Source organism: Abramis brama, assembly GCF_963993115.1.
Source record: "Abramis brama genome assembly, chromosome: 7".
Classification (NCBI taxonomy): domain Eukaryota; kingdom Metazoa; phylum Chordata; class Actinopteri; order Cypriniformes; family Leuciscidae; genus Abramis; species Abramis brama.
Genome location: NC_139969.1, coordinates 2,075,839 through 2,346,716, shown reverse-complemented (window position 1 = coordinate 2,346,716; position 270,878 = coordinate 2,075,839). Strand labels below are relative to the sequence as shown.

The window sequence follows — 270,878 nt, the reverse complement described above, 5'->3', positions numbered from 1 at the left end:
TACAACTGTGTTTTTTTCTATTAACTTGATAAAACTCAGTATCAGTAAATGTTGATTGGTAGTTAATGTTAAGTTGAAAGTCTCAGGACTCAATTCTAGTTATTTCAGTCCATAATTTTACTTTCATGTAGGCAAAGTATCATTGTAGCCATTTTTTTATATATATATATTTATATATATTGAATTCGTTTTAGTTTTCATTTTAATTACTGTATATAGCTTTAGTTATTTTAGTACAAAGTGGATTTTTTATTTATTACATCTTTATTTCAGTCGATTATTTTGTTTCAAGTTATTTTTTTCTAGTTTACTATATCTAGTTACCCTTAATTTAAACACTTTTAATACACTCATCAATGCATGTTATTCCAAAGAGCATAAAATGAGTCTAATAACTTATTTATTTTTATAAACAATTAAGAACTAAGACATTTACAACTATAGCAAGACCTAGCATAACATAAATACAAAAAATTACCAAATAAAATCATAAGATCCAACATAAACTTAGGCTACATGTATTTTTTTTATTTAAAGAGTCAGGGGCGCAGCAAGGGTGCTGGGGGTGCATTTTTTGTTCATTTACATGTTTTAATTTTTAGCATTTAGTTATATATTTTTAATAAACACTTTAAGTGGGCTATTGGAAAAGTGTTATGTATGTTAAATTATGTCAGCTAACGTACGAGAGGGTGTTCTATTGAGAATGAGGAGATGTCGTCACGACACAGCGCCCCGCCCTCAGAGACCGCGTCATCCTCCCCTTTCCGCCATTTTGGGAGGATACCCGCCAGCGCCGTTCATTGTTTGTATTGGTAGTAGAGGAGGTTGTCGCACTATTTTAGAATGCCTGGAAAACACTGATGTGTAAAAAAACTGCTCCAGTGTCTCACACGATTGTCGTGGAAACCGTAGCAACCATGTGTTACAGTTTTTTCGTATTTTAAATTTTAAAAGTAAAAAAAAAATAATAATAATGTTTGGCATTGGTAGTAAGTTTCTCCCTGTAAGGACCCTTTTCTTTTGCCGCATTCATCTCCATTTCTTCTTAATTTTCTCGTAATTTCTATTATAATTCCTCGAGCCGTCTTTCCTGCTCCGTCTCTGTATTGCTCTTGCACTGTTGCCCCTGGCAACCGATAGCGTATCCTCCCAAAATGGTGGACGGGCTCAATTCGTCACGTGACCGCAAGCTACCTATGAGTATGTCCTCATTCTCAATATAGTGAATAAGTCACGGCTGAAGGGCGTTGTTAGGCCACCGTGACTTATTCACGACACAGCACTAGCCTCGAGTACCTTGTTGCTTTTATAAAACAGTTACCACACAATAAAAAATATTAAAGCTAAAAAAAAATTGTATCAATGCCATTTTTATTAAGTAAAATCGCTAAAGCCTTGCTTCCGCTGGAAGAAATAGTCCCTGACCGTGAACAGCAACAAAAGTTACATTATTTCGCCATTAGATGTTGCCAAAGACTGTCTTTATGAGTGAGTCGGTCAGTAGAGAAGACTTTTATCTTTTATATTGAAAGGATTTGTTGTCAACACGGCAAAAGCAATATGCAAGTGACAATGCGTGTCAATGCACAGAATATTAAACCCTTTGACTGTTAAAAGGACAATATCACGGCGGACATTCAAACGTTTTTTTTTTATTACGAATATAGGACTGACCTGAAGAAAAACGCTATGTCTACTGTAAATGCAGCTACACTCGCTTACTTGATCTCTCACATAAGCTTAACAATATCAGCGAGAACATATGTTTACGTTGCTAAGAGTGGTTGCTAGGGGTGGTGTAGTGATACCTGTTGGGTGAAGCGGTCATAGATCTTATCGTGAATAAAACACAGCTATTGACCAATCAAAATCAAGGACTGGAACTAACCGTTTTATACAGTAGCACCTCAATAGAGCATCACAGTCCCGCCCACAGCCCGAGAGCGCTTTGGTTCCGGAAGTAAATTTCCCATTCATTTCTCCCATTGACGTTTTGGAAAATCCGTATTTAAAGAGTTTTAGAGCATGTCTGAGGATAACCAGCTACGGCTGAACTCATAGGCATACAACATATCGTTTCGAGTGAAAAAACAACGAGAAAATCCAAAAAAAGTCAAAGGTACAAGACTGTGTACATATTTTCATTTCCGAGCGAAGGAACTACTCATCCCATAAACCACCGCGCCTCACTGAAGTCGACTGAAGCCACAACCGCGAAAGAGCCTTTTGAGCGACTTTCAAATCTGACGACAGCCACGCAAACTTTTTCTTGTGCAGTTTATAGCAGTTCTTTCAGTAGTAATCGTGTAAATAATAGTGTTTTATAGGTATTGTGTATTGAATTTTATATTTATCATTGTGTATTTTATATTGTGTGCGTGTGTGAAAAGCGGTTAACGATAACGATTACAATTATTTTGTGAAAAGACATTAATCTGCGTTTAATGAGATGGTTTAGCGTGTGTGTTCAGTGTGTAGTTTGTGTGTTTATTTCAAAGAAGAAATTGTATTGAATTTTTACTTCCGGAACCGGCTGTGGGCGGGACTGTGATGCTCTATGCAGTACACAAGATCCGAGGGGAGGAGTCGGATTTTATATAAGGGGTGGAGATTGGTAGGTTTAGGGGTGGAGATGGGTAGGTTTAGGGGTGGGTTTAGGGATCAGGGGGTGGAGATTGGTAGGTTTAGGTATGTAAGGTGGGAGGAGTTGGATTTTATCCAACTCCTCCCCCCGGATTTTATGCTCTGCAGTGAGGACCATCTCTTTAGGGGTGGAGATGGGTAGGTTTAGGGGTGGGTTTAGGGATCAGGGGGTGGAGATTGGTAGGTTTAGGCATAGATATCATATATAAACGCTAGATGTCTTATGGCGCAGTCACTTCCGGCATCACCGTTCGGCCATCTTATGTCAGTGCTCTGTGCATTAAGGTGAGTGATCAGCATGCACACAAATCCTCATATCTCGCTGAAATATTGACGGATTTACAAACGGTTTGGTTTCTTACAAACGTTATTAACGTGGCTATAATTCCGAATGCTTGAACATGTATGTTATAATTTTTCATATGTATGCAGTGTATGTATGTAGTGTCATAACTACATCTCTGACGTTTATAACAAACCAAACCGTTTGAAAATCGGTAGAAAATTGGGCAAGTTATGGTTATTTAAAAGTATTTGCACCATTAAACGAGTGAGCGAGCGCACTGCCGCAAGATGGCCGCCACGTGCGGACGTCGACCTCCATTGGCCAGCAGCGCGCACGAGACATCTAGCCTTTATATATGATATCTATGGGTTTAGGTATGTAAGGTGGGAGGAGTTGGATTTTATCCGACTCCTCCCCCCGGATCAGGCCCGGCTGCAGTATGAAATGACTGAGGGGGCATGTGAAATTGTTAAGGGGGCTTAACTTTATACCATTAATGAACAAAACACACTGATAACTCGCTTAATAAAAAGATAATCCACCGTCATTTATTATGCATGTATTAACCCTTTCACGCTTAATTTTATAAAATATTCTAACTGACTCCCCAGAGTGATTTTTTTCAAGGCGACTGTTATTTTAGAACGCTCCTCCTTAATGTTTCCATGGCGACGCGTAATATTTGTCACGTGACACACCGCAGCCACAAAAACACTGTATGACAGATCGCTTTTATTTCCTTTTTTATTTCAAAATATTCACAAACTTGCTTACCATGTCATCAACTATCTGATATTCCGATTCTCAAAAATGTGTAAGTGAGTGTGTTTGGTCGTTTAAAAACCTTTATAAATAATCTTGATCTTGATCTAACGTTATAACGTGAGATGGGCGCCAACCATGGTTCTTTGCGCCGCAGTTCAGAGAGTCCTGTCTGTCATCAGTTTCTCCCGAAATACATGCAATAAAGTGGCCGGTGAACTCCGAGAAGAATAGAGTAAACTTTATAGTTACTTCCACTATGTTTGTCTGATGTGAATAACACACGTCGGCAAATTATATTTGAACTCTTATTGCTGCTTCCACAGACATCAGTGTGTATTTTACAAACTCCAAATGTATTGTTTTACTAGTGCTTATGTAACAGATTTTCGTATGATCTCCCGTTCTTCCATCTCATTCAAAGCTTGCCGAAGTTTATCATATTGATTCGGAGCAAGGCGTCGATACGGCAACCGAAAGGGCTTGTCGTCACTCAGGCGGATACGATGAACAAAGCCTGTTGCTTTTCCACAGTCCAACTTGTGTCTGGAAAAGATAGAATGATACTGAGAGACAAGCTGCACCAGCTTTGTTTTGCAGTCTGCAGACACTTCACACGACTCCACATCCAAGTCAGCTAAGCCCAAGTCGTGTAAGACTGCCGTGTCATCAGCAGAACAGGAGTTGTTACGTCCCAATCTGACTGGTAAACTTAGAGCATCGGTTACACTCATCTCATCCTGTCTGTCAGTTAAAACATCAGCTGTTCTCTGAACTTTTTGCTCTAAATCAAATGAGGAACCATCAGAAGACTCAGAACAGTCAAAATCCTGCAAAGCCATGCAAGGAAAAGCATCAGCAAGTGTAGAATTCCTTTTCAAAGTCACTGCTCGCTCTGAAGGGTTTATCACTTTAAGCGGAACCCATCCATCTTCACGCATCAACGCTACGGTTTTCCCGACCAGCACTGTCCTTGGCCTTGATTTAACTCTACTGGGCTCCAAAATGACAGCACTGCCAGCTGAGATGTCATGAGTGCTTTGTAGTTTGGCCCAAACTAAGTTTTCAGTCATGGGTTCAAGTGACACTGCCTTTTTGATCTTTACCGTTCCCACTAGGTCAGGGACAGGACCATTTCTCCACTTCTCCACATTGGCTAGTAGATCAAGTAACTTGCTTTGCTCATTGATATCACACTCACGTTCAGACGCACTTATTAATAACTCTGAAGAACCTCTCAGCTGAAGAATCAAATGTTTCAAGAGATTACTGCCTAGGATAAGATCATCACCCTGGCCTTTGACTACCAAAGTTGGAACAGTGACATGACAGCCGTAAACATTCATATCCAGCTCGCACACTCCTAAAGGGTTAGTTCTGGTGCCTCCACATCCAACCAAAACAACATCTGTCGGGGCAAGTGAAAGGTTCGACAACACACCAGTACTCAGCAATTGAGGTAAGATCTTGGAGCTCATGGTGCAAGCCATTGATCCAGTGTCAAGCATTGCTTTTGCCTCTACCTTTCCACCAATAATCACTGAAGTGTAGAAGAGATCATCATATGGCTGAAGTTTCTGAGTATTTTGAAAGACAACTGTACATTGAGAACTATACTCTTCGCAAACACTTTTATATACAGATTCCTGATCGTAATCCAACAATGATCGGGGGTCATCATTAGGCCTTGCACTCACCCCCTCCACATGCAGGCCTAGTCGTTTCCCGTATGTGGAACAGCATCTGTCTCAGGCATCACACTAGCAGTGAAGGCTTTGGCTTTAGGACACTCTGCACGTGCATGACCTGATTTGTAACAAAGAAAACACAGATGATTTGCTCTGCAGTGAAAATGGGTGGTGTGGCCAACATCTCCGCACACCTCACATGGTAGAGTAGGCCTCACTCTGTTTCTCTGTGACTTAAACGCATACCGCTCTGTGCCAGCCTGACGACTTGATTGCCCATGCTCCAAGACACGTTCCAACATTGCTAAAATTCGCTCCATTGGTTCAACAGGTTCTGTAGGCTGAGTTTGACATAAAACAGCCTCAGGTTTAGCAGCTTTGCTAACCTTTGTTTCAGGAGGCTGGACAGCAACTTCCTGTTTCAAAAGAGAAATGGCCGGGGGCGCTCTAGAAACAGAGCCACATCGTCTCTCTCTTCCATACTCCTCCAAACGTGCATGAACATCAGCCGCCGTCCATTGTTCCAAAGGTCTGCATTTGAATATAAGGGAAAGCTCAGGGTCAGGACAATGTCTGATAAACATTACTGTGAGCTCATTGGATAGATTGTCAATCTTCTTGTCCTGTCTCTTTAAACAGTCCTCAGCCATATCCATGGCCCTATTCAGCCTCAGCCAATAGTCAAAGGGATCCTCACCAGCGTGTGGAAGTGTGCCATAAAAATCAGCTAATGGCATGCTAGAAAAAGCTGTGTCACTGAAATGTTGTTTCAACAAATCAAAAATAGGACTCGGGCCTTTGCACAAATCAATGGAAGGGTTACTACGCAAGCCCACCCTCACAACTTCACGAGCCCGCCCCAAAAGCCTACTTAGGACTTCATCAGCTTGTTCTTCGATTGGCGTCCCTATCTTGCGCAAATATGACAGCACTATGGCTTCCCACTCATGTATAGTGTACGGCTCAGCCCGATCACCCCTAAAACAAACAGGTTCCTTGATTTCAGATTTTAGAACTCTGCTCAAAACAGATGAGTCTGCACTACTTGAACTGCAGACTTTAGACTCTAAACAGGAAGCAATGCTCTCCCCAATAGAGCGTCCCATTCGCTCTACCATCCCCACTATTAATTCCATCGACTCATCCCCTCTCAAGCTGGGTTGTTTCAGTCCACCTTCACTGAACTGGGGGGGTGGAGGACTTGAATTGACATTTACATCTTGCACAGCCTCTAAGGCAGACATTGGAGTAGATGTAACAGGAGTATAATCAAGTCTGCCTCTCCCAACTGATGGCATAGGAGTAAACATGAATAGACCTCTACCCCTTCCAAAACTGTTGTCTGAATCCATATCCTATATTGACATTAGCACTGATGAACAACAACAAAAAAACAACAACTATATATTACTCAAACAAAAGGAAAATAAAATAATAATAATAATTCTACCCTTTTTTTAACATATGTAATTGTGTTGTTTCAAAACTTCAGAAAAGCACTTTCATAAAAAGAGAGAAAAAAATAAAATAATAATAATAATAATAATTCAGAGTCCGAAGTTCAGTCAAAATGAATGTGCTAATATTCAGAGTTCAAAGTTCAGTCAAAATGAATTTGCTACTTTTCAGAGCTCAAAGTTCAGTCAAAATGAATTTGCTGATGTTCAGAGTTCAGTCAAAATGAATGTGCTTATTTTCAGAGCTCAAAGTTCAGTCAAAATGAATTTGCTGATGTTCAGTCTCCCCAATAGTACTTTTCAATAAACCAGTCAAAAAAAATAAAAAAATAATAATAATTACGTAAAAAAAAAATATATCCTTCAAAGGTTAATCTTCAACGGCTATTATTGTCAAATAAGCAAATGTTGCCTTCAAATGGATACCACAATACCAGAACTTTGTTCCTCTAAGCCAGGGATGTCCAATCCTGCTCCTGGAGGGCCACTGTCCTGCAGAGTTTAGCTCCAACCCCAATTAAACACACCTGAACCAGTTAATCAAGGTCTTACTAGGCATTCTAGAAACTTCCAGGTAGGTGTGTTGAGGCAGGCTAGAGCTAAACTCTGCAGGACAGTGGCCCTCCAGGACTGAGTTTGGACACCCCTGCTCTAAGCAGTGAAACGTGTTCCTTCACTCCACCTTGTGGACAAAAACGGTATTGCAGCAAACAGCTCCGGCGCGAAAACTCTCGTCACCCACGGCACGAACTCCTCCGGAAATCTCCGATCAGTCGATTCACCACGCTGCTTCCAGAGTCACGGTCACGGCACCATTGTAACAGTGTTGTCTCTGCGTTGTGTTGTGTTGAAATCAGATGGACACCAAATCGCACTTTAAGATGTTTATTCTGTTGACAGTGAATATAGAACAGCGGTGATCAGTTTCAGGAATCACCCTCGTGCATTCGCGGCCATTCTCACTCTCGACTGGCGCGAGTCTAAATGACTCTTTTACATAAACTACATAAACAGTAATTGATAACACATTTGAAACTGGTCTGTACCTGTTGACAGTGAATATAGAACAGCGGTGATCAGTTTCAGGAATCACCCTCGTGCATTCTATTGGAAGTGAACATTAAACTTGATATTACAATACATACAACAGTGACACAAACCCAAATCATACAACATACTTCTAAACACACGTATAACTCAGTATTAGCCCTTAAAATGGTTATATAATTACTAAAATATATTTAACACACGGAGCACTCACTCACCGCGGCCATTCTCACTCTCGACTGGCGCGAGTCTAAATGACTCTACCGGAACCAGTTCATAATTCTACCAGATCTGGGCGGAGAGTGCAATTAAAGGGGCCATACATGAAAATAACTGTAGCAAGTGGAAACACATATTTGACCTGTTACACTTATGTGTATTTAAATGTCTGAAACCTAAAATAAACATTATTAGGTTGAAAACACTGCATAGTTGTGATATATGACAGCGCTGAACGCGTCCGACTCTGGCTCAGCGCCAACCAACGCGCGAAAGCACAATTAGAATCTGCCAGTTATGTCACGTCACTGAACATTCTAAATCCCATCTGTGGGACCGTACTCTCAGGGGCACAGAAATAAAAATCCCATATATGGGACCAAACCGGATACCGCTCAAAAGGTTAAACATTTCATTTGTAACCATGAATACAAAAATGAAACTGAGGGGGCACAAATCAGATCTGAGGGGGCAATGCCCCCTTTTGCCCCCTCGTGGCGCCGGGCCTGCCCCGGATTTTATGCTCTGCAGTGAGGACCATCTCGTTTTATACGCTTAAAAAACATCAACAACAAAAAAATATAGAGTGTGACGTCATATTGTGACCGTTGCAGTGTGTGGATAGAAATAATTCATCCACTACTCGTGAGTGCAAGTCCACCGTCGGTGTTGTGTGTAAGGTAGGTACTAAGCGGGTTTTTTTGTGTTCATTTTTATTCCCTGTCGCCGTGCAGGCTCTTTTATTGTATATGACAGTGTAAACGGCTCAATAACACTTTTATTTAAAGGCTTAAGTATGTCTCGTAGACCCGTCCGTTGAATAACGACTGAAACGCCGAATCAGTCATGTCAAAAATGTGATGTGCAGTCAAATGACCGGGATTGGGGTGTGTATGCTGTTTAAATGAGTACTAATCGGTTTGACAAGTTTTATAGGCATGATGATATTGTTTATTATTAAAAGATGGTGAACCCCACAGCACCCCCAACCTAAAATATCTTCCTGTGTCCCTGCAAAGAGTGTAAAAACATCATTGTATGTTAAATCACAATTTTAATATTGAAATATTTGAAAAACGAAGTGAAATAGGTTGTGAATTTTGTTCGTGTTGATTTTAACGCACGTGTTATGTTGGCCATGAGTTTCCATCTGTCCATGTTCACCTGTTGTCCGTCATCTCACTTTAAATATACATTTTCTTATTGTCACGCAGCCTGTATCGACATATTAATAATATATATAATTATGTCCCTCTAGTCTACAGCATTATGGTGTTGCCCTCCAAAAAATTTTATACATAGGCCTAATATCGTATATGACCTGACATGTTTAATGAAATGAGGGGCTGAAGTGGGTGTGGCCTTTTATTTTTGGGTGTAGCAGTACTTTCAGGAAGCAGAGCCATATGGGGGACACAGTGCTTCGTTTTGTGAAGCAGTCTGGTGCAAAATGATTGGTGCAAACGTACAAGACTTTACTTCCCAATTTTCTTTGGGACATTTCCTTCTAAAGTGAAATTTAACCATGATATCCTCAGTGACTTAAAGGGGTGGAACGGATCGCAGTTGATCAGTGATCCGTACAGATCAGGCCCCACGGATCAGGCCCCACGGTTCAGGCCCCACAGTTCGGCACGCATGTGATTCACGGATTAACTGCTAAATTTAATCATCATAGAGTGAAAGTTTATAATTTGGACGTGTTTTGTCTTGACAGTTTACACATTCAAACAATTTTAAACACGGAAGAAGAGGCGAAAGTCGGGATTCGCACGTTATCTATGCGCACAGAGAGAGAGAGAGAGAGAGAGAGAGGCGCGTTTCAGATAGCGCTCGAACACTGAATTGATTCCTCTCTGTTCTCTGAATCTCTGTCCGAAATCTGCAAAATTTGCAGTTATTCGCGGAATTATCAATTTTACGTGGGTTGTGCCTCGGCACAGCACAGTGTGGATGAATCCAATGTTTTGAGGTGAATGTGTGTGGAAGGAGTGGATACTGTCATTCGGAATCACAGATTCTACTATTTGGAAATAGCCTATGACCAACATCATAATTTAAATTTTTACCAGAAAATGTCGTCTGAATAGTAACATTAATTAGCATTGCAGTAAATTGCGCTGATTAAATCCAACAATCGCTTATCATATCATGTCAAACCGTGCAAATTATACTTTGTTCTCAAATTGTTAATGTTAACAACATCAGCATTGCGTGACTACATTTAATGCCCTTCCGATGTTTATCCTTGTTTTCGCATGGGCCGGTTGCAGTCTCTTTTTTTCTGTAGCCACTCCGAAGTAGGCATGTGCCGGTATCAAATTTTCATGCTGCGATTAATTTATTGAGCTTTTATCACGGTATACGGTATTATCACAATGTTTTAATTGCACAAGAGAAACAGATGGATTGGGGTGATGTAAAAAAAAAAAAAAAAAACTTGCATCACAAAAGGTGTAGGGTAAGTGTACCCATTAAGCCCATGTACCCTTTAAGCCCACTTTCAACTCTGAAGTCAAATTAAAAAAAGAGAAAATAATATTTTATGCTGCTTATTATTTTAACCAATCCAGTGATTTGTTACTTCCCTGGCATTTTTAATTGCATACCAAATTACATTTGGCAATGTTGAGTTAGCCCCACCCATGTGCATGCTGTCTCAGGGGACCTCACACAAGACACCCCAAAACTTTGGTGTTTCGGGACCCTTCAGAAATCAACACATTTCTGCATTCAACGTTTCAAACTACATTGATATTATGTCAAATAAGAGATAAATGTATTGTTTTTTGTGTATGAACAAATAGTATTTTATCATTTTATATCATTTTCTTTTAAATGGAAAGATGAGTTTTATTAGCTTGCGTTCAAAGCTAATCTCTAGGTCAAGCCATTAGCCTTACAGAAAGATAGACTGCCAAAGAATTAAGCATGTGAACTGCAAACAATGAATGTTTTGTGATTCATTTTACATTCATTTGCAAATAAATGCATCATAAATTGTTTTGTAGATAAGATTATTTTTATAAATTAACTTTTTTTAAAGGTGGGCTTAAATGGTACAGCGCCACAAAACGCATGCAAACTAGAGCCAACACAAGCTAACCTTGAATGAAAAAAACTTAACATTTCTCAATGTGGGCACAATGAAAATTACTATGATACTAGTCCACAGTATATTTAAGCTCCATGCATGTATTTGTAAACATATCTTACATTTTTAAAGGAAAACATTGTCTTTTTTCACCATTGGTAAATGGACTGCATTTATATAGCGCTTTCACAGACCCAATGGCCACCAAAGCGCTTTACAATATTGCCTCACATTCACCCATTCACTCACTCATTCGTACACCGACGGCGGTGTCAGCCATGCAAGGCGATCCAGCTCGTCGGGAGCAGCTGGGGTTAGGTGTCTTGCTCAAGGACACCTCGACACTTGGTCAGGTGGAACCGGGGATTGAACCACCAACCTTCTGGTTTGTAGACAATCTACATGAACCACTGAGCCACTGCCGCCCATTACTCACTGTGGAACCATTTAAGCCCACCTTATGTATTTCAATGAGGAATCCCTCTAATTGCAAACTTTGATACATTTTTTGAAAGTGTTTAATGATAACATGTATTTGTGTGCTTTTACCTTACTAACCTTTTAACCTTACCTTACCTACACACAAATTACACACATTCATTCAAATGAGATAGAGCCTGGTTTGTCCTAAAGTCCTTTATGCATACCCGGGCATAATTCGGGAGCCAAGCTGAGTTAAGGCTTGAGATTCTGGACATGGAGAGCTCCCAGAGAGACCCTATATTCCCCACAGTCTTGAGCCCCTGGGACTGTCCGGCTCCGAGATACTGCCACTTTCTGTCCAGCTTTGACCGGGCAAAACTTGGGGCCCAAGCCGAGATGGGGCTCTGGACTCTGGGCATGGAGGGGTCACCCAGTGGGCCGCCTATGCCGGGAGTATTGAGCCCTAACTCGGCTTTCTTCCCGAGGTATGGTCACTTCCAGTGGAACTTTGATTGGGCATAACTCCAGAATCAAGCCGACCTAAGGCTGCATACTCCCGGTGTGACCTGAGAGTCCCCAGAAACCCCAGAGTCTGGAGCCCCAACTCGGCTTCCTTCCCGAGATACACCCGGTTAAACTTCCACCTTTGACCAGGCATAACTTGGGAGCCAAGCCGGCTTAAGGCTCCAGACTCCCAGTGTGGGGGGCCCACTAGGAGATCCCCCTAAGCCCAGAGTATGGAGTCCTAACTCGGCTTGGCTCCCGAGATACACCCGGTCAAACTTCCAGCTTTACTCCAGCTACAACTCAGTCAAGCCAACTTAAAGCTCCAGACCACCGGCCACTAACACCTACCCATCCCACCCAGGGCTCTAATCAAACATTAGCAAAAGGATTTTTTTTTATTCTTCCCTGTCACTGAATAAATATATTGATGTTTTACTTCTTTAAAATCAATAAAAAAAATTATATTTTGTGAATCAATGATGATGTGGGCTTATTTGGAACACATGCGGGCTTAAATGGTGCCAAAGTACCAATTAAGCCCATGCCAGACTTCTGACTTTATTCCTAAATTATCTTAATTTTATATTCTAAAATGTACATCAACTAATTAATACATTTTCAAATGAGAGATTGATCTTGCATTTTAACAAATTATTTTTCTTATAAACTATGTCAATATCTATGAAAAAAACCTAGATTGAGATTTTGGTGGGCTTAATGGGTACACTTACCCTAATTGAGATTGTCAAAACATTTGGTAACTAAACAGAATTGTATTAAGTTTAGTGACAACATGTTACAATGTTTATATGGTACAATGACTGACTGGTAGGCTACTGTTTGTATTATTGACACAATTTTCACGATTTCAATGTTGATTCAATATTGACTCTTTGGATAAATATTAGGTAGGCTATACAGTAGATAGCCTACATGTTAATTTTTCTCAAGAAAAAATACATCTCACAATGCTGTAAACTTACAGAGAGCCCTATCAGCTGGTATTATTAAAGGTTAAAAATAACAAATTAAATTAAATATAATGTGGTTTTCATTATGTGACCTGATCCAGCAAAATGAGTCACAGTGACCCAAATTTCAAAATTGAGCTTTTGTTATTAATGGAAAGAGGAGACCATAAGCTTTCAAATGATATCCTAGTCAAAGTCATACCTTGAATGGTTGTAAAGATATACACATTTGAATTATGGTCGTCTGCCCTCTTTTTCCAATAGCTTGTTTTCATATGACGTCACGTCACTGCGTTGCCATGGGGAGAAATGCAGATGGAGGGCAGGAAGTGATTTGTTACATTTAGGAAGCACTATAACAAACTCAAAACGCCGATGTTTTGCGTCGTTTATGGTTGCTCAAATCGATCGAATCAGAAAAACGGCGGAAAAAATGGCTTGCAAACGTCTGCGGTCGGGAGGAGCCGAATCGGAAAACACCCGTGTGTGCAGTGATCATTTCGTCAAAGGTGAATTAATACAATTTATGTGGCTATGTTTGTGTAACGTACCTTTTTACGAACTTTGTAAAGTTAAAGTAATTGTTTCTTCTTTTCTTTGAGTTTGTAAATTACCCCTGTAACTGAAGACAAACGTAACGTTACAGGCAAATCTTTCAATTCAGTTGAAAAATCGCTCCTCTTCATAACGTAAGTATCACGTCCAACATATGTTTAATTTTTTTGTTATATTTTTCGCTTGTAATAGCGTCTAAAGTAGTACAGTTCGGACTTTCCTCCATCTCGTCCATTCCGCTCCTCACTTCCTGCCCTCCATCTGAATTTCGCGCGTCATCACAATCACGTGACTGCAAACCACCTATTGAAAACCTGAGGAAATCGCTTTTAAAGTTTTTTGCCTGTTTTTTGTTGATATCTTTCAAAATCCATTGCATTTAAAGGGATTTACTATTTATTTTACAGCTTAATTTGACCAAAGACATTAATATATAAATATATATAAATATTAAACCAGGCTGAAGCTCAAATTATTTTAAAGTTTTTATTTGAATAAATAATTTAAAAGGCAGTTTTACAAAAATTTACTAAAATCAGAAAGATTGAACAGAGGTGCTACATTTTTGCTTGAGAGAGAGGGTGTGTGTGTGTGTGTGTGTGTGTGTGTGTTTGTCTGTGTGTTTCTGAGAGAGAGAGAGAGAAAGTGAGAGAGGCAGAGAGACAAGGAAACAGAGAACAAATAATGTGTAATCATATCTTTGTGTAGGCTAGTTGACAATAACAGTGCAACAAATTCATAATGGAGATCCAACAGTTAAATATTGGGTTAAAATAAATCAAACACATTGTAATGGATTCTCCTTGCAGACAAATACACTCACACAATAATTGCACTCACTCACATTCATACACAATAAATAGCCTACACTCACTCAGATTCAAATCGGACATTAAATTCACATTTCAGCTCTTTTCTTCTTAGCTGGGCAGGGAGAGGGACAACTTACTTTCTCAACTGGCGGTTTTGGGCATGTAATGTCCTTTGTATTTTCTGTGCAAAACTTATGGATATTTTGGTACAGATAAGTCTTTCTTTTCAAATCCAGGCCAGGGGGCTTGATGACAGGGGGTCTCTGGATTGGTGGTGCGTCCTCTTGGAGCAAGCATATTCCTTGTTCCTCAGAGGTGGCAAAGGCCTTGTAAAATACCCAGCCAGGATGGTCACTGCTCATTCTGAAAAACACAGAAGATTGGGGAAAACTAGTTGTAAAAGATCCATTCACTATTATATGCAGATACCCATGTAACACAGAAGCATGCACACACACACACAGCACTTGAGCATAATGCCATTAGTATTATAGTACCATAAATTACATACCGATAATGCTGGTGTCGGGTTATTCCCGGGAGATGTCGGAAGAATGGCTTCAGGAATGACTGCCAATCACGCTGCTTCACTATGACTTCCCCATCTTCCCGTCCAACCAGTTGCGGGATGTTATCTCCACTCAGTGTGCTGCTTCGAACAACCTCAACAATATCGTTCAGACATGATACCATCTTTCGGCGATAGCTTTGTTTCACCAAGCCAAATGCCCAATCTGGTGCAAACTTTGTATGGCCCACAATGAGAAAGTTCAATGAAATTGTTTCATGCAACCCATGAAGAACTCTCCATAGCAGGTACTGTAGCACAGTATTGTTCTTGTTCTGGCCTACACAGTTGTCACAATGTAGCTGGACATGCTTTTCACCCATGTCATATTGAGTGAAGAAATTATCAAGGAATGACACCACAGCAATTGGCCCTTTGGTGATGCATACACTCTCATCGATAAGGTAGTTAACCTGTCTTGGAATAGCCTCACAGTTAATGCCAAACAAGCCACATTTTCGAGGGGTCTAGAAGTACGTAGGACCGGGCTGAAGTGGATTGGAGGGAAAATGCACCTGCTGGGCAAAATCAAACGAGTAATGCATTGTGATTTCTCGGGAGCATGGATCACAAGGACCGAGTTCATGAATGCCATGGTCTTTTACAGTATCCTTGGCTTTCTGAACCATGTCTTGATACAGTGAGCGTTCTAATTTCACTTTCATGAGGTGGTCTTTCTGATTTCTGCATCGCTCGGATTTCTCTACTTCGGTCAGGTTGGCAGACTTGTAGATGGTCGAGTTGTTTTTTTGGCATTCCCAACACAAGTCAGTCATTGGCTTCGTCCGGTCTATGTAGGGCACAAGGGCCACAGGCGCCGAAAGGTCACAATGTTGACCACCCGATGTTCTGATAAAACAAAGTTTGGGAAGAAATTCCTCAATTTGGTTTTGATGCACTATTAATGCACTTTAAAACTTTTCCATCAATTACAGTCTATCATTAACTGACAAGCCTTTCACTAAAGATCAATCAGCAAGCATAGGCTACATGTGTAAACTAATGAATGACATTCATTATCACATTAAGTTATTTTTCAGCATAATAGGTTTATCAATTCAGCAGTGAAATGCTCATTAATAAAGAATACCTAGCCTACCTCCTGACATAACTGTCTGTTCATAGGCACGAAAAACTGTGGTTTTGGAAAACCTTGGTGTAATGAGAGGGCAGCAACTTGATATCAAAACGTTTGTAGCCAGGGACTCGACCTGGAAGAACCAGTCCGTGAAGCTCCCCGAAGTTGACGATGAATGATACCACACGACAGATGTCATCATGCGTGAGCAGGCGCTTGTCTGATTTCTGACAGCCACCGGATGTTTTTACACGGGGGGTCAAACCATGTTCTTTGTAATGCTCCAGGTGAGCTGTCAACTTGTTTTGGTTTATGCTAAAATAAAAACAAGAACAACCCACTGTCACTAAAATGCAGAGCAATGCATTTCGCCATAATAGATAGTTCTGAATTAAGAGCTGCTTACATTTTTAAAGTTACTTACCATGTAAAAACTTGAATGTCTCTCAACAGACTCTCTTGCCATTAACGTAATTGTCTGTCCTTTGGTGCTGACCCTCTTGCTGCACTTTCTTCTTTGAGCATCTTGTCATCTTGGAATTGTGAAAGTGGCAGTACAAGGTCTTTCTCGTATTCGGTGAGAGAGGCCATAGACAGACAGTCTTCATCAAATGACCGAAAACACGGCTCTCCATCGTTGAGTTTACACCCTTTACAGCAAAATGCACGTATTTTTGCTAACTCGTCATCTCGCTCACTACTAACTGCTTCACAACTAGACATGACCCTATTAACTTCCCCGACATCAGTCACAGGCTGTTCAACGTTTTCATCATCGTCGTGATCCTCTTCCACAGGGCTGTCACTTTCGCTGTCGCTCCGTCTCCAGATCCAAAAGAATCACTGACTAGCCTTAGCCACTCTTGCTGACCAGCAGCAGAGCTTAGGTTAGAAGCCTCCAGTGAGTTCACTGCTTTGGCGACTTTGCTCTCTTTTGACAGTGACATTTCTCAAATTAATAATATTTAATCTTTCTGAGGAGATCTGCTAGCTTGTTTACACAGAGCGCTGCGAGTCTGACAGGAGGATGGCTGGACCGATCGCGTGCCGGTCAGTCGAAACGGGGCTTTCCATTGACAAATGATCAGCGTTTGTGTACATTTCTAAGCTTTTTGATTGGTTCTATACAACGTGTAACACCATATTTGGAGAGCAGAGATAGTGACGTTTCAGGGTATACCCGGGAAATGCTCAGAGGTGACGAGAGGAGTTGAGAAAAGCAATGTTCATTTCCAGCGGAAAATTCAGTGGATCGGCTTTTTCATGCCTGGTGAAGTTGTGAATCGCGAGCTCATTAGCAAGGCTATTATTGGTCATCTCATCTGGGCTCCTGTAGGTGACGTTAGCGTCCTGGTTAGCATCTATTTTGTATACCAAAACAATGGCCTCACCAACGCCTACAACAACCACGCCTGACGAGGAGTTCGAAATGTACACTCCTGACAATTTGAAAAGCAACGGCAACGTGTGGCTCTACTTTGGGTTCCCAAAGAAACAGGGAAAAATCACGAGTAAGGACAAAGTGATGTGTAAAATATGTAGGACCAAACTCACATACCACGTGACAACGTAACTGAAAACGTGACAGTGTGTTTTTCTGAAAACATCATTGCCTGCCTATTGACATTGACTGATACACTGCCCTCTGGTGGACAGAACATATACAACTTAAAGGGATACTCCACTTTAAAATGAAAAATGTGAAAAGGAAGATATTTAGAAGAATATCAGTAACCAGACAGTTTCTGGTCTCATTGACTTCCATAGTATATTTTTTTCCTACAATGGAAGTCAATGAGACCAGAAACGTTCTGGTTACTGATATTCTTCTAAATATCTTCCTTTCTGTTCAGCAGAAGAAAGAAATTCATACAGGTTTGAAACAACATGAGGGTGAGTATATGATGACAGAATTTTTATTTTAAAGTGGAGTATCCCTTTAAGTTTGATACCAGTATAGGTCTTACTGAAGGCATTTAATGGTCAAAATATTGTTAATAAATATTCAAATATATTCAAATATTAATATTAAAGGTCCCGTTATATGCCCCTTTTCACAAGATGTAAAATAAGTCTCTGATGTCCCCAGAGTGTGTATGTGAAGTTTGAGCTCAAAATACCCAACAGATCATTTTTTACAGCATGTTTAAATTGACATTTTTTGGGGCTCAGAAAAACGAGCTGTTTCAGTGTGTGCCCTTTAAATGCAAATGAGCTGCTGCTGGACGACCCAGGGGGCGGAGCTTCATGAGCTCGCGCTCAGTCTGTCAGGACAAATTCATCTCACGGAATGATGATAATATCAGAAACTCTCAGTAACGGTGTTCATTTCGAGTCGGACAATAATGCCTACAGAGTCAGAGTGCTGTATAGAGATGAAACAGGTATGGTTTAGTAGTTTAATTACGGTTATTATAACGTATTTGTCATCTGCTTGTATGTATCCATTATTTATTAACAGCCTACAAGTCTGATATTTACTGGTGCCAAGCCTCAAAACAGTTCCTATCAGCAATCACACAGAGGGCCACATCACAGGCTTTGCATTTCCAGGGGGTGGCCTGTTTGACCTGCCTTGTCTGCTTGCAGTTCACACATTGCCTTCTACCATAGGAGGCCTTCTTGCTGGTTTCAGTTTGGTCTGATGTTGGCACAGGTACATGGTCACTTTGTTGCTGGGTGGGGGGAACAGCAACGGTAACACCACAGAGTTGGGCTGTCAGCTCCTCCAGAAAAGCCCTGTGGGTCATGGGCTGTTGCTGCTTCTCTGCACAAACATCCTTGTGAAGTAAGTAGCTGTTGGTCGCAGCAATGTCCAAAAAATGGTAAAACAATGTCCTGTACCATCTCATCGTTTTTTGGTGAACTGAGTAGTATTGGATGAGTTGATCAGAAAGATCAACACCTCCCATATTCTTGTTGTACTCAGTGACAGGGGTTGGGCATGGAATAGATTTGGTGTTCCAGCCTCCATCCTGAGTTCTTGCCCTTCTCTGAACTGTGTTGCCAGAGAAGGCCGGGTGAATTGTGGAGCAGACAGAGACTTCCCGAGTGTCCATCCACTTTACAAAAACCAGAGGGCCGTCACGGATCCACCTGATGGTGCCCCTAGGATCCTTTTTGGTCATGGCATTTGTGGTTGTGCGGGGGCATCCTCGTCTGTTGTCCCTGTAGGTGCCACATGCTCCAAAGTTCATGCTGTAGAGATCCATGAATAGCTTTGGACTTGTGTAGAAGTTGTCTACATACACATTGTAGCCACTCCCTAGGGATGATTTGTTCATGAGGGACATAACCGAGTCGTATGCCAGTCCTACACCAGAAGCAAACACAGACTTCCCCGTGTATACAGCAAAGTCTAAAGTGTACCCAATGCTGCTGTCTGCCAGCACAAAAAGTTTGAAGCCCCACTTAGTTGGCTTCGCCTTCATATATTGCGTCATGCCAGTGTGAGCCTTTGTAGCCACCATCCTCTCGTCCACTGAAAGGTTCTGCCGTGGGCGATAAAATGCTCTGCACGCATGTTTGATGTCATCTAAAAGGGGCTTCAGACGAAACAGCCGGTCATAAGCTGGTGTCCCTCTCTTCCGGTCGTTGTGGACATCTTCATCAGGGTCGCTCATGTGGATGTTCCAGGAAATGACCTGATACCCGTCACGTGTCATCACTGAGTGGGGAAACTGTTGGCTGAAAAGGGTATTTGTCCTCCAGTAGTCTCGGATATTTGTCAGTCTCACCAGTGCAAAAAAGAAAGTCAGTCCTAAATATTTGAAAAATTCTTCAACAGTGAAGTTTGTCCAGGAATATTTTTTTGCCACTGGCAATGTTTTTTGCAGCGTTTGTGTTTGTGTTATTACACAAAGTGGTTGCTGCACTGTCACTGACAAAAAGTTTGAAAAGGTCCAATGGTGTGTATATGGATGTGGGGCTGAGCTGATGTCCTGGCTTTCTTGTTGGGACGAACCTTTTGGGCACTGGAGGGATGTCTGGCTGACTCTCACTGTTCCATGATGGAGTTGGGGCTGCTGGCTGTGGTCTAGATCTCGACCTAGTGGATTCAGGACTCTGTCGACCCCTCAAGCTGCCGGATCTGGATCTTGACCGCGCTCTCCCTCGTGACCGTGACTGCAGCCGTCAATGACCTATTCCTGACAGCTGCTGGGGTGCTGCAGCAGAAGTGGAAGGGCCCTCCACAGCGGAAGAATGGGAGCTTTCCTGTCTGGCTTGGGTGGGTGGGCTGGTGTCTTTTTCATTATCACGACTGTAAAACAAATAAATAAAGCAAAATATTAGATCATACATATCAGATCAATGAGTGTTTTTGTATTTTATTTCTCACATAAGATAACAATGGCTGAGATTGCTACTGTACCCCCAACCCACCACAGCTAAAAGGTGAGCAGTGTTGAAAGCCCCCACTACAACATCCTTGAGACATTCTCTCCACAGCTAAAAGGTGTGACCTAAAACATCCTTTGTGTGTTGTAAACACACTAAACTCCTTTGTGTGTTGTAAACACCTAGGTAAGCTCACTAAACCTCAGACAAAAAAATGTCTGAGACAAAGTGTAATCCACAACTCTTACTACTCTGTAACCAACAGAAAAACAAAATACTACGTTTACAGAATTTATTTTTACATATTTAGAAAATGCTACTGTGCACATTTCTATTTTATCATATTACTTTTTTTATTTTTATACTTTTACAGTAAATAAATAAATGGCACTTACTCTTCAGCGGGGTCTAGACCATCCTGGTAATCTAGTTCCTCATCTGTCAAAAAGCTCTCTTCTCTTGAATATTCATCATCCTGCATGGCATCAAAAAAGGCCTGCGCTTGATTTGCGTCCATATATCTCAGACGATCCATTGTTCTCCGTGTTTCTCTGTGTATCCTCAAAGCATTTTCTATCTGGGTCTCGAGCTATTTCACGTAGTGTTTTAGCGTAGCGCGTCTGTGTTGTACGTCACACGCATCACACATGACCAGCATCGGCCAATAGTGAGCCTACGTGTGACAGACAACACAGACGCGCTACGCTATTACACTACAGTTCACAATACTGCAATACTGAACCATTTTCCAAAAAATAACCTAAATTAATGACCAAATGATCAACGTTACCTACTGCCTACTATACGCTACTATACAGTACATCTACTTCCGTACCGTGATTCCCACAATGCATTGCGGCGTGACGCAACGATCCCGAGCTCAGCGAAGAAATCCCGAAACTACTGAGCCCCGCCAAAGAGTATAGAAGCCCAAGAGGCGAAACTCAATAGAACGCTCCATAGAAACAGTTGCCCCCATGACGTCACGGCGCGGCCGCCATTATGGACTGAAAACTGAAGGAAAACCAAAGAGTATAGAAGTTACTTCTATACTCTTTGGGAAAACGCCGAAAAATAATGGGAGTCAATGGCACTGAAAAACTTAACATAACAAAAACTTAACATAACTTAATTTTTTCTGGCCGTCATATCTAAATATGAAAACAATTTAAAATACATTAATGAGGATGATCGACGTTAAATGACAGAAAATATACGTCTATGTGTTGGTTATGCATGGCCTAATTACCCTTAGGAAAATAGTATTTTGGGACAAAATATTACTATAGAAGTAGGCCTACTTTAAGACTACTATAGAAATACTATAGCGGCTCTAGGATATTATAGAGGTATTACAGAACATAACATACTTCTGTGATGTTCTGTAATACCTCTATAATATTTTTAAGCTGCTATAGTATAGTAGTCTTATCGTACTTCTGTAGTATGTCCCAAATTACTATAGTATTCCTATAAGATTACTATAATATTTTGTCCCAAAATACTATAAGATTCCTATATAGTACTTTTTCGTAAGGGTATGTCCCCCACCGAATCGGCTTCATTAGCCTACCACTTACGGTTTACAAAGATACAATTATAAAATTACTGCAAACCTTTAATCTATCAATATTTATGTTCTATTATGCATTTTCCTTGTTATATGAATAACAGAAATTCATGAAATAATATATAGGCAGACACACAGTAATAAGATATTTATTCAAATGTTGATTTTGAAATTAGTGAACATCACCATATATATGATTTGGAAAAATAAATAAATAACATTATAAATGAACATTTCTAAAGACTTTTCTTTTACATAGAATATCACAAAATATTAACAACTTGTTTTTTCAACATCTTCAGTGAAAGTGCACACAGTGAACGTTTCAATGGCAAGAAAAAAACAATCTATGAATGTCCTATTACAGGCGGAAAGGTACAAAAAAGATTTGCAATCTAGCAAGTACACACATGAACTATAAACACCTACTAAAATGGATATTGCCATTGACTGGCGCTAACGATTTCAGCAGCTTTCAGTCATAGACTGTAAAGCTTTCAGTCCATAATGGCGGACGCGCCTCCGCAGCGCCATCTACAGACTGTTACCCATAACACAACAGAGTTTCGCCTCTTGGGCTTCTATACTCTTTGACGTAGTAGAGCACACGGCAGAAAGGGTGAGGAAGCGAGATATCAATATATCAACCTAAAATGTGGAACACAACTTGTTCAGATTTTTTGCTTTCATTTTCTTGCAGTTCTAGAGTAAAATATATTTTGTAATATATATATTTTATATAAAATATAAATAATTATATTTTAAATTTGTACATTTTAATAAACTCAAACTTATATAACTTTTTTCTGTTTCACTTTCATAATTTATTTCACTTCAACAATAATCTGACAAATTAAAACAAGACCAACCATAGGTCTAAATTCCAAAGCATTCCTGAATTACAACCATTAAGTTTGGATAGTGATTTTCATGTTTATGCGAAAAAAAGTTAAAGGGTTAATTTAGTGATAACAATGAATTAATAAAGCGGTCATTTGCCAGGTTAGGTGTTCATATATCTCTGAAAGTATGCGATTTAAAAAGCCAATTTCGAGTCTTGACAATTTCGACCAAATACATAACATTAGCAAACTGTTACTGCGGTTATGGGATAGCTTACATTAACGTTACAGCACCTGTTATCGTTGACGTTAGCTCACTTTAAAGTTAATAAAAACCTTTTCTACTTTACCTCTCTGGATCTTTGGGGAATCTATGAAATGCTAGTTGATTGGTTGTACACTGGTAGTTGTTGCAGTTGATGGCAGAACACTGTTTTCTTTGTTTCCAATTATTTCCAGACATAATGTTAATGCTGTACAGTAGTTGTGCTAACGGTAAAGCCGTTGGTTCAGTCCAAAATGGCGGCCGCGCTACCGAAGCGCCACCTAGTGGCTGTTGTCAAAACTGCAACGGAGTTTCGCCTCTTGTTACTTCTATACTCTTTGCTGTTACTGCAGTGAATCCATGATAAATCCCAATCACTAACTCGCAGTTGTAATTAAATGCACTGGGTGGCGCTGTGGAGCGTGTTTAACAAATGGATGGTATTTGATCATATAATGTCGTCCTGCCTCGCGAAGTTTGGAATTACTTAGATGAAAATTATATTCCAAAATGGTACTTTTAATCAAATTAATTAATGAAACTGAGTTATCATAATATCACCACCACAATGAGAAATCACATGAATTGCAAACAGCTGTCGACTGAGGAAAGACAGCTGTCCATCACTGCATTAACGACTGCAGGTAAACTCGGATGTAGCACTAGTGATCAGATGTTATATCTTCTGATAGCCAAATGATTTTGAGACATATACTTCCTTTAATTTTCGTTAAGGGAGACCGGTTTAAGAACAGAAAACCCAAAGTGCATTTAGCAAACCGTTATCTTGTCTCTGCAACGTCTGTCAGCGCAGCACGTTTTCTCACTCAAGCAAGTGGATATTATTGTTTTTCTCAACATGAACGTGAAACAATATAAACACGATAACCATATGCTGACTCGAGTGCATGTACGATCTGTACGATAATTGCGCAGTCTGCTTTATTAGCGTTTTTTCCCCCATTCGTGCTGCTTGAGATCAAATGCTTTTGTTCTTTATATTTTTTGTTTACACATATTGTTTAATGTTTTCAACTAAAAGAAAACCTTAAGATATATAGTAAGCTTGATGTGTATATTGCCTAATTGTAAGCTTGTTCAGAAATGGTGACAAAAACGTAAAAAAAAAACTTAAAAAATAACGGCTTTCTCGTTAAATGTAATTTAAATAAACGAATAGCCTATTCGATTTTTATGAGCCCAAATATTCGAATACAATATTTTTGAAAAATGCCCATTCCTAACTAGTAGCCTATACAGGTTTGCAAAGCTGTTTTATGTGATGATATTGTGAACCAATGTATGGTAAACACTGTAATATAATTTGACAGCTAAAAAAGAGGATTTATGAAGAAAGTAAAAAAAAAAAAGTTCACAAAATAATCAAAAAACACTCAATGTTAATTCTAAAGCAATATGATTTATGCTTTCCACTAATTTAATGAGACAACTGCTATACCTTATAGTTTTAGTAATAGTTATCGTTAAATATTGTGTCGTCAAAATTATAAATGTCAACATTATAAAGACACAATTTCTCTTTTATTCATTTGATATACTTCAAGTTTTCTTAGTGTCTTCATGCTTATCATGCTGCTTTGATCTTCTTGGGAAAAGTTTTGAGATCATGGTCACACCAAGTGCTCGTCTGGTTCCTGAATGTTCCACAGACTCCGGGATGGATCGCAAAGACCCGAATCCTGAGCTGTGAGATGAGACTTCTGAGCGTGATGAGCTAAAAACTGAATCGCTGTCTGTTCCTGATCGTGATCTGAATGAACTGTAAGCAGAACTTCCCACAGACAATGTGTCCGACCGCTCATCTCCACTCACTGGGGGAAAAACATTTAAATCAGTAAAAGGTTTGAAACTCTTATAGAGCAAAATTCTGAGATTTAAAACTTTCAATATGTTCCTAAAAATAACGCAGTCTATTGGTAATCATTAAAACATTATGCAAATACTTTAGGCCTATTAATCAGACGGTATTTTACATGATTTGTCCCTGTTTTATCTATGAAATATCTTTATCACAAGCCTGATTGCTATTTTTTGCTAGCATTTAAAGTTGACCATATAGATGTATAGAGAAGAAGAAATGATCAGCATAAACGGGTGCTTAAACTCCAGAAAATGTTGATCATCAACATAAGAAGATCAAACTTAATATTATATGTGACCCTGGATCACAAAACCAGTCTTAAGTCGCACGGGTATATTTGTGGCAATAGCCAACAAAACATTGTATGGCTTTTATGCCAAAAATCATTAGGGTATTAAGTAAAGATCATGTTCCAAGAAGATATTTTGTAAATTTCCCACCTTAAATATATAAAAAAAATTATTATTGTGAGTGAATGCAGCACAATCGCCAATAGAAATGGACAACATTAAAGGAGATTTTCTCAGTGTTTCGATTTTTCTGCACCCTCAGATTCCAGATTTTCAGATAGTTGTATCTCGGCCAAATATCGTCCTATCCTAACAAACCATACATCAATGGAAAGCTTATGTATTCAGCTTTCAGATGATGTATAAATCTCAATTTTAATAAAATTACCCATAAGACTGGTTTTGTGGTCCAGGGTCACATATGTGCTTTTTTTAATATTTTATTTCATATCAGGTTTGCATTTATTGTCATAAATTCAATGATCAAAAATTTAGAAAATCGCTGGAGATGTAGGCTAGAAAGGGTCCAAATTTTATTATGGAGGAAAATATGTGGTGACAAATTTACGACAATGTAGACTAAATATTATATTTTCACAACAAAAACTATGGTATTCATGGAAAACATGAGCTCTAATGCTGTAAAAAAGGTCACAGGGAGACCAAAATGTACTGAAAGTGCCAAATAAAGCAAGACACTCACTGCTTGGTGGTGGAAATTCAATGCTGTTATATCGTTTTATGGCCCCTGACTCGTAACTTGTGTGAGATGAACCTCTGGAATGTGATGAACCGAAAATTGGGTCTGCTCTTGATCGTGATCTGAATGAACCATAAGCAGAACTTCCACCAGACAATGTGTCCGACCGCTGATCTCCACTCACTGGGGGAAAAAAACAATTAAATCAGTAAAAGGTTTGAAATTCTTATGGAACAAAATTCTGAGATTTAAAACTTTCAATATGTTCCTAAAAATAACACACCCTATTTGTAATCATTAAAAGATTATACAAATACTTTATTAATCAGATGAATCAGATGGGATTTTTACACGTTTTGTCCCTGTTTTATGAAATATCTTTGTTACAAGCCTGATTGCTATTTATTGTGAGCATTTAAAGTTGACCATATAGATGTATAGAGAAGAAGAAATCATCAGCATAAACAGGTGCTTAAACTCCAGAAAATGTTGATCATCAACCTAAGAAGATCAAACTAAATATTATACGTGCTTTTTTATTTTATTTCATATCAGGTTTGCATTTATTGTCATATATTCAAAATTTCGAATTATAAAAAATTTAGAGAATGGAAGGATATGTAGAAAGGGTCCAAATTTTATTATGGAGGAAAATATGTGGTGACAAATTTACGACAATGTAAACTAGGGTAAGTGTACCCATTAAGCCCATGTACCCTTTAAGCCAGGGTTCACCAATCTTGGTCCTGGAGGGCCGCTGTCCTGCAGAGTTTAGCTCCAACCAGCTCCAACACACCTGTTTGAAAGTTTCTAGTATGCCTAGTGAGACCTTGATTAGCTGGTTCAGGTGTGTTTAATTGGGGTTGGAGCTAAACTCTGCAGGACAGCGGCCCTCCAGGACCGAGATTGGTGAACCCTGCTTTAAGCCCACTTTCAACTCTGAAGTCAAATTAAAAAAAGAGAAAATAATATTTTATGCTGCTTATTATTTTAATCAATCCAGTGATTTGTTACTTCCCTGGCATTTTTTATTGCATACCAATCACATTTGGCAATGTTGAGTTAGCCCCACCCATGTGCACGCTGTCTCAGGGGATCTCACACAAGACACCCCAAAACTTTGGTGTTTCGGGACCCTTCAGAAATCAACACATTTCTGCAATTTTCAGCCATTTCTTTGGTAACTACATTGATATTATGTCAAATAAGAGATAAATGTGTTGTTTTTTGTGTATGAACAAATAGTATTTTATCATTTTATATCATTTTCTTTTAAATGGAAAGATGAGTTTTATTAGCTTGCGTTCAAAGCTAATCTCTAGGTCAAGCCATTAGCCTTACAGGAAGATAGACTGCCAAATAATTAAGCATGTGAACTGCAAACAATAAATGTTTTGTGATTCATTTTACATTAATTTACAAATAAATACATCCTAAATTGTTTTGTAGATAAGATTATTTTTTATAAATTAACTTTTTTTAAAGGTGGGCTTAAATGGTACAGCGCCACAAAACGCATGCAAACTATAGCCATCACAAGCTAACCTTGAATGAAAAAAACTTAACATTTCTCAATGTGGGCACAATGAAAATTACTATGATACTAGTCCACAGTGTATTTAAGCTCCATGCATGTATTTGTAAACATATCTTACATTTTTAAAGGAAAACATTGTCTTTTTTCACCATTACTCACTGTGGAACCATTTAAGCCCACCTTATGTATTTCAATGAGGAATGCCTCTAATTGCAAGCTTTGATTTTCTGAAATGTTTAATGATAACATGTCTTTGTGTGCTTTTACCTTACTAACCTTTTAACCTTACCTTACTTACACACAAATTACACACATTCATTCAAATGAGATAGAGCCCGTTTTGTCCTAAAGTCCTTTATGTATAACCGGGCATAATTTGGGAGCCAAGCTGAGTTAAGGATTGAGATTCTGGACATGGAGAGCTCCCAGAGGGACCCTACATTCCCCACAGTCCTGAGCCCCTGGGACTGTCCGGCTCCGAGATACTGCCACTTTCTGTCCAACTTTGTCCGGGCAAAACTCGGGACCCAAGCCGAGTTGGGGCTCTGGACTCTGGGCATGGAGGGGTCACCCAGTGGGCCCCCTATGCTGAGTTATTGAGCCCTAACTCGGCTTTCTTCCCGAGATATGGTCACTTCCTGTGGAACTTTGATAGGGCATAACTCCAGAGTCAAGCCGACCTAAGGCTGCATATTCCCGGTGCGGGGGGCCCACTAGGAGACCCCCCGAAACCCTGGCCCCAATTCAGCTTCCTTCCCGAGATACACCCGGTTAAACTTCCACCTTTGACCAGGCATAACTCGGGAGCCAAGCCGGCTTAAGGCTCCAGACTCCCAGTGTGGGGGGCCCACTAGGAGATCCCCCTAAGCCCAGAGTATGGAGTCCTAACTCGGCTTGGCTCCCGAGAAACACCCGGTCAAACTTCCAGCTTGACTCCAGCTACAACTCCAGTCAAGCCGACTTAAGGCTCCAGACCACCGGCCACTAACACCTACCCATCCCACCCAGGGCTCTAATCAAACATTAGCAAAATTACTTTTTTTTAATACTTCCCTGTCACTAAATAAATATATTGATGTTTTACTTCTTTAAAATCAATACTTTTTTATATTTTGTGAATCAATGATGATGTGGGCTTATTTGGAACACATGCGGGCTTAAATGGTGCCAAAGTACCAATTAAGCCCATGCCAGACTTCTGACTTTATTCCTGAATAATCTTAATTTTATATTCTAAAATGTACATCAACTAATTAATACAATTTCAAATGAGAGATTAATCTTGCATTTTATCAAATGATTTTTCTTATAAACTATGTCAATATCTATGAAAAAAAACTAAACTTAGATTTTGGTGGGCTTAATGGGTACACTTACCCTAAATATTATATTTTCACAACAAAAACTATGGTATTCATGGAAAACATGAGCTCTAATGCTGTAAAGAAGGTCACAGGGAGACCCAAATGTACTGAAAGTTCCAAATAAAGCAAGACACTCACTGCTTGGTGGTGGAAATTCAATGCTGTTATATCGTTTTATGGCCCCTGACACGTAACTTGTGTGAGATGAATCTCTGGAATGTGATGAACCGAAAATTGGGTCTGCTCTTGATCGTGATCTGAATGAACCATAAGCAGAACTTCCACCAGACAATGTGTCCGACCGCTGATCTCCACTCACTGGGGGAAAAAAACAATTAAATCAGTAAAAGGTTTGAAATTCTTATGGAACAAAATTCTGAGATTTAAAACTTTCAATATGTTCCTAAAAATAACACACCCTATTTGTAATCATTAAAAGATTATACAAATACTTTATTAATCAGATGAATCAGATGGGATTTTTACATGTTTTGTCCCTGTTTTATGAAATATCTTTGTTACAAGCATGATTGCTATTTATTGTGAGCATTTAAAGTTGACCATATAGATGTATAGAGAAGAAGAAATCATCAGCATAAACAGGTGCTTAAACTCCGGAAAATGTTGACCATCAACCTAAGAAGATCAAACTAAACATTATATGTGCTTTTTTATTTTATTTTATATCAGGTTTGCATTTATTGTCATAAATTGAAAATTTCAAAATATAAAAAATTGAGAAAATGGAAGGATATGTAGAAAGGGTCCAAATTTTATTATGCGGGGAAAATATGTGGTGACAAATTTACGACAATGTAAACTAAATATTATATTTTCACAACAAAAACTATGGTATTCATGGAAAACATGAGCTCTAATGCTGTAAAAAAAAAAAAAAAAGGTCACAGGGAGACCCAAATGTACTGAAAGTGCCAAATAAAGCAAGACACTCACTGCTTGGTGGTGGAAATTCAATGCTGTTATATCGTTTTATGGCCCCTGACATGTAACTTGTGTGAGATGAATCTCTGGATTGTGATGAACCGAAAATTGGGTCTGCTCCTGATCGTGATCTGATTGTACTATAAACAGTACCTCCCACAGACCATGAATCAGATCCATCATCTCCACTCACTATAATAATGAAAGCAGAGAGCAGATCAGTAGAACATTTACAACATTAATGCATTTGACAGACACTTTTATCCAAAGCTACAGATATGACATTGAAGGAATATATTCATCAGTTCATGCCGGTCAAATGCACTCGGGCGCCGCATGATTAACATTTTGAGCGGGACGGTCTCATATATGGGATTTTTATTTCTGTGCCCCTGAGAGTACGGCGCCACATTTACAATGTTCAGTTACGTCGCATAACGGCCAGATTCGAACTTTCGCTTTCGCGCGTTGGCTGGCGCTGAGCCAGAGTCGGACGCATTCAGCGCTGTCATATATCACAACTAAGCAGTGTTTTCAACCTCATAATGTTTATTTTAGGTTTCAGATATTTAAATACACATAAGCACGAGTAAAACAATACATTTGGAGTTTGTAAAATACACACTGATGTCTGTGGAAGCAGTAATAACAATCTATTCAAATATAATTTGCCGACATGTGTTAACGTTATTCATATCAGACAAACATAGTGGAAGTAACTATAAAGTTTACTCTTTTCTTCTCATTTCACCGGCCACTTTCTTGCATTTATTTCGGGAGAAACTGATGAATTCACGTGCTGTAAATCCGACTGACAGGACGACATTGCGGCGCCCATCTCATGTTAACGTTATAGATCAAGATTATTTATAAAGGTTTTTAAATGACCAAACACACTCATTTGCACGTATTTGAGAATCGGAATATCAGATAGGCTAGTTGATGACATGGTAAGCAAGTTTGTGAATATTTTGAATAAAAAAGCGAAATAAAAGCGACACATCTGTCATACAGTCAGGGGCGGATTAAGGTGGTCAGGGGCCCCTAGGCTGCTCTTTGTGTAAGGCCCCCCCCCCCTAAAAATTTATTTAGTGCCATACGTCCACACGCAACTACGGTGAACTGGCATACACACATTGAGAGAGCCAACACTACAGTGTTTCAATTTTGGTGGACAATTCACATCTACCCAATCACCTGCTTTTTTTTTATTTATTTTTTTATGTTTCTTATGGGCCAATTAGGGTCTTTTTTTTGTTCGCGCCAGGCACGGCGTTATGGGTGCCACAACTTTTCTTCAAAAACAACAACAACAACAAAAAAACTTTTATATTCTAATTTTGTCAAGATTTTTTGTGAAAAAATCGGCAATAAGCTCATAATTTGTGCTAAAATAGTCTAGATGTTTAGTTTTAAAAAACATTTTGAAAAAAGCTGGTTATGTCTATTGTGATGTTTCTGCGCAAGTTCAGCAGACAGTGAGGTTCGGGTTTGTTCTGATCTGGGCCCGGTTTCCCAAAGCGTTCTTATCTCTAAGTAGTTCTTAACCTATTCCTTAACCTCTCTCTTAACCTTATGGGACGGTTCCCGAAATGTTCGTACGCTAAGTATATCTTCTGTAAGTCACACTTTCGTAAGGTTGGTCTGGACCACTCTTAGCTTTACCTTATCACTGTTGCAGGTCTAAATGAATATAATTCTGAAGTTTTAATACACCCAGACAGTATTAAATTAGGCTAATTCAAGTGTTTTCATGCAAAGAATAAAATTGTCATTACACTGATTGTTGTTAGATTTTTAATTATATTATTATACAATATTATGAATTGAATTAAAACGCTCTTTTAAAGGCCAGTGAAAGCATAGGCTATTGTCAGTTAAGTCCTACTCGGACGCTAATATTGTTTCTCATGGGCTCGTCCGGTATTTTAAACATTTACAGGGGTAAGTCGGTGATTTTATTGCCGTCCGAATCCATAATATCAGTGTTTTTCTCACCCAATCCGCGTAAAAATCCCTGGCCAAATTAGTACCTTCTGTTTTTGTGACAAACAGGTCGTGTGGTAATTTAATTGCCGTCTGAATCCACATCTCTGAGTTTACAAGAGATTCAAAATTCACGGTTTAAATCCTTTTTGATCACTGCCGAGCACCGTACGCAAGATGTAAACTTTTATTACTGAAATGCTGGAAAGTAGGATTTACACAAGACAAATATTTCATCGCAGCTCCACCTCAGCGAACAAAAATGGGAAAGAAAAGGCGGCATGTACATTTTTGAAAAGGTTATTGTGGCAGCAATAGGCTATGTTACAATTTTAAAATATGTAGGATAGGCTATTATAGGCTAGTTTGGATTATTTTTATAATATCCAATAATCATAATAAATTGCAATTTCAACTATTTCTGAAGTGCTTCTTTTATAAAGATGACCGCTTTTTCACATAAACAGCCCCTGCACGAGAGAATAATTGATTCTCGAGCCATCGATTTCAAACAATTCAGCACCATGGCCACGGACAGCGCCGGGTCACGTCGCACGTAAGAAGGTATATCTTAAGCAGCTTTCTAAGGTATAGTTCGGGGAACACACTTAGGAAAATAAACAAATTTGGTAAGATATATCTTTCGAGTCTTCTTAGCAGGCTAAGAGTGAGCGTTATCAGGAAACCGGGCCCTGGTGTTTTCTGTGTCGCTGCAAAGATGAAGTTAACGATGCGGACTCGCCATGAACGCCAGAGAGAAATGCACATTTCATATGGATTACAGAGAGTAGCCTATTTCTTTTGGTTTTGAATATTTTCGTTTAAAAGGAGACATTTCAAGCTTTCTATAATATATAGCCTATATTTCTCAAATCTGTGAAGCACAAGCTGAGTTTCAGAGCCCTCCAGTTCACGTGCAATGCAAGTGATTGTGTCGGTGCCTTATTACATTGTCTGCTATATATTTGATTCTTATTATTAAATACAGGCAATTGATTGATAAAACATTGATCAAAATTGAGATACAATTTATACAAAACGAAAATATTTTAAAAAGAGACTTTCAACAAAACAAAACTCAGATCCATTGCGCATCTCATGATGTATCATATCTTTCTCATGCTGCATGCTCACTTTCATAATAAACACTGATTAAATTAAAAAAAACATATTGACGTCACATATTTTCCAACCCAGCCCTCAGCCCTGTTGCAACCGTCGTTGTTTAGGTCCCTTAAACGCGCACGTACAGTCTCGGAGTCATCGCCGAACCAGGGGATGAAGGAGAGCTGAGATCCACATCACCTTGCACATCTTCGTCTCTGCCACAGGATGATAGCGCGGCTAGTTCCGTTGCTAGGAGGGCGCCAGCGCCTCTGCCTCTCAGCGCCTCTGCCTCGCGAGTGGATGATAGCCCTGAAGACGCCTCGCAATCGTATACCGTTAGTGGTAGTACACCTTTAGTTAGGTTATACATTAAGAGTCTTCGTAGCGCGCTGAGACAACGTTATCGGGAAACGCAGCCCAGGTATGATGCGTATGATGGAGATTCGCGCTCTTCTTTGGTCAGAACCATGGAGAGCGATCGCGGATAAGCCCGTCCTATGCACCGAAACTTTTTACAGTGCAACAAAATATTTAAAGAGCATCAGGCTATTAAAATATATATTATGTATACGCACAGATAATATAACAGTATATTCAGTAATTTTTATTAGGTTAAACAGTGATTGGATAAGGTTTTTAATTTAACGTTTTTAATTTAAGGCCCACCCACAATTGGTTTGGCCCAAAACTGGAATTCTGGCGCCGTGCCTTCGCGCTTAAGTAAATAAAAAAAAATAAAAAAATAAAAAAATCGTCTGGCCAATCCGAGGCCCCTGCACACGTGGGGCCCCTAGGCTGCAGCCTATGCAAGCCTGTGCATTAATCCGCGCCAGCATACAGTATTATTGTGGCTGCGGTGTATCGCGTGACGCGTCGCCATGGAGACACAGAGGAAACCCTCGCCTTGAAAAAACTCACTCTGGGGTGGGGGTGTCAGTTAGAATATTTTAAACTTACGCGTGAAAGGGTTAAAGAAAAGATCGAAAATAAATATTTGTGTGTGCTGTAAAGTGGTTAGAAAAAAATTAAATCGGAATCGGCTAAAATCGGTATCGGCAGGTCAAACTAAATGAAAAATCGGAAATCGGAATCGGCCTAGACAAGGGCGAAATTGTCAATCACACATTGGGGGGGACAGCTGTTTAGCCTACTTGGTACCTCTATGGGGGTCCGGGGGCATGCTCCTCCGGAAGAAAATTTTGTACATTTTAAAGGTAAATTCATTAATCTGGTGCACTTTGAGTCACCCGAATCCACTGTTAAAAAATAAATAATCCACCCGCAAACCGCCCGAACCTATGATATTCTCTGATTTAGATATCTGCATCTGATCATCACATTACAATTATTCAAATTCTTAGTGTTAAGCATGATAATATGGTAACATATCACACTGACATGCTGATTTAAAATTAACATTTATTTAAAATAAAAGTTCTTCTTTTGGCAAAATTATATTTCCTTAATAGCCTAAACAGAGGCTTTACTCCCTTCAAACTTAAAATTGTCCATTTTTCATTACATCACTGTTTGAAAACACTCAGAATAGTTTTTTGTACCTTGTGGCAGGATTTGTGAATTTTAATAGGTATTGCGAACCTACAAACACACTTCCGGATACATATACACGCACACACATACATAGAAGCCCAAAGAAGCGCAGAGGACGGAAAGGACGCAAGAATGCCCATTTATGGGAAACAGCAGTGTCACCAAAAACCCCCTCAGAGACTATAGATGGTTGATGTTGCAAGACTCAGTCATGAGACTTAGTTCCTCTGGAAAAAACCCAAGAAACTGTATTAGAACAATGTACCTCAGTTCCGTATAAATATGACTGCATTTTTGACTGTTAGTTGCTGCATTCTTGATTTTGATGTCGTTTGCATCCCTAGAGAGAAATCAAATCTCTTCTAGTCTAATCCTAGCTGAATTTCTTTTGGTTTAATTTGCTCTGTTGTATTTTTGTGACTTGAAAAACCTCGGATGAGAACAAGTTCGTATTTACTCCAATTGCTTGAACTGCTTTAAGGTAATTAGCCTTTGTAATATTCACTCATACAGGACTGCCCTGTTGAGATTGAATAAGCTGAAGTTTTATAACCTGTAACATTTTCTTTTTGATTTGCTACGAGTTTTAATTTTTGTATAACCAGTGTTTTAATCTTTTGTATAAATAAATTTTTATTTCTAAAAGACAATCACTGTTAAGTTTTTACTTCAGCTATTACAAACAGTTCTAAAAAGCAAGAGTCAGAGCAATTTATTAATCCTTTTATAAACAAAGAAAACAAGGATTCCAAGAGCGATTCTGCTGGATGGTAAGCATGAATTTTGTTCATATGTCTAGTAAATGTTGATTAATATTGTTTCCTGGGAGTGTAGGGACTACACCTAGATTTACTGGTATAAATTATAACAAGCTAATGAGGGAGTGATACTTATTCTGACCTGACAGCACAAGACCACCTTGACACATTGATACTTGGGGTTAATCAGGAAAGTGAGTGTAATACCAGAACTCACCACAACCTTTATAAAGGGCATTTTCCCCCCTAATTTTATTAACTGTATGCTCCATCTTTCATTTCAAATTCTTAAATTTAATAAATATATCCAATTAAAATAAGACACTAGGCTGTTACCAATGAAATTAAATAATTTACATTGAAAAATTATAACTGTATTAAATTAGATTATTTTAAATATTTTTATAACCGCAACAGAACCATCACAGTGGGGAAAGTGTATCTGACCATGTGACTGTCTGTCCGAGTTTTGTCGAGAGCCGGAGGCGGCACGAAATTTGACGGAGGCAGCCGCCTCATAATTCTCTATGCAGGAAAAACTCTGGCAATACCCATAAATGGAAACATAAATTTACAACTGTACTTCGGTTTCTCTGCGAGGACACCGCCGTCACCTGCCATATGAGATTTCACCATGTGAGACGACACCGCCGTCACCTGCTCTGTCAGATTTCGCGCTCCTAACTCTTCTTCTGTTTGGTTTTTCCTAACTCACTGACGGTGCACGAGCTACTAAAGGTATAGGGAAAACATGACATGGATTTCAGGAGAAATAGGTTTTGTTAATGTATAGGGTAAGGCAAGTCGAATGGATTTGGGAAATGGACCAGCCGGGATTTTATATTTTCGGAGCTGGAAAGAAAGACGTATTTGCAATCACATCAATATTGCCCGCATAATCATACAGTATGATCAAATATTGGGGGGGACAAATTGTCCTTCTTTGAATATTGGGGGGGACGTGTCCCCGTGTCCCCCTGTCCCCCCATAGAATTACGCATATGGGCCTAGAAAATTGTAATCGGTGCATCTCTACTTATGAGATTAAAATGTAAACAACGAATCAAATGTTACACCCAGATTTTTAAGAGTATGAGATGGAATTAATGTAGAACCACCAATAGATAAACTCAGTTCAGACATTTTAGTCCTAAAAAGGGCAAGACCATAAAGAGAAATCAGAATCTTTTTGTTGTTGTTGCTATTTTCCATCTTATTAGGACGCAAATAATAGAATTTCAAGATTTTTATTTTATTTTAAACTTCACCTTATAGGCATGGAAAGCTGCTATTGCTGCCACATACACCTTAATAGTGGACGGGGTAAGACCAGCAGAGAAGCGATCTTGGAGGAACTCCAGAACTGAAGCCACCGGGCACTGGGTCCAAACCACACTCCCTACACCAAACAGTGAAAACATTCCACTTTAGACCATACAGTCGATGGAGCTTTAGAGTTGAGCATGGTCTTGATAACTCCTGCTGACAGGCCAGCCTCTAGATACGGAGCCCCCTCAGGGGCCAGACCCACAGTTTCCACAGCTCTGGCCAGGGTTTATTGTGCCCCCGGCCTTGGAAAGCAGGTCCCTCCTGAGGGGAATCTCCCACTGAGGACCTGCCAGAAGTGATATGATGTCCGAGAACCATACTCAGGCCGGCCAGAATGGGGCTACAAAGAGTAGACTGACCCTGTCCCGACAGACCCTCTTTTCCTCTCCTCCCTCCCCCCATCGATCGGGGGAAATGCATACAAGCGCAGCCTCGGCCACGTCTGTACCATGGCATCCAGCTCTTCTGGGGTATGGGGAGAACCACAGCGGACAGTGGGTCATCTGTTGAGATAAGAATAGATCCACATCCGCTGGGCCGAATCTCTCCAAAATCGATTCTAGCCTATATAGGAGACCACTGAAATGTTGTCCGACTGAATCAGGACGTGGTGGCCCCTGAGGTCCAGGAGAAAGCTCCTCAAAGCCTTGAATACAGCCAACATCTCCAGGAAATTTATGTGCCAAGAGAGATGATGGTCCCTCCCATAGACCTCTCAAGAAGTGACCCTCCATGATCGCGCCCCATCCTATGAGGGATGTGTCGTCGAGGCGGTTTTCCAGGAACAAGATGCTCCTAACACCAGACCCTGGGACAGAAACCAAGGCCTCTCCCATATTGTTAGGGAACGAAGGCATCTGCACATTACCCTGATCGTATGGAACAGATTTCCCCCTGGAGTAGCAGAGCGAGCTGAGTGACGCTTTTAAGAACGCGCTGTACCATGTAGGAGTCGCACATGGCAAATACAAACTTTGCGTACTTGATATTGAGAAAAGCCTAATGTCGGCGCTTGTCTTCTTGTGACAAACATGTCGAGGAGCAAGAACAAGATCTGCTGTATGTCATCCATTGTAGTTTACTATGTTCTTCTTCGCGCGAAAATGACGTCGATCGAAACACCACGCCTATCAAGTAAGGGTACTGTTGGCAGTGGAAACGCTAGCCAGATCATGGTTAACAGACCCGAACCGTACCGTACTGTCCCGTACCGTACCGTACTGCTACCGTAGCCATCACAAGCTAACCTTGAATGAAAAAAACTTAACATTTCTCAATGTGGGCACAATGAAAATAACTATGATACTAGTCCACAGTGTATTTAAGCTCCATGCATGTATTTGTAAACATATCTTACATTTTTAAAGGAAAACATTGTCTTTTTTCACCATTACTCACTGTGGAACCATTTAAGCCCACCTTATGTGTTTCAATGAGGAATGCCTCTAATTGCAAGCTTTGATTTTCTGAAATGTTTAATGATAACATGTCTTTGTGTGCTTTTACCTTACTAACCTTTTAACCTTACCTTACTTGCACACAAATTACACACATTCATTCAAATGAGATAGAGCCCGTTTTGTCCTAAAGTCCTTTATGTATACCCGGGCATAATTCGGGAGCCAAGCTGAGTTAAGGATTGAGATTCTGGACATGGAGAGCTCCCAGAGGGACCCTACATTCCCCACAGTCCTGAGCCCCTGGGACTGTCCGGCTCCGAGATACTGCCACTTTCTGTCCAACTTTGTCCGGGCAAAACTCGGGACCCAAGCCGAGTTGGGGCTCTGGACTCTGGGCATGGAGGGGTCACCCAGTGGGCCCCCTATGCTGAGTTATTGAGCCCTAACTCTGCTTTCTTCCCGAGATATGGTCACTTCCTGTGGAACTTTGATAGGGCATAACTCCAGAGTCAAGCCGACCTAAGGCTGCATATTCCCGGTGCGGGGGGCCCACTAGGAGACCCCCCGAAACCCTGGCCCCAATTCAGCTTCCTTCCCGAGATACACCCGGTTAAACTTCCACCTTTGACCAGGCATAACTCGGGAGCCAAGCCGGCTTAAGGCTCCAGACTCCCAGTGTGGGGGGCCCACTTGGAGATCCCCCTAAGCCCAGAGTATGGAGTCCTAACTCGGCTTGGCTCCCGAGATACACCCGGTCAAACTTCCAGCTTGACTCCAGCTACAACTCAGTCAAGCCGACTTAAGGCTCCAGACCACCGGCCACTAACACCTACCCATCCCACCCAGGGCTCTAATCAAACATTAGCAAAATTACTTTTTTTTAATACTTCCCTGTCACTAAATAAATATATTGATGTTTTACTTCTTTAAAATCAATACTTTTTTATATTTTGTGAATCAATGATGATGTGGGCTTATTTGGAACACATGCGGGCTTAAATGGTGCCAAAGTACCAATTAAGCCCATGCCAGACTTCTGACTTTATTCCTGAATAATCTTAATTTTATATTCTAAAATGTACATCAACTAATTAATACAATTTCAAATGAGAGATTAATCTTGCATTTTAACAAATGATTTTTCTTATAAACTATGTCAATATCTATGAAAAAAACCTAAACTTAGATTTTGGTGGGCTTAATGGGTACACTTACCCTAAATATTATATTTTCACAACAAAAACTATGGTATTCATGGAAAACATGAGCTCTAATGCTGTAAAGAAGGTCACAGGGAGACCCAAATGTACTGAAAGTTCCAAATAAAGCAAGACACTCACTGCTTGGTGGTGGAAATTCAATGCTGTTATATCGTTTTATGGCCCCTGACACGTAACTTGTGTGAGATGAATCTCTGGATTGTGATGAGCCGAAAATTGGGTCTGCTCCTGATCGTGATCTGAATGAACCATAAGCAGAACTTCCACCAGACAATGTGTCCGACCGCTGATCTCCACTCACTGGGGGAAAAAAACAATTAAATCAGTAAAAGGTTTGAAATTCTTATGGAACAAAATTCTGAGATTTAAAACTTTCAATATGTTCCTAAAAATAACACACCCTATTTGTAATCATTAAAAGATTATACAAATACTTTATTAATCAGATGAATCAGATGGGATTTTTACATGTTTTGTCCCTGTTTTATGAAATATCTTTGTTACAAGCCTGATTGCTATTTATTGTGAGCATTTAAAGTTGACCATATAGATGTATAGAGAAGAAGAAATCATCAGCATAAACAGGTGCTTAAACTCCAGAAAATGTTGACCATCAACCTAAGAAGATCAAACTAAATATTATATGTGCTTTTTTATTTTATTTTATATCAGGTTTGCATTTATTGTCATAAATTGAAAATTTCGAAATATAAAAAATTGAGAAAATGGAAAGATATGTAGAAAGGGTCCAAATTTTATTATGCGGGGAAAATATGTGGTGACAAATTTACGACAATGTAAACTAAATATTATATTTTCACAACAAAAACTATGGTATTCATGGAAAACATGAGCTCTAATGCTGTAAAAAAAAAACTGTACTGAAAGTGCCAAATAAAGCAAGACACTCACTGCTTGGTGGTGGAAATTCAATGCTGTTATATCGTTTTATGGCCCCTGACATGTAACTTGTGTGAGATGAATCTCTGGATTGTGATGAACCGAAAATTGGGTCTGCTCCTGATCGTGATCTGATTGTACTATAAACAGTACCTCCCACAGACCATGAATCAGATCCATCATATCCACTCACTATAATAATGAAAGCAGAGAGCAGATCAGTAGAACATTTACAACATTAATGCATTTGACAGACACTTTTATCCAAAGCTACAGATATGACATTGAAGGAATATATTCATCAGTTCATGCCGGTCAAATGCACTCGGGCGCCGCATGATTAACATTTTGAGCGGGACGGTCTCATATATGGGATTTTTATTTCTGTGCCCCTGAGAGTACGGCGCCACATTTACAATGTTCAGTTACGTCGCATAACGGCCAGATTCGAACTTTCGCTTTCGCGCGTTGGCTGGCGCTGAGCCAGAGTCGGACGCATTCAGCGCTGTCATATATCACAACTAAGCAGTGTTTTCAACCTCATAATGTTTATTTTAGGTTTCAGATATTTAAATACACATAAGCACGAGTAAAACAATACATTTGGAGTTTGTAAAATACACACTGATGTCTGTGGAAGCAGTAATAACAATCTATTCAAATATAATTTGCCGACATGTGTTAACGTTATTCATATCAGACAAACATAGTGGAAGTAACTATAAAGTTTACTCTTTTCTTCTCATTTCACCGGCCACTTTCTTGCATTTATTTCGGGAGAAACTGATGAATTCACGTGCTGTAAATCCGACTGACAGGACGACATTGCGGCGCCCATCTCATGTTAACGTTATAGATCAAGATTATTTATAAAGGTTTTTAAACGACCAAACACACTCATTTGCACGTATTTGAGAATCGGAATATCAGATAGGCTAGTTGATGACATGGTAAGCAAGTTTGTGAATATTTTGAATAAAAAAGCGAAATAAAAGCGACACATCTGTCATACAGTATTGTGGCTGCGGTGTATCGCGTGACGCGTCGCCATGGAAACAAAGGGAACGCTCGCCTTGAAAAAACTCACTCTGGGGTGGGGGTGTAAACTTACGCGTGAAAGGGTTAAAGAAAAGATCGAAAATAAATATTTGTGTGTGCTGTAAAGTGGTTAGAAAAAAATTTAATCGGAATCGGCTAAAATCGGTATCGGCAGGTCAAACTAAATGAAAAATCGGAAATCAGAATCGGCCTAGAAAATTGTAATCGGTGCATCTCTACTTATGAGATTAAAATGTAAACAACGAATCAAATGTTACACCCAGATTTTTAAGAGTATGAGATGGAATTAATGTAGAACCACCAATAGATAAACTCAGTTCAGACATTTTAATCCTAAAAAAGGGCAAGACCATAAAGAGAAATCAGAATCTTTTTGTTGTTGTTGTTGTTGCTATTTTCCATCTTATTAGGACGCAAATAATAGAATTTCAAGATTTTTATTTTATTTTAAACTTCACCTTATAGGCATGGAAAGCTGCTATTGCTGCCACATACACCTTAATAGTGGACGAGGTAAGACCAGCAGAGAAGCGATCTTGGAGGAACTCCAGAACTGAAGCCACCGGGCACTGGGTCCAAACCACACTCCTTACACCAAACAGTGAAAACATTCCACTTTAGACCGTACAGTCGATGGAGCTTTAGAGTTGAGCATGGTCTTGATAACTCCTGCTGACAGGCCAGCCTCTAGATACGGAGCCCCCTCAGGGGCCAGACCCACAGTTTCCACAGCTCTGGCCAGGGTTTATTGTGCCCCCGGCCTTGGAAAGCAGGTCCCTCCTGAGGGGAATCTCCCACTGAGAACCTGCCAGAAGTGATATGATGTCCGAGAACCATACTCAGGCCGGCCAGAATGGGGCTACAAAGAGTAGACTGACCCTGTCCCGACAGACCCTCTCTTCCTCTCCTCCCTCCCCCCATCGATCGGGGGAAAGGCATACAAGCGCAGCCTCGGCCACGTCTGTACCATGGCATCCAGCTCTTCTGGGGTATGGGGAGAACCACAGCGGACAGTGGGTCATCTGTTGAGATAAGAATAGATCCACATCCGCTGGGCCGAATCTCTCCAAAATCGACTCTAGCCTATATAGGAGACCACTGAAATGTTGTCCGACTGAATCAGGACGTGGTGGCCCCTGAGGTCCAGGAGAAAGCTCCTCAAAGCCTTGAATACAGCCAACATCTCCAGGAAATTTATGTGCCAAGAGAGATGATGGTCCCTCCCATAGACCTCTCAAGAAGTGACCCTCCATGATCGCGCCCCATCCTGTGAGGGATGTGTCGTCGAGGCGGTTTTCCAGGAACAAGATGCTCCTAACACCAGACCCTGGGACAGAAACCAAGGCCTCTCCCATATTGTCAGGGAACGAAGGCATCTGCACATTACCCTGATCGTATGGAACAGATTTCCCCCTGGAGTAGCAGAGCGAGCTGAGTGACGCTTTTAAGAACGCGCTGTACCATGTAGGAGTCGCACATGGCAAATACAAACTTTGCGTACTTGATATTGAGAAAAGCCTAATGTCGGCGCTTGTCTTCTTGTGACAAACATGTCGAGGAGCAAGAACAAGATCTGCTGCATGTCATCCATTGTAGTTTACTATGTTCTTCTTCGCGCGAAAATGACGTCGATCGAAACACCACGCCTATCAAGTAAGGGTACTGTTGGCAGTGGAAACGCTAGCCAGATCATGGTAACAGACCCGAACCGTACCGTACTGCTCAGTGGAAACGAGGCAAAAGACACCCCAAAACTTTGGTGTTTCGGGACCCTTCAGAAATCAACACATTTCTGCAATTTTCAGCCATTTCTTTGGTAACTACAGGGTGGGCCATTTATATGGATACACCGTAATAACATGGGAATGGTTGGTGATATTAAAGTCCTGTTTGTGGCACATTAGTATATGTGAGGGGGCAAACTCCTCAAGATGGGAGGACTCCTCACATATACTAATGTGCCACAAACAGGACTTTAATATCACCAACCATTCCCATGTTATTACGGTGTATCCATATAAATGGCCCACCCTGTACATTGATATTATGTCAAATAAGAGATAAATGTATTGTTTTTTGTGTATGAACAAATAGTATTTTATCATTTTATATCATTTTCTTTTAAATGGAAAGATGAGTTTTATTAGCTTGCGTTCAAAGCTAATCTCTAGGTCAAACCATTAGCCTTACAGGAAGATAGACTGCCAAATAATTAAGCATGTGAACTGCAAACAATAAATGTTTTGTGATTCATTTTACATTAATTTACAAATAAATACATCCTAAATTGTTTTGTAGATAAGATTATTTTTATAAATTAACTTTTTTTAAAGGTGGGCTTAAATGGTACAGCGCCACAAAACGCATGCAAACTATAGCCATCACAAGCTAACCTTGAATGAAAAAAACTTAACATTTCTCAATGTGGGCACAATGAAAATTACTATGATACTAGTCCACAGTGTATTTAAGCTCCATGCATGTATTTGTAAACATATCTTACATTTTTAAAGGAAAACATTGTCTTTTTTCACCATTACTCACTGTGGAACCATTTAAGCCCACCTTATGTATTTCAATGAGGAATGCCTCTAATTGCAAGCTTTGATTTTCTGAAATGTTTAATGATAACATGTCTTTGTGTGCTTTTACCTTACTAACCTTTTAACCTTACCTTACTTGCACACAAATTACACACATTCATTCAAATGAGATAGAGCCCGTTTTGTCCTAAAGTCCTTTATGTATACCCGGGCATAATTCGGGAGCCAAGCTGAGTTAAGGATTGAGATTCTGGACATGGAGAGCTCCCAGAGGGACCCTACATTCCCCACAGTCCTGAGCCCCTGGAACTGTCCGGCTCCGAGATACTGCCACTTTCTGTCCAACTTTGTCCGGGCAAAACTCGGGACCCAAGCCGAGTTGGGGCTCTGGACTCTGGGCATGGAGGGGTCACCCAGTGGGCCCCCTATGCTGAGTTATTGAGCCCTAACTCGACTTTCTTCCCGAGATATGGTCACTTCCTGTGGAACTTTGATAGGGCATAACTCCAGAGTCAAGCCGACCTAAGGCTGCATATTCCCGGTGCGGGGGGCCCACTAGGAGACCCCCCGAAACCCTGGCCCCAATTCAGCTTCCTTCCCGAGAAACACCCGGTTAAACTTCCACCTTTGACCAGGCATAACTCGGGAGCCAAGCCGGCTTAAGGCTCCAGACTCCCAGTGTGGGGGGCCCACTTGGAGATCCCCCTAAGCCCAGAGTATGGAGTCCTAACTCGGCTTGGCTCCCGAGATACACCCGGTCAAACTTCCAGCTTGACTCCAGCTACAACTCCAGTCAAGCCGACTTAAGGCTCCAGACCACCGGCCACTAACACCTACCCATCCCACCCAGGGCTCTAATCAAACATTAGCAAAATTACTTTTTTTTAATACTTCCCTGTCACTAAATAAATATATTGATGTTTTACTTCTTTAAAATCAATACTTTTTTTATATTTTGTGAATCAATGATGATGTGGGCTTATTTGGAACACATGCGGGCTTAAATGGTGCCAAAGTACCAATTAAGCCCATGCCAGACTTCTGACTTTATTCCTGAATAATCTTAATTTTATATTCTAAAATGTACATCAACTAATTAATACAATTTCAAATGAGAGATTAATCTTGCATTTTAACAAATTATTTTTCTTATAAACTATGTCAATATCTATGAAAAAAACCTAAACTTAGATTTTGGTGGGCTTAATGGGTACACTTACCCTAAATATTATATTTTCACAACAAAAACTATGGTATTCATGGAAAACATGAGCTCTAATGCTGTAAAGAAGGTCACAGGGAGACCCAAATGTACTGAAAGTTCCAAATAAAGCAAGACACTCACTGCTTGGTGGTGGAAATTCAATGCTGTTATATCGTTTTATGGCCCCTGACACGTAACTTGTGTGAGATGAATTTCTGGATTGTGATGAACCGAAAATTGGGTCTGCTCTTGATCGTGATCTGAATGAACCATAAGCAGAACTTCCACCAGACAATGTGTCCGACCGCTGATCTCCACTCACTGGGGGAAAAAAACAATTAAATCAGTAAAAGGTTTGAAATTCTTATGGAACAAAATTCTGAGATTTAAAACTTTCAATATGTTCCTAAAAATAACACACCCTATTTGTAATCATTAAAAGATTATACAAATACTTTATTAGTCAGATGAATCAGATGGGATTTTTACATGTTTTGTCCCTGTTTTATGAAATATCTTTGTTACAAGCCTGATTGCTATTTATTGTGAGCATTTAAAGTTGACCATATATAGATGTATAGAGAAGAAGAAATCATCAGCATAAACAGGTGCTTAAACTCCGGAAAATGTTGACCATCAACCTAAGAAGATCAAACTAAATATTATATGTGCTTTTTTATTTTATTTTATATCAGGTTTGCATTTATTGTCATAAATTGAAAATTTCGAAATATAAAAAATTGAGAAAATGGAAGGATATGTAGAAAGGGTCCAAATTTTATTATGCGGGGAAAATATGTGGTGACAAATTTACGACAATGTAAACTAAATATTATATTTTCACAACAAAAACTATGGTATTCATGGAAAACATGAGCTCTAATGCTGTAAAAAAAAAAAAAGGTCACAGGGAGACCCAAATGTACTGAAAGTGCCAAATAAAGCAAGACACTCACTGCTTGGTGGTGGAAATTCAATGCTGTTATATCGTTTTATGGCCCCTGACATGTAACTTGTGTGAGATGAATCTCTGGATTGTGATGAACCGAAAATTGGGTCTGCTCCTGATCGTGATCTGATTGTACTATAAACAGTACCTCCCACAGACCATGAATCAGATCCATCATATCCACTCACTATAATAATGAAAGCAGAGAGCAGATCAGTAGAACATTTACAACATTAATGCATTTGACAGACACTTTTATCCAAAGCTACAGATATGACATTGAAGGAATATATTCATCAGTTCATGCCGGTCAAATGCACTCGGGCGCCACATGATTAACATTTTGAGCGGGACGGTCTCATATATGGGATTTTTATTTCTGTGCCCCTGAGAGTACGGCGCCACATTTACAATGTTCAGTTACGTCGCATAACGGCCAGATTCGAACTTTCGCTTTCGCGCGTTGGCTGGCGCTGAGCCAGAGCCGGACGCATTCAGCGCTGTCATATATCACAACTAAGCAGTGTTTTCAACCTCATAATGTTTATTTTTGGTTTCAGATATTTAAATACACATAAGCACGAGTAAAACAATACATTTGGAGTTTGTAAAATACACACTGATGTCTGTGGAAGCAGTAATAACAATCTATTCAAATATAATTTGCCGACATGTGTTAACGTTATTCATATCAGACAAACATAGTGGAAGTAACTATAAAGTTTACTCTTTTCTTCTCATTTCACCGGCCACTTTCTTGCATTTATTTCGGGAGAAACTGATGAATTCACGTGATGTAAATCCGACTGACAGGACGACATTGCGGCGCCCATCTCATGTTAACGTTATAGATCAAGATTAATTATAAAGGTTTTTAAACGACCAAACACACTCATTTGCACGTATTTGAGAATCGGAATATCAGATAGGCTAGTTGATGACATGGTTAGAACCATGTCATCAACGCTAGAACCACTCACCCTCAGGTCACACTGGGCTGTCAGTGACAGCACTCCCTACGGTCATAGCCCAAGCTATATGAAACCACAGAAAACCTCCGTAAACATAGTTTAGTGAAAGGTCTACCTGGGCCTGCTCAAGGGCCTAGGACCACAACTTCATTCTTAGAAGGGGTCCCTTCTAGGGAATGTGGCTAGGGAACCCGAGGGAACCCCAGCCAGTCACTATTCAGGGGAACGTGCCACCTGAAATGCCACCAGGCAGGCCTGACCTGGTGTCACTATATAGGACACTACCGTCTGGCCACTTCCTGTCTGTCTGAAGACAGAGCCTCTGGACACTTGCCTCTAGGAAGGCATCCAACCCGAGGGACTGTGAAGCAGGCAGTGAACCACTCGGACCGGATCTCAGAGATGGGATATCCTGGAGAGTATGACTCAGCATAGTGCTTTACAACCCTTGCCAGCGAGGGGAGTTTCTCTACTCAATCCACGGATCAACCCAGTGTTTGTGTTTCAAAACACTGAGGAGGCCTGTGAGGGCCTAAGGGCTGATCTAACTGGGAGGCCTCAAGAGAGGCCTACGACCGACTGACCAGACTCAGGAGACCACATACTCATACTGACCCTCAGTGAGGGGAGCATTAGATCTACCTGGTAGGTAACCAGGCTGTAGCAGGATAAAGAGGTTCCAGGAGGGAACCCGTAGCAGAGAATAAAAAACTTGAGTCGAGCCAGGGCGCAAGCTCACCTTCGCTAGCTGCCTGATAAGGTCTGCTAAACTGAAAGTAAGCGGCCACTAGCTTACAAAAACCCAGCACCACTGTGAAACTACTCTCAGGGAGACCTGGAAAGGCCTTACTACCTGACAACCACAGTATGTGGGAGCTCACTTTCAGAGAGGCCTGGTGAAGCCTACTATCTGATAGCCACAGAACGTGGGAGCTCACTTCCAGAGAGGCCTGGAGAGGCCTACTACCTGACAACCACAGTATGTGGGAGCTCACCTTCAGAGAGGCCTGGTGAAGCCTACTATCTGATAACCACAAAACGTGAGAGCTCACTTACAGAGAAGCCTGGAGAGGCCTACTACATGACAACCACAGTATGCGGGGGCTCAACTTCAGGGAGGCCTAGTGAGGCCTACTACCTGATAACCACAGAACGTGGGAGCTCACTTACAGAGAGGCCTGGAGAGGCCTACTACCCGTTACCAGAAAAACCACATTAAGTGGAAACTCAAAGTATGTTGGAACTCAACCCCAGGGAAGCCTGGTGAGGCCTACTACCAGAGAACCATGACATGAAGGAGCTTACTTTCAGGGAGGCCTGGAGAGGCCTACTACCTAAAAACCACAGCTGACAGTGGACCAGACTGGCAGTCCCGTTGACTGTCTATGGGGCTTTGCCTTCAGGGAGGCCTTATGAGGCCTACTACCTGATAGTTCAACCTCAGGGCCACTTAGTACCACAGTATGAGGGATTCAGCCCTCAGGGAGGCCTAGTAAAGCCTACTACCTGATCCCCACAAAAAAATGTGGGAGCCCATCTTCAGGGAGGCCTGAAGAGGCCTACTTCCTGAAACGGTCTAATCAGCTGGATGTGTACTGCTGCTGGGGACTCGCCTAACAGGGAGGCCCGGTCGAGCCTACTAGCTGATAGCAAGTCTTTCTGCTACTTTAATGAACACTGCTGGAACCATACTAATAAAAAACTTTCCTAAAGTTTTGACCTAGTGTATGCTCCACAATGTTGTGACCCACCTCCGAGGAGGCCTGTTAAGACCTACTACTCGGTAGTGAGTCTTCTGCCCGAACTACCAGGGCCAACCAACGAAGGTGAGCTGGCCTAGGAGCCCTATCTTAGGGGCTACCCGGTCAAGGAGGCCTGCTGGGGCCTACTACCTAACTGTGCAGCCTTCAAGGCAGAAAAACTGTTACTACAGCGCTTACAGCATCCTGGTACCTAACCACATCGCCAAAGGCAGTGTACTCAGCACAAAGCAATACCCTCATAGCAGGGGAGTACAACATACGCCACTCTGCCTAGTGGAGGCCCCATTTCAAGGGCCTACCTACTAAATGCATGGGCGTCAGCTCATGGCAATGCCCTGGCTTCAAGGGAGCGGAGTTCAAATACCGGAATGAAATGTAGTTAGAACTCCCTGCTCAACCGGAGCCATCGTGGCGTGAGGTAGATAAGACAGAGCTGAGAATGGATTACTCAAAACTACCCCGCGTTTAGCGGGGGAGTAACACCATATGCCCCTGAAATGTTAGACAGGGAGCGGGCCTGCAAGTGGCTCCAAAGGGTAACCGAGATTTGTCCTGTGCCCAGCCTGGGGAAGCGGGGCTTGCTTGCAAGCCAACCAACCTTCACCCCTCGTTCGAGTGGTTCAGCTCAACGGGCTGAGTGGAGCCAGCTCTAGAGGCCTAATCCAAGTAGCTCTGTTCGGCAGGGTCTGGCAACTATCACATCGCAGAGCGAAAGACAGCCTAACCCTGCCTGAAGGATCATACCTCAACTACCACCCTGCATTACTCTACCACCCCTGAATGCAGTGAAAGGGGCGGGCCTTGGCCAACAACTCCCATTTAAGGGAGGAGGCTGAAATCTAGGGGAGGAAGCCTAACACATAATGAATGTGGCAGCTATACTTAGCAGAACGCCTCCAACATCCCAAACCTAGCCTAGGCCAGCTACAGAGGCGGCCCGGGTTAGGGCCGACCTACAAGCATAGATTTTATGACAGGAAGGCCATCACATACTCAGAACGGAAGCCAATTTTCCTTGAGCTTCTCGTTAAATCGTTCCAGCCACCAACTGGGGAGGCTTCAGGGCCCTGAAGTCGCCATACTTTACCTTTTAATTCTAAGAATGACTCCTAGGTCTATACAGGGAACAAGGCTTCTGTAGAGAGATACAAATAAGTGTTAGTTATATACACAAATTCTCCAAAAAACCAAAAAGTTCACCTGCGGCGTGCGGAGTGAAGACTTCACCAGAAAGGTCTCAACGAACCTGGGGTCCACCACTTTTACATGCCTAAAAGAGGCGCTCACATCAGCCAGTTGCTACGGCGGGCCATCAGAACATAGTTCTCATCATAGGCCCAACCCCAGGACTGGTGTAACGCAAACGCCTGGGGAGTAAAGAAGAGGGAGAGGGCCGGTAGAAAAAGCCCTCCAGGGAGGTCATACCCTTACTTCCGCTGAGCGCTGCTCCGCTTGCGCTGAATGACCTCCCTTAAGTCCCTCTTCTTGCGGGAGGCTCGCCTTCTCTGCGTCCTACTCCTCCCTGGAGGGGGCGCACGAGAGGCAACACTAGACCTCTGGTCCTGTCTATGGTCCTCGGACCAAGACGGACCAGGTCCTCCCGCCTGCCTGGGCCGGGGCCCGGATCTCAGCGGTATACAGGTTTTAAATGCGGCTGAGCGCGCCTTCGCCTCCCTAAACTTTCCAACCACCGCCTCAACGGAGGTGCCAAAAAGTTTAGTAGGCGAAATGGTGAATCAAGGAGAAGGGCCTTTTCCTTCTCCCCGATATCAGCCAAGTTGAGCCACAGATGCCTCTCCGTGGCCACCATCGCCGCCATCGACTGGCCGATCGCGGCAGCAGTCTGTTTAGTGGCCCGGAGAGACAAATCTGTGGTCCGGCGCAACTCAGCGACCGCCTCAGGGGACAGCCCCGTCCCCTGGTCGAGATCCCGCAGCAGATCAGCTTGGTAGGCTTGGAGCACTGCCATGGTGTGAAGGGCAGCACCAGCCTGACCTGCTGCCATGTACGCTCTGCCATTCAAGCGAGCCGTGACTTTAAGAGGCTTGGATGGCAGAGTCGGAGCTTTTAGTGTCGACGCCCGCCCAGATACGAGATAGTTCGCAAACGTCTCGTCAATGGGCGGCATCGACACATAACCATACTCCCCGATCCCCTCAACATCAGCGAAATTACCCCGCTGATGTCGATGAATACGGGCCGAGTATGGTTTCTCCCATGCCCTCTCGATCTCAGAATGAAGATCCGGAAGGAATGGGAGGCTCCGTTGAGCTGGTGGTCTATGTTCAGGGAGAAATCGATCGTCCAACCGGCCGCGAGCGATCTCTCCCTGAGCGCGCTGCCATGGCAACTGAAGTTTGTCAGTGGCGCGCTCCATAACTTCCACCAACTCAGCGTACATGGGGCAGGATGGCTGACGAGGTTGAGGATCTGATTCATCCTCCTCAGCCATCTCTTGCCCAGCCTGAAGAGCACTCGCTGCAGTATCAGTAGGAGAATCTTCTCCGTCATCCACCTGCAGCTCACTCTCGTCAGCCGATGACTTGTCCGAGAGGTGAACAACCCTCTCAAGACTGTCAGCGAGCTCCATCTGGGAGCCCCATGAAGCGCGTCGCCGCTCTGCCTCGGCACGAGCGGGACCCGATCCGCGAGGACCAGATGCTGAACTCTCTCCCCTCGAGAAGAGAGCCAGACGAGAGTGGAGCGTTCTCATAGGAAAACACTCACAGTTTGCACAGGATGCTCCCTCGAGAGCATCCCGTGCGTGCTCTTCACCCAGACAGTACACGCACATCTCGTGAGTGTCACCCGGCGACAAATATCTTGGGCACGGGTCAACACATTTCACAAATTTTTTAGGACTTGCCTTAGACGTGCGTTTCATTTTCTTGCTGTAGCAGACGTTTTAATTACAGACAAAAACAGTCCCTGAAGACGAAAAGGATATTGTCATGGTTTCAAGGCGCCCTTTTTATATATCCAGGTCGCGCGCTCATCATTCAAGCTGATGATTCACGGCTGTCGCCGGTCAGCATGATTGCTGTGAGATGATATTTGATTTCAGACACCTGTCACGCCTGAGGCGTTCCCCATAACGTCGATGACGTATTGTCGAAGTTCCCTTCGAAAGGGAACTCACTCTGGGGTGGGGGTGTCAGTTAGAATATTTTAAACTTACGCGTGAAAGGGTTAAAGAAAAGATCGAAAATAAATATTTGTGTGTGCTGTAAAGTGGTTAGAAAAAAATTAAATTGGAATCGGCTAAAATCGGTATCGGCAGGTCAAACTAAATGAAAAATCGGAAATCGGAATCGGCCTAGAAAATTGTAATCGGTGCATCTCTACTTATGAGATTAAAATGTAAACAACGAATCAAATGTTACACCCAGATTTTTAAGAGTATGAGATGGAATTAATGTAGAACCACCAATAGATAAACTCAGTTCAGACATTTTAATCCTAAAAAAGGGCAAGACCATAAAGAGAAATCAGAATCTTTTTGTTGTTGTTGCTATTTTCCATCTTATTAGGACGCAAATAATAGAATTTCAAGATTTTTATTTTATTTTAAACTTCACCTTATAGGCATGGAAAGCTGCTATTGCTGCCACATACACCTTAATAGTGGACGGGGTAAGACCAGCAGAGAAGCGATCTTGGAGGAACTCCAGAACTGAAGCCACCGGGCACTGGGTCCAAACCACACTCCCTACACCAAACAGTGAAAACAGTGAACCATACTCAGGCCGGCCAGAATGGGGCTACAAAGAGTAGACTGACCCTGTCCCGACAGACCCTCTCTTCCTCTCCTCCCTCCCCCCATCGATCGGGGGAAAGGCATACAAGCGCAGCCTCTGCCACGTCTGTACCATGGCATCCAGCTCTTCTGGGGTATGGGGAGAACCACAGCGGACAGTGGGTCATCTGTTGAGATAAGAAAAGATCCACATCCGCTGGGCCGAATCTCTCCAAAATCGACTCTAGCCTATATAGGAGACCACTGAAATGTTGTCCGACTGAATCAGGACGTGGTGGCCCCTGAGGTCCGGGAGAAAGCTCCTCAAAGCCTTGAATACAGCCAACATCTCCAGGAAATTTATGTGCCAAGAGAGATGATGGTCCCTCCCATAGACCTCTCAAGAAGTGACCCTCCATGATCGCGCCCCATCCTGTGAGGGATGTGTCGTCGAGGCGGTTTTCCAGGAACAAGATGCTCCTAACACCAGACCCTGGGACAGAAACCAAGGCCTCTCCCATATTGTCAGGGAACGAAGGCATCTGCACATTACCCTGATCGTATGGAACAGATTTCCCCCTGGAGTAGCAGAGCGAGCTGAGTGACGCTTTTAAGAACGCGCTGTACCATGTAGGAGTCGCACATGGCAAATACAAACTTTGCGTACTTGATATTGAGAAAAGCCTAATGTCGGCGCTTGTCTTCTTGTGACAAACATGTCGAGGAGCAAGAACAAGATCTGCTGTATGTCATCCATTGTAGTTTACTATGTTCTTCTTCGCGCGAAAATGACGTCGATCGAAACACCACGCCTATCAAGTAAGGGTACTGTTGGCAGTGGAAACGCTAGCCAGATCATGGTTAACAGACCCGAACCGTACCGTACTGTCCCGTACGGTACCGTACTGCTACCGTAGCCATCACAAGCTAACCTTGAATGAAAAAAACTTAACATTTCTCAATGTGGGCACAATGAAAATAACTATGATACTAGTCCACAGTGTATTTAAGCTCCATGCATGTATTTGTAAACATATCTTACATTTTTAAAGGAAAACATTGTCTTTTTTCACCACTACTCACTGTGGAACCATTTAAGCCCACCTTATGTGTTTCAATGAGGAATGCCTCTAATTGCAAGCTTTGATTTTCTGAAATGTTAAATGATAACATGTCTTTGTGTGCTTTTACCTTACTAACCTTTTAACCTTACCTTACTTGCACACAAATTACACACATTCATTCAAATGAGATAGAGCCCGTTTTGTCCTAAAGTCCTTTATGTATACCCGGGCATAATTCGGGAGCCAAGCTGAGTTAAGGATTGAGATTCTGGACATGGAGAGCTCCCAGAGGGACCCTACATTCCCCACAGTCCTGAGCCCCTGGAACTGTCCGGCTCCGAGATACTGCCACTTTCTGTCCAACTTTGTCCGGGCAAAACTCGGGACCCAAGCCGAGTTGGGGCTCTGGACTCTGGGCATGGAGGGGTCACCCAGTGGGCCCCCTATGCTGAGTTATTGAGCCCTAACTCGGCTTTCTTCCCGAGATATGGTCACTTCCTGTGGAACTTTGATAGGGCATAACTCCAGAGTCAAGCCGACCTAAGGCTGCATATTCCCGGTGCGGGGGGCCCACTAGGAGACCCCCCGTGTAAGAATGATTATCACAGAGTATTTTCATGTTTGGTATCATTTAAAATGTCACAGTGCGACTGGTACAAATGTCCTATTTCCAGAATAAGTGAAACACAAGGTAATAAGGTTTTTGAAGGTTTATGGATAACTAGCATACAAGGAGGGGTTGGTCTCTCAAGCAAATGGTCGCGCACCCCCAAGAGGTGTTACAGTGTACCTCTGAATGCAAATTTCTATTGTTAGCACATGGTTCCAGGTGAAAAGGTTTGTCTATTTAAGGAAGTGCAGCAGGGAGTTCGGGGCCTTTTCTGTACCTCAGATCGGTCCGTGAGGTTGAGAGTGAGAGCTCTCAGCCTCACGTATTTCTTAATGTTGGGTATGCATCTCTTTTCTTTATTCCAGAGAATTTGATGTTTTGTATCGATTATCTTTGAATTGAGTATGAAATTGGCATGATACATTTACCTGACATAATAAATCCTAATGTGATTATTCTAACTGATTTTGACATTGTTCATTTAATGGTTAAACGGAATAGTCAAACATTCACTCATGATTAATGATCCACAGATATCATTAAACCTATCATCAGATGAATTAACGAGAGAATACATAACTAAATGTATTGTAAATTTAACCAACCAATACTTTGCACGAGTAAGGACAGAACACGTGATAACCTTCCCTGTGTATTGGCGGACCGGCATATTGGACCAATTTCACAGGCCTTACAAAATGGTGACCTCGAGACGTGATCTCAAAACAGATCAAAACAGTTTCACGAGAAACGTCCTTTCCAGCAAGTATTTGGGATTCTAAAATCAGCACGAGGTTTGAACATCTTCTCTTTCTTCCGCCGCTATGGTAAGTAAACTTTTTCTGCCCTTTATAGAAGTGTTGAAGCATTGTTTATGGGTCGGAATTAAAACCCTTTGTTTAGAAGCGTGATGCGGCAGCCAGATGAAGAATGAAAAACCTTGTGTATTAGATTTTAAAGATCTCCTTGTTTTGCCTAAGCAACAGGAAACGAAACCTAAAGTGAGAATAACATCTTCCAAATAATTAATAACTCGATGAAGAGCTGAAAAAGTAAAGCCTAAAAGTTTTAAAATCAGCCGCATGTTTTCCGCCCATTGTTGTATTGGCTTTGTTTAAACACTAGCAACACGTGATGAGAACGAGCAAACAACAGAAAGAGAAATCTAAGTTTGTAAACGATCGGAAAACATGTGATTTTATAAATAAAAAGGCAGATCAATGCATTGTTTATGAAAGCAAAATTTTGGGAAAACAGGATGATATGATTTACAGGCTAAAAAACTCAAATATCAAGGCTAATGCTAAATGCTATTGTCCATGTTGCTTTCAAAACGCTCAAGGCTATGCTAAATGCTAAAGCCATGCTGCGCTCAAGGCTAATGCTAAATGCTAAAGCAATGCTGCGCTCAAGGCTAATGCTAAATGCTATTGTCCATGTTGCTTTCAAAACGCTCAAGGCTACGCTAAATGCTAAAGCCATGCTGCATTCAAGGCTAATGCTAAATGCTAAAACTTTAACATTGATGGAATTAAATTAAGATATTCAATTTAATTTGGCTTATTTCAGTTCCTCTGAAAAGTAAACCTCTAAAGTATTTGATATGCTATCTAGTCAAAAATTCTGGAAAATTAGAAAATTTTGCTTGGTTATCACTGTTAGGTGGTTGGGGATATGGCGAGACTGTAAAAACGATGGCAGAGTAATCTCTAAAATAAATCCAACACAACTGACAGAAGCTGTTAAATGTGGCGAGTCTGTAAAAACGATGGCAGAGTAATCTCTAAAATATATCCAACACAACTGACAGGAGCTGTTAGATGTGGCGAGTCTGTAAAAACGATGGCAGAATAAACTCTAAAACATTGTAACACGCTGGGGTAATACAAGTATAAAAAGGCGCCGTTATAACTAGCTATGATCGCGCGCATCCTGATTTTGACCGTCAAGCTGTTCAAATATTTGAGGATACTATTCTGAGCGATGAATAATTATGTTAATTTTCAAATTTGAAATTGTGCTTAACACATTGTGCTAGAACACACTTTATAGTTGTTTGTGCTACGAAAATGTGCACATAGGATAGTTGAGTTTATTCTTTAAAAACACAAGATTGCTTTACTGTAAGTAAAAGGTTGTAGATGCCATGCATGCTAGGCCACGTGTCTTGTGTAAACTGGATTAAATATCAAGTGTGTTTGTTGAATTTGTTTGTCTCCTAACAGGAGCATAGGATTGCCATGTGGCTACAATGTAAATCACAAGACAAAGAAATCGGAAAATCAGAAACGAATGCATCTCATTAATCCTGAAACAAAAACCTTTTTATATTTAAGGCTTCAGAGAACTAAATATTGTTATGTTTGAATGTATTCTGAATTACTCTGAGATTTGTTTTTTCCAAAATAGATCAACGGATTCGTATATTTCCACAAGATTGCGTCAGAGATTAGCGACGGCTAATAGCTGATATCAGGGAGTGTGCTGGCGACTTGGGTGGGTGGATGTGTTCCGATGTATTCTGTTCTAATTTAATGTTACTTTAGATAAATGTACAGGCTTGATTAATCCAGAGCCAAAGCCTACTAAAGTAAAACGGTTGAATTAAGTTCCTGAAGGGCATCCTAGGGGGCTATTGTATAATATCTTTGATTGTTGCGCGTGTACGGCAAAATCTCTAGATATTTAACCAACTGCCTCAGCTTCTGATCTTCGGGACTGACCACTTGTGTCGTGCATCCTTGGGAAGGACTGCAAAGCGATATAGTTTCCTTATCTATAAATGGAAAAATATAAAGTAAGAGTAAATAGAAGAATCAAACGTTATAATGGCCATTTAAAAAGACTAAATGAGAAGAAAAGGTATTTGAAACCTAGCAAAGGAAAAAAGAAAAACAGCGAATGTACATCTTATCAGCCCTGAGCCAAAAGGCCTTTTAATATTCAAATGTATTGACATGAGAACAAGTAGAGATTTGACCATGCGTTAAGTTGTTTCAGAGACCGAAAACAATATAATTTGACTTGTATTGTTAAAGAATATAATTATATTATAACTTGAATTATAATAAACATTATATTACACTTGCCGAGCAGGACAATAATTGGAGAAGTGTGACTTCCGTCATTAAAATTGAATTTCTGAAACAGAATTTCATTTGTGTGCTACCCAGTGCCAAAAAGGGGCGGAGTATGCCTTTATTTTTCACCATTAGAAAACACGGCTAGGAGTGTGGCACAGGTGATAGCAAACCAAATTGTGCAACAACTAAAATGCAATCTAATCAGAGAAGTAAATTTACAAGGAGGGTGTAAAATCAGACAGAAGTACCACAGTTTTTTTTTGCAGGTAAAAAATATCTGCACAAATTAAAATGTGTGAACGCATTGCACATGCAGCGGACTGAAGGCTGAACTGAAAAAGCAGCTTCAGGTGTCACAACACACTGAGACAACAGCAGCAATTCAGACGTGGTCAATGAAACTCGGTTTCATGTGACATCTGGAATTAAAATTGCAACTGACATGATAATGGAACAAGTAAAATAATTCCACACGTCTGAATTTAATGTTTTTGAAATATTGGAATTATCTGCCTGTGGTTCGCTGTCCTCTGTTTTCTGTCTCAGGTTTACTCCTGCAAATTCCTCGAAGGACGGATGCCAGGAGGGACAGGAGCCCACCTGGAGCAAATCCAGGACAGCGGAATTGTTAGAACATAACCTGAGACTCGGGAGATGGGTGAAAAGACACTTCAAGAGGCCACTCACATCTCACAATAGTACATCACTGCGTAAATATGGCCTGCCAGTTTAGAACTGGAACTAAATTTGCAACACAATTGTTATAGATTATATTCCACCCATCTCCTAGAAGTGAACACTGAACACACACTGAACACACACCTCCATCACTATACCCTCACAACTAAACACTACACATCATACGAAGATGTGTCATCTTCACAAAAACAGATCCAGATAGCTTCACACATATAGGTTGTTCATGACAGTCTAAAAGAGAAACACATAGCATACGCTATTCACAACCCACTGCCAACTCATTGGAAAACACTGAAATATACATATGAATGACTACAGTCACAAGTCAATGATGCAAAGTATAAAGCAGAGACAGACCTGCTATAAAATTTCTAAATGTTCAAACTTTCTGATTGTTATTAAGGTGGTTGGAAAATCAGAGGGCCCCTGATTTCTCAACTTACCACTAATAACAGAAATATCATAAAAACGGATAGATCTGAAGTGTGAGCACTTCAATTAATTACAAAATTTACAATTTAACCCTGTCATCGACTGCGACTTAGCCAGCTCTCTCTCTCTCTCTCTCTCTCTCACACACACACACACACACACACACACACACACACACACACACACACTCACACTCTCTCTCACCAACACAAACACACATACACACACACACAACACTGTTGCAATGAATGAACAATTTCCATTCTTATATGCCTAAACATGTTCCAAGTCACTTCTTAGATCTGCATAGGTGGCTTGCATTGGAAGATTCATGAACAAAGTGATTATTATATACATGCATTTCTTCCTGATTGTGATTGAATATTATTATTGCTGTTATTTATTTAGGTTACACCGACCTCTTGCTGCATTTCCTTTGAATAATTCAGATCAAGAATAATTAAATTCCACTACCATTTTACATCACAGTGGTAGTGAAGAATTGGATATTTAAAAATGAGACCATCCTACATGACCCTGAGAAACATTTGAGACCAGATGTACCATTCGCACTTGCTGACATGAACATGATATTTTATATTAGGCATGACATGATTTTGTTTTGTTGCATTATGGGTTCCCATGCATTTCCATACGACTTCAAGTTCATAAGTACTCAATCGTGAAGTGGACATTTAAGATGCTTTTCAGGTGTCTCAGGCTTTTCACACAAAGCAGTGTGAACCAAGGAGAAGCCCTTCATCCACTGAGGTCTGCCCAGACAACCGCACCGCTGGAGGTGACAGGATTGGTCAAGAAGGGTCAGATCATCATCGTGGAGAAGGTGCCAGAGAAGCAGAAGTTTCTCCATGGAAGAATGACACGCCAACTGAACAAGTAACAAAGGTCCAGATTGACTTAACGAACTTTGCTCACATCTCAAGATCACAGGAAGAAAACCTGAAAGCTTTCATCCACCTGCTGGACTCAAGCAACTTACACCTGGTAAGACCAGGTGTTCTACAGGTGAACACAGTCCTCTGAACTTCTACAGATGCTAACATTGAAAAGACAATTTTCTCAAGGATTACAACAGACGTTGATCAGTGACTCCATAGGAGCTCATTTGAATTTGACCCACGGAGTCAAGGAGGGAAAACTGTAAGAATGATTATCACAGAGTATTTTCATGTTTGGTATCATTTAAAATGTCACAGTGCGACTGGTACAAATGTCCTATTTCCAGAATAAGTGAAACACAATGTAATAAGGTTTTTGAAGGTTTATGGATAACTAGCATACAAGGAGGGGTTGGTCTCTCAAGCAAATGGTCGCGCACCCCCAAGAGGTGTTACAGTGTACCTCTGAATGCAAATTTCTATTGTTAGCACATGGTTCCAGGTGAAAAGGTTTGTCTATTTAAGGAAGTGCAGCAGGGAGTTCGGTGCCTTTTCTGTACCTCAGATCGGTCCGTGAGGTTGAGAGTGAGAGCTCTCAGCCTCACGTATTTCTTAATGTTGGGTATGCATCTCTTTTCTTTATTCCAGAGAATTTGATGTTTTGTATCGATTATCTTTGAATTGAGTATGAAATTGGCATGATACATTTACCTGACATAATAAATCCTAATGTGATTATTCTAACTGATTTTGACATTGTTCATTTAATGGTTAAACGGAATAGTCAAACATTCACTCATGATTAATGATCCACAGATATCATTAAACCTTTTCATTTATGGAGTCAGATGAATTAACGAGAGAATATATAACTAAATGTATTGTAAATTTAACCAACCAATACTTTGCACGAGTAAGGTCAGAACACGTGATAACCTTCCCTGTGTATTGGCGGACCGGCATATTGGACCAATTTCACAGGCCTTACCCGAAACCCTGGCCCCAATTCAGCTTCCTTCCCGAGATACACCCGGTTAAACTTCCACCTTTGACCAGGCATAACTCGGGAGCCAAGCCGGCTTAAGGCTCCAGACTCCCAGTGTGGGGGGCCCACTTGGAGATCCCCCTAAGCCCAAAGTATGGAGTCCTAACTCGGCTTGGCTCCCGAGATACACCCGGTCAAACTTCCAGCTTGACTCCAGCTACAACTCCAGTCAAGCCGACTTAAGGCTCCAGACCACCGGCCACTAACACCTACCCATCCCACCCAGGGCTCTAATCAAACATTAGCAAAATTACTTTTTTTTAATACTTCCCTGTCACTAAATAAATATATTGATGTTTTACTTCTTTAAAATCAATACTTTTTTTATATTTTGTGAATCAATGATGATGTGGGCTTATTTGGAACACATGCAGGCTTAAATGGTGCCAAAGTACCAATTAAGCCCATGCCAGACTTCTGACTTTATTCCTGAATAATCTTAATTTTATATTCTAAAATGTACATCAACTAATTAATACAATTTCAAATGAGAGATTAATCTTGCATTTTAACAAATGATTTTTCTTATAAACTATGTCAATATCTATGAAAAAAACCTAAACTTAGATTTTGGTGGGCTTAATGAGTACACTTACCCTAAATATTATATTTTCACAACAAAAACTATGGTATTCATGGAAAACATGAGCTCTAATGCTGTAAAGAAGGTCACAGGGAGACCCAAATGTACTGAAAGTTCCAAATAAAGCAAGACACTCACTGCTTGGTGGTGGAAATTCAATGCTGTTATATCGTTTTATGGCCCCTGACACGTAACTTGTGTGAGATGAATCTCTGGATTGTGATGAACCGAAAATTGGGTCTGCTCCTGATCGTGATCTGAATGAACCATAAGCAGAACTTCCACCAGACAATGTGTCCGACCGCTGATCTCCACTCACTGGGGGAAAAAAACAATTAAATCAGTAAAAGGTTTGAAATTCTTATGGAACAAAATTCTGAGATTTAAAACTTTCAATATGTTCCTAAAAATAACACACCCTATTTGTAATCATTAAAAGATTATACAAATACTTTATTAATCAGATGAATCAGATGGGATTTTTACATGTTTTGTCCCTGTTTTATGAAATATCTTTGTTACAAGCCTGATTGCTATTTATTGTGAGCATTTAAAGTTGACCATATAGATGTATAGAGAAGAAGAAATCATCAGCATAAACAGGTGCTTAAACTCCAGAAAATGTTGACCATCAACCTAAGAAGATCAAACTAAATATTATATGTGCTTTTTTATTTTATTTTATATCAGGTTTGCATTTATTGTCATAAACTGAAAATTTCGAAATATAAAAAATTGAGAAAATGGAAGGATATGTAGAAAGGGTCCAAATTTTATTATGCGGGGAAAATATGTGGTGACAAATTTACGACAATGTAAACTAAATATTATATTTTCACAACAAAAACTATGGTATTCATGGAAAACATGAGCTCTAATGCTGTAAAAAAAAAAAAGGTCACAGGGAGACCCAAATGTACTGAAAGTGCCAAATAAAGCAAGACACTCACTGCTTGGTGGTGGAAATTCAATGCTGTTATATCGTTTTATGGCCCCTGACATGTAACTTGTGTGAGATGAATCTCTGGATTGTGATGAACCGAAAATTGGGTCTGCTCCTGATCGTGATCTGATTGTACTATAAACAGTACCTCCCACAGACCATGAATCAGATCCATCATATCCACTCACTATAATAATGAAAGCAGAGAGCAGATCAGTAGAACATTTACAACATTAATGCATTTGACAGACACTTTTATCCAAAGCTACAGATATGACATTGAAGGAATATATTCATCAGTTCATGCCGGTCAAATGCACTCGGGCGCCGCATGATTAACATTTTGAGCGGGACGGTCTCATATATGGGATTTTTATTTCTGTGCCCCTGAGAGTACGGCGCCACATTTACAATGTTCAGTTACGTCGCATAACGGCCAGATTCGAACTTTCGCTTTCGCGCGTTGGCTGGCGCTGAGCCAGAATCGGACGCATTCAGCGCTGTCATATATCACAAAGTCCGTTCGTTATTTATTTAAGGGGCCACCGGAGGAGTTTTGAGATCTGTTGTCAAAAAAGACATGACCCTCCCTTCGCCAGCAATACATTTTTCTATGACCCTCCAAAATGATTGTGATAAAAGGCATGACCCTCCCCATAGTGTATTGATTAGCCTAATTCTACTGGTTTGCGCGTGGCAAAGATGCTCAGATAGCCATTGTTTGTTTGTTTTTTAAACCATAAACTCTTGCTTTCTCATCTTACTAGGGCTGTAACGATAGACCAAACCTACGATTCGGTTCGTATCACGATTTTTGATTTTAGATTTGAAAAAAAATCATGTTTTTGGTGCTGATGCGGTGTGACTCGTTCAACATGTGGGTGGCGCTGCGAATAAAGCATCTAAAAGCTGTCACAAAGAACCGGCAAAAGTAATGATTATTAATATGTCAAATATAGCTAGGAGACATTTTAATTGTTTATTAATAAACAAGTGTTTTCTGTGTCTACTGCAAAGATGAAGTTGACGATGCGTCGCGATCTTCTCAGAACGCGCCAGAGAGAAATGCACATTTCATAAGCAGAAAGCAGTCTGTTTTCTTTAGTTTTGAATTGTTCTGTGTAAAAGTAGACATTTCAAGCTTTCTATATATTTCTCAGGTCTGTGAGGCAAGTAGCATAGCCTACCTTACGCTGAGTTTCGGTTCATTTATGAGACAAGAGTCCAGTTCACTCGCCCGCGCCTCCGTGTCATTATCTATTTTCTACTATATTTACTTCTTATTTATTAAATCCAGATGAAACATTGATTAAAATTAAGATAAAATTAATAAAAAAACGAAATTCACTTTAAAGAAAGGCTTTGTGCTTTCTGTTTGAGGTCTCTGTGAAATTTTTAAAGTCACTTCAGAGCAGTCATGCCCGTAATGGAGAACTGTCACGTCCATAACATTTTTTATTTTTTTTTTCACATAAATGCGAACACGAAAAATAAAATAAAAATAATATAATATTTTATGTTCTGTGGAGGCCGATCTTTATTCATCCGGTGGGTATATATCTTTGGTTTGCACAGTGTAATTTATAGAATTACTAAAAAATATTTTGCCACATGTGTATTTCACTCATATTAAATATAAAACGCATGTGTAGTAGACTGATATTTTTCTAATGTCTCGACTCCTTTCAGATGTTTCAAAATATTGGTATTAAATGCATTTTCTGAGAATTTTTATTTTATGTTTTGACTGCAAATGTCACGTCCATAACACTGGAATCGCCCAATTTTAACGAATTTACCCTCAACTAGTTTTTGTGGTGTAGGTCTATGTATTTTATGTTAACTTAAATAATACTAATAATAGTAATTTAAAGATGTGGTAGCCCTACATCTTACACATCGTGGAAACAAAATAAGAATGGAGACTAAAATATGGTAGTATCGCGCTACAGCGCACATTCTATCAGCTGCAGATCTGGCACCTCAGTCTCAATACTGTAAAACCCGACGTACGTTCACATCACATGTTAATGCAGCGGTAGAGTTACACTCACAGGACACTGTGCACTTAACAAAAGTTCATTATTTGCTCGTGCTTTAAAGCTTTGCCGGGTAAACATTTCTTTGGCATTCTGTTCTGACATGATGCACTTTTTCTAAGCGCGAACTGAAGTGCACGCGCACTGTCAAACAGCGCCAAACTGGATTTTTGTTGGGTCAGACCCATCTGATATCGAAGGGGGGCTGATAACGCGAGATCAACATGGAATAAATGGGAAAAAAAATAGCACCAAACAAGCCACTTTGAAATGTTGCTGTTTTAATGAATATAAAAGTTGGGTGACCTTCCCCCCTAGACTAAAAAAAGTTGGATGACCCTCCCCTCAACAAAGAATAAAAAGACATGACCCTCCCCTATTTTCCTCCGGTGGCCCCTTCCATAAATACCGAATGGTCCCTAAGCAGTGTTTTCAACCTCATAATGTTTATTTTAGGTTTCAGATATTTAAATACACATAAGCACGAGTAAAACAATACATTTGGAGTTTGTAAAATACACACTGATGTCTGTGGAAGCAGTAATAACAATCTATTCAAATATAATTTGCCGACATGTGTTAACGTTATTCATATCAGACAAACATAGTGGAAGTAACTATAAAGTTTACTCTTTTCTTCTCATTTCACCGGCCACTTTCTTGCATTTATTTCGGGAGAAACTGATGAATTCACGTGCTGTAAATCCGACTGACAGGACGACATTGCGGCGCCCATCTCATGTTAACGTTATAGATCAAGATTAATTATAAAGGTTTTTAAACGACCAAACACACTCATTTGCACGTATTTGAGAATCGGAATATCAGATAGGCTAGTTGATGACATGGTAAGCAAGTTTGTGAATATTTTGAATAAAAAAGCGAAATAAAAGCGACACATCTGTCATACAGTATTATTGTGGCTGCGGTGTATCGCGTGACGCGTCGCCATGGAAACAATAGGGACTTTAAGCAACAGCTGCGAATGGAACGGCTAAATAAAATGGAACGCCGGTCCGGCGACCGGAAGTATGCTGTCACACCGCCGTAGCCAAGAACGTAAAAATAGGGACTTTAAGCAACAGCCTCTGGTGGAACGGCAACGGCATTCTGGCGTTGTATTGCGCATGCGTGAATTTAACTGCTACTTTGCGACGTTCTACTGTAACGTCTACTACGGGAGCAACCGTACACAGGACAGCGCAACGCGGCATTAATTCATTTATTGAGATACAAAAAACAATCTTTTGTCAGAAGAGGAGTTTTTACTATTGTATGATGTAAATAAGTCTAAAAACCTAGATTTACTCTCACATTGTAGCGACTCCGGCAAATCAGCTGTTCCCGTAGTAGACCGTTACAGTAGAAAGTTGCAAAGTAGCAGTTAAATTCGTGCATGCGCAATACAACGCCAGAATGCCGTTGCCGTTCCGTTCCACCAGAGGCTGTTGCTTAAAGTCCCTATTAAAGGGAACGCTCGCCTTGAAAAAACTCACTCTGGGGTGGGGGTGTCAGTTAGAATATTTTAAACTTACGCGTGAAAGGGTTAAAGAAAAGATCGAAAATAAATATTTGTGTGTGCTGTAAAGTGGTTAGAAAAAAAATAAATCGGAATCGGCTAAAATCGGTATCGGCAGGTCAAACTAAATGAAAAATCGGAAATCAGAATCGGCCTAGAAAATTGTAATCGGTGCATCTCTACTTATGAGATTAAAATGTAAACAACGAATCAAATGTTACACCTAGATTTTTAAGAGTATGAGATGGAATTAATGTAGAACCACCAATAGATAAACTCAGTTCAGACATTTTAATCCTAAAAAGGGCAAGACCATAAAGAGAAATCAGAATCTTTTTTTGTTGTTGTTGTTGCTATTTTCCATCTTATTAGGACGCAAATAATAGAATTTCAAGATTTTTATTTTATTTTAAACTTCACCTTATAGGCATGGAAAGCTGCTATTGCTGCCACATACACCTTAATAGTGGACGAGGTAAGACCAGCAGAGAAGCGATCTTGGAGGAACTCCAGAACTGAAGCCACCGGGCACTGGGTCCAAACCACACTCCCTACACCAAACAGTGAAAACATTCCACTTTAGACCGTACAGTCGATGGAGCTTTAGAGTTGAGCATGGTCTTGATAACTCCTGCTGACAGGCCAGCCTCTAGATACGGAGCCCCCTCAGGGGCCAGACCCACAGTTTCCACAGCTCTGGCCAGGGTTTATTGTGCCCCCGGCCTTGGAAAGCAGGTCCCTCCTGAGGGGAATCTCCCACTGAGAACCTGCCAGAAGTGATATGATGTCCGAGAACCATACTCAGGCCGGCCAGAATGGGGCTACAAAGAGTAGACTGACCCTGTCCCGACAGACCCTCTCTTCCTCTCCTCCCTCCCCCCATCGATCGGGGGAAATGCATACAAGCGCAGCCTCGGCCACGTCTGTACCATGGCATCCAGCTCTTCTGGGGTATGGGGAGAACCACAGTGGACAGTGGGTCATCTGTTGAGATAAGAATAGATCCACATCCGCTGGGCCGAATCTCTCCAAAATCGACTCTAGCCTATATAGGAGACCACTGAAATGTTGTCCGACTGAATCAGGACGTGGTGGCCCCTGAGGTCCAGGAGAAAGCTCCTCAAAGCCTTGAATACAGCCAACATCTCCAGGAAATTTATGTGCCAAGAGAGATGATGGTCCCTCCCATAGACCTCTCAAGAAGTGACCCTCCATGATCGCGCCCCATCCTGTGAGGGATGTGTCGTCGAGGCGGTTTTCCAGGAACAAGATGCTCCTAACACCAGACCCTGGGACAGAAACCAAGGCCTCTCCCATATTGTCAGGGAACGAAGGCATCTGCACATTACCCTGATCGTATGGAACAGATTTCCCCTCGGGGAAAACCCCTTGGTTGTCAGCCACCACTGCAGGGGTCTCATGTGCAAAAGGCCAAAAGAAATGACGTTGGCCGCAGCTGAGGGAGTGCACTTCCTTCCTGGAAACCAGTGTGTCCCGAAGCGCACTTGACGGCGGAATACAGACATCGATTTCTTGAGGGCTCACCCTTATGAAAAAGAAGTATACTTAAAGTTCATTTTATGAAGTATACTTAAGTAATGTTCAAGTATATTTTTAAGTATACATTATGTAGTAAGTATACTAATGTCAATATGTACTAGTAGTAAACTTGTAAGTGTACTATTTTAATACCGCTTGGGACTAAATTGGCCCACTTTTAGTATATAAAAGTATATGTTTAAGTGTACTATAAGTGTAACAGTAGTAAACTTTAAGTGCACAACTAGTTCATAATTACGTTTCTCAGTTGTACTGCAAGTGAACTTAAAGGGTATACTAGTAGTTTACTATTTTAATACTTGTAGCAACTTTGAAGTATACTCTCAGTAAACTACTAGTTAAGTAGTTTTATACAAGTTTTTTTTTAGTGAACTTAACATTATACTTATAGTTTACTATGTATATATAATTTTTACACTTGCCGTAGGCGTATACTACTATGTTCAAATGTTATTTTTTATACTTGAAAAATACCTTTAACTGTACTTTAATTTTAAAAACATTTTATTAGCTTCATGCATCCTTTTTTATCAACACTTGAATGTTGGTAAGTTTCATAAATAAAGGCAACATTTTAAACAAAAAAGATGAGAAAATCACATTTTTGTCAAAGACTACGCCTTGATCAGATTCAGAACGATGATCAAAACACAGATGGAGTAGATCGAGTCCAACACCCCCACAGCTTCACAGTCATTTTCTCTTCATGGGTTACGCTTCATTTCATTTGGAAACATTAAGCAGTTTTGATTTACAAGCTGTTTAATGATCACATTATTTTACATTTGAGTAAGCAATCTTCTATCACTCGTTTCAGTTTCTTCTCCTGTGTTTTGATCCGGAGATTCTGTACTAGAAGATGTGTCATATCGCCCCAGAAAACATGGATAGCTGGAAAATTCAGTCAATGGAGTAAAGAGTAAAGTAGTATTAAAGTAAATTCCTATGTGCACTACTAGTGGACTAGCCTACCTAAAAATTCAGATATGCAGAATTAGAAACATATCTGTTTTATATCAATATTTTAATCAATATTTTCAAACAATGTAAGTTTCATAAGACTCTATATGAAAAACTATGTAAAAAAAAGGTATATTTTTATATACTTAAAAAAAAAAAGTATCTGGCTAGTCGATCAAAAGAGTTAACACAACTGCAATCCAAGTATACTTTGAATAATTAAACTTTTATATCTCGATCAAAAGATTGAGAACAAGTATAAGCCAAATATACTTGGACTTTTCTCTCAGTATAAGTCAAGTACACTTAAGTGTAATTAAGTATATTTCTGAGAAGTACATAAAGTATATTTTTGAGAAGTACTGTATATAAAATGTAGACTGAAAGTATGTTTTCTTCTTTTTAGTTGAAAAGAAGTATAGTAATAGAACACTAGAATAAACTTGTTTTTCGTAAGGGAATTATTATCGCTGTGTACAAGATCAGGTTCAGTTCCATGCTTATTTTATTTACTCTATAAGCTAAGCACCCGAAAGCTTGTTAGGCTACTACAGTATATAAACTAGGGGTGTAACGATACGCGTATTCGTATTGAACCGTTCGGTACGAGGCTTTCGGTTCGGTTTTCGGTACGCATTTTCAAACCGAACGGTTCGTTTCGGTTCATTTCGTTATTTCAAATGTAGGCGCGTTGCGCGTGGCATATAATGGTGCGTTCACAACAAACTCGAATAGAGCGTCAGATTCGCGTCTATCGCGTCTAGTTAGTCGCTTGAACATTTTGAATCCATTCGCGCGTCCGCGTCACTCGCGAATAAAAACATCCCGCGAAAAGGAGTGTGACATCATCATCAACAACAACAACACAATTTATTTCTGCCATAATTTTTCCGTCATGTCTGAAATAAAGGATATTGCTGCTTTGTACTTGTTGTGGAAGTCCCAAATACGGAGGAAAGCCAAACGCCGACGTGTCTGGGTTCACAGCACCATCAAGAGGCGCACTCAACTCGGTGAATTTCACCGTCTTCACGCGAATTTTCCGCTCGAGTTGAAATATTTCAACTTGCGCGGAAGACGCGATTGAGGCGATTATCGAGCGTTCGCGGCAAATAATTAAATTCGCGTTTGGTGTGAACACACCATAAGAGACGCCGGCGCGACCACAACATTGCCCAACATCAAATGGTAAACGTAATGCAAGCGGAACGAAACTGCTCGTTATTGTGTGGTTGAAGGACTATGGCGTTCCGATCGGCTCTTTATTATGACTTTGCTATGGCGCTCGAAATGTTCCGTTCGGCGACGAGACTGACTAGCACGACAGATAACACACGTGTATACGTGCGTGTACGTCTCCATTTGTTTTATATGGAGACGTACACGCAAATATCACGTCACGTAGACACGTCAATAACGTGTAGCTGTTGATCTTTACAGACGTGACGGCGGCGTCACGTTAGAATTTAACGTGTGGATTACGTCTGCACGTCTGCCCGTCTGCACGTCTGAACGTCTGCCCGTCTGCACGTCTTAACGTCTGTACGTCTGTACGTCTACACGTCTTAACGTCTGTACGTCTGTACGTCTGCACGTCTTAACGTCTGCACGTCTGCACGTCTGCCCGCCTTATTTTCCTTATTTTCTCATAGGCTACATTTAGGCTACTGTTATAGACATTATAGATAATCTTATTTTGGCAGTTTACTAAGGGCTACATTGGATTTATTTATTTATATAATGATGAATGTCTGTTAAGTATGCATTTTGTATCCCAATGATAGATAAAAGTATATTGTCATGTATACGATGAGAGACAAATAAAATGGGCTAGTAAAATTCAGAAAAAGTGGTTCATATATTTGTTTGTTTAAGATTTGTTAAAGCCCTGCAGCAGCCGGTCTGCATGCCTCAAGTTCATTCATAGATGCTGCATTTAGTAGGCTATTAATTAACCATCTGAAACCACTTTAAAACGTATGGATTTTAAACTAAAATTAATTATCATACTTCTGATTGCTGGTTACTGCTATACTTATTCTGAACAGGTCATTAATCATTCAATTTAAAATAGTTTAACATAAATATACTATTTAATAGAGCTACACTACAGTTTTTATAAAGCCTAGCACTCTATTAAATGTAACCTAGTCATACTGCAAATTTTTTTGCTACTATGTTAAGAGCATACAAATATATCACCCAACTCAGGCAAAACAATTGACAGCCCTGATAAATAAAGTAAAAGGCTTAATGCATCTTGTTTTCACCTGCAGGAAAAACAAACACTTAAAACAAAAATGACAGTAAATGACCACTAAAGTCAATAGGTGGCAGCAGAGGGACACTCATCTGCTCATTAGCCATGTCCACTCCTTGATATACTTGTAAGAAGTTTCAGTAAGTCTTGGGTCATTTATTCCTGTACATTAAGGGCTCAATGCATTAACAATTTTTGAAAGGAGCAATGTTCGCTATAGTATACATTTGCTTTTGTAAAATATTTCCAGTGCTTTAAATGTCTTACAGATTTGTATGGGTTCTGCATGCATCTTTGGAAGTTATTCCACAAGATAAATATTAAGTAAAATGTATGACTGAATGATTTTTTTTAAATGGATTTTTATGTCAAAACGAAGAGTTTGTAATGTCATTTGTAGCATTTTTTAATAACAGAATAATAGACTTAAATAGTCAGAGTATGACTGCTTTATTCTATGGTATTGTCTGCATGCTGGTCCTATTCCTGTCTAGCACATGGAATACCCATACCTTTACTCTGCTCTTAAGCACACACAATAATCATAAATGCTACACTAAATCTTTAAATCCTGGGAAATAAAGTTTGTTACATAAATAAGAATTACAGTAAAAAGCATTCACTTAACAATTTTGCAGTTAATGAAGTCCATGTTATACAATATGCTCAGTATTTTGTGTTCAGTATTTTCAGATTTAAACTATATGGTTTATATATATATATATATATACGATTTATATTCTTTATATCACAATGACATACATATGTACACATCAGGGTTTCCGTTGTAATTCCGTTGAAATGTCCGACAAAATTAAATCTCTCCGGTCAAATTGTCCGATTAAAATTGCCTAATAGGCCTAATCCCGCCCCCCTAACACAATCTGAATTTGAGAATAAGCCTAAAATGTATAAAGCAAAAATACACCGACCTTTGGCTATGTTATAAAGGAACAGGCTCTACCGTTTTAAAGTTATTAAACATTATTACATGGCTTGGTTGAACTCCAATGTGGAATGCGGTCTGTTATTTCTTGATATCAGACCGCTGAAGCACTAGCGGCACCAGGACTTTGTTTAGGTGGGCCTCCAGAAAACTGGATGGGCCAGTTAAAATAAGCCAACAAATAAATAAGAACGGTTTCCCCTTCATCTCCGTTTCAGCGCTTTACTGGGCACTGAGGACAGCGACTCAGTAGCCAACCTGAATTGAATGCGTAATTAGCATAGGTAAAAAAATAACAAAAATAAAAAAACTTAAACAGGATTTTTTTGTTACTTTTTTAGTACAATTACAATTTTATTTAATTTATTGTTTAATAAAATTATAGGCCTATTATTTTTAGTTTATTAACAGCAACAACAGCTGTAAAGATGAAGTTGACGATCCATCTCCTTAGTGAACGCGCCTATAGAGAGAAATGCACATGATTACATAATCAGAGAGTAGCCTATTTCTTTTAGTTTTAAATTGTTAAAAAGACATTTCAAGCTTTCTTAAGATATATTTCATGTCTGTGAGGCCTATGCTGAGTTTCGTTAAATTAGGATGAAATGCGCTCCAGTTCACGAGCAATGCAAGTGACCGCGCGGGCGCCTGCATGATTAGGCCTATCGTCTGCTTTATTTCCAGGCAATCGGTTGATAAAAAAAAAATTATTAAAATTAAGATACAATTTATACAAAACGAAATTCACTTCAGAAAAGTCTTTCTACAAAACCAAACTTAATTAAGTGGTCAAAATCATGTCTGACCCGCTCCATGTCTCTCGATATTGTGCTGTTCACTTTTCATAATCAACATAAATAAAAAAATAACATTAAAATATTTTAACAAATATTAAACTAAATGAGCTTAATGGCTACAACACTTATAGTATACCTAGACTCTCTATTTGTACAAATTGCTGCACATTCATTTTATTCTGAATTTGCAGATAAGTTGAAAGGCATTTGTTTGTGCATGCATATAGCAAAACATATCTGCAACATTGATCAAGTTTCGCTGATAATTATGCGTGCATTTATTAATTATTATCTTAATGAATAATGAAACAAGGACGAAGCATATAAACTGCGTTGTTTGTTTAGAATGGAATGGATCGCAAATAGATCCGAATGAAACGAACCATAGTAGAAAATGATTTTTTTTTTTTCGTCTACTTGAAAGTTAGGCTAATAAACATGTTGCATTCGGCCTGATTATGTAATTTTTTAAGTTACATAGCCTGCCTCCAGTTTTCCTCAACTTTACTAATTAAGTATCTTTGACCAGCATATCATCAAAATGTCCGGAAAACGAAACCTCTGCCGGTCACTTGTTTTCTAGCGGAAACTCTGGTACACACACACACTGTATATATATGTGTGTGTGTTTGTGTGTTACATTCTCTATAAAGTATATTTACTGTATTAGCCTACTGTATGTAAAATGCAAGTGGAGTACGTATTACAGTATTACAGTACTGAAAATAATGTCTGATTACACACCTGTTCTGTGTACAAACGTTTGAATGATTGAAGACACTGTTGTTCTCTCAACATTCGGCTTTACCTTTTGACCCTCAGTCATTGTAAGGTCATGATTGATAACATTGTCTGCAATAGTGTCCTTATTTCATTAGAAACATGTCCACAATCTTGACCTCTTCCACTGTTTTGCCTCCGTACCCTTCTTCCACCACACATCATTACTCCTCTTCTTCCAGACTGTTGACCCTGTTTGTTTCTGTGTTGTTCTTCCATTATCTAAATGTGTGACATGGAGTTGTGCTGTCTATATATGCTTGTCAAATGAAGCTTCATGCACCTCTGAGCTATTTCAGAGACCTGGTTGATTTAATGCTTTACATTCCCCTTCATAGTGAAATGCAAAATTTATAGCCAAGACACTGTCATTAAAATGTTAAAATGTAGCATGTCATGGGAACCAACAACAGCACATACATTAGGCTATACCCATATTTCTATTTATAACGCAGCCACTTTAAATTCACATAATGTTTCACATCTGAGTAACAGAAATATAATGAAATATAGCCTATATATATATATAATGAAAATGAATTGCCAACATGCCAAGAATATCAAAAAATACCAAGTAAAACACAAATTTGTAAATATTTGTTTGAATGTTTCTGTAATGAGCAGTTTTTAGAAAACCAGAATGCCTGTAAATAAACAATATATTAATGACTGGCATTTCACACAAAAGTCAATGAAAATACAGTTCCAAACAGCGCCACAGAAGAACAATTGTCTAAAAGGAGTAGTTGTGTGGGTGTTAAAATATATATTTGTATTTTTGAAAGAATAAGTTGAACATCAACCAGTAATCTCAATAGAACAGGGTCTTGGCGCCATCTACCGGCAATTTTATATTGATATTTAGTAGTTTAATATTTATTTAGCCTCCATTCATTTCGGCATTTACAACTAGGTTTAAATGAGCTTGCTAGAAGTTCATACAACGATTTTTTTATAACATAGAATTTAAGAATATAATTAAGTAATGCATCCACTATAGAGCTTTATTATTATTATTATTGTAGCCTATAGCCTATTTCATATTCCCTCGTTTTTTTATGTATCCAAACCTAAATAGTACTTTCTTAATATTCTTCGAGGATGTTAAAAGCTAGGCCTATGTTAAATAGCTATTAATGTGATTTTCTCTGCTGAAAATTACTTCATCTAATTTAATAATAGCTTTAATAGCTAAATGATCAAGTCTTCTAGCCCACACTGTTCGAACAGTGTCTCAAATAAGACAAGTCTATTCAATTCAATTCAATTCAATTCAAATTTAGCTGTAGCCTAGGGCTTTTCACAATATTGTTTCAAAACAGTTTTACAGAAAATGCATTTCAGAAATGTACATAGAAAAATACAGTTAGTAAGTTAGTCATTTATTAATCCCTCATACAAGTAGCTGCATAAAAGTACGTGCGCTATTTTTAAATTAGCCAAGGCACGTTTTGCGTTAAGACGGGCAGACGTGCAGACGTTAAGACGGGCAGACGTGCAGACGTTAAGACGGGCAGACGTGCAGACGGGCAGACGTGCAGACGTTCTCCACACGCACGTTAACACGTCTTTAAGCTTGGTTAGGAAAGAAATGACACAAAGCGAGCGCCATAGCCGTCACGTCTGTAAAGATCAACAGCTACACGTTATTGACGTGTCTACGTGACGTGATATTTGCGTGTACGTCTCCATATAAAACAAATGGAGACGTACACGCACGTATACACGTGTGTTATCTGTCGTGCTAGTCAGTCTCGTCGCCGAACGGAACATTTCGAGCGCCATAGCACAGTCATATTAAAGAACCGATCGCAACCGCTGGCACACTGCACTGAGCCATGTTGAGTAGAGTGTTAAATACGTGTTAAATACGTGTTAGAGAAAAAAATAATTAATAACTTCACTGCCACACGTGAATGACGCGTGACGTCTGACTCAACACTTCACTGCCACGCGTGATTTACGTGACGTCAGCGTGACGTCTGCGTCACGTCTGCGTCTTAAAATGAATGGAATAAATAGCAGAAAGAAAAAAAATAAGACGTTGAGTGAGACGTTCATTGAGACGTTTGCATGTTGCAAAGTCATATAAAAGAACCGATCTGAACGCCATAAAGGACCATTTATCAGTTTGGACCAGTAATGCGACACTGTTACTACACAGCGCTAATAAGAGATCCAGTAAAGAAAGCATTTGAATTCGCCACAGAAGTAATAAAATCGCTGCGACTGCGAGATCTAGTGAGAAACATTCACATTTCTCCGTTATTAACGGATCAAAACAGCGCTGACGTGGAAACCAGGAAGAAACATTGTGCCATGAATCCAGTGTCCACAGATCAGCAACATTTACCATGGATTTACTGTAGTAACACTAACTGCAGCCATGGAAGTTTGGCAGGAACAGTATAGGCTATAATGCCTTCAAGTAACATTACGTCGGTTTTATTTTGACATTATACAATTGCTGCCTTCAAATGTTAATCTGAACTAAAATAAACCTTTGTTTAACCTTACATTATAATTACTACAATAGGCTATTACATTTCATTTTTTCCAAGGAGCTGTTTTGTTTTATATGTTCATAAGAAGAGTCAATTAGCCTATAGCTCTAGAATTGCGCAAAGTAAAAAAAAAAATCATACTTTATGATGTTAGTTTTAATAAAAAAAAGAATAAAAAAAATTAAATCAAGGAAATTTCTCTGGCATTTCTTTCTTTTTGCTGTATCAAACGTACCGAACCGTACCGAACCGAACCGTGACACAAGTGTATCGTATCGAACCGAACCGTGAATTTTGTGAACGTTACCCCTAATATAAACTTGAACATGTTAGTTTATAAGACAGTGTGTAATATTATGTTTAAAAAAACTCAATCAAAATAGTAAACACAAGTACAAGCCAAGAATACTTAGAATACTTAATTATACTTTTAAGTATATCTCGATCAACAAGTAGGCCTATAGGCCAAATATACTTAGACTTTTCTGTCAGTATAAGTCAAGTATACTTAAGTGGAATTTGAAGTATATTTCTGAGAAGTACATAAAAAGTAGACTGAAAGTATTATTTAGTTTAAAAGAAGTATAATAGCACAAGGGGCGGAGCTAGGGGGTGGCCAGGGGTGGCCGTGGCCACCCTTGGTCTAAGCTTGGCCACCCCTTTGGCCACCCCTCTCACAACTGCCTTTTCTGTCCCTTTTTTTATTGACAAAAATCGCGTTTTTTAAAACGCTGAACCGTCTCTTTAAGACCACAAAAAACGAGTGATTTTTCAGACGCACACTCCAACCTCAGCGCCAGGCGCAAGTCAAACGAGTGCGGAAATGTGCAAGTGCCGAATGAGCTTCAGCAGAACATCAGACAGTGATATGCACATAGTAAATATAAAGTCAATCTTTCTCAACTGGTGGGTTGCAAGACCGTTTTGAGTAAGTCGAATAGTGTGCAGTCAACAACAAACGTAATTCTCTTTTTTTTCTGATGCTACTTTTATTTTAGAAAATGTGCGTGAAAGCTTGTGACACTTCTGTCAGATGCTGAGAAAAGCGCGTTGTCCTTATTCAGTTGGCTATCTTCGGTAAGATGAGATGTTGCCAGGCCAAATGTCAGTAAAACTAACGAACTTTCCTGTCATACGGCTGACAGTCGCAAATGCAGCGTGCTGTAGCCGTAGTTCTGTCGTCAATTAACTCATGTAAGAATCAAAACGGCGATTAAAGCGGTCAAAACTGCATGCATGTATTTGTTATACATGTGTCACATGTGTCTGGATTAAAATATTCAGCTATGTGAGATCACAATATAAGGCACAAATGGATATGTAATGTTTTAATGTCCAAATAAATGTGAGCACTGTGCGATAGGCATTCATTTTGCGTAAATTTGTAAAGGACAAACAAAAATGGATCATTTTTAAATCCATAAAATAACTTAATTTTACATTCTGGCAACATTACATTATGAAAAACATAACATTTAACATTATGTGCTGTTGACTTCCGCCTTGTTCATTCTTGCACATGGGGATTCAAAAGAGAGCTTTTGTTTTCCTTTTTAATTTAGGTATGATATAACTGTTGCAATTATTTATTATGACAACTAATATAGAAAGTTAAACATTTTTTTGACAAACTCAGAATTGGTTGAAGAGTTCATTGATTATATAAAACATATTGAAGGTTGAATAATATTTGGACTACAGTATTATCTGCATGTTATCTCATCCATGAAGATGCAACAGTGTAGAACAAGCTATTAGAGATTTTGAGAACCAGAACCAAGCTAACTGAGCAAGTTGAACTTTAGCTATAGTGTGTGCCCTTTTATTACTATTTAATTAATTTTAACATGAGGTAGTGGGTAATAATAAAAAATATATAAAATTCACTCAGTATTCCATGATTCCTAATTCACTACTATCTCAATTACAATTAAGTACAAAATAACTTTATTCAGTTGTGTAGGCACTAAAACAGTCCAATACATTATAGTCAAATTATTTTTTATGATAAAATAATTAAGATTTCTGTGCCACCCCAGACTGGTTGCTGGCCCTTGCCTGGCCACCCCTATGAAAAAATCCTGGCTCCGCCACTGCACACTTGAATAAACTTCTTTTTTGTAAGGGCAGTGGAGGAGCAATTCTCACTCGCCCCGCCCCCACCCCTTCTTCGCAAGAAGCATGGTCCTCAGATCTGTTTTCTTGCTTGAAGGCTTCGGGTAAGAGTGTTGCTTAGACCCCCAAGCTCTCTGTTAAAAGTGGTTGTGGACCAAAAACAATAACCTCAGTTTTATCATTATTACATTTTAGGAAGTTGCGATGTAACCAGATTTGAAACCTTCCTACTTTTGGAAATGCGTAGAAACCTTCCTACATTTGATCTTACGATAATTTATCTAATGTGCGTACGTGACACAAAAAACTTGCGTATGCCTCTCTTCCAGATGTGAAATGATTTTGAAATTGTGCGCAGCTGAATGGTTTCCAATCTCTGCATTGTAAATGCTGCCTTATTAATGTCATTAACATGTAAAAGAGCACCAGTCAACGTCCAAATCTTTTACTTGAGAATGAAGAACGTCAAGAATTGCTTAGATTTCCAAATTCCTGCAGTACTCCGACTCTCTGTCACAAGGAAAAAGTGTGTATGTCTGCTTTGACCCTGATGTGCTGCTAAGCACTTTTCCATGTGTGATGGATTTTAATTAATCAACTATAATTAATCAACTAACATTTGTTTTTCTTGCAGGAACAACATTCATATGCTTTTAATGTGTCAAAACTCTTTGGGGAAAAACTTGTGACTTTGAGTATGTGTGTAAAAATAACATAGTTTTGGGAAATGAAACTGGACAGTCTGTTAGAATCTAGTGATTAACAAATTAAGTCATCATTAAAACCTTGTGATAAGTAATCACAAGATCAGAGTTTGCTTTACCTAGTAACAGAGGGGTTTGCATATGAAGAACCAATCAAATAGTGGGGAAATTATGTAATGCAGCATGAAATTTATGCCATACCTCTATACTATAAAAAATGTTGTATATGTGTTTTACAGTGGGATTCTCAATGGAATTTGTCTGAGATCCTCCGGCCTTGCTTCTTGGGAGAGATTCCCTGAGAACTGCTCGGGAAGATCTCCTGGCCGTGATTAAAGCATTTAAAGGACATTTGCAGGTCTGTTTGTCAATTTATTCTTGCGCAGGAAGCTAGTTTAGTTTAGGAAGCTAGTTTAGGAAGTAAGTTAGTTTAGGGAAAAATCTACCTGAGTGGGGACATTGATTTGGAGACGAGACCCAGGTAGTTAGTTTAGGGGAGCAAGTTAGACTAGGTGAGATATCCAAGTGAGGACGTCGCCAGGAGACGAGACCCAGGTACAGAGTTGGGTGTCCATTTGGAGACACCCAAGATAGGTTTAGTGAAAATCTACCACACACGTCAAAGACCATTTTTATAAACATTAATGTTGGCATGGATTTTAGAGTACACACACTATAAGATATATTTTATGCATTCACACGTTTTAAAAATTAGGCCCATAGTCTAGAACAATGAGGAGGAAACATCTGAGACTATATGTAGATAATATTCATAAAATTTTATGATGTCACTCACTAGTCTGTGATCTGGATTCCTCTCTCCATTTGTCCAGTCGCTTTTTTGTTTTATTTCTACCATCCATCACTTGTAAACACTTTCTGTCTATTTCAAAATGGCAGCCGTTGTTTTGTGCCACTGTCTCCTCAATCTTCTCCAGCAGCTCCTTGATCTGAGTGTTGTCACTCCTGTTGTGATTGTTGAGAACATGAAACCTGTTCCCACATTTGTCCAGCAGCCACTGGAGATCCGGCCCTTCACTCTCAATGTGCTGCTCTATAGATGTGTCTAACAGAGAGTCTCCACCAGTGAACAGCACTATAGTGTGACTCCAGACTCTCTCACTGAGAAGATCCAGATGCTCCTGCAATGCTTTTCTCTCAGTCTCTTTAAATCTAGTGTCCACACGTATGATCAGTAGTACAGCGTGTGGTCCTGGAGGACACAGAGACACACTGAGCAAAATCTCCTGTTTCAGTAACTCAGGACTGAACTCTACAGAGATATTACTCCACCATCCTGGAGCTTCAATGACAGTGATGTGTCTGTCTGCTACTTCTCCATGTCTCTTCACACACTGAGCAGATTTCTTCAAGTCAAACTCCTCTCTGCCCAGGATGGTGTTTCCAGATGAACTCTTACCAGCTCCTCTATATCCCATCAACACAATCCTGAGCTCTGAGAGATGTTGGGCGTCACCTGCAACAAATACAGAACAAACACACTTAGGCTATCCTGTTGTGTGTGCTTTCTGAACATTTGACAAGAAAGCTGCACTAAAAATATGCTAATCTTAATAATACAAATGCCTCATGAACGGAGTTACGTTAATCATCATCCATTGACCATGGTTAACTAAATTATGAAGAAATGAGAATTTTTAAATTTTCTCAATCAGGAGAAAACAAAAACAGAAATTACATAAAACTCAGGGCTAAATAGCCATTTGTTGCAAAAATAACATGTTTTCAGTAATTCTATATCCTTTAAAAATATGCAACATGTAAAAAGGCGAACTAAATGAATGAATAAATCTCTCTCTTGAGCGCACACTCCTGACACACGCATAATTGCACAGCCACGCACTTTAAAATACATGACTGTATTCTGCAAATAAACCTAAAACACAATCCGTGACAAGCCATATGTATAAGCATAAACGACTATATGGAGAACAAAGCAAGCCCTAATTGTCTTACAAAATGTATTTAGCTGTATAGACCAATATGAAAGTGAAAGCAGTAGTAATGTCTCACAGAAACAGTAGGCTAAACACGTCGAGTTTGAGTAAAAGTCGTATTTACTATGAATTAACAAGGAAAAGATGATACATTTTTAAAATAATAAATACTTACTTAAGTCCATTTTAATTCACAGTCTCAGTCAGAGTTCCAGAGTAAATGTAGGTTTACCATCACTATAGTATCCTAGTGTTTATCTTATCTTTGACTGGACTTACATACAGGTGCTTCAGAGCAGTGGCGCACATGGGCGGGTCTAGCTGTAGGTGTACGTGTAGGGTGCAAAGGTGATGTTACACATGCACAAAAATATGTCAGCCAATTTTTCAAAAGTGATAATCTTTAAATTCAGATATTTTAAAAAGTGACCTCATCAGGCAAATTTAAACCTATAAACTACTCTTAATCCCACAATGAACAGATATCATACTGTAAGAACTGATTTTCCTGCTAAGACAAAACTCACCCTGCAATAAAGCCATAAAATGCACCCTGGACAGAAGATAGCAAAGACAGAGCACAGGACATTGTCCTATCCAAACTTTTCTCTTTCCTTATCTCTGCTTCCCCCTCTCCCTCCTCCCTTCCTCTCCCCCTGAGTCAAGTCACCAAAAGTTCACTAAGAATGTCTATATATCACATATGATATACAGTATCTTGTGAATCTATTGTTTTTCCTTTTCATGTTTGGTATCATTTTAAATCATTTTGAGTAATTGATATCATGTATTTATTATTTCTGAATTGGCTTTTAATCATTTACTTGTGTAATTGGCATGATACATTTTTACCTGACAAATAGATCTTGCATCTTGATTTATTCTGAAGGTTTCTGAAATCATTATTTTAGTAGATTATGAGGAGGCTGGAGCTACCGCAGCTCTGTGTCCAGGATAGGTCAAACTAAAGGCGCATATGAACGGAGCAGTAGCACGTCATCTGAAGACCTTTTGATTTCTGTCTATCACTGACTTGGCAAGTTGTACGGAAGTGGCTAAATAAACTACACTTTTTTGTACGAGTGAGCAGTAGGCAACCGACTTAAGAGGTATTAGCAAACCCTGCACCCTCTGACCAAGATCAGACTGGCGAGGCTGTGTCCGTGAGATCCATGTAAACCCGGGGCGTGTGACTCTGTGCGGCATCAGGTCCCTTAATGAATTATTAATTGAAAGTATGGGATACTCAGAATAATCAAAGATCTAAATGAATCAATCAATATCATATGACAAAATCTCCTTTATAAATGCTTTACAAGGCACAACTAGTCCTCACTTTAGATGAGCTCACACACTACCTGAATTTACTACATTTACTTACACTTAAGTGATCTTATTAATCACTGACAACTCCTAAATAACTGCTTTGTAAATAATGCTATACTTAATTTAGAAATTATAAAATAATCAATAAAGTATGAAAATACAATTATTAAACACATTATAGATATGCTTATAAATCAAGAATAAAGCATTTATAGCTGTATTTATAAACTGCTTATTAATGTCTATTAATGCTTTATAAATTATGAATTAACTGTTTACTAATGCTTAACTAATGATTAATAGCGTGCAGTTATTATAAGGTGTTACCAAAGTGACTATTAACAGTCGCATTAACAGATTATTCAGTCTCCCTGCAGTCGATAATTAAATACATTAAAACTCATATTAAACTTGATAATATTTTCGCGCCCCTCAGGAACCTGACGTTCAGGTCGTGCTTACCCAAGGATTTTCCATCTACTGCATTGTGATGTGCGGGAATTGCCGAAGCATACACTTTGAGCGTGGAGGGAGACAGCCTTCACTCCAACCCATCTTGCAGGAAGGAAAGCACAGTACCGACTGAACATCTTCAGGAGTCTTCTCGGTGAGAAAAACTCCACTCAACAAACAGGTTCCACTTCAGAGCGTAAGCGTGCCTCATAGAGGGAGCTCTCGCAGAAGTGATGGTGTCTACGACTGCTTGTGGTAGATCACCTAAGTCCTTCGTGTCCCATCCAGAGACCAGACATGGAGTTTCCAGAGGTCTGGATGCAAATGCCATATGGTGCCCCGAGAAAGCAGGTCCTTCCTCAGAGGAATGCAGCAGGTGTGGGCTGTCGTGAAGAGCATGAGTTCTGGGAACCAATAAGGGGCAACTAGCAAGACCTGCTCCTCGTCCTCCCTGACTTTGCACAGTGTCTGTGCGAGAAGGCTCACTGGGGGGAACGTATACTTGCGCAGGCCCCGGGGCCAGCTGTGTGCCAGTGCATCCTTACCGAGGGGTCCCTCGGTCAGGCAATAAAACAACTGGCAGTAGGACGAGTCCAGAGGGGCAAACAGGTCTACCCGTGCGGCTCTGAAGTGGTCCCAGATCAGCTGGACCATCTGGGGATGGAGTCGCCACTCTCCCGGGGCAACAGCGTGTCGTGAGAGCTACACGATTGAGCAGGCCGCGGATTGCCTGTAGAAATTAAGTATATGACCACAGGCTGTCGGTTTGGCAGCAGGCCGGGGTGATTGTCAGGCCCATTTCGGGACTCGGCCGTGAAATCATTGCTAAAGCGGCTTCATATGAACCAACCCGAGCGGCATTACTGTGTCTGTGGATGCCATATGCCACAGGAGCCTCTGAAAATGTTTCAGTGGGGCCGCTGCCCTGCTCTTGAGTTTATTCAAGCAGTTCAACACTGACCAAGCACGTTCCTCTGTGAGACGTGCTGTCTGGTTGACCGAGTCCAACTCCATACAGAGAAAAGTTATCTTCTGCACGGGGCGAGTTTGCTCTTTTCCCAGTTGACCCGAAGTCACAACTGGCTGAGGTGACTGAGCACCATGTCCTTGTTTTCGCACAACTGATCTTGAGACTGAGCTAGTATCAGCCAATTGTGGAGATAGTTGAGGATGCGAACATCATGCTCTCTCATGGGAACAATGGCCGCCTCCACGACCTTTGTAAAGATGCAAGGCGACAGGGACAGCCTGAAGGGTAGGACTTTGTACTGATATGCTCGACCCTCGAAAGCAAAGCGCAGGAACGGCCTGTGTCGCTGGATGATCGAGACATGAATGTACGCATCCTTCAGGTTGATCGCTGCAAACCAATAACGGGGACAGATGCATCTGAAAATGCATTTCTGCATCAACATCTTGAACGGAAGCCTGTGTAAGGGGTGGTTCAAGACTCACAGGTCCAAGATTGGTCGTAACCCACCACCTTTCTTGGATACAATGAAGTATGGGCTGTAGAAGCCGGTCTTCATATCGGCTGGAGGGACCGGCTCTATCGCCTGTAGAACTGCGATCTCCGCTCTCAAGACAGGGGCAGGGTCGTTCAGTACGGATTTGAAGTGGACACCCCAGAACTTGGGCGGACGCAGGGCGAACTGAATTGCACAGCCGATTCTGATGGTACGGATGAGCCAGCTGTTGTTATAAAATAATTAATATAGTTGATAAACATACTGTAGAATTAGCTGAAAATGGCCACTGGAATAAAAGGAATTTGGTCCTTTTTACAAAAAAAGGGAGGCAAAGAAAGATTTTAAGCAAGAAAATCATCAACAAGTTAAAGGTGCCATAGAATGGATTATTTTATTATTTTATAATGTTTCCTGGGGTGCCCTTATAATGTTAGTATGTTTTTTAGATCAAAATTTGTTATAATTTAGAAATAAAAGGCATATTTCCTAGCCTGATTTCATCCATTGATTTGAACACTCTGTTTGAAGGGGCGTGTCTGCTGTGAGACTTCAGTGCTGTTGCCCACTGCTGTGATTGGCTGACATGCTTGCATATGAAATATCTGGCATTACATGTAGAGCTATCTGGAAAACTTTTACTATTACAGCTTTTATATGTTTTTACTATTACAGCTATCGGGATTAACGAATCATGAGAAGTTTTTTTTAAAGTATTTAGATCTATTCCCATCACATAAAAGGTTTCAGTGATGAGCACTGAGCAGATGACAGCCTGTTGATCGCGTGAATGAAGATCTTATCACTGCAACGCGATATACTGATGCATAAACAGTGTTGAACGACTTTGAAAGAAAGATTATCTGTCTGAATTTGAACAATTACACATCAGAAATTCACATAACCCACTGGTTCTCCAGAGGCTCGGATGAAGGAGCAAAAAAATATTTTTGTGTTCATTTGTACAACCAAACACTGAGCAACTGCCATGCTTCGTTCGCTCGTTTGCAAGCCATGATGTCTCTCGAGGAAAAAACAATATCGCGCTGGATCTAGATAACACAATGTAAATTATCGTTAATAAAAACCCTACTTGCCGCTTGCGGGAATATAACGTTAGTTGAAATTGCCCCCTTCGTCCGTTTGAGACGCCGAGAGAAGCCTGGCTGCTTGATATTGTTGTAACAGTCCGTGGTGAAATGGGCAGAGCAACTAAACAACTTCGAATTAAACTGTAGCGGTATCCGATTATAGATAGATAGATTATAGATAGATCTGCCATTTTCCCTATGATCCTCCTCCTGCTTGTTTCTTCACCTGCAGAACTTCTGATGATTCGGCTGTGCAGTTTCGCCTGGCACTGAGCATGGGCTGGCATATGCAAATTTTTAGAGGCGTACATATTAATGATCCCATCGGTTTCGTCACAGTTGGTGTTATGTGGAGATTCGCCCGTTTTTCAGGGGTGTTTTTCAAAAACGAGATTTAAATAAGAAAGAGAAAACTATGGTGTTTGAGACTCACTGTATGTCATGTCCATGTACTGAACTCTTGTTATTTAACTATGCCAAGATAAATTCAATTTCACATTCTATGGCACCTTTAAAACTAGCTTGCTCAAGCTAGTAGAGATAAATAGTCAAAGAGGCGTTATTAGAATTGAGACTAATATGACAATATGTGAAGCTAACTATACAGCAACAAATGTTGAACATGAAAAAGCAAGATAAAAACGAATAAAAATGACAAAACAAAATCAATAAAACTTAATGTAAATAATATAATGTGCAAATAAAACAATCTGATCCAAAATATTAATAAAAACTCTCTCAATTATACTAAAATAACACTGGCTCACATTGATTTTTCTTTAAAGGTGCTTTGAAGCAATTTCATTGCATAAAGCAATATATAAATAAACTTGACAAAAACAGAGACTGAGCCTATTTTAATGTTTTATTATTTATTAATAATTTTAAAGAAGTATTCTATGTATTTCTTATTATAGACAAATTATTAGAATATAAAGCAAGAATTTTCCTTTATTTTGTATATTCAGTCGCTGAAACTCCTCAACTAATGGGTCACGTGTGTGTCAACATTAAATACAGTCTGAAGTCCTTAAAAACAAGTGGACAAAAACATTCAAAAGTAAAGAATGATTAAACTTTATTGGACATGAGCAGTCATACAAAGACCCAATATAACCGACCCATCTACAATCAAGAAACATCAGACTGAGGCTCATCCTGTAAATAAATACTGTGTTCCTGAATGGACTTTCACCCTCTAGTTCAATTAAGTGCTGAATGTATCTAAGGAAACCTTGGCACAAAAGAAAATAAGTTCCCAAAGACTTCTGGTCTACAATCACACTGCTAGACCAAAAGCTGAACGCAGGAACTACTCCAACATGGAAACTGATTGATTTGATATAATTAGCTTTTTTCAAATAATAATCTAAAAGACCATTTCAGTCCAAACTCAATGACAAAAATATGTACAGGAATTACTTCTGTAGGACTGAATAACCACGATTCAACTGCATACACATCAAAAGTCATTTTTTCCCTGTATAATGGAGTTATAGATTTTTTTTTATAGGCAAGATTTTTTAATCGCAACCCAGATCGACTGATTTTTTTATTTTTATTATACCTTTATTTAACCAGGGAAGAAAATCACATTGTAGCAGCACACAGTAAACATAATAAAAACAGACAAAGTAAAATTAAGTACATAAAACAATAGTCACAACACACACATACACTAACACACTCACAACCACACACACACACACACACACACACACACTCACTCACACACACAACAATAAAACAAAATTAAAAGTTAAGAACAGGTGCAGACAGTTTGGAATGTTTGGTTGAGATATAACTTAAACTCATTGATTACATTGTAAGTTTACAGTAAGTTTCAATGATCTTTGAATCTCATTCCAAGAAGTTGGTGCACTATAAATAAAAGCAGTTTTTCCAAACTCTGTCTTCATTAAGGGAACATTTAAAATAATATATCTACTTGAACGCAGATTATACCCTTGACTATTGAAAGTTAATAGACTAATCATATACAGAGGAAGCTGGCCAACTATGGCCTTGTACACAAGTATAAGTCAATGCTTGTACCTTCTTAAGTGAAGTGAAGGCCAACCTACCATTTCATACAGTGCACAGTGATGAGTATAATAATTTGTACGAGTTATAAATCTTAGAGCAGAGTGATAAACAGAGTCTAATGATTGTAAAAGAGCCTTAGTGGTATTTCTGTAAAAAACATCTCCATAATTTAAGACAGGTAAGAAGGTAGCTTCCACCAACTTTCTCTTGGCTGACTGTGAAAAACGGGCACCATTCCAAAAATAAAACCCCAGCTGTAACCTTAACTTAGATAGCAATTGTTTAACATGTAACTTGAATGATAAGTCCTCCTCCAACACAAAGCCTAGGTATTTGTAGGAGGAGACCAGTTCTATAGATTTACCCTGCAGAGTGTAAAGAGGTGGTGGAGAAGATTCACACTTATGTTTCCTAGAAAAGACCATGCATTTTGTTTTCTTATCATTCAGAACTAGTTTTAAAGAGAGGAGGTTGCGCTGAACTATTACAAATGCTTCCTGCAACTTTGAAATGCAACTATCAATGGAGGATGCAAAACAATAAATGATGGTGTCATCTGCATATAAATGAATACTTGCATCTGATAGGTTATCACCAAGATTGTTGATATATAATGTAAATAACAGGGGACCCAAAATGGACCCCTGTGGCACACCAGATTCAATACTGAGCCTATCAGAAAGAGACCCCTTGATTTGCACCCTTTGGCACCTATTCTTTAAGTAGTTCCTAATCCAACCTAATGCGGTTTCAGAAAGACCGATACTGTGTAGACGCGATAGAAGAATACCATGATTGACAGTATCAAAAGCTTTAGTCAAATCAATAAACACTGCAACACATGATCTTCCATTATCTAAGGCGCAGGTAATGCCATTTAGAACTTTCATAGTTGCAGTTACCGTACTATGATTCTTTCTGAAACCGGACTGAAACCTAGACAAAATACTGTTACTAACCAAAAATTCCTTTAGCTGTTCGGTGACAATAGATTCTAAAGTTTTGGCTATAACTGATAGCTTAGAAATCGGTCTATAATTATTTAAGTTGGTTGGATCACCACCTTTCAACAGGGGTACAACCAGAGCAGATTTCCAGACATCAGGGACAACATTCTGTTCTAATGATAAATTGAAAATATAAGCTAGTGGGTCAGCAATGATCTCAGCAGCTACTTTCAAAAGATATGGCTCAACTTCATCAGGCCCTGCAGACTTCTTAATGTCCAGATTTTTTAAGGCCTTTAAAACTTCACTTCTTAAGATTGGAGAAAAGCTAAAAGTAGGGCTATCTTCTCTCAGAAGAGGAGACGGATTTGGTATATCACTCACAGAAATTTCGTTAAAAATAGAACCTGAAGAAATGAAATGCTTATTAAAGCTATTTACCATATCCGTCCTATTAGTAATAAGACTATCTTTTACTAAAATTTGATCAGGAAAATCATTAGATAACGTGGAGGGAGAAAGTGATTTGATGGTTTTCCCAAATTTAATAGGATTATTTAGATTTTGTGAGGTTTCATTTAGATAATATTCAGATTTTGATCTGCGTATAAGAGCTGTACATTTGTTTCTCAATATTCTAAATGCTACCCAATCTCTTTCTGTATCCGATTTCCTCGCTGTGGCCCAAGCCAAGTTTCTTTCATGAAGGAGTTCAGATAATTCATTTGAGAACCATGGATTGTCACGGCCTTTTACTCTGAATATCCCAACAGGTGCATGCCTATTCACAATCTTCAAGAATAAAGTGTGAAAATACTGCCATGCAGTGGTCACATCAAGTATTAAAAACAGTCTATCCCAGTCAGATGCAAACAACTCATGCAGAAACCCTTGAGTATCAAACAACTTAAAGCAACTCCTTTTTGTAATAATTCTAGGTTTTACTTTGGGAATTTTACAATTCCTTATAGCGACTACAGTACAATGATCACTGACATCATCAGGAAACACCCCTGTATAGGTGTATTTATGGGGTTTATTTGTTAGTATAATATCTATTAGAGTGGACTTGCTTGGGTTCTTATGATTAGGTCGTGTAGGTGATTCAATAAGTTGAGTAAGATTCACAGAATCACAATATGCTTTGAACTGATCTGAGTTTGATGTCAACCAATTCCAATTCAAATCACCCAATAATACAAGATCTTTAGAAAGCAAAATCTGATACACAAAAATAAAGATACAGTGCCATTTTAAAGGTGCCTAATGTTGTTTTGGAGTCTCCTACAACAGCTTTACATGCGTCCATGCAACACTTTAATGATCTCATTGCAGCATCAGCTCTTTTCTCTCAGTGTCTGAAACAGTTAGTTATTCAGATTCAGGCCACATCCACACGAAGCCAGAGCTTTCCCTATCCGATCTTTTTTCCCCTCGTTTTAAAAAGAAATCCGTAAACACAGCGTCGTCTCAAGAAATATCTGCGTACACACGAAACCACTGAAACCGACTCAAAACTATATACATGCCAGACCAGTATGTGGCGCTGTAATTCTGCCACGGAGATACTATCTTAAGAAGACTTGGAGCATGCGCATAAACAAGCATCATAGCATAAGAAAGAAAATATAAATAAATAAAGAAGTAAATAAAGAAATAAAATAAAAATACATTCAAGTAAATAGTAAATAAAGAAATAAAAGAGGCTCAGTATCTTCTGCAGGACGAACACAAGCATGTCGTCCGCTGTTGTTGTTGCTGTTACTTGACGTAGTGTGTCTGACTCGGGTCGACACGTGGGGTGATGACATCATCGTTTCACAAAATAAACGGATTGGCTGTACACACGAAAAAGCAAGGGTGTCGTTTTCAGATTTATCCACTCTGGGACCCGGTTTCAAAAAACAGCGGTTTCAAGCTCCCAAAACGCTGGATCCGTCTGGATGAAACGCCGATACGATCCTACATTTTTACGTATACAGCTAAACACGTCTCCGTGTGGACAAGTCCTCAGTCTCATATTAAATGTAAATTTCAAGATCATACTCATCAAAAGATACTTACTAAATGTTGGATTATATGCTTTGAATCAGTCTTGTGGGCCATGCATTGTAATGTGATCTGGAGATTGGCATCGCCCAAGATTTTTTTCTCTTTAACACACAAAACAAAAGGAGAAAATAATCAGGGGAAATTTTATTCTTATTCATATTCAAAACATAGAAATACAGACATCCATAGTAATGTAATTTTGCTCTTATTCATAAAGTTATCCGGTTAAATAAAGTTTGGGAGCAACCAATCAGATCCCTGACAACATACTTGTACTGAACAGCAGCGTTTATCTCAGTTTCTCGACCCTTCTACTCACAGTAATCCACTATCTAACCCTGTTGTCTGCTGATGTTCAGGATGTTCAGAGCTCTTCTGAATGACTGAGATCCCGTCCATATCCAGCTGAACTGAATGAACACTGAAGGAACCGATGCCCTGGACCAACACCATTCAAAAATACATTTTACTTTTTCAACACACACAGTGATCCAGTGACACAAAACACACCGTTCTTGAAGTCTGACCGTCACCATCAGCCGCTTGTATCTGCAGCAGGTTCTGTGCTAAACGAGTCTTTCCAGTGTAAACCAGAAGGAGAAGCTGCTGCAGGACAGACGGGAAGTCTTGAGTAGATTGTGCTTCATTTGGCAAACACCTGTACATCGGCCTGAAGCAGTGCGGTGGAGAAGAGGCAGGCATGGTTTGAGCTGCAGACCTAGACTGAATTTAGGCATCATCAAACTCCACAATACGGTTCATGTTCCCTTATGTTGGCAGTGAAATTATGAAGTGAACATGTATCCTTCACAAGTAACGTAATGCATTACGATAAAATATTGATTTTAAATATAACTTTAGATCTGTCTGATTACAAATCAAAAAAAAAACACTCCTTTCCTGGTTAAAAAAAAAAAGAGTTGATTTTCAGAAGTCAACAGATTTGCAACAGCTGAATGTAACATTTTTGACAAGTCAAACATGTCAGTCTTTTGCAATATATTAACGTTTCCAGCACGTTTTATAATTACCCAAAAATCTAACATCGGTCACCCCTCACACACGTCCGACAAAAACTCTGTCGGTTGGAATATTAGAACTAAAAATAGCGGTCCAGGGAGTACATGCATTACATCATCATTTTACAAGAAGAGGAGGAAAATGGCTTCCAGAGCGGCTTCAGCATGAGGCTTCAGTCTGTCAGAGATGATAACGTACATAATACATAATGCACCTGAATTTGTTCTTCACTCGCTGAAATTGAATCAGGAATGATCACGGAACTGAGTGAAATACTTTACACTGCATGCTAAAGAAAAAAAACACAGATCCAATTGAAAATTTTACCGGGTTAGTGAACATCATTCAATATGTGTTGTACGTTATATATTCTGACAGACATTTCTGAAAGATGATACTATTTTACATTATTTGTTACATTTAATTACCCCTTAGCAAATAGCATTGGAACAGCGCTTCTGATTCTGTGTCTATATATAAATATATACACACATAAATCTGGGATAAAAAATGAAAGGATTTATAAAGAAAGTTAAAAAATAAACACAAATTTTTGACAAAATAATACACCCGGCGCAATGCAACGTTGTTTAAATAGCAAATGCATTTGTGCCCATCTGTGAGTCCATCTGTGGCCCATGGGCTGCTGGTCTGAAAACGAGGTATATGTTCAGGCGCATTGTTGGTGCGTTGCTATTTTGAGGAACTGAAATAGACTGAGACATAAAGATGGTGGAATCCAGCTTGTCCCGTAGATGGTCTCGCTTTAACCTTTAATCTCGCGCACAAGCAGATCCGTTTGCGCTCTGGAAAAGTGTTCAGTCTTTCTGTTTGCAAATTGCGTCATGTAAATAGTGAACCCGCCCTGGCACAAGCGCAACTGGCTTTTAAAGGGAATGGGAAATTACACTCTGATTGTTTTTTTTTTGCACCTTACGCCCAAAACACACCCATTACACATTAGGAGAATAGGGACAATGCTTTTAGACCATGTGCCGGGACTGCCGACCATTTTTCCCGTCGTTAAACTAGCAAAAGTGGATTCGGACACGACCTAAGTGCACTTGCTCCCTGCGACCATGCGCTTAGATCATTAAATAGGCAGATTCTGTCATTAATAGAGCCCTTAATGTTAATTACATATCAATATGATTTATGTTTATACATCTCCACTAATTTATTAGACAACTGCATATACCTTATAGTTTTAGTAATAGTTATCTTTAAATATTATGTCGTCAAAATTATAAATGTCAACATTATAAAGACACAATTTCTCTTTCATTAATTTGATATAATTCAAGTTTTCTTAGTGTCTTCATGCTTATCATGCTTCTTTGGTCTTCTTGGGAAAAGATTTGAGATCATGGTCACACCAAGTGCTCCTCTGGTTCCTGAATGTTCCACAGACTCCGGGATGGACCGCAAAGACCCGAATCCTGAGCTGCGAGATGAGACTTCTGAGCATGATGAGCTAAAAACTGAACCGCTGTCTGCTCCTGATCGTGATCTGAATGAACTGTAAGCAGAACTTCCCACAGACCATCTGTCCGACCGCTGATCTCCACTCACTGGGGAAAATACATTTAAATCAGTAAAAGGTTTGAAACTCTTATAAAACAAAATTCTGAGATTTAAAACTTTCAATATGTTCCTAAAAATAACGCAGTCTATTGGTAATCATTAAAACATTATACAAATACTTTATAAACCAGACGGTATTTTACATGTTTTGTCCCTGTTTTATCTATGATACCTTTATTACAAGCCTGATTGCTATTTAATGCAATCATTTAAAGTTGACCATATGAATGTATAGAGAAGAAGAAATGATCAGTATAAACACGTGCTTAAACTCCAGAAAATGTTGATCATAAACATAAGAAGATCAAACAAAATATTATGTGTGCTTTTATTTTATTTCATATCAGGTTTTTTATTTTATTTACATAAATTCAATGATCAAAAATTGAGAAAATGGAAGGAGATGTAGGCTAGAAAAGGTCCACATTGTATTATGGGGGAAAATATGTGGTGACAAATTTACAAAAATGTAAACTAAATATTATATTTTCACAACAAAACAGATGGTATTCATGGAAACCATAAGCTCTAATGCTGTAAAGAAGGTCACAGGGAGACCAAAATGTACTGAAAGTGCCAAATAAAACAAGACACTCACTGCTTGGTGGTTGCAATTCAATGCTGTTATATCGTTTTATGGCCCCTGACACGTAACTTGTGTAAGATGAACCTCTGGAATGTGATGAACCGAAAATTGGGTCTGCTCCTGATCGTGATCTGAATGAACCATAAGCAGAACTTCCCACAGACCATGAATCAGATCCATCATCTCCACTCACTATAATAATGAAAGCAGAGAGCAGATTAGTAGAACATTTACAACATGAATGCATTTGACAGACACTTTTATCCAAAGCAACTGACATGACATTGAAGGAATATATTCATCAGTTCATGTGATTAATTCAGATGGTCAACTTTATGTCAACTCTAAATGGGTTAGGAGGATTCACTTCATTGCAGAAAGTTGGTATGATAATAGAACTTATATGAGATTGAAATATAAGCGACAAATAATAGTATGAGCAACCCTCTACAATGCGAGTAAAAGTTTGCATATGCGAGTTAATTTCACTCTGGGCGACTAAATAATGTCAATCATTAGCCATTGGCTAATAAATTCTTAGATTTTACTCGCCAGCGTGTGTGTTAGATGCCAAGTATAAGTTTAGCATAGATATATATATTTTTTAAAACTCTGTCAGTTGGAATATTAGAACTAAAAATAGCAGTCCAGACAGTAAATGCATCACATGGAAACACACACTACGAGATGTTTCGACTACATCATCATTTTACAAGAAGAGGAGGAAAATAGCTTCCAGAGCGGCTTCAGCATGAGGCTTCAGTCTGTCAGAGACGATAACGTACATAATACATAATGCACCTGAATTTGTTCTTCACTCGCTGAAATTGAATCAGGAATGATCACGGAACCGAGTGAAATACTTTACACTGCATGCTAAAGAAAAAAAAACACAGATCCAATTGAAAATGTTACCGGGTGTTACGCCTGCCTGTTTACCCCTACTGGCTCTGCTACACAGTGCAGATGTTAGTTGGGCAACAGGTGTATTCAATCTCTAATTAACTCACCATAGGTATAAAGACCTGTGACTTGGAGTGAGAGCTCTCTCACTTCTTTCTTACATTATTTCTTTTGTATCTTTGTTTTTCCATATTTATTTTTAGTGCCAGATATTGTTTATTTAGTAACCACACGCGTGTGTTTTTTCCCCTAGACGTCGGTTTCTTTTGATTGTTTAATACTGGTTCTGCTTGATTTGTTAATAAATTGTTTTTTTGTTAAAGTATTTGGTTGTTTGCCTCTTTTATGTTGCGGTATATGAGCCAGCCGTAACACGGGTTAGTGAACATCATTCAATATGTGTTGTACGTTATATATTCTGACAGACATTTTTGAAAGATGATAGGCCTACTATTTTACATTATTTGTTACATTTAATTACCCCTTAGCAAATAGCATTGGAACAGCGCTTCTGATTCTGTGTCTATATATAAATATATACACACATAAATCTGGGATTAAAAATGAAAGGATTTATAAAGAAAGTTAAAAAATAAACACAAATTTTTGACAAAATAATACACCCGGCGCAATGCAACGTTGTTTAAATAGCAAATGCATTTGTGCCCATCTGCGAGTCCATCTGTGGCCCATGGGCTGCTGGTCTGAAAACGAGGTATATGTTCAGGCGCATTGTTGGTGCGTTGCTATTTTGAGGAACTGAAATAGACTGAGACATAAAGATGGTGGAATCCAGCTTGTCCCGTAGATGGTCTCGCTTTAACCTTTAATCTCGCGCACAAGCAGATCCGTTTGCGCTCTGGAAAAGCGTTCAGTCTTTCTGTTTGCAAATTGCGTCATGTAAATAGTGAACCCGCCCTGGCGCAAGCGCAACTGGCTTTTAAAGGGAATGGGAAATTACACTCTGATTGTTTTTTTTGCACCTTACACCCAAAACACACCCATTACACATTAGGAGAATAGGGACAATGCTTTTAGACCATGTGCCGGGACTGCCGACCATTTTTCCCGTCGTTAAACTAGCAAAAGTGGATTCGGACACGACCTAAGTGCACTTGCTCCCTGCGACCATGCGCTTAGATCATTAAATAGGCAGATTCTGTCATTAATAGAGCCCTTAATGTTAATTACATATCAATATGATTTATGTTTATACATCTCCACTAATTTATTAGACAACTGCATATACCTTATAGTTTTAGTAATAGTTATCTTTAAATATTATGTCGTCAAAATTATAAATGTCAACATTATAAAGACACAATTTCTCTTTCATTAATTTGATATAATTCAAGTTTTCTTAGTGTCTTCATGCTTATCATGCTTCTTTGATCTTCTTGGGAAAAGATTTGAGATCATGGTCACACCAAGTGCTCGTCTGGTTCCTGAATGTTCCACAGACTCCGGGATGGACCACAAAGACCCGAATCCTGAGCTGCGAGATGAGACTTTTGAGCATGATGAGCTAAAAACTGAACCGCTGTCTGCTCCTGATCGTGATCTGAATGAACTGTAAGCAGAACTTCCCACAGACCATCTGTCCGACCGCTGATCTCCACTCACTGGGGAAAATACATTTAAATCAGTAAAAGGTTTGAAACTCATATAAAACAAAATTCTGAGATTTAAAACTTTCAATATGTTCCTAAAAATAACGCAGTCTATTGGTAATCATTAAAACATTATACAAATACTTTATAAACCAGACGGTATTTTACATGTTTTGTCCCTGTTTTATCTATGATACCTTTATTACAAGCCTGATTGCTATTTAATGATATCATTTAAAGTTGACCATATGAATGTATAGAGAAGAAATGATCAGCATAAACAGGTGCTTAAACTCCAGAAAATTTTGATCATCAACATAAGAAGATCAAACAAAATATTATGCGTGCTTTTATTTTATTTCATATGAGGTTTTTTATTTTATTTACATAAATTCAATTATCAAAAATTGAGAAAATGGAAGGAGATGTAGGCTAGAAAGGGTCCACATTGTATTATGGGGGAAAATATGTGGTGACAAATTTACAAAAATGTAAACTAAATATTATATTTTCACAACAAAACAGATGGTATTCATGGAAACCATAAGTTCTAATGCTGTAAAGAAGGTCACAGGGAGACCAAAATGTACTGAAAGTGCCAAATAAAGCAAGACACTCACTGCTTGGTGGTTGCAATTCAATGCTGTTATATCGTTTTATGGCCCCTGACACGTAACTTGTGTAAGATGAACCTCTGGAATGTGATGAACCGAAAATTGGGTCTGCTCCTGATCGTGATCTGAATGAACCATAAGCAGAACTTCCCACAGACCATGAATCAGATCCATCATCTCCACTCACTATAATAATGAAAGCAGAGAGCAGATTAGTAGAACATTTACAACATGAATGTCTTTGACAGACACTTTTATCCAAAGCAACTGACATGACATTGAAGGAATATATTCATCAGTTCATGTAATTGTAATTAATTCAGATGACAAACTTTATTTTAACTCTAAATGGGTTAGGAGGATTCACTTCCTTGCAGAAAGTTGGTTCACACAGAAACAGAACATTAGATATACGATTACAATATTCAATGTTGTTTGACCTTGCAGCTTTTGCCTGGTTTCCTAATGAAGCTTAACAGGGTTAAACCCAAGTATAGGTCTCTGCAGGACAGTAATAGGAGTTACCAGATCAGTGGGTGAGGCCATAAACAGAGGGGGGTTTTCGACCGTGTTCCCTGATTTGCCCATGTCACAGTGTGGGTAGGGTTTAGGGGTGGGGTTGGGTGAAGGGCATCATTTTCATTGCATGATTTATAAACACCCACCAGTTTGAAAACACCCGCACATTTAAAAACACCCACTTTTGTTCCACAGAGACCCCATACTCATTGAACCTGGTCAGTATCAGGAAGGCAAAATGCAGTCTTGGTAATAGAACTTATATGAGATTGTAATGTAAGCGACGAATCAAATGTTACACCCATATTTTTAACAGTATGAGATGGAATTAATGTAGCCCCACGAATGGATAAATTCAGTTCAGACTTTTTAAACCTTAAAAAGGCAAGACCATAAAGAGAAATCAGAATTATAATTTTATAATAATTTGGGACACAAATGATACAATTTCATGTTTTTTATTTTATTTGAAACTTCACCTAATAGGCATGGAGAGCTGCTATTGCTGCTACATACACCTTAAGCGTAGACAGGGTAAGACCGGCAGAGAAGCGATCATGGAGGAACTCCAGCACTGAAGCCACCGGGCACTGGGTCCAAACCACGCTCCCTACACCAAACGGTGAAAACGTTAAACTTTAGGCCTTACAGTCTCCTTGTGGATGGAACTCTAGAGTTGAGCATGGTCTTGATCACTCCGGCTGACAGGCCAGCTTCTAGATACTGAGCCCCCTCAGGGGCTCTGGGAAAGCAAGTCCCTCCTGATGGGGAATCTCCCACGGAGGACCTGCCAGGAGTTATATGATATCCGAGAACCTTACTCGGGCCGGCCAGAATGGGGCTACCAAGAGTAGACTGACCCTGTCCTAACTCTTGAACTCTCGGGAGCAGACCGATCAGGGGAAATGCATACAGGCGTAGCCTCGGCCTGTACCATGGCATGCAGCCCAAGAGGAGCTGGATGCGTGAGGGAGAACCACAGCGGTCAGTGGGTCGTCTGATGAGATGCGAATAGATCCACTTCCACTGGGCCGAATCTCTCCAATATTGACTCCACCATCGGAGTGGAGTCTCCATTCCCTAGGCCTCAGCTCCTGCCTCGACCAGATGTCTGCTCCCAAATTCTGGTCCCCAGGGACATATATTGCCCAGAGGGACAACAGTTTCCCCTGGGACCACAAGAGGATCTGGCCAGTCTGCAAAGCGGGAGCAACCTCAGACCCCCCGATAATTTATATAGGAGACCACCGACATGCTGTCAAACTGAATCAGGACATGGTGGCCGCTGAGTGAACCAGTTGTAGACCAGTGTGGTTGTGATTTGACTCACAATGGTGGGAACTGTCAACATCCTGAACCTGGATCTCCTCAGAGAATGGTTCAGATGCCGCAGATCTATAATGGGACGCAACCCCCCATCCTTTTTTGGAACCAAGAGGTACCGGCTGTAGAACCTGGACTCTTGTTCAGGAGGAGGAATACATTCTATGGCCTCCTTCACCAAGAGGGTGTGCACTTCCTTCCTGGTGTGTCCCGAAGCGCACTTGACTGCGGAATACAGACATCGATTTCCTGAAGATTCCATGGAGGAGCAATTCTCACTCGCCCCTCCCCTTCTTCGCAAGAAGAATTGTCTTCAGATCCGTTTTCTTGCTCGAAGGCTTTGGGCCAGAGTGTTGCTTAGACCCACAAGCAATATTTTGTCATTATTACATTTTAGGAAGTTGCTAAATAACCAGATTGTGGGCGACAATCTGAAAGCCACAAAAAATTGTCGACCGAGAGGCTGAGCAGGGAAAACTAATCTGCCAGATGCGCTTCAGTGATGACAAATCCAAAGACTGCATTTTGTCGTTTTATTATCGTGAGAAGCAAACAAGGTTGTGTATTGAAACATTCCATAATTGTTTCTCAGACATTCTATATAATATAGCGTTCAGATAGCGGTCAACAAAAATATGACTTCCCCTCGTCACCCCCTCTCTCCCCACTCGAACCATGCAGGTGAACAGCTGATAAACTCTACTTCCTCCCCACCACCAGGTGCATTGATTACCGTAAATTACCGAAAAGGGTGTTCAGAATAAATAAACATACCCAGCTCTTACATTCCGGCCCCTAATTATTACAGTTAATATACAGTAATAATTACACAAACATTACACATGCAGGGGAAATAACAAAATTATTTATAGTCCATCATAAAAATGTGAGGCAATCTTCTGTTTTCTCTCTCTCAAAAAAAAAAAAAGTCAAAAAATAGCCCAGTCAATTCAGTCAAAAGTCGTGTTATCCAAGTACAGCAATCAGGATTCAGCTGACTCCTAAAGAAGGCAGATCTTGGTTACAGGCCGGCATATACGGCTAGTTTGGGTCTTAATCCAGACTTGTCTCACGAGTCCTCTTCTGTCTGGAATCACTTCAGTTATCTTTCCAACAATCCATGAGTTGCGGGGCGCAGAATCATCCACTATGAGTATGATGTCTCCAGGAATGAAATTCCGCTTGATCTTTGTCCATTTTTGTCGTTCCTGCAGTTGTGGTAAATACTCCTTAGTCCACCTTTTCCAAAACAAATCAGCCATGTATTGGACTTGCTTCCATCTCCGTCGTGCATATATATCCTCTTTCTGAAATAGTCCAAGAGGTAAACAGGGTTTAGTTTTAAGAAGCAGAAGGTGGTTCGGAGTTAATGCTTCCAAATCGTTGGGATCTGTCGATTCCTTGGTGATGGGTCTACTGTTGAGAATTGATTCCACTTCACAGAGCACTGTGCAGAGTGATTCCTCATCCAGACTTTGTGTCCTTAAAGTTGAGTTAAGGACCTTTCTAACAGAATGAATCAACCTCTCCCATGCTCCTCCATGATGTGATCCAGTGGGAGGGTTAAAGGTCCATTTTATTCCTTTTAACGAGAGTGCATCATTGATCTGTTCCAAGTTCCATCCTTCAATGGCTCGTCTCAACTCATGCTCTGCGCCGACAAAGTTGGTGCCGTTGTCTGACCGCAACTCCTTGACCTGTCCTCTTCTTGCGATGAAGCGTCGTATTGCATTAATGCAAGAATCTGTGTCCAGCGATGAGGCAACTTCAATGTGTACTGCTCTTATCACCAAACACGTGAAGATAACTCCATATCTTTTTACAAGACTCCTACCACGCTTGACCTCGAACGGACCAAAGTAGTCGACTCCAACGTGACTGAAAGGAGGTTCTTCCGAAGAAACTCTGTCTTCAGGCAAGTCTGCCATTTGCTGTTGACCTGCAGCTCCATGTAGCCGCCGACACACCACACATCTCGCCAAGATCCTCCTCATGGAACCACTAACACCAGGGATGCAGTATCTCTGGCGTAGTCTTGACAACATATGGTTTCTACCTCCATGGCCAACCTCTTGATGAATATGTTGTAGAATGAGGTCAGAGATATGAAGGTCTTTAGCTAATATGGCAGGATGTTTCAACTCTTCAGGCATAGCAGCCTTACTCAGCCGTCCTCCAACTCTTAACACACCATCTTCCAATATTGGATTGAGCTTGTATACATGGCTGTTTCTTTTTACACCTTCTCCCTTTTGGAGGCAGGAAAACTCTTCTGAGAAGCTTCTTCTCTGACAAAACATAATTATTTCAATTTCAGCTTCTCGGATCTCTCCCAATGAGAGATAACCACCGCAGAACTTATTCTTGAAATCACACGTCCTTGGTGAGCATTTGCCGCTGACCGAGTAAGACATACAGTGATCTCTTTCATTTTCCTGAGGTTCAGAAGCAAAACCTTGAATCTCAGGACCCAACCCATCACTCTTGTTAGACGTGTCCAAGATGAGGTGCGATTGATCAAACAAGTTATGGCATCATTCTCATCCCTTATTGCGGAAACTTCAATTGCAGCTGATACCTTGACCTCAGGGTCTCCAGGTGGAAGCTCTTGCAATTCATCTGGGTTAACAGGCCAGTCTTCCTCTGATTGCAAGAGAAATGAGGGACCAGAAATCCAAGTTTCATTGTTTAGGAATGGTTCCGCCCTTGCACCTCTGGAGGCAAGATCTGCGAGATTGTGTGCAGTGCTCACAAATCTCCATTGAGTTGCATCAGAAGCCTTGAGAATCTCGGAGACTCTGTTTGCCACAAAGATTCGAAATCTTGAAGTTTCATTCTTAATGTATTTTAATACAGAAGTACTATCTGTCCAGAAAACAGAGTCTTGAAGCTGTAGTCTTAGCTCCTTTCTCCACAGTTTGTCCATGCGAGCTGCTACAACAGCAGCTATCAACTCCATACGTGGGATAGTAACAGGCTTCAAAGGTGCCACCCTGGATTTTCCCATTATGAAGGCGCTGTGTATCTGAGAGTGTTCATTACCCAGCAGTAGATAGGTGACAACACCATATCCTTCCTCACTTGCGTCGGCAAAATGATGCAACTGAGCAGTGGCTGCTTTTCCAAAGTTCAGAGGTTTTAAACATCGTCTGATGCTGAAGCCTTCCAACTGATGAAGCTCCTTCAACCAGACAATCCATTCCTGGGCAACTGCTACTGGTATGAATTCATCCCATCCTAGCCGGCTCCGACACAGATCTTGAAGAATTCTTTTAGCTGTAAAAACCACAGGAGCCAGGATCCCCAGAGGGTCATAGAAAGAGCTGACAGTTGAAAGGATGCCTCTGCGAGTCAATGGTCTCTCCTGAATAGTTATGCTGAACTTAAAGGTGTCAGACTGGACGCACCAGCGCACACCCAGTGCTCTCTCAATAGGTAGTGAGTCATGGTCCAAATCCAGGTCTTTAACTTCCTTTGCTCTCTCCTCCTCAGGTATTGAGGCCAACACACTGCGACTGTTGCTTATCCATTTTGTTAGATGAAAGCCACCCTTGGCACAGATGGCTTTAAGGCCTTTATAAATGGATATAGCTTCCTGTTCTGAGGCTACAGAAGCAAGGCAGTCATCCACATAAAAACTGTACATTATGGTATCAATCACTTGCTGGTTGAAGAACTCTTCATTGTCTTCTGCGCACCTACGTAGAGCAAAGTTAGCGCAGCTTGGAGAAGACGTTGCCCCAAACAAATGGACAACCATCCTGTACTCAACCAGACACTGACTGAAATCTCCACTGGACCACCAAAGAAATCTCAACAGGTCGGCATCCTCTCCTGGAACTTGAACCTGATGAAACATTGCCTCAGTGTCAGACATCAAAACATTAGGCTCTTTCCTGAACCTGGTCAGGACTCCAATCAACGTACTAGTCAAATCAGGACTGTTCAGGAGTTGCGTGTTGAGTGATGCGCCTTGAAATGATGCTGCACAATCAAAGACAACTCTGATCTTTTCTTTCTTTGGATGGTATACCCCATGGTGGGGAATATACCAAACTTTTCCATCACTGCGTTCCAGATCTGTGGTTGGCACGATCTCTGCATAGCCACTGGATATACGGTTATTCATGAAAGCAGTGTAGTCCTTATGGAGTGATGAATCTCTGATAAACCTTCTCTTCAGGTTAAGGGTGCGTTGTTCTGCAATTTTACGGTTGTTAGGCATGCTTATCTTCCTGTCTTTCAGAGGTAAAGCAATACTATAATGACCATGAACCAATTTCACAGTATTGTTAGCCATTTCTAAGAACCTGTAGTCATCCCTTGAAAGTCCTAGCTGTTCTTCCTGACTGCATTCTGGAAAGTCTGTCTTGAACTGTTGCTTCCAGAGTTCATCAAGCGTTACAGCAGAAATTCTGTTGATGGTAAATGCAGACTGATACACATCAGGTCCATCACAACATTCTCCACCCAGGGGTCCATTTACCGTCCAACCAAGCATTGTCTTGATGGCATACGGCCCTTCGTCCACACTCCGGATGATTTCAAGTGGTTCCAACGCTCTGGGTACATTCATGCCTATCAGAAGCTCCACGTCTGTATCTATCTCGGGCAAGTACACATGTTTCAAATGAGGCCATTTAGCCAAATCTTTCTGTCGGGGGATGTTACTCCTATTCACAGGCATCCTAGGTAGTGAGAAGATATCTGGCATTTCACAGTACCAGCCACTGTCCAATCCAGCCACTTCCAAATCCGACACAATACAACTGTCCACAATTCTCTCTTGGCCCATAGTGCGCAAAAGAATCTTTGTTTTTCTCCCAGAGAGATTTAATCTATCTATCAAACCCATTGTGCAGAAAGATGCTGAACTGCCCTGGTCCAAAAAGGCATAGGTCTCCACGGTCCTTTGCCCACTCTTTGACTTAACCTTTACTGGTACGATGGCAAGCTTAAAATCTTGCTCACCGGCCCCAGTAAGACCACTGGTTTGGACTGCAACCAAAGAACTGCCCATTGCACTCTCTGAATTGCTCTTACCTTTCTCTGCATCTGCTCCCTTATCCTTGTGGTGGATATGAAGCATACTAGGGTGCCTCAAGCCACATGTTTTACAAGAGAGACGTTTCCTGCACTCCTTACTGATGTGACCAGTACACAAACAGCCAAAACAAACTCCCAACCTTTTCAGGAAATCGATTTTCTCACTTTGAGCTCTCTTCTCCAGCAGAGTACAAAACCCCAACATGTGCCCACCCTTACAGTACAGGCAAGTCCTTTCAGGCGAATGCGAATGTCCATCTTTAACCTTATGTTCTGTTAGTGTCCTTTCAACTGTAGTAGCAGCAGTGGCAAAGCTACTTCCTTTAGCCCCTGAGCGAAGTGATTTTGTCCTGCTGCCTTCTTTATTTGCCACCGACACTGGTACGTCCTGTAGATTTCCAAACACAGGATCTGTCATGATCTTCACTTGACACTCCAGAAAAGTCACAATGTCAGCGAACATAACTCTCCGGCAATGCATTTCCTGGATGTTACATGACACTGTACGCCACTTATCTCTCAGTTTGTAGGGTAATCTTTTAATCACAGTGATCATAATGGCAGGTGTATTCAATTCACACAGACTATGAACCTCTTCCATGGCATTGCAACATCCACGCAAGAAAAGACTGTATGCATGTAAAGCCTTTCCATCTTCTGGCTTAATCACTGACCATGAAGAAACCTTCTCCAAATAGGCAGATGCTATCATATGCTCATTTCCAAAGTGTTCATGCAGTAAAGTCTTTGCCTTTGCATAGCCTGAGCCATCAATTAAATGTTGACAGCTCCTGACAAGTTGTTGTGGTTGCCCCCTGGTGTACTGTTCAAGAAAATGCAGGCTGTCTTCAGCATTATCAGACTTTTGCTCGATTACTTGTTCAAAAGACCGCATGAAAGCATGGTACTGTAGAGGGTCGCCATCAAATATTTGGATATTTCTTTTAGGCAGCGATAAAAGACATTGCTGATGTACTAGCATTGATGTTATCTCATTCTGTTTTTCCATTATAGACAACATGTTGTTCTGTTCACTATTAATGTTCGTGGAAAACGGTGCATGAACATCTCCATGATTAAACACTGGAGGCGCTGTAATATTTGGAACTGTGCTCTGTCTAATAAGCTCTGAAGGCCTCTGCTGGAGATGGATGGTATTGTCAGCCATTTTCTGCTTTGGCCTTCCAAGCTGTAAATCAGCGTTTCCCATTGCAGGTTTTCCCCTTTTATCCTTTCCAAGCTGTGGAACAAAAGTCTCTACATCAGTGTTAAGAGCTTCAACCGTTTTTCCCTCTTTCTTAAAGGTCCCATGACATGACATTTTCACTTTCTGAGGTTTTTTAACATTAATATGAGTTCCCCTAGCCTGTATATGGTCCCCAAGTTTCTAGAAATTTCAGTCGGTGTAAATCGAGCTTTTGCTATCTTTCTCTGCCTTTGAGAAAATGGAGGCTCATACGCGCTGATCTTGAATCTCCTCTTTATGACGTCATAAGGAGGAAATGTTACCTCCCCTGTCTCTGCTTTGCCCGCCCAGATAATATTTTCCGCCCATGAGAAAATGAGCTAGGAAGCAGGAACCCGCGCGCGCGATTTTAGTTTGTCCACGAGAGATATCATGGCTTTTGAGCGAGTGAAGCATAACAATTGCTCAATAATTGGATGTACAAATGAACACCGAAGGGTCAATACAGAGCTGGGCTTGCTGAACGTCTGAAACTAAAGTCTGGATCACTCTCTTTGGCTCAGCTACACACCTCGGACAAGTAAGTCAACTAATGATATATAAGTGTGTTGCTTTACGGTTTATGGTTACCTAGATTGTTGCACGTAGAATGTGGCTGTAACATTAGCTATGCAGATATGCAGTTTATCTGTGTGAATACACACACTGTAACGCGAGTGTTGTACACTTCTTTGTTATTTGGATAACCGTTTTCCTGTTGGTTATATGGCGCGCGCAATATCCGCATTTCAAGATCGCAGAGCTTGATGTAATTGTAAGAAGATAAATACAGACGTTACAGATCTCTCATGAAAAGGCAACAGTAGGTTAGCGTTAGCTACATGATAATAACTGTAAACCATCCGAATAAAGTACCGTATCCAGACATAATATTTTAAACTAACCATTCGGAAACGTCCTGCTGGAGCTGCTGAGTTGCAACTTCTTCATCCGTTGCTTCTCCATCCGGATCAGATTCTGGGTCAAACTGAAATGCTTGAAAGACTGCGCGTCTTCGTGCCATTGCTATATCCAACGTAAACATGCACGCCACGGTACCGTTGCGCAAGATGGTCAAGGCCACACCCACCCTCCACCTTGCGCCGCCTTTCTCCTCCTCATTATCATTTAAGGCTACAGACACCGAAACGGCCTGTCTGAAGGAAGCTCATTCTGGGACTGACTTGTAGTGGCTATAATTCTGCACCGAGGCTGAATTTTTGGAAAGAGATTTCAGATACAGTACTAGGGACCACTAAGGCCTATATTAAAGCCTACAAAAAGTAGCATGTCATGGGACCTTTAAAATATGACTCCATGCCATTTGATTGATGAGAAACCACACTCCACACACCAGATCCAGAGGTCCTTAAAACATTCAAATAAGCCACTGATGCAGCTATATCGGCTTTAAGCTGAAGTTGTTCCTTTTGCTGTCTTAATTTCTCTTCCTGTTCCTCAAGAGAATGTTTTTCCTTCAGCAAACTTTGACGGGCAAGCAGAGCAGCCATTTCAGCCTCTGCTCTGAGACGTGCAGATGAAGTAGTGGAAACATTTGATTTTGAACCTTGTTTTCTACTGCTTAGGTTTGATATACTGTCACATGGCAATATGTCATCCTGTTCATCGTGTCGAGAAGATGGATGCCATTGTCCCGTTTTTACATCTTCATGAATCACAATTTCATCCCCAGACAGAACTTCCTGATCACACTCAAAATTATGAGTTAGCTCTGAACGAGGCCTATAGGTTTCTGAGAGCCATTCTTTGGCATCCTTAATAAACCCTTGGCTGTATTCAGTGATGCTTTTGAACCATGCATTTTGTCTCTCCTGTTCTTTAGAAGGGATTAAAGGCATCAAAGAGTTGTGCAATGCAGTGGCATTTTCAGACAATTGCAGCAGAACATCAAACTGTGCTTTAACTTGTGAAGCATTTTGATCATCTCTCATGAGCTCTTTGAGAGACGATATCTGGATCTTTAAGTTGCCTACTTCCTTTTTACGCTGTTTCTGAATTGACTCAATCCTGCTTGCCAGAGCCTTTTCAGTCAGAGTGATTTTTCTTTTTTCCATATTAGATGAAGTTGAACCAGCCCTTGATCCACTCATTTTATGCACAAACAGATGCAACTGAACATCGCAGTATGAATCCAACGTAAAGAAACAACCAATACCCACAACAATTAAATGCAGACATGAATAACCAATGCGCTGAAGCCACACCGCACACACATAAATCAACTGTTTGTTCCAAACACAAACCTGATCAGCGGCAATCAACCCGCTCCAAACATCAGCAACACCAAACCTCAACAAGTGGCTGTAACCCGTTCAAAACTGTCTTCCAAACAAGCCATAACACAGTACAAAAACGCAGGTTACATACCACTGTTTGTGTGCGATGCTCTCCCGCGGCCGCCGTTCTCCAGGATATTCAGCCGAATCCGTGTGTGTGTGGTCTCAATGGCCGATGATCCCGTATCTCCGTGAGTGATCACGACCTTCAAATGAGCGTGGCTTATGTTCCAAGTGTATCTTGAATTTTTGTTGACAAATGTGGGCGACAATCTGAAAGCCACAAAAAATTGTCGACCGAGAGGCTGAGCAGGGAAAACTAATCTGCCAGACACGCTTCAATGATGACAAATCCAAAGACTGCATTTTGTCGTTTTATTATCGTGAGAAGCAAACAAGGTTGTGTATTGAAACATTCCATAATTGTTTCTCAGACATTCTATATAATATAGCGTTCAGATAGCGGTCAACAAAAATATGACTTCCCCTCGTCACCCCCTCTCTCCCCACTCGAACCACGCAGGTGAACAGCTGATAAACTCTACTTCCTCCCCACCACCAGGTGCATTGATTACCGTAAATTACCGAAAAGGGTGTTCAGAATAAATAAACATACCCAGCTCTTACACAGATATTAAACCTTCCTACATTTGGAAATGCGTAGAAACCTTTTTACATTTGATCTTACGATAATTTCTCCAATGTGCGTACGTGACAAAAAAAAACCCTGCGTACGCCTTTCTTCCAGATGTGAAATGTATAAATCGCAAATGATTTTGAAATTATGTGCAGCAGAATGGTTTCCGATTTCTGCATTGTAAATGCTGCCTTATTAATGTCATTAACATGTAAAAGAGCACCAGTCAACGTCCAAATCTTTTACTTGAGAATGAAGAACGGCAAGAATTGCTTAGATTTCCAAATACCTGCAGTACTCCGACCCTCTGTCACAAGAAAAAAGTGTGTATGTCTGCTTAGACCCTGATGTGGCACTAAGCACTTTTCCACGTCAAAGACCATTTTTATAAATATTAATGTTGGCATGGATTTTAGAGTACACACAATATAAGATCAATTCTGTGCGTTCACACATTTTCAAAATTAGGCCCATAGTCTAGAACAATGAGGAGGAAACACATCTGAGACTATGTGCAAGCTAGATAATCATAAAATGTTATGATTTCACTCACTAGTCTGTGATCTGGATTCCTCTCTCCATTTGTCCAGTCGCTCTTCTGTTTTATTTCTACCATCCATCTCTTGTAAAATCTTTCTGTCTATTTCAAAATAGCAGCCGTTGTTTTGTGCCACTGTCTCCTCAATCTTCTCCAGCAGCTCCTTGATCTGAGTGTCGTCACTCCTGTTGAGATTGTTGAGAACATGAAACCTGTTCCCACATTTGTCCAGCAGCCACTGGAGATCCGGCCCTTCACTCTCAATGTGCTGCTCTATAGATGTGTCTAACAGAGAGTCTCCACCAGTGAACAGCACTATAGTGTGACTCCAGACTCTCTCACTGAGAAGATCCAGATGCTCCTGCAATGCTTTTCTCTCAGTCTTTTTAAATCTAATGTCCACACGTATGATCAGTAGTACAGCGTGTGGTCCTGGAGGACACAGAGACACACTGAGCAAAATCTCCTGTTTCAGTAACTCAGGACTGAACTCTACAGAGAAATTCATCCACCATCCTGGAGCTTCAATGACAGTGATGTGTCTGTCTACTACTTCTCCATGTCTCTTCACACACTGAGCAGATTTCTTCAAGTCAAACTCCTCTCTGCCCAGGATGGTGTTTCCAGCTGAACTCTTACCAGCTGTTCTATATCCCATCAACACAATCCTGAGCTCTGAGAGATGTTGGGCATCACCTGCAACAAATAGAGAACAAATACACTTCTTAAGGTGGGTGACATCTTCAATCTTCTTAAATACTCTATCTTTGTGAAAAAGGAGTTATTGAAATTAAATTGTCCCTCTACCAATGAATAAACCTCTCTGTTGTGCGTGTTCTCACCTGGGAAAGCATTATCAATGCACTGGTGGCTATTAACACCAGCAAATACATGACTGTATTACATTTACATTTATTTACTAGATGGAAAGAAATCCCCAAAAATACCATTTATGACTGCTTATATTTATAAAAGACTTTATGAAAAAAAAGAAAAACAGCCTAAATTGGCATAAACAGATCCGAAATCTTATCTGTATTGACTAATATAAAAGCAGTAAAAGTGTCTCGCAAAATATGTTGTCATTTTTTCACTCATAAAAATAGCTTCTATTCTTACAAATGTCAATTTTACATGACATATTTTTGCCTTAAAAAAATATATAGCTCTTTTGCAACCAAATAAAATATAGTTCCTCCAGCAGTCTAGTAGTTTTTACTTGTAATGTACTTTCAAAGTGTTTGATGGGACTCACTTCCTGGCGCTTCAGAACAGCGACAAACATGAGGCGTGTCTATAGGTGTAAAGCTGATGTTTAAGATTATATTCAAGACAAGATGTTTGCAGTTTTCTTTTATTTATTTTTTGTATTGTTTTTATGGATTAGGTAAAGCGATTTCCGTTATCAAAAGCACACCCTATGAAGAACAGGATTGTTTAAGAAATGAAAGCACTTATTTCCTTCAGTAACAGATTTTAGGGGCCGTCACTGTGAGCTGCTTTGAACCCATCTATTGGGAATGCCTCTACAAATAGCGGTTAATGACAAGAAGTTTCTTGCTATTATTGCTGTGACTGTTACATTTTCATGATTTACTTAATATACTCAGTGTGTATCTGCACTATAAAGTATATGGACTCACTCATCTGTGATCTGATGTTTTCTCTCCATTTTTGCATCCTCTTCATTCGTTCTTCTGCTCTCTCTTCCTCTGCTCTTCTTCTCTCTTTTATCTCCTGTAAAATCTTTCTGTCTATTTCAAAATGGCAGCCGTTATTTTGTGCCACTGTCTCCTCAATCTTCTCCAGCAGCTCCTTGATCTGAGTGTCGTCACTCCTGTTGAGATTGTTGAGAACATGAAACCTGTTCCCACATTTGTCCAGCAGCCACTGGAGATCCGGCCCTTCACTCTCAATGTGCTGCTCTATAGATGTGTCTAACAGAGAGTCTCCACGAGTGAACAGCACTATAGTGTGACTCCAGACTCTCTGACTGAGAAGATCCAGATGCTCCTGCAATGCTTTTCTCTCAGTCTCTTTAAATCTAGTGTCCACACGTATGATCAGTAGTACAGCATGTGGTCCTGGAGGACACAGAGACACACTGAGCAAAATCTCCTGTTTCAGTAACTCAGGACTCTCCTCTACAGAGGAAATACTCCTCCGCCATCCTGGAGCTTCAATGACAGTGATGTGTCTGTCTGCTACTTCTCCATGTCTCTTCACACACTGAGCAGATGTCTTCAAGTCAAACTCCTCTCCGCCCAGGATGGTGTTTCCAGCTGAACTCTTACCAGCATATCTATATCCCATCAACACAATCCTGAGCTCTGAGAGATGTTGGGTGTCACCTGCAACAAATACAGAACAAACACTCTTCTTAAGGTGGGTGACATCTTAAGTCTTCTTAAATAATCTCTCTTTGTGAAAAAGGGGTTCCTGAAATTAGGTTCACCTCATCTATATGGGTGTCAAACTACACATTATTGATTAAAAATGACATATAAGTGTATCTCACATCAATTAAACTCTAAAATCAGAGTTGAACAAAGGTTATCGACGGAGAATAATTATGAAGAAAATAAAATAGCTTAATTTCAATGATCTGCAGACAAAACCTGTTGATTGCTCCTGTCTGCCCTGCTGCTCTGCTGCTGCGTTGCATTGGTTTGCGTCTGTAAGCTTCGTATCTTTCTGTTTTAATTTTAATCATTATTTACTATCATTCCTTGTTATTTATACTGCAAAATATAACTTAATCAACATCACACATTAACCTGACATCGCTAGCTTCAATCTAAATCATTATTGCTAGCACAACACGCTTGAAATTCACTAGCCTGTTAGCGTAGGCTACCATCCGTGCACTCTTTATTTACTATTTATTCTCTAGCGCGCCCGCGCCTTCCATTCGCTTTTTATTTATTTATTTATTCTCTAGCGCGCCCGCGCCTTCCATTCGCTTTTTATTTATTTATTTATTTATTTATTTATTCTCTAGCGCGCTCGCGCCTTCCGTGCGCTCTTTGTTTATTTATTTATTTTTTCTCTTGCGCCTTTTACGAGTTCATCAAAAAACTGTGGTGAGTATCAGTCAACAAACACGGTGAGTCATGTCATCTTCTCCTCTTATTGTCACCTGCACCTCATGTAACATGTATAGCATAGCCTTCACTGTCAGCACAGGATTTACATATGATAAATGCAGGGAGATAGTAAAGCTGACGGGGAAGATTTCAGAACTAGAGACACGCATCCAAACTTTAATCGAGGTTAATTGTAAGAGTGCAAGGACTTTAGATACTGTTTTGGATGCGACTAGCTTAGTGAACTCTGTACACTGTTCGGTTCCGGCTGAAGTAGAGCCCTTGCAGCAGGGCAACTGGGTGACAGTGAGACGCTGTAGTCGCGGGACAAAACACCGCTCTTCCGTTCCGATTACGACATCAAACAGGTTCTCCCCACTCAGTGAAACACCCACTGAGAATCCTGTTGATTGTGCCCTAGTTATTGGCGATTCTATTACACGGAACGTGAAAATAGAGACACCAGCCACCATAGTCACATGTTTGCCGGGAGCCAGAGCGCCTGACATCAGAGCAAATTTAAAAGTGCTGGCTAATGCTAATCGTAAATTCTCTAAAATTATTATTCACGTCGGCACTAATGATGTTAGACTCCGCCAGTCGGAGATCACCAAAATTAACATTAAAGAGGTGTGTGAACTTGCAAGTACGATGTCAGGCACTGTAATTTGCTCTGGCCCCCTTCCTGTTCGCAGGAGTGATGAGATAGTTAGTAGATTGTCTTCACTCAATGGCTGGCTGTCTGATTGGTGTCCGCGTAATAATATAGAATTCATAGACAATTGGAAAAGTTTTTGGGGCAGACCTGACCTGTTGAAAAGAGATGGTATTCATCCCTCCTGGGATGGTGCTGCTCTTCTCTCTAGTAATATGGCACATAGTCTTAGAGCTCAAACATGACAATCTGGGGCTCAGGTCAGGAAGCAGACAGACTGGCTAAACCGACCGTCTGCTAGCGGCCTCACGTCACCAAGGTCAGATAAATCCCATCACATAGGGCCTCTTTCACCTAGATATCATCATATAGAGACTGTGTCTGTTCCCCGAATTAGGACATATAAAAAACTCCTAAACCCATTCAAGGGTAACATTTTATTGATGTTCAACAAATAAAAAACAGATATAATACGGATGAACAAATGATAAAGCTTGGGTTGCTGAATATTCGATCCCTTACTTCAAAAGCAATCATTGTTAATGATATGATTACTGACTATAATCTAGATGTGCTGTGTTTGACAGAAACCTGGCTAAAACCAGACAATTATATCACTTTAAATGAGTCCACCCCGCAAGATTACTGTTATAAACATGAGCCTCGTCTGAAAGGCAAAGGGGGAGGTGTTGCTGTAATTTATAGTAATATCTTCAGAATTACTGAGAAGTCTTGTTTTAAATATAATTCTTTTGAAGTGTTGTTGCTAAATGTAACACTATCTAGTGTAAATGATAAATCACGTTTAACATTTGTGCTGGCTACTGTCTACAGGCCACCAGGGCACCATACAGACTTTATCAAAGAATTTGCTGATTTTCTATCAGAGTTAGTATTGGCTAATTGTTGGTGATTTTAATATACATGTAGATAACGAAAAAGATGCATTGAGATTGGCATTTAAAGACATTCTGAACTCTATTGGAGTTAGACAACACGTGTCAGGACCTACTCATTGTCGTAATCATACTCTAGATCTAATATTATCACATGGAATAGATGTTGATGCCGTTGAAATTCTGCAGCAGAGCGATGACATCTCAGATCATTATTTAGTCTCGTGTAAACTTAATTTAGCCAAGGCTGCAAAGTCGACTCCGTGTTACAAATATGTTAGACCTATCACTTCTGCCCAGGGCCGGTTCTAGACATTAGGAGGCCCTAGGCAAAATTCATGTTGGAGGCCCCCCACCCCCAATAAAAAAAACACTTGAAACAAATATGATTCCTAACCTTTTTATTTATACAACATTTAATTTTAAAAGCAGTATATTTTTACTTACACAGTACATAAGTTTGGACACATTACTATTTTTAATGTTTTTGAAAGAAGTCTCTTATGTTCATCAAGCCTGGATTTATTTGATCAAAAATACAGAAAAATAATATAGTGAAATATTATTAAAATTTAAAATAATGGTTTTCTATTTTACTATACTTTATATTTCTGTGATGCAAAGCTGAATTTAGTGTCACGTGATCCTTCAGAAAACTTTATAATATTCTGATTTTTTTATCAAATGTTAGAAATGGTGCTTAATATTTATTTTATAACCTGTGATACTTTTTTTCAGGATTTTTGATTATTAAAAAGTTATTTTAAAAAAGTCTTCACTATCACTTTTTATATATTTAACACATCCTTGCTGAATATTCATGTTTTTTTCTGTATTTTTGATCAAATAAATGCAGGCTTGTAGAGCATAATAATAAACTTTTCAAAAACATTAAAAATAGTAATGGGTCCAGACTTTTACCGGTACTGTATGTACATATTAATCAAACTTTATCTAAGGTAATCTCTTTTTTGTTTAATGAAGATGTTATTGTTGTTGTTGTTATTTTGCTGTTTTATTCAATTTATTCACAGTTCCAGATTCCCACTTCAGTAGATAAGTGCTTTTATATTGCATTGCTACCTTAAATATGCTATACACAAATCAAGTGGAAGAGAAAGACACGATCGCTACTGAGCAGAAAAAAATATATAAACTGATATTATTGGGTAATGTCAGGGTATAATCTAATCATCAGCAGAATTTAGAAGATAGACCCATAGATATGAGATCCTTTATTTGAAACATTTAAAAATGTTGTAGTGTGTTGGCTTTTTAACTTAGAATACAAACGTCTTGTCATTTAATTTTGTAGCTTTTTTACTAGTCAGCTCCCGACGCGATGTTATTCATTGTACGCGCAAATTCAAAGCGTCGCGTCTGGGCACGTTAATGACGCTCGCGCTCTTTTAAACTCGTAATAAAGCGGTGAATGATTTTTCCAGAAATGACGCTGATCTACAGTACAAGTTTATATTTAGAATACATTGCAATCACTCCAAAATAGATGACGACAACTCACACACCTGCATTATGAGCTGTGCTTCTTTGTGTGCTTATTAGGCTTTTGCCTCGCAGCACCTGATGGATGCGTTCGTTACACATACTTTCAGAAGCCGGCACCCGCTTTGTAACGGACACATTAATTGGTTTACAATACATTACTGCAGTAATGTAACAGTCTATGGTTAAGATAAACATCGTCACTATTTTTAGTTAATTAATAAATATTGAAATAAATTGTAGATAGGACATTTGAACATTTTTTTTTTTTTTTCCTCTGTCTGGGCCCCATCCCGCCAATCGGGCCCTAGGCACGTGCCTAGTTTGCCTTTGCGTTAATCCGGCTCTGCTTCTGCCACTAAAGATTGCTTTATTAATAATCTTCCTGATCAGTTTCATCATCTCAGCATCCCGGATAGCTTAGAAGAACTAGATATTGCGACAGAAACTTTTAACTCTCTCTTTTCCAGCACTTTAGACACAGTTGCTCCGTTGCGCTTAAAGAAGATTAAAGAAAATAGTCCAACGCCGTGGTACAACGAGCACACTCGGGCACTTAAGAGAGCAGCCAGAAAAATGGAGCGAAACTGGAAGAAAACAAAACTAGAGGTATTTCGCATTTCATGGAAAGAGAGCTCAATTGCATACAAAAAGGCTTTAAAAGCTGCTAGATCTGCTTATTTTTCAAACCTATTAGAAGAAAATAAACAAAACCCTAGGTGTTTATTTGAAATAGTGGCTAAACTAACGAAAAATAAATCCTCAACCCCAGACGTTTCTAAACAACACAGCAGTAATGACTTTATGAACTTCTTTACTAACAAGATTGATAATATCAGGGAGAAAATTATAACTATGCAACCGTCTACTACAGTATCACATCAGGCAGTGCATTGTAGTCTCCTTGAAGAAAAATTTGATTCATTCGTTGCTATAGGAGAGGAAGAATTTACTAAACTCGTTAAATCCTCTAAATCAACAACATGTATGTTAGACCCTATACCGACTAAGCTACTGAAAGAGATGCTCCCAGAGGTCACAGATCCTCTTCTTAATATCATTAATTCATCTTTGTCAATAGGATATGTACCGAAAACTTTTAAGCTGGCTATGATTAAACCGCTTGTTAAAAAACCGCAACTTGATCCTACAGAATTAGTCAATTACAGGCCGATCTCGAATTTACCTTTTCTATCAAAGATATTAGAAAAGGCAGTATCCTCACAACTATGCTCCTTTTTAGAAAGAAATTGTATCTGCGAGGATTTTCAGTCAGGATTTAGACCGTACCATAGTACCGAGACAGCTTTCATTAGAGTCACAAATGATTTGCTCTTATCATCCGATCGTGGTTGTATCTCTCTATTGGTGTTACTCGATCTTAGTGCTGCATTTGACACTATCGACCACAACATTCTTTTAAATAGACTCGAAAATGATGTTGGCATTAGTGGAATTGCATTAGCATGGTTTAAATCATACTTATCTGACCGTTATCAGTTTGTAGCAGTAAATGAAGAGATGTCTTATCGTTCACAAGTTCAGTATGGCGTACCACAAGGCTCAGTACTAGGACCGTTGCTGTTCACTCTGTACATGCTACCCTTGGGAGATATCATTAGGAAGCATGGCATTAGTTTTCACTGTTATGCTGATGATACTCAGCTCTATATTTCTTCACGCCCAGACGAAACTTACCAATTCACAAAATTAACAGAATGCATAGCTGATATAAAAAATTGGATGACTAGTAATTTCTTACTACTTAATTCTGAAAAAACAGAGATTCTAATTATTGGACAAAAAACGTCCTCACGTAATAACCTAGAATACTGTCTAACACTTGATGGCTGCTCTGTTAAGTCTTCGTCGTCGGTTAGGAACCTGGGTGTGCTCTTTGATACCAATCTTTCATTTGAAAGTCACGTGTCTAGTATCTGTAAAACCGCATTTTTCCATCTTAAAAATATATCTAAATTACGTCATATGCTCTCATTGACAAATGCGGAACAGTTAGTTCATGCGTTCATGACCTCAAGGCTAGATTATTGTAATGCTCTACTGGGTGGTTGCTCTACTAATAAACAAATTACAGCTGGTTCAAAATGCAGCAGCTCGAGTTCTTACCAGAACCAGGAAGTATGACCATATTAGCCCAGTTCTGTCAACACTGCACTGGCTCCCTATTAAACATCGTATAAATTTTAAAATATTGCTGATTACTTACAAAGCACTAAATGGTTTAGCTCCGCAGTACTTGAGCAAGCTCTTAACGCATTATAGTCCTTCACGTCTATTGCGATCTCAAAATTCCGGCCAGTTGATAATACCTAGAATATCAAAATCGACTGCTGGTGGTAGATCCTTTTCCTATTTAGCACCAAAACTTTGGAACAGTCTTCCTAACATTGTCCGGGAAGCAGACACACTCTGTCAGTTCAAAGCTAGACTAAAGACACATCTCTTTGACCTAGCATACACATAACACATTATAGACTTCTATAATTCCATATTAGGCTGCATAGATTAGGCCAGCCGGAACCGGGAACACTTCCCATAAATCCTGATGTACTCGTTACATCAGAAGAAGAATGGCATCTACGCTAATATTAGACTCTCTATTTATACCGAGGTTTACCGCAGTCCGTCGGATCCAGGCCGTATCCAGATCTGATGAGGGACCAGCGCCTGGACGCGAGACAACGCTGTCCTGAAGTGTCAACAAGACTCTCCGTTTCCTGAAGTGAGGTGGACCTCGGCCGTATCCAGATCAGATGGTGGATCTGCACCTGGACCTCACCATGACGCATCCTGAAGTGCCAGCCTCATCAGCCCTGTGAAGGCCTCATCGACACGACCAATCTGACTTCTGACCTGTAACGCTGCCTGGATCATAATCATACAGTGTTTGCTCGTTGGCCAGAGGAGAACTGGCCCCCGACTGAGTCTGGGTTCTCCCAAGGTTTTTTTCTCCATTCTGTCACCTGATGGAGTTTTGGTTCCTTGCCACTGTTGCCTTGGCTTTTGGCTTGCTTAGTTGGGGACATTTAATATTCAACACTATTATTGATCTGCCTTATTATGGGTGGACGATGATGCAATTTTCTTCTAGAAACAAACTTTGTTGTATTATTTTCATGTTATCAATGTGAAGCTGCTTTGATACAATCTGTATTGTAAAAAGCGCTATATAAATAAAGGTGACTTGACTTGACTTAACTTGAATCACAGAACACACCGATTAAGCAAGACTAAATTCCAAATAGCTTCAGAATAATGCTTTCAGAAAGTATATTCTTTAAAAATGATTAGGCTAAATTATCCCTCTAAACCAATGAATAAATCTCTCTCTTGTGTGTGTTCTCACCGGGGAAAGCATTATCAATGCACTGGTGGCTATTAGCACCAGCAAATACATGACTGTAATACATTTACATTAATTTACTAGATGGAAAGAAAGCCAAAAAATACCATTTGTGACTGCTTTCATAAAAGACTTTATGGGGGAAGAAATAGCCTAAATTGGCATAAACGCATCATAAATCTTATCTGTATTGACCAATATAAAAGCAGTAAAAGTGTCTCGCAAAAAACTGTGAATATATTGACATTTTTTCTTTCATAAAAATAGCTTCTAATCTTACAAATGTCCATTTTACATTACATATTTTTGCCTTAGTTGGAGCTCCAAATAAAATATTGTTCCACCAGCAGTCTAGTACTTCCCTTTCGAGGGAACTCGAGAATCGACACATTGGGGAACGCCTTCAGCGTGACGTGTCTGAATTCTGTATAGAACTAGTCCAATCTTGATTGGTGTTGCACATGTGACGGTGATGCGGAAGCTATAAAAGGACACAGGAACATAACCGCGTCAGCTTTTTGCTCTTCAGCAAGCGCTCTGTGTCAAACTGTCTGTCCTATTTGGTGTTGTTTGTCCCATAAGAATTGTCCCAAAGTGTCTCGAATCTCGCGTTTGCCGAGGCAGTGTGTAGATTAAAGGCCTGCAATGCAAACAGAATCTATAGTGGCTCGGATCTCGCGTTTGCCGAGACAGCGCGTAGATTACGAGCCCACTCTGCAATAAAGATTCTGTGACTAGGATCTCCCGTTGCCGAGCGCGTAGATTAAAGGTCTGCATTGCAATACAGAATCTATAGTGGCTCGGATCTCGCGTTTGCCGAGGCAGCGCGTAGATTACGGGTCTACTCTGCAATAAAGATTCTGTGGGTGCAAGGCAAGCACAGTCAGCTCCTGAGGGTGCTGGCTGTGTTCATTGAGAAATATCCCGACGCACACAGCCGTGCGTTTTCGGGTGTTTCAGCCTCGCGCCCGTTGACTTTCTTCTCGAGAGATGAAAGACAAATATATTGTGAACGACTCGAATCTCGCGTTCACCAAGGCAGCGCTTAGAATATGGGTCTGCAATTAAAGGGACAAACACGATCTGTGAAACAATACTGTTGACTTTTTTCTCGAGGGATGAAAGCCAAATATGTTGTAATGGCTCGAATCTCGCATTTTGCCGAGGCAGCGCGTAGATTACGAGATTGTGTAAATAAATATTAAAACAGTATTGCCTGGTGATTATGGCTGCATTTAATTCTATGAAATTAAAACGATGGAATATTATCTGACTTTAAGAAGTTAGATATTTTAATTCAGCCTACCATCCAGACTGTGTTTCACTTATCCAGTGTTTATGGCTGCATTTAATTCTGAGAAATTAAAATGATGAGCAGTGAACGTCGCAAAAGGAGAGCGTCGCCTCTAGAGCCCCCTCCCCTCAAGGAGCCTGGGGGCATACACGGCGCTCTCAGACGAAGCCACAGCAGAAGCAGGGCGACCTGAGGGCCGCCCTGCAAAAGAAGGCTTCGTCGAAGAGATCCTAGCCAGCCTAGGTTCTCTGCGGGCGCCCATTCCCGTGGCAGAGCAATCGAGGTTGCCTCCTGGATACAGCTCTTGCTCCTGTGAGACTTAAAGGCATCCGCATCCTCAACTATATCGACGATTGGTTCATTCTAGCACAATCAGAGGAGGTGGCGGTTCAACATCAAGATGTTCTGAACCATCTAAGGTGCTTGGGATTGTGACTCAATGTCAAGAAGAGTTCACTAATTCCTCTACAGAGAGCTATTTTCCTGGGAGTAGAATGGGACTCAGTCACAATGCGGGCACAGTTGTCTCCTGCTTGTTTAAACACCATCTTGACTACAGTAACGAGTATCAAGCTAGGACAGGCCATCACCATCAAACATTTTCAAGAGTTTTGGGTCTTCTAGCAGCAGCGTCCAATGTGATACCTTTTGGCCTGCTGTATATGAGAGCCCTGCAATGGTGGCTCAGGACCAGAGGGTTTTCCCCAAGGGGGAACCCATTTCGCACGATCAAAGTAATGCCCAGATGCCTTCGTTCTTTGACGTTGTGGAAGAAACCATGGTTCCTCTCCCAGGCCCCGTGTTGGGAGCACCGTGTCAGAGAAAAAATAGTGACCACGGATGCGTCCCTCACAGGCTGGGGAGCGGTCATGGAAGGCCGCTACACCAGGGGTTCGTGGAAGGACCACCATCTCTCTTGGCACATCAATTGCCTAGAGATGCTGGCTATATTTCTGGCACTCAGACATTTCCTTCCGAACCTCAGAGGCCATCATATTCTAGTACGAACAGACAATACGTCGGTGGTCTCATATATAAATCGACAGGGGAGCCTGAGATCGCGCCCTCTATGCAGACTGGCACATCAGGTTCTGTGGTCCCAGGGCAAACTTCTTTCAGTCAGAGCCATGTTTATCTCTGGGGACGAAAATGTGGGAGCAGACATCCTGTCGAGGCAGAGGCTGAGGGGAATGGAGACTCCACCCCGAGACGGTGGAGTTATTATGGAGGAAGTTCGGCGAAGCGGAAGTGGATCTGTTCGCCTCTCACGAGAACACCCACTGCCCGCTCTGGTTCTCCCTCACTCATCCAGCTCCCTTAGGACTGGATGCCATGGTACAGACGTGGCTGAGGCAACGCCTGTACTCATTTCCCCCGATCACTGTGCTCCCAGGGGTTCTAGAGAAGGTCCGGAGGTATGGAATCAGCTTGCTCTTAGTAGCCCCATACTGGCCGGCCCGAGTATGGTTTTCGGACATCATAACTCTACTTGCAGGCCCTCCGTGGCAAATCTCGATCAGGAGGGACCTTCTTTCTCAGGCTGAGGGCACAATTTCCACCCTCGGCCGGAGCTGTGCAAACTATGGGTCTGGCCCCTGAGGGGGACCAACTCGTAAATGCTGGTCTCTCAACTGAGGTTGCTGAGACCATCTTGTCGGACGAACAAGCGAAGCTACATATTATGCCCGGTCCGAGCCCTTGAGGTCTATGTTCGAAGAACCTCGGGCTGGAGGAAATCGGATCAGTTACTTGTGTGTTTTGGGTCACCTAAGAATGGTTCCCCTGTTTCTAAGCAAACTATCAGCAGGTGGATAGTAGAGGCTATTTCTTCAGCGTACGAGGCGCGCAATTTGCCTTCGCCTCTCCAGATAAGAGCCCACTCAACTAGAGGAGTGGCTTCCTCTAAAGCCCTGCTAGCAGGGGTTTCCCTTCAAGACGTTTGTGATGCTGCTGGCTGGGCCTCCCGACACACCTTCATAAGACATTACAGTCTGAATCTGCCCTCTACACCGGGTGTGCCAGATTGCTTCACACCAGGGCGTTTATCTCTCAGTGTGGCACAGTGGGCATTTCGTTCCCCAATGTGTCGATTCTCAACGCAGCGTGAGTTCCCTCGAAAGGGAACGTCTCGGTTTACGACTGTAACCCTTGTTCCCTGAGAAGGGAACGAGACGCTGCGTCCCTCGGCCACACTTCGCGCGCCCCTGAGAACGACTTGCTTCGACCAATCAGAAGCTGACGCGGTTATGTTCCGGTGTCCTTTTATAGCTTCCGCATCACCGTCACATACGACGTCACGAGTGATGTTATGACGCAACACTAATCAATATTGAACTAGTTCTATACAGACTTCAGACGCGTCACGCTGAAGGCGTTCCCCAATGTGTCGATTCTCGACGCAGCGTCTTGTTCCCTTCTCAGGGAACAAGGGTTACAGTCGTAACCCGAGACGTTTTTACTTGTAATGTGCTTTCAAAGTGTGTTTGACAGGACTCACTTCCTGGTGCTTCAGAACCGCAACAAACATGAGACGTGTCTATAGGTGTAAAGCTGATGTTTAAGATTATATTCAAGACAAGATGTTTGCAGGGTGTTTGTTTTTGTTTTTTGTATTGTTTTCTATGGATTAGGTAAAGCGATTTCTGTTATCAGAAGCACACATGAAGAGCAGGATTGTTTAAGAAATTAAAGCGCTTATTTTCTTCAGTAACAGATTTTAGGGGGCGTGACTGTGAGCTGCTTTGAACCCATCTATTGGGAATGCCTCTACAAATAGCGGTTAATGACAAGAAGTTTCTTGCTATTATTGCAGTGACTGTTACATTTTCATGACTTACTTAATATACTCAGTGTGTATCTGCACTATAATGTATATGGACTCACTTATCAGTGAGCTGATGTTTTCTCTCCTTTTTTGCATCCTCTTCATTCGTTCTTCTGCTCTCTCTTCCTCTGCTCTTCTTCTCTCTTTCACCTCCTGTAAAATCTTTCTGTCTATTTCAAAATGGCAGCCGTTGTTTTGTGCCACTGTCTCCTCAATCTTCTCCAGCAGCTCCTTGATCTGAGTGTCGTCACTCCTGTTGCGATTGTTGAGAACATGAAACCTGTTCCCACATTTGTCCAGCAGCCACTGGAGATCCGGCCCTTCACTCTCGATGTGCTGCTCTATAGATGTGCCTAACAGAGAGTCTCCACCTGTGAACAGCACTATAGTGTGACTCCAGACTCTCTCACTGAGAAGATCCAGATGCTCCTGCAATGCTTTTCTCTCAGTCTCTCTAAATCTAATGTCCACACGTATGATCAGTAGTACAGCGTGTGGTCCTGGAGGACACAGAGACACACTGAGCAAAATCTCCTGTTTCAGTAACTCAGGACTCTTCTCTACAAAGTTATTTCCCCACCATCCTGGAGCTTCAATGACAGTGATGTGTCTGTCTGCTACTTCTCCATGTCTCTTCACACACTGAGCAGATTTCTTCAAGTCAAACTCCTCTCTGCCCAGGATGGTGTTTCCAGCTGAACTCTTACCAGCTCTTCTATATCCCATCAACACAATCCTGAGCTCTGAGAGATGTTGGGCGTCACCTGCAACAAATACAGAACAAACAGACTTAGGGTATCCTGTAGTGTGTGCTTTCTGAACAGTTAATTTGTAAATAATTTGTAAGTCGCTTTGGGCAAAGGCATCTGCTAAATGAACAAATGTAAATGTAAGTTAACAAGAAAGCTGTGCTAAAAATATTCTAATCATAATAATACAAATGCCTCATGAATGGAGTTAAAATGCAAACTAAATTGAATAAATCTCTCTCGGGCGCACACACACTCCTGACACACGCATAATTGCACAGCCACGCACGTTAAAATACATGACTGTATTCTGCAAATTAACCTAAAACGCAATCCATGACAAGCCATATGTATAAGCATAAACGACTATGGAGAACAAAAAGCAAGCTCTAAGTGTCTTACAAATAAATCTTAGCTAGACAAATATGAAAGTGAAAGCAGTAGCGATGTCTCACAGAAAAAGTAGGCTAAACACGTAGATTTTAAAAAGTGATATTTAATATGAATTAACAAGGAAAAGACGATTAGTTTTGTAAAATAATAAATGCTTACTTAAGTCCATTTTCATTCACACTCTATTGATCCACCAGCAGTCTAGTAGTTTTTACTTGTAATGGACTTTCAAAGTGTTTGACGGGACTCACTTCCTGGCGCTTCAGAACAGGGACAAACATGAGGCATGTTTATACGTGTAAAGCTGATGTTTAAGATTATATTCAGGAGTCAGGATATTTGCAGGGGGGGGGGGGGGGGAATGAAATGAAAGCGCTTATTTCCTTCAGTAACAGATTTTAGGGGCCGTCTATTGGGAATGCCTCTACAAATAAATCTCTCTTGACACACGCACTCCTGACACCCACATAATTGCACAGCCACGCACGTTAAAATTAAAATACATGACTGTATTCTGCAAATAAACTTAAAACGCTATCCATGACAAGCCATATTATGTATAAGCATAAACGACTATGGAGAACAAAACGCAAGCTCTAAGTGTCTTACAAAAAAATCTTAGCTAGACCAATATGAAAGTGAAAGCAGAAGCAATGTCTCAGAGAACCAGTAGGTTTAACACGTCGAGTTTGATTAAAAGTCATATTTACTATGAATTAACAAGGAAAAGACGATTCATTTTTAAAAATAATAAATGCTTAATTATGTAGCATCTGGACCAATCAGATACACACAAATTATTCGTTATATTTAATGAATAATCCAGCAAACTCACTCACCCAAAAAAGGTCTATGAAACTTCCCCCAAAACTAACATCAAATGAAGCTAACACACTGGCAAAACTCGGTGTCTCTCACTGTAACACACAGGACTCATTAAAGGGTAACTAAACCCTAAAACAACTTTTTTTAGTTAATGATCTGTAAGACTGGGGCTTTATTAATGCTGTTAATTGATTCAAGTAATCTTTTTGACATTTGTGTTTAAAGTGTTTTAATTCTACAAAATATGGTGTAAAAACGTCTGAGTGCTGCCCTCTTCAGGTTGAACGGTGGCGACTGCAGTTGAATTTTCTTATTGAAAGTTGTGGTACCCTCCAGGGCCGTGCACAGACATTTTGAGGGGCAGTGGCCTAAACCAAAAAAAAAGGGGCACTAAGGGGGTGGTTGCTTGTTAACTAGGGCTGCAACTAACGATTATTTTGATAATCGATTAATCGGGTGATTATTTTTACGATTAATCGATTAATCGGTTTATGTACTTATATTTTAGTTTTGCCCATTTTTTTCCAAGTAAATTATTAACAAAGGGTCCTTATCATTCAATATAGACTTTTTAGAGATTTTAACCATTTTGCATTGTCATATCCTCATCAAAAACATACTTGGAGTTGTGTTTTATTATGTGTTAGTAATCCTTTGTCGAACTCTTCTGCTATCAAAACACTGACCCATACGTACTCTAGCAAATTTCACAAGGAGACTTCAAATGTTTTCACCATGGCAGTCATTAGGGCTCCTAAAGTAGTTTAATAACATCCCGAACAAAGCTTATTAAGAAATCTTGCAGAACATATTTTCACGAAGAATAAGAATAAAGACTACAGTTGCAGTAAATTGCATTTTATTTTATTTTTTCCTGTAAACACACAGCTTATACCTGGGAAACAGCTTTATAGCTTATGCTGTGAAATCAATCAGAAAGTTGAAAGTAGCTTTTTTTTGGTAAATTTATGGTAAACTTTCGTTCCTACCAAAACATTAGTTCTGAGAAAAAATAATGAATTGCAGAGTTTAACCATCATAGAGTTAAAGTGTATCATTTGCTTGTGACAAGTCCAGTCAGTTTAACAGAGAGCCCCGGCCGCGCGCGCGCACTCACCCGAGCGCTGTCTTGCTCTCTCTCTCTCCCTCGCGCATATTAATCAAAATCAATAGGGCTTGGGCGTCGTGACGTCATACTTGGCGTGGCGGCCATGTTGATGGCCTCGCGAATGTAAACATACAGCAAGTCGAACGAGGAGAAGCAGAGTTGGGAGAAAGAAAAAAGATGTTAAAATCCCAAAAAGGATGTGGAATTTACGGGGATACGTTAAATAGGGAAGCCAGGGACCAGTAACGTTATGTGGACAAAATCGGCAAAAAAGTGTAGTTAGTAGCTGTCAACCCTCCCGTTTTTTTCCGGGTTTCTTCTCACGCATTTGAGCTCTTTTCCCTCTGTCTTCCCGTTTTAGTATTTTCCTATAAAATATCCCGAAAAATGAAAATTTCAACATTAATCTTTCTGTTGCTATCCCTCTGCTGACAGCAAAAATTCGTACTACAAAACTGCAGCATTAACTAAGCGAGTTGTGAAGCTAGGTCTAACGTGACTTTGATTAGATTGGCGTGAAATCGTGCTCTCACAACAACCACGCTGTTATCTTAAAAAGGCCAATATCACGCTAAGGTTGCCTTCAAGTAAGCAAAACGATGCTTTGAAAACATCTGTTTCGCTGGAAGGGCAAGGGGGTAGCAACAGGACAACAGTACAGAGACTGACAGGTCCGATGGAAGGGCCAACATTAATGTTATGAGAGTAAGGTATTAAAATACGGGATATTTTACAGGAAAGTTTGTCCACATACTGGTCCCTGGTTTCCCTATTTAACGTATCCCGGTAAATTCCACATCCTTTTTGGGATTTTAACATCTTTTTTCTTTCTCCCAACTCTGCTTCTCCTCGTTCGACTTGCTGTATGTTTAGCTACATTCGCGAGGCCATCAACATGGCCGCCACGCCAAGTATGACGTCACGACGCCCAAGCCCTATTGATACGATGGTATCGGAAAAAAAAACTCTCCAGTGATGAAATGTTTTCTTTGTTGACAAATCTTGTGCGATATCCTAAACTGCCGAATGCTGCTTCGTTCGATTAGTTTTATCTTCCGCTTTTTTCTTTTTCTTTCTCGAGCTTACTCCACTGCCGCCTGCCTCCGCCATCTCGCTGAATGCTGCAGAGACGCTGTGCGGGAAGCACGTGACATAAAACAAGGCCAGCTATTGGCTATTCGCTACTTCTCCTGCTGTACTGGCTGAGTAAAACCTCCGGTGGCTCATTACTGCCACACTTTGGTCACCGCAGATTTAAAATATGCACGAAATGAGCCGCTTATGGCAAATAAAAGTTATTTAGCAACTAATCGATGACTAAATTAGTTGACAACTATTTTAATAATCGATTTTAATCGATTAAATCGATTAGTTGTTTCAGCTCTATTGTTAACACAAATTATCCAGTTATTACAAAATATACAATTAAAAGAGAACGCTCAAATACATTTTAGACTTCATTGTAAGTGTTTTGATAGAACATCACTATTACACATTGCTGATAATAACAGAAACTATTTACCGTTTTACATTTTGGTATTTAGGCTACCTTTTCCTTTTACAGCAAAACCTTTGTATTTGGTACCATGTCCTGAAAGATCTTAATAACCTCATCTTTTATGATTGGGATGTCTTTTTCAATGGCCAGATTTGATTAGACAAGCAACTAATTCTAAGAACGTGGATATGTTGTACAAGTTGTTAGCACTAGTAGAAGACCAAGAGCAAAACATTAGTGACATAAATAAAAAATAAAAAATACCAAATGACTAATTTCGCAGATTCAACCACTGTCTTGCATAGCCTACCTGTTAAAGGTTGTATCAGCGATTTCAGGCCCAAACATAAATAAACAAAAAAACGCGTCTCTGTAGGCAGCCTAGGCTCTGAGATCTGCACACAAAAACAATTGGGTTCACCAACCACTCAAAACCAAAATAAATAGTGTTCCAACCAATCACCGACAGGAGGCGGGTGTTGTGAGGTTTTGCGCTCGTGACTGACTTCGCGTGCAGCCGTGCATGAGCGCAAAACCACACAACACCCGCCTCCTGTCGGTGATTGGTTGGAACATTATTTATTTTGGTTTTGAGTCATCAAACGGGTAATGCTTGCATTTTTCTTCTTTCCTTGGCACAGCTCTTTCCAATACATTTTCAATTTCTCTCTGCTCTGCCATATGCTTAATAAATGCTTACAACATTCAGTGGTTTGTTTTCCTCTATAAACCATTTTCTCAATAAATGATTTTACAACAACCGTTGCAGTGTTTTTCTTAATGAATCATTTTCTCAATAAATGACTTTACAACAACAATTGCAGTGTTTTTCCTTATAAACCATTTTCTCAATATATGGTTACAATGATTATTTTTACAAGTGTTTTACAGTATATAACACTTTCTTAATAAATTGTTTAACAACAACTTGTGGTACCTTTCTTTATAAAAACCTCTTTCTAATACAGTTACAATTGTGATTTACTATGACCCATGAGTACTTCATGTACCAAAAGACATATATTGTATATATTGTACAATAATTGCATATTACACAACAAGATGCACGCCCCCCTCCGCTGGACTCTGCCTACTTTTCCAGCATTTTTCAAATATTGCCAGTGGGTGGAGTCAGGCTCTGACCAGGGGTTTAGTTACCCTTTAAGGCCCCGTTTACACGTACATGGTTATTTTGAAAAACGGAGACATTTCCCTTCGTTTGCACCCTTCGTTTACACGCAAACGGAGGATTCGCCAATGAAACCGATTCTTTCTAAAAACTCCGGCCAGAGTGGAGATTTTGAAAATCTTCGTTTGCACGTTTGCATGTAAACAGAGAAAAACGGAGTTTTAGGCAGCGACGTCTAAGGCTACGTTTACACGTGGATGGCTATTTTCATAAACGGACATTTCTCCCCTCTTCGTTTTCAAAAATAACATCGTGCACACGAACCTGTGTATATGCTGTCAAGAGCATGCCAAACCTGTAGGTGGCAGTGTAACGAGAAGCTCAAGCCCACCTTAGCCAATCAGAATCCCGAAAATGGTCACATTCCGTGACGTCGCTGCCTAAAACTCCGTTTTTCTCTGTTTACATGCAAACGTGCAAACGAAGATTTTCAAAATCTCCACTCTGGCCGGAGTTTTTAGAAAGAATCGGTTTCATTGGCGAATCCTCCGTTTGCGTGTAAACGAAGGGTGCAAACGAAGAGAAATGTCTCCGTTTTTCAAAATAACCATGTACGTGTAAACGGGGCCTAAGACTGATAAGAAGTTTTACGACCCCAAAAGGAATTTCCAGAGAGTTGTACCTCTCACTTAATTCTCGCTGAGAAGGATAAATAAACCCTGTAAATTCTATATATTCTATATATAACCACTTGAGAAATGTATAAACATGTATCTCATTTTCCCATCTCGTGATTTTCCTTTTATGTGGTTTGGCCTATGTATTCTTGTAAACTCTTTTGGGTTAATGTTTCAGACTTTGCATACTATGGTTAACAGGGTGGGAATTATGTAATTTTAGGGGCAAGGCCATTTGGCCTCCACCTTTTTTTTTTTTTTTAGGGGCACCAAGGCCATATGACAGGGCACAAAGGCCATCGTACAATTCGATGGTTTTCCCATTCAGATTTGATACCATAACATCCTAATTTGGAATAAGACATGGATTATGACTTTTTTAATAAAAAAAAAAAAAATTTAATGAGAGAGAGAGAGAGAGCGCCATTACATCCAGAAGGTATACACCCTCACACAACAATAGAAACAACATAAATGCCAATAAAAGCATTCAGAAATACCACAAATGCCAATAAAAGCATTCAGAAACAACACAAATGCCAATGAAAGCATTCAGAAACAACACAAATGCCAATAAATTAATAATTTCCTGCATTGTCGAACGCTCTTCTTCATGTGTTTCAAATATGGACTATAATGTTCAGTAGAGCGCCCTCAGGCTGCTGGTATGAATTGAAAACACAGCACATCAGTATACAGCGCTCATAATGTTTACATCGACGCATTTGGCTATAAATTCAATAAAATATTATTCCTGTCAATAGAAATCTGATGTAAACTGAGAATATATCAATATTTCTCCAAATCTGCACACTTTTGAGCTAAAAGACGTGAGGGACGTTGTTTTGTGAATCGCTGTCATGACGACAGCACAGGAGTTTTTTATGAATGGGAGCGTCTGACGCTCATAATTCATATTAAAGGTATCGACTCATTTTTGCATTTCATAACTCCTGACACAAATTAAGACATAACTGTCAATATAAATTTCTCAGAATACAATAGTGGTCAAATACTGAAACGTGAGTCTTATATCTTTTTAATGATGTAAGTTATAGTTTGTCAAGGTAATAACATTAAATCTTATAGTAACTTTGAACTATAAAAAAAAAAAAAACGCTTCAGTGCGCCGACGCCGTTACCTCTGGAACCTTGCATAGGGCCCTTTTCTGAAAAGGGCACTTATCTACTAGCAAATAGATTTTGATATTTTTAGATCAAACCGTTCTTGTCTGTCAGTCATATAATGCAGGTCTATGGTCACGGTCTCAAAGAGCATCCACAGAGTCCAAATTAAAACAATTCCCCATCGTCCAAATTAAACAATTCCCCATCGTAAGTACACATTGATGGCCTAAGACACGAAACGAGCGGTTTGTGTGAGAAAACGAACAGTATTTATATCGTTTTTACCTCTTGTAACACAGCGACATCGTGATCTGAGGGCGCCCGCGCTTCCTGCTGTGTGACGTGTGCGCAGACTGGTGCATAGATAGACATATAGATTTCGCCTTGGCTACGGCAGTTCATGAACGAATGCCGTAGCCAAGGCGAAATCTAGTGTATATATCTATGCACCAGTGTCGACAACAGAGTGTCGTTCTTCTGTTGGTGCTGACGTTACATGCTTCTTGCACTGCTGTTTTGATGCGTGAGATCATCGATGTGATTATGACACTGCACCTGCGCGAATCCACAAACTAATTGAAGTTCAGAGACTACTTGGGTGGAACTTGGACAGGGCCAGGGCACACAGGCCACTGTGGCCGTACGATGATTTTTTTTTCACGGGGCATGAAGGCCAAAGTGTAGGGCAACGGCGGCCATGGCCGCGTGGCCGCGGTATAATTCCCACCCTGATGGTTAACAAAAATCATATGTGTGGCATGTTTAGTCTCTATAAACTCCAATCTTCGTCCCCATTTGTTAATTTACATTAGATTTTGTGACGCATTAGTATTATAAGAATCCTGAAGATTCTTTTTCTTAAACAGCCAATGAAATTACATATTCAAATGCCCTCCTAGAACACAAAGGGTCGTAAAATCTCCCTCCAAAGCGAAAACTTCTTATTGGCTCACACACGTCCAGAGGTTGTGACATCTTCACGCTTTAAAAATCACTGATCACAAGATCACATCTCTTACTTTTTAGTCCTCTTCTGGAATCCTGATGTGAAGATGATGCTGAACTAGAAGTTTTCTAAGGACCCCCAAGCTTGTGCCAGGCTGCGGCCTTGTCTTTCCATTCACCAAAGACCCTCTGACTCCCTCTGGTTCTCTCTCATCAAGACCACATGAGCAAAGATCAACTGGAGCCTCAACAAATTGCATCAGGACAGTTTAATTCAAATCGGCGAGACATGCAAGTATCAAACTTAGTCTCATTATTTGATACATTAAGTATCCTTACCCCTTTTAAAGAAAGGAGTGTTAGAACTAAACTGATGGTTTGCTCTTTGCTCAAGGCTGTTGATCTGATGAATTTCAAACAGTGCTATAACTTCTTGCTTTCCTGTATTCTGCTTCAACTCTCTTTCCCTTTGTAAACTGTATGTATTTATGTGTATGTTAGAGTAGTTTAAAAAGTCTTGTTCATGTCACACGTAAAGTTGTCTGTGTCTCAAGCTCATATCTGGAGTCCCTAATCATAGATTTGTACATTTCTTAGAATGTACATTTCTTAGAATTAATAAACAATTAACACTGAGTGTTCACAGGAAAAACAGGTTAATTGATTGTAATATTAATTTACAACATTAAGTTAATTCTATTAACTGATCCAAATATTCATAATCAATTATAACAAGTCATTATTATGACCGCCGCTAGCGTAGCTAGCGAAAGCGGTCATATAGGGATTGTCAAAGTTTTTTTTTTGTTTTTTTTTCGTCATCTACTGAATTTTTTCGTCAACGATACCAGGGACACCGAAACACCGGGGAACATGAAATTTGGTGGGCATGTAGCCCCACTAGACTTTTACGGAAAAATTTCGTTTGGTCCCCGGGGGCCACTCCCCCCCGCGCTGGGGCCACTCCCCCCCCGCGCTGGGCCCCCCCAAACCCAAAAAATGCAGTTTTTCCTAAATAACTACCTGAACCGTGGCACCGAGGATGAAGAATTTTTTATGGTATGTTGGTCTACTAGACTTTTACGGAAAAATTTCGTTTGGTCCCCGGGGGCCACTTCCCCCCCCGCGCTGGGGCCCCCGTGAATTTTTCGTCAACGATACCAGGGACACCGAAACACCGGGGAACATGAAATTTGGTGGGCATGTAGCCCCACTAGACTTTTACGGAAAAATTTCGTTTGGTCCCCGGGGGCCCCTCCCCCCCCGCGCTGGGCCCCCCCAAACCCAAAAAATGCAGTTTTTCCTAAATAACTACCTGAACCGTGGCACCGAGGATGAAGAAATTTTTATGGTATGTTGGTCTACTAGACTTTTACAGAAAAATTTCGTTTGGTCCCCGGGGGCCACTCCCCCCCCGCGCTGGGCCCCCCGTGAATTTTTCGTCAACGATACCAGGGACACCAAAACACCGGGGAACATGAAATTTGGTGGGCATGTAGCCCCACTATAGATTTTACGGAAAAATTTCGTTTGGTCCCCGGGGGCCACTCCCCCCCGCGCTGGGCCCCCCGTGAATTTTTCGTCAACGATACCAGGGACACCGAAACACCGGGGAACATGAAATTTGGTGGGCATGTAGCCCCACTAGACTTTTACGGAAAAATTTCGTTTGGTCCCCGGGGGCCACTCCCCCCCCACGCTGGGCCCCCCCAAACCCAAAAAATGCAGTTTTTCCTAAATAACTACCTGAACCGTGGCACCGAGGATGAAGAAATTTTTATGGTATGTTGGTCTACTAGACTTTTACAGAAAAATTTCGTTTGGTCCCTGGGGGCCACTCCCCCCCCGCGCTGGGCCCCCCGTGAATTTTTCGTCAACGATACCAGGGACACCGAAACACCGGGGAACATGAAATTTGGTGGGCATGTAGCCCCACTAGACTTTTACGGAAAAATTTCGTTTGGTCCCCGGAGGCCACTCCCCCCCCGCGCTGGGCCCCCCGTGAATTTTTCGTCAACGATACCAGGGACACCGAAACACCGGGGAACATGAAATTTGGTGGGCATGTAGCCCCACTAGACTTTTACGGAAAAATTTCTTTTGGTCCCCGGGGGCCACTCCCCCCCGTGCTGGGGCCACTCCCCCCCCGCGCTGGGCCCCCCCAAACCCAAAAAATGCAGTTTTTCCTAAATAACTACCTGAACCGTGGCACCGAGGATGAAGAATTTTTTATGGTATGTTGGTCTACTAGACTTTTACGGAAAAATTTCGTTTGGTCCCCGGGGGCCACTTACCCCCCGCGCTGGGGCCCCCGTGAATTTTTCGTCAACGATACCAGGGACACCGAAACACCGGGGAACATGAAATTTGGTGGGCATGTAGCCCCACTAGACTTTTACGGAAAAATTTCGTTTGGTCCCCGGGGGCCACTCCCCCCCCACGCTGGGCCCCCCCAAACCCAAAAAATGCAGTTTTTCCTAAATAACTACCTGAACCGTGGCACCGAGGATGAAGAATTTTTTATGGTATGTTGGTCTACTAGACTTTTACGGAAAAATTTCGTTTGGTCCCCGGGGGCCACTTCCCCCCCCACGCTGGGGCCCCCGTGAATTTTTCGTCAACGATACCAGGGACACCGAAACACCGGGGAACATGAAATTTGGTGGGCATGTAGCCCCACTAGACTTTTACGGAAAAATTTCGTTTGGTCCCCGGGGGCCCCTCCCCCCCCGCGCTGGGCCCCCCCAAACCCAAAAAATGCAGTTTTTCCTAAATAACTACCTGAACCGTGGCACCGAGGATGAAGAAATTTTTATGGTATGTTGGTCTTCTAGACTTTTACAGAAAAATTTTGTTTGGTCCCCGGGGGCCACTCCCCCCCCGCGCTGGGCCCCCCGTGAATTTTTCGTCAACGATACCAGGGACACCGAAACACCGGGGAACATGAAATTTGGTGGGCATGTAGCCCCACTATAGATTTTACGGAAAAATTTCGTTTGGTCCCCGGGGGCCACTCCCCCCCCGCGCTGGGCCCCCCGTGAATTTTTCGTCAACGATACCAGGGACACCGAAACACCGGGGAACATGAAATTTGGTGGGCATGTAGCCCCACTAGACTTTTACGGAAAAATTTCGTTTGGTCCCCGGGGGCCACTCCCCCCCCACGCTGGGCCCCCCCAAACCCAAAAAATGCAGTTTTTCCCAAATAACTACCTGAACCGTGGCACCGAGGATGAAGAAATTTTTATGGTATGTTGGTCTACTAGACTTTTACAGAAAAATTTCGTTTGGTCCCCGGGGGCCACTCCCCCCCCGCGCTGGGCCCCCCGTGAATTTTTCGTCAACGATACCAGGGACACCGAAACACCGGGGAACATGAAATTTGGTGGGCATGTAGCCCCACTAGACTTTTACGGAAAAATTTCGTTTGGTCCCCGGAGGCCACTCCCCCCCCGCGCTGGGCCCCCCGTGAATTTTTCGTCAACGATACCAGGGACACCGAAACACCGGGGAACATGAAATTTGGTGGGCATGTAGCCCCACTAGACTTTTACGGAAAAATTTCGTTTGGTCCCCGGGGGCCACTCCCCCCCCCGCGCTGGGCCCCCCGTGAATTTTTCGTCAACGATACCAGGGACACCGAAACACCGGGGAACATGAAATTTGGTGGGCATGTAGCCCCACTAGACTTTTACGGAAAAATTTCGTTTGGTCCCCGGGGGCCACTCCCCCCCCGCGCTGGGCCCCCCGTGAATTTTTCGTCAACGATACCAGGGACACCGAAACACCGGGGAACATGAAATTTGGTGGGCATGTAGCCCCACTAGACTTTTACGGAAAAATTTCGTTTGGTCCCCGGGGGCCACTCCCCCCCCGCGCTGGGCCCCCCCAAACCCAAAAAATGCAGTTTTTCCTAAATAACTACCTGAACCGTGGCACCGAGGATGAAGACATTTTTATGGTATGTTGGTCTTAAGGGCCCACATCAACCTAGCCCATAATCGATTGTCAAAGTTTTTTTTTCTTTTTTTTTTCCTCATCTGAATTTTTCGTCAACGATACCAGGGACACCGAAACACCGGGGAACATGAAATTTGGTGGGCATGTAGCCCCACTAGACTTTTACGGAAAAATTTCGTTTGGTCCCCGGGGGCCCCTCCCCCCCCGCGCTGGGCCCCCCCAAACCCAAAAAATGCAGTTTTTCCTAAATAACTACCTGAACCGTGGCACCGAGGATGAAGAAATTTGCAAAGTATGTTGGTCTTAAGGGCCCACATCAACCTAGCCCATAATCGATTGTCAAAGTTTTTTAGTTTTTTTTTTCCCGTCAATCTACTGAATTTTCCGTCAACGATACCAGGGACACCGAAACACCGGGGAACATGAAATTTGGTGGGCATGTAGCCCCACTAGACTTTTATGGAAAAATTTCGTTTGGTCCCCGGGGGCCACTCCCCCCCCCGCGCTGGGCCCCCCCAAACCCCAAAAATTCAGTTTTTCCTAAATAACTACTTGAACCGTGGAACCGAGGATGAAGAAATTTTTATGGTATGTTGGTCTTAAGGGCCCACATCAACCTAGCCCATAATCACTCATTTGTGATTTGCGCCCCTCCCATAAAAAATTAAAATGCAATATTATTCTGCTTTAATCGCCCCTATCTTCAGTGGAGATGTTCAGAACTGCACCATATTTCATGTGTATGATTAACTTGACATCCTCTGGGGGTATGCTAAGTTTCGTAGAATTTCATCCATGGGGGGGTATAAAATAAATTCATTTATGTGCACATTTAGTGACTGTACACTCATCAGCCTGTAGATGGTGCTGTTGAGCGAAGGGTTGCTGGTTTAGGATGATACTGTCACACACACACATGCAGGAATACAAACAAACGCAAGCATGCACACACACTGACATCCACAGCCACAGACACACACCCATACACACACATACAAATCCACATGCACAGACACACACACACAAACACACACGCGCACACACATGTACGCACGCACACATACACGCACAGACACACACAGACACACACATACACAAACACACACACATACACACACACACACAGACAGACATGCACATACTACTACTTTTTTTAGGTATCAGCCATATACCCGATTTACCAATACCCAATGTGTTATGCTTGGGCAGTATACTAATGACGTGGGTGGGACATGTTTCATGCCATGTTAGATCACATCCTGAGAGTCTACGCTTTCAGAAAATATATAGTTTATATAGTTGAATCAGTTTTCTCTTCATGGTACAGACCAAAATGTATTATGTGTACACTTTCTTCACCTAAATCCATAAAATCCCATTCATTTCAATGGGACATTTACTTAAGTGTTCTACTAGGTACAGTGGGAATGAGTTTAATTTTGTTAACATTGTTTTTTTAAAACTCTGGGACCAGGGCTACAAGATAAAACCACTTTTTTGGGGAAATTTTTTTTTTTATTTCAGTAAAACACAACAAACCCATGCCAAAGTCAGATAACAGACTTTTACCATCAACAGGCACCTCAACCGTTTGGTAGAGGTTTGTATAAATTGAATGGGAGGGTCCTTTGAAAAAAAAAAACACAGATTTTTCATACTTAGTATGTATAAGTATAAGTATATATACTATTTTGATCCCGTGGGGGAAATTTGGTCTCTGCATTTATCCCAATCCGTGAATTAGTGAAACACACTCAGCACACAGTGAACACACAGTGAGGTGAAGCACACACTAATCTCGGCGAAGTGAGCTGCCTGCAACAACAGCGGCGCTCGGGGAACAGTGAGGGGTTAGGTGCCTTGCTCAAGGGCACTTCAGTCGCTTTTTACTGTTAACCACTGTTATGGATGTGACGTTTTCACATTATGGATGTTAAGTGTCTAAACTAATGACTTTTGATATAAAACTTAAATAGTAATGGCAAATAATTACAAAACTCTAAATTATCCATGATCCACAGGAAGACTCCAGACAGTCTTTTAAAATATACAACTTATATACATAAACACGCAATACAGCCAAATTGCTCCACGTCATTTATTTTTGTGGAAAGCCAGTGCAGGCCTGAGCGGCGGTCATATTTTGTACCGCCATGCGGTACATCTAGTTGATTATTAATATTCCATAGAACTAATTTACTACACTTAAGTCCATTTTCATTCACACTGTTTTAGTCTGAGTTCCAAAGTGTAGGTTTGACTCAATGTATGTTTGACTGAACTTACCTATAGGTGCTTCAGAACAGTGGCGCACATGGGCGGGTCTGGGTGTAGGTGTACATGTAGGGTGTAAAGGTGATGTTCAAGGTTATTTTACACATGCATAAAAAGTATGATGTTAGCAATTTTTTCAAAAGTGATAATCTTTAAATCCAGATATTTTAGAAAGTGACTTCACCAGGCACCTATAAACCACTCTTAATCCCACAATGAATAGATATCATATACTTTTTTAAAAAACTATTAACAGTTGCATTAACAGATTATTTAGTCTCCTTGCAGTCGATAATCATATCCATTAAAATTATTAAAACATTCTGAAAATAATTTCATGTCCAAAAATATCTAGAGTGTAACTCTTCACCTTTGCTTAATTTACTATAAGAGCATCGTATACTTAACGTCTCGGTTACTTATATAAAGTCAGAACTGTGAGATAAAAGTTGTAATTGTGTGTTATAAAGTTCAGAATTGTGAGATATAAAGTCAGAATTGACCCTTCGCTAAGCCCCGCCCTCCTTAGTTACTGTTGCTATGCCTGACAAGCTTTCGCGCCTGGCACGTCTATTACAGTATGCATGCACCGGCGTCAGACATTCCCAAGGAGATAATTAGTAATTTTTGGCAAACAGGTGAAATATCTGAGAAAGCAAGACAAAAGGGATTGCTGTATGCATTTGAGGGATATATCTACGACATAATATGCAACCGATTAGAGAATAATTTAATCAAAATTGAAGCTAAAGCCTATAGGTCCCAGCGGAAGCAGAAGCCGCCTCGTACGCTGACCATTCAAATGGGAAACACACAAATTGAGGAACAGCTATGTTCATGCACAGCAGGGTGTGAAATTTGAAAATAATCGAATAATTACAAATCAAACAGCTTATCCATAAATCTTGTGGAATAAACACAAGACATTAGCCTGACCACTTTGCAATGATAACACTCTCCCGCTTATATTTTTAGCGCGCCAGGCTAAAGCAACACGTCGTGGAGCAAACATAGGTGTTTTTGTTAATCCTGTCGACATTTAGTTGTGAATGGGGACTCCCACACTGCTTGATCCACGCCTGGCATTTCTCCCCTTGGGTTTTAGGTTTCGGGAAGGGAAAAAATTCTCCCCCGCCGTCCAAACATTTAGGATACCGGGTATCAGATTTGCACAATCCATACGTACAACGCTTCAGCATGTTTCCCTCGCTCGAAAGCTTGCCAGACCTCCCGCGCCTAGTTACGGTTGCTAAGTCACGATTGGCGTGTGGCGGTTTTCGGGCGTGGCTTAGCGAAAGGTCAATTGTGTGTTATAAACCCAGTCCAGCAATGGTGGTGATGGGACGTACGTCTTCGTTCCCACCTTCAGGCACCGAGGGTTACATACGTAACGAGACGTTCCCTTTCAGTCGGTCACGTTCTACATACATTGACACACCGACATATTAGGATCCCAAGTAAAACGCCACCTATTACTGCTATCTTCCAGAGCCCAGCGTAAACCTCCTGATCCCCCCCACACCTTGGGGCAGAAGATGGGACAGGGGCCATGCTAACCCTAACCCTAACCCTAACCCAACCTAAACCTGGCGGCAGGAGGACACCTTCGGAGCGGGTGAGGTCAGTTTCCGTATGGACGGTCAGGGCTACCCTCGTACATGTCCATGAGTGCTTTGGCCTGATGGACCTGCAGCAATGCCATGGCATGCAAGGAGGAAGCGGCCGGCTCCACAGGCTCTGTAAGCCTTGCCCGTGAGAACAGACGAGAACTCACAGGCCTTGGATGGGAGACGCGGATTACTCCTTCAGCAATTAGTGGTCGCCGGACACAGCTGCATCGTGACAGACTGCTCAACCAGAGGAATATTCACGTACCCTTTGGCCGAACCACCATCAAGGGTAGTGAGGGGGAAGGAGGTACCAGCTGTCTTTGGCAGAAAAAGGTGTCGTCCATGAACTGGTAACCTCCTCATGCACTTCCGGAATGAAAGGCACTGAGACGGCACGCTGAGAACCAGCACGGGACATGGTGGAGGGTTCCACTCGAGCATAGCCATTAATTCTGGATCAGGCTTGAGCAACTCAACTCTCCCAGAAAGAGGAAGCGCAGCTGAGTCCTCATCTCCAGATTCAAGCTCACCCTCCGATGCTGTGATTGACATCTGGTCAGCAAGGGGAGCCCCGAATGAAACAACTGGTTGGTCATGAGAAGGGCCAGCGTGCTCAACCGGAAGCTCCACGGTTTGTAGTGTTTGAGAGGAGTGAGGGGTCTACAGGGATTGGGTACTAGGCGGGGAAGCCCTCACTGTGATCCTCAAGTCACCCTGGCTATTCGTTGAAGTAGTCCTCTTTTTCTGAGTTGGCCAATGACAATATCCAGTAGCTGGACGATGACATCACTGTTTTCTTCAGAGCGGCTATATATATATAAATGTACGAAATTAATAACTTTTTTACACCAAATATTAAACATCACTGAACTTACTTAAGCTGGACTGTGACACTATTTTCTTCTGGAAACAAACTTTGTTACATTATTTTCCTGTTAAAGCTGCTTTGAAACAATTTGTATTGTAAAAAGCGCTATATAAATAAATGTGACTTGACTTTAACCTTGCGTACAGTCTTGCAAATTCCGCCATGTAAACGCCCATGGTGCGAGCACAACTGGCTTTTAAAGGGAATGGGAAATTAGATTGATTGGTTTATTGCACGTTACGCCAAAAACACACCCATTACTCATTAACAGAATAGGAACAAAACACACCCATTACTCATTAACAGAATAGGGACAACGTTTTTAGACTGTGCCGGGAGCGCTGACCATTTTTCCCGTTGTTAAACTAGCAAAAGTGGATTCGTCACGCCCTGAGTGCACTTGCGCCGTGCGCTTTAGACAGTGCGCTGACTGAGATAGTTAAAATAGGGCCCTTCATCTTGACCTGTCCTTGAGAGACGCTTCAGAGAGCAATGGTATCGCTGAAAGGGTGGAAGGCACTATCAAAAAGTTGTGAAATGGATCAGCACATTGAAGAACTGATGTTTTATGTTAATTTTACAGAGATTAAACGGAAGACGGCAGCACTGGAGAAGCAGCCAGAAGACTGTTGCAAAGTACAATAGGAGACGACGTCTGGATCAGGTTGGACAGTAAAACGACAAATAAACCAGTCAAAGATTTAATTACTAAGAAAGATAAAATAATTAAGATAGTTGTTAAACATTCTGTAGAATTAGCTTAAAATGGCCTCTGGAGTAAAAGGAAATTGCTGGTATAGCAATGTTTCTCATTTTAATTTAGTTAATCTTGAAATACTAAAATAACTAAAGCAATAGTTATTGTCTAATATAGACAATAAAAACTACATAGACTTTAAAAACAAAAACAAATAAAATGACAAAACAAAAACTTAGCCTAATATGTAAATAATATAATATGTAAATAAAACAATCTGATCCAAAATATTAATAAAAACTATAATAGTATCTCAATTATACTAAAATAACACTGGCTCACATTTATTTTTCTGTAAAGCTGCTTTGAAGAAATTTTATTGCATAAAGCAATATATAAATAAACTTGACAAAAACAGACTGAACCTATTTTAATGTTTTTTTATTATTATTTATTTTAATTTTTAAAGAAGTATTCTATGTATTTCTTATTATAGACAAATTATTAGATTATAAAGCAAGAATTTCTCTTTATTTTGTATATTCAGTCGCTGAAACTGCTCAACTAATGGGTCACGTGTGTCAACATTAAATACAGTCTGAAGTCCTTAAAAACAAGTGGACAAAAACATTCAAAAGTAAAGAATGATTAAACTTTATTGGACATGAGCAGTCATACAAAGACCCAATATAACCGACCCATCTACAATCAAGAAACATCAGACTGAGGCTCATCCTGTAAATAAATACTGTGTTCCTGAATGGACTTTCACCCTCTAGTTCAATTAAGTGCTGAATGTATCTAAGGAAACCTTGGCACAAAAGAAAAGAAGTTCCCAAAGACTTCTGGTCTACAATCACACTGCTAGACCAAAAGCTGAACGCAGGAACTACTCCAACATGGAAACTGATTGATTTGATATAATTAGCTTTTTTCAAATAATAATCTAAAAGACCATTTCAGTCCAAACTCAATGACAAAAATATGTACAGTAATTACTTCTGTAGGGCTGAATAACCACGAATCAGTTGCATACACATCAAGTCATTTTTCCCTGTATAATGAAGTTAAATGTAAAGCTCTTTTTTGGCAATATTTTTTAATCGCAACCCAGATCGACTGATGCAAAATCCGATACACAAAAATAAAGATACAGTGCCATTTTAAAGGCCTAATGTTGTTTTGGAGTCTCCTACAACAGCTTTACATGCGTCCATGGTCAAAAAACACTTTAATTATCTCATAATACACATTGCAGCATCAGCTCTTTTCTCTCAGTGTCTGAAACAGTTAGTTTGAAGATCCAGGCCACATCCACACGAAGCCAGAGCTTTCCCTATCCAATCTTTTTTTCCCCTCGTTCTAAAAAGAAATCCGTAAACACGACGGCATCTCAAGAAATATCTGCGTACACACGAAACCACTGAAACCGACTCAAAACGATGTAGTATACATGCCAGACCAGTATGTGGCGCTGTAATTCTGCCACGGAGATACACTAAAAATGGAGAAGAAGACTTGGAGCATGCGCATAAACAAGCATCATAGCATAAGAAAGAAAATATAAATAAATAAAGAAGTAAAATAAAGAAATAAAATATAAATGCATTCAAGTAAATAATAAAGAAATAGTAGCTTCTGCAGGACGAACACAAGCATGTTGTCCGCAGTTGTTGTTGCTGTTACTTGACGTAGTGTGTCTGACTCGGGTCGACACGTGGGGTGATGACATCATCGTTTCACAAAATAAACGGATTGGCTGTACACACGAAAAAGCAAGGGTGTCGTTTTCAGATTTATCCACTCTACTGGATAAAGCGTCTTCCTGATTTCAGGGGCTCAAATTGACTCCAATATTATCCGTCTGCAGTCCCGGAGGCCGCATTTTCAGGACCCCAGTTCTAGGACCGCATTTCTAGGACCCTAGTTTTTTGTGACAGCGCCACCTACCGAGTCGGAGAACCGCAGTCCCAGGAACGCATTTCCAGGACCCTAGTTTTGGAGGACCGAAAAAAGTGCCACCAAGGCAGTATTTCCACCCAGTTTTAACTACATTAGAGTTTTAGAGTTTTTTTTTTTTTTTAAAGTTTTATTACACCCAAATACTACTTTCTTTATTGCAATTAAACCTGGTTCCTAGGAATGTTGAGAAATTATTGGGTCTAAGTAGCATAATATAATAACTCAAGTAAAATAAACAATAAATCATGTTATAGTCTTTTCAGTCACTAGATCGACCACATTTTCAAGTACAGAGGGAAGACAAGGATGACTCTGGGGGTAGATTTAAGATTGTGTATATTTTACAAAATAATATATAACAACTGAACTTGAACACACACAAAAACAAATTTGTTCATGACGTGAACCACATAGACAGAACATCATGGACAACATCATCACTGACTCCTAAAAGAGAGAAAGAGAAGTGAATTAAATAAGGAACATTTAGTTGAACATGTTCTACTCTCTAATTTTAAATTTCATATTTAAAAGATCTTAGTTACCACAGAGTGCACACACATATACGATACAAAAATAATGATATCAATCTTCATACCAATTAATGTTCATAATACTATTATTGCATACTGTTCAAAGTATGTATGTACTTAACCAATTTATTTATTTATCTTTTGTCATACTATTGCCTACCCTGAGCTGTGTCCTTGAAAGCACTTCATATAGAGTACAGTACACAGTAAATTACACAATCTAACACGTGGTATTTTAACAGTCAGTTATTATGATGGCCTCTCTGTTATGTCTGACTATTAAAATGTCATATGTCTCAACCAACATTATAAAACCATGTCAAAATGAAGAGACGTACTCATAACATGTATTGTGGGTAACGTTAAACAGGCTGACTGTGAGCACGTGACAGTGAAACATTAAGATTATTTTAACTGAATTAAAATGGAAAAACAATGAGTAATTAACAAGCTTTCAGAACGAACATGCTACAGTTTATTGTGCTGTCAATAAGTCAACACAGGCTTATCATGCAACAGTTCCGTTAAATGAATGTGCTAACAATTCATTTTACAGCATTTGAGGCTAATATATGATGGCTATGCATTCAAGACTATTTAGCAAATCACCATCACGTTGGCAACGTTAACTTTCCAATGAAATGCATTACAATTGTTTTTAAAGTTAAACAAATAAAAATTGATTCGCATTTGATACTCACACTCTGATTGTCATCCATCTTCGCTGGTCCTCTAATTCGGTAGGTGGCGTTGTCACTAAAAACTAGGGTCCTAGAAATGCGGTCCTAGAACTGGGGTCCTAAAAATGCAGCCTCCGGTTTTGCAGGCAGATGCTACTCTGCAAGAAAAGTCCTCACCTTCTTCTTTGCCCTTTCAGCATAGAGCTGTACTAATGGCTTCTGTTGTCTGCCAACTATTTTGCTTGCCATTGACACAATTCTGGCAAGTTTGTTCATAGATCTGCAGTTTAAATGATCATACCAGGCTGTGAGAAGAAAAGTTAGTACACTCTCTACTATAGATTTGTACACAAGTTCTAAAATATGCTGACTAACTCCAAGGCCACTAAGTTGTCTAAGAAGAAATAAACATTGTGAACATTTTTAAAAAAGGTAATTTTTTCAATTTATTAATGTCTCCAGCACGTTTTATAATTACCCAGAAATCTAACATCGGCCACCTCTCACACACGTTCTCACGTCCGTCAAAACCTTAAACCAGGGTTCACCAATCTCGGTCCTGGAGGGCCGCTGTCCTGCAGAGTTTAGCTCCAACCAGCTCTAGCACACCTGTTTGAAAGTTTCTAGTATGCCTAGTGAGACCTTGATTAGCTGGTTCAGGTGTGTTTAATTGGGGTTGGAGCTAAACTCTGCAGGACAGCGGCCCTCCAGGACCGAGATTGGTGAACCCTGCCTTAAACTCTGTCGGTTGGAATATTAGAACTAAAAACAGCGGTCCAGGAAACCCGGTACCTATATGTAACCGGTACCCAGGTAACGGTATGTAACCGGACCGAATCAAAACGCAGCTTTCGGTGCCTCATTTCGGTGCCACTTAAAGGTGCCATGTGTTATGTCTGGCAAAAAAATCAAGTCATACTCCACATTCCATACCAGATGGGGGCAGTATACCTCCAGAAAGTGAATTGGTCTACTCTAGAGTAACAAACGAGAAACGGCATAGTCTCTATGCTCCGCCCCTTCCTTCACAACGACCCTAGACCCATAGCCGAAGCCTAATAGAGGACGTTTTGCCTCGGGGAAACTTGACCGCTCTGAATATAGTGAGTGAGTGCGCGCGCGCGGCCGGGGCTCTCGTGCTCTCTCTCTCTCTCTCTCTCTCTCTCTCTCTCTCTCTCTCTCTCTCTCTCTCTCTGCTCGTTCTTAGAGGCAGAAGAGCGCGTGCGCGCTTAAAATTTCATATTTTGGTAAGAACGTTCACCCGCCAGTGTGGCGGATAGCCTTTTGAGATTTACTCGCCAAACAGAAAATCTACCCGCATATGGCGCTTGGCGGGTGTTAGTTTCGGACCCTGCGTGCGTCCATTTGGGGTTCATTATCATCGAAGACATTTCAAGCTTCTTAGGTAATGTTACATTTTAGCATCAGCTTGGTAGAGACGGGCTCTAGTAGATAACAGGTGAAAACCGGACTGGATCTGTGGGTAAGTTAGAGCTAATTATCAAACGCAGCTACGGTTAGCCATCGCTAACATTAGCACATTTATCGAACAGCCTTCGATACATTTCTATGTTATAACTTCCCGAACAAACTACACAAACATATAAAACAAACTTCTAGCGAAATACTAACAGCATCTTACTTACCAATCCAAAAGAAATATTGCAAGTTCGGAGTCGAACCTCATTTCTTTCATGTCCATCAGTTGTCTCCAGCGATGGAAAGCAGTGCCAATGTTTACTCGGGTTCGGCTCCTTTTCTTATCTGATTTTATTTGTGCTTCAGAGCGCGGTTTTTTCCCTGCAGCGGGTGGTGGTGGTGGTAGGGGTCTCTTGCCAAGGGCTTCAGCCATCCTTCCGCTCTCTTCCCTGAACTGAAATGTAGTAGTGGGCTGTACTTTCCACAAGATTGACATCAGGTTCAAGTATGCCCACAAGCCGTGCGAGTTATTCGTGTATTGCAGGTTGGCTGGTGGTTATGTTGCCCGTATTCTGCCTCCCATGGCCGAAACTGGTATTACGACACCTGTCGGGCCGTGGCTAGTAATGCTAATGCTAATTAAGATTGATATCTCTGCAGCACTATAACTTGACATTTTTTTAATGACATCATCGCCTTTATTTCTTCTCATTCTTTTGATGTGTGTAGCTCATTTTTTGGATATTTTTACCTCAATTTTTACACATGGCACCTTTAAATGCCTCAGCTCGTCAGCTGTCGGTTGAAATATTTGCCATCTGGTTCTCCGAAACGGACGTAAGCAGCATAAGTATGTGATTGCTAGTTAACCATTCGATGCATACGATCGTTCACACCGCTGTGATTAGAATGTTCAGATCTGCGTGATCATCAACTTCTAAATTCAAATCTGCGTTCGCGCGTTGGCTGGCGCTGAGCCAGAGACAGACGCACTCAGCGTTGTCATATCACTATTCAGTGTTTTCAACCATTCAACTATTCAGTGTTTTCAGTGTTATATACAAGTATACTAACAAAACAATACATTTATAGTTTGTAAAATACACAAGCAGGCAATCAAAGTTCGTTTTGTTCCGCGTCATGTTTAGTGTGAAAAGTCAATGTCCCTATACAACAGACCGGCGTACATCTAATCCTGATGAGCACTCCTTGTCACAGTTGTAAACATGACGGCGTTCTTCTTCCACGAGGGGTTTCGCGTCACAGCATTTAAGGTGATGCATTCTAAAATAACGCTCACCTTGTGCAGGACATGCAATAAGTCAGGAGAGGTGTCGTATTTTGCCAGAGAAGGCAAAAATGTGGTCATATTTTTGCAAAAGAAATGCTTAAATGTAAAGCTGGTTTGGAGCAAACCAAGAATACAGACTACTTAGCTGTTATTAGTACTGTAACTGTTTTTTAGTGTTATTTAGTGTTAAATTAGTTGGGTTAGGTCAGGTGTCTTAGGTTTATTGTGAATTTGTTATGTAAATTTGTTGTTTTCTATTTAGGCTACTTATTTAAATATATTTAAGTATACTTAAATTTGAAAATATTGTTTGATTTTAAGAATCTTTTATTTTATTTTTTTCAATAAAAAAGCCGTTCTTTAATGTCATTCACCATCATTTTGAGGCTTTTTTTTTTTTTTTTAGTATCGGTTCAGGCACCGGTACTGTTTTAAAAGTATCGATTTGGCACCGGTATCGAAAAAAGAAAATGGTATCCAGAGCGGCTTCAGCATGAGGCACATAATACATAATGCACATGAATTTGTTCTTCACTCGCTGAAATTGAATCGGGAATGATCACGGAACCGAGTGAAATACTTTACACTGCAGGCTAAAGAAAAAAAAACACCAATCCAATTGAAAATTTTACCGGGTTAGTGAACATCATTCAATATGTGTTGTACGTTATACATTTTGACAGACATATATATATATATATATAAACACTTTAGCTTTCAAAAGAAACGAGCTGCATTTGAAAAGCATTGGAACAGCGCTTCTGTGTGTATATATATATATATATATATATATATATATATATACAGTGAGGAAAATAAGTATTTGAACACCCTGCTATTTTGCAAGTTCTCCCACTTGGAAATCATGGAGGGGTCTGAAATTGTCATCGTAGGTGCATGTCCACTGTGAGAGACATAATCTAAAAAAAAAAAATCCAGAAATCACAATATATGATTTTTTAACTATTTATTTGTATGATACAGCTGCAAATAAGTATTTGAACACCTGTCTATCAGCTAGAATTCTGACCCTCAAAGACCTGTTAGTCTGCCTTTAAAATGTCCACCTCCACTCTATTTATTATCCTAAATTAGATGCACCTGTTTGAGGTCGTTAGCTGCAAAAAGACACCTGTCCACCCCATACAATCAGTAAGAATCCAACTACTAACATGGCCAAGACCAAAGAGCTGTCCAAAGACACTAGAGACAAAATTGTACACCTCCACAAGGCTGGAAAGAGCTACGGGGAAATTGCCAAGCAGCTTGGTGAAAAAAGGTCCACTGTTGGAGCAATCATTAGAAAATGGAAGAAGCTAAACATGACTGTCAATCTCCCTCAGACTGGGGCTCCATGCAAGATCTCACCTCGTGGGGTCTCAATGATCCTAAGAAAGGTGAGAAATCAGCCCAGAACTACACGGGAGGAGCTGGTCAATGACCTGAAAAGAGCTGGGACCACCGTTTCCAAGGTTACTGTTGGTAATACACTAAGACGTCATGGTTTGAAATCATGCATGGCACGGAAGGTTCCCCTGCTTAAACCAGCACATGTCAAGGCCCGTCTTAAGTTTGCCAATGACCATTTGGATGATCCAGAGGAGTCATGGGAGAAAGTCATGTGGTCAGATGAGACCAAAATAGAACTTTTTGGTCATAATTCCACTAAACGTGTTTGGAGGAAGAAGAATGAGTACCATCCAAAGAACACCATCCCTACTATGAAGCATGGGGGTGGTAGCATCATGCTTTGGGGGTGTTTTTCTGCACATGGGACAGGGCGACTGCACTGTATTAAGGAGAGGATGACCGGGGCCATGTATTGCGAGATTTTGGGGAACAACCTCCTTCCCTCAGTTAGAGCATTGAAGATGGGTCGAGGCTGGGTCTTCCAACATGACAATGACCCGAAGCACACAGCCAGGATAACCAAGGAGTGGCTCTGTAAGAAGCATATCAAGGTTCTGGCGTGGCCTAGCCAGTCTCCAGACCTAAACCCAATAGAGAATCTTTGGAGGGAGCTCAAACTCCGTGTTTCTCAGCGACAGCCCAGAAACCTGACTGATCTAGAGAAGATCTGTGTGGAGGAGTGGGCCAAAATCCCTCCTGCAGTGTGTGCAAACCTGGTGAAAAACTACAGGAAACGTTTGACCTCTGTAATTGCAAACAAAGGCTACTGTACCAAATATTAACACTGATTTTCTCAGGTGTTCAAATACTTATTTGCAGCTGTATCATACAAATAAATAGTTAAAAAATCATACATTGTGATTTCTGGATTTTTTTTTTTAGATTATGTCTCTCACAGTGGACATGCACCTACGATGACAATTTCAGACCCCTCCATGATTTCTAAGTGGGAGAACTTGCAAAATAGCAGGGTGTTCAAATACTTATTTTCCTCACTGTATATATATACACACACACACACACACACACACATAAATCTGGGATTAAAAATTAAATAAATAATAAAGGAAGTTAAAAATAAACACAAATTTTTGACAAAATAATCAAAAAACACTCAGTTTCAGCCCGACGCAGTTTTCATTTTCATGTCCTGCGCCACGTTGTTTAAATAGCAAATGCATTTGTGCCCATCTGTGGCCCATGGGCTGCTGGTCTGAAAATGAGGTGTGTTCAGGGTCATTATTGGAGAGTTGCTATTTTGAGGAACTGAAATAGACTGAGACATTGACCAACTGAAACCTGGTCTAAAGTCAATGGCACAATATTTTGTTATTTAAAGAGCGCATTAGTAATATGAACCTATAGGCGGGTCCACAACGCGTGTACACTTTGCTTATTACACACACACTCTGCTTATTACACACAGGGACATTGTAAAAGGATTACAATGTAAAAGATTAATACTGTGTACATAAAGATATGGTGGAATCCAGCTAGTCCCGTATATGGTCTCGCTTTAACCTTTAATCTCGCGCACAAGCAGATCCGTTTGCGCTCTGGAGAAGCGTTGTCTTTCTGTTTGCAAATTGCGTCACGTAAATAGCGAATCTGCCCTGGCGCGAGCAAAACTAGCTTTTAAAGAGAATGGGAAATTACACTCTGATTTTTTTTTTTTTTTTGCATGTTACGCCCAAAACACACCCATTACACATTAGAAGAATAGGGACAACCCTTTTAGACCATGCGCCGGGACTGCCGACCATTTTTCCCGTCTTTAAACTAGCAAAAGTGGATTCGGACACGTCCTAAGTGCACTTGCGTCCTGCGCTTTAGACCATGCGCTTAGATCATTAAAGGCAGATTAATAGGCAGATTCTGTCGTTAATAGAGCCCTTAATGTAAATTACATATCAATATGATTTATGTTTATACATCTCCACTCGACAATATTATGTCGTCAAAATTATAAATGTCAACATTATAAAGACACAATTTCTCTTTCATTATTTGATATAATTCAAGTTTTCTTAGTGTCGTTTTGCTTATCATGCTTCTTTGGTCTTCTTGGGAAAAGTTTTGAGATCATGGTCACACCAAGTGCTCCTCTGGTTCCTGAATGTTCCACAGACTCCGGGATGGATCGCATGGTTCCTGAATGTTCCACAGACTCCGGGATGGATCGCAAAGACCCGAATCCTGAGCTGTGAGATGAGACTTCTGAGCATGATGAGCTAAAACCTGAATCGCTGTCTGCTCCTGATCGTGATCTGAATGAACTGTAAGCAGAACTTCCCACAGACAATGTGTCCGACCGCTGATCTCCACTCACTGGGGGAAAAACATTGAAATCAGTAAAAGGTTTGAAACTCTTATAGAACAAAATTCAGAGATTTAAAACTTTCAATATGTTCCTAAAAATAACGCAGTCTATCACAGGGAGACCAAAATGTACTGAAAGTGCCAAATAAAACAAGACACTCACTGTCTGGTGGTGGCCATTCCATGCTGTTATATCGTTTTATGGCCCCTGACTCATAACTTGTGTGAGATGAATCTCTGGAATGTGATGAACCGAAAATTGGGTCTGCTCCTGATTGTGATCTGAATGAACCATAAGCAGAACTTCCCACAGACAATGAATCAGATCCATCATCTCCACTCACTATAATAATGAAAGCAGAGAGCAGATCAGAAGAACATTTACAACATGAATGCATTTGACAGACACTTTAATCTAAAGCAACTGACATGGCATTGAAGGAATATATTCATCAGTTCATGTAATTGTAATTAATTCAGATGGTCAACTTTATTTCAACTCTACATGGGTCAGGGAAGGAGGATTCACTTCATTGCAGAATGTGGCGAGGGGGGCGTGGTTTTGCGGAGTCTGTAGCGGGAGAGAGAGGACGGAGCAGAGCGGAGCGTAAGTAGGTCAAGTGCAGATGATGAACACCTGTGTCTGATTTCAGTAATTGGCGTGGAGAGACCGCATATAAGCCGGAGCGCGGCAGAGAGAGAGAGAGAGACGAGCTGGGACCTCGCGTGTGCTGTCGGAGATCGAGAGAAACGTCTAAAGAGAATTCTGAGTTATTGTTTGTTTATTGCTGTGTACATGCACGGTGAACGCGCTTTGTGCGCACCTTTTTGTTTATACGGAAAAGAGTGAATAAAACGTGAGTCCCAGCTCAAGCCGACCCCTGTCTTCTTCCTTCCTTATTATTACTGGACTGAACCTTATCACACAGAAATTTGGTTCACATAGAAACAGAACATTAGGCATATGATTACAATGTTCAATGTTGTTTGACCCTGCAGCTTTTGCCTGGTTTCCTAATGAAGCTAAACAGGGTTGAACTCAAGTATAGGTCTCTGCAGGACAGTAATAGGAGTTACCAGATCAGTGGGTGAGGCCATAAACAGAGGGGCGTTTTCGACCGTGTTCCCTGATTTGCCCACGTCACAGTGTGGGTAGGGTTTAGGGGTGGGGTTGGGTGAAGGGCATCATTTTCAATGCATGATTTATAAACACCCACCAGTTTGAAAACACCCACAAATTTAGAAACGTCCACTTGTTCCAAAGAGACCCCATACTCGTTGTACCTGGTCAGTATCAGGAAGGTAAAATACAGTCTTGGTAATAGAACTTATATGAGATTGAAATGTAAGCGACAAATAATAGTATGAGCAACCTTCTACAATGCGAGTAAAAGTTCGCATATGTGAGTAAATTTCACTCTGGGTGACTTAGTAATGTCAATCATTAGCCATTGGCTAATAAATTCTTAGATTTTACTCTCCAGTGTGTTTGTTAGATGTTATGAAGTATAAGTTTAGCATAGATATATTTTCACTCGCTGAACACTGACTGAGCGTTTGAGAGTTTCGCTCTCCGTCAAGCGATCTGTACTAGTATTTCAAATTCAGCTCAGCGTACCTGTGTTTGATGTACTGTAAACTCTAGTGTGAAGGTGTGTGACTCGCCATCGCGTTTCACACACGCGCAAAGAGAGAGAGAGCTAGAGAGAGTCTTATATACCACGCAAAATCGACGCGCAACATGTAAACGATATTCTTGTTTGTATTTTCCTGTCAAAATAACTGAGTTCATATGGAATTATTCAGATTTTAAGAACAAGCAGAAGATATGCCGGTTTCTCCGGTAGTGGGCGCCTGGGCGGAACTAATGTGCAAACGGTAATCTTATTGGATGGCACTCATTCCTGTTTTAATTTCAGCAAATCAGAGCGAACGAACGCTGACAAGGTGATTAACATTCATGAACCCAGCAGCTCATGTGTTGTAGGGCCTATAGCTACTATATTTTTTTACAGTCTATGGTTGTATATTGTCATTATTAGTAGTAGAATTAGTAGTAGAATTATAATAATAATTACTATTATCAAATGCTATTATCTTTATTTTTATTTTTACAGAAACACGGAATGACCAACAATATCTTAAGCACCACCACCAGTCCTAAGTTCAGTTAAAATGACAAATATGCATTTATGCATGATTATCAAGTTTTAGTTCTAATTACTAAAGTTCTATCATTAAATAGAACCGCCAAAAGTAAATATTTTGGGTTACTCGCCAGACTGATATATATATATATATTGTCGTAGAAATTTTAAACTGTATATTAAACTAACCATGTTTCTAACATCTAACCTTATTTAACATCTAACATGGGAACAGGATGTACTGTACGAAATCAATGGAAAACTGGTGACTTTGACTGTGTGCGTATGTATGTGTATAAATAACTTAGTTTGGGAAATGAAACTAGACAGTCTGTTAGAATCTTGTGATTAACAAATGATTCATCATTAAAACAAAGTTTGCTTTACCTAGTAACAGAGGGCTTTGCATATGAAGAACCAATCAGATAGTGGGGAAATTATGTAATGCAGCCTGACATTTATGTCATACCTCTATACTATAAAAACTGTTGTATATGTGTTTTATGGTGGGATTCTCAATGGAATTTGTCTGAGATCCTCCGGGCTTGCTTCTTGGGAGAGATTCCCTGAGAACTGCTCGGGAAGATCTCCTGGCCGTTATTAAAGCATTTAAAGGACATTTGCTGAAAGTCTGTCTGTTAATTTCTTCTGCGCAGCAGGTTAGTTTAGGGAAGTAGGATAAGAGACTCAGCCGGTTGTCGACGGAAGACGCAGAGAGGCTAGAGTATAAAGGTTATTAAGTGTCGATTGTAGACGCTCTGTGTCGATCAGTAGACGCTAGATAGTCAGGTTTAGGGAAAAATCCACTACAATATATATATATATATGTATATACAGTATATATATATGTATATATATACATATATATATATAATCTCAGTCTGGCGAGTAACCCAAAATATTTACTAGCCAATGGCGATTCTATTGCTGTAATGATTCCTGTCTGGTGTTTCCCTTGTCTTGTGTGGACTTTAGTTATTTCCTGTTCTGTGTCATGTTTTGTAGTCCTTTGTAGTTTTTCTAGTTTATTAGTATCCCCAGGTGTTTCTGATTAACCACGCCCTCTTGTTATCTTGTTTAGCTTGTTAGTCTCTGTATTTAAACCATGTGTCTTGTTACAGTGTTTGTGGGTTCATGATGTTGTTAGATGTTGGTTGTGCTGTTCTGTTTCCTATGTCTGAGATTTTGAGTCTGTCTAGTCTTTAGTTTATTTAATAAAAGTACTACTACTGCTGCATTTGGATCCTGCTTCCTTCTATGTTCCAGCCTGCCACGTTACAGATGAACCCACCACTAACATGGATCCAGCAGCAATGACCTCCAGGAATCCAGTAGCACGGATTATGTGTCTCTGTCAGGGAGACCGGCCCATTGAGGAGTATGTACAGGATTTTATCGATCTGGCAAATGTTACTCCTATTGACCCCCTGTGCCTCATGATATTTTTTAGAGGGGGATTATCAGAGCCACTTTGGTCAACCATGCCACTGCACCCTCCCCATGGCACTTTAGGATTTTATATTGGCTTGGCCCTGCAACTGAGTGATTCAGGATATGCTGTGGGGATCACGGAAGAGAAACGTGGTACTACCACATTAGTCCTCATTCCGCAGACTTATCACGTCACGTCTGCCAGTCCAGAGACTGTTCACGTCACCGATCCAGAGACTGTTCACGTCACGTCTGCCGATCCAGAGACTGTTCACGTCACATCTGCCGATCCAGAGACTGTTCACGTCACTTCTGCCGATCCAGAGACTGTTCACGTCACGTCTGCCGATCCAGAGACTGTTCAGGTCACGCACGCCGAGCCAGTGTCTCCGAATAAGATGGCCGCCGCCGCCGAACCAGTGTCTCAGGACAAGATGGTCTCCGCCAAGCCAGTGTCTTCGGACAAGATGGCCGCCGCCCAGCCAGTGTCTCCGGACAAGATGGCCGCCGCCGCCGAACCAGTGTCTCAGGACAAGATGGCCGCCGCCCAGCCAGTGTCTCCGGACAAGATGGCTGTTCCTGAGCCGGAGTCTGTTCCTGAGCCGGAGTCTGTTCCTGAACCAGTGTCTGTTCCTAAGCCAGAGTCTGTTCCTGAACCGGTGTTTGTTCCTGAGCCAGTTTCTGTTCCTGAGCCAGTGTCTGTTCCTGCCCATGATCCCATGGACAGCCCCAAGGAAATTTTGGGGGGGGGCAATAAGGCCCTGCCATGGTCGGCCGAAGGGTCGCCTCCTCCCTGGCCGCCTGAAGGGTCGTCTCCGCCCTGGCCGCCTGAAGGGTCGTCTCCGCCCTGGCCGCCTGAAGGGTCGTCTCCGCCCTGGCCGCCTGAAGGGTCGTCTCCGCCCTGGCCGCCTGAAGGGTCGTCTCCGCCCTGGCCGCCTGAAGGGTCGTCTCCGCCCTGGCCGTCTGAAGGGTCGTCTCCGCCCTGGCCGCCTGAAGGGTCGTCTCCGCCCTGGCCGCCTGAAGGGTCGTCTCCCCCCTGGCTGCCTGAAGGGTCGTCTCCGCCCTGGCTGCCTGAAGGGTTGTCTCCGCCCTGGCTGCCTGAAGGGTCATCTTCTCCGCCCTGGCTGCCTGAAGGGTCGTCTGCTCCGCCCTGGTCGTCTGCTCCGCCCTGGCCGCCTGAAGGGTTGTCTGCTCCCCCCTGGCTGCCTGAAGGGTCGTCTCCGCCCTGGCTGCCTGAAGGGTCGTCTCCGCCCTGGCTGCCTGAAGGGTCGTCTCCGCCCTGGCCGCCTGAAGGGTCGTCTGCTCCGCCCTGGTCGTCTGCTCCGCCCTGGCCGCCTGAAGGGTTGTCTGCTCCCCCCTGGCTGCCTGAAGGGTCGTCTCCGCCCTGGCTGCCTGAAGGGTCGTCTCCGCCCTGGCTGCCTGAAGGGTCGTCTCCACCCTGGCCGCCTGCACAGCCTGCTCCGCCCTGGCCTCTCGTCCTGTCGCAGTCTCCAGGCCCTCTTCCGTTCCACGGGCCTGGCCCTCCATCCCACCCCCAGATCCGCCTCCGACCCACCACCCTCCTGGACTATTGTTTTTTGAGGAGCGTCTGGAATCCGCTCCTTAAGTGGGGGACTATGTAATGATTCCTGTCTGGTGTTTCCCTTGTCTTGTGTGGACTTTAGTTATTTCCTGTTCTGTGTCATGTTTTGTAGTCCTTTGTAGTTTTTCTAGTTTATTAGTATCCCCAGGTGTTTCTGATTAACCACGCCCTCTTGTTATCTTGTTTAGCTTGTTAGTCTCTGTATTTAAACCATGTGTCTTGTTACAGTGTTTGTGGGTTCATGATGTTGGATCCTGCTTCCTTCTATGTTCCAGCCTGCCACGTTACAATTGCCAATGTGTGCGTAGAGGGTTGATGGGATGGAATTAATGTAGCCCCATCAATGGATAAACAACTGATAAAAGTTCTGACTTTTTTAACCCTAAAAAGGAAAGACTATAAGGAGAAATCAGAATTATATATTTTTTATACTTATTAGGACATAAATAATACAGTTTCATGTTTATTTTATTTTAAACTTCACCTAATGGGCATGGAAAGCTGTGATAGCTGCCACATACACCTTAATAGTGGGCGGGGTAAGACCAGCAGAGAAGCAATCTTGGAGCCACCGGGCAGTTAACTGGGTCCTAACCACGTTCTCTACTCCGAACGGTAAATGGTTACCTTTTAAGGAATTAATTTGATTAATTATTACTCAATTCTAATTTGTTAAATTTAATTAATAATATTGCTTGTAATCTGTTGCCACAATTTTATTGATTAGATATAGCGTATTCATTTTTACAGTGTAGACCCTGATGTGGCGATAAGCACTTTTCCACGTCAAAGACCATTTTTAGAAACATTAAAGGTCTCGTTTTTCGTGTGTTTTTGAAGCTTTGATTGTGTTTACAGTGTGCAATATAACATGTTCATGTTTCGCGTGTAAAAAAACTGTATTTTTCACACAATTTACTTATCTGTATACCGCTGTTTACACTGTCCTAAGAACGGGCTGATGACTTCCTTGTTCTATGAAGTCCCTCCTTCAGAAATACGTAACGAGTTCTGATTGTGCCAGCGGTTCCTGTGTTGTGATTCAACAGCAGCTTAGCGCACGCAGAGCCATTGAAAAACTCTCTATGGCTCTGAGCGCACATTGCCCGGAAAGGTCACGCCTCTTGCCATAACATGGAGATGCATGCGCTCAGTGTTATTGTAAACATGTCTTTAATATTACCCTATCAATTTGAAGGCCAAACAAAGGTGATTGGACTCCGGGATGAAAATAACAGCGTCTCGACGACATGGCGACAAACACACTCTACAAACGCAACTCTTCCTCTTCTCCGTGGGAGCGCAACAAGACCACGCCCCCTTTTTTGTGTATTCCTGTGGGCGGAGGTTAGTCAAAAAACTGTTCTAGTGACCTCATTAAAGAAGGAAGTAGAGGGATGTAGTCCAAACCGGCCGTTCGATGTAGGCGACTTCTGTTAAATAAAATATCTCGCTTGGCATTGAACTTTGAGCTTTATAATTTTACAGATATTATTTATACTCTAACAACAACATTACACACTAACTAAAGTTTGAAACATGGGATCACGAAGAACGGGACCTTTAATGTTGGCATGGATTTTAGAGTAAACACACTATAAGATAAATTCTGTGCGTTCACACGTTTAAAAAATTAGGCCCATAGTCTAGAACAGGGGTGGGGAACATTGATCCTGGAGGGCCATTGTCCTGCAGAGTTTAGCTCCAACCCTAATCAAACACACCTGAAGCTAATCAATGTCTTCAGGATTACTGAAGTTGTAGGCAGCCAAATGTTTTTTTCAGGGTTGGAGCTAAACTCTGCAGGACAGCGGCCCTCCAGGATCAACGTTCCCCACCCCTGGTCTAGAACAATGAGGAAGAAACACATCTGAGACTATATGTAGATAATATTCATAAAAGTTTATGATGTCACTCACTAGTCTGTGATCTGGATTCCTCTCTCCATTTGTCCAGTCGCTCTTCTGTTTTATTTCTACCATCCATCTCTTGTAAAATCTTTCTGTCTATTTCAAAATGGCAGCCATTGTTTTGTGCCACTGTCTCCTCAATCTTCTCCAGCAGCTCCTTGATCTGAGTGTCGTCACTCCTGTTGTGATTGTTGAGAACATGAAACCTGTTCCCACATTTGTCCAGCAGCCTCTGGAGATCCGGCCCTTCACTCTCAATGTGCTGCTCTATAGATGTGTCTAACAGAGAGTCTCCATGAGTGAACAGCACTATAGTGTGACTCCAGACTCTCTCACTGAGAAGATCCAGATGCTCCTGAAATGCTTTTCTCTCAGTCTCTTTAAATGTGTAGTCCATGCGTATGATCAGTAGTACAGCGTGTGGTCCTGGAGGACACAGAGACACACTGAGCAAAATCTCCTGTTTCAGTAACTCAGGACTGAACTCTACAGGGAAATTCCTCCTCCGCCATCCTGGAGCTTCAACGACAGTGATGCGTCTGTCTGCTACTTCTCCATGTCTCTTCACACACTGAGCAGATTTCTTCAAGTCAAACTCCTTTCTGCCCAGGATGGTGTTTCCGGCTGAACTCTTACCAGCTGTTCTATATCCCATCAACACAATCCTGAGCTCTGACAGACGTTGGGCATCACCTGCAACAAATACAGAACAAACACACTTCTTAAGGTGGGTGACATCTTAAATCTTCTTAAATAATCTCTCTTTGTGAAAAAGGAGTTACTGAAATTAAATTATCCCTCTAAACAATGAATAAATCTCTCTCTTGTGGGTGTTCTCACATGAGAAAGTATTATCAATGCACTGGTGGCTATTAGCACCAGAAAATACCTGACTGTATTACATTTACCATTTACATTCATTTACTAGATGGAAAGAAAGCCAAAAAAGACCATTTATGATTGCTTATAATTATAATCCTATCTGTATTTACCAACATGAAAGCAGTAAAAAAAAATCACAAAAACTTTGAACATGTTGACATTTCTTCTTTCATAAAAATAGCCTCTAATCTTACAAATGTCCATTTTACATTTACATTTTTTGCCTTACGTTCCGTTCACACCAAGGATGATAACTATAAAGATAACGATAAAGATATAGTTCTAAAAATCGTCCTCCATATTAAAGGATAGCAGAGTTCACACCACAAAAATAAATAAAGATAAGTTAAGCCATGAGCTTAGTCAGATTACATTGGATTTACCTCAGAAGAAGAAGAACGCGATTTGAAGACAAGAAAGATGTAAGGTAAGAAATTCTTAATTATATTAGTTAATGTTATTGTTGCATAAACTTCACATTGCAGTTGAACTGTTGCTAGATATATGGTGAAAATGATAATATTTAGACCCGTGTTTACTGTTAATGTGTTTGTGGATATCTGCTCAAACGTAGATATGTATAATATGGTAACCATAATGTTTTCATATTCATATTTTGCATATTCTGTGCGTTTGAATGTTTCATATCCAAAACGCGCTGTGCGTTTGAAAAGCAAAACGCACCAAACATTAGGCTTCATGTTTTTACTTCAATCTCATTTCATAACATCATGACGAATGGTAACATATGATAATCAATATATTTTTCTCTAGCGTAGTTGTTACTGAAGTGTTCCTTTTGAAAGATTTATAGGCTGCTATAGGTTATTGTTATTATTATTATTTTATGCAGCACTGCGCGTAGCCTATGGATAGATTTTTAAGACAGAAAAATCTAAAATATATTCCCAAAATCATGCAGCCCTATAGTTTCTCTTGATATCAGCATGTTCACAGTTTTTTTTTTTTTTTTTTTTTTACAGGGACCAGATGCCCCACTGATGAGTCCTGCTGACTTCAACATTCACATTAGTCTCTGTACATGAACATGGAAAAGTGAAAATCAAACACCTTGGAAATGAAAGGTATGTACAATGTTTTTAGGAATGGCACAAAGGTCTCTGTCTTTGGATCATTGTTTTCAATAATGTGCTTTTTTGTCCTTTGTTGTGTATCTTTGGATTATGTTGTGTTGTAAATAAATCCAAACAATCAAAAAGCCATTCTTTTTTAAATCTCCTCATTCTTTGTGCAAGGTTGCTCAGAATGATAGGGCCTGATAGCACCTGATAGGGCCATTAGTGGAGGGTCTTTGTCTTTCTCAGGTGTGAAAGCCATACATATTCAGGATGTGTTTACGCCTACTTGCATAAAGCTTTCTTACACAAAACACAAGTTACAAATTTTAAATCAATATATTGTCTTATCTGAATGAGCAGTCAGGATGATTTTCACATAGTTTTTGAGCAAAAAATCTAGGCTATGTGATACAATTTTCAAAAGTCTTGTGATGAAATAATCAGTATGGGTTTCATGACCTTATTTCAGTGACAATTTTTTTTTTTTTTCACAAACCACGCATAAACGTCATTATCTCAAAACTACAAACTTTTACATACATGCTGCTGACATATTATTGTAGCAGAGTTTGTGCTGAATACAGTGTAATCAGACTTTAGCCATGAAAATGTCACAAGTAACAGAAATAAGCACAAATGTCAGAGCATGTCAGAACACCTCCAGGGCCAGAAAACACCTCAGACCCCAGAGGGTTAAACAAAGCATGCAAATGAAGTATCCTGGTTTAGGAACCCGCCCTAGACTCTAGAGTGTTACCAATCCTAATCCAATCATCATAACTATTTAACGACTGGGACAGGGGCTCCAACAGCCATTAAAGACAAAGGGTGAGAGTCTCAGTAATCTGACTCATTTACAATAGAGAGAACAGGACTGGCAGGAATCTTGCTGGAAACTTTGCTTAATAGCTGATATAATCATCATAACCTTAAATGCCAAATTCAATGTACTCTACCTTAGTTTGTCATGTTATGTTATGTAAGGACAGCAGATCTTAAACAGTTTTTTAAATTTGTAACCCCACACCAGCTTACAATAAACAGACCGTTATTGTTTGTTGGTGTGGACGCAAATATAGTTACCGTTATAGTTATTTTTATAGTTATTGTGCTTGGTGTGAACGGGCCTTTAGTTGGAGCTCTAAATAAAATGTAGTTTATTCACTTTAGCTTATTAATCCCCCAGAAGTCCATACATACCCTTCTCATCTCCGTGCGTGCCGTAGCAGTGGGTGCGTCAGACAGAGTTACGGCACGCACGGAGATGAAAAGAGTATGTATGGACTTACCTAACTCTGGGGGATACGGCAAATAGTAGATAAAGTCCCAAAAAGTCGGCGTGTTCCTTTAAGAAATGAAAGTGCTTATTTCCTTCAGTAACATATTTTAGGGGCCGTCACTGTGAGCTGCTTTGAACCCATCTATTGGGAATGCCTCTACAAATAGCGGTTAATGACAAGAAGTTTCTTGCTATAATTGCTGTGACTGTTACATTTTCATGATGTACGTAATATACCCAGTGTGTATCTGCACTATAAAGTATATGGACTCACTCATCTGTGATCTGATGTTTTCTCTCCTTTTTTGCATCCTCTTCATTCGTTCTTCTGCTCTCTCTTCCTCTGCTCTTCTTCTCTCTTTCACCTCCTGTAAAATCTTTCTGTCTATTTCAAAATGGCAGCCATTTTGTGCCACTGTCTCCTCAATCTTCTCCAACAGCTCCTTGATCTGAGTGTCGTCACTCCTGTTGCGATTGTTGAGAACATGAAACCTGTTCCCACATTTGTCCAGCAGCCGCTGGAGATCCGGCCCTTCACTCTCAATGTACTGCTCTATAGATGAGTCTAACAGAGAGTCTTCATGAGTGAACAGCACTATAGTGTGACTCCAGACTCTCTCACTGAGAAGATCCAGATGCTCCTGCAATGCTTTTCTCTCAGTCTCTTTAAATGTGTAGTCCACACATATGATCAGTAGTACAGCGTGTGGTCCTGGAGGACACAGAGACACACTGAGCAAAATCTCCTGTTTCAGTAACTCAGGACTGAACTCTACAGTGAAATTCCACCGCCATCCTGGAGCTTCAATAACCGTGATTTGTCTGTCTGCTACTTCTCCATGTCTCTTCACACACTGAGCAGATTTCTTCAAGCCAAACTCCTCTCTGCCCAGGATGGTGTTTCCAGCTGATCTCTTACCAGCTTCTCTGTCACCCATTAACACAATCCTGAGTTCTGAGAGATGTTGGGCGTCACCTGCAACAAATACAGAACAAACACACTTCTTAAGGTGGGTGACATCTTAAATCATCTTAAAAAATCTCTCTTTGAGAAAAAGGAGTTCCTGAAATTAAATTGTCCCTCTAAACCAATGAATAAATGTCTCTCTTGTGCGCGTTCTCACCGGGGAAAGCATTATCAATGGCTACTATAATGGTGGCTATTAGCACCAGCAAATACATGACTATATTACATTTACATTCATTTACTAGATAGAAGGACCATTGAAAAAAGACCATTTGTGACTGCTTATATTTATAAAAGACCTTATGAAAAAAAAAAGAGCCTAAATTGGCATAAACAGATCCCAAATCTTATCTGTATTGACCAATATGAAAGCAGTAAAAGTGTTTTGCAAAAACTGTGAACATGTCGACATTTTTTTACTCGTAAAAATAGCTTCTACTCTTACAAATGTCCATTTTACATGACATATTTTTGCCTAAGTTGGAGCTCCAAATAAAATATAGATCCACCAGCAGTCTAGTAGTTCCCTTTCAGTCGCTCCCGTTCGACGTAACAACGTAATTGGGATCACTTCAGGGAGCCCTATCAACTTCGAGTGTCTACAGAACGAGCCAATGAACGTTGCCGTGCGTGAATCGTGTCACGCGCCCTGCCCCGCAGCGCGGGTATAAACAGGAAGCAGGCGCACGCACACATTGTCTTTCACTTCGGAGCTGAGCTTTGTTTTTGACTTCTGAATTACAAGACTGCCTTTGAAAACGAGAAGACTCTCATTCGTGTTGGTGTGACGGCGCGATCAGCGGTGGCCATTAGCATTGCAGCTCACAACTGCTGTTTTCAAAGAACTACTGTTCTTTGTATTGTGTGTGTGTCGGTTCGGTGGGCATTTCCCCCTGTGTGTTATTCACACTGCGGCTACCCCTGGGTGCCTCAACACTGAGAGAGTTCTATTCTGTTTTTTTGTTTTCACTAAAAGAGCAACGTGTCTTTTTCAAGATGTCATTCCGCTTGTGCGTTTCTGGATGCCGTCGTTCCCTGGCGCCAGCAGATGGCCACAGTAGTTGCCTCTCGTGTTTGGGCATTCAACACGCTGAGGCAGCTTTTGTGGATCGTTTATGTTCCCATTGCAGGAATATGACTATCTCAGCGCTAAGATCGAGACTCGCCTACATCAAGGGAGGTGCAGTCTCCTCACCTATGCCCCGATCTAGTGTTTATTCTGCCCCGCAGAATAGACCTACTTCTGTGCATGACCAGGGTGATCTGAGGATTACCGTGAGGGCTTCCCCGCCGAGACAATCTCCGCGGGCCCCTCACGCCTCGCAAGCGCTGCTGCCATTGGAGCCCCTTAGTGAACGTCTTGGTCCTTCTCCTGAATGACCAAACATTTCCTTTGGGGCTCCAGCTGATGACCAGATCAGCAGAGCAGCATCGGAGGGGGAGCTTCAGTCCTCTGGAGATGACGACTCGGCTGCGTTACTCCCCTCAGGACGTGTAGCGTTGTCCGAAACCGATCCAGAATGGACGGCTATGCTTTTCCGGGCCGCCGAGAAGGTTGGGCTTGCGTGGAACCCTCCACCACGTCCAGAACCTTCTCGGTTGGACGGTTGGTTTCTCGGGGCGGGCCGTACTGGTCCTTTCTTTCCAGAGGTGCATGAGGAGCTTTCTAGGACGTGGACAGCACCGTATAGTGCCAGAAGCCGTCCTAGTGGCTCCTCCCCCCTCGCCACCCTCGACGTTGTGGCAGCTAAGGGCTATGTGGATATCCCCCCCAGTGGAGCGGGCTGTCACGATGCCACTGTGTCCGGCGTCCGCCTCCTCTTGGCGGGGTAATCCACACCTCCCGTCCAAGGCCTGCAAGTTTTCGTCCGGTCTAACGGCGAAGGCTTACAAGGCCTGTGGACAGGCTGCTTCCGTCCTCCATGCCATGGCGCTCTTGCAGGTTCACCAGGCCCAGGCTCATGGACATGAACGAGGGTGGTTCTGACCCAGAGCCCCTCCGGGAGCTCCGTGTGGCAACCGACCTCACCCTCCGGGCGATGAAGGAAATCACACGTTCAGTCGGTCAGGCGATGTCCACCTTGGTGGTCCAGGAGCGCCACCTTTGGCTCAACCTGGCGGATATGAGGGACACCGATAAATATCGGTTCCTGGATGCCCCTCTTTCCCAGGTTGGGTTGTTCGGCGACGCGGTCGAGAGCTTCGCCCAACAGTTCTCGGCCTCACAGAAGCAGACGGAGACCATCCGGCACATCCTGCCCCGGCGAACCGCTGCTGCTCCCACCTGTCCGCCGGCCGCAGACCCTCCGTCTACTCGTCGCCGAGGTCTGCCTCCTGCGGCGTCCTCCGCTCCTGCTAAGCCCCAGCAGCAGCAACCACCGAAGGCTCAGCGCGGAGCAAGCCACAGGAAGTCGGCCCCGCCCGTCCAGGTCACTGCCAAACCAGGAGGCAAGCAACGGTGCAAACGACCCTGAGACTGGCGGCCCAGAGGTGGATCAAGTTGCTCTTCAGGAGATGGCGAACGCGCCACTCCTTCCCCCGGTGGAGGGCCGGGCGGGGAATATTTTGTTTCCTTTTCTTTATGTTCCCACTTTTTCAAAGAAAGAGCAATTTCTGAAACCTCTGGGCCCCAAGAGGGCGCGCTTGGCGGTCGACGACGCTATGCCTTGTCACCCCCAACCCCTCTTTCATCGCCAGCGGGCAGCAGTGGCTGTGTCCTGGACACTCCGACGCCTCTGCACACTTGCTCTGCCCTTCTATGGAAACAGGTATGTGTTGCACCACACACTCAGACCCCATTTCGGGCCGCTATGCCGTCCGAGTCGGGTCCCTGTATTCTGCTGCGCTGCCCCACCCCCGGTACGTCTGTGGTGCCGTTGGTCCCGCTTGCTCGGTGTCTGGGTGTCTTTCAAATGCATCCGTCGCCAAGACTGGTTTGCAGCGATCGACCTGAAGTCACCTTTATTTATATAGCGCTTTTTACAATACAGATTGTGTCAAAGCAGCTTCACATTGATAACATGAAAATAATACAACAAAGTTTGTTTCTAGAAGAAAATTGCATCATCATCCACCCTTATTAAAGGAGAAGTTCACTTTCAAAAAAACTTTTGCTGATAATTTACTCACCCCCATGTCATCCAAGATGTCCATGTCTTTCTTTCTTCAGTCGCAAAGAAATTAAGGTTTTTGATGAAAACATTCCAGGATTTCCCCCCATGTAATGGATTCTATTGGGACCCAAACGGTAGAAGGTCCAAATGACAGTTTAAGTGCAGCTTCAAAGGGCTTTAAACGATACCAGATGATGAATAAGGGTCTTATCTAGCGAAACGATCGGTCATTTCCAAAATAAATAAAAAAGTTTAAGTTTTATAAGCACAAATGTTCGCCTTGCTCTGTTCTGTGATGCGCGTTCGTGACGTCACGTAATACGCAATTACGTTGAAAAGGTCACGCTTGAAAAATTTCTGTCCTGAAGAAAATATTCTTTTTGGCTTTTTAATATTAAAACACCCAGGATACGCACACGAAATGGGCATTTTAAACGATAAACTGACACAAATACATTTGAAAATGTGTATATGGTCCTCCTCCTGCACATTTGTAAACACGTCAAGCGTGACCTTTTCAACGTAATTGCGTATTACGTGACGTCACGAACGCGCATCACAGAACAGAGCAAGGCGAGCGTTTGTGCTTATAAAACTTAAACTTTTTTATTTATTTTGGAAATGACCGATCGTTTCGCTAGATAAGACCCTTATTCATCGTCTGGTATCGTTTAAAGCCCTTTGAAGCTGCACTTAAACTGTCATTTGGACCTTCTACCGTTTGGGTCCCAATAGAATCCATTACATGGGGGGAAATCCTGGAATGTTTTCATCAAAAACCTTAATTTCTTTGCGACTGAAGAAAGAAAGACATGGACATCTTGGATGACATGGGGGTGAGTAAATTATCAGCAAAAGTTTTTTTGAAAGTGAACTTCTCCTTTAAGGCAGATCAATAATATTGTTGAATATTAAATGTTCCCAACTAAGCAAGCCAAAAGCCAAGGCAACTGTGGCAAGGAACCAAAACTCCATCAGGTGACAGAATGGAGAAAAAAAACCTTGGGAGAACCCAGGCTCAGTCGGGGTCCAGTTCTCCTCTGGCCAATGAGCGAACAGTATATGATTTATGATCCAGGCAGTGTTATAGGTCAGAAGTCAGATTGGTCGTGTCGATGAGGCCTTCACAGGGCTGATGAGGTTGGCACTTCAGGGATGCGTCATGGTTAGGTCCAGGTGCAGATCCACCATCTGATCTGGATACGGCCGGGGTCCACCTCACTTCAGTAAACGGAGAGACTGGTTGACACTTCAGTACTGCGTTGACACTTCATTACTGCGATGTCTCGATTTTCCCTCGACACAGACCGTTTCTTCGCTTTGCGTTCGAGGGACGGGCATATCAGTACAAGGTCTTACCCTTCAGGCTGGCCCTGTCGCCCCGCGTCTTCACGAAAGTCGTGGAGGCGGCCATTGCTCCCATGTGCGAGCGTGGTGTTCGCATTCTCAACTACCTCGACGACTGGCTCATTCTGGCCCAGTCAAGAGTAGAGGTCGACCGATATGGGTTTTTTCAGGCCGATGCCGATCTTTTGAAATCCGGGTCGGCCGATGGCCGATTAATGCTGCCGATTTATTTTGGCCGATATTTGGCCGATTATGTGCTTGTTTTTAACCTCTATTTGAAAGATAAAATGTAACACAAATAATTACTTAAGATAGACAAGATTTCTCAACAAAAACATTTATTGAACACTTGACCAATCTGCACTTGTACAAAAGACAAAAAGACCTTGAGATATGTTTGGTAATTGTACCTGAATGAATTTAAAATGAATTTGCTACATTTCAGATTAATATATTTGTTTTCCTTAAAATTTTAATTAACAGTAACTTAAACACTTTGACTGAGTATGTTTTTATGTTTCCACTGTTCGATCGCATTCGCGCCTCACACACACAAACACACACACACACACACACAGAGAGAGAGAGAGAGAAATATAAGTAAACACTTTGCGACTTTAAACACGCGACTTTTGGATCGCGCCCGCGCCACTCTCTCCCTCTCTCCCTCTCGCTCTCTCACACACACACCATATTCCAGCATTGCAATCTTTACATCGCAGCCTGCTTCAGAGCTAAGGCAGGGCTACAGATTAGGTGTCTCCAAAGAACCCGCGTATCTAACAGTAGTTCCGCATTTTGCACGCGTTTTATTTATTTTTATACCATGTAACGTTAGGCCTATTCTCCGTGTAAATTTATACACCGAACCGTGACGCCTGTACCGTTTCAGTTCAATACGAATACATGTACCGTTCCACCCCTAGTCTACAGTGAAATACAGTCACACATTACACTGTTTGGCCAGCATTTTAACCGTGTTTAATCCAGCTACTAGCTAAAGGTATGCTAAAGTTAGCTGCTGACTAGCGTCATGTTTCTAACGTCCGTTTTCAGAGCATCCAAGAGAATCACAGGCATAACAGTAGCACCGAAATGAAGCACAGAAATCCGCATTGATATTTGGTCCGGTAGATAATGGTCGTTAAGGCACCAGTGCTGTATTAGCACCGGGTCTGTCTGTAGCTACCCAACCCTAGCGACGACGACGCTAGCAAAGCAAAGCCAGTCCTTCACTAACCTATAGTGCGTTGGTTGCTTTTTTATTACTTATTTCTCTGCATTTAGTGACAACCCTCTCAAATATAAGACACACAAAACAAATAAAAGTCTCAGATTCTCTGTCTGTAATTGCAAAATTCTTGCTTACTTATTGTGACATGATAGCAACCCTTCTGCTGTGCTAATGCAACCTCAACTATGCTATCAATATCCAAAGTAGCCGAACGTCATGTCGCCTATTCAGATTTTTTCTCGAAGTTGGCAGTAACATATCAAAAGGTTTTAATTAAATATAAAGGAGTTTTCTCCAAGGAACTTAGCTCTTTCCTTAAGCACTGGATGATGTCTGCTCACTCTGCTGGAAAATGACTCTAGGCGCAGCGTGCGTCGAACACGTGTTCCACAACAACAACAACAACACTAGGCTGCCCACAGATGTGCCCCCCTAATAATCGGCTTGATATACTGGATATTGGCCGATGCCGATTTTGTTAAAAAATGCAAAAAATCGGCCGATTAATCGTCCGACCGATTAATCCGTCGACCCCTAGTCAAGAGAGCAGTTGTGCGAACACAGGGACATGGTGCTCAGTCACCTCAGCTACCTAGGGCTTCGGGTCAACTGGGAAAAGAGCAAACTCACCCCCGGGCAGAGGATCTCTTTTCTCGGTATGGAGTTGGACTCAGTCAACATGACAGCGCGCCTCACCGAGGCTCGTATCCAGTCAGTGTTGAACTGCGTGAGCACGCTCAGACGCAGAACAGTGCATATGGCATCTGCAGCCATGGTGACGCCGCTCGGATTGCTTAATATGAGGCCGCTCCAACACTGGCTCCACGATCGAGTCCCAAAATGGGCGTGGCAGAGCGGCTCGTGACTCCGCACTGTCACCAAACTCTCAGCTTGTGGTCGGGCCCTTCGTTCCTGCGGGCAGGTGTTCCCCTGGAACAAGTGTCCAGGCACTCTGTGGTCACCACGGATGCCTCTGCCACCGGCTGGGGGGCCACGTACAACGGGCATGCAGCTTCAGATCTGTGGACGGGGCCTCAACTGCCTCGAGTTGTTAGCAGTACGTCTTGCGCTGAGCCGCTTCAAAACGCTGCTTCTAGGCAAGCACGTACTGGTCCGTACGGACAGCACTGTGACCGTTGCGTACATCAACCGCCAAGGTGGTCTACGCTACACAACTCGCCCGCCATCTCCTCCTCTGGAGTCAGAAGCATCTGAGGTCGCTTCGTGTCGTTTACATTCCGGGCCTGCTCAACCGTGCAGCCGACGAGCTCTCACGGCAGCAGGTGCTACCGGGAGAATGGCGACTCCATCCCCAGGTGGTCCAGCTGATTTTCAGGCGCTTCGGGGCCGCACAGGTAGATCTGTTTGCCACCCCGGACACGTCTCACTGCCAGTTGTTTTATTCCCTCGGTTCGGATGCTCTGGCACACAGCTGGCCACGGGGCCTACGCAAATATGCATTTCCCCCAGTGAGCCTTTTTGCACAGACTTTGTGCAAAGTCAGGGAGGACGAGGAGCAAGTCTTGCTAGTTGCGCCGTATTGGCCCAACCGGACCTGGTTCCCGGAACTTGTGCTCCTTGCGACAGCCCCTACCTGGCCCATTCCTCTGAGAGAGGACCTGCTCTCTCAGAGACGGGGCACCCTATGGCACCCGCGTCCAGACCTCTCCATGTCTGGTCCCTGGACGGGACGCGGAGGTTCTAGGTGACCTACCCCAAGCGGTAGTTGACACCATCACTTCCGCTAGAGCCCCCTCTACGAGGCGCCTCTGTGCGTTGAAGTGGAACCTGTTCATTGACTGGTGTTCTTCTCACGAGGAGAACCCCGGATCTTGCTCAATCAGAGCCGTGCTTTCCTTCCTGCAAGAAGGGCTAGAGCGAAGGCTGTCTCCCTCCACCCTTAAAGTGTATGTTGCCGCTATTGCCGCACATCGCGATGCAGTCGAGGGTAAGTCTTTGGGAAAGCACGACCTGATCGTCAGGTTCCTGAGGGGAGCGAGGAGACTGAATCCTCCTCGCCCACTCTCTTTACCCTCTTGGGATTTGTCTCTGGTCCTTTCGGCACTTCAGAGAAGTGAGCCTCTTTGAGCCTTTGAGCCTCTACAATCAGCTGAGTTAAAAATCCTGTCCTGTAAGACAGTACTCCTGGTTGCATTGGCCTCTATCAAGAGGGTAGGGGACCTGAATGCATTTTCGGTCGACTAATCGTGCCTGGAATTCGGCCCGGGTAACTCTCACGTGATCCTGAGACCCCGGCCCGGATATGTGCCCAAGGTTCCTACCACTCCCTTCTGGGACCAGGTGGTGAACCTGCAAGTGCTGCCTTTGGAGGAGGCTGACCCAGCCCTGGCTTTTCTCTGTCCCGTTCGCGCTCTGTGTCTGTACGTGGACAGAACGCAAGCCTCAGGACCTCAGATCAGCTCTTCGTCTGTTACGGAGGCCAGCAGAAGGGAAAGGCCGTCTCCAAGCAGAGGATGGCCCACTGGATAGTGGATGCCATCGCCTTGGCTTATGAAGCCAAGGCGTGCCCTGCCCGCCCGGGTTGAGAGCCCACTCCACTAGGGGTGTCGCTTCTTCCTGGGTGCTGGCACACGGCGCCTCGCTGACAGACATCTGTAGAGCTGCGGGCTGGGCGACACCTAACACGTTCGCTAGGTTTTATAGCCCCGGGGTTTTCAAAGTGGGGGCCGCCAGGGGGTGCCAGGGGGGCCGCAGCAAGTTGGAAGAAAAAAGAAAAGTGATTTTTTTTAAACGTAAAAATATTTAGCCTATATTATCATGAGTATTGTTATGAAATAGCATTATAATAATTTTTTGCATAGCCTATCTGAACATTATACTTTTAATGCTAATCTTTTAGAGATGCACCGTTTGATCGGCCGGTGACCGGAATTGGCCGATTTTCACGTGATCGGCCATGACCGGCGACCGGCCGATCAGTCTGACATATGCCGATTTAATGCCGGCATATGTCAAATGCACTCGGCCGCTGCATGATTAACATTGCGCAACATCAGCATCACACGTGCACACGGAACGCACATGTTATAGGAAACCTCGTGAATTACGGCCATTTCAGACGCAAGTGCGAGCGGTGCGTGAGCAGCGCATATTTTTTTCGTCGTGCATGTTAATTCATAGTGCACACCGTGAGCGCGAGCAGGAGCAGCGCGTGAGCAGCAGTGAAGCGGGGGTTTCGGTGCGAGTCTGTTTTTGCTGCGCTGCTCAATTAAAGTGAAAGCACACTTTTGATGGACAAAATAAATATTTCGCACAAAAAGTGCCCATGCATGTCTAGTGTTTGCATGTCTATTTTAACAAGAACTGGAGTAGGCTATGTCAGAAAAGTAAATGAAGACTCAAATATTTATAGAAAATTTACCCATTTAAATTTGTTTTTATTATTCAGTTTGGGTAAAAGTATATGGTGTTTTATAAAAAAATATTAAAATATATATATATATATATATATATATATATATATATATATATATAAATTAATATTTGTGTGTGCTGTTAAGTGGTTAGAAAAAAGGAAATCGGAATCAGCTAAAATCTGCAATCGGCAGGTCAAACTCAATGAAAAATCGGAATCGGCCTAGAAAATTGTAATCGGTACATCTCTATAATCTTTCAGATTGGCTGGTATCAAACACCATCACAATCTGATGTTCACCTAGATGTTTTATTGATTTATTTCTACATTTGCCGTAGTATTGTCGATGGGTTCAATAACACATCCTGCAAAAGGGGGGCCTTGGCCAGAACCTAGTGGTATTTGGGGGGCCTTGTCATGGAAAAGTTTGGGAACCCCTGTTATAGCCTACGTGTTGAGCCAGTTTCTTCCTGTGTGCTCGCTTCAACTAGCCGGTAACACCGAAGTTCCCGCTCTAAGTGTCGTGTCGCCACTCCCTTCCTCGGAACGGATACGTGCGCTTTTTGCTCCAGTCGAGTTCCCCACTTAGGCGAACCCTGTGAGTTCCTCCGCACCCCTCCGGCAGTCGGACGTTGCGGAGCGGCCTAGTGCTCGTATGCTTTACTTGTGCTAGGCTGGGTTCCATATGTGTGATCCCTGTGGCGATCCCATATGCGTATTCTTCCACGACCAGCTCCCTGCGGTGAGCCCGTGTCTTTCCCTCCGTGTCTTTCTGTCCGGTGTAGCCTCCCCCTTCGGGCTGGAGCCACCCCAGTGACATTCCATATGTTGCACTGCCCCTTCGGCCAGTCCATATGTGTATTCTTCACATGGTACCTCCCTTCGGGTAGGATGTGGCTCCGCAGCGTCCTTTCCCCTGGAAAGGCACGCTTTCCCAGTGTTATCCAAAGAGTTCCACTGTGTGGGGTATAATGGAACAGCAGTTGAACTCCCTCTACTCAGATCTTCCACCCCAGCCATTTGGGGGTCTGAGAGTCTTGCGCAGGGCGTTGGATGTGGCAGCAACTGTGGCGTTTTCCCAGGGATCCCAATTACGCCGCCACGTCGACGTTACATCGAACGTGAGCGACTGAAAGGGAACGTCTCGGTTACTAATGTAACCCTCGTTCCCTGAAGGAGGGAACGGGAGACGTAACGTCCCGTCGCCACCGTTGCTGACCATCGCTCCATGGCCGTCACGAATCTCGGCTCCTCAGCGAAAAACAATGTGTGCGTGCGCCCGCTTCCTGTTTATACCCGCGCTGCGGGGTGGGGCGTGTGACGCGATTCACGCACGCCAACGTTCATTCTGTAGACACTCGAAGTTGATAGGGCTCCCTGAAGTGATCCCAATTACGTCGTCACATCGACGTTACATCTCCCTTCAGGGAACGAGGGTTACATTAGTAACCGAGACGTTTTTACTTGTAATGTACTTTCAAAATGTTTGACGGGATAAACATGAGGCGTGTCTATAGGTGTAAAACTGATGTTTAAGATTATATTCAAGATGATATGTTTGCAGTTTTCTTTTTTCTTTTTTGTATTGTTTTCTATGGATTAGGTAAAAGGATTTCAGTTATCAAAAGCACAGATGAAGAACAGGATAGTTTAAGAAATAAAAGCGCTTATTTCCTTCAGTAACAGATTTTAGGGGCCGTCACTGTGAGCTGCTTTGAACTGAGATTTTATTATTTAGAAAATAAGTAATTAGCTATATATGTGTACACTATTACTTCCGCTGTCTGTGACTTTGGTTTGACTTTCTGAAGCCTTAAGAAAGGCCTGGAATGTTGCTTGCAGCTGAAAATTATTTTCCCCGAAGACCTTTTACCCGAAAATATCTATAGGGTTTGTTACCATGGTATATATGTGTGATCTGAGCAAAAATCTGGAGTTGTCTTCTGCAGAAGATGCTCGGCTTTGTTGTAAAATAAAGTCTAATATTTCTGGCATCAAAGATCTCTGAGAAGTGATTTTTCAAAAAGAGAGAAACCACAACAGAACCCATCTATTGGGAATGCCTCTACAAATAGCAGTTAATGACAAGAAGTTTCTTGCTATTGTGACAGGATTAGTTAAGTGATTGACAGTTGTGGTGTCCTATCAGGGGAGAGTATGGTCTATTTAATGCGGGTTGGCTGTATCCGGAGATACGTCACGTCTTTGCTCCGGCCCCTCGTGCGTCATTCACTGGAATCTCAGGTATGTGTTGGTAGCGGCTGGTTTAAATCCTGTGTTTAGAACACTACTGATGTGGCATCTCTTCAATTTGTAGCTTTCCATTAGCACTTTTCCGACGGTGCACTTATCAGCTCAGAGTGAGTGTCTGCTCACCCTTCAGCTAATCGGCGGTTTTGATGAATGCTGTAGACAGTAGCCTGTGGGAATTATATGTGAGGGATATCCTCTTGTGGTTTTCGTGAGGCGTGGGTCTTCTCTCTTGTCCTTCGTACCATTCTTCTCGCTCGTCCTTGGGACTGTTTTTTCTGATCTTCAGCACGATCTCCCTCTCGTTTCTGCAGTGATTGCGCTTCGTATAACCTGAGTCCATTTTGAGAACCATGGTGTTTGCGCTGTGATCGCGCCGTGGGCCAGCAAACACGTCAACAGGATTTGTATCGTCTACTTCCTTCCTTTTAGAGTGACAGCAAGAGTTATTATTTCCTTCTTTTTATAGAGTGACAGAAAAAGTTAGAACTGTCAGAGTTCGTATAGAGGACCCAAAAGCAGAGGTAAAGCAGTAAAGTTTATTTCTTCGTAACTTCAAACAAGGAGACTGCAGTCAACAGACGCAGATCTGTAATTAACAGAAATAATAATTCTTGACAGGTAGAAGGTAGGAGCTGTGGTTCCAGTGCCAGGAGAGAGACGAGCAGCAACTGAAAGCAGTCCCCGAGCCCGATGCAAGTTACTCACAGACGGCTGGTAAGTGGCGGTCCACAGACAGTAGGTGAACTGGGTAGAGAACAATGATGAATCTCCAACATATGACTCACACCACGACACGACAGGACAAGACAAGACTGGGTATCTCTCAAGAGAGTAAATACTGATGAGATAGAAACGAAGAGACAAAGCGAAAGCTCAATGTTCAACAATAATCTGACAAGGAAACAGAGAAAACAGTGACTAGAAGTAGCCGAGGGAATTAGAGGGGAAAAAAGGATCAGGTGAGATGATAATCAGTGTAAGTGTTGATTACTATGGGTAACAGCTGCGGGTGAGGTGAGGAAGGAAAAAACATGAATGGGAATGATTGAGTGTGTGCGCAGCGCTGAGATAATGGGAATCAGCTGTATGTGTGTGCGCGTGTGTGAATGAAGGAAAACAAACAGAAGGAAGAGACCGGTTCATGACAATAACGTTAATCTGACTGTTAGTGTATGAGACTTAGAGTGTGTGCGCGCTGCACCGGCTCTATTCTTTTGTTATTCCTTTCTTTAGTTCAGCCTTGTGTATTTTGTTTAGATTTCTCTTGTTATCTAAGTGTGTGTCGTTGTTGACCTTGATTATTGTATATGTGTAATTTGGCTGTGATATTTTCTTTGTTTATTTATTTTGTTTATTTTGTTTCTCCCAGGAACTGAGGTGACCAGGCGGAAGGACCTTCTCTTGCAGTGTTGTAGTGGTGGTGTTGCAGTGGATGACACTTTTGAAGTGCCTGCATGTGTGATCCAAGTGCACGGTGACGTGTGTGTGTGTATGTAGGATTGCGCTTTTGGAAAAGCCATTAAGTGGTCCTTCCACCGGTAGACTCAGCCTGGTTGTTTGGTACATATATTTTTTTGTCTGACCTGTGAGTTGTATTTGCAGACCTTCTTTTCATGAGACTCCTCCAACCCTTGTGGGTAGAGGACTGTGTTGGTGCTGCCATTTCATACTGCCCTCTGTGATGATTTCTCGTGCTAAGTGTCATTATTAGTAAATGTAGCGCTGGGCGCCTTTTAAAGCAGAACATATTTTAACTATTTTTGTACACTAATAAGGACTGCTTATTAAATTATTTGCACTTGTGTCTCTGACCTCCCTGGCACACATGAACCTGTGACCTAGTGTTTGTTACTGGGTTATTTAGATATTCCCTGATTGATTCAGGGTGGCGTAGTCGACAATTATCATATAAGCTAAACTATTTATTAAAAGCCTATACCACTCCGTCACACTATTATTGCTGTGACTGTTACATTTTCATGATTTACTTAATATACTCAGTGTGTATCTGCACTATAAAGTATATGGACTCACTCATCTGTGATCTGAAGTTTTCTCTCCTTTTTTGCATCCTCTTCATTCGTTCTTCTGCTCTCTCTTCCTCTGCTCTTCTTCTCTCTTTCATCTCCTGTAAAATCTTTCTGTCTATTTCAAAATGGCAGCCGTTGTTTTGTGCCACTGTCTCCTCAATCTTCTCCAGCAGCTCCTTGATCTGAGTGTCGTCACTCCTGTTGCGATTGTTGAGAACATGAAACCTGTTCCCACATTTGTCCAGCAGCCGCTGGAGATCCGGCCCTTCACTCTCAATGTGCTGCTCTATAGATGAGTCTAACAGAGTGTCTTCACGAGTGAACAGCACTATAGTGTGACTCCAGACTCTCGCACTGAGAAGATCCAGATGCTCCTGCAATGCTTTTCTCTCAGTCTCTTTAAATGCATTGTCCACGCGTATGATCAGTAGTACAGCGTGTGGTCCTGGAGGACACAGAGACACACTGAGCAAAATCTCCTGTTTCAGTAACTCAGGACTGAACTCTACAGTGAAATTCCACCACCATCCTGGAGCTTCAATGACAGTGATGTGTCTGTCTGCTACTTCTCCATGTCTCTTCACACACTGAGCAGATTTCTTCAAGTCAAACTCCTCTCTGCCCAGGATGGTGTTTCCAGCTGAACTCTTACCAGCTGTTCTATATCCCATCAACACAATCCTGAGCTCTGAGAGATGCTGGGCGTCACCTGCAACAAATAGAGAACAAACACACTTCTTAAGGTGGGTAACATCTTAAATCATCTTTCTCACGTCGGTTAACTTACGGTGCGTGTCCACGGTGCGAGCGGAGCGGAGCGAGCGTTTTCAATTCATTCCTTTGGAAGTCGAGCTTCACGCTCGCGCAGTGGATTTTGGGATTGACAGCGGACCGGAGAAAGCGCTGAGAGCGACCGAGAGCGTCAAAAGGTTGGGCAGTTCTCGACTTGCGTGGCTAGTGAGCGAAAAACGCGGTCGGCAGCCAATTGCTGTGAGGTTCGGGATGTGACGTCTGTTTTGAGAGTTTAAAAATATGCAAATTGTGCCGGAGTTTATGCTGGATTTAGTGCGTAAATCATTTTGTTTACAAATTAGACGCTTTGCAGTTGTTATATATGTTAAAGATTTTATTTTGGATGTGTTCATTGTGATTATATTGGCTGGGTTTATAAAAGTTTATAAAATTGAAAGGATGTTTGCTTGGTGCATTTGGAAACAAAGCTGGTCTATTTCTAAATGTAATCGCGTGTATCGCTGATGATTATACTGTCCGTGTGTTGAAAAAAAACTTAGATTAAACACACTCGCAACAGACACACCCCAAAGCGGAGACGTTACAGCGTTGCCAGCGGCACTAAGCGGAGTTTTGCCGCTGTAGTGGACACGCACCGTTAGTATGAAAGAGCCAACAACGCATCAAAGACGCTCGCAGACGCCTCGCAGACACGTCGCCGAGCCCAGAAAAATATCTAGCATGCTAGATATCCGGAGCTGTCGCACGACTCAACCTCATGTGATGTTATGAGCTACAGCCAATCAGAGCAAGGCATGGGTTGAGGTCACCGGGTAAATACGCGGTTTTCAAAGAAGCACGGAAGAAAACGAGTTTACAGAAAGATGAGCAACATGTCGTCAAGAAAGCAATGGACTCAGGTTTTGGAGCAAAATTTAATCGAACTGTGGCAGGAGCATGAATGCCTTTATGATGTTGGACATGAGATGTAGGCCTACCACAACCGCTCCGAGAAAGAGAAAAGGTGGACGGAAATTACAAACGCTCTCAAACAGCCAGGTGAGCAAAATGTTATTTTTACATTATCTAAATGTTATGGGTTGAAATGTAAATTAAATCTTTTTACTGTAATTCGTTTTATCGCATGATTTTTCGTGACAAAACGTGGTTTGTAGACAAGATAGAATCGTTGGGTGACAGAGTTGTTGTCAACTCGTGTAGTGCGTTATCTCCTGTTGCGGATCAATCACGTTGTGTCGTGTGGTGTGAACAGCTCAACAACTTGAACACTCCTGATTTCACAGAGAGCAAGTCATGTAGTGTGAACCGCACAGTTCAGCCCGACGTTTTAAAATCATGTAGTGTGAACTAGGCATAACCGAAGTTAATTTGGGTGTGTTTCTCCATCCCCAACGTCCCTGACGAGAACGTCGGTCTCCTCGGCTGTGAACCGCTCCTGGCGTCAAGTCAAGTCAAGTCAAGTGTATTTATATAGCGCTTTTCACAATACAGATTGCATCAAAGCAGCTTCACAGCATTAAACCAAAATAACACAACAAGGTTGTTTCTAGTGTAAATTTATTGATTGATAAAATTAAATTAATATCCCCAAAATATCCCCAACTGAGCAAGCCAAAGGCAACAGTGGCAAGGAACCGAAAACTCCATCAGGTGACCCAATGGAGAAAAAAAACCTTGGGAGAACCCAGGCTCAGTCGGGGGCCAGTTCTCCTCTGGCATTTATGAACTAGAGGCAGGATTGTAGTTTGAACAGTAAGATTTAAAATGTTATATGAATGCCTGGCTGAAGAGATGCGTCTTTAATCTAGTTTTAAACTGGGAGAGCGAGTCTGAGCAACGAACAGTATCAGGAAGGCTATTCCAGAGTTTCGGAGCTAAATGTGAAAATGCTCTCCCTCCTTTGGTTGATATGGATATCCTAGGTATGACCAGAAGCCTCGAATTTAGTGATCTTAAAGAGCGCGATGGATTATAGGGTGATAGAAGATCCGTTAAATAGACTGGAGCTAAGCCGTTTAGGGCTTTATAAGTCAGTAGCAATACCTTGTAATTGATACGGAACTTTATAGGTAACCAATGCAGTGATGATAAAATCGGTGTTATATGATCATATTTTCTTGATCTAGTAAGAACTCTAGCGGCTGCATTTTGGACTAACTGTAGCTTGTGTATTGAGGATGCAGGACAACCAGCTAATAAAGCATTACAGTAATCTAGTCTCGAGGTCATGAATGCATGAACTAACTTTTCTGCATCGGAAACTGATAGCATATTACGTAGCTTAGCAATGTTTCTAAGGTGGAAAAAGGCTGTTCTTGTAACATATGAAATATGATTTTCAAAAGACAGGTTGCAATCGAGTATAACACCCAGGTCTTTTACTGTAGAGGATAAAGTAACAGGACATCCTACGATGTTAAAATTGTATTGTGAGAGGTTTTGTGGGCGGTTTTTTTAACCGATAAGTATTACCTCTGTCTTGTCTGGATTTAATAAAAGAAAATTACGCGTCATCCAATCTTTTATATCTTTAACACACTCTGTCAATTTGGATAATTTAGCGTTTTCATCCGGCCGTGATGAAATATATATTTGAGTGTCATCAGCATAACAATGGAAACTAATTCCATGTTTCCTTATAATATTTCCAAGTGGCAGCATATATATTGAGAATAACAGAGGGCCCAACACAGATCCCTGCGGCACTCCATAGTTTACTGTTGAGTTATGATCGATTTTTCTCCATTTAAAGAGACAAAATGGTAGCGGTCAGATAGGTATGATTTGAACCAGCTTAATGCTTGTCCTTGAACACCAGTATAATTTTGTAGTCGATCTAAGAGTATTGTGTGATCTATAGTATTGAACGCAGCACTTAGATCAAGTAAAACTAGTATTGAGAAACAGCCTTGGTCAGAAGCTAAAAGTAAATCATTTGTGATTTTAACGAGCGCAGTTTCAGTGCTGTGATGCGGTCTGAATCCAGACTGAAACTTTTCATAGATGTCATTTTCTTGTAAGAAAGAGCCCAGTTGAGCGGACACCACTTTTTCTAATATTTTAGACATAAATGGAAGATTTGAAATGGGTCTATAATTTGCTAGATTATTAAGATCTAATTGTGGTTTCTTAATGAGAGGTTTTATAACTGCCAGTTTAAATGTTCTAGGAACATGACCTAAAGATAAAGATGAGTTAATAATATTGAGGAGAGGCTCTTCCACTACAGGTAACACTTCCTTCAGTAGTTTAGTTGGTATAGGATCTAATAAACATGTTGTTGTTTTAGATGAAGTGATAAGTTTATTTAACTCTTTTTGTTCTATAGTTGTAAAGCACTGTAATTGTTCTTGCGGGGGGAAAATTGAGGCTGAATTATAAGGCGCGATTGAAGATTGAACGTTTACAATTGTGGTTCTGATGCTTTCTATTTTCTCAGTGAAGAAGTTCATGAAATAATTACTACTGAACTGTAACGGGATATTTTGTTCGGGTGACTTCTGTTTATTTGTTAGTCTAGCCACGGTGTTAAATAAAAACCTAGGATTATTTTGATTATTTTCTATTAGTTTGCGGAGGTGCTCAGCCCTGGCTGCTTTTAGGGCCTTTTTATAACGTGACATACTGTCTTTCCATGCGATTCTAAAGACCTCTAAATTAGTTTTTTTCCAAAAAAACGGGGGGGGGGGGGGGGGGTTGTATTGTTGTATATAGGTATTGTTTTCTATGGATTAGGTAAAAGTATTTCCATTATCAAAAGCACACCACATGAAGAACAGGATTGTTTAAGAAATGAAAGTGCTTATGTCCTTCAGTAACAGATTTTAGGGGCCGTCACTGTGAGCTGCTTTGAACCCATCTATTGGGAATGCCTCTACAAATAAATCTCTCTTGGGCGCACACACACTCCTGACACACACATAATTGCACAGCCACGCAATTTAAAATACATGACTGTATTCTGCAAATAAACCGAAAACGCAATCCGTGACAAGCCATATGTATAAGCATATACGATTATGGAGAACAAAAAGCAAGCTCTAAGTGTCTTACAAAAAAATCTTAGCTAGACCAATATGAAAGTGAAAGTGTAACAGAGTTAAGAAAGGAAAAACAGAAACTAAGTGTGAATAGTGTCAAAATGCTTGTTTTAGTTATAAAATAGTTGTTCTTGTTTAATTAACCCTGTTCATTGGTTATTCAAATAATGCATCTTGGAAAGAGGGAGACACCTACAGGCAAGAAGGGTGTACAGTGGGTTGAATCAGCCATCTTCTCAGTTCACATGAGCTGTTGAGAAGGATGGTAGGTGAAAAAGTCTCTGGTCGATCGGTTAAGAAAATGTTGGAAGATATTGTTTAAGACAAAAATAAAGTCAATTGCATTTGTCTAGAAATCTGTTTGAGAGAACTTTATTCTGTATTTTCTGTTCAGAATGGTAAATTAGTGTGTAGCAGGGTCTTACATCCCTTACAGGTGGTTGTGCACGCCACTTGCTAATGGCGTCTGCTTTTTATTTCCCTTGGTATATTTGTTTGATTATTTTGTTTATTATTTTCTGACAGTTTTATGACCGGACCAGCAGTATTTATTGTCTGTTTGGTGCTCTTCGTGTCTTTTCCAGGTATGATGTATTGCTTTCCTTCCGTGCAATTTTTGTTCTATATTTATAAAAGAAAAAAGAGACTGAGTCATATTTGTATGTAACAAAAAAAATGTTTATCTTGTCAGTTCACACGAGCTGTTGAGAAGGATGTTTTATGACCGGACCAGCAGTATTTATTGTCTGTTTGGTGCTCTTCGTGTCTTTTCCAGATTTCCTCAGTTGCAGTAAACACTAAAGTGAATGTGCTCAGCAAAATTGCTTTCGTGTGGTCATTATTGAAATGAAAGAACACACGAACCGAGAGGGGATACAAAAGCAGTAGCAATGTCTCAGAACCAGTAGGTTAAACACGTCGAGTTTGATTAAAAGTCATATTTACTATGAATTAACAAGGAAAAGACGATTAATTTTTAAAATAATAAATGCTTAATTATGTAGCATCTGGACCAATCAGACACACACAAATTATTTGTTATATTTAATGAATAATCCAGCAAACTCACTCACCCAACAAAGGTCTATGAAACTTCCCCCAAAACTAACATCACAAATGAAGCTAACACACTGGCAAAACTCAGTCTCCTGTTACAGGACACATTAAGACTGATAAGAAGTTTTACGACCCCAAAAGGAATTTCCAGAGAGTTGTGACTCTCATTTACTTCTTGCTGAGAAGGAGAAATAAACCCTGTTAATCCTATATATTCTATATATAACCACTTGAGAAATGTATAAACATGTATCTAATTTTCCCATCTCATGATTTTCCTTTTATGTGGTTTGGCATGTGTATTCTTGTAAACTCTTTTGGGTTAATGTTTCAGACTTTGCATACTAATGTTAACCAAAATCATATGTGTGGCATGTTTAGTCTCTATAAACTCCAATCTCCGTCCCCCATTTGTTAATTTACATTACATTTTGCTAACTTTGTGACGCATTAGTATTATAAGAATCTTGAATATTCTTTTTCTTAAACACCCAATGAAATTACATATTCAAATGCCCTCCTAGAACACAAAGGGTCATAAAATCTCCCTCCAAAGCGAAAACTTCTTATTGGCTCACACACCTCCAGAGGGTGTGACATCTTCACGCTTTAAAAATCACTGATCACAAGATCACGTCTCTTACTTTTTAGTCCTCTTCTGGAATCCTGATGTGAAGATGATGCTGAACTAGAAGATTTCTAAGGACCCCCATGCTTGTGCCAGGCCGTGGCCTTGTCTTTCCATTCACCAAAGATCCTCTGACTCCCACTGGTTCTCTCTCATCAAGACCACATCAGCAAAGATCAACTGGAGCCTCAACAAATTGCATCAGGACAGTTTAATTCAAATGGGCGAGACATGCAAGTATCAAACTTAGTCTCATTATTTGATACATTAAGTATCCTTACCCCTTTTAAAGAAATGAGTGTTAGAACTAAACTGATGGTTTGCTCAAGGCTGTTGATCTGCTGAATTTCAAACAATGCTATAACTTCTTGCTTACCTGTATTCTGCTTCAGCTCTCTTTCTCTTGGTAAACTGTATGTATTTATGTGTATGTTAGAGTAGTTTAAGTATTTAGTCTAGTTAATAAAGTCTTGTTCATGTCACACGTAAAGTTGTTTGTGTCTCAAGCTCATATCTAGAGTCTCTAATCATAGATCTTGACTACTTGCTCTTAGTAGTACTGTAAAGTAAGAAAGACATTTCCCATGCCTCGGAAATGCCATTTCTTAGAATTAATAAACAATTAACACTGAGTGTTCACAGGAAAAACAGGTTAATTGATTGTAATATTAATTTACAACATTAAGTTAATTCTATTAACTGATCCAAATATTCATAATCAATTATAACAAGTCATTATTGATTATTAATATTCCATAGAGCTGATTTACTACACTTGAGTCCATTTTCATTCACACTGTTTTAGTCTGAGTTCCAAAGTAAATGTAGGTTTGACTCAACGTATGTTTGACTGAACTTACTTACAGGTGCTTCAGAACAGTGGCGCACATGGGCGGGTCTAGCTGTAGGTGTATGTGTAGGGTGTAAAGATGATGTTCAAGGTTATTTTACACATGCATAAAAAGTATGATATTAGCAATTTTTTCAAAAATCTTTAGAAAGTGACTTCACCAGGCAAACTTAAACCTATAAACCACTCTTAATCCCACAATGAATAGATATCATATACTTTAAAAAAAACTATTAACAGTTGCATTAACAGATTTTTTAGTCTCCTTGCAGTCGATAATTATATCCATTAAAATTCATGTTTGATAACCCAAATGACATATTAAAACATTCTGAAAATAATTTCATGTCCAAAAATATCTAGAGTGTAACTCTTCACCTTTGCTTCATTTAGTATAAGAGCAAAGTCCATTGCTATTAGCTCGTATACTTAACGTCTCGGTTACTTATATAAAGTCAGAATTGTGAGATAAAAGTTGCAATTGTGTGTTATAAAGTCAGAATTGACCCTTCGCTAAGCCCCGCCCTCCTTAGTTACTGTTGCTATGCCTGACAAGCTTTAGTGCCTGGCACGTCTATTACAGTATGCATGCACCAGTGTCAGACATTCCCAAGGAGATAATTAGTAATTTTGGCAAACAGGTGAAATATCTGAGGGAGAAAGACAAAAGGGATTGCTGTATGCATTTGAGGGATATATCCACGACATAATATGCAACTGATTAGAGAATAATTTAATCAAAATTTAAGCTAAAGCCTATAGGTCCCAGTGCAAGCAGCAGTCGCCTTGTACGCTGACCATTCAAATGGGAAACACACAAATTGAGGAACAGCTATGTTCATGCACAGCAGGGTGTGAAATTTGAAAATAATCTAATAATTACAAATCAAACAGCTTATCCATAAATCTTGTGGAATAAACACAAGACATTAGCCTGACCACTTTGCAATGATAACATTCTCCCGCTTATATTTTTAGTGCACCAGGCAACTGCTCACACGTCGTAGAGCAAACGTAGCTGTTTTTGTTAATCCTGTCGACATTTAGTTGTGAATGGGGACTCCCACACTGCTTGATCCACGCCTGGCATTTCTCCCCTTGGGTTTTAGGTTTCGGGAAGGGAAAAAATTCCACCCCGCCGTCCAAACTTTTAGGATACCGGGTAGGGCTGGGCGATATATCATATGACATTGTTATTTACATTTACATTTATGCATTTGTTAGACGCTTTTATCCAAAGCGACTTACATTACATTTCAAGCTACACATTTATATTCCTATCAGTTCTGTTATGCGTAAAGCCGGTTCCTTGATTAGTAGTAAATCGCCATCACCTGCTTTCAAATGGAGCGGCATTTACTACGCAGAGCCGTAGTTCACTGACAAGCTGAGCCATATCGCATTAATTATCGCGGACGTATCGCCTGCAAAGTATCCCAAGTAAAACGCCACCTATTACTGCTACCTTCCAGAGCCCAGCGTAAACCTCCTGATCTCCCCCCCCCCACACCTTGGGGCAGAAGATGGGACAGGGCTTACGCTAGCCAGGCTCCCAGCACCGGGGGACCAGTGGGACCACAGACGCAGCCACAGTGGAAGGCAGGGAGCCGACTCGGACGGCATAGCGGCCCGAAGTGGGGTCTGAGTGTGCGGTGCAACGCTCCAATGATTGTAAGGGGACGCGTGAGAAGGGATTCCTGCGTTCTCAAACCGCATCAGGCTGCCAGCTGGCGATGCAAGAGGGGGCTGAGGGTGGCAAGGCATAGCGTCGCACAATGCCAACCTCGCCCTCTTGGGACCCAGGAACAGAGGAAGTTGCTCTTTTATTGAAAATTGGGTGTAGCAGAACAGAACAGAAATCAAATTGAAGATTCTCCACCCGGCCCTCCTCCAGGAGAGGGAGTGATGCGGACACCATCTCCCGAAGAGCTACTTCCTCCATCCCTGGGTTGCCCGTCTCAGGGCCACTTGTTCTTGCGCTTGCCACCTGGTTTGGCAGAGGCCGGGACAGGCTGGGTGGCCTTCCTGCGGCCGGCTCCACACTGAGGCCAGGGTGAAGGCTGCTGCGCAGACCGAGCAGGAGTGGAGGCGTCGGCAGGAGGACACCTTCGGAGCAGGTGAGGTCAGTTGCCGTATGGAGCTCAGCCATGAGCTCACGGTCAGGGCTACCCTCGTACATGTCCATGAGTGCTTTGGCCTGATGGACCTGCAGCAACGCCATGGCATGCAAGGAGGAAGCGGCCTGTCCACAGGCTCTGTAAGCCTTGCCCGTGAGAACGGATGAGAACTCACAGGCCTTGGATGGCAGGCGCGGATTACTCCTTCAGCAATTAGTGGTCGCCGGACACAGCTGCATCGTGACAGACTGCTCAACCAGAGGAATATTCACGTACCCTTTGGCCGAACCACCGTCAAGGGTAGTGAGGGGGAAGGAGGTACCAGCTGTCTTTGGCAGAAAAAGGTGTCGTCCACAAACTGGTAACCTCCTAATGCACTTCCGGAATGAAAGGCACTGAGGCGTCACGCTGAGAACCAGCACGGCCCGCCCCGAGATACCAATCGTCCAGCCTCGAGGTTTCGGGACATGGTGGAGGGTTCCACTCGAGCATAGCCATCAATTCTGGATCAGGCTCAAGCAACTCAACTCTCCCAGAAAGAGGAAGCGCAGCTGAGTCCTCATCTCCAGATTCAAGCTCACCCTCCGATGCTGCGATAGATATCTGGTCAGCAAGGGGAGCCCTGAATGAAACAACTGGTCGGTCATGAGAGGGGCCAGCGCGCTCAACCGGAAGCTCCACGGTTTGCAGTGTTTGAGAGGAGTGAGGGCCCTCAGGGATTGGGTACTAGGCGGGGAAGCCCTCACTGTGATCCTCAAGTCACCCTGGCTATTCGTTGAAGTAGCCCTCTTTTTTTGAGTTGGCCAATGACAATGTCCAGTAGCTGGACGATGACATCACGGTTTTCTTCAGAGTGGTATATATAAATGAACGAAATTAATAACTTTTTTACAACAAAAATGAAACATCACTGAACTTACTTAAGCTGGACTGTGACACTATTTTCTTCTGGAAACAAACTTTGTTGCATTATTTCCCTGTTATCTCTGTAAAGCTGCTTTGAAACAATTTGTATTGTAAAAAGCGCTATATAAATAAATGTGACTTGACTTTAACCTCGCACACGAACAGATCCGTTTCCTCTCTGGAGAAGTGTACAGTCTTGCAAATTCCGGTTTGTAAATAGCAAACCGCCATGGTGCGAGCGCTACTGACTTTTAAAGGGAATGGGAAATGAGACTCTGATTGGTTTATTGCATGTTATGCCCAAAACACACCCATTACTCATTAAGAGAATAGGGACAACCTTTTTAGACTATGCACCGGGAGCGCCGACCATTTTTCCCGTTGTAAAACTAGCAAAAGTGGATTCGTCACGCCCTGAGTGCATTTGCGCCGTGCGCTTTAGACAGTGCGCTGACTGAGATAGTTAAAATAGGGCCCTTCATCTTGACCTGTCCTTGAGAGACACTTCAGAGAGCAATTGTATCGCTGAAAGGGTGGAAGGCACTATCAAAAAGTTGGGAAATGGGATCAGCACATTGAAGAACTTATGTTTTATGTTAATTTTACAGAGATTAAACGGAAGATGGCAGCACTGGAGAAGCAGCCAGAGGACAGTTGCCAAGTAGGAGACGACGTCTGGATCAGGTTGGACAATAAAACGACAAATAAACCATTTAAAGATTTAATTACTAAAAAAGATAAAATAATTAAGATAGTTAAACATACTGTAGAATTAGCTTAAAATGGCCTCTGGAGTAAAAGGAAATTGCTGGTATAGCAATGTTTCTTCATCATTGTCTAATATAGACAATAAAAACTATATAGACTTTTAAAAAAACAAATAAAATGACAAAACAAAAACTTAGCCTAATATGCAAATAATATAATATGTAAATAAAACAATCTGATCCAAAATATTAATAAAAACTATAATAGTATCTCAATTATACTAAAATAACACTGGCTCACATTTATTTTTCTGTAAAATCTATACATTTTATTGCATAAAGCAATATATAAATAAACTTGACAAAAACAGACTGAACCTATTTTAATGTTTTTTTATTATTATTTATTTTAATTTTTAAAGAAGTGTTCGATGTATTTCTTATTATAGACAAATTATAAGAATATAAAGCAAGAATTTTCCTTTATTTTGTATATTCAGTCGCTGAAACTCCTCAACTAATGGGTCACGTGTGTCAACATTAAATACAGTCTGAAGTCCTTAAAAACAAGTGGACAAAAACATTCAAAAGTAAAGAATGATTAAACTTTATTGGACATGATCAGTCATACAAAGATCCAATATAACCGACCCATCTACAATCAAGAAACATCAGACTGAGGCTCATCCTGTAAATAAATACTGTGTTCCTGAATGGATATTCACCCTCTAGTTCAATTAAGTGCTGAATGTCCATCCATCCATCCATCTTCTTCCGCTTATCCGGGGCTGGGTCCCGGGGGCAGCAGTCTAAGCAGGGATGCCCAGACTTCCCACTCCCTAGACACTTCCTCCAGCTCTTCCGGGGGGACACCGAGGCGTTCCCAGGCCAGCCAGGAGACATAGTCTCTCCAGCGTGTCCTAGGTCTTCCCCGGGGTCTCCTCCAGGTGGGACATGCCCGGAACACCTTCCCGGGAAGGCGTCCAGGAAGCATCCGGAAAAGATGCCCGAACCACCTCAGCTGGCCCCTCTCGATGTGGAGGAGCAGCGGCTCTACTCTGAGCTCCTCCCGAGTGACCTAGCTTCTCACCCTATCTCTAAGGGCCCAGCCAGCCACCCTATCTCTAATTGCCCAGCCACCCTGCATAGAAAGCTCATTTCGGCCGCCTGTATCCGGGATCTTGTCCTTTCGCCCAAGATACTTGAACTCTTCCACTTGAGGCAGGAACTCTCCACCAACCTGAAGCGGGCAAACCACCCTTTTCCGACTGAGAACCATGGCCTCGTACTTGGAGGTGCTGATTCTCATCCCAGCCGCTTCACACTCGGCTGCAAACCGTCCCAGTGCATGCTGAAGGTCCTGGTCTGATGGGGCCAGCACGACAACATCATCCGCAAAGAGCAGAGATGAAATCATGTGGTCCCCAAACCTGACACCCTCCGGCCCCTGGCTGCGCCTAGAAATTCTGTCCATAAAAATTATGAACAGAACCGGCGACAAAGGGCAGCCCTGCCAGAGTCCAACATGCACCGGGAACAAGTCTGACTTACTGCCGGCAATGCGAACCAAGCTCCTGCTCCGGTCGTACAGGGACCGGATAGCCTTTAGCAAAGGGCCCCGAACCCCATACTCCCAGAGCATCTACAATCAAGAAACATCAGACTGAGGCTCATCCTGTAAATAAATACTGTGTTCCTGAATGGATTTTCACCCTCTAGTTCAATTAAGTGCTGAATGTATCTAAGGAAACCTTGGCACAAAAGAAAAGAAGTTCCCAAAGACTTCTGGTCTACAATCACACTGCTAGACCAAAAGCTGAATGCAGGAACTACTCCAACATGGAAACTGATTGATTTGATATAATTAGCTTTTTTTCAAATAATAATCTAAAAGACCATTTCAGTCCAACTCAATGACAAAAATATGTACAGTAATTACTTCTGTAGGGCTGAATAACCACGAATCAGTTGCATACACATCAAGTCATTTTTCCCTGTATAATGGAGTTATAGATTTGTTTTATAGGCAAGATTTTTTAATCGCAACCCAGATCGACTGATGCAAAATCCGATACACAAAAATAAAGATACAGTGCCATTTTAAAAGTGCCTAATGTTGTTTTGGAGTCTCTTACAACAGCTTTACATGCGTCCATGGTCAAAAAAACAATTTAATTATCTCATAATATACATTGAAACATCAGCTCTTTTCTCTCAGTGTCTGAAACAGTTAGTTCGAAGATTCAGGCCACATCCACACGAAGCCAGAGCTTTCCCTATCCAATCTTTTTTCCCCTCGTTTTAAAAAGAAATCCGTAAACACAGCGTCGTCTCAAGAAATATCTGCGTACACACAAAACCACTGAAACCGACTCAAAACGATGTAGTATACATGCCAGACCAGTATGTGGTGCTGTAATTCTGCCACGGAGATACACTATCTTAAGAAGACTTGGAGCATGCACATAAACAAGCATCATAGCATAAGAAAGAAAATATAAATAAATAAAGAAGTAAAATAAAAATACATTCAAAAAAGCAAGGGTGTCGTTTTCAGATTTATCCACTCTGGGACCCGGTTTCAAAAAATAGCGGTTTCAGGCTCCCAAAACGCCGGGTCCGTCTGGACGAAACGCCAATACGATAATTTTTTTAACGTATACAGCTAAACACGTCTCCGTCTGGACAAGGCCTCAGTCTCATATTAAATGTAAATTTCAAGATCATACTCATCAAAAGATTCTTACGAAATGGTGGATTATATGCTTTGAATCAGTCTTGTGGGCCATGCATTGTAATGTGATCTGGAGATTGGCATCGCCCAAGATTTCTTTTCTCTTTAACACAAAACAAAAGGAGAAAATAATCAGGAGACATTTTATTCTTATTCATATTTGGAACATATAAATACAGACATCCATAGTAATGTAATTTTGCTCTTATTCATAAAGTTATCCGGTTAAATAAAGTTTGGGAGCAACCAATCAGATCCCTGACAACACACTTGTACTGAACAGCAGCGTTTATCTCAGTTTCTCGACCCTTCTACTCACAGTAATCCACTTTCTAACCCTGTCGTCTGCTGATGTTCAGGATGTTCAGAGCTCTTCTGACTGAGATCCCGTCCATATCCAGCTGAACTGAATGAACACTGAAGGAACCGGTGCCCTGGACCAACACCATTCAAAAATACATTTTACTTTTTCAACACACACAGTGATCCAGTGACACAAAACACACCGTTCTTGAAGTCTGACCGTCACCATCAGCTGCTTGTTTCTGCAGCAGGTTCTGTGCTAAACGAGTCTTTTCAGTGTAAACCAGAAGGAGAAGCTGCTGCAGGACAGACGGGAAGTCTTGAGTAGATTGTGCTTCATTTGGCAAACACCTGTACATCGGCCTGAAGCAGTGCGGTGGAGAAGAGGCAGGCATGGTTTGAGCTGCAGACCTAGACTGAATTTAGGCATCATCAAACTCCACAATATGCTTCATGTTCCCTTATGTTGGCAGTGAAATTATGAAGAGAACATGTATCCTTCACAAGTAACGTAATGCATTACGATAAAATATTGATTTTAAATATAACTTTTGATCTGTCTGATTACAAATGAAAAAAACACTCCTTTCCTGGTTAAAAAAAAAAAAGAGTTGATTTTCAGAAGTCAACAGATTTGCTACAGCTGAATGTAAAATTTTTGACAAGTCAAACATGTCAGTCTCTTGCAATTTATTAACGTCTCCAGCTCGTTTTGTAATTACCCAAAAATCAAACATCGGTCACCCCTCACACACGTCCGTCAAAACCTTAAACTCTGTCGGTTGGAATATTAGAACTAAAAAGCGGTCCAGACAGTGAATGCATTACCTGGAAACACACACTACCAGATGTTTCGATTACATCATCATTTTCCGAGAAGAGGAAGAAAATGGCATCCAGAGCGGCTTCAGCTTGAGACTTCAGTCTGTCAGAGACGATAACATACATAATACATAATGCACCTGAATTTGTTCCTCACTCACTAAAATTGAATCGGGAATGATCACGGAACCGAGTGAAATACTTTACACTGTAGACTAAAGAAAAAAAACACAGATCCAACTGAAAATTTTACCGGGATAGTGAATATCATTCAATATGTGTTGTACGTTATAAATTTTGACAGACATTTTTGAAAGATGATACTATTTTACATGATTTGTTACATTTAATTACCCCTTTGCAAATATATATATATATATATATATATATATATATGTGTATATATATATATATATATATATATATATATATATATATATATATATATATATATATAAACACTTTAGCTTTCAAAAGAAGAGAGCTGCATTTGAAAAGCATTGGAACAGCGCTTCTGTGTCTGTGTATATATATACACACACATACATCTGGGATTAAAAATGAAAAGATTTATAATGAAAGTTTAAAAATAAACACAAATTTTTGACAAAATAATAAAAAAAACACACAGGATCCAATCATACACCCGGCGTAATGCAGAGCCAAGTGTGATAAAGTGTTTTTTGCTAGTTTCAGCCCGACGCAGTTTTCATTTTCACGTCCTGCGCCACGTTATTAAAATGGCAAATGCATTTGTGCCCATCTGTGGCCCATGGGCTGCTGGTCTGAGAACCAGGTGTGCTGTTGCTATTAACAGGCATTGCTATTTTAAAGAACTGAAATAGACTTAGCCATTGACCAACTGAAACCTGTTCTAAAGTCAATGGCGCAATATTTTTTTTGTTATTTAAAGAGTGCATTAGTAATATGAGCCTATAGGCGGGTCCACACTATGCTTATTACACACACAGGGATGCGCAGCAAATATAAAAGGATTACAATGTAAAAGATTAATATTGTGCACATAAAGATGGAGGAATCCAGCTTTTCCCATAGATGGTCTCGCTTTAACCTTTAATCTCGTGAATAAACCGTTTGCGCTCTGGAGAAGCGTTCAGTCTTTCTGTTTGCAAATTGCTTCATGTAAATAGCTAATCCGCCCTGGCGCAAGTGCAACTGACTTTTAAAGAGAATGGGAAATTACACTCTGTTTTTTTGCACGTTACGCCCAAAACACACCCATTACACATTAGGAGAATAGGGACAACGCTTTTAGACCATGCACCGAGACTGCTGACCATTTTCCCCCTCATTAAACTAGCAAAAGTGGATTTGCACACGTCCTACTTGCGCCCTGCGCTTTAGACCATGCGCTTAGATCATTAGAGGCAGATTCTGTCATTAATAGAGCCCTTAATGTTAATTACATATCAATATAATTTATGTTTAAACATCTCCACTAATTTATTAAACAACTGCTATACCTTATAGTTTTAGTAATAGTTATCTTTAAATATTATGTCGTCAAAATTATAAATGTCAACATTATAAAGACACAATTTCTCTTTCATTAATTTGATACAATTCAAGTTTTCTTAGTGTCTTCATGATTATCATGCTTCTTTGATCTTCTTGGGAAAAGATTTGAGATCATGGTCACACCAAGTGCTCCTCTGGTTCCTGAATGTTCCACAGACTCTGGGATGGATCGCATGGTTCCTGAATGTTCCACAGACTCCGGGATGGACAACAAAGACCCGAATCCTGAGCTGTGAGATGAGACTTCTGAGCGCGATGAGCTACAAACTGAATCGCTGTCTGCTCTGAATGAACTGTAAGCAGAACTTCCCACAGACAATGTGTCCGACCGCTCATCTCCACTCACTGGGGGATTTAAATCAGCATTTAAATCAGTAAAAGGTTTGAAACTCTTATAAAACAAAATTCTTTGTTTAAAAGATTTAAAACTTTCAATATGTTCCTAAAAATAACGCAGTCTATTGGTAATCATTAAACCATTATGCAAATACTTTATTAATATGGCCCTGTTTTATCCATAAAATATCTTTATTACAAGCCTGATTGCTATTTAATGCAATCATTTAAAGTTGACCATATAGATGTATAGATAAGAAGAAATGATCAGTATAAACAGATGCTTAAACTCCAGAAAATGTTGATCATCAACCTAAGAAGGTCAAACTAAATATTATGTGTGCTTTTTTATTTTATTTCATATCAGGTTTGCATTTATTGTCATAAATTAAATTATCAAAAAATGAGAACATCGCTGGAGATGTAGGCTAGAAAGGGTCGAATGTTTTTTTTTTTATGGGGGAAAATATGTGGTGACAAATTTACAACAATGTAGACTAAATATTATATTTTCACAACAAAGCAGATGGTATTCATGGAAACCATGAGTTCTAACGCTGTAAAGGTCACAGGGAGACCAAAATGTACTGAAAGTGCCAAATAAAACAAGACACTCACTGTTTGGTGGTTGCAATTGCATGCTGTTATATCGTTTTATGGCCCCTGACTCGTAACTTGTGTGAGATGAATCTCTGGAATGTGATGAACCGAAGATTGGGTCTGCTCCTGATCGTAATCTGAATGAACCATAAGCAGAACTTCCCACAGACCATGAATCAGATCCATCATCTCCACTCACTATAATGATGAAAGCAGAGAGCAGATCAGTAGAACATTTACAACATGAATGCATTTGACAGACACTTTTATCCAAAGAAACTGACATGGCATTGAAGGAATATATTCATCAGTTCATGTGATTGTAATTAATTCAGAGGGTCAACTTTATGTCAACTCTAAATGGGCCAGGGAAGGAGGATTTACTTCATTGCAGAAATTTGGTTCACACAGAAACAGAACATTAGGGATATGATTACAATGTTAAATGTTGTTTGACCCTGCAGCTTTTGCCTGGTTTCCTAATGAAGCTAAACAGGGTTGAACCCAAGTATAGGTCTCTGCAGGACAGTAATAGAGTTACCAGATCAGTGGGTGAGGCCATAAACAGAGGGGCGTTTTCGACCGTGTTCCCTGATTTGCCCACGTCACAGTGTGGGTAGGGTTTAGGGGTGGGGTTGGGTGAAGGCCATCATTTTCATTGCATGATTTATAAACACCCACCAGTTTGAAAACACCCACAAATTTAGAAACGTCCACTTGTTCCTCAGAGACCCCATACTCGTTGAACCTGGTCAGCATCAGGAAGGTAAAATGCAGTCTTGGTAATAGAACTTATGAGATTGAAATGTAAGCAACGAATCAAATGTTACACCCATATTTTTAACAGTATGAGATGGAATTAATGTAGCCCCACCAATAGATAAATTCATTTCAGACTTTTTAAACCTTAAAAAGGGCAAGACCATAAAGAGAAATTCAGAATTATAATTCTATATTTTTTTGGGGACACAAATAATACAATTTCATGTTTTTTATTTTATTTTATTTTAAACTACACCTAATAGGCATGGAAAGCTGCTATTGCTGCCACATACACCTTAATAGTGGACGGAGTAAGATCAGCAGAGAAGCGATCTTGAAGAAACTCCAGCACTGAAGGCACCGGGCACTGGATCCAAACCACGCTCCCTACACCAAACGATGAAAACATTCAACTTTAGGCCGTACAGTCTCCTTGTGGATGGAGCTCTGAGTATGGTCTTGATCACTACGGCTGACAGGCCAGCCTCTAGATACAGAGCCCCCTCAGGGGCCAGACCCACAGTTTCCACAGCTCTGGGAAAGCAGGTCCTTCCCAAGGGGAATCTCCCACGGAGGACCTGCCAGGAGTGATTTGATGTCCGAGAACCTTACTCGGGCCGGCCAGAACGGAGCTACCAAGAGTAGACTGACCCTGTCCTGGCAGACCCTCTCTTGAACTCCCGGGAGCAGATCGATTGGGGGAAATGCATACAGGCGCAGCCTCGGCCTGTACCATGGCATGCAGCCCCAGAGAAGCTGGATGCATGAGTGAGAACCACAGGATCCACTTCCGCTGAGCCGAATCTCTCCAATATCAACTCCACCATCGTGGAGTGGAGTCTCCATTCCCCGGGCCTCAACCCCTGCCTCGACCGGACGTCTGCTCCCAAATTCTGGCCCCCAGGGACATATATTGCCCAGAGGCACTTGATGGATAAAATTCCTGAAGATTCCGTGGAGGAGCAATTCTCACTTGCCCCTCCCCTTCTTCGCAAGATGAATGGTCCTCAGATCCGTTTTCTTGCTCGAAGGCTTCGGGCGAGAGTATTGGTTAGACCCACAAGCAATAACCTCAGTTTTATCATTATTAAATTTTAGGAAGTTGCTATATAACCAGGTTTTAAACCTTCCTACATTTGGAAATGCGTAGAAACCTTCCTACATTTGATCTTACGATAATTTCTCCAATGTGCGTACGTGACACAAAAAAACCTGCGTATGCCTCTCTTCCAGATGTGCAATTTATAATTTGCAAATGATTTTGAAATTGTGTACAGCAGAATGGTTTCCGATCTCTGCATGGTAAATGCTGCCTTATTAATGTCATTAACATTTAAAAGAGCACCAGTCAACGTCCAAATTTTTTACTTGAGAATGAAGAACGGCAAGAATTGCTTAGATTTCAGTACCTGTAGTACTCCGACTCTCTGTCACAAGGAAAAGTGTGTATGTCAGCTTAGACCCTGATGTGCTGCTAAGTACTTTTCACCGTCAAAGACTGTTATAAACATGTATGTTGGCATGGATTTTAGAGTACACACACTATAAGATCAATTCTGTGCATTCACACATATAAAAAAATAGGCCCATAGTGTAGAACAATGAGGAGACTATGTGTAGTAAAATTCATAAAACTTTATGATGTCACTCACTAGTCTGTGATCTGGCTTCCTCTCTCCATTTGTCCAGTCGCTCTTCTGTTTTATTTATACCATCCATCTCTTGTAAACACTTTCTGTCTATTTCACAATGGCAGCCATTGTTTTGTGCCACTGTCTCCTCAATCTTCTCCAGCAGCTCCTTGATCTGAGTGTCGTCACTCCTGTTGTGATTGTTGAGAACATGAAACCTGTTCCCACATTTGTCCAGCAGCCACTGGAGATTCGACCCTTCACTCTCAATGTGCCGCTCTATAGATGTGTCTAACAGAGAGTCTCCACAAGTGAACAGCACTATAGTGTGACTCCAGACTCTCTCACTGAGAAGATCCAGATGCTCCTGAAATGCTTTTCTTATATTCTCTTTAAATCTAATGTCCACACGTATGATCAGTAGTACAGCGTGTGGTCCTGGAGGACACAGAGACACACTGAGCAAAATCTCCTGTTTCAGTAACTCAGGACTCTCCTCTACAGAGAAATTCCCCCACCATCCTGGAGCTTCAATGACAGTGATGTGTCTGTCTGCTACTTCTCCATGTCTCTTCACACACTGAGCAGATTTCAAGCCAAACTCCTCTCTGCCCAGGATGGTGTTTCCAGCTGAACTCTTACCAGCTTCTCTATATCCCATCAACACAATCCTGAGCTCTGAGAGATGTTGGGCGTCACCTGCAACAAATAGAGAACAAAAACACTTCTTAAGGTGGGTGACATCTTAAATCTTCTTAAATAATCTCTCTTTGTGAAAAGGGGTTACTGAAATTAGGTTCACCTTATCTGTGTGGGTGTCAAACTACACATTATTGATCAAAAATGACATATAAGTGTATCTAACATCAATTAAACTCTTAAATCAGAGTTGAACAAAGGTCATACACAGGCAGGCAATTCAAACAAACAGACAAATCCAGAGGGTGAGGCAGGAACGGGAAAACCAGGACACGGGCAGAAATCAAGAACCAGGAACAATGACAACAAAGGAAATGCTCAGAAATGCAGTGGAATAACGTACAAGACTTTGCAGGGAATGATGAGGTGAACCAGGCTTAAATGGGGTTAACTAAACAATATAATGAGACACAGGTAAATGTGATAATCAGGGATGATGAGCCCAGGCAGTGAATTATGGGAAATGTAGTTGTGAGTGAATAATAATAGTCTGATGTAGAGTGCCCTCAGGTGGCTCCTGTTACAACATGACTGTATTACATTTACATTCATTTACTAGATGGAAAGAAAGCCAAAAAAAACCATTTGTGACTGCTTATATTTATAAAAAGACTTTATGAAAAAACAGAAAAAAAACCCAGCCTAAATTGCCATAAACAGATACAAAATCGTATCTGTATTGACCAATATGAAAGCAGTAAAAGAGTCTCTCAAAAACTGTGACCATGTTGACATTTTGTCTTTAATAAAAATAGCTTCTAATCTTACAAATGTCCATTTTACATGACTTATATTGCCTTAGTTGGAGCTCCAAATAAAATATAGTTCCACCAGCAGTCTAGTAGTTTTTACTTGTACTGTACTTTCAAAGTGTGTTTGACGGGACTCACTTCCTGGTGCTTCAGAACAGCGACAAACATGAGACGTGTCTATAGGTGTAAAGCTGATGTTTAAGATTATATTCAAGACAAGATGTTTGCAGGGGGGATTGTATTGTTTTCCATGGATTAGGTAAAAGGATTTCCGTTATCAAAAGCACACCCTGAAGAACAGGATTGCTTATGAAATGAAAGTGCTTATTTCCTTCAGTAACAGATTTTAGGGGCCGTCACTGTGAGCTGCTTTGAACCCATCTATTGGGAATGCCTCTACAAATAGCGGTTAATGATGAGAAGTTTCTTGCTATTATTGCAGTGACTGTTACATTTTCATGATTTACTTAATATACTCAGTGTGTATCTGCACTATAAAGTATGTGAACTCACTCATCTGTGATCTGATGTTTTCTCTCCTTTTTTGCGTCCTCTTCATTCGTTCTTCTGCTTTCTCTTCCTCTGCTCTTCTTCTCTCTTTCACCTCCTGTAAAATCTTTCTGTTTATTTCAAAATGGCAGCCGTTGTTTTGTGCCACTGTCTCCTCAATCTTCTCCAGCAGCTCCTTGATCTGAGTGTCGTCACTCCTGTTGTGATTGTTGAGAACATGAAACCTGTTCCCACATTTGTCCAGCAGCCGCTGGAGATCCGGCCCTTCACTCTCAATGTGCTGCTCTATAGATGTGTCTAACAGAGAGTCTCCACCAGAGAACAGCACTATAGTGTGACTCCAGACTCTCTCACTGAGAAGATCCAGATGCTCCTGCAATGCTTTTCTAATATTCTCTTTAAATCTAATGTCCACACGTATGATCAGTAGTACAGCGTGTGGTCCTGGAGGACACAGAGACACACTGAGCAAAATCTCCTGTTTCAGTAACTCAGGACTCTTCTCTACAGAGTTATTCCACCACCATCCTGGAGCTTCAATGACAGTGATGTGTCTGTCTGCTACTTCTCCATGTCTCTTCATACACTGAGCAGATTTCTTCAAGTCAAACTCCTCTCTGCCCAGGATGGTGTTTCCAGCTGAACTCTTACCAGCTCTTCTATATCCCATCAACACAATCCTGAGCTCTGAGAGATGTTGGGCGTCACCTGCAACAAATACAGAACAAACACTCTTCTTAAGGTGGGTGACATCTTAAATCTTCTTTAATAATCTCTCTTTGTGAAAAGGGGTTACTGAAATTAAACTGTCCCTCTAAACCAATGAATAAATCTCTTGTGTGTGTTCTCACCTGGGAAAGCATTGTCAATGTACTGGTGGCTATTAGCACCAGCAAATATCAAATCAAATCAAATCAAGTATATTTGTATAGCGCTTTTCACAATACAGATTGTATCAAAGCAGCTTCACAGTATTAAATTAAAATAAAATAATACAACAAGGTTTGTTTCTAGTGGAATTTATTGATTGATAGAATAAAATTAAATATCCCCAAAATATCCCCAACTGAGCAAGCCAAAGGCAACAGTGACTGTATTACATGACTGTATTACATTTACATTCATTTACAAGATGGAAAGAAAGCCAAAAAAGACCATTTGTGACTGCTTATAATTATAAAATACTTTAAAAGACAGCCTAAACTTGTATAAACAGATCCAAAATCTTATCTGTATTTACCAATATGAAAGAAGTAAAGTTTTTCGCAAAAACTGTGAACATGTTGACATTTCTTCTTTAATAAAAATAGCCTCTGATCTTACAAATGTCCATTTTACATGACATATTTTTTGCCTTTGTTTCAGAATATACTCGAGGGGAAGCAGAGACATGACTGCACTGTTTTAGACTGGTTTAGACGGCACACCGCAACAGCAACAACCAACAGCACGGGGGTGCCCTCAAGTGGCCATCAGGTATTGTAACATCAACTCAAATACATTACATCTCTCCCTCCTTAATTCAGTCTACCCCATGTTTTTCTTTTTAACATAATAACATCCATTCATCTTAGGAAATAACATTTAGGAGCCATAAATTAGTAGCCCACCCTCAAGCAATACTAATTGGCATGTTAACCAAACTACTCACTCCAAAAGTATGTAACACTTTTCACACATTCAACTGTGTATAGAACATCTAAAAATTTTAAAGATCAAGTCTATTAGGTGGTTAACGGGTTCTAACAGGAAATCTTCTCACATTTGGGGAAGAAGCAGTAGCTGGCTCAACAAGCTTGGTTACATGCTGGTCTAGAGCATCTGGTTCGGTGTCATTAGATGTGAAAGGCAGTTCTTGTCCCTTAACATCCAGTGTTTGTGATGTACTGTTCTCTGCTGGCAGTGGTTCTGTGTTTTTTGTAATTTCTGGATAACAGTCTAACATTTGATCTGCATGTCTTTTCCAGCTTTGTGAACTGTCCACCTGAACCATGACAATGATCCATGAAACCATGAACCATGAAAATACGACAATAGTCCTGACTGAGAAGAAACAGTACTGGTTTTCCACTTCTCCTCTCCCCGTCGATAATCTCTCACCAGCACCGAATCACCCACATTGAAGTCTCTGTGTTTTGCATGGAGGGCACGGTAAGAACTTTTTGTGCCTGCTCCACAGTCAGTTTCACACTTGGTTTCAGTAGATCAATCTGCGATGCAAGAATAACATAGCAGGTGTTTCTTTTGTTGTGCTACGTGGTGTATTCCTGTACTGTAACAAGAAAGAGTCTAATCTCTGCTGTAATGGTACTGGTTCTTTGGATGCTCTTAGTGAATGCTTAAAATTCTGAATGAAACGCTCAGCCAGCCCGTTGGTGGCTGGGTGGAATGGTGCAGAACACATGTGTTTAACACCCATTGTTTTCAGAAAACATCCAAACTCCTCTGAAGTAAATTGTGGGCCATTGTCGCTAACTAGTGTTCCCTTTCGTGGTCACTACGAGTTACGTCAGTGATGACGAATTGGGTTTTGCTTAGAAAGCCTCTCACCTTCGAGTATACAAAACGAGCCAAACGAGTCTGCGGAATTTGCATAGCGTAACTCCGCCCGACCTTGTGGGTATATAAGGAATTACGCTGGCAACATGCAGATATATTTTCGCTTCAGAGACAAGAGTTCTCTTCACTCCTGCAAGCCATTCTGAATCATCTTCACTCTACGGCTCTTCAGCGTGTTGGTGTGACGGCGCGTTCCAGCGAGATCGCATTGCCTGCTGCTGATCTGTGCAGTGATCTGCCGACAGTGTGTGTGTTTCTCCCTGGGCGCTTCAGCACTCTGCTGAGCTTTTTCCTCTCTCGCCCGAGTATTTACTGGATGTGGGTGCGTGATTCATCTGCCTAACGGTCACAAGTGCCGTTTCGCGTGTTGGGCTTAGTCACGCTTAGTCACGTTTTCATTGTGGGAACATGACCATTGCAATGTTTATAGATTGAGACTCAATGACCTCCGTGTGAATAGAGTCCCCTCTGCCCACACCCCAATCTAGCTCTTCCTCGAGAGGGGATACTTTGGCTGGTGGCCAGGGTGATCTGAGGGTTACAGTGTGGCTGGTTCCTCTCGGGGACCCAGTGTCACTCACAGCATCACAAGGTGGGCTTGATTCCTCTGGAAATGAGGATTCGACTGCATTGCCTCCCTCGGGAGTGTCAGCGTTAGTCGAGTCAGATCCAGAGCTGATAGCCATGCTTTCCCGGCAGCTGAAAGCATTGGTTGGAGTGGCACCGCCCTCCCCCCGAGCGCTGTAGGCTTGACGATTACCACCCACCGGGCCGCTATGCCACCCACGTCCGGGCCGGTCATTCTGCTTTGCTGCACCACCGAGGGTACGTCTGTGGATCGCATGGCCCTGCTGGCCCAGTTCTTGGGAGCCTGGCTAGAGCTCCCAACCTGCTCCGCTGGGTCGCCCGAACCATCGACCCAGGAGGTTGCCAGCCTACTGGCGAAGGGTGCGATCGAGACTGTCCCTCCAGCCAAAATGAGGTCAAGGCTTTACAGCCCCTATTTCATTGTCCCGAAGAAATCCGGTGGGTTATGGCCAATCCTGGACCTCCGTGTCCTGAACCGCTCCCTTCACAGGCTGCCGTTCAGGATGCCATGGCCGAATGCATTTTCTAATGTGTGCGGCCACAGGATTGGTTTGCAGTGATCGACCTGAAGGACGCCTACTTCCAAGTCTCCATTCTACCTCGACACAGACCGTTCCTACGGTTTGCTTTCGAGGGGCGGGCATACCAGTACGCGGTTCCCCTATTCGGGCTAGCCCTGTCTCCTCGCGTGTTCACGAAGGTCATCGAGGTAGCCCTCGGGAACGCGGGGTTCGCATCCTGAACTATCTCGACAACTGGCTGATCCTAGCTCACTCTCGAGACCAGGTTTGCGAACACAGGGACCTAGTGCTCCGGCACCTAGCTCGTCTGGGCCTTCGGGTCAACTGGGAGAAGAGCAAACTTTGCCCCGTTCAGAGGATCTCTTTTTTCGGTATGAAAATCGACTCGGTCGCCATGTGCGCGCAGCTGACGAGCGAGCGTGCGCAGTCATTGCTGACTTGCCTCCGTCAATTCGAGGGCAAGAGTGCGGTTCCACTGAAACTATTTCAGAAGCTCCTGGGGCATATGGCATCCGCAGCTGCAGCAACACCGCTCGGGTTACTTCATATGAGACCGCCTCAGCACTGGCTTTGCGGTCATCGGAAAACTAATGCCCCCCGACTGCACTGCCCTTGCGTCGGGTGGGGAATCCTTGGGCATTTCCCCTGTAAAGGAGCTTCAACTTCTAGGTAGATGTCCAGTAGTAGACATTTCTATTGGTGGGATCACTGTGGCATGTTTGCTGGATACAGGATCTATGGTTACTATGGTTACCCAACAATTTTTGGAGCAGTATTTTCAACCACATTTCCAGTTTCAGTTGCAACCTTGCCAATGGCTTAAGCTCAAAGCAGCCAATGGCCTTGATATCCCATATTTGGGGTATCTAGAAACTACCATAGACATACTTGGAAAGACTTTGCCCAAGATGGGCATTCTAGTAGTGAAAAATTCTGTTCATCCTGCTATCCAGTTGAGGCGAGAACAGGTTCCTGGCCTGCTGGGAATGAATGTTATTAGCAGTTGTTACCAAGAACTGTTTTTGGAGCATGGGATCAGGCTGTTTAACTCTCCACCTATCCAACATGCAGGGAACGTATGGCAGAGGGCTTTTTCTGAGTGTCAACTTTGGAAACATGCATTAGAAACTGGGTATGTGGGTCCAGCTCGAGTTCAGAAGGGCCCAGCCATGAGAGTACCAGCAGGCGCCATGAAACTGGTTCCAGCAACTTGCCATCAGGGGTTGGGGGCTACATTTAATACTTGTTTTTTGGAACTGGTATCATTTGTAGAAGGACGGTTGCCTGGGGACCTCCTTGTTCCATCTGCCTGCTTGTCTTGTTGCCTGTGGGGTAGTGAAGGTGCCAGTTATTAATGTGGGGAGTCAGGTTCGTTGGCTTTGGCCAAAGACTGTACTCGGAGAATTACATATTGTTCAGTCACTTATTTTAACATCTTCTGTCCAGTTCCATGTACATAATGACGATTCTGAGGCAGTAGCATTTATCCAGTCGGTTGGAGTAGAGAGTAGCCCAAATGTTGATCTTTCTCAGCTCACTTGGCCTACGTTGTCTTGTCAAGAACATCAACAAGCCCAATCATTACTTGAGAAATTCAGTAATGGTGACAGAGACTTGGGTTGTACTGACTTACTCCAGCATACTATCCCACTATTAGATGATGTACCGGTACGCCAGCGATATCGCCGTCTACCACCTTCTCAATATGATCTGGTTAAAACTCATATTCGAGAGCTGGTCGAACAGGATATAGTTAAGCCCAGTTGTAGTCCATATGCCTCGCCTATAGTTGTGGTCCAAAAAAAAAGATGGTTCTATTCGTTTATGTGTAGACTATCGGCAACTTAATGCCAAAACCCGTAAGGATGCCTTTCCTTTGCCTCGAATAGAGGAGACACTAGATGCGCTTAGATGATTGGGGCTAAGTTGTTTAGTACATTGGATCTGGCAAGTGGTTATAATCAGGTTTCTGTAGCCCCTAAGGATAGGGAAAAGACAGTGTTTTGCACCCCCTTTGGGCTATTTGAGTTCAATCGTATGCCCTTTGGGTTGTGCAATGCGCCGAACACCTTCCAACGGCTCATGGAGCGTATTTTTGGCGATCAGAGCCTCCATGCTCTTTTGTTATATCTGGATGATATTGTAATTTTCTCCAGTACTTTTGACCAACATCTTGAGCGGTTGGAGATGGTATTGAGTCGGCTTCAAACCCTACCCTGGTAATCCAGAGTTCTCGCGAGAGCACAAGTTGAATTTGCTCAGCGAGTTACTCTGGTGTCGAATAATGATGCTCAAGCGATCCAAGATGGCGCCGCGGATGGCTGCCTCGGTGTTGAGCTCTCCAGTTGTTACACTGTTTTTGTTAGTTTGTCCTGTTTTATGTTTGTCATTCGCTATCAGTTATACCAGGGACGAACTGCTGAACATTCGGCAGTGCACACCAACTGATCACCAACCAGTTTTTGATTCTTCTGGCGTTTTGCGGAACATTGTCGTCGGTTGTGCCGCTGCACTGTGGAAACAGTATAAGACGCGCAGGCGTGGGAAGCGAGCCGGCACACTCGTTAAGCTCAGGCAGCGCGGATTCAGAACGGCGCTGCCTAGCATCCATCTGGCGAATGTCCGCTCTCTCCCTAACAAAATGGACGAACTACTTCTGCTCTCACGCAAAAACAAGGACTTTACCAACTCTGCTGCTCTGTGTTTCACGGAAACCTGGCTGAACGAAGCCATTCCGGACAGCGCGTTACATCTACCGGACTTTCAGCTGTTCAGAGCGGATCGCGATATGGAGTCAACGGGGAAAACGCGCGGTGGTGGGACATGCTTTTACATCAACAGAAGGTGGTGTACTGATGTAACTGTGTTAAGGAAGATGTGCTGTCCTGATGTGGAAGTGCTTTTCATTAACTGTAAGCCGTTCTACTCGCCGCGGGAGTTTTCCTCGCTCGTTCTCATCAGTGTTTACATTCCACCGCAAGCACACGTGAGTACGGCGCTGCAACAGCTGGCTGATCTGATCACAGAAACAGAACAACAACACCCGGACTCTGTTCTTATCATTCTCGGAGACTTTAATCAGGCAAAACTCACACGTGAACTGCCTAAATTCAAACAGCACATTACATGCCCCACCAGAGACAATAATATTTTGGACCATTGCTACACCACAACAAAGGATGCATATCGCTCCGTCGCCAGAGCAGCTCTAGGACTTTCCGATCACTGCCTGGTTCATCTTCTACCAACTTACAGGCAAAAACTTAAAACTGCTAAGCCAGTAATAAGGACTGTAAAGAGATGGACCAACGACACAGAGCAGGTCTTACAAGCCTGTTTTGAATGCACTGACTGGAGTGTTTTTGAAGCTGCTGCCAGCGATCTGGACGAGCTCACAGAGACTGTAACATCATACATCAGTTTCTGTGAGGATTTATGCATCCCTACCAGGACTTACTTATCATTCAACAATGATAAACCATGGTTCACACCAAAACTCAGACAGCTTCGTCAGGTCAAAGAAGATGCCTACAGGAGTGGGGATAGGATCTTGTATAATCAGGCCAGGAACACATTGACAAAGGAGATTGAAGTGGCTAAGAAGAGCTATGCCAAAAAGCTGGAAAACCAGTTTTCCTCCAACGACCCTGCATCAGTGTGGAAAGGCCTGAAAGACATTACCAACTACAAGACACCATCCCCCAGCATCGACAGCAATAAGCATCTTGCGAACGAGCTGAATGTCTTTTACTGTAGATTTGAGACCCCCGATCAGACACCCCATACCCGCCCTGACCATCTCTCTACACAGCCATCAACACCTCCAGCCATCCCCCTCCCCTCCCCCCCTGCACTTCAGATCAGTGAGGATAATGTGCGTCAGATCTTCAGGAAACAGAAGAGAAGGAAAGCACCAGGCCCAGACGGTGTTTCACCAGCCTGTCTGAAAACCTGCGCTGACCAGCTGGCCTCTATCTTCTCACTGATCTTCAACAGATCACTGGAGCAGTGCAAAGTCCCTTTCTGCTTTAAACGCTCCACCATCATCCCAATCCCGAAGAAACCAAAGATCACAGGACTCAATGACTACAGACCTGTTGCCTTAACATCTGTGGCCATGAAGTCATTCGAAAGACTGGTGTTAGCATATCTGAAGGACATCACTGGACCCTTGCTGGACCCCCTGCAGTTTGCCTACAGAGCAAACCGGTCTGTGGATGATGTGGTCAATATGGGACTGCATTACACCCTACAACATCTGGACAAACCAGGGACCTATGCAAGGATTCTGTTCGTGGACTTTAGTTCTGCCTTCAACACCATCGTCCCATCACTGCTCCAGACCAAACTGACCCAGCTCTCTGTCCCTAGCTCCATCTGTCAATGGATCACCAGCTTTCTGACAGACAGACAACAGCTAGTCAGAATGGGCAAAATCACGTCCGACAGCCGCACCATCAGCACCGGTGCTCCACAGGGATGTGTTCTCTCACCACTGCTCTTCTCCCTGTACACAAATGACTGCACCTCTAAAGACACCTCTGTCAAGCTCCTGAAGTTTGCGGACGACACTACTGTTATCGGACTCATCCGGAACGGTGACGAGTCTGCGTACAGACAGGAGGTGGAGCAGCTGGCTCTTTGGTGCAGTTATAACAACCTGGAGCTGAACACGCTCAAAACAGTGGAGATGATCGTGGACTTCAGGAGAAACCCCCCTGCACTCCCTTCACTCACCATCATGGACAGCACTGTGACTGCAGTAGAGTCATTCAGGTTCCTGGGCACCACCATCTCTCAGGATCTGAAGTGGGACACTCACATAGACTCTATTGTGAAGAAAGCCCAACAGAGACTGTACTTCCTGCGTCAGCTGAGGAAATTCAACCTGCCACAGGAGCTGCTCGTACAGTTCTACTCAGCTGTCATCCAGTCCATCCTCTGCACTTCCATCACCGTCTGGTTCGGCTCTGCTACCAAAACCGACCTCCGTAGACTACAGCGGATAGTTCGGACTGCTGAGCGAATCACTGGCACTACCCTTCCCACACTCAAAGAACTGCACTCATCCAGAGTGAGAAAAAGGGCTCGCAAAATCACTCTGGACCCGTCACACCCAGCACACTTTCTGTTTGAACTGTTACCGTCTGGTCGGCGCTACAGAGCACCGAGCACAAAAACAACCAGACACAGGAAAAGTTTCTTTCCCCAGGCCATCTACCTCATGAACACTTAAATGTTCCGCTACTGTGGAACAAACATGTGCAATACTTCCCTCAGACATTTCATTATAGCACCTTATAACTTTATATATATTTATAATTTATAATCTTTTTATTTTTATTTTATTTTTATTTTTTCAATTTTTTTTATTTATACCTATGTTACTTGTCTTGTCACTTTATATTGTATGTGTACTGGAAGCTACTGTCACCAAGACAAATTCCTCGTATGCGCAAGCATACTTGGCAATAAAGCTCTTTCTGATTCTGATTCTGATTCTGATTCTGATTAAATATGCCCCTCAATCTGAGCTGCACCAATCACATCGGGTTATCTAATATAGGCAGGCCAGAGGCAAGCTAAACAGATGACGACAGCGCTGTGACGTCGAAGTCATTAGTAAACATTGCAAGATGGATATGGATGAACACCAGTTGTTTGAAACGGCTTTGGCCGCTACAATGAACGAGTTAGACTTGGCTTTTTATCTAAAAGAGGAGCAGAAGACGCCGCTTGAATCGTTCCTTTGCAAGAAGGACGTTTTTGCTGTTTTGCCGACCGGATACGGTAAGAGTCTAATCTATCAGTTAGCTCCGCTGGTAGCTAAGCGTATGGGGCTTGTTGTTGTGACTGGTCGTAGTATTATCACTCTTCCTTTTATCCTAGAGACAGATGCAAGTCATTTAGGTTTGGGCGCGGTGTTGTCACAAGACCAAGGGGGGCTACGGAGACCCATCGCTTTTGCTAGTCGTGGGCTTCGGTCAAGTGAGAGGAACATGACTAACTATAGTGCAATGAAGCTGGAGCTCCTGGCCCTTAAATGGGCAATGACAGAAAAGTTTAGAGAATATCTCCTCGGTAGTAAGGTGACTGTCTACACTGATAATAATCCTTCGCGTTACATTGAGTCTGCAAAATTGGGGGCAGTTGAACAAATCAAATCAAATCAAATCAAGTATATTTGTATAGCGCTTTTCACAATACAGATTGTATCAAAGCAGCTTCACAGTATTAAAATAAAATAATACAACAAAGTTTGTTTCTAGTGGAATTTATTGATTGATAGAATAAAATTAAATATCCCCAAAATATCCCCAACTGAGCAAGACAAAGGCAACAGTGGCAAGGAACCGAAAAAACTCCATCAAGCGGCCTAATGGTGTCCTAAAACTCCATCAGGTGACCTAATGGAGAAAAAAAAAACCTTGGGAGAACCCAGGCTCAGTCGGGGGCCAGTTCTCCTCTGGCATTTATGAACTAGAGGCCGGATTGTAGTTTGAAACTGTGAGATTAACAATATTATATGAATGCCTGGCTGAAAAGATGCGTCTTTAATCTAGTTTTAAACTGGGAGAGTGAGTCCGAGCAACGAACAGTATCAGGAAGGCTATTCCAGAGTTTTGGAGCCAAATGTGAAAATGCTCTCCCTCCTTTGGTGGATCTGGATATCCTAGGTATGACCAAAAGCCTTGAATTTATTGATCTTAAAGAGCGCGATGGATTATAGGGTGATAGAAGATCCGTTAAATAGACTGGAGCTAAGCCGTTTAGGGCTTTATAAGTCAGTAGCAATACCTTGTAATTAATACGGAACTTTATAGGTAACCAATGTAGTGATGATAAAATCGGTGTTATATGATCATATTTTCTTGATCTAGTAAGAACTCTAGCGGCTGCATTTTGGACTAACTGTAGCTTGTTTATTGAGGATGCAGGACAACCAGCTAATAAAGCATTACAGTAATCTAGTCTCGAGGTCATGAATGCATGAACTAACTTTTCTGCATCAGAAACTGATAGCATATTACGTAGCTTAGCAATGTTTCTAAGGTGGAAAAAGGCTGTTTTTGTAACATACGAAATATGATTTTCAAAAGACAGGTTACAATCGAGTATAACACCCAGGTCTTTTACTGTAGAGGATAAAGTAACAGGACATCCTACGATGTCAAAGTTGTATTGTGAGAGGTTCTGTGGGCGGTTTTTTGAACCGATAAGTATTACCTCTGTCTTGTCTGGATTTAATAATAGAAAATTACGCGTCATCCAATCTTTTATATCTTTAACACACTCTGTCAATTTGGATAATTTAGCGTTTTCATCCGGCCGTGATGAAATATATATTTGAGTGTCATCAGCATAACAATGGAAACTAATTCCATGTTTCCTTATAATATTTCCAAGTGGCAGCATATATATTGAGAATAATAGAGGGCCCAACACAGATCCCTGCGGCACTCCATAGTTTACTGGAATTATGATCGATTTTTCTCCATTTAAATAGACAAAATGGTAGCGGTCTGATAAGTATGATCTAAACCAGCTTAATGCTTGTCCTTGAACACCAGTATAATTTTGTAGTCGATCTAAGAGTATTGTATGATCTATAGTATCGAACGCAGCACTTAGATCAAGTAAAACTAGTATTGAGATACAGCCTTGGTCAGAAGCTAAGAGTAAATCATTTGTGATTTTAACGAGCGCAGTTTCAGTGCTATGATGCGGCCTGAATCCTGACTGAAACTTTTCATAGATATCATTTTCTTGCAAGAAAGAGCCCAGTTGAGCGGACACAACTTTTTCTAGTATTTTAGACATAAAAGGTAGATTTGAAATGGGTCTATAATTTGCTAGATTATGCGGGTCTAATTGTGGTTTCTTAATGAGAGGTTTTATCACTGCCAGTTTAAATGTTCTTGGAACATGACCTAAAGATAAAGACGAGTTAATAATATTGAGGAGAGGCTCTTCTACTACAGGTAACACTTCTTTCAGTAGTTTAGTTGGTATAGGATCTAATAAACATGTTGTTGTTTTAGATGAAGTGATAAGTTTATTTAACTCTTTTTGTTCTATAGTTGTAAAGCATTGTAATTGTTCTTGCGGGGGGAAAATTGAGGCTGAATTATAAGGTGCGATTGAGGATTGAACGTTTACAATTGTGGTTCTGATGTTTTCTATTTTCTCAGTGAAGAAGTTCATGAAATCATTACTACTAAACTGTAACGGGATATTTTGTTCGGGTGACGTCTGTTTATTTGTTAGTCTAGCCACGGTGTTAAATAAAAACCTAGGATTGTTTTGGTTGTTTTCTATTAGTTTGCGGAGATGCTCAGCCCTGGCCGCTTTTAGGGCCTTTTTATAACGTGACATACTGTCTTTCCACGCGATTCTAAAGACCTCTAAATTAGTTTGTTTCCATTTACGCTCTAAATTACGGGTTTCTCTCTTTAGAACATGCGTAGTATTATTGTACCATGGTGCTTTAATTTTCTCTGTGACCTTTTTTAATCTAACAGGTGCAACAACATCCAATGTTCTAGAGAGAATGGTGCTCATAGTGCTAGTTAGTTCTTCTAGTTCATCTGTTTGTTTGGGTTCAGGCAGCAGCTGAGACAGATCAGACAAGCAACTCGAGAAATTATCTATGGTGGATGGAAGGATTGTTCTGCCTGGTCGAAAACGCGGCGCCGCATGACATATTACAGCAGTACGTAATATGCAAGTTACCAAGTAATGGTCAGTGACATCATCACTTTGTGGAATGATATCTATATCGGTTGGATCGGTTCCATATGATATAATTAAATCGAGTGTGTGATTAAGATGATGAGTTGGTCCGGTGACGTTTTGTTTGACCCCAAAGGAATTTAATAAATCTATAAACGCAGCCCCTAACGCATCATTTGGATTATCTACGTGTATGTTAAAATCTCCAACAATTAATGCTTTATCTACATTGACCAATAGATCTGAGAGAAAATCTGCAAACTCTTTTAGGAAATCAGCGTAAGGCCCAGGCGGTCTATATACGGTAGCCAAGGCTAGAGATAATATGGATTTTTTTCTAACATCTAAGAGCGTAACATTTAGTACAAGTATTTAGTACAAATGAACAGCGCTGGGTTTCCCAGCTTGCTTTATTTAACTATGAGATCGAATATCGACCCGGCACTGCAAATCGCAATCCAGATGCACTTTCCAGGCTGCCGCTGCCCTCTGCTGATCAATCTGAAATTGCATTACCAGGTATCACTGTCCCCAAGTCAATTTTAATGCAGGAGAAACCACCTGGATTGAGCCCCCAGGTGGTGGAATCATCAACAGTGGATGCTGTTCCTGCCCGGAGTAAGGCTGATCTGAGAGCATTGCAGGCTGCAGATCCATGTATTAAGATCTTTTTTACAATTTTGGGTGCAGGAGCAGCGCCCAATAGTTGCTGAGTTGAAGAATATGCCAAGGGATGTCCAAAAGTTGGTAAAACAGTGGCCCAGGGTGCGAGAAGTAGACAGGGTTCTGTATAGAACAGTTCAGGTGCCTCCTTTAAGAGAGTTGGTGTGGCAATTGTTCCTGCCTAAGGCTCTAAGTAGAGGTGCTTACTAGCCTCCATGATAATCATGGTCATCAAGGGATAGAGCGCACCAAGTATTATTCTGTTGTGTTTCAGAATATACACGAGGGGAACCAGAGACATGACTGCACTGTTTTAGACTGGTTTATTCAGCACAACGCAACAGCAACAACCAACGGCACGGGGGTGCCCTCTAGTGGCCATCAGGTATTGTAACATCAACTCAAATACATTACAATAACAATAAAGATATAGGGCCCTATTTTAACGGTCTGAAATGCAAGTATCACGCGCGAAACGCAAGTAACTTTGTGGGCGGGTCTTGGGCGCTGTTGCTATTATACCGGCGGGATAAATGACTCTTGCCCCCGACGCAAATCTAAAATGGGTTGGTCTGAAGTAGCTTCATTATTCATAGGTGTGGTTTGGGCGTAACGTGAAATAAACCAATCAGAGTGTCATCTCACATTCCCTTTAAGAGCAGGCGCGCTTGTTCCATGGCGGATTGCTATTATAACGGCGGATTTGCCAGACGCACGCCAGGAGCGGTTCACAGCCGAGGAGACCGACGTTCTCGTCAGGGCCGTAAAACACAGAGAAGTGACGTTGGGGATGGAGAAACACACCCAAATTAGCTTCGGTTAAACAGGCGTATGATAATTTTGGTAAATGTATAAGCTAGATGTATGCTTTTATAATAAACTATCTATCTATCTATCTATCGTAATAATGTATGATTTGCAAAAATGAAAACTGCTGCTTCTGTGTAGATGAGAGAATCAAAGTGTATGCGCGTTGTGCACACGCTACATTGATTATGGCCAAGCATGCGCCCTTAAAATAGCATATGAATAACATGCGCAACGCGCCACTGACTTTAAACTAGTTTTTTTCGGTTAGTGGCAAAATAGCACGAGGGAACGTTTGCGCCGGTACACGCCTCCTCTTTGTGCTGAACCGCCCCTGGGAGCGCAAGTGTATTTCTTAGTTAACCGACGTGCGTCTGTGGAGGGAAAAGTCTTCTGTGCGTCGGGTGCAAAATAGGAATCATACATGTGTCGGTGTACAAAGTCAATTGCGCTGGGTGCAAGATAGGGCCCATAGTTCTAAAAATCGTTCTCCATATTAAAGAATAGCAGAGTTCACATCACAACTATAACGATAAAGATGTGACGAACGATATCGTTGGGATCACTTTCATAACGATTTTTTTCCAGCTGTCAAGTGATAAAACACTGACAGCCAATCAGAATCCACTCGAATTTAAAGGGCTTGCGCATTTAAAATGGAAGAATATATTGCAGAGAACTTAATCACAGAGGTACAGAAAAATCCACCACTTTTTGAAGTCAAGCTTCATTTCAAGAAAATGGATATGGAAAACAATCGTTCATACCCTCTGAATAAATGGTGAGAAGAATTACCTCAGGTATCCAGCGATCGTTTCAAAAACATTGTCTTGCTTCCTTTGAAGTTGCGGTGAAAAAGACCAGGTGTTGTTTTTGTTTCACTATATTGGCTACGCCACCTAAATTCACTGTTAGATTGTTAGATCGATTACACTGGCTTCACTCAAAACACAGCATGCTGAGAAAATCTGCTGGTTAAAGCCGTGTGAATGCAACAAGAACAGCAAAAAACATGTTCAACGTTGTACACACTTTGAAACCACAGCGTTCCAGGTTACGATAAACAGACCGTTAACGTTTGTTGGTGTGGACGCAAATATAGTTATCGTTAAAGTTATCTTTATAGTTATCATGATTAGTGTGAATGGGCCTTTAGTTGGAGCTCTAAATAAAATATAGTTCCACCAGCAGTCTAGTTGTTTTTACTTGTAATGTATTTTCAAAGTGTGTTTAACAGGACTCACTTCCTGGTGCTTCAGAACAGCGACAAACATGAGGCGTGTCTATAGGTGTAAAGCTGATGTTTAAGATTATATTCAAGACCAGATGTTTGCAGTTTTCTTTTTATTATCAAAAGCACACCCTATGAAGAACAGGATTGTTTAAGAAATGAAAGAGCTTATTTCCTTCAGTAACAGATTTTAGGGTCCGTCACTGTGAGCTGCTTTGAACCCATCTATTGGGAATGCCTCTACAAATAGCGGTTAATGACGAGAAGTTTCTTGCTATTATTGCTGTGACTAGTGTTGTCACGGTACCAAAATTTCAGTATTCGGTACCGATACCAGTGAAAATCCACGGTTCTCGGTACCAATTTCGGTACCAAAGTGCTAGAAATCGATAAATTCTTTGCTGATACTTCCTCGTCATCATGGAGAGCGCAGTTCGCACCGTTTCAAAAATAGTCGATCTCCGAATGCGAACGAACTTACTCTGAATTTTAGTAGGCCTATTGTTTTTATATGAGGATCCTTTTTCAAATACAAGGTCAATATTGATTTTCACTAACGACAAAACAACAAATTATCCGTGAATTTATATGGAACTAATCTTTACAAGCTTTCCATCTTACTCTCCTCATGTACAGTAACGTAACGTTGCATTCGGAGATCGACAAGTTTCTCCTTTCCACAAGCGCTTTCTCTCCCGTGGCGTCTGTTGTTGCTATGCAAACATGAACATAGGCGCTCCTGGAAAAACCATAGACAGTATATAAATGGGAAAAACGAGCGCGCCGCGTCGCTCCTAATATGAGAGATTTGGAATAACGAATCTGCAAAAAACGGCCACTTATGGCAACGTGACATTAGCCTAATCCAAAATATTTCCATAAGTGTCTCTTTCCTCCTTTCTTATCAACAAGTGGATTTACAGCCACCACATCAGCAGCACCGCCGATCGCCATGTCTCAGCGCTTTAATAAAGAGGACGCGCAACTGCACGCGCTCAGCGCATGCATGCGCATCAAGGAACCGGGTTTGAACGGGTCCTCGGTACCACCGGTACTTAAGAAAACTTGGTACCGTGACGTTTACATTTTTTTAGTACCGACTTGGTACCGAAGTACCGGGTCTTTTGACAACACTAGCTGTGACTGTTACATTTTCATGATTTACTTAATATACTCAGTGTGTATCTGCACTATAAAGTATATGGACTCACTCATCTGTGATCTGATGTTTTCTCTCCTTTTCTGCATCCTCTTCATTCGTTCTTCTGCTCTCTCTTCCTCTGCTCTTCTTCTCTCTTTCACCTCCTGTAAAATCTTTCTGTTTATTTCAAAATGGCAGCCGTTGTTTTGTGCCACTGTCTCCTCAATCTTCTCCAGCAGCTCCTTGATCTGAGTGTCGTCACTCCTGTTGAGATTGTTGAGAACATGAAACCTGTTCCCACATTTGTCCAGCAGCCGCTGGAGATCCGGCCCTTCACTCTCAATGTGCTGCTCTATAGATGTGTCTAACAGAGAGTCTCCACCAGTGAACAGCACTATAGTGTGACTCCAGACTCTCTCACTGAGAAGATCCAGATGCTCCTGCAATGCTTTTCTTATATTCTCTTTAAATCTAGTGTCCACACGTATGATCAGTAGTACAGCGTGTGGTCCTGGAGGACACAGAGACACACTGAGCAAAATCTCCTGTTTCAGTAACTCAGGACTGAACTCTACAGATTTATTACACCACCATCCTGGAGCTTCAATGACAGTGATGTGTCTGTCTGCTACTTCTCCATGTCTCTTCACACACTGAGCAGATTTCTTCAAGTCAAACTCCTCTCTGCCCAGGATGGTGTTTCCAGCTGAACTCTTACCAGCTTTTCTATATCCCATCAACACAATCCTGAACTCTGAGAGACGTTGGGCGTCACCTGCAACAAATACAGAACAAACACACTTCTTAAGGTGGAAACAGACTCAGGGTATCCTGTAGTGTGTGCTTTCTGAACAGTTAATTTGTAAGTCATTTGTAAGTTGCTTTGGACAAAGGCATCTGCTAAATGGCTAACTGTAACAGTTAACAAGAAAGCTGTGCTTAAAATATTCTAATCATAATACAAATACAAATGCCTCATGAATGGAGTTACGTTAATCATCATCCATTGACCATGGTTAACTAAATTATGAAGAAATGAGAATTGTTTAATTTTCTCATTCAAGAGAAAACAAAAACACAGATTACATAAAACTCAGGGCTAAATTGCCATTTATTGCAAAAAAAACATGTTTTCAGTAATTATATATCCTTTAAAAATATGCAACATGTAAAAAGGCAAACTAAATTAATGAATAAATTTCTCTCTTGCGAGAGAGCATAATTGCACAGCCAAGCACTTTAAAATACATGACTGTATTTTACAAATTAACCTAAAACGCAATCTGTGACAAGTTATGTAGCCTATAGGAAACAACTATATGGAGAACAAAAAGCAAGCCTTAAGTGTCTTACAAAAAAATCTTAGCTGGGTCATTCCACGAAATAGGTGCCTAACTCACAATGGATATTTTTATATTTCTTTGAAATTCATTTAATGTTGATTGCATCAAGTGAGGTCTTCTATACAATACATTTTCTATATATAGCAATATTGTATCTGATGTGATATTATTAATATTCATATTATTTTCTTTTTTATATTACTTTATTATTGTAAAATGAGATTGTCTGCATATTGTGAACTCGCTTCAGTCCGCGGGAGGTCTGAGCAGAGCGAGGAGCAGGCTGATTATACTGATTAAATACAATGATTTATAACTGTGTTTTCCAATTTATGCAGATTATGCCTCTGGATAAAGAACCACTGAACAGCAGACTTGACTCCAGTCTTTATTCAACATCGCACAACTCAACAAAACGCAGACGGGTAGCCGATTTGTATAGAGACACACATGCACGCCCAAACCTACTACATTATAGCCACACTGTTTTTAAAGTTTATCTGTGTAAAATGCAAACATTTTTAAAGGTTATCCTGGGTGTATAATTTAGCTAATGCCTATATCATTCAGATTGGGTGGCATATGAGCAACAGTTACATTTTTAGTTAATATTGTTAGTACATGCAGTGCAAAAAGTACTTTTTTACATAGTATTTTTGTCTTGTTTTCAATCCAAATATCTTAAAAACAAGAAAAATAATCTGAACTCATATGGAAAATAAGTTTAAAAAATATATATTCTTAATTCATCTTAACAAACAAGAGCAGTGACTGCAGACCCTCTCATTGTAAACAAATTTCAGCATCAAGATCTGATCATCTTCCTTGCCTAATAATTGAACCAGATCTGTATATTTTAAGTTCTGTGAGGGGACATACTCACACAGACAAACAGAGGGACACATGGGTCTAAATATAATACCATTAAAACATTAGATCTCTTAGAAATGTAATGTGCTTCACTAATACAACTGCAGTGCAACAGTGCAAAACATGTGCTGAGTATGCTGAAGAATGTGTGCTGTCATCCCCATTACTCGTCAGTCCTGTTTCTATGATGTCAATCCTATTACTGTCCTATTATCTTATATGTTGTATCTTTGACAAAGCCCTTCTTTTAATACCTCTCTTGCAAAAATATATTTTTTCTTATTTGACATGTGATCATCCTCCAAAATGACAAATATAAGATTGTCAAAGCATAATCAAATATCAAAACATGAGGTAGATAAATAGTCATAAAATAAAAAAATGACATAGCCTGAGAGTTGAAAAGGCACTGAATTCGTGGAATGACCCAGTTGTAGCCTATAGACCGATGTGAAAGTGAAAGCATTAGCGTATCTCACAGAAACAGTAGGTTAAACACGTCGAGTTTGATTAAAAGTCATGTTTACAATGAATTAACACGCAAAAGATGATTCGTTTTTAAAATAATAAATGCTTACTTGAGTCCATTTTCATTCACACTCTCTCAGTCGGAGTTCCAGAGTAAATGTAGGTTTACCAGCACTCTAGTAGCCTAGTGTTTTTTCCCCGATGTATGTTTTGTCTGGACTTGCTTCAGAACAGTGGCGCACATGGGCGGGTCTACAGGTGTAGGAGAGTTTCAAGTGCTCCTGGGAAGGTCGTGTTTAAAGAAGTGGTTAGTCGTGTTTATGACGGGAGGTTCGTTCAAGTCACTTTTGTCGGTGTGAGATTGCTTTGCACCAAAATTATTGAGATAAATCTTTTTTTTTTCTTAGGTCATGCAAAAGCTTTTTCTGTATAAATTACTGAGAATTTACCTACTCTGGGGATCCTCAGAGAAATTCAGTCTTGTCCAGAGAGGAGTAGCCTATTAATGATGGCACAATCATTTTGACTTTCTTTGAATTCTGTAACTAAAGCTAAATTTTTTTATTTTATTTTTATTTTTTTTATTTAACCTTTATTTAACCAGAAAAAGCTCTCTGAGATTAAAAATCTCTTTCACAGGAGTGTCCTGGCCAAAAATGTGCAGCAGTACAATCAATTCCATCACAGATAAACATCACACAAACAAATTAAAGACACTTAAAAGCAGTTACATATTGTTAGGTCAACTTCCATTTGCCGGATAACTGATTTGAAATGGTCTAGAGTCAGCAGATTTTCTAATTTTAATTTAGATTGGAGGAAATTCCAATCAAACGGCGCTGCATACATAAAGGACTTCTTACCTCGCTCAGTTCGAGTGAAAGGAACAGAAAGAGTATAAAAGTTTTGCGAACGAAGAAAATAATTCTTGGTAATTTTCTGTTGCATAAAACAACAAAGATAAGAAGGCAACAACCCCAGGATGGCTTTGTAAATAATTAAGTACCAGTGCATTTTTCTTCTGATAGACAGAGAAGGCCAACCTACTCTGTGATACAAAGTGCAATGATGAGTTGAAGATTTACAATCTGATATGAATCTTAGAGCACCATGATAAACGGCATCTAAGGAAGAAAGAAGATAAGAAGGTGCAAACTGATTGACAACATCACCGTAATCAAGGACAGAGAGAAAAGTAGCAGAGACTAATTTCTTTTTTACATTAAAAGAGAAGCAAAACTTGTTCCTGAAATAAAACCCAAGCTTGATTTTCAGTTTATTCTTCAGTTGAGTGATATGAGAGCTAAAAGATAGGGCATCATCAACTATGATGCCTAGATATTTGTACTCTTTTACTAATTCAATCACTGTACCTTGAAGGGTCTGAAGAGATACTAAATTATTTTCAAGTTTTTTTGAGTTGGCAAATAACATATACTTGGTTTTATCAGTATTCAGAACCTGATGATAGAGGCAGGGGCGGAGCCTACCCCCCCGACGAGTGGACGGGAGCCATTCTGGTGGTGGTGGGGAGGATGGGGGAAAACTTTACTACGACACCTGCAGGCAACAAAATGGAACGGTAAGATCAGTCTTTTATATTTGATGTCAGGCTGTGATTGAAAGCGTGGAATTGTAAATTAATGACGTGGCAGAGAAGTCTTTCCGGTAGAACTTTCGCTTACGCTTTCATTTCTTCAAGCTGGCTGAGCTCGATCGGTTTCCGGGTCATAGGATGGAGGAGCGAGGAGACGAGGAGACGAGGAGAGATATTGAGAAGCACACCTTGAGTGTAACTCTGCACCATTTAGTATACGGGCAAATCAGTCCACTTAATCACATCAGCTAGGACCTGATCCACTCCAATAAAACCAGACACTCGCTGCTTGGTGGTTGCAATGCTGTAAACAAAAAAAATTAAAAATGGTCACAGGGAGACCAAAATGTACTGAAAGTGCCAAATAAAACAAGACACTCACTGCTTGACTCAAAATTCAGTGCTGTCATATCGTTTTATGGCCCCTGACTCGTAACTTGTGTGAGATGAACCTCTGGAATGTGATGAACCGAAAATTGGGTCTGCTCCTGATCGTGATCTAAATGAACCATAAGCAGAACTTCCCACAGACAATGAATCAGATCCATCATCTCCACTCACTATAATAATGAAAGCAAAGTTTACAACATTAATGTCTTTGACAGACACTTTTATCCAAAGCAACTGACATGGCATTGAAGGAATATATTCATCAGTTCATGTAATTGTCAGATGCTCAACTTTATGTCAACTCTAAATGAGTCAGGGAAGGAGGATTCAGTTCATTGCAGAAATTTGGTTCACACAGAAACAGAACATATATGATTTGTTGATGAATATGGTGATTATGCAATTACTCATTTTAATTTAAATTTAGTTTTTGTTTTGTAGTAACTTTATGTAATCCAAGTAGTGATGATGTGAAAACATTTATTGAAATGATGGAATATTGAAAAGAAAAACTATGTACAAAAATTATACCAATTGCTATTAGCATGTATACTTAACCATGTTAAAGGAGTTTGTGAAGAAAAACAAACTGTGAGAGTTGTATGCAGAAAGTGTATAATTGAACAATAAAACGTGATTACGGAACTATAACACCGGAAAGAGTAAATCAAGAATGGTCTTAGATATTGCAGGACCATTGAACCCTAGACCTAAAGCAGGTAATAAATATATATTAGTGGCAATGGATGGTTTACAGAATGAATTTGGGCAAAACATTTAAAAGAAACAAAAGAAAATGCAATAATTATTTCAGTATAGAGGAGTTAATGATCGCCTGGGGACATTTTGAAGATTTTCTAACCAGAAAACATTTAATCTTGACTTGTCCTTGAGAGACGCTCCAGAGAGCAATGGTATCACTGAAAGGGACGACAGGCAGTATCAAAAAAAGTTGGGAAATGGGATCAGCACATTGAAGAACTGCAGCACTAGAGAAGCAGCCAGAAGACTGTTGCCAAGTAGGAGACGACGTCTGGATCAGGTTGGACAATAAAATGACAAATAAACCATTTAAAGATTTAATTACTAAAAAAGATCAAATAATTAAGATAGTTGATAAACATATTAGCTGAAAATGGCCTCTGGAATAAAATGAATTTGGTCCTTTTTAGAAAATAAGGAGCCAAAAAAAGAAATTTAGCAAGAAAATCATCTACAAGTTAAAAAATAGCTGCTCAAGCTAGTAGAGATAAGAAGTCAAAGAGGCGTTATTAGAATTGAGACTAATATAATGACAAAATGTGAAGGTAACTTTATTTTTTGAATGTGTGTTATACTGTATGTGGTAGTTTTGGAAAATACTGTATATCTGGTGGCTGAAACCCAAAAAGAACTAAAAGACAGAAACAAAACACCAATGTTTCCAAAGCCCCGGGAGTATAAAAGCATTACAGTATCTGCCACGAATGCGGGATTAGTTTCCATAAACTTGAGGTGATAATGACTCAACGACTTGAAGAGCAAAAATATGCCTGTGAATGTTTATGGTCAGGAATAAAATGGATTGAATGTGATGAATGTCTTGAATACATGAATCAGTGGCAATATAGCAATATCAGTGTTTCTCATTTTAATTTAGTTTAACTCGATGTACTAAAATAAATAAAACAATTAATAAAACTATTGAAAAAACAAAACAAATAAAAATGACAAAACAAAATCAATAGAACTTAATATGTGTAAATAAAAAAATCTGATCCACAATATTAATACAAACTATAATAGTTTCTCAATTATTTCCTCAAAACTGTCTCACATTGATTTTTCTGTAAAGCTGCTTTGAAGCGATTTTATTGCATAAAGCAATATATATAAATAAACAGAGACTGAGCCTACTTTAATGTTTTCATTTTTATTATTTATTTTAATTTTTAAATAATTATTCTATGTATTTCTTATTATAGACAAATTATTTAATAATTAATACTTTTCCTTTATTTTGTATATTCAGTCGCTGAAACTGCTCAACTAATTGGTCACTATTTGATCAGTTAAAAGTTTGATAAAAAGTAGAAATTTGATAAATGTACATTAGCAGTGCCATTTTAAAGGCCTAATGTTGTTTTGGAGTCTCCTACAACAGGTTTACATGCGTCCATGATCAAAAAAACACTGCAATTATTTCATAATTGCAGCATCAGCTCTTTTCTCTCAGTGTCTGAAACAGTTAGTTCGAAGATTCAGGCCACATCCACACGAAGCCAGAGCTTTCCCTATCCAATCTTTTTTCCCCCTCGTTCTAAAAAGAAATCCTTAAACACAGAGAAATATCTGCATACACGAAACCACTGAAACCGACTCAAAACCATGTAGTATACATGCCAGACCAGTATGTGGCGCTGTAATTCTGCCACGGAGATACACTAAAAACGGAGAAGACTTAGCATGAAGAACGGAGCATGCGCATAAACCTTGCGCACTGTATACGATAGCTTCTTCTTCTTTTCTTTTTTTACCAAGAACTTTAGTGAATAATATAAACAACCATAAATGGCCTGTTACAAATTTTAAATGTCTTCATCAGACAACAGACAAGCATCTGTTCAAGTAAATTTCAAGATCATACTCATCAAAAGATACTTATTAAATGGTGGATTATATGCTTTGAATCAGTCTTGTGGGCCATGCATTGTAATGTGATCTGGAGATTGGCATCCCCCAAGATTTTTTTCTCTTTTAACACACAAAACAAAAGGAGAAAATAATCAGGAGAAATTTTATTCTTATTCATATTCAGAACATAGAAATACAGACATCCATAGTAATGTAATTTTGCTCTTATTCATAAAGTTATCCGGTTAAATAAAGTTTGGGAGCAACCAATCAGATCCCTGACAACACACTTGTACTGAACAGCAGCGTTTATCTCAGTTTCTCGACCCTTCTACTCACAGTAATCCACTATCTAACCCTGTCGTCTGCTGATGTTCAGGATGTTCAGAGCTCCTCTGAATGACTGAGATCCCGTCCATATCCAGCTGAACTGAATGAACACTGAAGGAACCGATGCCCTGGACCAACACCATTCAAAAATACATTTTACTTTTTCAACACACACAGTGATCCAGTGACACAAAACACACCGTTCTTGAAGTCTGACCGTCGCCATCAGCTGCTTGTTTCTGCAGCAGGTTCTGTGCTAAACGAGTCTTTCCAGTGTAAACCAGAAGGAGAAGCTGCTGCAGGACAGACGGGAAGTCTTGAGTAGATTGTGCTTCATTTGGCAAACACCTGTACATCGGCCTGAAGCAGTGCGGTGGAGAAGAGGCAGGCATGGTTTGAGCTGCAGACCTAGACTGAATTTAGGCATCATCAAACTCCACAATATGGTTCATGTTCCCTTATGTTGGCAGTGAAATTATGAAGTGAACATGTATCCTTCACAAGTAACGTAATGCATTACGATAAAATATTGATTTTAAATATAACTTTTGATCTGTCTGATTACAAATAAAAAAAAACATTCAGTTCCTGGTTTAAAAAAGAGTTGATTTTCAGAAGTCAGCAAATTTGCAACAGCTGAATGTAACATTTTTGATAAGTCAAACATGTCAGTCTTTTTCAATTTATTAACGTCTCCAGCATGTTTTATAATTACCCAAAAATCAAACATTGATCACCCCTCACACACGTTATCACGTCCGTCAAAACCTTAAACTCTGTCGGTTGGAATATTAGAACTAAAAAGCGGTCCAGACAGTGAATGCATTACCTGGAAACACACACTACCAGATGTTTCGACTACATCATCATTTTCCGAGAAGAGGAAGAAAATGGCTTCCAGAGCGGCTTCAGCATGAGACTTCAGTCTGTCAGAGACGATAACATACATAATACATAATGCACCTGAATTTGGTTTTGGTTCTGTTTGGTAAATAAATTGGTTATATTTTTATTAAGCGTTTTCGTTTTACTTCTTTGTCATAAACTCCGAGCCGGGTTATGACATTCTTCACTCGCTGAAACTGAATCGGAATGATCACGGAACCGAGTGAAATACTTTACACTGCAGGCTAAAGAAAAAAAAACACAGATCCAATTTAAAATTTTACCGGGATAGTGAACATCATTCAATATGTGTTGTACGTTATAAATTTTGACAGACATTTTTGAAAGATGATACTATTTTACATGATTGGTTACATTTAATTACCCCTTTGCAAATATATATATACACTTTAGCTTTCAAAAGAAGCGAGCTGCATTTGAAAAGCATTGGAACAGCGCTTCTGTGTCTGTCTGTATATATATATATATCTGGGATTAAAAATGAAAATATTTATAAAGAAAGTTTAAAAATAAACTCAAATTTTTGACAAAATAATAAAAAAAACACACAGGATCCAATCATACACCCGGCGCAATGCAGAGCCAAGTGTGATGAAAAGTGTTTTTTGCTAGTTTCAGCCCGACGCAGTTTTCATTTTCACGTCCTGCGCCACGTTATTAAAATAGCAAATGCATTTGTGCCCATCTGTGGCCCATGGGCTGCTGGTCTGAGAACCAGGTGTGCTGTTGCTATTCATAGGCATTGCTATTTTGAGGAACTGAAATAGACTGAGCCATTGACCACCTGAAACCTGTTCTAAAGTCAATGGCGCAATATTTTTTTTGTTATTTAAAGAGCGCATTAGTAATATGAGCCTATAGGCGGGTCCACACTTTGCTTATTACACACACAGGGATGCGCAGCAAATATATAGTGAATCCGCCCTGGCGCAAGTGCAACTGACTTTTAAAGAGAATGGGAAATTACACTCTGATTGTTTTTTTGCACCTTGCGCCCAAAACACACCCATTACACATTAGGAGAATAGGGACAACGCTTTTAGACCATGCACCGAGACTGCTGACCATTTTTCCCCTCATTAAACTAGCAAAAGTGGATTTGGACACGTCCTAAGTGCACTTGCGCCCTGCGCTTTAGACCATGCGCTTAGATCATTAGAGGCAGATTCTGTCATTAATAGAGCCCTTAATGTTATTTACATATCAATATAATTTATGTTTAAACATCTCCACTAATTTATTAAACAACTGCATATACCTTATAATTTTAGTAATAGTTATCTTTAAATATTATGTCGTCAAAATTATAAATGTCAACATTATAAAGACACAATTTCTCTTTCATTAATTTTATATAATTCAAGTTTTCTTAGTGTCTTCATGCTTATCATGCTTCTTTGATCTTCTTTGGAAAAGATTTGAGATCATGGTCACACCAAGTGCTCGTCTGGTTCCTGAATGTTCCACAAGACTCCGGGATGGACCGCAAAGACCCGAATCCTGAGCTGTAAGATGAGACTTCTGAGCGTGATGAGCTACAAACTGAATCGCTGTCTGCTCCTGATAGTGATCTTAATGAACTGTAAGCAGAACTTCCCACAGACAATGTGTCCGACCGCTCTTCTCCACTCACTGGGGGAAAAAACATTTAAATCAGTAAAAGGTTTGAAACTCTTATAGAACAAAATTCTGAGATTTAAAACTTTCAATATGTTCCTAAAAATAACACAGTCTATTGGTAATCATTAAAACATTATGCAAATACTTTATTAATAAGACAGGATGAAATATCTTTATTACAAGCCTGATTGCTATTTAATGCAATCATTTAAAGTTGACCATAAAAATGTATAGAGAAGAAGAAATGATCAGTATAAACAGGTGCTTAAACTCCAGAAAATGTTGATCATCAACATAAGAAGATCAAACTAAATATTATATGTGCTTTTTTACTTTATTTCATATCAGGTTTGCATTTATTGTCATAAATTCAAATTTAAAAAAATTGAGAAAATTGTATTTTATATTATATTTTCACAATAAAACAGATGGTTTTCATGGAAAACATGAGCTCTAATGCTGTAAAGAAGGTCACAGGGGACTAAAATGTACTGAAAGTGCCAAATAAAGCAAGACACTCACTGTTTGTTGGTTCCAATTGCATGCTGTCATATCGTTTTATGGCCCCTGACTCGTAACTTGTGTGAGATGAATCTCTGGAATGTGATGAACCGAAAATTGGGTCTGCTCCTGATCGTGATCTGAATGAACCAAAAGCAGAACTTCCCACAGACCATGAATCAGATCCATCATCTCCACTCACTATAATAATGAAAGCAGAGAGCAGATCAGTAGAACATTTACAACATTAATGTCTTTGACAGACACTTTTATCCAAAGCAACTGACATGGCATTGAAGGAATATATTCATCAGTTCATGTGATTGTAATTAATTCAGATGGTCAACTTTATGTCAACTCTAAATGGGCCAGGGAAGGAGGATTCACTTGGTTCACACAGAGACAGAACATTAGGCATATGATTACAATGTTCAATGTTGTTTGACCCTGCAGCTTTTGCCTGGTTTCCTAATGAAGCTAAACAGGGTTGAACCCAAGTATAGGTCTTTGCAGGACAGTAATAGGAGTTACCAGATCAGTGGGTGAGGCCATAAACAGAGGGGCGTTTTTGACCGTGTTCCCTGATTTGCCCACGTCACAGTGTGGGTAGGGTTTAGGGGTGGGGTTGGGTGAAGGCCATCATTTTCATTGCATGATTTATAAACACCCACCAGTTTGAAAACACCCACAAATTTAGAAACGTCCACTTGTTCCTCAGAGACCCCATACTCATTGAACAGTCAGTATCAGGAAGGTAAAATGCAGTCTTGCTAATAGAACTTATATGAGATTGTAATGTAAGCGACGAATCAAATGTTACACCCATATTTTTAACAGTATGAGATGGAATTAATGTAGATAAATAGATGATAGATAAAAGAAGATAATGTAGCCCCACCAATAGATAAATTCAGTTCAGACTTTTTAAACCTTAAAAAGGCAAGACCATAAAAAGAAATCAGAATTATAATTTTATAATTTTTTGGGACACAAATTATACAATTCATGTTTTTTTATTTTATGTTAAACTTCACCTAATAGGCATAAAAATCTACTATAGTTGCCACATACACCTTAATAGTGGATGGGGTAAGACCAGCTGAGAAGCGATCATGGAGGAACTCCAGCACTGGTTCAAACCCAGAAAACATTCCACTTTAGGCCTTACAGTCTCCTTGTGGATAGAGCTCTAGAGTTGAGTATGGTCTTAATCACTCCGGCTGACAGGCCAGCCTCTAGATACTGAGCACCCTTAGAGGCCAGACCCATAGTTTCCACAGCTCTGGGAAAGCAGGTCCCTCCTGAGGGGAATCTCCCACGGAAGACCTGCCAGGAGTGATATAATGTCCGAGAACCATACTCGGGCCGGCCAGAATGGGGCTACCAAGAGTAGACTGACACTGTAGATTGACTAACTCTTGAACTCCCGGGAGCAGACCGATCAGGGGAAATGCATACAGGCGTAGCCTCAGCCTGTACCATGGCATGCAGCCTAAGAGGAGCTGGATGCATGAGGGAGAACAGACCGGTCAATGGGTCGTCTGATGAGATGCGAATAGATCCACTTCCGCTGGGCCGAATCTCTCCAATATCGACTCCACCATCGGAGTGGAGTCTCCATTCCTGAGGTCTCAGCCCCTGCCTCGACCGGACGTCTGCTCCCAAATTCTGGTCCCCAGGGACATATATTGCCCGGAGGGACAACAGTTTCCCCTGGGACCACAAGAGGATCTGGTGCGCCAGTCTGCAAAGAGGGCGCAACCTCAGACCCCCCAATGATTTATATAGGAAACCACTGACATGTTGTCAAACTGAATCAGGACATGGTGGCCGCTGAGGTTCGGGATAAAGCTCCTCAGAGCCCTTGAATACAGCCAACATCTCCAGGCACTTTATGTGCCAAGAGAGATGATGGTCTCCCCATAGACCTCTCGAGAAACGGCCCTCCATGACCCCATCCTTTGAGGGATGCGTCCATCGAGACAGTTTTCCGGCAACAAGAACCCTGCTTCCGGCTCCCAACACCAAACCCTGGGACAGAAACCAAGGCTTCTTCAATATCGTCAGGGAACGAAGGCATCTGATCGTACAGATCGTACTCGGATAGGAAGGTATCAGCCAGTCGTCGATAGAGTTCAATACATGGATGCCCTAGTTCCCTAACCCTAACCCTAACCCTAACCCTAACCCTAACCCTAACCCATGCATTTAGTAAACCTGATATTGGAAAGCTTGCTAGATAAGACCCTTATGTCGAGACTTTGAAGCTGCATTGAGACGGACATTTGAACCTTCTTTGAACATTGGTATAGCTGGTTGCCATTGAAGTCCATTCTGTGTAGAAAAATCCTGGAATGTTTTCCTCAAAAACCTAAATTTCTTTTCGACTGAAGAAAGAAAGACATGGACATCTTGGATGACATCGGGGTGAGTAAATTATCAGCAAAAAATATTTTGGAGGTGAACTAATCCTTTAATGTCATTAACATGTAAAAGGGCACCAGTCAACATCCACATATTTTACTTGACAATGAAGAGCAGCAAGAATTGCTTAGATTTCCAGACACCTGCAGTACTCAGAAAAGTGTGTATGTCAGCTTATGCCTCGTTTCCACTGAGCAGTACGGTACGGTACGGAACGGTACGCATTTATTTGCGTTTCCACTATCAAAAGTTGTGAATGGTACCAAAATGCCGAACCGTACCGTACCACTTTTTAGGTACCCTTCCATTGGGGTACCTAGCACAGTGGAACGGTACTAAAAGGTGGAGCTAGACTCACTGCAGGACGTTGATTGGTTGACAGAGAATCGTCACTTGCGCGTGCTACAAGGGGAATGACAACATAAGAAGCGCCATTTTTTAATATACAGTTTAATATAATACTACTGTTACTGTATCACGAAATGTAATTTTAAGAGTTTTTCAGGCGAGAATGTAGTTGTTTAAAGCTCAAATCTGTGGTTTATTTATAAAGATGATTTTTTTTTCCCCCGGTTGTGAGATCCATGCGTTCAGCGGGGCTCGGCGCTCATGTTTCCCGGCTGGATGAGCCTTTCCTCGGCTAATCTTCTGACGTTCGTCGCTTACTCCGACGGTAGTGGTTAAACATGAGATATAATTCGTCTTGTGTAGACCTAACGGGCGATCTTTGCTCTCGTGAATATATAATGAGTTCCCTGTCAATCGTTTTGGCTGAGGGCTAAGTTTAGTTTCATATTAATGTTATAGGCTATTTATATTTAACTTTACTTGTAATGTTAGACTAGAGCGCTGCATTTGGATATTTGACTGAATTGTTTGCTTTATTTCTTATTGTATAGCTTCTTGTACCTTTTACTTAAACTTTTATATAGGCTATTATTGATAAAACTGAAATTTTACAAAAAGAAATATGGTTTCTTGTCATTTTTTTATTACAAGATTATCACTGATGTTTATTGCAACATTTGTACAAACGCATATATTGCCTGGAATATGTTTTTTTTTTTTTTATTTAAACGAAAAGAGGTAACGTTAGGGTTGTGTTTTAAATTTCGTTTTGTTATAAATAGAATAACGTATAACGTGCAGTGAATAATGAATATGCGTTGCGCATGAACCACATTTGTGTCCCTATAATGTTTAATTTATTTAAATGAAAACGAAAAGAGGCAGAGTGGTGTTTTATAACATATTTCGTTTTATTGTTTCTTAAAATGTACATACAGAGCAAGTTAACAGAGATAACCGGAGTAGCAGAGCGAGCTGAGTGACGCTTTTAAAAACGCTCTGTACCATTTGCATGTAGGAGTCGCACATGGCAAGTACAAACTTTGCGTACTTGATATTGAGAAAAGCCTAATGTCGGCGCTTGTCTTCTTGTGACAAACATGTCGAGGAGCAAGAACAAGATCTGCTGCATGTCATCCATTGTAGCATGTTCTACATGCTCTAAGTTCTTCTTCGCGCGAAAATGACGTTGATCGAAACACCACGCCTATCAAGTAAGGGTACTGTTGGCAGTGGAAACGCTAGCCAGATCATGGTTAACAGACCCGAACCGTACCGTACTGTCCCGTACCGTACCGTACTGCTCAGTGGAAACGAGGCATTAGACCCTGATGTGCTGCTAAGCACTTTTCCACGTCAAAGACCGTTTTCATAAACATGAACGTTGGCATGGATTTTAGAGTACACACACTATAAGATAAATATTGTGCATTCACACATTTAAAACATAGGCCGATAGTCTAGAACAATGAGGAGACTATATGTAGTAAAATTCATAAAATTTTATGATTTCACTCACTAGTCTGTGATCTGGATTCCTCTCTCCATTTGTCCAGTCGCTCTTCTGTTTTATTTCTACCATCCATCTCTTGTAAACACTTTCTGTCTATTTCAAAATGGCAGCCGTTGTTTTGTGCCACTGTCTCCTCAATCTTCTCCAGCAGCTCCTTGATCTGAGTGTCGTCACTCCTGTTGAGATTGTTGAGAACATGAAACCTGTTCCCACATTTGTCCAGCAGCCACTGGAGATCCGGCCCTTCACTCTCAATGTGCCGCTCTATAGATGTGTCTAACAGAGAGTCTCCACGAGTGAACAGCACTATAGTGTGACTCCAGACTCTCTTACTAAGAAGATCCAGATGCTCCTGCAATGCTTTTCTCTCAGTCTCTTTAAATCTAGTGTCCACACGTATGATCAGTAGTACAGCGTGTGGTCCTGGAGGACACAGAGACACACTGAGCAAAATCTCCTGTTTCAGTAACTCAGGACTCTCCTCTACAGAGTTATTACTCCACCATCCTGGAGCTTCAATGACAGTGATGTGTCTGTCTGCTACTTCTCCATGTCTCTTCACACACTGTGCAGATTTCTTCAAGTCAAACTCCTCTCTGCCCAGGATGGTGTTTCCAGCTGAACTCTTACCAGCTCTTCTATATCCCATCAACACAATCCTGAGTTCTGAGAGATGTTGGGCATCACCTGCAACAAATACAGAGCAAACACACTTCTTAAGGTGGGTGACATCTTAAGTCTTCTTAAATAATCTCTCTTTGAGAAAAAGGGGTTCCTAATGTTTTCAGAAAGTATATTCTTTAAAAAATAATTAGGTTAAATTATTCCTCTAAACCAATGAATAAATCTCTCTCTTGTGTGTGTTCTCACCGGGGGAAAGCATTATCAATGCACTGGTGGCTATTAGCACCAGCAAATACATGACTGTATTACATTTACATTCATTTTCTAGATGGAAAGAAAGCCAAGAAAGAGCGTTTGTGACTGCTTATATTTATAAAAGACTTTATAAAAAAAAAAAAACAGCCTATATTGGCAAAAAGATCCAAAATCGTATCTGTATTGACCAATATGAAAGCAGTAAAAGTGTTTCGCTAAAACTGTGAACATGTCGACATTTTTTCACTCATAGAAATAGCTTCTAATCTTACAAATGTCCATTTTACATGACATATTTTTGCCTTAATTGGAGCTCCAAATAAAATATAGTTCCTCCAGCAGTCTAGTAGTTTTTACTTGTAATGGACTTTCAAAGTGTTTGACGGGACTCACTTCCTGGTGCTTCAGAAGAGCGACAAACATGAGGCGTGTCTATAGGTGTAAAGCTGATGTTTAAGATTATATTCAAGATGAGATGTTTGCAGTTTTCTTTTTCTTTTGTATTGTTTTCTATGAATTAGGTAAAATGATTTCCATTATCAAAAGCACACCCTATGAAGAACAGGATTGTTTAAGAAATTAAAGCACTTATTTCCTTCAGTAACAGATTTTAGGGGCCGTCACTGTGAGCTGCTTTGAACCCATCTATTGGGAATGCCTCTACAAATAGCGGTTAATGACAAGAAGTTTCTTGCTATTATTGCTGTGACTGTTACATTTTCATAATTTACTTAATTATACTCAGTGTGTATCTGCACTATAAAGTATGTGGACTCACTCATCTGAGATCTGATGTTTTCTCTCCTTTTTTGCATCCTCTTCATTCGTTCTTCTGCTCTCTCTTCCTCTGCTCTTCTTCTCTCTTTCATCTCCTGTAAAATCTTTCTGTTTATTTCAAAATGGCAGCCGTTGTTTTGTGCCACTGTCTCCTCAATCTTCTCCAGCAGCTCCTTGATCTGAGTGTCGTCACTCCTGTTGTGATTGTTGAGAACATGAAACCTGTTCCCACATTTGTCCAGCAGCCACTGGAGATCCGGCCCTTCACTCTCAATGTGCTGCTCTATAGATGTGCCTAACAGAGAGTCTCCACGAGTGAACAGCACTATAGTGTGACTCCAGACTCTCTCACTGAGAAGATCCAGATGCTCCTGCAATGCTTTTCTTATATTCTCTTTAAATCTAATGTCCACACGTATGATCAGTAGTACAGCGTGTGGTCCTGGAGGACACAGAGACACACTGAGCAAAATCTCCTGTTTCAGCAACTCAGGACTCTTCTCTACAGAGATATTACTCCACCATCCTGGAGCTTCAATGACAGTGATGTGTCTGTCTGCTACTTCTCCATGTCTCTTCACACACTGAGCAGATTTCTTCAAGTCAAATTCCTCTCTGCCCAGGATGGTGTTTCCAGCTGAACTCTTACCAGCTGTTCTATATCCCATCAACACAATCCTGAGCTCTGAGAGATGTTGGGCGTCACCTGCAACAAACACAGAACAAAAACACTTCTTAAGGTGGGTGACATCTTAAATCTTCTTTTAATCTCTCTTTGTGAAAAAGGGGTTCCTGAAATTAAATTGTCCCTCTAAACCAATGAATAAATCTCTCTCTTGTGAGTGTTCTCACCTGGGAAAGCATTATCAATGCACTGGTGGCTATTAGCACCAGCAAATACATGACTGTATTACATTTACATTCATTTACTAGATGGAAAGAAAGCCAAGAAATACCATTTGTGACTGCTTATATTCATAAAAGACTTTATGGAAAAAAAACTGCCTATATTGGCATAAACAGATCCAAAATCTTATCTCTATTGACCAATATGAAAGCAGTAAAAGTGTCTCACAAAAACTGAACATGTCGACAGTTTTTTTACTTTCATAAAAATAGCTTCTAAGCTTACAAATGTCCATTTTACATGACATATTTTTGCCTTAGTTGGAGCTCCAAATAAAATATAGTTCCTCCAGCAGTCTAGTAGTTTTTACTTGTAATGGACTTTCAAAGTGTTTGACGAGACTCACTTCCTGGTGCTTCAGAACAGCGACAAACATGAGGCGTGTCTATAGGTGTAAAGCTGATGTTTAAGATTATATTCAAGTCGAGATGTTTGCAGTTTTCTTTTCTTTTTCTTTTGTATTGTTTTCTATGAATTAGGTAAAATGATTTCCATTATCAAAAGCACACCCTATGAAGAACTGGATTGTTTAAGAAATGAAAGCGCTTATTTCCTTCAGTAACAGATTTTAGGGGCCGTCACTGTGAGCTGCTTTGAACCCATCTATTGGGAATGCCTCTACAAATAGCGGTTAATGACGAGAAGTTTCTTGCTATTATTGTGTTGACTGTTACATTTTCATGATTTACTTAATATACTCAGTGTGTATCTGCACTATAAAGTATATGGACTCACTCATTTGTGATCTGATGTTTTCTCTCCTTTTTTGCATCCTCTTCATTCGTTCTTCTGCTCTCTCTTCTTCTGCTCTTCTTCTCTCTTTCATCTCCTGTAAAATCTTTCTGTCTATTTCAAAATGACAGCCGTTGTTTTGTGCCACTGTCTCCTCAATCTTCTCCAGCAGCTCCTTGATCTGAGTGTCGTCACTCCTGTTGTGATTGTTGAGAACATGAAACCTGTTCCCACATTTGTCCAGCAGCCACTGGAGATCCGGCCCTTCACTCTCGATGTGCTGCTCTATAGATGTGTCTAACAGAGAGTCTCCACCAGTGAACAGCACTATAGTGTGACTCCAGACTCTCTCACTGAGAAGATCCAGATGCTCCTGAAATGCTTTTCTCTTATTCTCTTTAAATCTAGAGTCCACATGTATGATCAGTAGTACAGCGTGTGGTCCTGGAGGACACAGAGACACACTGAGCAAAATCTCCTGTTTCAGTAACTCAGGACTGAACTCTACAGAGATATTACAGCACCATCCTGGAGCTTCAATGACAGTGATGTGTCTGTCTGCTACTTCTCCATGTCTCTTCACACACAGAGCAGATTTCTTCAAGTCAAACTCCTCTCTGCCCAGGATGGTGTTTCCAGCTGAACTCTTACCAGCTTCTCTACATCCCATCAACACAATCCTGAGCTCTGAGAGATGTTGGGCGTCACCTGCAACAAATACAGAATAAACACATTTCTTAAGATGGGTGACATCTTAAATCTTCTTAAATAATCTCTCTCTGTGAAAAAGGGGTTCCTGAAATTAAATTGTCCCTCTAAACCAGTGGTTCTCAAAGTGTGGGGCGCGCCCCCCATGGGGGGCCCAAGGTTACTGCAGGGGGGCGCGGGAGATCAGCAGAAAAAAAAAAAAACAGCCGCTACGTTACTACGGCATTCAAGTGCGTGAAAGCGGTTAGCGCTCCGCCTTTATAAAGTGGCAACGAATGGCAATTACACTGAATCGTTCTTCTTCAGACTGTTGGAACAAGCCCAACATAGAAGTTGCTCGCCATAGAAAAACACCTCTTCAGTGGACCGAATCACAAGCTGCTATTGTGAACGCGCCTCTCCGCTGCTGTGCGCGTTTCGGTGAGAAGACCAACAAGAAGCTGAGCTCGTGAGGCACTCTCCAAAGCTGCTATATATTGGCGCTATTATATAGTGTCCATCCAAAGCATCACTTAACTATTTAAATGTTGTTGTTCATTTAAATTAAAAGTTCAAGTTCTGGTCTATTATTCTCTCTTACTGTTATGATTCAATGACATGACAAATTGAAACTATTCCTGTTTTTCCTTTGCACGTTTTTCAATGTAAAAAAAATCTTTCCACTTATATAGCCTATATATATTTACACTCACCTAAAGGATTATAAGGAACACCATACTAATACTGTGTTTGACCCCCTTTCGCCTTCAGAACTGCCTTAATTCTACGTGGCATTGATTCAACAAGGTGCTGAAAGCATTCTTTAGAAATGTTGGCCCATATTGATAGGATAGCATCTTGCAGTTGATGGAGATTTGTGGGATGCACATCCAGGGCACGAAGCTCCCGTTCCACCACATCCCAAAGATGCTCTATTGGGTTGAGATCTGGTGACTGTGGGGGCCATTTTAGTACAGTGAACTCATTGTCATGTTCAAGAAACCAATTTGAAATGATTCATGCTTTGTGACATGGTGCATTATCCTGCTGGAAGTAGCCATCAGAGGATGGGTACATGGTGGTCATAAAGGGATGGACATGGTCAGAAACAATGCTCAGGTAGGCCGTGGCATTTAAACAGTGCCCAATTGGCACTAAGGGGCCTAAAGTGTGCCAAGAAAACATCCCCCACACCATTACACCACCACCACCAGCCTGCACAGTGGTAACAAGGCATGATGGATCCATGCTCTCATTCTGTTTACGCCAAATTCTGACTCTACCATCTGAATGTCTCAACAGAAATCGAGACTCATCAGGCCAGGCAACATTTTTCCAGTCTTCAACTGTCCAATTTTGGTGAGCTTGTGCAAATTGTAGCCTCTTTTTCCTATTTGTAGTGGAGATGAGTGGTACCCGGTGGGGTCTTCTGCTGTTGTAGCCCATCCGCCTCAAGGTTGTGCGTGTTGTGGCTTCACAAATGCTTTGCTGCATACCTCGGTTGTAACAAGTGGTTATTTCAGTCAAAGTTGCTCTTCTATCAGCTTGAATCAGTCGGCCCATTCTCCTCTGACCTCTAGCATCAACAAGGCATTTTCGCCCACAGGACTGCCGCATACTGGATGTTTTTCCCTTTTCACACCATTATTTGTAAACCCTAGAAATGGTTGTGCGTGAAAATCCCAGTAACTGAGCAGATTGTGAAATACTCAGACCGGCCCGTCTGGCACCAACAACCATGCCACGCTCAAAATTGCTTAAATCACCTTTCTTTCCCATTCTGACATTCAGTTTGGAGTTCAAGAGATTGTCTTGACCAGGACCACACCCCTAAATGCATTGAAGCAACTGCCATGTGATTGGTTGATTAGATAATTGCATTAATGAGAAATTGAACAGGTGTTCCTAATAATCCTTTAGGTGAGTGTATATTAGCTGGGGGAATTAACGTGTTAATCTTTGCAATTAATTTGAGATGTTTAAAGCATTAAAAAAATAACGCTATTGACGCAGCACTTTTTTTTTTTGCCTCATTTTAATGACTTCCTTTTGCGGCTGCTATTGAAAAGGCCGAAAATATGGCGTCCCGCCCCTCCGTGTTCGGCGATCAGGTTTCATTCTTGCTCAGCTTGTTTAGTAACTTAACGAGCGGATCTTTTCTGTTCCGTGTGTGTCGGCGCGCTGCGCTCTCTGCTCAATGTTCCGCTCCGTGTTTGTGCTGCGCGTTCTGCTCTATCTTTAACGGCCCAAACGCTCCAATCATGTACCGATCACGCACTGGAAAAGCAAAGTCCGCTCAAATAACGTGAAATTTCTCTGTAGTAGACTTCTGTTTGCTGAGCTGGTAAAATGACCTGCTCTGATCACATGCTTGTCACATGCCTGTCCTGTCTTGTGCTGCACATGGGTGTTTTGTTATTTTGGGCCATGTGCTCGTGTCATTGTCTGATCCCTCCCCCTTGTTATCTGATTATTGATTTATTTGTCCCACCTGCCTTACTCGTTACCCTCCTTTGTTTGCTCGCCTATTTAGTCTCCTTGTGTTTGTAGTCCAGTGCTGGTTCGTTATATCTATGTTTCCTTGTGTTCCTGCTTTAGACCTGTTTATCTTGTTTGCCTGTTTTGTTTTCATTTGTACCTGGATTTATTTGCTATTTTTTATTAAACATTCTACCTCTGCATTTGAGTCCTCGCTCTCCTTTCCACACCCAGATCGTGACAGAACGAACCAGCCATTATGAGGACTCAGCGGAGGAAGGATTTGCCCAAACCACCGGCCTCTCCTGTGTCATGCCCTCAATATGAACGCATATTGAAGTTCAGAGACTTGACTTCTCTTCGCCAACAGGGGACCAACATGAGGGAGTTTGCCCAGAGATTCAGTGCTGCGGCAGAGGGACTGAGACTTGGTGATGCGGCTCTGAAGGATTTATTTAGTTATGCCCTTGATGAGCCTATATCATTCGAAGTAATGAGAGGACTGACATTTTTGACATTTGAGGGGTTCGTAAGACTCCTTGATCGTCACAACAACTCTCCAGCTAAGGAGGTTATAGTTTCCCCAGAAGTGGCAGCATCTCCAGAGGAGGTTATTCTTACACCACCTCAACCTCGAAAGCGCAGGAGGAGGGGGGCTACTGTTGCTTCCCCTGATTCAGAGGCCCCTAGCCTGGTGGTCCGGAAAGACCCGACTTCGGTGGTCCCAGTTCCGGTGGTCCCGAATCCAATGGTCCCAGTTCCGGTGGTCCCAGTTCCAGTGGTCCCAGGTCCGGTGGTCCCGAGTCCGGTGATCCCAGTTCCGGTGGTCCCAGTTCCGGTGGTCCCGAATCCAGTGGTCCCGAGTCCAGTGGTCCCAGTTCCGGTGGTCCCAGGTCCGGTGGTCCCGAGTCCGGTGATCCCAGTTCCGGTGGTCCCAGTTCCGGTGGTCCCGAATCCAGTGGTCCCAGTTCCGGTGGTCCCGGGTTCAGTGGTCTCGAGTCCGGTGGTCCGGAGACGAAGGAGGAAAAGGGCGTCCTCAACTGATTGTCCGGTGGCTCCTAACACGGAGACCATCCCGGAGGTAACTGCCGTCCCTGACGCACCGCCCAGGCGTCTTGCTCTGCCCGTGCCGCCCAGGCGTCTTGCTCTGCCCGCGCCGCCCAGTCGCCCTGCTCTGCCCGCGCCGCCCAGGCGCCCTGCTCTGCCGGCCCCGCCCGAGCTGCTCGCCCTGCCGGCGCCACCCCAGCTGCTCGCCCTGCCGGCGCCACCCCAGCGACCTGGCACGTCTGCCGATCCAGAGACTGTTGACGTCACGTCTGCCGATCCAGAGACTGTTCACGTCACGTCTGCCGATCCAGAGACTGTTCACGTCACGTCTGCCGATCCAGAGACTGTTCACGTCACGTCTGCCGAGCCTGTGTCTTCGGACAAGATGGCCGCCGCAGAGCCTGTGTCCCCTGACAAGATGGCCGACGCTGAGCCTGTGTCTCCGGACAAGATGGCCGCCGTCGAGCCTGTGTCTGTTCCTGAGCCGGTGGTGTCTGTTCCTGAGCCGGTGTCTGTTCCTGTTCCTGAGCCATGGCCGCCCGAGGGGTTGTCTCCGCCCTGGCAGCCCGAGGGGTCGTCTCCGCCCTGGCCGCCCGAGGGAAGGGATCCGCCCTGGCCGCCGGAGAGAAAGTCTCCTCCCGAGAGAAAGTCTCCGCCCGAGGGAAAGTCTCCGCCCTGGCCGCTAGATGGAATGACATCCCCGTCATGGTCTGTCCCTCCCGTCCCACCCTGGTCTGTCCCTCCCGTCCCACCCTGGTCTGTCCCTCCCGTCCCGCCCTGGTCTTATGGAGCGTCTGGTAGCCGCTCCGTAGGGAGGGGGTAATGTCACATGCCTGTCCTGTCTTGTGCTGCACATGGGTGTTTTGTTATTCTGGGCCATGTGCTCGTGTCATTGTCTGATCCCTCCCCCTTGTTATCTGATTATTGATTTATTTGTCCCACCTGCCTTACTCGTTACCCTCCTTTGTTTGCTCGCCTATTTAGTCTCCTTGTGTTTGTAGTCCAGTGCTGGTTCGTTATATCTTTGTTTCCTCGTGTTCCTGCTTTAGACCTGTTTATCTTGTTTGCCTGTTTTGTTTTCATTTGTACCTGGATTTATTTGCTATTTTTTATTAAACATTCTACCTCTGCATTTGAGTCCTCGCTCTCCTTTCCACACCCAGATCGTGACAATGCTCTGGTAAAAATAGCTTTGTATGACTGTACTTTATTTTGATAATTAGTCAAAAAATAAATCTGTTAAATCTGAGTATGTTGTATAGAACTGAATGAAGAATAATATATTGATATATTGATGTTTAATATTTTAATATAAGGCTATTTTCTGTCCAATTTGTGTGGACTTTTTTCTTATTTCCCCCCTTTTTTTGTGTGTTATTTAATTTAATTAGTGATTCTACGATTAAATATTGATGATTACAAGTTTGGGGGAAATGTGATAAATTGCGATTAATCACACTGCTCTAAACCAATGAATACATCTCTCTCTTTTGTGTGTTCTCACCTGGGATTGAAAGCATTATCAATGCACTGGTGGCTATTAGCACCAGCAAATACATGACTGTTTTACATTTACATTCATTTTTTAGATGGAAAGAAAGCCAAGAAAGAGCATTTGTGACTGCTTATATTTATAAAAGACTTTATGAAAAAAACTGCCTATATTGGCATAATCAAATCCAAAATCTTATCTGTATTGACCAATATGAAAGCAGTAAAAGTGTCTCACAAAAACTGTGAACATGATGACATTTTTCTTTCATAGAAATAGCTTCTAATCTTGCAAATGTCCATTTTATATGACATATTTTTGCCTTAGTTGGAGCTCCAAATAAAATATAGTTCCTCCAGCAGTCTAGTAGTTTTTACTTGTAATGTACTTTCAAAGTGTTTGATGGGACTCACTTCCTGGTGCTTCAGAACAGCGACAAACATGAGGCGTGTCTATAGGTGTAAAGCTGATGTTTAAGATTATATTCAAGACAAGATGTTTGCAGTTTTCTTTTATTTATTTTTTGTATTGTTTTTATGGATTAGGTAAAGCGATTTCCGTTATCAAAAGCACACCCTATGAAGAACAGGATTGTTTAAGAAATGAAAGCACTTATTTCCTTCAGTAACAGATTTTAGGGGCCGTCACTGTGAGCTGCTTTGAACCCATCTATTGGGAATGCCTCTACAAATAGCGGTTAATGACAAGAAGTTTCTTGCTATTATTGCTGTGACTGTTACATTTTCATGATTAACTTAATATACTCAGTGTGTATCTGCACTATAAAGTATATGGACTCACTCATCTGTGATCTGATGTTTTCTCTCTTTTTTTGCATCCTCTTCATTCGTTCTTCTGCTCTCTCTTCCTCAGCTCTTCTTCTCTCTTTCATCTCCTGTAAAATCTTTCTGTTTATTTCAAAATGACAGCCGTTGTTTTGTGCCACCGTCTCCTCAATCTTCTCCATCAGCTCCTTGATCTGAGTGTCGTCACTCCTGTTGTGATTGTTGAGAACATGAAACCTGTTCCCACATTTGTCCAGCAGCCGCTGGAGATCCGGCCCTTCACTCTCAATGTGCTGCTCTATAGATGTGTCTAACAGAGAGTCTCCATGAGTGAACAGCACTATAGTGTGACTCCAGACTCTCTCACTGAGAAGATCCAGATGCTCCTGCAATGCTTTTCTGTCAGTCTCTTTAAATCTAGTGTCCACGCGTATGATCAGTAGTACAGCGTGTGGTCCTGGAGGACACAGAGACACACTGAGCAAAATCTCCTGTTTCAGTAACTCAGGACTGAACTCTACAGAGATATTACTCCACCATCCTGGAGCTTCAATGACAGTGATGTGTCTGTCTGCTACTTCTCCATGTCTCTTCACACACAAAGCAGATTTCTCCAAGTCAAACTCCTCTCTGCCCAGGATGGTGTTTCCAGCTGAACTCTTACCAGCTCTTCTATATCCCATCAACACAATCCTGAGCTCTGAGAGATGTTGGGCGTCACCTGCAACAAATACAGAACAAACACACTTCTTAAGGTGGGTGACATCTTAAATCTTCTTAAATAATTTCTCTTAGAGAAAAAGGGGTTCCTGAAATAACGTTCACCTTATCTGTATGGGTGTCAAACTACACATTATTGATTAAAAATGACATATAAGTGTATCTCACATTAATTAAACTCTGAAATCAGAGTTGAACAAAGGTTATCGATGGAGAATAATTATGAAGAAAAGAAAATAGCTTAATTTCAATGATCTGCAGACAAAACAACAGATCACACCGATTAAGCAAGACTAATTTCCTAATAGCTTCAGAATAATGTTTTCAGAAAGTTTTTTTATTTTATTTAAATAATTAGGCTAAATTATTCCTCTAAACCAATGAAGAAATCTCTCTTTTGTGCGTGTTCTCACCGGGGAAAGCATTATCAATGCACTGGTGACTATTAGCACCAGAAAATACATGACTGTGTAAGACTGGAGAAACTGGAAGAACTGGAAGAGAAAGAGAAACTGTTTCTCTCTGAGAAAACAAAGGAAATTAACATTCGAATTCTCTTGCTATATTACCATCCCCATTCGAGGCACGATCACACTTGAGTTGATCATCTCACAATTTACACATCATTCCCTTCACCCATCCCTACCTCAATTCACCCAAAAATCTATATGGTCCCTTGAAATGTCTCAATGCGACTGGTACAAAGGTCTCATTCCCAACTTCTGTCCCCAGTAAGTCTGGGACGGTAACTAATGCAAATTCCCATTGTGAATTCATGTTTGGCCCGTGATGCGGAGTGTGGCCGAGACACTCAGTATCATGTATTTTCTAATGTCAGGTTCGCATCTTTTCTCTTTATTCCAGAGCATTTTATGTTTTGTATTTAATATCTTTGAACTGATAATGAAATTGGCATGATACATTTACCTGACATAATAAATTGTTACATTTGATTTATTCTGACTCACTCAGAAATTGTTTTCCCAAGTAGATTAAACAGATTCATATGTTACCGCAAGTCTTCGTTAGATTAGTGACGACTAATATTTGGCATTAATTCAAGTGTACGCAAAGACAAGAAGTGAATTTCCGTCTAGAACATCAAAAATGCTGCTTGACCAACCTAAATCTGTGTGTCTTACCTCTGTTTTAATTTAATGTTACTTTAGATAAGTGTACGTGGGAAACCACGGCATGGCCAATCCAAAGCTATTATAAGATAAGTAATATTGGTCGACTTATATCTAGTAGTGGCCATACCTCTACTGAAGTAAACGTTACTTTAAATTCAAGTGTATGTGAAACCATGGGGGCTATACCAAAGTATCTTTGATTGTGTAAGCGTGAATGCGACCGATCTCAGGTATATAGCCAATTACCTCTGTTTAGTGACCGAAGCTGGCGAGCTTGTGATCGTGAGACCCGCGTTAAACAAGGCGTGAGGACCTCTGAGCGACATAGCTTCCTAATATGAACGGGTAAAATATAAGTAAAGAGTTAAAAGGAATAAGCAAACATTCGCTCACATTTAATGATGTTCGGATATATCATTAAAACCTTTTTCATTAATGGAGTTAGATGAAATAACGAGGTAATACATTTGAGAAAATTTATTTTATCTAATCTTGTGTTGCGTAAAAAAGAAAGAAAGACAGAAACACGCAGAGACCTTCACCCGTCATTGGACCGATCTAGAAGGGCTTACAACTGTATTACATTTATTTACATTAATTTACTAGATGGAAAGAAAGACAAAAAATACCATTTTTGACTGCTTATATTTATAAAATAACTTTATGGGGGAAAAACAGCCTATATTGGCATGAACAGATCCAAAATCTTATCTGTATTGACCAATATGAAAGCAGTAAAAGTGTCTCACAAAAAACTGTGAACATGTTGACATTTTGTCTTTCATAAAAATAGCTTCTAATCTTACAAATGTCCATTTTACATGACATATTTTTGCCTTAGTTGGAGCTCCAAATAAAATATAGTTCCTCCAGCAGTCTAGTAGTTTTTCTTGTAATGGACTTTCAAAGTGTTTGACGGGACTCACTTCCTGGTGCTTCAGAACAGCGACAAACATGAGGCGTGTCTATAGGTGTAAAGCTGATGTTTAAGATTATATTCAAGATGAGATGTTTGCAATTTTCTTTTATTTATTTTTTGTATTGTTTTCTATGAATTAGGTAAACTAATTTCCGTTATCAGAAGCACACCCTATGAAGAACAGGATTGTTTAAGAAATGAAAGCACTTATTTCCTTCAGTAACAGATTTTAGGGGCCATCACTGTGAGCTGCTTTGAACCCATCTATTGGGAATGCCTCTTCAAATAGCGGTTAATGGCGAGAAGTTTCTTGCTATTATTGCTGTGACTGTTACATTTTCATGATGTACGTAATATACTCAGTGTGTATCTGCACTATAAAGTATATGGACTCACTCATCTGTGATCTGATGTTTTCTCTCCTTTTTTGCATCCTCTTCATTCGTTCTTCTGCTCTCTCTTCCTCTGCTCTTCTTCTCTCTTTCATCTCCTGTAAAATCTTTCTGTCTATTTCAAAATGGCAGCCGTTGTTTTGTGCCACTGTCTCCTCAATCTTCTCCAGCAGCTCCTTGATCTGAGTGTCGTCACTCCTGTTGTGATTGTTGAGAACATGAAACCTGTTCCCACATTTGTCCAGCAGCCACTGGAGATCCGGCCCTTCACTCTCAATGTGCTGCTCTATAGATGTGTCTAACAGAGAGTCTCCACCAGTGAACAGCACTATAGTGTGACTCCAGACTCTCTCACTGAGAAGATCCAGATGCTCCTGCAATGCTTCTCTCTCAGTCTCTTCAAATCTAGTGTCCACACGTATGATCAGTAGTACAGCGTGTGGTCCTGGAGGACACAGAGACACACTGAGCAAAATCTCCTGTTTCAGTAACTCAGGACTGAACTCTACAGAGTTATTCCACCACCATCCTGGAGCTTCAATGACAGTGATGTGTCTGTCTGCTACTTCTCCATGTCTCTTCACACACTGAGCAGATTTCTTCAAGTCAAACTCCTCTCTGCCCAGGATGGTGTTTCCAGCTGAACTCTTACCAACTTCTCTACATCCCATCAACACAATCCTGAGCTCTGAGAGATGTTGGGCGTCACCTGCAACAAATACAGAACAAACACACTTCTTAAGGTGGGTGACATCTTAAATCTTCTTAAATAATTTCTCTTTGAGAAAAAGGGGTTCCTGAAATAATGTTCACCTTATCTGTATGGGTGTCAAACTACACATTATTGATTAAAAATTACATCTAAGTGTATCTCACATTAATTAAACTCTGAAATCAGAGTTGAACAAAGGTTATCAGGTTACAAAGGTTGAACAGATGGAGAATAATTATGAAGAAAAGAAAATAGCTTAATTTCAATGATCTGCAGACAAAACAACAGATCACACCGATTAAGCAAGACTAAATTCCAAATAGCTTCAGAATAATATTTTCAGAAAGTTTTTTTTTATTTATTTAAATAATTAGGCTAAATTAATGAATTAATTTCATAGCTAAGACTATGTAACATTCTCACACAGTTCAACTCTCAGTAGGAAGATCAAAGACTAACAAAACCCCTTCAAAGGATACTATATTAAATCTAATCAGTAAATGGATGCCCTCATGTTCACCTTGAATGCCCAATACAGTATAGTTCACCTTAGTTTTTTATGTGATGTTATGTAAGGAAGTAGGATCAGCAGATCTAAAACATATTCTTAAATTTGTAATCCTACAGTCCCCTCTTTGAGAGTTGTAAAAAACTCTCACAAAATACAAATTTAGACACTTAAAAGTTCATTCTTGTAACTTGTGATCGTTACAGGCACATAGCAAGTTCATTCTTGTAACGTGTGATAGTTACAGGCACATAGCATGTTCTGTGTTGATTTTCTGTAATTGCATGCTGACACAGAAACACATATGCAATTAGGGTCCGTGAAGTCCTTACGAGTAATAGTCTTTTCTGGTTGAAACTGTTATTTCCTTGTGCTGGACGTGGTTGACACATTTGATACTAACAGGTTTCCGAACCATGAAAAGTTATCTTCAGTCATCTGTTGTAATTTTGTTGAAAGATCAAGAATGTCTTGTTGTATTTTGTTCAAGTTCTCTGATGGATGACTGAAGTTCCCGTAGGTGAGTCTCTGCGTTGTGTATTTTTCTTTTTCTTTTGCGATAGTTCGTACAGCAGTGGGTCTAGTTGTCTTCTTGAGGTTGTGGCTTCATATGCAGGTGAGACGGTCGTTGCATATGGATCCCAGGAACAGCCATCAAATGGTATCTGCACAGAGGAAGAAAGAAAACAAAAGACGACAGAGCAGTATTTGTTCAAATACTAGGGTTGTATTGTTTTCAGAGTCTGCTGTTGTTGTTTCATTCTTTCCCTAATTCTTAATTGATTTGACCCCTATGGACCAGTGAGGTGGGGATAAGAGGGGGAATGAGGAAATCTTCACCACAAGGTTTTGTCCCCGAGGCCTGTTGCACTTCAGTTTCTTTCCTGGGCTCCTCAACTGGTCTGTGTGTCCTATTCTGTCCCTGTAGGTGGCGTACACACTGTACAGTGTGTGAGAAAATTGGCACATTTCCATTCTCCAGTAAAACATCAGTCATAATAGACATCATAATAGAGGATGGTGGTCTGACTGGAATATTTCTGTGGTATAACATTTCAGGCTGTGAGTTTACTCACAGGGTTCCCCAAGGGAAAGCTGAGACAGTCACTTTCCTTTTGTTCTATTAAACAAAAATCAGTCTTTCATCTTTGTTGTTGTTTCTGGGGAAATTAAGCACTCACAACCCAAATGGTTAACACCTTATCAAGTTGCCCCATGAGTTTAATGACGAGGGGAGGGGCTGCTTCAGAGTAGCAAGCAAACTGAGTAGAAGCTGAGTAACATTGTTAACTTCTCTAAAGTTCTTTTTGTTTTTTCTACACTCCTTTCCCCAATGTCCATGCTTACCACAGTAATAACAGCTGCCCTCTCTCTTAGGACATTTGCGTTTCTTTTGCTTCTCTGAGTTGACCTTAAAAGAAACTGCTGCAATTCTTACTCTCTCTTTAACATCAGAATCTCTTTCCCAAATAGCTAAACATTCTAGGTTACTTCTGAGAGTTCTGTTAGCCCACGTAATATCAAGGAATGGCAAGGCTGTTCTGTACTCAGCTACAAGACCATCTGCCCAAATTCGGATTAGAGCTCCTTTGTCTGCTAGCACACTTTCGGAATCATCCACTATTCCACTGTAAGTTACGGCTGCCTGACAGAACCTCTCAGTATATTCACTCACAGTTTCTTCTTTCTTTTGTACACAGCTAGTAACTCTAGACCAATTTATTTTTGGTCCTAAGATATTATTTAGGATTTTCAAAACACCTTCTCTCAAATCGCCTTTACTGGCATGTTGTAGTTCAGACGTAACAGCAGACTCAAAACTGTTGAATTCAGATTCAGTTAGAATTTGTGATACCAGCTGTGTAACTTCTGCCAACGACATGTCATAGAAACGCATTTTACTGATCAATGCTCTTCTAAATTCAGAAAAATTTGTGCAGACTGATGGCAGACTTTCAACAAGTCTCTCAATATCTTTAGGACCTAAAGATGTTTTGACTGCTTGTATGGGGGTTGCAGATGGAACTGGATAAACCCCTTTTTCCCTTTTCTGAGCCTTTTGTCTTGCTCCATACACTTCAACTGCATTTACATTGACATTGTCCTCTATTCTGCCAAAAGACTGTAAATCAGGATAGCTTTCATCTGACTGTTGGTTTTCTAAATCACATTTTGATGAGGCCGTATGGCCCCCCTTTTGCTTGAGAGAGGACACTTGAGTTTGCAATTGTTTGTTCTGTTCTTTTAACTTAGCAATACACTGAGCTTGTTCTTGTGCAATGGATAAGCTAAAGTCTCTGTGACAACAGATAATGGCTTTCACATTGTTCTTGCGAATACTTTCTACTAGTATCTTTTTACTATCTTCAATTGACCATACTTTGTCTGGATGAATGCCAAATTTCTTTGTCAAATTCAATTTGACAGACTCGGTCACTATGGAGTCCATGCATTCTCCTAACAAAGACTTGAATTCACTGTCTGTCCATAAAGGTGTAGCTAGTCCAGCTTTCTCAGTTGTGGGAATCAGCCTAGCATTCCTTCTAACCATTTTGTGAGTTACTTTGTTACCACACAAACAAACACTAAAACTTCTCTGATCAACAGAGGGTACACGTTAACACAGATCAACCCAGAGCAAAGGATAACACAAATTACTAGCACTTTACGCTAATCTTCCCTGCCTGAAAAAACAGAGGATAAATTTCATCTCTAAAAGACAACTTTAGAGGATAACTTAGTTAACAAAACCCTGCAGCTGTTTGTTAACTACTTCTCTGTTGGCGCAGAGGAAAACAAATTTGTACTGGTCTGCATCGGTTCTTTGAATAGAGTGAAACTCACCGAATCGTTAGTTGTACAGAAAAATTTCGTCTGGAACTCAATCAGAAAAGTTTCGCTCTGGATTCCAAAACATGCAGTCTGGAAAGCAGATCTTTGTTGAGCTTTCTGTTTCAATCTGGATTCAGGTGAAGAAGCTGGAACTCTATCCGGGTCACGGCACCAAATTGTTTGGAACTTTTTCCTTCTTCAAAGCAGACCAGGAGACTTTGGGATCGCGTTCAAACAGAAGTTCTTCTTTATTGAGCGTGGCTGCGGTTCGTCCAACAAAATCTAAAGTACATAACTTTTCATGGTGTCTTATAGGCAATTCAGTGGGCTGTCCTTAAAGGTGCTGACCTTACACACAGCCTTAGGGATGAAGACAATAGGAGCAATTACCCCCAACTGAGATAATGGTACCCTCCAAATTGTATAAACAACACATGGTCACGAGAGCTAAGACTATGTAACATTCACACACAGTTCAACTCTCAGTAGGAAGATCAAAGACTAACAAAACCCCTTCAAAGGATACTATATTAAATCTAATCAGTAAATGGATGCCCTCATGTTCACCTTGAATGCCCAATACAGTATAGTTCACCTTAGTTTTTTATGTGATGTTATGTAAGGAAGTAGGATCAGCAGATCTAAAACATATTCTTAAATTTGTAATCCTACAGTGGGAAACCGCGGCATGGCCAATCCAAAGCTATTATAAGATAAGTAATATTGGTCGACTTATATCTAGTAGTGGCCATACCTCTACTGAAGTAAACGTTACTTTAAATTCAAGTGTATGTGAAACCATGGGGGCTATACCAAAGTATCTTTGATTGTGTAAGCGTGAATGCGACCGATCTCAGGTATATAGCCAATTACCTCTGTTTAGTGACCGAAGCTGGCGAGCTTGTGATCGTGAGACCCGCGTTAAACAAGGCGTGAGGACCTCTAAGCGACATAGCTTCCTAATATGAACGGGTAAAATATAAGTAAAGAGTTAAAAGGAATAAGCAAACATTCGCTCACATTTAATGATGTTCGGATATATCATTAAAACCTTTTTCATTTATGGAGTTAGATGAAATAACGAGGTAATACATATGAGAAAATGTATTTCATTTAATCTTGTGTTGTGTAAAAAGAAAGACAGAAACACGCAGAGACCTTCAACCGTTCTATCGGATACCGCCATTGGACCGATCTAGACGGGCTTACAACTGTATTACATTTATTTACATTAATTTACTAGATGGAAAGAAAGCCAAAAAAGAAAAGTTTTGACTGCTTATATTTATAAAAGAACTCTCACTTCCTGGCGCTTCAGAACAGCAACAAACATGAGGCGTGCCTATAGGTGTAAAGCTGATTTTTAAGATTATATTCAAAAAGAGATGTTTGCAGTTTTCTTTTCTTTTTCTTTTGTATTGTTTTCTATGGATTAGGTAAAGGGATTTCCGTTATCAGAAGCACACATGAAGAACAGGATTGTTGAAGAAATTAATGTGCTTATCTTCCTTAAGTAACAGATTTTAGGGGCCGTCACTGTGAGCTGCTTTGAACCCATCTATTGGGAATGCCTCTACAAATAGCGGTTAATGATGAGAAGTTTCTTGCTATTATTGCTGTGAGTGTTACATTTTCATGATGTACGTAATATACTCAGTGTGTATCTGCACTATAAAGTATCTGGACTCACTCATCTGTGATCTGATGTTTTCTCTCCTTTTTTGCATCCTCTTCATTCGTTCTTCTGCTCTCTCTTCCTCTGCTCTTCTTCTCTCTTTCATCTCCTGTAAAATCTTTCTGTCTATTTCAAAATGGCAGCCGTTGTTTTGTGCCACTGTCTCCTCAATCTTCTCCAGCAGCTCCTTGATCTGAGTGTCGTCTCTCCTGTTGTGATTGTTGAGAACATGAAACCTGTTCCCACATTTGTCCAGCAGCCACTGGAGATCCGGCCCTTCACTCTCAATGTGCTGCTCTATAGATGTGTCTAACAGAGAGTCTCCATGAGTGAACAGCACTATAGTGTGACTCCAGACTCTCTCACTGAGAAGATCCAGATGCTCCTGCAATGCTTTTCTCTTATTCTCTTTAAATCTACTGTCCACACGTATGATCAGTAGTACAGCGTGTGGTCCTGGAGGACACAGAGACACACTGAGCAAAATCTCCTCTTTCAGTAACTCAGGACTGAACTCTACAAAGAAATTACTCCATCCTGGAGCTTCAATGACAGTGATGTGTCTGTCTGTTACTTCTCCATGTCTCTTCACACACTGAGCAGATTTCTTCAAGTCAAACTCCTCTCTGCCCAGGATGGTGTTTCCAGCTGAACTCTTACCAGCTCTTCTATATCCCATCAACACAATCCTGAGCTCTGAGAGATGTTGGGCGTCACCTGCAACAAATACAGAACAAACACACTTCTTAAGGTGGGTGACATCTTAAATCTTCTAAAAATAATCTTTCTTTGTGAAAAAGGAGTTACTGAAATTAAATTGTTCCTTTAAAGTTTAAACCAATGAATAAATCTCTCTCTTGTGCGTGTTCTCACCACGGAAAGCATTATCAATGCACTGGTGGCTATTAGCACCAGGAAATTCTTGACTGTATTACATTCACTAGATGGAAAGAAAGCCAAAAAAGACCATTTTTGACTACTTACATTTATAAAAGACTTTATGAAGAAAAAAAAAACAGCCTAAATTGGCATAAACAGATCCAAAATCTTATCTGTACTGACCAATATGAAAGCAGTAAAAGTGTTTCTCAAAAACTGTGAACATGTTGACATTTCTTCTTTTATACATACAGCTTCTAATCTTACAAATGTCAATTTTACATGACATATTTTTGCCTTAGTTGGAGCTCTAAATAAAATATAGATCCTCCAGCAGTCTAGTAGTTTTTACTTGTAATGTACAAGTGTTTTGACGGGACTCACTCCCTGGTGCTTCAGAACAGCGACAAACATGAGACGTGTCTATAGGTGTAAAGCTGATGTTTAAGATTATATTCAAGACAAGATGTTTGCAGTTTCTTTTTCTTTTCTTTTTTTGTATTTTTTCTTTTCTTCTGTTGATTAGGTAAAGGGATTTCCGTTATCAAAACTCAGGGCTAAATTGCTATTTGTTGCAAAAAATAACGTTTTCAGTAATTCTATCTCCTTTAAAAATATGAAACATATAAAAGGCAAACTAAATTAATGAATAAATCTCTTTCTTGCGCGTGCACGCACACTCCTGGTACAAGCGTAATTGCACAGCCACGCACTTTAAAATACATGGCTGTATTCTGCAAATTAACCTAAAACGCAATCCATGACAAGCCATATGTATAGGAAACGACTATATGGAGAACAAAGCAAGCCCTAACTGTCTTAAAATGTATTTAGCTGTATAGACCAATATGAAAGTGAAATCAGTAGCAATGTCTCACAGAAACAGTAGGCTAAACACGTCGAGTTTGATTAAAAGTCATATTTACTATGAATTAACAAGGAAAAGATGATACATTTTTTAAATAATAAATGCTTACTTAAGTCCATTTTAATTCACACTGTCGAGTTCCAGAGTAAATGTAGGTTTACCAGCACTCTAGTAGCCTAGTGTTTATCTTATCTTATCTTTGACTGGACTTACATACAGGTGCTTCAGAACAGTGGCACACATGAGCGGGTCTAGCTGTAGGTGTACGTGTAGGGTGCAAAGGTGATGTTCAAGATTATTTTACACATGCACAAAAATATGATGTCAGCAAAATTTTCAAAAGTGCTAATCTTTAAATTCAGATATTTTAAAAGGTGGGTTCACCTGGCAAACTTAAACCTATAAACTACTCTTAATCCCACAATGAACAGATATCATAGTAAAAAAGTAAATATTTACAGTCGCATTAAAAGATTATTTAGTCTCCCTGCAGTCGATAATTATATACATTAAAAGTCATATTTTCATATTTAATCTCCTCGTGCCCCTCAGGAACCTGACGATCAGGTCGTGCTTACCCAAGGATTTTCCATCTACTGCACCGAAACATACACTTTGAGCGTGGAGGGAGACCGCCTTCACTCCAACCCATCTTGCAGGAAGGAAAGCACAGTACCGACCGAACATCTTCGGGCGTCTTCTCGGTGAGAAAAACTCCACACAACAGGTTCCACTTCAGAGCGTAAGCGTGCCTCGTAGAGGGCGCTCTCGCAGAAGTGATGGTGACTACGACTGCTTGTAGTAGATCACCTAAGTCCTTCGGTTCGCATCCAGAGACCAGACATGGAGTTTCCAGAGGTCTGGACACAAGTGCCATATGGTGCCCTGAGAAAGCAGGTCCTTCCTCAGAGGAATGCAGCAGGGAGGGGCTGTCGTGAAGAGCATGAGTTCTGGGGCAACTAGCAACTAACAAGACCTGCTCCTCGTCCTCCCTGACTTTGCACAGTGTCTGTGCGAGAAGGCTCACTGGGGGGAACGTATACTTGCGCAGGCCCCGGGGCCACCTGTGTGTCAGTGCATCCTTGCCGAGGGGCCCCTCGGTCAGGGAATAAAACAACTGGCAGTAGGACGAGTCCGGAGGGGCAAACAGGTCTACCTGAGCGGCTCTGAAGTGGTCCCATATCAGCTGGACCACCTGGGGATGGAGTCGCCACTCTCCCTGCGCCACAGGCTGTCGTGAGAGCTCGTCGGCGGCATGATTGAGCAGGCCGGGAATATAAGTGGCACGAAGCAACCTCAGATGCTTCTGACTTCATAGGAGGAGGTGGCGGGCGAGTTGCAACATGCAACGGGAGCGTAGACCACCTTGATGGTTGATGTATGCAACGGTCGCAGTGTTGTCCGTACAGACCAGTATATGCTTGCCGAGCAGCGGCATTTTGAGGCATCTCAAAGCAAGGTGTACTGCTAGCAACTCGAGGCAGTTGATGTGCCAATGCAGTTGGGGGCCCGTCCAGATCCCTGCTACTGCATGCCCGTTGTATGTGGCCCCCCAGCCGGTGTTGGAGGCATCTGTGGAGACCACAGCATACCTGGACACTTGTTCTAGGGCAGGGGTACCCAACCCTGCTCCTGCCAATCGACTGTCCTGCACAGTTCATCTCCAACCCTAATCAAACACACCTGCCTTTAATTTTCAAGTGATCCTGAAGACGTTAATTGGTTGCTTCAGGTGAGTTTGATTAGGATTGGAGATGTGAGGCATGCCGTCTGTTGGACTGAGTCTAGCTCCATACCAATAATAAAGATCCTCTGCACGGGGGCGAGTTTGCTCTTTTCCCAGTTGACCCGAAGACCCAACTGGCTGATATGTTGGAGCAACAATTCCCTGTGGTTGCACAACTGCTCCCGAGACTGACCTAGTATCAGCCAGTCGTCGAGATAGTTGAGGACACGAACACCACGCTCTCTCATGGGATCAATGGCCATCTCCGCGACCTTCGTAAATACGCAGGGCAACAGGGCCAGCCCGAAAGGGTAGGACATTGTACTGATACGCTTGACCCTCGAACGCAAAGTGCAGGAATGGCCTGTGTCGCGGCAGGATGGAGACATGAAAGTACGCGTCCTTCAGGTTGGTCGCTGCGAACCAATCTCAGAGATTGATGCATTCGAAAATGCGTTTCTGCGTAAACATCTTGAACGGAAGGTTGTGAAGGGCCCGATTCAAGACTCGCAGGTCCAAGATTGGCCGTAACCCACCACCTTTCTTGGGTACAATGAAGTACGGGCTGTAGCCGGTCTTCATATAGGCTGGAGGAACTGTCACAGGGACGGTTTTTCTTACGCTTGCCACCTGGCTTGGCAGCATCTGAGACAGGCTGGGTGGCCTGCCTAAGGGCGGCTCCACGCTGAGGGGCTGTGCGTGGTTGGAGGCTGGTTGGAGCCTGCTGCGGTGGCCTAGTGGGAGCAGAGGCAACGAGCAGGCGGAGGATCTGCCACCGGCGGAGGGGTGGAGGCAGCAGTGGGCCGCCGAGGCAGGATATGCCAGATGACCTCCTTCTGCACCTGGGCTGGAGAGAACTGTTGGACGCAGTTTTCCACCGCGTCGCCGAACAGCCCAGCCTGGGAAATGAGGGAGTCCAGGAAGCGAACCTTGTCCGCATTCCTCATATCGGCCAGGTTGAGCCAGATATGGTGCTCCTGGACCACTAAGGTCGCAACGCTCGTGTCCCTGAAGGGCGAGGTCGGTTGTGGTGCGGAGCTCACCTATGAGCGCACAGTCTGGGCTACTCTTGTGCGTGTCCATGAGTGCCTTGGCCTGGTGGACCAGGCTTTGTAAGCCTTGCCCATGAGAACAGACGAGAACTCAAAGGCTTTAGATGGGAGACAAGGATCCCCCTTCCAAGAGGTAGCAGTCGTCGGACACAGGTGCATCACGACAGAACGCTCCACTGGAGGGACAGCCTCGTAACCCTTCACCGCTCCTCCATTGAGGGTAGTGAGGGGGGAGGAGCTACTCAGGCAGTTTCTGGCAGAGAAAGGTGCCGTCCACGACCTGGTAAGCTCTTCATGCACTTCGGGAAAGAAAGGCACTGGGGTGGCGGGCTGAGAACCAGCCTGGCCCACCCCGAGAAACCAATCATCCAACCGAGACGGTTCGGGACACAGTGGAGGATTCTACGCGAGCCTGACTGCCTTGGCGACCTGTTTCAGCATAGCTGACATCTCTGGACTCTCCCCGGAGGGGGTAACGCTCCGAGTCATCATCTCCAGAGCTCAGCTCACCCTCCAATGTTGCAATCGACATCCTGTCCTCTGGAGGGGCCCCAAATTAAAAGGCTGGTCGTCCATTACAGAGGGACCAGCGCGCTCAACGGGGAGCTCCGCCGGCTGCGGTGTGGTAGAGGACTGAGGGGCCCACAGGGATTGGTTACCGAGTGGGGAAGCCGTCACTATGATCCTCAGATCACCCATCCCACACAACGCCTTAGAACGGCGCATGGTAATGGGGACTCCACCTTCACGCATGAAGGCGAGTCTCGATCTTAGCACCGCGATAGTCATGTTCCCACAATGGGAACATGAACTATCCACAAAAGCTGCTTCAGCGTGCTGAATGCCCAAACACGTGATACAACTATTGTGACCGTCAGATGGGGACAGGGAATGACCGCATCCAGAAACGCACGGGTGGAATGACATCTTGAAAAAGACACAAACTCACCTGTGTTGCTCTTTCAGGAAATGGGACTCACACAAGTGCCGGAACACACAGGGGAATGATCGTGGCAACACTGACAGGTGGATCACCAACACACTCGCTCATTGAATTTTATATCAACATTCTTCAGAGACATAGACGTGAAGACCGATCGGCTCAGAAGCGAAAGACAAGTGGGGCGTGCACCCGCTTCCTTGTTTATACCCGCACTACGGGGCGGAGCGCGAGATGCAAATCTCTCACGCCAATGTGCATTGGCTCGTTTTATCTATTTTCGAAGATGACAGGCTCACTAAGCGTGATCCCAATCAGTACGGTACGTCCAACTACGTCGAACGTGACCGAACTGAAAGGGAACTCAATTATACTAAAATAACACTGGCTGTCTGGCTCACGTTGATTTTTCTTTAAAGCTGCTTTGAAGCAATTTTATTCCATAAAGCAATAAATAAATAAACTTGACAAAAACAGAGAATGAGCCTATTTTAATGTTTTAATTTTTATTTATTTTAATTTTTAAAGAAGTATTTTATGTATTTCTTATTCTAAACAAATGATAAGAATATAAAGCTAGAATTTTCCTTTTTGTATATTCAGTCGCTGAAACTTCTCAACTAATGAGGATGTTAATGAGTATGTTAAACATTACTGTTAATGTGTCAACATTAAATACAGTCTGAAGTCCTTAAAAACAAGTGGACAAAAACATTCAAAAGTAAAGAATGATTAAACTTTATTGGACATGATCAGTCATACAAAGACCCAATATAACCGACCCATCTACAATCAAGAAACATCAGACTGAGGCTCATCCTGTAAATAAATACTGTGTTCCTGAATGGACTTTCACCCACTAGTTCAATTAAGTGCTGAATGTATCTAAGGAAACCTTGGCACAAAAGAAAAGAAGTTCCCAAAGACTTCTGGTCTACAATCACACTGCTAGACCAAAAGCTGAACGCAGGAACTACTCCAACATGGAAACTGATTGATTTGATATAATTAGCTTTTTTCAAATAATAATCTAAAAGACCATTTCAGTCCAAACTCAGTGACAAAAATATGTACAGTAATTACTTCTGTAGGGCTGAATAACCACGAATCAGTTGCATACACATCAAGTCATTTTTCCCTGTATAATGGAGTTAAATGTAAAGCTCTAAAACATTATGAGGTGCTTTTTTGGCAAGATTTTTTAATCGCAACCCAGATCGACTGATGCAAAATCCGATACACAAAAATAAAGATACATTTGTTACATCTCAGTCAGTCATGGGTGAGTAATTCACTTGCTGTTAACAGTCAGTGTAAATATAAGCCCTCCAAAGTCAGCTATTAAACACAGAAGCTCCTGAAGACAAACGTTCTTTCTGTAACAGTTACGTACTGTCAGTGTTACGGTCAAGTGCAATATTATGTGCCAATCGAATCTTCTAACTACGTGTAGAAGATGACTTCTGGGATCTGGCCGTCCTCTACGGACGTGCCGTTGTTGTTGCCCGCGGCGTAGCAGAACGTGAAGCAGGTTTTGGTGCCGGTGCCGGACGACTCGTGCGTGACCTTCCTCATGCCTTTAGTGCCGTAGTGCGAATCCGGACCCTTCGAGAGGAGAGAGAGGAACGTTACAAACACAGACAGATTCACTGCACATCAAGCTGATCTTCAGAACTCGTTTTATAAGTCATGAAAAAGTCCATATTTAATAAATGTACATTAGCAGTGCCATTTTAAAAGTGCCTAATGTAGTATTGTTTTCTCCTACAACTGGTTTACATGCATTCAAGGTCAAAAAACACTAATTTTCTTCATAATCTCCATTGCAGCATCAGCTCTTTTCTGTGTCTGAAACGGTTAGTTCGAAAATTCAGTCTCTCTAAACCCCGCCTCTCTGAGAGCTGCTCTGCTCTGATTGGTCAGATGGCCCAGTCTGCTGTGATTGGTCGAAATAAAACGCTCATTATCATATCTGAATCTCAGCTCTTGATACTCAGTGATACGAACAGTAACGATGGCGTGAGTTTTAACCGTATTAATCTCATCAAAGTGGATTTGCTTTGTCAGCAGAAAACAGCGTCTTCTCCACATGAACAACACAAACTCTTCCCGTCTCAGATACACTATAGTGTTTGAGGGCGGAGCTAAGAGACGCTGTTCAGCCAATCAAGACCAGAGGCTGGCATTATGCTAATTAGTTACAAACCTACACAGGTTCAGCAGGAAGTGAGACTGAATTACTGACGACTCGTTTCAGGCAAGAAGGAAATGGAAAGAAAAGGGAACCAGAATAACAAATGTCTTGGTGTGGATGAAATCAGACTGTTAGTTTAAGCAGATTAACTGATAAACACACAACCTCACCTTTAATGTAGCACAGGCTGTGTAATTAACATTGGGCAGAACCTCCACCGGTTCCTTGAACATGACCCTGAACGTGTTGGCCGACCCGTCACAGCTGAAGCCGGTGTCGTTCTGACCCAGGACCGTGTTGCTGTCTGTGTGGATGATCTGAAAGAAACTCAGTCAATCAGGATCTGTGAAGCACACAAGCACTTACAAGCAGCATTTACTCTTAGAATAGTTCTGTTAATGATCAAGTGGGTATTTTTGGAGTTAAAATACTTTCCCACCATAAACTAGTTATTCTGGTAACTCGAACAGTAGATAAGGCCACTGGAAACTCTAAGATCATGGGTTCGGTTTACAGGGAATACATGCACTGATAAAACGTAAACCCTGAATGACCCTGAAGTCTCATTTAAGAGTGAGCCAAAGGCAATAATGTAGATCTATAAAAGTTTGACTTTCTTAACAATGTAACACTTTCAAACACTGTTTGTTAGAGCGGCCTGACGTCAACATCTGGTGCAACCAATGACGTGCAAAACTATCTGTTACGATCAACTGAACAGCACTGTTACTATCAGTTAACCAAAACTAAATTCATGATAAAGGTTTTTTATACATTTCTCATTTTTAGTTTAACTTGTAATAAAATAAATATAACTAAAACTGAAATAATAATTAATATTTACCTTTTTTAAACAAAATAAAATGTATTTAAAAATATATTTTTAAAATATAATATATATATATATATTGTGATGGCCTGTTGGTCTGGCCTGTTTCCTTGTGTCTGGTTTGTTCTGTGTTGCAGGGGGCGTGGCTATTGCTTGTCAGTGAGATTGGGGACACCTGGGCCCAGGTGTTTCACGCCTTCATAAACCTACCACTCTCTTTGTTCCAGTACAGCCCTTCTCTCCTGTGCACTAATTGCTTTGTTCATGCAACACGCAACAGTATACGTTCCATTCATCCAAACATGCACCTCATTCTACTGACCTTACTGATTTTCACACTTCATGGTTGTATAATGTTATGTTAGTTGTTGTATCTGTGTTTTTGTTTAGTTAATAAATGTCATTTTTGTGGTTTAAAACTGCGTCCTTCTATTTTTGTCATGGCTTTAGAGCCAGGTCATGACTATATATATATATAGTGGACCTAATTCAAATTATTAATAAAATCTTTATTAATTACAGAAATTACAAGTTTGGAAACAGTTTATAAACTGAAATCAAATATTTTAAAAAAACTTTTTAAAACATTTCTCCTTTTCATTTAGTTTATCTTCTACTAAAATAAATAAAACTAAAATAATACATTTTTCTAAAAATAAATAAAATACATTTAAAAATATAATGTACTGACAAAAACACAAAATTACAACACATTTGATTTTATACATATTTATATTAATTAATAGAAACTATAATTACATCTCAATGATCCTAAAATAACAGTGAAATGACAAGTTTGGAAACACTATTAACTGGAATAAAATATTAAAGAAATGAAACATTTCTCATTTTCCTTTAGTTTAACTTCTACTGAAATAATAAAACTGAAATGCCAATTAATATTTATTCAAATAAAATACATTTTTAAATATTGTTAATATATATAAAATATAAAAAAAAATGGTGTAAAAAACACAAAATTACAACAAATATATGAATGACACTTTAAATGAACTTGCATTGATGAGAAAACACGATCTGTTGGACAGACGTACCTGTATGTTGACCTGATAGTCTGTAGGCCCGTGTATGGATCCATAAAGCCCGAAACCCACAATAAATATCCTGCGATTTACAGAGAACCTGCAAACACGGTCATTGAGTTAGTGCACTTCACACGGGCGGTGACTGTAGCCACGGCGTTTCCATTACAGATTTGCACAAAACTTTTGCGATATTTTCTAAATGTCGATATAAAACCATTGCGAAATGACGGCGATTCCATTAACCAATGTTATACGGCTAAAACACAGTTCTTTCCTCTCCCGATAAATCATTCCAGAAATCATGGCAACAGATGGCGGTAGGTTTATGTATATCCCAGCCACCGCACTGGCCATTATTATTAATGGAAGGAGACGTATGTGTGTTATCCAAGCATTAATAGCAAGGAAAGACCCTTATACTGTGAGCGGCACATATGAGGAGTTTCTCCCTCATTTCTGCTTCAAGCTCTTGATAAATTGTGGCATTTCTTTGTGGTTTAGAATCCAGTATTATCGTGATACTTTTGTCTTTAATGAGTTTAATAAAGAACTCTGTCTCTTCTTCTGTCCAAACACACCGCGTCATCGACGTCATGTGACTGTAAATGCGCAAAAACTGTTTCCATTGCAGTTTTGCGAAAATATTCCTTTTTCGAATAGCCTGAAAAAACCCCTCATGCGAGCGGAAAAAGTTTTTTGCGACATATAGGAGTTTTTGCAAAATCGAACCTTAGCAGGGAGTTTGATTGACAGGCGATCTGACCAATCAATATCCACCATCCGCCATTTTTTTAGTAGATTAACGTTGGAGGATTTGAACTTGAAAAACGTAGTGTACTGACGTCTTTCCACGGTTAAAACAACATTCCTTCTGATGTTCATTCATGTTTATTTGATGCTATAGGAAGAGATGATCGGTTCACGAGCAGCTTTAACTGAGCGATCTGTCAGACACATTTAAGAGCCACAAAACCGTATTCATTGTTTACATTTCTTTTAAAAAATGACCAAATTTGAAAGGTGAGACTTTGTTTCATATCAAAAGTACCCTGGTCTGTCCTGTCTCAGTGTGTTGTCAGTGTCCTCTCTGCTCCGCGATGTGTGTTTCACTGTGTGAGAACATGATGTAGAGTGAGAGCGGCGTGGCTTGTCGGACAGAGCAACAGTAACTAAAGGGGGCGGGTCTTTGCGAACGGTCGTGTTTCCATTGGGAGTATTTTCAATTTGCGCAATTTGAAGTGTAATGGAAACGCGGCTCGTGAGAATGTCTCTTCCGCTCACCGGATGCGGTCGCTGGTCCCGCTGTAGCCCCAGCGGCTCTCCACCTGCCCGAAGCGCGTGATGCTGCACTCCTTCCCCCGCAGACAGCAGCGCGGCCGGTCGATGAACTCCACGCGGGGTTTAGGGTTCACCGTGAAGTGCAGGAAGAGACTCACCACCTCTCGGTCCGTCAGGATGGCTGACTGAGCAGGACCTGAGTGAAACACACACACGCTCACAGGGTTCGTACCGATACTGTAAAATGAAATTCAAGGACTTTTCAAGCACTACTTTTTTGGTTTTCAAGGACTTCAATCAGACATCTCACTTATCAAACAATATCTTTATCATCTTTCAAATTCTAAAAAAGGTAAATAGATAAACTAAAATAATTAAAAAAAATGCTACAAATAAAGTGCAGCGGATGCAATGACTGTGGTAACTTTATTTAAAAAGGATTCTATGACAAATATATTGTTTTTCTTATTCAAACTGATTTCCCCCCTCATGAATATATGATTGACCTGAAAAATGAAATCTGTATCATATACCTGGATATTTATGAGCAATATCACACTCATGGCCATGCGAAATGCCTCTATATCTATATCAGCCGGGCTGCAGTGTTTGAGCGAAAAGATTGTTTTATCAATAAAATTAAACACTAATTTCACATATTTTGTCTTTCAATAATTCAAGTGCTTTTCAAGTACCTTTTCATAAATACGGCTGTTTTCAAGGGTTTTCCAGGACTTAAATAAAAAAAATAAAAACTGTCTTTACCCCTATAAACCCTAAAGCCATCAAAACCTGATACAAAAGAAAGCGAGAACGGATGGAGACCTGCGGCGAACTCCTCGATCGTCATGAGAGGGAAGCGGATGAGACTGAGGGCTTTTCCCAGCACACGTCTCTTGTTCTCCGGCGTGGGCTGAAGCTGCTGTCGATGCGTTTCGGCCTCCGCCCAGCGAACCGCCGCTACGAACAAACGCACCTCTCGCACGCCCAGAGTATCTCTCTCCAACACCGCAAACAGTGTGTCTGAGAGAGAGAGAGAGAGAGAGAGAGAGAGAGAGAGAGAGTGACATCTGTGAGGATGCTGACACAAGTTGTATTTCAGTTGTTGACACCAATTCCAATACTACAGTAAAGCTAATGTGCTACTGAACAAACTCCATTTAACATGTACAATAATACCATAAAAAAGTTAAAAAGTGAAATATTATAATTCAAAATGGCGGTTTTCTATTGGAATATATGTTAAAAATGTAATTTATTCCTGTGATCAAAGCAGTATTTTCAGCATCTTCAGTGTCACATGATCCTTCAGAAATCATTCAAATACTGATTTGCTGCTCTCGTTATTATCAGTTGAAAACAGTCGTGCTGCTTCATATTTGTGTGGAAACCAAATATATTCAGGATTCTTCGATGTATAGAGTTCAAAAGAACAGGAGTTTGCAATAGAAATCTTTTGTAACATTATAAATATCATTATGTTTGATCATTTAATGCATCCTTGCTGAATAAAAGTAGAAAAAAATTAAATTCATAATAAAACTTTTAAACGGTAGAGTATATCATTTTAAAATAATAGCGCGTGGCCTTTATTTATCAGTGAAGTAATAGAAAACATTGCTTGAAGAAGTTTTTCAAGTCAACACTAACAAGTTTAAGAACAAAAAAATAATTATGACCAATGCAACTAAAAAAAACAATAGGATTAAGTCAAATAAATACATAAAACGACTTAAATTTTTGGCATGATAATGATAATATTGATTAGCGGTGGTAATCTTTAGGCACTTCGCAATCCAATCCGATTCTGGGAGTCACAATCCGATCCCAATCCTATCTTATTAATTATTACAATTCTTCATATTGGTGGAGTTATGAGATTTGACTGACGGTTTGAGGAGCCAATGGAGTCACTAGGTTTAGTCACAAGCTCTTTTAACTGCTTTTCATTGCTTGAATATTTGTAAAACCCACAGACAGAGGTAAAGGATGGCCAATAGCATTGATTTTTTAAAATAAAACTAAATATAGAGATTCACGGTTTCTGCCTGAAAGCGATATATTCTGTTTTGTAGCATTTAATTAAATTAAGTTATTTTATTTTTTGCCATGTGATAATTTTCCACACAGTGGTTGAGAAACACCTTTGTAATTCGCTTCAACATTTTTTATCGTTATGGAAGACTATTTAATGGATGGTTCGGGGGGTTTTGTGTTTCTGTGTGGAATTAAAAGTAAGCAGAGTATATAATAATGCCATAAAAACTAAACTTACAATCGATTCTGAAACTTTCAGAATGCGTTGGAGAATCATTGTTTTCCTCCCACCCCTAATATTGATATTGATTCAGTCCTGTTGTGGTTTGACTGAGCAGCAGGCCTGTACTGTGGTGCATTGTGGGCTTGAATCCATGATACAGTACCCAGATCAATATCTGTGAATCCTTCCGCAGCCAGAGCGTCTCCTGTGTTCTTGTCGATGTTCTCCAGGCACAGACTGGCCAGCTGAGGCTCATCGAAGAGTCTCGCCTTGACACAAACAACACAATCAGAATCAGAACCACAGGAGCTTGGAGTGGAAACATCACACACACACACACACACACACACACACAGGGTTTGAAATTAACACCTGCCAAATGAGTGTTAAAATCAACAGTGGCGGGTAACGCTGTTAAATCACGAGCCAATTTGGCATGTTACTTGTCTTATGTTTACTCACTTTGCTGGGGAAGTCTGTGTAATGCCTGGTTCAGATTACACGATTTTAGCCCGATTTTGGCACGATCCGTTTGACGTACGGTGTCGTGGGGATTCGTAAATGACAAAGGGCGTCAGGACGCAAGATTCAATTGTTTCATCTCGTATAGTGTGTCATAGTGGACAACAACCAACGCCGGGTCTGCGATGCTTCACGACATCACCATAAAAAGATTAGCATGTTAAAAAAAACATTTTCAGTCCTCCACAACGGTTCCGTCAAGAGTGAGTGAGTGAATGAGTGTGTATGTGTGTGTGCGCGAGTGAGTGTGTGTATGTGCGCGATGAAGTGAGTGAGTAAGTGAGTGTGTGTGTGTGTGTATGCATGCGTGAGTGAGTGTGTGTGTGCGTGAGTGAGTGAGTGAGTGAGAGTGTATGTGCGCGAGTGAGTAAGTGTGTGTGTGTGTGTGAGTAAGTGAGCGAGTGTGTGAGTGTGTATGCATGCGCGAGTGAGTGTGTGTGTGCGAGTGTGTGTGAGTGAGTGAGTGAGTGAGTGAGTGCGTGTGCGTGAGTGCGAGTGCGTGAGTGAGTGAGTGTATGTGCGCGAGTAAGTGAGTGAGTGAGTGAGTGTGTGTGTGTATGCGTGCTCGAGTGAGTGTGTGTGTGCGTGAGTGAGTGAGTGCGAGTGCGTGAGTGAGTGAGTTTATGTGCACGAGTGAGTAAGTGTGTGTGTGTGTGTGTGCGTGTGTGTGAGTGAGTAAGTGAGTGAGTAAGTGAGTGAGTGAGTGTGTGTGTGTGTGCGTGAGTGAGTGAGTGAGAGTGTATGTGCGTGAGTGTGTGTGAGTGAGTAAGTGAGTGTGTGTGTGCGTGAGTGAGTGCGAGTGCGTGAGTGAGTGCGAGTGCGTGAGTGAGTGAGAGTATGTGCGCGAGTAAGTGAGTGAGTAAGTGAGTGAGTGAGTGTGTGTGTGCGTGAGTGAGTGCGAGTGAGTGAGAGTGTATGTGCGCGAGTGAGTAAGTGTGTGTGTGTGTGTGTGTGCACGCGAGTAAGCGAGAGTGAGTATGTGTGTGCGCGTGTGTGTGTGTATATATGTGTGCGAGTGAATATGTGTGTGTGTGTGTGAGACGGCATGCGATGACTGGTCGGAAAGCAATGTGTAGTCTGACATGTTTCTTGTCCACTACACGACAAGATTTTAGACAAAAAAATCATGTAATCTGAACCAGGCATAAATCAAATCTGCACAGATTTAGCGCAAATACTCGTGAGTCGTCATGATATATTAAATACAGTGTATTGTGCAGAATCTGCTCATATCTGCTTACTTGAACACACACGTCACTACACAACAAATACCGGCACTCTTGTTCATTTGCATTGAAGAAATAGCGGAGATTAAAAAAAACATTTGGTTAAAAGAAAAGATAGTTATTTAGATTTTTAGAGATTTTCCATCATCCTGCATTTTCAGCAGAGCCTGGCTGATCCTGAGACCACAGGTTTGCTTTGTTCTGTGTGGTGTTTGATGTTCTGTATTGATCTGTCCTCCTAAAACACATTTTTGGTGAAAAGCATGAGGATGAAAGAGGAAGGGAGGACACGCTGGATAACAGGATTTTGTTTGAATAAGAAATGAATGTATGAAATCCAAATGTTATAATAAATAAATATATAAGCTGTGACGTAGTTAATCTGGTTAATTACTTCTTTTTTTCTTTTGGCTGGTAGAAGTTCTGAATGGCCGGTAACTTAGTAGCCAAATTGGCCGGTGAGTGAAAAAGATAATTTCAAACCCTAGACACACACACACACACACACACCTGTGTAAGCAGCATGAAGGCGTTGTCCGCCCGCAGGTTCTTCTTGAGGAACTCCACACAGTGAGCCTCCAGGGCCGGGACGGCGTATTTCTTGGCGGTGTAGAGAGTCGTCATCACCGTCTCCGGGCCGATCTGCACTTCATCCGAGTACAGGAACCTGGAGAGAAGCTCAACGTCACATCTTTCTGGAAAATGCACTGCCGTTGAAAAGTTTTGGGATCGGTGCGATTTTTTATGTTTCTAAAAGAAGTCTCTTCTGCTCACCAAGGCTGCATTTATTTGATTCAAAATACAAAAAGTACAGTAATGTTGTGAAATATTATTAGAATTTAAAATAACTGTTTTCTATGTGAATATACAGTAAAATGTAATTTATTCCTGTGATCAAAGCTGAATTTTCAGCATCATTACTCCAGTCTTCAGTGTCACATGATCCTTCAGAAATCACTATAATATGATGATCAAAAAACATTTGTTATTATCATCAATGTTGAAAACAATTCTTTGATGAATAGAAAGTTTACAAAACAGCATTTATTTGAAATAGAATCTTTTGTAATATTATAATTACATTTTAAAATATATTAAAATAGAAAACAGTTGTTTTAAACTGTAATAATATTTTTTGTTGTTGTTGTTGTTGTTGTATTTTTAATTAAATAAATGCTGCCTTGGTGAGCAGAAGAGACTTCTTTTAAAGGTATTAAAAATCGAACTGATCCCGAACTTTTGAACAACAGCACATATACATGCATATGAAGAAACCGGATCATACTTGAGCAACGAGAGGAACGCAGCAGCTTCTACATCCGGAAGCTCGATCTCTGTGGACGTGGTGGCCATGCCTCCATTAAACATGGCATCAAATACTGCACTGCCAGCGGCCAGAACAAACCTGGAATGGTCATATTATAATTAATACATTTATAATACTGTACATATTTTTAATTAATGTGTGATGGGTAGGTTTAGGGTGTGTTTGTGTCAAGTTTGTGTGTGTGTGTGTGTGTGTGTGTTCATGTTTTTCTATCCCGGTGGGGACTTCAACCTGAATGCACACAGACTCATGGGGACTCGTGTCACAGTGGGGACCTAAACTGAGGTCCCTGTGGGTAAACAAGCTTATAAATCACACAGAATGAGTTTTTTTGGAAATGTAAAAATGCAGAAAGTTTTCTGTGATGGGTAGGTTTAAGGGTCGGGTTAGTGTGTGTGTGTGTGTGTGTGTGTGTGTGTGTGTGATGGGTAGGTTTAGGGGTCAGGTTAGTGTAAGGAGATAGAATATACAGTTTGTACTGTATAAAAAACATTAAGTCTATGGAGAGTCCCCACAAAGACAGTAAACCAGACAAGTGCGTGTGTGTGTGTGTGTGTGTGTGTGAGATGGCGGGTAGGTTTAAGGGTCAGCTTAGTGTGTGTGATGGGTAGGTTTAGGGGTCAGGTTAGTGTGTGTGTGTGTGTGTGTGTGTGTGTGTGAGATGGGTAGGTTTAGGGGTCGGGTTAGTGTGTGTGTGTGTGTGTGTGATGGGTAGGTTTAGGGGTCAGGTTAGTTTGTGTGTGTGTGTGTGTGATGGGTAGGTTCCCACCAAGATAGCGAACCAAACTGTGTGTGTGTGTGTGTGTGTGTGTGAGAGAGAGAGAGAGAGAGAGAGAGAGAGAGAGAATGATGCCAGAACTTTCATTTTCAGTAGTTTGATGGAATAATAATGTCATCATCGGTTTAGTTAATCACCTGTGTGCTGGTATCCGCTGGACTCCCATTCCTTTACCCACTAGAAAGTGAACATCACTCAGTACTTCATTATTGAACAAGAACGCAAATCTCTCTTTAACGGTGCTTTTCGTCGCCTGCCAGTTATAAACGGGCTCCCGGTACACGAGCACGGCAGCAGCGGACAGAGACGAGTGTGTGGCCGGTGTCATCGCTGCGTTAGACGGGCTTCCGGTCATGTTCGAGGCGGGCAGAGCCAGCGGGCCCATCACCGCAGCGGCAGCCGGGACAGAGTTCATCAGATTCGGCGGAGGTCCAGACGCGACACCGGGGCTTTCCAATCCCGTGGGCCCCGTTTGAGGGTTTGAGCGTCTCGTTACGCCATGAGAGCCTCCACCGCCTCCGACGGATCCTCCGTGACTCGCAGCCAAGGCGTAAGGACTGTTGCTCGGTTGGCTGTTACCCAAAGGTCCGTGTCCGGAGAAATTTAAACACGGAACCCGACCACTATTGTCTCCGGTAGCCATCTTACACTAAAGCGCGCACCCGTTGAATGAGTAAACAAATCACGCGCAATGTCAGTATCCTGTCATTACTGGCGCACAACATCCGGTCTTAAAGTGATAGTTTACCCAAAAAAATTTTAAATTATGTCATCATTTACTCACCCTCAAGTTTTTCTAAACCTGTGAGGTTCTTTGTTCCCAGAAGAATATATTTTGAAGAATGTTGGTAGCCACACGGTTTCTTGTCCCCCTTGCCTTCTATATCTATGGAGTATATGACTATGGAGTACTAAGTCAGTAGGGAATAGCAACAAAAACGTTCTTCTAAATATCTGCTTTTGTGTTCAACAGAACAAAGAAACTCATACAGGTTTTAAACAACATGAGTGTGAGTAAATGATGACACAATTTTCATTTTAGGATGACCTATCTCTTTAAGAGCACTATATAAAATTGTACATGCAAATAAGACGAGGCATTACGTTCAATCTGTGGAGTGAAGAAAGGATGAGAGGGGCAAAATGTAGATGCAGGGTTAGGGTTAATATAATGCTTTAAAATATGGACACAATTTAAGTTCATTTTTAGAGTGTTAGAGAAAACCGACAGAAAAAAAATATTTCATCCAAATTTTCATCCATATTCTGATTTCTGAATATTCTGATATTCCGATTTCATCAAATTTAATATCAACACAACATGTTCAGTTTGAATTTCACACGCATTTAGTGAACTGAGGAATTTGACTCATCATAGCCTATAGGTGCTTTTGGGTTTGTAAAAAAATGTTGTGGAATATGTTCGTTTGATAATATATGTTAATAAATCACGTGTTTTTAATTGAGATACAGGATCGTTTTTGATGAATCAGGGATGGCCCACTTTACCTGAAAAGAAATTTGCCTGGAGTGCATGATCTCAAAGAGTTTTTTGGTCTATATCTCGTGCAAATAACACATTATATCAACTGTATTCAAATTGATATATTTATCTGGACATTAAAGTTAACAGAAGTAATAAATAAAAGAAAAGAAAAAAAACATCTAGGTATCTAAATTACACGTTTAACAAAAAGTGGCCCACTTTACCTTAATTCGCCCTACGCTATTCCAAACATAACCATTAGTTCCTATATGTATAAACCCCAATCTTCCATTTTTGGTAGGCCTATAATTAAAGAATTTGACGACATTTTTAACGTATCTTTGCACGTCTTAACTTCTCTTGCGTGTAATACCTGCATAAACACTGTATTATTTAATGCAAAAAGAAAAGAAAAAAATATGTTTTTTTCTGTTGTATATCCACTTGATCTTGTTTATCTACTGATTGCCGCTTTTGTGTCCATGTATTTATGCAAATTACAAAATACAAAGGCTATTAAACACGATGTCAGATTAAAACTCTCGGGACTCGCATGGAAAAGCTGCAGTATGGCAAGCCGTTTTCACATTACGCTGATAAGCACACTTGTAAAATGATCGATGGAATCTTAATTACATTTTTTTGGAAAAACAAATCCCATGTTTTGAAAAAGTCAGTGATACTAAATTCTCAACAAAAGGGTGGCATAAACTTCATTGATTTAAGTTCACTAAATAACACAATTAAAATAAATTGGCTTAATCGATTCCTTAAAAATCCCACCTCTATTTGGAATATTTTCCCTCAGCAAAGTTTGCTCTAATGTGTAATTTATAATTTATAATTTATAAACTCCCTATCAAGCAATCTAACTTTCACCAACAAGTTCTTAATTGGCATAGACTCTCATTTACAAGCATAACTATTCTCCTCATCGGTGTTACATATGGAACAATAGGAATATTTTATTTAAGAATTAGTCTTTGTTCTATAATCAGTGGTTCAGTAATGGAATATTTCATGTTAGACAGCTCTTTAATAACGAAGCTCTGCTATTCCATCTGGCATTCTCGTGCTTATCAAAAATATACTCTCTCTTTGGGTTTATTATCTTCTCCTGAACCTGTCAACACACCTATTGGTGAGATATGTTTCACTGAAATGAAAGGAAGAAATTATAACGTATGAGTTCTATTCCTTGAGAATATTGTCTCTGCCTTGCAATCTCATATTGGAATAGACTTTTTGATCATTTTAATTGGAAAAATATATGGTTCTTACAACAAAGGTTTGTCCTCACAAGCAAAGTAAAAGAAATATCTTTAAAATTAATTCAGAATATTTACCCTGTCAAAAATATCATTGTTATTTTTGGATTTTTTTAAGCGGATTCAAATGCCTGCTTTATAATAAATCTTATTCTTTTCCTATGTAGATTTTATATTCATAAATGTAAGTTTTCAAATTGTAAACCTTTGTAAACCAAATGTACTTTCTTTTACTATTCTTTATATTTTTGTTATTCTTAATAATTATTGGTGTGTTCTAATTTTGTTGTTTCACACTGTAAACTGAATGTTCAAATAAAACTTTTTTTTTTTTTTTTAAAGGACTGAAAAATTTTAGCATATCACTGGCTGTACTAGCCATAATTTAGTTATGACTCGTCATAATTGGAATTAAGATATCTACAATGTAATTATGACTAGTCATAAAATTTACATTCGAGATTTCTACAATGCTATTTTGACTAATCATATTCTTCCATTGACTTCCATTAAAAATGATTTCTGGATATCTTCAAATGAGTTTTGACTAGTAGAAATAGTAATTAAAGATGTCTCTAATTGATTTTTTAGGCATAATTCTAATTAGAGATATCTCAAATTACAATTTTACTAGTGATAATTAAATTAGAGATATCTCTAATTACCTTTGTGCAGGCTATTATGGCCATAGGCTATGGGTTTTTTTTGTATTTTTTTTTTTTTTTGTATTGAACTTATAAACAACATTACAAAAACAAAACCAGGCATCAAAGACTCCAAAGATAAACAAGAAAAAAGAAGAATTAAAAAAACCTTTGCATATGTGTGACTCGTCAATTGAAGATATCTATGACGTCATTAGCTACAGATATCTTCAATGGAGTTTTGACTAGTCATAAAGTATTTATGATATCTTGAATCAGATTTCTTACCAGTGCAATTACAAATTTAATTATAATTTTGACTACTCAAATTAGAATTATGACTCGTCAAAATACAATTGTAACTATCCAAAATATATTTATATATTCAGGAACTTGCTCATGTGGTGTCTGTGGTGTGAGATTTGTTAATATGTAGGCTATGTGTTATCTTTTATTATTTTTGTTTTTATGTAGCCTAAAGCACTTTGGTCAACCTCGGTTGTTTTTAGCAGTGCTATAAATAAACAAAAGAAAGAAAGAAAGAAAGAAAGAAAGAAAGAAAGAAAGAAAGAAAGAAAATCAAAACGTAATTTTATATGCCAAAACGGCTTGCCATAGTTATCTGCGTAAAATAAACCTCTGGTCTGTGAGACATTGGGAATGCATGTAGTCAGAACATGAATAAACATATCCAGCATTTTACATTTATCCATTTAGCAGATGCTTTTATCCAAAACGATTTTTTTTTTTTTTTTTTTTGTAAATTATCCTTTTAAATAATGTAGACGCCTTCCATATCTGACATATTCAGCCGGATTCCATCATGATATTTATTGCATGATAAAAACTTGAATGCCTCTGTTCTGCGATTTCTGTTATGTAATCTCAGCACGTAGGCGCAGCTCCGCATGCGGATTGTGTGGGAGTCCCGCGTATTTTTTATTTAATTTTTTTTTTTTATATTGTGCCGTGATGATGATGCTCGGTCTGCTTCTCATCAGCGTGACGTCACGCTGGTGCGCGCGAGCTGTCCGCGCGGCGCTGGTGCTGAAGCAAGATGGCAGTGCGCTAAACGCCCGATAAACTGAGAGGAAAAGTGCTTCACATCAACATTTTCTGTTAGTTAGTCTGTTTATTTATACGATTGTTTTAGAAAAAGCTGTAGTCATGGCTGTGTGTTGAGGGAAACCGGCTGAATCAAATCACAGCACGTAAACGGACTGTCCCGTTCCGGCGGAGGTCGACGCGACGCGGCGCGATGTCTCTGCTGTGCGTCGGGGGTGAGTGGAGGCTTATATTTGCCCTTTGTTGGGACAGAATGTTCTCTGCCAAATTATTCATATCATCATAATGAGTGTCTTACAAAAAGTACCATATAGATTGAATCATCATCATATTCATGGTACTTCTTCACAGGATGGCATGGTATTTGCATAGTACTTTTTGCTTTACATAAATAAGTACCATGGCATTTTGATTGCTTAGTACATGTAAATACATGGTATCCTTCATGAAAAAGTACTGTTGTAGTACCATTGGACAATATCAGGGTATTTAATTCAAAGGATAGTTCATGAATACCATGGTACTACTATGGTGCATGTCCAAATGTGGTACAGTAAAGCATAGTGATGGCATACCACCTTTTTTGGACATGCACCATAATAGTACAATGGTATTAATCCCTTGAATAACCATGTAAAGATATGGTGCATGTCCAAAAAATGTGGTATGCCGTCACTGTGTTTTGTACCACATTTTTTGGACATGCACCATATCTTTAAATATCATGAATGTCCAAAAAATGGACTGTTTTATAAGGGATTTTTACCATGGTACACATAAAAAAAGCTTACTAATGTTTGCCATGCAGTTTTTCATTTGTGTTTGGCTTCTTTTTAGTGTTTATAGTTTTTCCCCTTTTAAGATTCATTCGCCTGTTAATCAACCAGTGAATATTAGAATTGAATGTAGACTCTGTTAAAACGTGGCAGTATGTTAAGGATATGATATGTTGAAATGTGTTAGTTTGCTCATATTGCTCAGTGCACTGTGGGAAATCTCTAGAGCGGCGTGTGAAATGAGCTCGTGAGGGAATCCTGTGCGTGTGTGTGGGTGGGTGTGTGAGCTTGATGAAATGACATTTCTGGTGAAGATCATTCTGGTCACGCTCTAACCGGTGGAATCTTTCAGGGCGTCACGTTTCTTCAGCTTCGCCCACATTAGCCATGTAGATAATAAATGCAGATTGATTGACAGGTCAGTTATGATCGGAACAGTGCAGGTTTGATCAAAACAACAATCAGAGACATCGTTGTGTGTACATGCTCTGAAAGCAATATGTGTTCTGTACTGCATATTAGTCATAGAGACTGTTATGCATCAAATGCACTTTAAAAAACAAAAAATTGTAATTCAGCAAGGCTGATTTAGCTCCGATGCAATGACACGTGTGGACGGCTCGTTCTCATTCTGTGCCGCACCAGTATATATATATATATATAATAACACACACTATAGCTGCTCTCTCACCAGTAGTGCTGGTCATCATTGTGAGCATCTGCCAAGATCATGCCTGGATCATATTTCATCCTAAAAATCAAATAAACTTAATATATATTTAATATATATTATACATCAGTATTCTTTTTGCATTGGAATATTGAGATGCGATGTTTTGCATTACACTAATGGGAATATATATATTCCCTCGTCTGGGAATTCTGTCTCGATCCACTCTCTCGTTCCCTGCAGTAAATCAGGAGCTTTGATTTAGAGGTATTCCCTGAGTAAAGGCACAGCGACGGCTTGGGAAAAGGGTCATGGGTTTATTGCTCTGAGAGACAAATGAAACTCTTATTCTTGATGTGCTGTTCGTCATGACAGAGGTGTTGGATCAATGTTCATTACAGGAGAGAGTGTGGAGCATGACTGAATCGAGCTCTTTACTTAAGATAGCAGAAAGACATGTGTTGGGGCTCATAACCTTTAACAGTTTGTGTTATGAATTCTGAACACGTCTTAAATTAATGCATTACATAATGCCTCAACTTTTTCTGCTGTTGTGTGATATAACTCGTATGATGTTGGGTGGTGTTGTCATCCCTCTACGGATGCTGAATGTAGGAGTGTTTCACACTTATGTAATATTGAAAACGCTTTAGCAGTCGGCATGGGCGGATAACATCCCACCTCCGGTTTTCAGTCAAACATCTCAGGAAAAAGCAAAGTCTTCACAGTTAGTAATGTGTTTCCATATTTATCAGGAGTTTTATTTCTCACAAATAATGTCCAAATGCTTTTTTTTTTAAGATACTTGGCCATAATGAAAGAAAAACCTCTATTTTCTCAGTTGTTTCTACTAGATTGCAATGAGACGGAGAGCAAATGGAGACTTTTTTTTCCTGAAAAATGTTCGACCCTGTAATCTCACATTTGTTTCAGAAGACTCAATAATATCTCAAACTGTGTTCAGATTAGCCAACATCGGCATTCAAAAGTCGGAAATCTCAATATGAACTCAAACATTTCTCATCATATTCTCAAATTATTTTGTGTGGCAGTCCATATTAATTTTAAAGCTCTATCCTCTTATTGTATGAAAAAAAAAGTCTTCTCAGTTAGTAATGTATTTTGATGTTTATGAGGAGTTTTATGAGATGTCCAAATGCATTTTAAAATACTTGGCCATTATGATTAAAACAGACACAAAATATATCCTCAAGCAGGAATTAAGGGGTCAAACACAAAGAAGGCATGATAAATCACGGTTGGAAGCATCAGAGCGACTGTAGCAAAGAAAAATTAAGATGATTTCAGGCTAAATGCAATGAATACAATCACTAGTAAATTGATTTAAGGGTTTATCACTTTCAACCAATAGGTGGCGCTTTGACCAAACTGATGTGATGTGGTCAGAGTAAGTTGACAATGCAAGGTTTGGTGTCAATATGCCAAGAGTCATTTTGGCATCATGCCATCAAATTTGTTTATGCGGTATACGAAAACTGTTTTGTTTATCGACATGAAATACATACTTCTTTCCCGGCATTGTCTGACAGGAAATTTGACCAACTATGGCATTTTATGCCAAAATTCGAATTGGCCGACACCCATGATGGCCGATATGGGAAAACCGTTCAGAGGGTAGATGCAAAAAGAGCCATTTTTCATATCTCCTGACCACTAGGTGTCACTGTGCCGAAACTGTACAGGTAACCTCAGGTCATCGTTGTCGTAGCATGCACCAAGTTTGGTCAGAATACACTAAAGCGATGCAGAGATAATGCCTCACGTTCTATTGGCGTGCTCTTCGTCAAATTCGTTCACGCATTATTCGCGACCCGTTCGATGAATCCACATGAATTCTTTATCTTTTTGTCGGCATGATCTGAAGATGATCTGGTAACATTTTTGTGAAAATTCTCGGAGCAGTTTAAAAAGATAATATTTTTTTGGAAAATTAAAAATGGAAAAATTCGTCTTGAGATTCTTTTTTGTTTCTAGCCCTTACGGTTCAACTTTGGACAGTTGGTGGCGCTAGAGCGATTGAGATAGAGACTCCAAATTTGCTATGGTGACAATTCAGACTATCCTCTATCAGTGTGCCAAATTTCACAACTTTCCCACAAGTGGTTCTATGGGCTCCCATAGACTTCCAGAGCGGAATAATCTTACAATAATGAGAAAGTCAGAAATCTCAATATGAACTCAAACGTTTCTCATCAAATTCTTCATTATTTGCGCTGCTGTCCATATTGATTCTACGGCTCTATACTCTTACTTTATGACATTTGTGACTCGTTTGTGTTTTAGGAGAAGCTTCTGAATCAATGTTGATTTAAAGGAAGCAACACTGGAGACATAATGGAGTTCTCAGACTCAGTTATAAAGGAGAAACAATAACCTTGTGTGTAAAACCCATTCAAGAGGCCCATTAGATTTTAGAGTGAGTGTTTTGATTTCACACACATTATTTCTCAATGTGTTCAGCCGAACCTCATTAAATGAGAACATTTTCAAGTGTTCTTGTGTTTAAAATGCACTCACACACACACACACACACACACACACACACACACTTATACACTAGATGTGTTCATCAAACAGCAGCGCTGCATCTGTGAATTGTTTTTAACTTCTTTGCTTCATTTTCTTTCTCACAGTCAGCTGGTTGTTTTCCTCTCGACTGGCGAATAAATGGGGCCTGGGAGTCATTGATTACGATGTGTTGTTTGTGGGCAACAGATCCAACTCTGAATTATTTATATTGGCAGTGATTTATGATTTTGAGCTATTATTAAGCACTAGTTTCCGGGGTTCTGGGATCCAGCGTCCTCTTCATTGATCTGGCCTCTGCACTGATATATTACACTGGTCTGTTTTAACTGCACTCACTGAAACACCATATGATGGATCTGCACACCTCTCTTTAATTCAGTCTGAGGTGGAGCTGCATGGCAAAGATTTCTTTCAGTTTGTCCCAGTTCTTCATCAGTTCTTCATCAGATCTTCAGCAGTTCTTCAGCAGTTCTTCATCAGTTCTTCATCAGTTCTTCATCATTTCTTCAGCAATTCTTCATCAGTTCTTCAGCAATTCTTCATCAGTTCTTCATCAGTTCTTCATCAGTTCTTCATCAGTTCTTCATCAGTTCTTCAGTCTTTGCTCATATGCTGCTCTGCCTAAATGGGCAGATCATATTTCTGTCGACTGTGCAGATATAAAGAAGCTGAATCAGACTAGAGGATCTATTTTTATATTCATCTGGGGATATCTATCTATCTATCTATCTATCTATCTATCTATCTATCTATCTATCTATCTATCTATCTGTCGGTCTGTGTCTATCCATCCATCAGTCTGTCTACCTGTGCATCCATTTATCCATCCATCCGTTCATCCATCCGTTCATCCATCAATCCCTCTATCTATCTATCTATCTATCTATCTATCTATCTATCTATCTATCTATCTATCTATCTATCTATCTATCTATCTATCTATCTATCTAGCACTCTTTCTTAGAGTATATGAATGAATGTGTGTATTTTTTAACTGTGAAAACTCTTGTTTGTTTCTGAGGGATAAAATGAAAGGAAATGTGGAGAAGAGAGTCTGATAAATGACATTATCTGCT

General features: G+C 41.1%; 3 protein-coding genes and 1 long non-coding RNA gene across 4 annotated transcripts in view; 2 read left to right on the top strand and 2 right to left on the bottom strand.

The window, feature by feature from the left end:
- Window positions 1-34,518: 34,518 nt before the first annotated feature.
- On the top strand, window positions 34,519-40,127 carry LOC311086438. Its single transcript, XR_014607070.1, has 2 exons — window positions 34,519-35,257; window positions 36,521-40,127. It is a non-coding gene; the product is annotated as an uncharacterized lncRNA (long non-coding RNA).
- Window positions 40,128-89,162: 49,035 nt separating this feature from the next.
- Window positions 89,163-246,370, bottom strand: LOC311086436 (uncharacterized protein). Its single transcript, XM_084119320.1, has 15 exons — window positions 246,275-246,370; window positions 244,434-245,135; window positions 238,696-239,400; window positions 235,544-236,248; window positions 210,891-211,595; window positions 194,581-195,285; window positions 172,837-173,541; window positions 158,787-159,488; window positions 120,787-121,491; window positions 108,749-109,456; window positions 107,121-107,801; window positions 95,527-95,706; window positions 94,724-94,918; window positions 92,406-92,585; window positions 89,163-91,794 (listed from the first exon to the last, which is right to left on the bottom strand). The coding sequence occupies exons 1-15, from the start codon at window positions 246,282-246,284 to the stop codon at window positions 91,523-91,525; spliced, it is 7,860 nt and encodes a 2,619-aa protein (XP_083975446.1). The 5' UTR covers window positions 246,285-246,370; the 3' UTR covers window positions 89,163-91,522.
- A 4,235-nt stretch (window positions 246,371-250,605) lies between these two features.
- On the bottom strand, window positions 250,606-262,047 carry btbd2b (BTB (POZ) domain containing 2b). The gene is made up of 9 exons (XM_084119319.1): window positions 261,481-262,047; window positions 260,524-260,643; window positions 259,749-259,905; window positions 257,654-257,759; window positions 256,056-256,253; window positions 255,234-255,426; window positions 253,962-254,049; window positions 252,248-252,394; window positions 250,606-251,488 (listed from the first exon to the last, which is right to left on the bottom strand). The coding sequence occupies exons 1-9, from the start codon at window positions 261,984-261,986 to the stop codon at window positions 251,327-251,329; spliced, it is 1,677 nt and encodes a 558-aa protein (XP_083975445.1). The 5' UTR covers window positions 261,987-262,047; the 3' UTR covers window positions 250,606-251,326.
- A 3,667-nt stretch (window positions 262,048-265,714) lies between these two features.
- The window catches only part of LOC311086585 (protein unc-13 homolog A), a 68,964-nt gene continuing 63,800 nt past the window's right edge, over window positions 265,715-270,878 (top strand). Inside the window, exon 1 of the mRNA XM_084119534.1 lies at window positions 265,715-266,021. Within this exon, the coding sequence (XP_083975660.1) occupies window positions 266,000-266,021 (22 nt within the window). The 5' untranslated portion in view covers window positions 265,715-265,999. The remainder of the gene's footprint in view (window positions 266,022-270,878) is intronic.

Coding starts and splice junctions, on each gene's coding strand:
- btbd2b (XM_084119319.1), bottom strand. CDS start 261,986: ATGGCTACCGGAGACAATAGTGGTCGGGTTCCGTGTTTAAATTTCTCC. Junction 259,906..260,523: donor GCGTTCCTCTCGTTGCTCAA/GTATGATCCGGT, acceptor GCTTCTCTCCAG/GTTCCTGTACTCGGATGAAG. Junction 255,427..256,055: donor GATCGAGGAGTTCGCCGCAG/GTCTCCATCCGT, acceptor TGTTTCACTCAG/GTCCTGCTCAGTCAGCCATC.
- LOC311086436 (XM_084119320.1), bottom strand. Junction 236,249..238,695: donor AAACATCAGATCACAGATGA/GTGAGTCCATAT, acceptor TATTTGTTGCAG/GTGACGCCCAACATCTCTCA. Junction 95,707..107,120: donor GGAATCCAGATCACAGACTA/GTGAGTGAAATC, acceptor TCATTATTATAG/TGAGTGGAGATGATGGATCT.